This window comes from Scyliorhinus torazame, chromosome 12, assembly GCF_047496885.1.
Source record: "Scyliorhinus torazame isolate Kashiwa2021f chromosome 12, sScyTor2.1, whole genome shotgun sequence".
NCBI lineage: Eukaryota > Metazoa > Chordata > Chondrichthyes > Carcharhiniformes > Scyliorhinidae > Scyliorhinus > Scyliorhinus torazame.
Window position 1 is genome coordinate 36,262,767 of NC_092718.1, and position 288,358 is coordinate 36,551,124.

Genomic DNA, 288,358 nt, shown 5'->3' on the forward strand with positions numbered 1-288,358 from the left:
GAAAGATGCGAGGCCCCCAAGCGTGGAATCCTGGATCAGCGATATGGCAGGGTTCATTAAATTGGAGAGGGTGAAATTCGCCTTGAGAGGGTTGGTATAAGGGTTCTTTAGGTGGTGGCAACCGTTCTTAGACTTTCTGGCAGAACGATAGACATTGGTCAATGGCAGCAGCAGTTCGGAGGGGCGGGGTTTACTTTATTTTTATTTATGTTATTTACACTGGAGGGTCTGAAGGGGTGTATACACCTGTTGTGTTAAGTCGGGGTGTTAATGTTAATTTATTATTTATGTACAGGGGGGAGGGGTTTGGGGAGGTTGCTTTTTTTTAGATTGTGTTTTGTACTTAACCCTGTTGGGTTCTTTGTTCTTTCTCATTTTGTTATTGATATTTTATGAAAGCCTTTCATAAAAGCGTAGTTGCCAGATTGGGGAGGAACTTCCCGTAATAGTTTACGAGGCCCAGAAAAGAACAAAAATGCGAAGTGTCAGTCGGGGCGGGGGCCTGTTGAATCGCACGCACCTTCTCTGCGGCGGGGTGCAAACCTTCGCGGTCCACCCGATAACCCAGGTAGACTACATCCTTCACCTGAAAGACGCACTTTGTGTGATGTAAACAGACTCCAGCCTCCGAAAAGCGTCTAAGGACAGCCTCCAGATTTTCCAAATGTTCCTGCTCCATCGTCCCTGTGATCAAAACGACATCTGAGTAGACAGCGACATGCGGTAAACCTCTCAAAATGCCCTCCATAACGCGTTGAAAAATAGCACAGGCAGAGGATACTCCAAAGGGTAAACGTGTATATTCATACAGGGCCCGGTGTGTATTAATCGTTACATGTGGTCGGGAGGCACGGTCCAGCTCCAACTGTAGGAAGGCGTGACTCATATCTAATTATGTGAACGAGAGTCCGCCTGCAAGCTTCGCGTAGAGATCCTCTATGCGAGGCATTGGATATCGGTCGAGTCGGGAAGCCGTATTCACTGTAAGTTTATAGTCGCCGCACAAGCGAACTGTGGCATCTGGCTTCATTGCAGGTACAATTGGTGCTGCCCAGTCAACGAAACAGACAGGCCTGATAATACCCAAAGTCTCCAAACGAGTGAACTCCCCTTCTACCTTCTCGCGCAAGGCGTAAGGCACCGGGCGTGCCCAGAAATAGCAGGGCGTGGCTCCTGGTTCGACTTGGATACGGGCTACGGCCCCTTTTATTTTCCCCAAACCGGGCTGGAATACATCTGGGTATCGTCCTAGCACCTCAGTCAACCCTCCAGAAACTGTTTGGAGGATGTGCTGCCACTGCAACCGCAAATGGCGCAACCAGTCCCGACCCAACAGGCTGGGCCCATGGCCGCACACCACGATAAGTGGGAAACGCCCCTCTTGCCGTCCATAAACAACAGGGATCATCGTAGCTCCTGCAATGTCCAATGGTTCCCCCGTGTAGGAGGCCAACCTGGCCTGTGTGTCGGTTAATGTAAGGGTCTGTATACCCTGCTTGATGCGGTCGAATGTCCTCTGAGCGAACACGGAGACCGCTGCGCCAGTGTCCAACTCCATCTCAAGCGGGTGACCATTGACCTGTACTGTCACCTTAATGGGGGCCACACGGGGAACTGCCACACAATGCAGCTGCAGGCAGTCGTCCTCCGTCTCCACATCCTCAGGAGTAGTCGCCGCAGGTTCATCCACATGGAAGGTATGGCCCCTGGGCTGGTCCCAGTTTCGTTCGGAACGTGGGCGCCTCTGGCGCCCCCAGGACTGGCGTCCGCGACGGGGTTGGCGCCTATAAGTCTGACACGGACATGGCTCTCATCCATTGGTTCTGGAGAAGGCTCCCTTCGGGGAGGAATGTCCGACAGCCACTGGCGTCCATCCGGACGTCGCCTCGGCCAAGGTACCGCAGGAGTGCAGGGGGACGTTTTTGGATGGAAGGGGTTGCGCCCGAAGACATGCACCTCCATTCCCTGTAGCTCCTGCACTCCTCGTTCTGCGCTCTCTCGGGACAATACTATTTGAATGTCCTGTTGAAAAGTCAATGTTCGCTCAGCTAACAACTTTCTCTGGGTGGCCGCATTGTTAATACCTCAAACCAAACGGTTGCGTAACATTTCTGACAAGTTCTCACCACAGTCACAGTACTCCGCAATCCTGCGTAGCCTGGATAGAAAGTCGGCAAGGGATTCTCCTGGGGTCCTCTCAGCGGTATTAAACCGGTAACGTTGGACTATCGTGAACGGGGTTGGGTTAAAATGTTGCCCCACTAAGTTCACAAGTTCATCAAACGTTTTGGTGTCCGGCGCAGCTGGGTACGTAAGGCTCCTAATCACCCCAAACGTATGCGGGCCGCAGTTGGTGAGCAATATGACCAACTGGCGCTCATTTTCGGTGATGTTGTTTGCCCGGAAATAGTAATGCATCCGTTGTGCGTACTGGTTCCAGCTTTCCAGCGCAGCATCAAAAACATCCAAACGTCCATACAGTGGCATGGTGTAATAGAAAACAACTTCCAACCTGTATCCAACAAAACTCCAGGGAGGTGGCTTTAGCAGTGCAGACAGCTATTCACTTTAACCCTCGTCGCCAGTTTTGTGAGGGCCAGAAGAATCCAGCACGGGTTTTAAGGATACAAAGAAATAACATTTATTTACAATAACATATATATACAACAGCAGCAGCAACTTGACTTGCTGCTCACTCCTTCCTGGCTGGGATTGCCATTAGTCCCCAGCCAATGGTAAGCAGGCAGGTTATAACAGTTGTAGAGGTGGGAAACCTCACAACCTTTAAAACGTATGTGGGTGAGCACTTGAAATGGCTCCACATTCAGGGCTATGAGTCAAGTGCTGGAAAGTGGGATTAGTGTAGATTTAATGAAGTTTTGTCAGTGCAGACTCTATGGGTGGAAGGGCCTCTTCTGTACTGTATGAGTCAATGACTTCCTGTGGTCAAAATGGCCGCTCTGTCTTCCTACATTATCATAGTCATTGCACTTCAGAGTAATGCGTTCAATGTGAAGCACTTGAAGACTTTCCTGAAGGATGCAAACAGGCAAGTATATAAATGCTTCCCTTTCCCCTCTCTGCTCATACCTCTCTCCCACTGAGTCTCAATCTCTTGCCCTTCCTGAATTCCAAGACTGAGCCCCTGTTGAAAATGAAGCAATCTAAAAGGAGCTATTAACTGAAGTGTTGGGTACTCTGAGACACAGACGAACCAACACGGTTGCGAATGGTACAACACAGTTTTATTTCATTTAACTATTGACATAGTAAACTCTGGTACTCAGCACATGGTGACTGTCTGAGTGGCTGGCAATGAGGTCTGTGCCCTGAACCGTCTCCTGATGGACTGCCCAGGAAGTGTCGTGTTCCTTGTTTTGTACTGTGTATGCTCTTGTCTGTGATTGGCTGTCGTGTTGTGTGTGCTAATTGGTCCGTTGATCTGTCCATCATTATGTATGTGTGTCTGTGCTGTGATGTTCACTTGAATATCATGACATTAACCTCCCCTAAATATATCACGTGTTGTTCTGGAATTCTCTCTGCTCTTAAGAAAATTCTAAGTTAATTCTGAATGTGATCATTTGCACAGGAATTTGCTGGGGAAGGACTGCGGACACTCGTACTTGCCTATAAAGATCTGGATGAAGCTTACTTTGATAAGTGGCAAAAAATGCACCATCATGCCAGCACTGCACTTGAGAACCGAGATGAACAACTTTCTGACTTGTATGAAGAGATTGAACAAGACATGATGGTATGACCATGAAGAAGGTTAATTTGTCTCACCCAGTGATTTACAGCACTTGATTTATACATGAAACTGAAGACATTATATAGAAGTTGCCATTCTCGTATCACAATCTAGTCTTCACGTTGGTTGACGATGACCAGATTCCTTTGCATAATTAATTATTCTGCTTCATTCAACTTGAGGGAAATTTTTTGGGTACATTTTAAGAGCACATGATCATTAGATTTTATGGTAGGCTTCTCAAGAAAGCAAAATAACATTTTGCATTGAGATCATGGGGGTGATTCTCTGAGCCCCGGGCCGGGTCAGAGAATCGCCGAAAGGCGCCACAACACCCCGCCGCTGGCGCGCGATTCTCCGAGGTGCGGAGAATCAGTGCCATTTGCGCACGCGTTTGGCGTGGCGCCGGCCGCGGGCTGCGCGGATACGGCAGAGTCCCACCAGCGCCGTTCACCCCTGGTCGCTGCCGGCGGGAACTCTGCGGGAACGGTCGGGGGGGGGTGGCCTGTTTGGGGGGGGGGGGGTGGGGGAGGGGGGCTCCTTCACCGGAGGAGGGGTGGGTCTCCGATGGGGTCTGGTCCGCGATCGGGGCCCACCGATCGGCGGGCTGCCCCCCCCCCCGGGCCTACTTTCTGGCGCGCCGGCCCCTGAACAACGATCCAATGTTGAGTCGTGGCCGGCGCGCTAAAGAAGTCCCCTGCCCATTTGACGCCGTGAAAGGAGGCTGGAGCATCATGAACCTGTGAACCCCTGTGGGGGCCACAATCAGTCGTACCAGGGTCCGGTTCGCGCCATCGTGAAACGTGACGGCGTTCACGATGGCGTGAACACTTGGGCTCCATACCGGAGAATCGCCCCCCAGGTGAGAATTAATTAACTTAGTGTATATCTTTTCATCCATTTAATTTGGAAAATAATGTAACACTGCAGAATATCAAGTCTATGTCTAGATGTATGGGGCCGGGGGGCGGCGCGAATCCCACCCAGCCGCCGGCTGCCGGAGTCGTTGGCGCCGGTTTTCTCGCCGGCGTGGGGACTTAGTCCCCGGAAGGAAGTCTGTAAAATACTAATCTGTATTTTGTCTGTAAAAGTTAAATATAAAATATTAATTTGTAGCTCTTCGTTAATTGCATACGTAACTCTGTTTAGTTACTAGGTGCCACTGCAGTGGAAGACAAATTACAAGAAGGGGTTTCCGACACAATTGCCAACCTAACCCTGGCCAACATTAAGGTTTGGGTTCTCACCGGAGACAAGCAAGGTATCGTAAACAGTGACATCATCATTTCCTGAAAGAGTATTTTTAATTTATACGCAAATAAACCTCTTGCATTTAATCCACCTTTGTTCTCCAAGATGACAGATTACAAAAAATTGCAGCCCCCTCTGTATCAGAAATGGATGGTGTAAAATGGAATGATTGTTGAGTAGAAGTTTTCCACTTGTATTTAATTTTTCAAAGCCACTGAAACATCTTTTTGTTGTTGCCTGGTACTCAATTAATATTTGGAAGACATTTTTATGACCCTTTAGTTATTTGCAAATGCACAATTTCACTTGAGAAAGTTCATATTATCTTATCAGTCTTATCGGTTTGTGTAAAAATACTTTGTGGTCTTTTAGGTATGTATACAATACTCAGGATATTTGCTTTACAAAACAATGGATATTTTGAGATCCTGATGTAAAGGGCAAGACTGAATAACTGATTCACCAACCAGGTGAATTAATCTCCAGCAGCGTCTCCTCTTCTTGTCAGCCGCTACCCCTGCCCACTCCCCTCGCATCGTTACCTCTGGAGACCCCAAGAAACTGTCATTAGCCATTTCCCATTTCTCATCTGCATGCTGCTCCCCAGCAATATTTGTCAACATTAGGCAAGTACATTGTTAAGCCAATTGCAATGTTAAAAGCAGATGATAAGCATTGACTCGTCTATAAATGGACAAAGGGCGGGCAAGGAGGAGGACCACCTCGTGAACCTGCTCCTGGGCCTGGCCAAACTTGCCATAAACTCGTCCATGCAGCACGTGATCGAGGGGGTCGTCCAGCCCAACTGTTTGCCCCTCTACCATGGCTATATTCACGGTGTCCATGGAGAGGGAGCACACTGTGTACACCGGCACGATCGAGGCCTTTTGTGCCTGGTGGGCACTGCGGAGACTGGGGTGTTTTATCAACCCCTTTAAGCAGATTTTGGTACAATATTTTAAGTTTCCTTTGCCAGGGAAGTTTTTCCAGTGCCAGGGACCCGGGTTCAGTTTAGTTCCGGCCTCGTGTGACTGTGTGGAGTTTGCACGTTCTCCCCATGGCTGCGTGGGATTCCTCTCGGTCCTGCGGTTTCCTCCCATAGTCCAAAGATGTGGAGGTTAGGTGGATTGGCCCATGCTAACATTGTCCCTTAGTGTCCAGGGATGTGCAGGTTAGGCGGGGTTACTAGTATAGGGTGTGGTGGATGGGGAAGTGGACCTGGGTAGAGTGCTCTTTCAGAGGGTCGGTGCAGACTCGATGGGCCAACTGGCCTCCTCTGCACCGTAAGGATTCTATTTTTATTTTTATTTTTAAAATTTAGTGTACCCAATTCTTTTTTTTTTTTCCAATTAAGGGGTAGTTTAGCGTGGCCAATCCACCTACCTTGCACATCTTTGGGTTGTGGGGGTGCACCGTAAGGATTCTATGATTTGTTTTTGTTTTTGTTTGATGCTGTATCCCTTTAAGGGGCTGCTCTATTAATTTGCCCCTGTTTGTTTATTTTAGTCTAATTGGTATAAACCCCAAACAATATTAAAAAATGAAGACAGCTGGAATAGTGGGGCATGGCAGGAAAAGTTTGTCACTCTGCTGGGCTGTCTTAAGAATAAACTAGCCTGAGGTAGAAGATCAGCTTTAGACCCACTGTTTCACCATATACAATCATTGGTGTTAACAGTATCATCTGCAGATATGGCATCAACCTCCACTACATGCTGACAATGCCCAGCTCTTCCTCACAACCACCTCTCTCATCCCCTCTACGACCTCCGTGTTGCCAGTCTCCGTCTCCAACATCCGGTTTAGCCACAATTTTCTTTCACAAAATTTTGAGAAGGCGGAAGCTATTGGCTCAGCTCTAATGTTAAAAGAGCCAGTACAAATGTAAGTTGTTGTACCTTACTGGACATGCAAACCTTAAACATGGAAAGAGCATGTTAATACAAATTAGAATTAAGACCGGAATTACTGGAAAGGCACATCAGGTCTGTCAGGACCGTAAAAGAGAAACAGCAGGTTAATATCATTGGGGTAAACCCTCTGTCAGCAGCAGAAATTGGAAGATAAATTGAAACAAAACATGAATGTTTGGGTATTGAGGATGGGTGGGGTGGAGATGAGAAAGGGATCCACAGCTAGAAGAGGAGCTGGTCATGCTGACTCTTGCACCAGAGAGACACTTGCTGTGTTTGATGGGCAGCAACCAGGTTGTAACCTCAGTGTCCCTGTGACCTCACCTGAGTAGCCCCTTAAGCCAGGGGCCTCTGGGACATGAATTCCCTGGGTTGGGTGCAGGAGACCCTTCGGCGAGTAGGAGGTGTGGAATAATAAGTAAAATAAAATTGAGTTTTTCTTACAGTGTGGTCCCTCACCTGAAACTTATCGCTGGCGAAGAGGATGGGCCTTCTGTGGTCCTGCCTCCACGTGGATTTCATGGGAACCTTTCAAGGAGCCATGTATCTAATTATCATGGACTTCCATTCAAAGTGGATGGGTGTGCACCAAATAACCACGACGATATCGCGGGTCACTACTGCGCGACTCAGACAAACCTTTAGTGTTCACGGGCTTCCCGAAGTATTGGTGTCAGACAATGGCACGGCTTTTACAAGTGTATAATTTGCAGACGTCCTGAAGCAAAACGGGATCCACCATGTACGTACGAACTGCACCTGGCCACCCGTCATCCAACGGATTGGCCGAACGGGCAGTACAGACATTTAAGCTCGGCATGCCCATTTCCTTTTTTATTACTGAACCACAGCACACACCACAATCCAGAGTGGCGCCCTCGGAATTGTTAATGAGTCGTCGGCTGCGGTTGAGCCTCGCCCTGCTGGACGTCGGAGGAAAGGTCCGCAACCGGCAGAACGCGCTGAAGCACGACGATCCAGACCCATTCAGGAATTTGTGGCGGGCCGTACAGTACTTCTGAAATTTGGCAACAAGTCATTGTGGATCCCAGGGATGGTGGTAAAGTGGTCAGGACCGGTCTCCTACTCCGTACGAGTTCAAGGTAAAGATTCAAAAAGGCATGTGGACCGCCTCGGCAGCTGAGCCCGACAGGTCCTCAAGGACAAAGCAAAGCCCCCACGACGAGTGGTGTCTCTTCCTCTGGAGCAGCCACCTGTGATACCCAGTGAGGGGGATGAGCCCCTCGATTTGGAGATGTGGGAGGTCGGTCCGACCGGAGGCTACGAGGTCTGTAACCTCTTTGTGGCCTCACCTGAGTACGATGCCCCTAGATGAGGGGACGGAGCCACCCCCTTTAACCAGGGGCCTCTAGTACATAAATACTCCGGCCCAAGTGTGGGCCTGGTGCAGGATACCCTTCAGGGAGTAGGAGCTGCAGAATAATAGGTAAAACAATATTCTGTTTTTCTTCCAGTCATCGCTTCTGTGTGGTCGCTCGCCTCGCACTTCACACAGATATTTGCAAATTCAATTAAGAAATGGAAATTGGTGGATGATGTACAATAGTCTGATGTACAGTGGAAGAGTCTAGTGAGGCAAGAAAAAGTCAAATAAGAAAAGAGTAGGGAGCGAGGAAGGTGGGAATGAGAGAAGTCTGCAAGAAAGCTGGAAAGAGCTACGGTCTGAAATCCCTGATCCATGTTCGAGCCAGAAAGCCAGAGGGTGTGCAGGGCGAAGGTGAGACTGCGTTCTTTGACGTTTCCCCGAGTTGGAACATTCTTGGGGACCCAAGGAAGTCAGTGCCCTAATGAGTGACCCGCGAGATAATCAGGAGCTCCACATAGGATTAAGTTCAGCCAGGTGGTCCATCAATTTGCACCGGGTCACCTCACAGTCGAAAAGATTGTATGACACCCGTGGATCTGACATGGCAAATCAGAGAAGATGCTCGTACCGCAGTGCTTCACCTGGCAGGATGCAGCACGGGAAGAGTTAAATGGTCTGGGATTATTTATGTTGACTGGGGTTGATGTAAGTCCGGGTCATGGAAGAATCCACATGGCGGGAACAGCTCTCCTGGACAGGAGGAAGAGAAAGAAGCATAATGGAAGCATTAAAAACGAAACGGAACATCAGTCAAGGAGTGTGGGCAAGTCAGAGTTTGCTACATGTTGCTGTTGTAAGTGAAGCGACTGTAAGGCCCACAGCTGATATGGATGGTGCAGGTTAGTAACAACACAGATGATAGCAACAGGACCATGGATAACCCAAAGCAGGACAGATTCACAATATCATGAGAGTAATCAGGGTTGTTAAGAAGGCGTATGGTGTGTTGGCTTTCATTAACAGCGGATTGAGTTTAAGAACCGCGAGGTTTTGCTGCAGCTTTATAAAACCCTGGTTAGACCACACTTGGAATATTGTGTCCAGTTCTGGTCGCCTCACGAGAAGAAGGATGTGGATGCTTTGGAGAGGGTGCAGAGGAGATTTACCAGGATGCTGCCTGGACTGGAGGGCATGTCTTTTGAAGAAAGGTTGAGGGAGCTAGGGCTTTTCTCACTGAAGCGAAGAAGGAAAAGAGGTGACTTGATAGAGGTGTACAAGGTGATGAGAAACATGGATAGAGTGGCTAGACAGAGACTTTTCCCCAGGGCGGAAATGGCTGTCATGAGAGGACATAATTTTAAGGTGATTAGAAGAAGGTATAGGGGAGATGTCAGAGATAGGGGGCGGGATTCTCTGATGCCGCGTCAGAGTGTGCGTGCTGTTGTGATCGCCGTCGTGAAATGCGACGGCGCGACTGGGCTGCCGGCAGCATCGATTCAGGCCCCGAAAAGGGGCCAGCAGTGGGGCCGCGAGAAACGTGGTGGGCGCGGTGCCAGAGCGGCGCCGTCAACCCGCGATGCCCGGATGACGCGCCCCCGCGTCACTTTATGTGTGCGATCCGCGCACAGGAGAGATGGCCGCGCGCCACCCCAGGTTCCGGGACCATGACCTGGAGACACTGCTGGACGCAGTGGAAGAGCGGAGGGCGACCCTGTACTCAAGACGTGGCCACCGGCACCCGGCCAACACAGTCAGGTGCAACTGGCGTGATGTGGGCATCGCCGTTAGCGCTGTGGGGCACACCCCACGTTTTGGAGAGCAGTGCTGCAAGAAGCTCCACGACCTGACGAGGGCAGCTAGGGTAAGTACCCCAAGAGTTCCCCCGGGCCACCCCTCCGCCCCCCCCCAACCACGTGCCGTGCCCCCCCCTACCCACGCAGGAGGGGGGGACCACGTTCCACCCGATCCACATGGGCGCCACACCCCCTTGCGAGCCGCCGTGGCGTGGTGCCCAGTGCCCCCCCCCCCCCCAGCCGTAATGTTGCCAACATCTACGCGTCTTGCTGCTGACCACCTAACTCTGTTGCTTTCCTTCCCCCACCCCACCGCAGGATAAGACAGCCCACAACCATCGTGAGCGTGGAAGAACGGGGGGGGGGGGGGGGGGGGGATCACCTGTTCTGCACGCCCTCAGGGACCTCGCTGGGGGAGCCGCCACCCGGGAGGTAGTGCCATGCCAGATCGGAGGCGCAGCAGCAAGTGAGACTCCCCTGCCTGGCTACACTCCCTCAGCCCCTCACCTCTCCCCGCCCCCCCCCCCCATCCCCCACTCTCACACTGCACCCCCACACACTGTCCCCTCCACCTCCTAACCCCCCCTCACACTCCCCTCCCCCCCCCACTCTCACACCACCCCCTTGCTGTATTATGCTGCTTCGGATAACACAGGCTGCTACTTGATGAAGTCTTACCTAAAGGATGCTCCAGACTCTGAAATAAGTTCAACGTGTTTATTGAACTATTAACACAGTTCTCAAATGAGTTTGACTCTCTGCTAATCTAACTGTAGTAACTCAGTCTAACTGTACCAGCTTGCTCTAAACCACGTGCTGGGCTGTGATGCTGCTGATCAACCCTGTCTAACTCTCTCGATGCCGGTCTGTGGAAAGAGGCAGGGTGTGAGTGCCTCATCCCTTTTATAGTGTTTATGTCATGCCCCCTTGTGGTGATGCCAACTCTGAGTGTCCTGACTGCCCATTGGTTGTGTCCTATTCTGAGTGTTCATTGGTTGCATGTTTGCATATCATGACATCTCCCCCTTTTTTCTTTTTTTTTTTTAGATGTATATGCATGTGAATGTGTCTGTCTAATGTGACTGACTGAGGAATACAGAACAGAACAAACAAAACAAATGCTCATAAGTCCAGTCTCTGAGGCTTGCGTCTGATCCTCGTCGACCGCCGGAGAGGTGGTGGAGGGGATGATGGTGTCTTGATAGGCGAGTGGGAGGCACGACTGGTGGCCTCGCGGTTCGAGGTGTCTGGAGGTGGCAATTCGACCTGTGGAAATGGAGGGGAAAGTGGTTGTGGGCAAGCAACTTTTTGCAGTGTCCTTCGATTCCTTCGCACAATGGAGCCATCAGCCATACGTATGACATAGGATCTGGGCGCGGCCTGTCGAACAACGACAGCCGGAGCAGATCACCCACCATCCGGTATCTTGATCCTGACTGTGTCTGCTGGGGATAGCATGTCCAGATCGGTGGCATGTGCGTCATAGCCCTGCTTCTGGCTGTCGCAAAGCTGCTGCATCTTCTGCAGCACCGGGAGGTGATCAAGGTTGGGCAGGTGTATGGCTGGAATTGTTGTCCGCAGGTCCCTGTTCATCAGCATTGAGCTGGCGACATGCCAGTGGACAAGGGAGTCGCCCGGTATGCAAGTAGTGCGAGGTGTATGTCGGAAGCGGAGTCCGAGACCTTGCGGATGAGCTGCTTAACGATGTGCAGCCCTTTTTCGACTTTGCCATTGGACTGCGGATAGTGCGGACTGGAGGTGACATGTCTGAAATTGTAGCTCTTGGCAAACGTGGACCATTCTCGACTATGTCGCTCATGACTGTGTTCGGGATGCCATGCCGTGAGAATGTCTCTTTACACGCTTTGATGACGGTCCGTGAGGTGAGGTCTGGCAGCTTCAGCACCTCCGGATAGTTCGAAAAGTAATCGATGATTAAGATATAGTCACGACCATTCGCGTGGAATAGGTCAATGCCAACCTTGGACCACGGAGAGGTCTCTAGGTCATGTGGTTGGAACGTCTCCTTGCTCTGCGCTGGTTGGAACCTCTGACAGGTTTCGCAGTTCAGGACCATGTCCGTGATGTCCTGGTTGATGCCGGGCCAGTAGATAGCTTGCCGGGCCCTGCGTCTGCACTTTTCTACACCCAGGTGTCCCTCATGAATCTGCCACAGCACCATGCTCTGGAGATGTAGCAGATGGCTATCCTCTCCAGCTTGAGCAGGATGCCGTTGATCAGCGTCATGTTGTCCTTGACGTTGTAGAATTGAGGGCATTTCCCTTTCTGCCAGCCATTGCTGAGGATGACTCGCTGCAACAGGGGTCTTTGGCCGTCTCTTCTTGGATGAGAATGATCTTCTCATCTGTTGCCGGGAGAGTGCTTGCGCACAGTTGTACCTGCAATTCAATGTGCTGGATGATCTCCAGTGGTTCACTGGGTGAGTTGACGGAGCGGGACAATGCATCGGCGATGATGAGCTCCTTGCCAGGTGTGTACACCAAATTGAAATCATACCTCTGGAGTTTGAGCAGAATTCTCTGCAAACGAGGCATCATGTCGTTCAGGTCCTTTTTGGTGATATGGACCAGAGGCCTATGATCCGTCTCAACAGTAAATGTTGGCAAGCGGTAGACATAATCATGACATTTGAGGATGCCGGTGAGAAGACCTAAACACTCCTTCTCAAGCTGCGCATATCTGGTCTCAGTGGGTGTCATTGCCCGTGACGCGTATGCTACTGGTACCCAGGATGACGTGTCGTCTCCTTGAAGCAACACCGCCCCAATGCCATCCTGACTCGCATCTGTGGATATCTTGGTCTCTCGGTCTGGGTCAAAGAATGCAAGGACGGGTGCAGTGGTGAGCTTGGCTTTCAGCTCCAGCCACTCTGTTCGGTGCTCCGCCTTCCACTCAAAGGTGGTTAATTTTTTTCACCAGGTTGCGTAGGGCCGTGGTTTGTGTGGCCAATTTCAGGATGAACTTGCCAAGGAAATTGACCATCCCCAGGAAGCACAGTACTGCCTTCTTGTCCTCGGGGCCTTTCAATGCCTCGATGGCTTTAATTTTGTCTGTGTCCGGGCGCACACCGTGTTGCGAAATCTGATCGCCCAGAAACTTCAGTGTGCATGTCCCAAAACAGCACTTGGACCTGTTTAGCTTGAGGCCATGTTCATGTATGCGTCGGAACACTTTCTTGAGTTGCGACACATGTTCCTCTGGGGTTGTGGACCAGATTATGATATCATCAACGTAGACACAAACACCTTCTATTCCCTCCATCATCTGTTCCATGATGCGATGGAAAATCTCTGATGCCGAGACGATGCCAAATGGCATTCGGTTGTAGCAGAACCTGCCAAAAGGCGTGTTGAAGGTGCAGAGCCTTCTGCTGGATTCTTCAAGTTGGATTTGCCAAAATTCTTGGGATGCGTCCAATTTTGTGAAGAAGCGCGCGTGTGCCATCTCACTCGTGATTTCTTCCCTCTTCGGGATGGGGTAATGTTCCCGCATAATGTTTTTGTTTAGATCCTCGGGGTCAATGCAGATGCGTAGGTCCCCCGAAGGCTTCTTTACGCACACCATCGAGCTGACCCAGTCGCTTGGTTCAGTGACCTTGGAGATGATGCCTTTTTGTTGTAGACTCGTGAGCTCTGCTTTCAGGCGCTCTCTCAATGGAGCAGGGACTCGTTGTGGTGCTTGGACCACTGGTTTGGCATCAGGCCGCAGTAGAATCTTGTACTCGTACGGCAGCGTGCCCATCCCGCTAAATACATCTGGGTACTGGGTTAGGATGTCGTCGATGCTGGCCTGAAGATCCGAATGGGACAGCGTGTGGTGTAGACCCTTTGAATGAGGTTCAGTTGCTAGCAGGCTTGCGCACCTAGCAGGGATGCCCTGTCTGGTTTAACAATCTCGAAGCGTAAGCTTGCTTGTGTGTGTCGGCTAGACACCTGCAGATGGCAGGACCCCAGTGCCTTGATTGCGTTTCCATTGTAGCCCAGGAGTTTGCAGGTAGCTGGAAGGATTGTGGGGGGGCTTCTTGATTCTCTTGAAGTCCACCTGCAAAATCAGGTTGGCGGAGGCACCTGTGCCCAGTTTGAACTGGATGGGGCAGTGGTTGACCTTCATCACTGCATGCCATTCGTCCTCGGAATCCACGGGCAGATTGGTTGGACGCGCGATGTGTCCGGTGTGGCGTAATCGCACTTCGTAATAATGCCCACTCGGTAAGTGTTGTCCAGATATTCATCATCTGGATCCGTCGCACCGCCTGGATCAGAGTCATACATTCGGTGTTGCACACTTCTGATGCACCTCTGTCGGAGGCTGAGGTGGCTCCTGACTGGTGGTGCAGATCTGCACAGGGCTGCATAGTGGTTTGGCTTCCCGCAGTTTAAACAGCGTTTGCCTCTTGCAGGGCAGTTTTTTAAAAAATGGGCGGTGCCGCAGTTCGCACACGTCATGGCGTCATGATGCTCAGTGCGTCGTTGCGCATGCGCGGGGCGGTTCTCGGACGTCTGCACCTGCGCAGTGCAGTTTTCGGCTGTTTCGTTTTCCCGATCGCATTGCGCATGCATCAGGCCCCGGGAAGAGCGAGCGAAATAGCCGCTTTCGTCAATGTGGAGGCGCTGCATCCGGGAGATGGCCTGAACACTCTCCACCTCGTGGGAGGCTTGTTTTTCACTTTCTGCCGTTTTGTACTGTGAATAGCGATTTTTAGAGTGCTCATGCACAGTACACGTTTCAATCACGACTGGCAGGGTCATGTGCTTGATTTTCAACAATTGCTCTCGCAGAGGATCAGAGTGGACTCCAAAAACGATTTGGTCTCTGATCATGGAGTCAGTGATATCACCGAAGTTGCAGGATTGCGCTAGCAGTCCAAGGTTAGTTAGAAAGGAGGTGAAGGATTCGTCTTTACCTTGCATCCTCTGTTTGAAGATGTAGTGCTCAAAGATTTTGTTGGTGTCCATCTCGCAGTGGCTGTCGAATTTGGCCAGGATGGTTTGGTTCTTCGTTTTGTCCTGCCCTTTGGAAAAGTGAAAGGAGTTGAAGATCTCTATCGCGTGGTCACCCGCAGTGGTGAGTAGAGCTATCTTCCGCTCATTGGCTGCACCATTGAGGTCAGATGCTTCCATGTATAGTTGAAATTTCTGCTTGCATGATCGCCAGTTGGCGCTAAGACTGCCAGTGGTCCTGAGCTAATGAGGAGCCTGAACCTTGTCTATTGTGCCTGTATTCAGTAGCTGGTTGTCACGGATCTTGCTGAGTTGAACTAAATAGATTGAACAGTCACTCCTGGTATCACGTTGTGTTATGTTGCCTTGGATAACACAGGCTGCTACTTGATGCAGTCTTAACTAGGATGCTCCAGACTCTGAAATGAGTTCAACGTGTTTATTGAACTATTAACACAGTTCTCAAATGAGTTTGACTCTCTGCTAATCTAACTGTAGTAACTCAGTCTAACTGTAGCAGCTTGCTCTAAGCCACGTGCTGGGCTGTGATGCTGCTGATCAACCCTGTCTAACTCTCTAGATGTTTGTCTGTGGAAAGAGGCAGGGTGTGAGTGCCTCATCCCTTTTATAGTGTTTATGTCATGCCCCCTTGTAGTGATGCCACCTCTGAGTGTCCTGACTGCCCATTGGTTGTGTGCTGTTCTGAGTGTTCATTGGTTGCATATTTGCATATCATGACACCGTCACACTGTCCGCTCCACCCCCTAAGCTCCCACACACTCCACCCCCTCACACTGCCCCCCCCCCCGCCCCCTCCCCCCGCACGATCCACTCCGCGTGTCTAACGATACACGCTTTATTGTGCATGTCTCAAACAAGCCACCGCCATCCAGGTCCACGTCCAGCCGCCCACAGGGACACACGATAGGGAGGGGAAGGAAGACGGACAGGTGGGCCCTCGTCCGAAGCCGGGGCACAGGAAATGGATGCACAGAGGACAGACACAAATGACAATGACAGACAGAGGACAGGGATTCAGGACAGTGACGCACAGAGGACGGCCGAACAGACGTTGGACAGACCGGACAGGGCCCCTGACATGGGCCAGAGACAATGTCCATCGGTCCAAGGCTCGACCCAGGAGACCCCAGACCTGGGGTCTGATGAGGACATGGACCTTGCGTCACTGATGTCACCCACACCCTCCACCATCGCAGATACTCTCGCCTCGGTTGGGCACATTAGTGATGAGGCTTCGGGGACACTGACCAGTGCGCACCACGCAGCTGAACCGGTGCAGCAGGTGGAGATAGGAGCAGCCAAGAGACTGGAATGTCAGAGGGCAGCCCAGCCCCAGCACCCAGCTGCCGCCCAGACGGTTCCCGCGTTCCTGGACTTACCAGACCCACCCACAGACCCGATGTGTTTGGAACACCAAGGAGTGGACAACGGGATGACGGCCACCTTCCAGCATCTGCAGACGCAGTTGGAGGAGTCCATCCGCATCCAAGAGCAGGGAATGGTGTCGGTCATGGCTGCCACCCAGGCCGACACCGCACGGGTGGCGTCCGCGATGGAGGCAATGGGGGCAACGGTTTCGACCATGGGTCAGGTTCTGCAAGGCGTGGGGCTTCATGTGCACGCGTCATCCGTGGCCCAGGACAGGGCTGCCTTCTCACAGGCAGCCATGTCCCAGAGCCAGCTGGATATTGCCGCCGCGCTCCGGGGTCTGGCCCAGTCTCAGCAGGCCATCGCTGAGAGCATCGGTGACCTTGCCCACGTGCTGGATGACGTCGCACAAGCCCAGAGGGAGGTGGCGCAGTCCCAGACTGGGATGGCCCACTCCCTGAGCTCCATCGCTGCGAACGTTCAGATCCTGGTGGGCCTCCCACAGCAGGCCTCCAGGACTGGCAACGCCAGGTGTCAGTGGTGCCACGGGGCTTGTCTCTGCTCGCACCACTGTCCCATAGTGAGGCCCAGGTGCTGCTGGGCACCCTGAGGGAGGAGGAGGTACTGGGTCCCGTCCCGGTGACTCCTGCATGGGAGGTCCCGGAACACCGCGGATCCTCTGGCTCCCCCACCGTCCTGTCCCTGGTGCATCTGGTGGGCAGTGGGCAGAACTGGGTGGCACCAAGCCATCCAGCACGCCCGCCGAGCAGCCTGGCCCATCCAAGCCGGGTCGGCACAGGAAACATGTGCCGACAGGGAGCCAAGTCGCAGGGCAGGAGTCTCAGCAGTCAGCCTCCACTCCTACTGTACCGTCTGGGGAAACACCAAGGCATAGTGGTAGGGCCCGTAAGGAAAAGAAGTTCAACATGTAGTAAATTGGCATGGGTGCAGGGCACAGCTTGGTTCTTGGGGCTAGGGCACTTGTATGTGAATGGCACGATTAAAGTCACTCTTACACCAAATCTAGATGCCTCTGTGCTATGTCCGGTGCCTGAGGGGTCGTGAAGGGGGCCGAGTGGCGCTGGGGTCGAAGGTCGGTACAACGGTGAGGCCGGGTGTGTGTCGACCCCCCCCCCCCCCAACCCTCCGTTGTCCTCGGAACACCGACGCCAGCTACCCCACATGGCCATGTGATGGAGTGTCCATGACGCATGCAGGGACCACCCAGGTGGAGGGTGTAGCTGTGGTCATGAGTCAGACATTGTCTAACGATCCGGAGCTCACAGCTCATCGCAGAGCGGGTTGTCATCATTCAACGTGGCACTGATCACACCCACTTCCACAGGCAATCGTGTGAGACCATCCCGCTGTGCCGCAGGTGTAGGGTGCGGTGCATGTGGTGGTGTGGGAGCTAGGGTTGTCGGATGGTGCAGGAGATGGGGGGTGCTGGGTGGTGTGTTTGGGCGGAATGGTGGTGCAAGTGCCCATGCTCAGCGAGGCCCTCCCCCTTAGTTGGTGAAACGTGCGACGATCAACGCCTCGCATGCTCGCTCGCCAAGCCGGTGGTGTCGTGCAGCCTCCCGGCCATATCCAGCCCCCGTGTCGTGTCTGTGCTCTCCCCCATCCTCCTCCTCCTCATCTAGAGATGCGTCGCCCTCATCGGGCTCCCCCTGTGCCTCCTCCTGCTCCTCCTCCAGGACATCGCCCCTCTGCTATGTTGTGCAAGACGCAGCAGACAACAGCGATGCGGCCGACCCTCTCCGAATGGTACTGGAGGGCCCCTCCAGAGAGGACCAGGCACCTGAAGCGCATCTTCAAGAGGCCAAAGCACCTCTCCACAACACCCCTGGTTGCTGCATGGGCCTCATTGTAGCAGGTCTCCACGTTGGTCTGTGGCCTCCATATAGGCGTCATCAGCCACGACCGCAACAGGTAACCCCTGTCTCCCGTCAACCAGCCCCTCAGCCGGGTGAGGTGTCTCTCGAACATGGCGGGGATGAAAGATTGTGCCAGTATAAAGGCATCATGAACACTGCCGGGGTACTGGACGCACACATGCATGATCTTCATGCGGTGGTCACAGACCACCTGATGTTAATGGAGTCGGTCCCTTTTCTGTTTATGAACACATCTCTGTTCTCCGCTGGTGGACGCATGGCGACGTGCATACCATCAGTCGCCCCCTGTACCATGGGTATCCTGGCCACGGCTGCGAATCCTGTTGCCTGGGCATTTTGGTGGGCGCGGTCCTCTGGGAACTGGATGTACCGGTCCGCGATGGCATACAGGGCGTCGGTGACTGCTCGGATGCACCGATGCCTGGGAGATACCGGACAGGTCCCCACTTGGCGCCTGGAACGACCCCGTTGCGTAGAAGTTGAGGGCAACCGTCACCTTCACGGCCACCGGGATAGCATATCCTCTCCCCATTCCACATGGTGCCAGGTGTGCCATCAGGTGGCAGTTATGGGCGAAGGTTTCCCGAATCAACCTGAGTCTCCTCCTGCATGCCCTGTCCGGCAGGTCCTCGTAGGACATGCGGTGACGGTACACTCGAGGCCTCATGGGGCGCCTCCGGCGCTTTGGCAGCACCACTTGCTCCTCCGCCTCCCCCTGCGCCCCATCAAGATCGGTATCCTCGCCCTGTGCATCCTCATCAATGTGGTGGTCATCGCCCCCCTCCGCTTCCTCCTGCCCCTGTCGGGCGTGTGGGCCTGCAGCCTGCGCAGGTGCCACCTGGCCCTCTGCAGCCCATCCCTCTGCTGCAGCCGCCGCTACCGCAGCTACCCTGAGCCACCTGCGTCGACGCTGCCAAAGGGCTACCTGCAGGGCAGCGGCTCCCACCACGGCGGCAAACATCGCTGGCTGGTGCCCAAACATTAGGATCTGCAGGGGGGGCGGGGGGAAGATACAACATGTTTAAGGATGGCGCATTGACACCGCAACAGCCAGGTGCCATGGGATACATGTGTGCCCCGGTTGGCTGGTGTCGCTACAGACACGCAGGCACCCTGACCCCTGCCCACAGTATCCATCCACTGCCCAGTTTTGCCCGTCCCTCCTCATTGCGCCACCGTGGGGTCACGCCGTCGGGACTTTGGCCCATCCGGGCCGCTGAATATCGGGGGGCACGGAGATTCGCCAAACGTAGCCCCACCCGGCGGTGTTGTGCTGAACGCGATGATGCCGTTCTCGTCGGTTGGGAGAATGGCGGACAGGGGTCGTGGGAAAATCCGGCGGGAATGGCGATTTTCCCAAACAGCGCGACATGGGAGAATCCTGCCCAGGTTCTTTACACAGAAAGTGGTGGGTGCGTGGAATGCACTGCCAGCAGAGGTGGTGGAGTCAGAGTCATTGAGAACATTTAAGCGACCCTTGGACAGGCACATGGACAGCAGTAAATTGAAGGGGTGTAGGTTAGGTTGAACTTAGATTAGGATAAATGGTCGGCACAACTTTGTGGGCTGAAGGGCCTGTACTGTTCTATGTTAATCAGCTATTCAGTCTGTACTGTAAAGTTGAGAACTAACTACTGTCCTGAAAGAATGTAAAATGTGAGAAAAGTCAGATTCACAGATTAATCAATGTTTGGCTGGGAAATATACAGCCTACCCAACCGGATTCCAATATATTTATTATCAATGTTTGGCTGGGAAATGTACAGTCTACCCAACCGGATTCCAATATATTTATTATCAATGTTTGACTGGGAAATATACAGCCTACCCAACCGGATTCCAATATATTTATTATCACTGTTTGGCTGGGAAATGTACAGTCCACCCAACCGGATTCCAATATATTTTAGTTTTCACAGATATTGAGCTAATTTCTTCTTCCAATATCTCAGAGGTGACTAACTGTTTTTTGGTGCAAATATATTGGGGCAGGATTCTCCAATCCCGCGATAGAGTATCCACGCCGTCGTAAACAGCTTTGTGTTTTACGGCGGCGTGAACGGGCCGCTCCCACGTCTAATTCAGGCCCCCACAGGGGGCCAGCACGGCGCTGAAGCGGAACACGCCGCTCCAGCTGCAGATCCCGGTGCAAACTGTGCTAAGTGTCCGCGTATGCGCAGTGGCCTCCTTCAACGTGTTGGCCCCGACGCAACATGGCACAGGGCTACAGGGGCCGGCGGGTGCGAAAGGAGGCCATGCTTCCTGCTGAAATTTTTCAAAAGTACTCCTTTATCTTTATCCTTCATCATGATTTATGGTCCTATCACGCACCCTTGTTTGCTTTATTCAGCTTTAGTCGTGTCCCGCACCATCAACCTCAAATTTAGATTTTTGTTTATGAAACAAAAAGTCACCCAAATAAGTTGGGATGATAGGCTCTTTGTGGCACTACCATCTACCCGAGGTGTGAAAATCCCAGAGTAGAGGGTCTAATGCCATACTCTTCCCACCTTAGTTGCTTCCGCAGAGACTGCAGCTACTGGTCTAGAGCTGGTGTGCCAGTGCAACATGCTGCTGCAGAATCAACTGTGCCATGTGACTTGGTTATTTGCATTAATGCACTGTTTAGCCGCACCAGAATGAGCTCTGACTCTTGTTGAAGAATGGCGTCATGATATATCATTGTAGCCTCTGCTGATCTCCTCATACTGCCAGCGTACAGTGGGTGCCCTGGCATCTTCTGAAAGCTCAGTTGCATGTGCCTTACCTCGAAGTCTTTGTTGCCTGTCCTTGGGTCGTGGTGTTGGTGTTGATCTGTGAGGCAGCTCAGTATATGTGGCTTGAACTGAATCACGCTGAGTGATGTCACCCTGAGGACTGGGAGGTTGAAGCTTTAATGGGGCCATGAACTTGATGTAATCTTCCAATATGTACAATTGTTGAAGCACAAATGCAATCTCGTAGTGAGGGTGTCACACAGTATTACCTTATGTAGATGGTTTATGTGTGAAAAAAATTGGATTTATAACCATGGTACAGCATATTGAAATGTGACAGCATTCTTAATATGTGTTAACCAAACTGGAAGATTGGATTGTCACAGTATGCACTTTTCAGAGTCGTACATGGTTTTTGTGACCTAGAGGGCACATTAGATTTATCACATGTTACATACAGAAGCAATACCTTTCTCCTGACAACTGATGTATTGATTGTCCCTCAGGAAAATTACACTATTGTTGATTATTTAATTCCAGAAAAAGCTAAGTACAGTTAGATTCAGAATAAAACCTTCAATAAAACCTTCAAAGATTGTAAAGCACGTTTAACCTTCCCATGACCTCTTTAAAAACACATCTTTTCTTTAAGTTTTCTTTTGCCCGTACGCTACTCTACTTTTCAAAGAAAGTTGCTTTGTTTCCTTCGTTTTCCAGCTCAAAGGCATCCAACCAAATATAATAATTTAGTCAAGCCGCTCGCTTGCTCTTTACGCGGTTTGCTGATTAGTGAGAAAGGAGAAAGGTCAATGATAAAATGACGTTATTGAGACAGGAGCTCAGTAGTTTGGCTGACATTTAAACACGCTGGCCTTCAATGGGAAGTGTTCGTCAGCTCAGAGTGAGGCCTGCTGGACCAAACTCTGTGAAAACAGCATTAATCAGTAAAAGAAAAGGAGCAACTTCCTCTAAAGTCACGGCAAAGTAAGACTTTCGTGTCCATCAAATAGTTGGAAGCAGTTAATAAAACATAAAGCAAATAAAAACATGAACTCTTTATTTTTTTCCTGAGGTAACTTTCAATGGAAATGGTGTTTTGTAACATATTCACTGTTGCAAATATGCACAATAAGAGCTAAATCCAGATACATTCGAGAAAACCAGGGAGTCATGAAGGCACAGTTGTACATATCATAACACATTCATATTCCATCAGGTTACCCTAGCTGGTTTGCTCAGATGTGTTCTTATTCCCAAGCTATCGGGCGCGATTCAGCAGATTTGAAACAAAGTCCACCCATGGGTGTGTTTGGTGGGGTGTTTTCCAGTGGTTGCATCGCCGAGATTCACCCCGCTGTTCACTGGCACTTGGCTGGGTTTTTTGGGCCTCGGGAAGATTCTCCTTGCCGAGGTCGCACTTTAGTCGATTTCCTGCACTGGAGAGCTGGGTTTGCCAGCTGGCTCCTCTGCGCACCCCCCCCCCCCCCCCCCCCGGCTTTCTAGACATCCCCCCACCCCCAACCTTCTAATGGCCCCTGCAGTAGCCCCCCCCCCCCCGGGCCTGATTCCTGGCCGTGCCATCCAGACAGTGGCACGTCCAGGGCACCTGGGTGGCACTGACAGGTTGGCAGTATCAAGGTGCCATGGGTGTACCAGGGTATCACCCTGCCTTGTCCCGACCACCCGAGGGTTTCTAATGGCCTGCCGGACCCCCGAGGTGCCATCATGCATGGGGCACGTTTACGGAAATCAGTGCTAAACGACACCGGTCGAGGTGTCGCAGGTGCGGCCATTGGCAATCGGGCACAGGGCGAAAGTAGCGTCCAGGTATTTAATCTGGGCCTGATCCAGATCGCGCCAGGCGGTGCGAGTCAGGTGACTTGTGATTGGCCCTGTGCCCGGTGCGGAGCCCGATTTGGGGCTCTTGGGGTTAGGTGGGGGGCTGGATTCCATACTCCAGGTGTTGAAAAAATATTTGGTTAAAAAGAAAAGAAGCAAATAAACATATTACTAAATTATATATATTTTGGGAGTTCTTCATAAACTCTCACTCCCTACATAGATGGAACGTATATAATTGCTCTCCCGATGTTAGGCACGGGGATAGATAGTTTGTTGAACTTTAAATGAATAGGGCAACATGGTAGCATAGTGGTTAGCACAGTTGCTTAATAGCTCCAGTGTCCCAGGTTCGATTCCCCGCTTGGGTCACGGTGTGTGTGGAGTCTGCAAGTTCTCCCCATGTGTGCGTGGATTTCCTCTGGGTGCTCCAGTTTCCTCCCACAGTCCAATGATATGCGGGTTAGGTGGATTGGCCATTCTAAATTGCCCTTTGTGTCCAAAAAGGTTAGGTTAGGTTACGGGGATAGGGTGGAGGCGTGGGGCGTAAGTAGGGTGCTCTTTCCAAGGGCCGGTGCAGACTCAATGGGCTGAATGGCCTCCTTCTGCACTGTAAATTCTATGATTCTATGAATAGGGCTGTCGGGCAAGAGCAAATGTCTCTTCAGGTGGAGCTCCAATGCCCACATGCCAGTGGCCCCAGGAAACTCACCTGTCTGTCCTTGTGGCGGCCAATGGCCAAGTCTGTTGAGGCCCCTCCTTCCTTCCCCCCCACCCACCCCACCCCACCCCCGCCAACCAAATTATGCTTTTCTTGCCTTCTCCATTGGAGAACTAAGTGTCCTTTTTTGTTAATATTTGTTGTTAATCTAATTGCTAATACATTTGGGAACTTTCTCTGTGGGTTCAGACCAATATCATTGTGACAACATTATAACCTCACTCATTTTCCTTAGATAAAAATGGCCACTTTTAACAATGGCCAGGTCAGAGAATTAGTGCTGTTTTTGTCGCCTGTCATTGTAACATTAATATAGAAACATAGAAAATAGATGCAGGAGTAGGCCATTCGGCCCTTCGAGCCTGCAACACCATTCAATATGATCATGCAAATTCAGTATCCCACTCCCGCTTTCTCTCCATGCCCTTGGATCCCTTTAGCCTCAAGGGCCATGTCCAGCTCCCTCTTGAATATATCCAACAAACTGGTCCCAACAGCTTTCTGTGGGAGAGAATTACACAAGTTCACACCTCTGAGAGAAGGTTCTGTCTCATCTCAGTCCTGAATGGCTTACCCCTTATTCTTAGGCTGTGACGCCCAGTTCTGGACACCCCCAACATTGGGAACATTCTTCCCGCATCTAGCCTGTCCAGTCCCATCAGGATTTTATATGTTTCTATGAGATCCCCTCTCATTCTTCTAAACTCCAGCGAGCACAAGCCCAGTCGATCCAATCATTCTTCATATGTCAGTCCTGCCATCCCAGGAATTAGTCTGGTGCACCTTCGCTGGACACCCTCTATAGCAAGAATGTCCTTCCTCAAACTAGGAGACCAAAACTGGACACAATACTCAAGGTGTGGCCTCATCAAAACATCCCAATCCTATACTCAAATCCTCTCGCTATGAAGGCCAGCATGCCATTAGCTTTCCTTATCACCTGCTGAACCTGCATGCCAACTTTCAGCGACTGTCCACCATGACACCCAGATCTCGTTGCACTTTCCCGTTTCCTAAACTGCTACCATTCAGATAATAATCTGCCTTCCTGTCTTTGCCACCGAAGTGGATCACCTCACATTTACCCACATTATACTGCATTTGTCAAGTATTTGCCCACTCAGCCAGCCTGTCCAAGTCATCCTGTAGCCTCTCTGCAACTTCCTCACAGCACACACTACCACCCAGCTTAGAGTCGTCCAGAAATTTGGAGATATTGCATGCAATTCCTTCGTCCAAATCATTAATGCATGTTGTGAACAGCTGGGGTCCCAGCACTGAACCCTGTGGTACCCCACTAGTCACTGCCTGCCACTCTGAAAAGGACCCGTTTAGTCCCACTCTCTGCTACCTGTCAACTGGTTCTCTATCGAAGTCAACACATTACCCCCAATACCATGAGGTTTACTTTTGCTCACTAATCTCTTATGTGGAACTTTGTCAAAATCCTTTTGGAAGTCCAGGGACACAACATCCACTGGTTCACCCTTGTCCACTCTACTGGTCACATCCTCAAAATATTCCAGAAGATTTGTCAAGCATGATTTCCCTTTAGTGGATCCATGCTGACTTGGACCGATCCTATCCCCGTTTTCCAAATGCTCAGTTATTTCATCCTTAATAATTGACTCCAGCATTTTCCCTACCACCGATATTAGGCTAATCGGTCTATAATCCCCATTTACTCCTTTTTTTAAAAGTGGGGTTACATCCAATTCATTGCAACTCTCCCAGAGTCCATAGAATGCTGGGAAATGATCGCCAATGTGTCCACTATTTCTAGGGCCACTTCCTAGAAGTGGCCATTGTGTTGGTAATAATGAGTAATTTGATCTACCGCGCCTTCAAGTCTTCCAGATAATGCCACCGGGAGGCAGATTCTGGCACTGGTTGGTAGCAGCAGCATGATGTGCTGGTGCTCGAGGCTGGCGCAATGCTGGAGAGTACACATGGAACACGAGGGGCAGCTCTCTTTGCTCATTTGAACTTGTAATTAATTGTTATAAAAAGCCCAAAAGCAGCAAGTTGACAGACTGATGATAACAAGAGTCACTGAGTCAGGTTAAATTCTTTTGAGAGTTGGAATGTGAGTAAGCTGCACCACCCAACACGGTCTCCTATTGATCGCTTACTTGTCCATGGGATTTTACTGATTAAAGACAGACTGAGAAATGTCCATTCTCGCCAATTACCTTGTGACCCAGACGTGGAGATAACTTCAACACGTTTATTAAACTATTTACACTTCTATTACTCGGGTTCGACACTACTGCTAATCCTACTGTAGCTACCCAGACTGACTAACCAGTTGCTGCAATCCACGTGGTGGGAGTGATATTGAATCAACCCTATGTCTCTACTCATTGACTGTCTCCACTGGAAAGAGGCAGATCATGTGTGTGGTGTCCTTTATATATGGTTTGGTGTAATGCCCTCCTGTGGTCGTGTCACTTCTGTGTGTATCGTGAATGTCCATTGGTCGTGTCCTATCTAACTGATCTATTGGTTGAGTGTGTGTGTGTGTGTGATGTCTCTGGTGCTCCCTCTAGTGTCTAGCTAGCCTACATGTATTTACATTGATGCACATCACCACAGGAGGGAGGGGGGGTTTGGGATGGGCGACGTGAGGGCTAAGGAGGATGTGTAGTGTAATGGGGTACAGGGAAGGGTTACAGGGAAAGGTGGATGGGGTAGGAGAAGGGCGCGGAGGTGAATGATTGAGAAGAGGGAAGGAGGGGGCAGGGCAAGATATGCCACCATCCTGCCGGGTTGGGGGGGTGGGCGAGGACCCCCACGGTTGCTCGCGGGACCGTGACACCCAGCTGGAGTGCGGTGGCAGGAAGGTGGCGAGGACACCCTTCCAAATCGAGGGCATAGTGAAGGGCTGTGTCCGCTGGCGCTGCGATGAGGGATGGGTTGAACTGTGCAGGGTACGGATACTGTAGGCAGCTGGCACGGTGCGTGCCTGAATGAACAGTGACCAGGCTGCCTGGGCACCCATTCATCGAAAGGGCCCTGGCTGCCTACCTGCCAAAGCGCCCTCCTAACAAATGTCGTTGCCTCGCCCTCCCAAACCAAGCCCCCCCCTCAAGCTGATGATGTATTCGCAGCAGCCATCGATGTTCGCCGCCGTGGCAGCAGCGGCAGCCATACAGATGGGCAACCGTTGGGGCCGACCATGGCGGCTCAGGGAGGGTGCTGCAGAGGGTGTGGCAGCGGATGGCCCCGTGCCAGCCACTGCAGGCCATCACGCCCGACAAGTACAAGAGGAGGCGGAGGGTGCGCATCGCCTTCACGTCGTCGCCCAGCAAGAGGGTGACGAAACCGATTGTCATCGGTCACCAGGGGATGAACAAGAGCAGGTGGTCGTGCCAAGGCGGCGCAGGCGTCCCATGTGCCACCGTGTGTACAGGGACTGCGTTTCATTCGAGGACCTAACGGAGGTGGCATGCAGGAGGAGACTCCGATTGAGCTGTGAGACGGTCGGCCATATATGCCACCTAATGGCGCACCTCGAACCATGTGGAACTGGGGGAGGACATGCCATCCCAGTGAGGGTGAAGGTGACGGTCGCCCTGAACTTCTTCGCGACCGGCTCATTCCAGTCGCCGAGCGGGGATCTGTGCGGCATAAGTCAGGCCTCGGTGCACCGGTGCATCCGGGCAGTCACCGATGGCCTTTATGCAAGATTCATCAATTTCCTGGAGGACCACGCGCACCAGGCTGCCAGGGCAGCGCAATTCGCAGCAGTGGCCGGCATCCCGATGGTACAGGGCGTCGTGGATGGGGTGCACGTAAACTTGCTTGCACCAACGTGGAACAGGGACATCTTCATAAACAGGAAGGGCACATATTCCATGAACGTCCAGGTGGTGTGCGACCAGGGGATGAGAATAATGCACGTGTGCGCCCAGTACCCGGGAAGCGTACATGACGCCTTCGTATTGGTGCAGTCATACATCCACGCAATTTTCAAGGGACACCCACCTCGGATGAGGGGCTGGTTGCTGGGCGACAGGGGTTATCCATTGCGGCCGTGGCTGATGATGCCCATACGGATGCCACAGACCAATGCGGAGACCCGGTACAATGAGGCCCATATGCGGCAACCAGAGGTGTAGTGGAGAGGTGCTTCGGCCTCCTGAAAATGAGGTTCCTGGACCGCTCAGGGGGCGCTCTGCAATACAACCCCGACAGGGTTGGAAGGATCGTCGTCGCCTGTTGCGTGCTACAACAGAGGGGCGATGTGATGGAGGAGGAACAATCAGGTGAGCCCGAAGAGGGCAGCGACTCTGAACTGGAGGATGATGAGGAGGAGGCGGGCGAGGATGGGAGGGCGACGGGGCACAGACAAAATTGGAGTGTGGGATATGGCCGGGAGGCTGCACGATGCCACCGTTTGGGGCAGCAGGCATGCGATGCATTGATCGCCGCACGATGCGCACACTAGGGGGAGGGCATCATTGTTCAGTGCACTGGCACCATTGACCGTGCACACTGACACCACCCAGCACCCCCCTCACCCACCTCCTGCACCATCGCACAACCCTACCACACACGGCATCACCGTCAAGCTACACAAGACCTGCGGCACCTCGTCATTGTGACATTGAGCGACACGTGCCCTAGCCCCTATAACTAATCCGTGCCCTGCACACGTGGCAACTTACTACGTGTCTAACTTTTTGGCCTTACCACTACGTCTAGGTGTTTCCCCAGACGGTACAGCAGGAGTGGAGGTGGACTGCTGAGAATCCTGCCCTTCAACATGGCTCCCCGCCGGCGCGCACTTCCCCATGGGCCAGGCTGCTCGGCGGGTGTGCTGGATGGCATGCTGCCACCCTCCGTTGCCCGCTGCCCACCAGATGCACCAGGAACAGGACGGGGGGAATGCGAGTGTTCCAGTCCCTCCCTTGCTGTGGTTACCGGGTCAGGCACTGGAACCTCCTTCTCCCTCGGGGAGCCCGTTGGCCCCCAGCCTCTCTAAGGGACGGTGGTGCAAGGGGAGGCATGCCCCGTTGCATCACCGACACCTGGCGCTGCCAGTCCTGGAGGCCCGCTGTGGAATCGACCAGGGTATGAACGTTCCCGGCGATGGAGCTGAGGGAGTGTGACATCCCTGTCAGGGACAGCGCTACCTCCATCTGGGTCTGGGCGACGCCATCTATCACATGGACAAGGCCGTCAATGTTCTCAGCGATGGCCTGCTGGGACTGGGCCAGACCCCGGAGCGCGGCGGCAATGTCAATGTGGTTCTGGAGCATGGCTGCCTGTGAGAGGGCAGCCCTGTCCGGGGCCACGGATGACGCGTGCACATGAAGCCCCACGCCCTGAAGAACCTGACCAATGGCCGAAACCGTTTCCCCCATTGCCTCCATCGCGGACGCCACCCGTGCGGTGTCGGCCTGGGTTGCAGGCATGACCGGCACCACTCCCTGCTCGTGGACGCGAATGGACTCCTCCAGCTGCGTCTGCAGTTGCCGGAAGACAGCCGTCATCCCGTTGTCTGGTCCCTGGGGTAGCGAATGCATCGGTTCTGTGGGTGGGCCTGGAATGCCCAGGAACCTGGGAACTGTCCTGGCAGCAGCTGTTTGCTGGGGCCCGTCTGCCCTCCGACCGTCCAGCCCCTCGGCTGCTCCTACCTCCACCTGCTGTACCGGTTCGGCTGTGTGGTGCGCACCAGTCTGTGAACCAGAAGCCTCGTCACTTACTTGCCCAACCGAGGTGAGTGTATCTGCGATGGTGGAAGGTGTGGGTGACAGCTGTGCCGTGGCCGCTAGGTCCTCGTCTGTCCCCAGCTCTGGTGTCTCCTGTGTGGAACCATGGCCCGGTGCTTTGAGACCACGGCCGACGACAGGTGCCGTGCCCCTGTGCCTCGAATGTCGCGACGTCCTCTGTGCGTCACTGTCCGGGCTCGCTGTCCCCTCCTCGTCCATCACACTGTCATCAGTCATTACTGTCTGTCCTGACGTCTCTGTCTGTCCTCTGCGTCACGCCTCGACGGCACGGCCTCAGAGGATCGCCCTCCTGCCTGTGATCCTTGCCCTCTGTCCCGTGCGTCCCTGTGGCCAGAAGAGGTTGGGGCAATACGGCGGCGGGGTGAACGGGCCGATCCACGACGGTGCTCGTGTGGCTCTGGAGAACACAGTAAGGCACGTTTCGTTATGTGACGGGGTGGAGGGGGAGTTGTGTGGGTGTGGAGTGTGGGATTGGTGCAGTGTCAGGCGGTGAGGTGTGAGGGTCTGGAGTGTGGGGCTGGTGCAGCGTCAGGCGGTGCGGTGTGAGGGTCTGGAGTGTGGGGCTGGTGCAGCATTAGGCAGTGGGGTGTGAGGGTCTGGAGTGTGGGGCTGGTACAGTGTCAGGTGGTGGGGTGTGAGGGTCTGGAGTGTGGGTCTGGTACAGTGTCAGGCGGTGGGGTGTGAGGGTGTGGACTGTGGGTCTGGTGCAGTGTCAGGCGGTGAGGTGTGAGGGTCTGGAGTGTGGGGCTGGTGCAGCGTCAGGCGGTGCGGTGTGAGGGTCTGGAGTGTGGGGCACGTGCGGTGTCAGGTGTGGGGGTGTGGACTGTGGGGCTGGTGCAGTGTCAGGCGGTGGGGTGTGAGGGTGTGGAGTGTGGGGCTGGTGCAGAGTCAGGCGGTGGGCTGTGAGGGGGGGTGGGGGTACTGATGGGCTGAGGGACTACATGCATACAGTGGATTCTCACTTGGAGCTTCGCCTCCGACTTGGCACGGCGCTACCTCCTGGCTGGCGGCTCCCCCAGCAAGGTCCAGTGCCCTTTGCTCATAGACGGTCAGGGGAGTGCAGCTCAGGTGACCCTCCTCCGGTTCTTGCCCGCTCCCTGTAATTGTGAGCTGTCTTGCCCTGGGGGGGGTGGGGGAAGTAGACGAACCTCAGGGTTAGGCGGACATCGGCAGGACGCACACATGAACGCAACATTATCACAAGCTTGGGACACTACGACCCACGCCATGGCACCTGCACACTGGATGGGGTGGGGGGTTCCACATGTGTCCCGGGAGCAACATTGGGTCCCAGCCCCGCCCCCCCCCCTCCCGGGTGTGGGCATGGGGGGGGTGGGGTGGGCGTTGCCCGGGGGGAGCGTCAGGGTACTTGCCCTCGTGAGGTCGTGCACTTTCTTCCTGCACTGGTCTCCTGTGCTGGGGATGTGCCCCACAGCGCTGACTGCCGACCCCACCTCTCGCCATCCACGCCTCACGGTGCTGCTTGGCTGCCGGTGCCCGCGTCTGGGGTAGAGGATGGCCCACCGCTCCTCCATTGCCTCCAGGAGTGCCCCAAGTCGCTGTCCCGGAAGCGGGGTGCGGCATGACGGGGCACCTCCATGTCGGGCCCCGGTATGTCTGTGCGCCCTGCGCACTTCCTTATACGTAGTGCCGCATCATCGTGGTGCCGCACGATGACGCCGCCGTTCCTCGCGGCGCTGCTGGCCCCTTCTCTGCCAGTGAATTGGTCGCAGCGGGGGCCCGTTCGCGCCGTCGTGAAACGCGACGGCGTTCACGACGGCGCGGGCACCTAGTCCGCGGATCAGAGAATCGCCCTTCATATCCCTGCCTGTGGGTTTCCCAGCAGTGTGGTTTGGCTACAATGGGAAACGGGAAGAGAGACTGCTGCCACTAGCGAATGGCGCCACGCCGAGAAAAGCGCGGCATGGGGACCAGGGAAACCCGCCCATCGCCTTTAGCCTGGCGGAGGCTTCAGTATAAAGTTTGTCTGTTTCCTCTAATAATCTAGAATCATTATTTGTGGAAAATGTACAGATGGAGTTGCACTCTAATGGTTTAAGCCAAAACCCATAATGCAACTGCAGAAATGGATAATTGATTCGCTTTGGATACTATTAAATGATGACTGAAGATTATCTTGTCATTTATTAATTTACTGGCTGTTCATCAATTACGGTGACAGATTAAGTGGTCTTTTGTCGAGCTGTTGTTCGCAGGATATTGGCTGCTGCGTTTGCCTGCGAAACATTGACCCCACTTCAAATGTAATTTGCGTGTACTTTAAGACATTTTTGTGTGCATGACGAAATGCTCCATCAATACACGGAGATATATTGAAATTAGATTTCTACAGTTCTAGCATCCCACCATCGGAAGGCTGTTGACGAAATAGAAGGCAAACTATGCGGATTGATTGGAATGCTGCCTGATGTGAGAGAGTGCAAACAGCAGGATGGGGTTGTGAAGCTGTGGAATGCATGACCGAAGTTAATGATTGAAGCAGGCACCATGTCTAGGTTGATGGCTGATGGATAAGGGTGGAAAGGGAAAGGGGGAGAAGGTGGGTATGAGAAAAGGATGGGTGGGATTTTATGTCCCCCACCCCATGGCATGTTTCGTCGCCATGGATAGCTATTGGCGGCCAGAGAGATCTTCTGGTCCCACCACTGTCACCAGGTTCGCCCATTGTTTGCATGCCTCGCCGGCGGAGGTTCACCATTGGCAGGACTATCCGGAATATTCCAGCCGATGAATGTTCCGGTGGAGAATAAAAACCGATACAGGGAGGTTGGGTACAGTGGCCTGCTTTGATGTTGCATTTTCTATGCAGTATACACTCCAAAGCAATGCACGCGCTCCTTTGCCTTATAGTCTTGCTGTGCCAAAGTCAAAAAACATCTCAGTCTGCACCAATTAAATCCTTCATGGCTCATTAAAACTTTGGAACAACAAGCCTCCTTCGTTCTTTCCTTCTTAGCCAAATGTTCTATTGCCCAATTTACCTTCTTTTTCACTCCTTTCTCAAATAATTCATTCTTGGGATGTAAGTGTCGCACGGACATTGTTGTTGTAAGGTGCTAAGTGTAGTTTGGTGGATCATATTAAGTTATTTGTGGTCTTGGGTAGTTCAACAGTAAGTATTAACTACTAGAACTGTATACATAGTTACAGTAAAAGGTCAAACCTAGGAGCAATCTCCATGCTTGCTTCTACACACCGTTCTGTCTAACACTGCACCGCCATTAGGTGTGGGTCATGTGTTCTCATACATCACTGTTTGGGCGGTACTGTACTGAGTCCCATATTAACCCTTTATGTGCCAGGCCCTTATTCCACATTTGTAATTGCTCATCCTTGGCCTTTTTGACCTTGGACTTGAACTGGAGCTCTATTTTTTCCAATGGCAAGTCTTCAGAAGGTTACTGAGAATAAACTGAGATGATCGATCTCTGGCTGCCTGACTCGTCACATTTCACATTCCTCTTTTCTCACAGAGACAGCAGTGAATATTGGTTACTCGTGCAATATTTTAACAGATGACATGAATGAGATTTTCATCGTGTCTGGCTGCACGGTTCTCGAAGTGCGTGAACAAATCCGGTAAACAACCCATAAACATTTCTACGTGTCGTAAATCGTTCCAATGTATTTTGGTCGGAAATTTTTAAAAGTGAAAGTTTGTCACATTTCAAGATTTGTTTTACCATTTTTTTCATTAAAATGGGCATTTTTAATGTTTCTTCTGAGCCAATTGTATTCCCAAGTTTAAAACAAAAGACATCTAGACAAAAAAAATTCCAGTGAATGGAAATAGTCTTTTTTAGAGTCTGAAGAACAATTTGTTAGCTTGGCTGGGTAACCGTATCACACCTTCGACCCATCGTGGATCTCTGAGACAGTGAGTCAATCAATGCTCAGACTGATGCAATTGAATCTAAAAAGATAGCCACAGCAAAATTTGTAACAATGGGATAATGTATAGAATTCTACACCATTAGCGGATTTGCATCTGCAGACTACATTCTGATCTTGATGGTGGATAGTTTTGTTTTTGACTGACCCTGGGCCAGACATGGATAGTGGACTACCACACAGAACGAGTCCATGTGGCCCATCATGTCTGTGTCCTCTTTTAAAATTAACCCCGCTGCCCCGCTCTGTAATTTTCTCTGATTCAAATGTTCCACAAATCGCTGTGTGAATACAGTTTTTTTAATCTCATGTTATATCAATTATAATGTTAGGTTTTCCCCTCATCACCAATTTCCACAAAAAAAAGTCATCTCTCTTATTCAGTTTATACAAATCCTATAAATCATCCCCTCCTTCCCTCTTTCCCCCTCCCTCCCTCTTTCCCCCTCGAAATGAAATGAAAATCGCTTATTGTCACAAGTAGGCTTCAATGAAGTTACTGTGAAAAGCCCCTAGTCGCCACATTCCAGCGCCTGTTCGGGGAGGCTGGTACGGGAATCAAACCGTGCTGCTGGCCTGCCTTGGTCTGCTTTAAAAGCCAGCGATTTAGCCGAGTGTGCTAAACCATCCCTCTTTCCCCCTCCCTCCCTCCTTCCCTCTTTCCCCCCTCCCTCTTTCTTCCCCCCCCCCTCTCCCTCTTTCTTCCCCCTCTTTCTTTCTCCCCTCTCTTTCTCCCACTCCTTTTTTCTTCCCCTTCCCTTTTTCTCCCCCGTCCACTGCACACCCTTCCCTCCACCTGAACCACCTTTTCTCAAACCCATAGGGGAATCTCTGTTTGAGATAAAAAATTCTAGACATTGCATAGGTAACAGTTGATTGACCCGGAACAAAAGCATAGATGTGACAATTATGACTCATTGAAGTTATGCAGAGTTTTATTTTACAGTTTGTGAAGTTATAAGAATAGCAAAAAATTTCTTGAGAGAATGACTCAATTCCTGAAAGGGTTTCTGTCTTGTTGAAAAGAACTGGAGCTTTGAATTTCCAATTAACATTATTTTAATGACATTGATCTAGGTCAGTGTGCTGGAATAAAATTGCAAAGTTCTTACATGTGTTTTGTATTCTAGGAAAGCAACAGAGCAAATGGTGGGGACACCTGTTTGCAACGGGCATGGCGTCTCTGAAAAGAACGGGAGTTTGAAGTTAGAATCAGTGATCGAAGAGACCATCATGGGAGACTATGCACTGGTTATTAATGGACACAGTTTAGTAAGTGTGAATGTGGTTTTTCTGTGTGGCTCCCTTTACAGCTTAGCAGGTTACCCTTGGAGTAATTAAGTCATGGAGATCATTCATCTCAGCTGGGCTAACAGCAAGGGTCTGAGATTTGGCCTCAGCCCTCTGATTAAGGACGGGAAATTGGTCAGGTTCCCCACTCGAAGCAGGATTTTTCAGTCGCAACAGTCACCAGGCAGGAATGTTCCCTTCCAGTCAGGGAACACTTCAGCAGTCAAGGGCTTTCAGCCTGTGATATTTGGGTAAGCGTTCTTCAAGGCTGCCTTCAGAACGCATGACAACGCAGAAGCGCCACACAGAAACTGATAGCCAAGTTCCGCACGCATGAGTACGGCCTCAACCGGGACCTTTGATTTATGTCTCACCACGTTTATCCCCCCACCTTATGGCCTGGGCTTGCAAAATCCTCCTGCCTTGAGACAATTCACATCTCTTTAACCTGTGATTATCCCGCTCTCCAGTCGCACCGTCTGGACCTGTAAAGACTTAATTACCTGCTAAGACTCGCATTTAAAGTATCATCTTGCATCATTGGCTTGTTTGTGTAACCTACCTCTTCACAGGGCAGCACGGTGGCGCAGTGGTAGCACTGCAGCCTCCCAGCGCTGAGGTCCCAGGTTCGATCCAAGCTCTGGGTCACTGTCCGTGTGGAGTTTGCACATTATCCCCGTGTTTGCGTGGGTTTCGCCCCCACAACCCAAAGATGTGCAGGGTAGGTGGATTGGTCATGTTAAATTGCCCTTTAATTGGAAAAATGAATTGGGTACTCTAAATTTTTTTTAAAAACCTACCTCTTCACTCACCTGATGAAGGAGCTATGCTCCGAGAGCTCGTGATTCCAAATAAGCCTGTTCGACTTTAACCTGATGTTGTTAGATGTCTTATTGTGCCCACCTCAGTCCAACGCTGGCATCTCCACATCAGTGTGTTTGTAGATAGGAAGCACATTTAATCAGGCAGGAGGATGGAGTGTGAGTACTCTACCTCAGTACTTCCTCAGGAAACTAAGGAAATTCGGCATGTCCACATTGACTCTTGCCAACTTTTACAGATGCACCATAGAAAGCATCCTATCGGGCTGCATCACAGCCTGGTATGGCAACTGCTCGGCCCAGGACCGCAAGAAACTTCAGAGAGTCGTGAACACCGCCCAGTCCATCGCACGAACCTGCCTCCCATCCATTGACTCCATCTACACCTCCCGCTGCCTGGGGAAAGCGGGCAGTATAATCAAGATCCCTCCCACCCGGCTTACTCACTCTTCCAACTTCTTCCATCGGGCAGGCGATACAGAAGTCTGAGAACACGCACGAACAGACTCAAAAACAGCTTCTTCCCCACTGTTACCAGACTCCTAAATGACCCTCTTATGGACTGACTTCATTAACACTACACCCTGTATGCTTCATCCGATGCTAGTGCTTATGAAGTTACATTGTATATGTTGTGTTGCCCTATTATGTATTTTCTTTTATTCCCTTTTCTTCCCATGTACTTAATGATCTGTTGAGCTGCCCGCAGAAAAATACTTTTCACTGTACCTCGGTACACGTGACAATAAACAAATCCAATCCACTCCAATCCCGCCGATATTAAGTCCAGGGCAGGAAGGCTTGTGGTTGGACTTCCCGCCAAGCCACCAATCGAGGCCTTTAAGCAGTCAATTAATACCCACTTATGGGCATTGTCTCACCACCACTGGTGTTAATGCCGGTGTGGGTAGGCCTGTTGCCACGTGGCATGCTCTACAAGTAAACCTGTGCAGGCTGCTTGTGGTGCCCAGGTTTTTTTTCCTGTAGGGGGTACCTCATCCAAAGGCTCTCAGTGTCTGATTGAGAGACTTACATTGAACACCCCCCATCCCCACCTGTCATTGCTGTCAGCCCCCTCTCTCTTCCCACCTCCCCAACTCAGACCCCAAAATACACAATATTGTTGATTTGCACCAAGATAATTCTATTTTAATTTGAATTAGCCGAGAGTTTAATTTCTATGACCACTGCATATTTTAAGGGGAATTTAAGACAACATTGTGTACAATAATTAACTTGCTTCCTCGGGAACGGGAAGTTGTGGTTAATTTATTATTCCAAAACAAATTGAGGATATAATGAATATCAATATTATGAATATATATAAAATAAGTGGACTTGAATATAACCTGATAACGTTTATTGAAAGTTTGATTTTGCAAAGATCAGGGTTGAATTTGTTCCGGATGGTATTTGCTTTGTTGTGCCCTCGCCACCAAAAAATAAATGATAGTTGTGGTGGAATGGCTACAGTTCTGTCTCATTAAATTGCTCTCACTCTGTTTCCTCCTCCATTATTGATCCCTTGCCTCTCTTTTGTCATGATGGTAATTCATGTAACTGTGTCAGCAATCAGCCCAGCAACTTATCTATTTGATTTTTGCTCACATAGCCTGGATTATTCACATATTCACCAGCCAAAGCTGAACCTGTCCGACCTTAATGTCCGTACGTATGCTGTTGATAGATATCAGTTGCTGCTGGGAACCCTTTGCCCCTTCCTTTGTTCTGGAATGCTGAGAACAGGAATTGAAGCTTCCAATTTCCTTTTATTCAGTTTGACTCGGTACCACAGAGTACGATGTATTTACCCACTGAGCTGAGTGACAAATTGCTCATTTCTGGCTGACTTCTTGTGCTGAATAAATGAATTCAGTTCTTACAATGGCAAAATTAAGAGCTCGGCTGGCTAAGTTAATGAGTAGTTGCTATCTGCCAGGACAGTGATTTGGAAGAAAGGTGTCGTCCCCCCCCCCCCCCCCCCCCCCCCCCCCCCAGCTTGCTGGTCCTAGAATGGGCACTTAAGCAAAGTACCGCTCCTATCTGTTTGACACTTTCTCTTGCTGAACTGGCCATCTTTGTGGCTGAAGCTGAAGTTTCATAGAATCCCTACAGTGCAGAAAGAGGCCATTCAGCCCATCGAGTCTGCACTGACCCTCTGAAGGAGTACTTCACCCAAGCTCACTCCCCCCACCCCCCTCCGCATCCCATTAACCCCTTCATCTAACCTACCCATCTTTTCGGACACTAAGGGGCAATTTAGCTTAGCCGATCCACCTAACCCGCACATCTTTGGGCTGTGGGAGGAAACCGGAGCACCCAGAGGAAACCCACGCCAACACGGGGGGAATGTGCAAACTCCGCACAGACAGTGACCCAAGGCTGGAATTGAACCCGGGTCCCTGGTGCTGTGAGGCAGCAGTGCTAACCGCCATGCCGCTAAATTACAATTTATTTCATCTCTGCAAATTGGGCATGAGTTCTGGTCCAGACACATGGGATTTACGTTTCCCAGGTCTGCTAACACCAAATGTTTAATGCAAAATGATTTTGGAAATTAAGAATCCCATGGGATTGGTCTGGACAACTAAACTGTCCCTAATTTGACATTTTGGAAGTCTCACTCAGAGACCACAGGGTAGCTGGTGTGGGCAGGGGAAGAAGTATCAGAAGTGGTGCAGTAGGGGTCAGATCTTTTATGGTTGGGAGATGAGAGATGTTGGGGCACAATGGAAGGAGTTCAATTCCGCATCCAGCTGTCATATGCCTGGCCTGTGGCCTGCAAAGCGCTTGATGCTGGCACTGTAAAAGTTTCATTTTCGATCGTTAACAACCCTCGGATAAGAAAGCACAAAACACTTACTGGAGAGTAAAACACATTGATTTGACTTTCAGTAAAGATGCTGCAGGCAGAAAACGATCTGGACAGAAAAGTTACAAAACTTCCCCTCCAGGTTTACCTGTGCTTGTTGACCTTCAAAGTAATAATAATAATCATCTTTATTAATGTCACAGGTAGGCTTATACTGTAATGACATTACTGTGAAAATCCCCTAGTCGCCACACTCCGGCACCTGTTCGGGTACACGGAGGGAGTATTTAGAATGTCCAATTCACGTAACAAGCACGTCTTTGGACTGTGGGAGGAAACCGGAGCACCCGGAGGAAACCACGTAAACACGGGGAGAACGCGCAGACTCCACACTGGCAGTGACCCAAACCGGGAATTGAACCTGGGACCCTGGCGCTATGAAGCAACAGTCTAACCAATGTGCTACCGTTCTGCCAAAGTTTGATGGGGGTGGGACTCATGATTGAATGAATTGTACGTGACCTTTGGATGGAATATATATTTCATGACACTTAAGTGTTCATATGTAAATCATGGAAACACAGAGCATGGAAGGATCCATCTGGTCTATTGTGCTTTATGCTGGCTCCTGGAAACAAAATTTCATCCTAATTTCACGTTTGTGAAGAATGGTTTCTTTTCTGGTTAAACAGTTCAATGCCTGTCTTTATTTCTTGCTTCCTGTCATACAGGCCCATGCCCTCGAAGCAGACATGCAACGTGAGTTCCTGGACATGGCCAGCATGTGCAGAACGGTTATTTGCTGTAGAGTCACACCATTACAGAAAGCCCAAGTGGTTGAGCTGGTCAAAACTTTCAAGAAAGCTGTCACGCTGGCTATAGGCGATGGGGCAAATGACGTCAGCATGATCAAAAGTAAGCAAGGTGCCCTGCCAAATGTGAATGCAAATCTAAAATCTGCATCAATATCGAAATGGTGCATCAGAAATGCCAAGAAGTACTTTTTATAGATCTTCACCGCTGTCAGTTTCTTTGATTTGAAGTCTCAAAGTTACTTCCGCCAGTCAAAGAATTAAGGTTGTGGCCCAGATTAAAACATGACGAGAAGAACTCAGCTGATCATTTCATGCAATGCGCAGCAATATATTAAATGGACAGAGTTGCGAGGCAATAGTGTCTCAGTAGCGTCTCCTGCTCTCAAGCAAAAGTTCTTACCCGTGTGTGGCAATTAAATCAAGGAATGAGGATGGATCAAGTCTTTGTGATAGTCAATCGAATAATTTTCCTACTTCCATCTTGGGAAAAATATATAAATCCGAACAATGAATTTGGTTAAAATCAAAGATAAAATTGTGCCTTTGCTAAAACGTAAATGAGAGGTTTTCAGTATGTTGTGTGGATAACTTAATGCAGTTTCCTTTCAACGTCAGGTTGGAAATATATTAATTTAACGTGCTGATATAAAGTTACTAGAGGCTGAGCAAGATGTTTAATAAGTTCAAAAACAGAAAATGCTGCACAATGTCAGCAGGTCTGACAGCATCTGTGGCAAGAGAACGGAGTTAGCATTTCAAGTCTGGATGACTCTTTGTCAACACTTTGTCAGCTTTAACAAATTCATCCAGACTCGAAACATTAGCTCTGCTCTCTCTCCCTAGATACTGTCAGACCTGCTGAGATTGCCCAGCATTTTCTGTTTTGGTTTCGGATCCCAGCATCCGCAGTAATTTGCTTTTATCATAATGTTTAAGAAGTTATCTTGCCATTGTTGTGTGTGAGATTTTTGCTTATCTTTCTAAATGAACCTCAGTCTTGGAACAAAACCAGAGCATATTTTTTTCTAATTTAACTCTTTAATGCACTAACTGCGGTTGCTTTACCCACAGGTGCACACATAGGAGTTGGAATCAGTGGCCAGGAAGGCATGCAGGCTGTTCTAGCTAGTGACTATTCATTTGGACAATTCCGATACCTCCAGCGGCTTTTGTTAGTCCATGGGAGGTGGTCCTATCTGAGGATGTGCAAGTTCCTTTATTACTTTTTCTATAAGAACTTTGCGTTCACTCTTGTACACTTCTGGTTTGGTTTCTTCTGTGGATTCTCTGCACAGGTTAGTTTATCTGAAAAAGTGATCAGTTGTTCCAAACAGATCGGAGTCAATACCTCCATGCCTAATGAGGTGTAGGGTCAGAATCAATTAGTTATGCAGAGTTCAGGGTTTTAAGGCAACATAATTAATTTTAGAAGTGTTCTAAATTGTGTGAAGTCAATATTGCAAATTTTAACATCACAATCTGCGTAGATTTCTTGTGTAATATTATAAATTTTACAGTGAGTCAATAATATCCTGTTACGTCATATCATAGATATAATACGTCATAATATAAACTGAACTAATGCATCATAGAATCAATCATAGAATCTCTACAGTGCAGAAGGAGGCCATTCGGCCCATTGAATCTACACCAACCCTCTGAAAGAGCAGTTTACCAAGGCCCACTCCCCTGCCCTTTCGCTGTAACCTCATAATCCCACCTAACGTTTGGACACTAAGGCGCAATTTAGCATGGCCAATCCACCTAACCTGCACATCTTTGGACTGTGGGAGAAAACCGGAGCACCCGGAGGAAACCCAGGCAGACATGTGAGGAACTTGCAAACTCCACACAGACAGTCACTCAAGGTTGGAAATAAACCTGGATCCCTGGTAACCACTCTGCCGCTGTGCCATCATCTAAATGCAAATTTGCTCTAAGCCCTGGTATATTCAAATGGAAATGAAGTGCTCTAAAATCTTCAAAATGTAATCAATAATGAAAGTTATTGTAGAGGAAATGCAATTTGCTCGTGAAAGTACATCATGACTTTTGAGATTTATGTGAACTTGAAATTAACCACTTGTAAAATCTCTCTGGGAATGAAACTCCTGTTGAAACTCGGCATCTCTGAATATTTTGATGATATTTGCCTGCAAGTCGGAATGCTTTATATCAAAGCATGTGACCAAGAATATTTTTTACATTATCCTCTTTCTGTTTATATTGCATGTTTTCACTTTAACAAGCTCTTTATTTTCTAAAACAGCTACATTGATTTTGAAGATTATTTAAGTAAATGGGAACAAAGTCTTATAGCGAGCGCGTTGAGCCACGTGTTTCCCAGCGCTCACAGTGCCGAGAAACACAAGGCTTTCAAATATCACTCGGGTTAGATAGGGGGCCTCAGCAGGGAACGCACAACCAAGCCCGCACATAACCCCATTTTCTGCACTGAGGAGCTCCGCTCGCCAGTACTCCATATGACCATAAGACATAGGAGCGGAAGTAAGGCCATTCGGCCCATCGAGTCCACTCCACCATTCAATCATGGCTGATTTCAACTCCATTTACCTGCTCTCTCTCCATAGCCCTTAATTCCTCGAGAAATCAAGAATTTATCAACTTCTGTCTTAAAGACACTCAACGTACCGGCCTCCACCGCCCTCTGTGGCAATGAATTCCACAGACCCACCACTCTCTGGCTGAAGAAATTTCTCCTCATCTCTGTTCTAAAGTGACTCCCTTTTATGCTAAGGCTGTGCCCCCGGGTCCTAGTCTCCCCTGCTAATGGAAACAACTTCCCTACGTCCACCCTATCTAAGCCATTCATTATCTTGTATGTTTCTATTAGATCTCCCCTCAACCTCCTAAACTCCAATGAATATAATCCCAGGATCCTCAGACGTTCATCGTATGTTAGGCCTACCATTCCTGGGATCATCCGTGTGAATCTCCGCTGGACCCGCTCCAGTGCCAGTATGTCCTTCCTGAGGTGTGGGGCCCAAAATTGCTCACAGTATTCTAAATGGGGCCTAACTAATGCTTTATAAAGCTTCAGAAGTACATCCCTGCTTTTATATTCCAAGCCTTTTGAGATAAATGACAACATTGCATTTGCTTTCTTAATTACGGACTCAAACTGCAAGTTTACCTTTAGAGAATCCTGGACTAGGACTCCCAAGTCCCTTTGCACTTCAGCATTATGAATTTTGTCACCGTTTAGAAAATAGTCCATGCCTCTATTCTTTTTTCCAAAGTGCAAGACCTCGCACTTGCGCATGTTGAATTTCATCAGCCATTTCTTGGACCACTCTCCTAAACTGTCTAAATCTTTCTGCAGCCTCCCCACCTCCTCCATACTACCTGCCCCTCCACCTATCTTTGTATCATCGGCAAACTTAGCCAGAATTCCCCCAGTCCCGTCATCTAGATCGTTAATATATAAAGAGAACAGCTGTGGCCCCAACACTGAACCCTGCGGGACACCACTCATCACCGGTTGCCATTCTGAAAAAGAACCTTTTATCTCAACTATCTGCCTTCTGCCTGACAGCCAATCGTCAATCCATGTTAGTACCTTGCCTCGAATACCATGGGCCCTTATTTTACTCAGCAGTCTCCCGTGAGGCACCTCATCAAAGGCCTTTTGGAAGTCAAGATAGATAACATCCATTGGCTCTCCTTGGTGTAACCTATTTGTTATCTCTTCAAAGAACTCTAACAGGTTGGTCAGGCACGACCTCCCCTTACTAAATCCATGCTGACTTGTCCTAATCCGACCCTGCACTTCCAAGAATTTAGAAATCTCATCCTTAATAATGGATTCTAGAATCTTGCCAACAACCGAGGTTAGGCTAATTGGCCTATAATTTTCCATCTTTTTCCTTGTTCCCTTCTTGAACAGGGGGGTTACAACGATTTTCCAATCCTCTGGGACTTTCCCTGACTCCAGTGACTTTTGAAAGATCATAACTAACGCCTCCACTATTTCTTCAGCTATCTCCTTTAGAACTCTAGGATGTAGCCCAACTGGGCCCGGAGATTTATCAATTTTTAGACCTCTTAGTTTCTCTAGCACTTTCTCCTTTGTGATGGCTACCATATTCAACTCTGCCCCCTGACTCTCCTGAATTGTTGGGATATTACTCATGTCTTCTACTGTGAAGACTGACGCAAAGTACTTATTTAGTTCCTCAGCTATTTCTTTGTCTCCCATCACTAGATTACCAGCGTCATTTTGGAGCGGCCCAATGTCTACTTTTGCCTCCCGTTTGTTTTTAATGTATTTAAATAAACTTTTACTATCATTCCTAATGTTACTGGCTAGCCCACCTTCATAATTGATCCTCTCTTTCCTTATATCTCTCTTTGTTATCCTCTGTTTGTTTTTGTAGCCTTCCCAATCTTCTGACTTCCCACTACTCTTTGCCACATTATAGGCTTTCTCTTTTGCTTTGGTGCATTCCCTAACTTCCTTTGTCAGCCATGGCTGCCTAATCCCCCCTCTGATAACCTTTCTTTTCTTTGGGATGAACCTCTGTACTGTGTCCTCAGTTACTCACAGAAACTCCTGCCATTGCTGTTCTACTGTCTTTCCCACTAGGCTCTGCTCCCAGTCGATTTTCGTCAGTTCCTCCCTCATGTCCCTGTAGTTACCTTTATTTAACTGTAACACCTTTACATCTGATTCTACCTTCTTTCTTTCAAATTGGAGATTGAATTCTACCATATTATGATCACTGCCTCCTAAGTGTTCCCTTACTTTAAGATCTTTAATCAAGTCTGGCTCATTACATAACACTAAGTCCAGAATGGCCTGTCCCCTCGTGGGCTCCATCACAAGCTGTTCCAAAAAGCCCTCCTGTAAACATTCAATGAATTCCCTTTCCTTGGGTCCACTGGCAGCATTATTTACCCAGTCCACCTGCATAGTGAAGTCCCCCATGATCACTGTGACCTTGCCTTTCTGACATGCACTTTCTATTTCGTGGTGCATTTTGTGCCCCTGGTCCTGACCACTGTTAGGAGGCCTGTACATAACTCCCATTAGGGTTTTTTTGCCTTTGTGGTTCCTCAACTCTACCCACACAGACTCCACATCATCTGACCCTATGTCGTTTAGTCCTATTGATTTAATTTTATTCCTAATTAACAAGGCAACCCCGCCCCCTCTGCCCACCTCTCTGTCTTTTCGATAGGTTGTGAATCCCTGGATGTTTAAATGCCAGTCCTGAACCCCCTGCAACCACGTCTCTGTGATGCCTATCACATCATACCTGCCAGTCACAATCTGGGCCACAAGCTCATCTACCTTGTTCCATACACTGCGCTCATTTAAATATAGCACCTTTAATTCTCTATTGACCGTCCCTTTTTGTTTTCTTAGTGTGGTGGACCTTGGTTTACTGAGCCTTTCCATACACTGTGCCATATTTTGTGAGATGGGGACTATCGTAACCTCTCCTGAGTTCTGTCTTTTCGTGCTTTTTTGTATTCCTAAGCAGCTACGCTTCCCATTGATTACTTCACCTCTTGGTACCCTGACTTTCCCTTCCCCCCCAATCTCTAGTTTAAGGTCCTATTGACCACCCTATTTACTCTTTTCGCCAGAACACTGGTCCCAGCTCGGTTCAGGTGGAGACCATCCCAACGATATAGGTCCCCCCTGTCCCAAAACTGATGCCAGTATCCCATGAAAAGGAACCCCTCTTTCCCACACCACTCTTTCAGCCACGTGTTAACTTCCCTTATTCTTGCCTCCCTATGCCAATTTGCACGTGGCTCGGGCAGTAATCCGGAGATTATGACCCTTGAGGACCTTTTTTAAAATTTGAATCCTAGCTCTTTATAATCTCGAAACAGGTCCTCTTTTCTAGACTTGCCTATGTTGTCGGTACCGACATGGACCACAACAACTGGATCCTCCCCCTCCCCCTCCCCCTCCCCCTCCCCAGTATCCTTTCAAGCCGGTCAGAGATGTCCCGCACCCTAGCACCGGGCAGGCAACATACCATGCAGGACTCTTTATCCTGCTCACAAAGGATACTATCTATCCCCCTGATAATGGAATCCCCTACAACTACAACTTGCCTATTTACTCCCTCCCCTTGAATGGCCTGCTGAACCATGGTGCCTTGGTCAGCTGCCTCATCCTTCCTGCAGCCCTGTTCGCCATCCACACAGGGAGCAAGTGCCTCATACCTGTTGGACAGGGTCAAGGGCTGAGGCTCGGGAGTTCCTGACTGCTGGTTCCCTTTACCTGCCTGACTTGCAGTCACACCCTGCTGTCCCTGGCCACTGGCCGGAATTAAACTACTTACTCTGATAGGTGTGACTGCCTCCTGAAACACAGTGTCCAGGTAAGTCTCCCCCTCCCAGATGTGCCTCAGTGTTTGAAGCTCAGACTCCAGCTCATCAACTCTGAGCTGGAGCTCTTCGAGCAGCCAACACTTACTGCAGATGTGGTCGCTGCAGCTTGCAATGGGATCTGCCAGCTCCCACATCAAGCAGCTCAAGCACATCATCTGACCAGCCATCACTAATTAATTAATTAGTTTAATTTAAGCTTCAGACACTAATCTACACTGCACTTTTAACTGAAAAACAGCACAATTAGATTAACCACTTACCTTTCCTGGTTACCTCACTGAACCAAATTACCAAATTCTCACTCTGTCTGTGTCTCACTCACTCAGGCTATGTCTCCTTGACCAGCGCAATGCTTACTAAGTGCGCTTTCTGTCTGTCTTTTATACAGACTTTAGGATGACTCACACTAAAACTTCAAAGAGAAGAATACAATGTGTACCTTTGTGCCCCTTAAAAGGCCTCCGGTGACTGCCAGATAACTGCCTCTCAGCAATTAGGGTGGGGGCAGCTTCAGCCAATCAGACACTAATCTACACTGCACTTTTAACTGAAAAACAGCACAATTAGATGAACCACTTACCTTTCCTGGTTACCTCACTGCACCAAATTACCAAATTCTCACTCTGTCTGTGTCTCACTCACTCAGGCTGTGTACTCTTCAGTGTAGCGAGAGATCGGTGATCTCTGGAGCCGCCGTCGCGACCCCTGATGCTCCCCCAAGCCATAACTCACTGTGAGGGGGATCCGCGGGCCCGCCGCAGCCCCCCCCCCCCCCCCCTCACATTCCCTGCGCAGGGAACCCACGGCCCGATTGCTGTTGTGTAAAAAATGCCAGCTTGGCACCCTGGCAGTGCTAGGCCGGCAGTGCCCCTGCCAGCTGACAGTGCCACCTGGGCACCTTGGCAGTGCCAGGCTGGCATCCAAGTGGCAGTGCCAGGGTACCAGCCTGTCCAGATGGCAAGCACCTGGGGCCTCCGATTCCCTTGGAAACCCCACGAGTGCCGTTCCATCTGGTTCCTATTTGTGGAGACCAGTACTGAACAACTCTCACCCAAAGTATTGTTAGAGCTCACGAAGCGTTGCGAGCCGGGTAGATCCCGGGAGCGGGGACTCCCGGTTTTCATCGACCGCGCTGCCTTTCGAGCGCAGCTGGCCGTTTGATCGCGCTCTATGAATTTAATATACATCTGTTGGTATGGTCGTTGATAGTTTTAGATGATTTTCACAGCCCTTTGTTTTTTGCAGACTGTTTATGACCAGTGGTTTATCACCTTATACAACATCGTTTACACATCTCTTCCTGTTCTGGCCATGGGCATATTTGATCAGGTAAAGTAATCTTTGAATTAATTTAGATCCGTTCAGAATGAGGGTTTAATTTCCTTTTGTTCATGGAACTTTGCTGATAATAGAAGCCTATTTGTACATAGATTCCAACAAATTCTCCCAGTACAGCGTGCCAGGAAATTCAGTACAGCTCTTTAAATATTCAATCTTTGTTGCAATTATGTGCATATTTATTGTTCAATGGGGTGAAGGATTCTCTCTTTAACCAATACCATTTCAGCTGCAGTCTGGCCCCAAATATGTATCAAAATATGTACCCTCTACTCTGTTCCAAATCTTAGGTGTGCATTTGGCATTTCTAGCATGGTAGCTTCTGGAACGCTTGTGCTTTGAGCGAGCCTGATAATTGTTTTGTACTTTGAGCCCAATTGAGAACTGGATTGAGACAGTCAAATTTCATTCAATTCAGCACTCTATCAGAGAGTTCATGGAGAGAATGGTAAACAAATTTACAATGTCGCTACAACATGGACTAACCAGGCATCGAACAATCGGCATTAGTAGCAATCAGACTAGGACTTACAATTTCCCTTTCTACCTGTACGTTGTATCTTTTGTTTATAAGGAATGCAATTTACTTGGATCTTCACTATGACACTGAGTGTTATTTTTTTTAAACTACAGTCAAAGTAGAAGCAAAGAATACTGTATTATGTTTACACAGTCCAGGATCAAAATCATCTCACTGTGAATTAGGTCGATGATGTGCTGACACAACAGTCTTTTTTTTGCCCATTTTCATCTAATCAGAGTTACCTCAAAAACCTAGTCATGGTCGAGAACTCCTCATGTGTTTCCTATAGTCTGGAGGATCGTGTTACCCCGTATCTTTCTTAGTTTGTCTTTTTTAAAATCAAAAGGACCTCCAAACAATTTTCTCTCCCTATTCCTCTGAGGTACTTGCTGGTACTGAGGTATTGTGCCCTCTGCCTCCAGCCAATTTTCACTGTAACATCATTGCAGTGTTGATGTAAGCCTACTTGTGACACTAATAAAGATCATTATTATTATGTCTAATACCTTGTGCAAGTGACTGCACTTTGCATGAAAATCTAGATGACGAGTGTTAATTAGCTACTTTGACCAGAGGAGACATCCCGGGTGGGATTCTCCCTTCTGGGGACTAAGTCCCCACGCCGGCGGGAAAACCGGCACCAACCACTCCGGCATCAACAGCCCCCGAAAGTGCGGAATTCTCTGCATTTTTGAGGGCAAGGTGGACGCAGGAGGGGTTGGCGTGATTCCACGCATGCGCAGACCGGCCGCCGTATTTCGCGCCTGCGCGGGGGGGTTCTCCTCTCCGTACCGGCCCCCGGGCAATATGGCGGAGCCCTACAGGGGCCCGGCACAGAAGAAAGAAGTCCCCCCCACTGAACAAGCCCGCCTGCAGATCCGTAGGCCCCGATTGTGGGCCAGGCCGCCACCGTGGGGTGCCCCCCCCCCCAGGGTCGGATGCCCCCGCGCCCCCCCCGGAAGACTGTCCCCGCATACTCACCTGCATACTCACATGCCAGGTCCTGCCGTACGTGAGGTGAATAATTCACGCTGGCGGGACTGGCCAAAAATGGACGGCTGCTCGGCCCATCGGGGCCAGGAGAATCCCCGGGGGGGGCCACTGTCAACGGCCCAAGACCGGCATGGCGGGAATCCCGCCGCCGCCGGAAAATCGGCAGCGGAGAATACAGCAGCCGGCGGCGGGGCGGAATTCATGCCTCCCCCCGGGGATTCTCTGACCCGGCGGGGGGGTCGGAGAATCCCGGCCCTCATCTAAGCTTCACCTTGCCCAACATTCACAAATGTGCATTTTCTAATAGGAGCCAATGTCTACCAACCAAAACAAGGGAACTTGGTTGATCATTGTTTTCCAGTCCCTAAATCAGTTGTGGCCTCTATATTTACGAGACCAGCTGAGATAGCCTAACTCAACACAATTAGTCAGAGTTCAAACCTTGGTGCTGTTTCGTCTCTTGTCTAACTCAGCAGCATTTCAGGAAATATAATCACCTAATGATCAATTAGAGGTGAGATAAGGGTTAAGGTCCATCTGTTGGGATGGGGAGTAATACGTTAGTCAGTTCAGAGTGTTTTTCGTTACCGCGATGCCGAATTGATGAGTCACTGATGAGAGTATTTAGTCTCTAATGTAATTTTTCTCCTCAGGATGTCAACGAACAGAAAAGCTTGGAATACACAAGACTCTATGAACCCGGACAACTCAATCTGTTGTTCAATAAGAGGGAGTTCTTTATCTGTATAGTCCAAGGAGTCTACACATCCATCGTCCTTTTCTTTGTTCCATACGGTGCATTTTGTGATACTACAAGAGATGATGGGACTCATCTTTCTGATTACCAGTCATTCGCTGTTACTGTGGCAACATCTTTGGTGATTGTGGTTAGTGTGCAAGTAAGTTCTGCTTTTAAAAAGTTTGTGCAGGTTACTTCAGCGTGACACCAGTGATAGAGTTATCACAAATACTCAGGAATTTTTAAATTAAGATTGTTGACAACAATAATGAGCCTCTATCCAGAGAACGTAATAAATTAGGAAAAGCTCTTTCACAGATGTGAAGGAGTATTTAGGAGGGGCAGTCAAAGATTTGGCTGGAAAGGTAGGTCAAGAACAGCATCTTTTTTTTTTCAAATATTTCTTTATTCTCCTTTTTAATATTTTCTCCCAAATTTACACCCACCAACAATAAACAATAATCAGTAACAAATCTGACAATCCCCATATCAATAACAACAAGCCCATCCTCCCACCAAACCCCAAACATTAGCCCGCATGTTCAAATGACAAAAAGGAATCGGGAATCACCCATAGCCACCATTAACACACACCGCAGCCCCCCCCCCCCCCCCTCCCCCCAACTAATGTTCGATGTTATCCAGTGCTTGAAAGTGCACAATGAATAATGCCCATGAATTGTAGAACCCCTCCATCCTTCCCCTCAGTTCAAACTTAACCTTCTCAAGAGTCAAGAATTCCACCAGGTCCCCCCGTCACGCCAGGGCACAGGGTGGAGAGGTTGCTCTCCAACCCATCAGGATCCGCCTTCGGGCGATCAACGAGGCGAAGGCTACAACATCTGCCTCCGCACCGTTTCCAACCCTGGCTGGTCCGACACCCCGAATATGGCCTCCGGGGGACCCGGGTCCAGTTTCACGTGCACCACTTTAGAAATTACCCTAAAAACCTCCTTCCAGTAATCCTCTAGCTTCGGACAGGACCAAAACATATGAACGTGATTAACAGGGCCCCCATCCGCAACTTTCACACACATCTCCTACTCCTTCAAAGAATCGTCTCATCCTCGCCCTCGTGAGGTGCGCTCTGCATACCACCTTCAGCTGTATCAGCCCCAACCTCGCGGACGAGGTGGAGGCATTCACTCTCCGGAGCACCTCACACCAGAACCCCTCCTCCATATCCTCTCCCAACTCTTCCTCCCACTTTGCTTTGATCCCTTTCAGTGATGCTTTCTCCTCCTCCAAAATAGCCCCATAAACCGCTGACACTGCCCCCTTCTCCAGTCCCCCTGCCGTCAGCACCTCCTCCAGCAATTTGGAGACCGGCTCCACCGGGAAGCCCTGTATCTCCTTTCTGGCAAAATCTTGAGCCTGCATGTATCTAAACATTTCCCCCTGCTTCAGCCAATACTTCGCTCCCAGCTCCTTCAACCCTGCAAACCGACCCCTAAGAAACAAATCTTTTCGTGTGTTAATCCCCTTCTCCTCCCATTTCCGAAAATTTCCATCCCACCTCCCTGGCTCAAATCTGTGGTTCCCCCGAATCGGCATTTCCTTTGACCCTGCCCCCAACCAGAAGTGTTGGCGAAACTGCCTACAATTTCTCAATTAAGCTATTATTACCGGACTCCCTGAGTACTTCCCCGGGGCTATCGGGAGCAGCGCTGTTGCTACTGCTTTCAATCCCGACCCCCTGCACAAACTCTCCTCCTCCATTCTGACCCACTGGGAATCAACCCCTCTGACCCAGCTCCGCACCTTCTCCACATTCGCCGCCCAGTAGTAATACATCAGGTTCGGAAGACCCAAGCCCCCTGCCTGCCTTCCCTCTGCAGCAGCACCTTTCTAACTCTGGCCACCTTCCCTCCCCATATGAACGATGTAATTGTTCCCTCAATCTCTCTGAAAAAAGCCTTTGGCAGGAAAATCGGCAGGCATTGAAAAATAAACAGAAATCGCAGCAACACGTTCATTTTAACCGCCTGTGACAGAGGGACCCCATCCCACCTTGCCAGATATGCTTTCACTCCCCCCACCAAACTAGAAATGTTGTACCTGTGGAGCCCACCCACTCCCTGGCAACCAGGTACCTAAAATGAGTCCCTGCCCTACGGAATGGCAGCCCCCCCACCCCTGCCCCACCCCCGGACGAGACGCCACAAAATACTCACTCTTATCTAAATTTAGTTTGTACCCCGAGAAAGACCCAAACACTCGAAGTAGCTCCAATATTCCCCCTATCGACACCTCTGTTTTCTTCCCCTCTGCCGCTGCCATAACGACGTTCAATAACAAAGAGCTGCCTCCCTCTCACAAACCCTGTCTGAAGAACAGCATCTTGAGGGGATTGGGATATAGGGGTGAGCAAAGGGGTTTGTGGAGGAATTTCGCAGAAGAGGATCCAGGCGACTCAGAACTTAACGACCAATGGTGGGATGAACCAACAAGGGGATGATCTAGAGGATGGAGTGATCTAGAGGGGATCTAGAGGGAATGATCTAGAGGGGGGGGGTGGCGGAGCATATGTAGTGTCACAATCCCCCCTGCCTTCCCACCCACCTGTGACCCAGTCCCCACGATACAGAACGTAAGTAAGACGCCCACTAGACCACCTGCCCATAAGCATTTCTGGGCCTTAGTTGGCCAATTATTGGCCACTTAAGCCCCTCAACCCACTTCCAATCCCATAACACACTGAGCAGTGAGAGTGGGAAGGCTGATTTTTTTGTTGTTGCAACTCTTGGAAAGGTGGAAAGCACATAATTTGGGGGCATCCCCCAAGACGGAACTTCCCAATTTGTGCGTCCCCGCCTAGCCTCCAAAACCGGCCCCTTGTTTCCCCCACCCATCCCCACTTCCACTCCCAGTCACACCAGGACCCTATCTCAGTAGAGCTGCTGGTTGATTTTCTAGGCCAGCAGAAAAGCTTGGAATACACGAGAACGCGGGCAACTCAATCTGTTGTTCAATAAGAGGGAGTTCTTTATCTGTATAGCCCAAGGAGTTCACACCTCTCTTGTCTTTTGTTTCGTACAGTGCATTTTGTGACACTACAAGGGATGATGGGACTCTTCTTTCTGATTATCATTCATTTGCTGTTGCTGTGGCAAAATCACTCAGTAGCTCTTGAGGGTGGAACCTACCCCTGAGGGAGGGAATTCTGACCTCCAGCTTGTTTAAGCTGCGGAGTGGCCTTTTTAATAAATTGGTTGGTTTGGTACCAACTTCGCGGTCGCTCCTCCCCCCTCCCCCACCACAACCAATCCCCGGTAAAATCCAGCCCGTGGAGTCAATGGTAGGAATTCTCTGGCCGTAGCAATTCACTTTTCCAGCTGGCAGCGCACCCCTGCCTGCGGGTTACCCGACAGCGTGGGGTGGCTTCAGTGGAAAATCCCATTGACAAGCGGCGGGAGTATCATAGAATTTACAGTGCAGAAGGAGGCCATTCGGCCCATCGAGTCTGCACCGGCTCTTGGAAAGAGCACCCTACCCAAGCCCACACCGCCACCCTATCCCCATAACACAGTAACCCCACCTAACACGAAGGGCAAATTTGGACACTAAGGGCAATTTAGCATGGCCAATCCACCTAACCTGCACATCTTTGGACTGTGGGAGGAAACCGGAGCACCCGGAGGAAACCCACACACACACGGGGAGAATGTGCAGACTCCGCACAGACAGTAACCCAAGCCGGGAATCGAACCTGGGAGCCTGGAGCTGTGAAGCACTTGTGCTATCCACTATGCTACCGTGCTGCCCTCGTGCTGCCCTGAGTATAGAATCCCACCTCCCGCGAATGGGACGCCACTGAGAAACGTGCGCTGGGGAATCCGAAAATCCAGCCCGGTGTCACACAATATATTGGAAGTGCAGTGGGTGTTATTATGAGCACATTCGTAATTCTAACATTGTCATCTTTCAGTGCCAAGAGTTCCAGCATCTTCTTAGCACTGCAGCATTTGAGCCTAAAAGATGAAGTCCCACATTCAGGCGCAGAACTGGTGAGAGCTATTCCCAGTTACCACCAACTAGAAAATGTTGTCCCAGACAATGAATAATCGTGTCATTGTTGCCATGTACGAAATAGTTTTATTTCAATTAAAGTCTGATGCCCCCATAAGCAACTCCTTCATGAACAATAAAATAGTAATTCAATTAATTCTTAATAAATGGATGGCTGAATCTAATTCTCAGAAGGTATCCGGTCTTTAGGCTTTCAAATTAGCTTAACCTTGAGGCACTTTGATTGTTCAAAAGTGGAAGAAAGCTATTCAAGTAACTCTGCATAAATGCATGCAGAACACAAGCATTTAATTCCCTCCCAAAATTCCTAATGTGTAGGAATATTATACGGTCTGGATCAAATTAACATTGCCCAGCAAACTTCCTGTATGTTTAGTGTGTGCTATAAAATACTAAGGAGTCAAAGTCTTTACTGCACAGAAGGAAGCCATTCAGCCCATCAAATCCAGACTGGCCCTCTCTAAAGCAATCCAGTCAGAGAACATGGGTCTTGTCACCAGGATGTCCCAAGTGGAACAACCCCAGCTGCAAGCAGATCATGTCATCCATTTACTGACTGCCCGTTTGACTGACAATGGGGTAGAACAACATTTGAACTTATCCACTGGAATTGAAGGATAAATAAGCCTTTTAGAGATGGGTAATTTACTGACCAACTTAAATAGGCCATATTACCACTAAAGCGGTGTTGCATTGTACATTGTTTCCTAAACTTCCAGTCAGAAGCAAGTATGGTAGTGGCAGTGATAAGTAGGAAAATATATTGCAAAAATAATTTACAGTATATAAATAGATTATGTAATGTACTGCTATGTTTTAATCAGAAGTGTGGATGTGCATTGTGAAGTTACCAGAAATACACATTTAAATCCTGCAGAGGGAAAATAACGTACGCCAACACATGATACAGCCGTTAATTGATTATATCTTGTGAGGGTATCGTCCGATAGGGCCAGAGGTTCTCAAATGATTTTTAATATATTAGCATTCAGGTAGTTTGGGTACTGTATTATGAGGCAACATACTGGGGTGGCATGGTGGCACAGTGGTTAGCACTGCTGCCTCACGACACCAAGGACCCGTGTTCAATCCCGGCCCCTGGTCACTGCCCGTGTGGAGTTTGCACATTCTCCCCGTGCCTACGTCAATCTCACCCCCACAACCCAAAGATGTGCAGTGTAGGTGGATTGGCCACACTAAATTGCCCCTTAATTAGAATTTTTTTTTAAGTTAGTAAAATTAATTTGTATGTTAATCCATTGAGAGATATACTGAGGTATAGGATTTTTGTCCAAATTTCTCAGCCACTATCAGCATTAAGCAGAATAAGGTCACTTGTACTATCGGACCGTCAAAAGTACGACTTGCTATTTAATGCGATTACTGGACAGCAGATTAAAGTGGATAAATTACAGATACAGTCAAATCAATCCAGTAATCGATAACCTATCATCATTTGACAGTACAGAACTTGAGTCGTACTGAAAATACTTTGGTCAAAATTTTCATCTTGGACTCATCAGAACATTTTCCAAAATACCAATGTAAAGGAAAAAGAACAATTTTTACTGTGTGGGAAGAAAGTGCTGATTGGTTGGCAGGTGGCCTCTGATCGGTAGACGCGTTGCCATGGAGAATGCACTATGGTGCTTACATGTGTGCGTAGAAGAGTCCCATTGGACTCAAAATGCCAATTATGCTTCTCCACAGATGCGACCAGACCTGCTGAGTTTTCCCAGCATTTTCTGCTTTTATTGTGAAATAAATTGATGGATTAAATATGTATAAGTCACCTAAATCAACTGGAACATACCCTTGACTTTTAAAAGGCAATGCAGGACCAGTTGATTTTAAGAGCTATTTAAATAGAGGCACTTGTTTTAAACAATGGCTAAGATTTGACATTTGGTCAAATGCTAGCATGCCATTCATTTTAAATTGAAGCATCTGTGAAAGTAATTGGGCAGGACTGGGAGATGTAGGATCTAGGCTTGAATGGATAACCTTGAGCTGATAACTTTGTTGGGGAGGGCTTACACAGTTTGATGGAGCATTATCTTCTTGGAGGTCTTATCTGTAATTAGTCACTCCTTTCAGGAAATTGAGTGGACCAACCTGTTTAATCTCCCACTCCAGGAGCTGTAGCTTTGTGAAGGGTGGAAATCTATACCTGTGTTCTTCAAAGACAGTAAGTAGCATTTTATCCGCAGCAATTTTGACATCGGGGTAAGCTGAATCCTGAGATTGAACCATCAATACAATTCTGAGGATTGAGATATTTTGTTAAAGAAAGTGCTGTCACCACACTCTAGATGGGTTTACAAAGTGGTTCTAATGATAAACTGGGTACTTTATGAATCAATAAACCAATACCTTGATTTAGATTAGTTCTAAACTGTAGTACGAGAGAATTAACTGTTAGGAAAAGCTGCTAGCAAGACAGCCTTGGCTGCAAGTGTTAAATTGTATGCATTCAATGGGATATTAGTCTTTTGGGAAAGGCACTCATCATCATGGATTCTATAGTGCAGAAGGAGGCCATTTGGCCCATCGAGTCTGCACAGACCCTCCGAAAGAGTAGCATTCCATCCCTGCAATCCAAAACCTAAACTGCACATCTTTGGACACTTAAGGGGTAATTTAGCATGGCCAATCCACCTAACTTGAACATCTTTGCGCTGTGGGAAGAAACCCACGCAGTTGTAGGGAAAACGCGCAAACTCCACACAGTCACCCAAGGCCGGAATCAAACCCGGGTCCCTGGCGCTGTGAGGCAGCAGTGCCAGCTAACCACTGTGCCACACTTGACTTGCATGCATTACTTGCTTGCATGCAAGTAAGCCAGATTGACTAATAATCCAATTGTATAATTAAAAGGACATTAAGTGTTTAATGGGATGTAAGTGTGTAAGACTTATAAATGCAGAGCTACGTGGTTTGAAATAGATAACAAATGATATCCCACCTTGCATGAAAGTGTGCTATTTGTGCCTGTCTCAATGTGGCAGGTTTTGAACAGTACGGCAATTGAGGGGAAAGCCCATGTCAGTTGATATTAGAGCAGCACCTAGTGGTTCCTATGAAGTCTGGCAGATGATGTGCAATCTTTATTTTTAAAGTTCGTGAAGTGGCCTTTTTGCCTTCTAAAGTTTATAGTAAACCGTGGCACTGATTCTTTTTATTGGACGTAAATTATTGGTATTGATAGCTTTGTTTTTAGTTGGTCTATGTAGAATTACCTCCGAGTATCTCTCCCCTTCCCAGCCTGAGCCATTTTAGATATCACAGCACACATTCATGGACACAGTACACATTGACGGGGTGCTGTCTTTTTTAAAAATTCATTTACGGGATGTGGGCATCGCTGGTTTGGCCAACGTTTATTTCCCATCTCTAGTTGCCCTTCAGAAGGTGGTGATGAGTTGCCTTCTCGAACTGCTGCAGTCCTCGAGGTGTAGGTACACCCACTGCCCACTGTGCTGTTTGGGAGGGGGTTCCAGGATTTTGTCCCAGCGACAGCGAAGGAACGGTGATATATTTCCAAGTCAGGGTGGGGAGCGGCTTGGAGGGGAACCTCCAAGTGGTTGCATTCCCAGTGTCTGCATCTTGTCCTCCTAGATGGTAGAAGTCGTAGATTTGGAAGGTGCTGTCTAAGGAACCTTGGTGAGTTACTGCAATGCATCTTGTGGATGGTGCACAAGTGGTTTTCAATTGCAGTGGTTTTAAATCCAATTTTTATGTCAGACCAGCACACACAACTGTCCATATCGTGACCAACTGATTTACCTTCTATCAACTCTCTGGAACAGTGCCAATACATACATGGCGGCACTGTGGCACAGTGGTTAGCACTGCTGCCTCACAGAGCCATGGACCCGGGTTCAATTCTGGCTTTGGGTGACTGTCTGCGTGGCGTTTCCACGTTCCTCCCGTGTCTGCGTGGGTTTCCTCCGGGTGCTCCGGTTTCCTCCCTCGGTCCAAAGATGTGCAAGTTAGGTGGATTGGCAATGCTCAATTGCCCCTTAGTGTCCAAAAGGTTATCTGGGGTTACTGGGTTATGGGGATAGTGTTGGGGCGTGGGCCTAGGTCGAGTGCTCTTTTAAAGGGTCAGTTTGTTCTTGACCCGTGATGAGATATGGAGTGCAGATTTCTCTGGGGTTCCCTTGCTTGTCTGACAAGTGGCTCTTGAGAACCTCTCAACTCCTTGATCAGCCTTAGATGGATATTATCTCAACCTGGAGCCCTATCATATTTGAGCTTTGCTGATCAATCCAAAATAACATTTTCATCCATTAATTATTAATACTACTCGGGGCAGCATGGTGGCACAGTGGTTAGCACAGCTGCCTCATGGCGCCGAGGTCCCAGGTTCGATCCCGGCTCTGGGTCACTGTCTGTGTGGAGTTTGCACGTTCTCCCCGTGTTTGCGTGGGTTTTGCCCCCACAATCCAAAGGATGCGCAGGGTAGGTGGATTGGCCACGCTAAACTGCCCCTTAATTGGAAAAAATGAATTGGGTACTCTAAATTTATTTTTTTAAACATTTTTTAAAAAAAATTATTAATACTATTCAATGCTGAGCACCCTACACCTGGAATATAAACACCATCTGCAGGAGAGCAGATTGATATAGAATTGTTACTCAGCAGCTCTGCCATAACCTGAATATCAGTTTGAATTGACCTTTGAACATCCTTTAATCTCCTATATAATCTTAATTTACTTTTAGCATTGTAAGAAGTCTTACAACACCAGGTTAAAGTCCAACAGGTTTGTTTCGAATCACTAGCTTTCGGAGAACTGAGTAAGGAGCAGTGCTCCGAAAGTTAGTGATTCAAAACAAACCTGTTGGACTTTAACCTGGTGTTATAAGACTTCTTACTGAGCCCACCATAGTCCAATGCCGGCAACTCCACACCATAGCTACTTTTAGCATGGTTAAATAAGCTTTAGCTGGACTGCTATTTTCCAGGAATCTCTTGGCTTATGTTTGTCTTCTTTAAATTGCATGCAATACTTTTTTTTCCTCTCATGTGAATTAAGCGTTTTCAGTGTGTGGAATGTCTTCTGTTTCAATCAGATTTGAGCCTGAGGGACCAACGTTGGCGTGAGTGGCTGTAACCTTAGATTGGCCAATAAGATTAAACCTAATTATATCACGATTAGAGCTGACCAGATAAACCAAGTGTGATAGAAAAGGTTTAGTGGAAGTGCCTTTAAAACATTGTCTGATTATTTATCTTAACTGCTGTTTGTGAGTCCTTGAAGTATGCAAATTTGCTGTCACATGTCCTACATCACAACAGTGACTACTCATTAAAAGTGCTTTGTTGGTTATTTTGGACTTTCAAATATAGAGCTTTCCTTTTCTTTGCCATAGAATATGTGAATTTGTATGTATTTTATGTATGATTACAATTGATTAGTCAAAGTAAAGTATAATCAAAGAACTATTGGAGTGTAATTTCTATAATCTGGTGCTAAAGTATAACTCCACCTATTGGGCAAACACCAGGGGCTGAATTCTCCGCCGGAGGGATGCTCTGTTTTGCCGGCAGCCCGGGGGTTTCCCGACGGCGTGGGGCTTCCCCACAATGGGAAACCCCATTGACTAGCCAGCGAAACGGAGAATCCTGCCGGGGTGCTGAACCAGAAATCTGGTGAGGCGGGACAGAGAAACCTGCCCCAGTATTCTCAAATAGAATAGAAGTGTTACGTTTTTGATTTGTAAAAGATTGCAATTTGGCAGGAAACCAGCTGACAAAATGGATTTCTCCCATGTTGCTCGTCAGTCGGGGTAAATTTGCAACACAAACTGATAGCACGTGATGTGCAATTGAGTGCAAGAGAACTATCAGATTAACAGTCCTCCAAAATTCCTTAATGGCGAGATGTTACTAATTTTATTACAACTGGATTTAAACGCAGTGATCCATTCACAAACAAATGCATAAGGCATTGTGCCAGTGAATCTTAGTAACATTTATCATATCTGGAGGAACTGCTAATAATATCTTCATTTTACAATTCTGCTATACAAATATCCAGCATTAATTGGCTAGTCAGCCTACATTGCTCTTCCCTATTTGCCCTTGAGTGGAGTGCTTTTTAGAGGGCATTTTAAAAGTCAACCACGTTATGGTGGGTCTGGAGTCACATGCAGGCCAGACCAGGTAAAGTGGCAGGTTTCCTTCCCTCAAGTGAACATTAGACTTTCCGACAATTGGTCATCATGATCATCATTACACTTTTAATTCCAGATTTTTCCTGAATTCCAATTTTGCCATCTGCCGTGGTGGGATTCGAACCCAGGTTTCCACACCATTGCCCTGGGTCTCTGGATTACTAATCAACCACAATTGCCTTCCCCATTATGGGTTACTTGTGCCAAATTATCTGATGCCCTGTTTATAACAACATTAACACAATCTTCAGTTGTGGGCGTGATCTAATTAAATCAAACAGACTCCGTTCTGAGTGGGATCGGCAGGGCGCCGGGAACGGCCACGCTATTTAATGGAACTCTTTTCTCCGGGCCTCAGTGGGCAACGCCCTGCTGAGGCCTCACTCAGTCACATTTCCTGCACTGAGAAGCTCCGCTCATCAGTGGAGGAAACGATCATTGTGTCATTTGCCCCCATCTTTCGACCCCTTGATCAACCTCCGGACCCCCCGCAATGCCCCAACTCACCTGTTGGGGAGTCCTCGAGCCCCCCCCCCCCCCCGCAATCCACCTTAATACGATACGAGCAAGGCACCCCTGGGCTGATCCCCAGTGTGGGCAAAATGCCACCTGGGTACCTCGGCACTGCCAGCCTGGCACCCTGGCAGTGCAACCTGGGTGCTAGCCTGGCACTGCCAGGGTGCCAGGCTGGCAGTGCCAAGGTACCCAGGTTGCATCAGCAGTGCCTGCCCAGATACTAACCACCCAGGAGCCTCCGGTCGCCTGCAACCAGTGCCATTACATCTGGCCCCCGTTTGTGGGGGCCAGTGCTAAACGGCGCCCGGTTGGGGTTTCCTTGGCGAGGCTGCTAGATCCCAGAAGCGGGTTCATCTGGCGTCGGCGGAGTTAAGTGGGCTTAGGGGCTGGTTTAGCTCACTGGGCTAAATTGCTGGCTTTTAAAGCAGACCAAGGCAGGCCAGCAGCACGGTTCAATTCCCATACCAGCCTCCCCGAACAGGCGCCGGAATGTGGCGACTCGGGGCTTTTCACAGTAACTTCATTGAAGCCTACTTGTGACAATAAGCGATTTTCATTTCATTTCATTTTAAGCTCACTTACAATTATAGGCGAGATCCAGATCGCTGCATCTCACGTGATCTCGTTAGGTCTCGTGAGGCATAACGTCCATCGGGAATCCCGGAAGAGGCGTCCCCGGGATCTACCGGCAGCGTCCCGTCCCAATTCTGGCGGGACATGGCTGGTAAATCACACCCTGCTTCTAATAGATATGTACAATAGCTGCATCATTGATCCATTAATTCTTCAAGCTTATATTTTATAGATTTGTTACATTTTCTTGTTTTCTCATCCTTTACGTTTCTGATGAGCAACATAATGTGGATAATTAAAATTCTTGGGGGGGGCACAAAATAAACCACCAAGCTTGATGATTGATATCAAATCAATCCATTATTTAAAAGGTAATATGATTGTGCAGGGTTTATGCTACGTAATTGTTACTGAAGTAATTCTGCATTTAATGTCATTATTCGTTTTGAAACTTTTCTTAAATTTAATTGTTTTGGGTTGTAAATCTGTACAGAAATCTAGCATATAAGATTGATTACACATAAATGGTACTGTGGCGATTATGTGACTCACCTGGTTATCCAGATGCCTAACAATTCCGAGCGCTTGAGTTCAAATACCCCAGTGGCATTTTGAACATTTTTAATTCGATATGAAAAATATCTGGACGTTAAAGAAGGAATGCGGTATTGGTAGAAATTAACTTGAAGTAAATTTTATCTTGTAAAAAAAATACCTACACAAATATTCTGCAGTGACGAAAATCTGCTGCTTTATCCAGTCCAGTGCCGCATTCTTCAACTGCCCTCTGGGTTGACCCAACAATCCATTCAGTTGTATCAAACCACAAAGTAGTATTTTGTGGGAATCCCTTCACCACATGGAATGGGACTGTTCAAAAACACCACTCAGCTCCAGCCTCTAAAGGCAGCTAGGATTGGGCACGAAAATAAAGTCAAAACACTGTGGATGGTGGATGTCTAAAATAAAGTGCTGGAAAAACTCCGCAGGTCTGGCAGCATCTGTGGAGCAAGAGAGATTGAGTTAAAGTTTCGAATCCAGTATGACTCTTTGGGTGGGCCGATAAATGCCAACATTGCCAGTGACGCCCATTTCCCAAGGTTGACTTTTCTGGTTCTATTTACAGATTGGTCTCGACACCAGCTATTGGACAGCGGTCAACCACTTCTTCATCTGGGGGAGTGTGGCTGTCTACTTCTCCATCTTGTTTGCCATGCACAGTAATGGATTGTTCTCAATATTTCCAAGCCAATTTCCTTTTGTAGGTAAGTCTCTGGAACTTAATGCGGGCAAACCTGCTGGATCAGTGTAGGCACCAATTAATCTGACTAATTGCTGACTAACATATTTTGTCATCACCCGAACATATTAAGCTCTGAAACTTAATGAAGTAGACAACTGGAAGCTGGTTACCATCTTGTGATAAGCATTTTGAAACGTTTGAAATTTAGTTTGGCACTGATTTAGGTAGCAATCAGCTCAAATTGATATGATAACTTTAAATTAGGAATGGATCTCTTTGATTACATTTCTTTTTGCTCCAATTTTCAAATATGCAAAATAAGCAATATTAAAATAATGGCTAAATCGTTGTGGAACAATATTTACATTGATCCGATGCCCTCAGATTATTTCCACTACTTGCAAGCAATTCACAAGGAACATGTTTACAACTTTGTCACAAATATTGAATATAAATCAGCAACAGTGCTCCAGATATTTAAGTGTTCTGAAGAATATTTTTAAATACTTGTGCCTCCAGGAAATGCTCGGAATTCCCTGGTCCATCTTACCGTGTGGCTTGTCATCATTGTGACCACCGTGCTATGCATCGTGCCAGTGGTGGCAATCAGGTTCCTGATGGTAGATTTGAAACCAACTTTGAGTGACAAGGTATGTATTCAGTTCTTTATCTTGGATCGTTTTTCACCTGTACTTCAAAAGAAAGACTCTGAATGTACATTGTAACACCATCCAAGTCAGCTTTGTCCAACCTTGAGATTTATTATTCAGCTGTAATATTTTCCCTTTGTTACTTCAGTAATGGGTGCAATCTACGCAAATGAGGACAGAGTCCCGTTATACGAGATTAGCCAGGTGTTTCCCGGTGCTCGGAGTGCATCAGGGTAGATTGGGGGCCTCAGTAGGGAACTCGCCGACGAGGCCTCACTTAGCCCCGTTTTCTGCACTAAGGAGCTCCACTCGCCGGACCTCTTCAGCATAGCGAGAGATTGGTACGCCATTTTTAAGTGGCGACCCAATCTCTCGAGCCCCTGACACAACCGCTGAACCCCCCCCCCCCGAAGCCCCATTGCAAGAAGACCTCACTATAAGAAGGACCCTGGGTTCCCCATACACACACAGGGCACACCCCAGCCCGTTCACCTCCTGCAGAAAATGCCGGCTTGGCACCTGGGCAGTGACAGCCTGGAACCCTTGGCAGTGCCCCTGCCAGCTGGCAGTGCCACCTGGGCACCTTGTCAGGGCACCTTGGCTGGCACCCAGACGGTGGCACCAGCAGTGCCAGGGTACCACCCTGCCCAGATGGCATGCACCTGGGGGCCTCTAATCCCCTGGGAGGCCCTCATGAGTGCCGTTCCGTCTGGTCCCTGTTTGTGGGAACCAGTACTGAACGGCGCTCACCCGAGGTCTCTGAGGCGAAGGAGATTGATCCCATGCCTCAGGAATCTGCATATTAAAAGTGAGACAAGCTGTCTCACTCTAATGTGCAGATTTACCAGAATGTGATCTTGATGTTGTGTCCAGCTCAATTATGGCCCCATGAATTGATTTCTTTCTAGATTTGAGAGATTAAGTTTCTCTAACTCTTTTGTAGCTCATGCCCTTTTTGTTTGTTGCCCTCTCACGTATCTTTTCCAATGCATATAGCACTTTACTTTTGTGTTGTTTAATTCAACACCCTAAAGTGTAGTCTCCCTGGTGCATTGCAAAGACATAGAATAACTTCTGTTGACTTACATTTGATTTTTGTAGCTAGTTATCCAATAATTCTATTGTTCTTCACTCCACTGCCTGCACACTGAAAATAACATGCCAGCTATCACACCAAGACCCCTTTCTCTCTCTCCCTCTTTCATAACTCAGTTTGTCTCATTTTAACTGTTACCAGCTATGCTTTTAAAACCCGGGGCGTGATTCTCCGAGCCCCGCGCCGGGCTGGAGAATCGCCGCAACCGCGCCACGATGCCCCGACGCCGGCGCGCGATTCTCCGAGGTGCGGAGAATTGGCGCCATTTGCGCCAGCGCGTTTGACGCGCCGCAGGTCGCTGGAATCGGCGGGGCCGCCGATTCTCTGGCCCGAATGGGCCGAGCGGCCGCGTGGAAAAAGCAGAGTACCGCCGGCGCCGTTCACCCCTGGTCGCTGCCGGCGGGAACTCCGCACAAAGGGTCGGGGGGCGGCCTGTGGGGCAGGGAAAAGCGCTCCTTCACCGGGGGGGGGGGGGGGGGGTCCTCCGATGGGGTCTAGCCTGCAATCGGGGCCCACCGATCGTCGGGCTGGCCCCCCCTTTGACCCCCCCGGGCCTACTTTGTTTTGTGGCCAGCCCCTGAACCCCTACGCCATGTTGTTTAGGGGCCGGCGCGCTGAAGAAGTCCCCCACGCATGCGCAGGTCGCCGCGGCTCAACTGACCATGCGCGGGTTGGCGCGGCGCCCATTTGACGCCGGGTAGGGAGGCTGGAGCGGCATGAACCGCTCCAGCGCCGTGCTGGCCCCCTGTGGGGGACAGAATCGGTGGTACCCGGGCCCATTTCGCGCCGTCGTGAAACGCGACAATGTTCACGACGGCGTGAACACTTAGTCTCCATTTTGGAGAATTGCCCCCCATATGTATGAGTTTGTATTTATCAACGTTAAATTACATTTGTATTAATGCTACCAGCCTAAATCCCTTGGTAAATCTATTAATGTGGGAGCAGGTTGGAAACCTGAAGTTTCCGAGGCAACTGCACTAAACAAACTCCCAACAGATAGGATTGCAATAACATTTGTACAAACTCCTGGTTTCATGCTGATGGTTCCGCCTGTTTATCGGGAGTTGTGGCAAACTGAAGACCAGGAGGCCATCGCCAGATAGATGGCCGGCAAATCATTTTTGCCAAGATAGTTGGACAACTGTGGTAATAGCCTGGAAAAGAGGGAAACTGCCTGCATGAAAAGCCAGTCAACTGGGATAGGCCAAGGATAGAATTCTTGATTTATATCCAGGTTTAAAACTGCATCGGTTTGCTGGTCCTTTGCCGCCTCTTCATCTGAAGTGCATATCTACATAACCAAAACACACCTGCACAGCTGACGTTTGAAACAGAGGGGAGGATGCTCCTGAGTCACCAGCCAGCAGCCCAGTGAATAAGACGTCGGGCAAAGAACATGTTTCATCAAACCTGTCATGAGTCTCCCTGCCTACCCCCCCAACCCCGATAAGGTTCCCGACGGCCCCAACAATGCTCCCGCCCAGACCCGCTGGGAACATGCAAATGGGTCATAGCACAGTGGTTAGCACAGTTGCTTCGAAGCTCCAGGGTCCCAGGTTCGAGTCCCGGCTTGGGTCACTGTCCGTGTGGAGTTTGCACATTCTCCCCGTGTTTGCGTGGGTTTCACCCCCACAACCCAAATATGTGCAGGGTAGGTGGATTGGCCACGCTAAATTGCCCCTTAATTGGAAAAAATGAATTGGGTACTCTAAATTATTTTTAAAAAAAACATATTAATGGTAAAAACCTGGTGAAGAATAGAGTGGGGCCCGTAAGGGACAAGCAGAGTAAACTGCTCACTGAAGAGAAGGGTATGGTAGCAGTACTAAATGAGTACTTTACTTCGGTCTTTACCAAATTAGAAGGTGGTGAGAATGGCCCAGTTGAAAATGTGGATGTTGTGCAACTGAGCGGTATAGTGATAGATAAAGCAAAGGTGCTAAAAAGGCTGACAGCACTCAGGGTAGAGAAGTCGCCAAGCCCGGTTGAGATGCATCCTAGATTTCTCAGAGGTAAGGGAGCATATTGTGGAACCGTTGACAGAAATTTTCCAGGCCTCTCTGGACACAGGATTAGTCCCGGGGGACTGGAGGATTGCAAATGTGACGCGGTTATTTAAGAAAGGGGCAGAGGATAATCCAGGAAACTAGAGACCTGTCAGCTTGACATCAATAGTGGGAAAACTTCGAGAAAAATAAGTTAAACTCGACAGTTAACATGGCTTGGTCAAGGGCAGGTCATATCTGACAAATTTAGTTGAGTTCTTTGATGAGGTGACACATGTAGTGGATGGAGGTAGAGCTGAGGATGTTGTATATTTGGTTGTACAGTGCTGAGGATGTTGTATAGGGGATGGTTTCGCACAGTGGGCTGAACAGCTGGCTTGTAATGCAGAGCGAGGCCAGCAGCGCGGGTTCAATTCCCGTACGGGCCTCCCCGAACAGGTGCCGGAATGTGGCGACTAGGGCTTTTCACAGTAACTTCATTGAAGCCTACTTGTGACAATAAGCGATTATTATTATTATTTGGACTTTCAGAAAGCATTTGCTACGGTGCGACATGGCAGATTGGTTAGAAAATTAAAAATGTTTGGGATTGATGAGTCCTTGGCAGAATGGATTAGAAGTTGGCTAAGAGATAGGAAACAGAGGGTAGGTATAGATGGGCATTTCTCAGACTGGAAACGAGGTGAAAGTGGTGTTCCCCAGGGCTCAGTGTTGAGACTATTGCTTTTTCTGATTTATATACATGATTTAGAAGTGGGCGTTGAGGGCAAAATCTCTAAATTTGCAGAAGATACTAAGCAAGGGAAAATAGTGAATTGTGGTGATGATGCTGAGTCACCTCAGAGGGACATTGAGAAGTTGGGCAAAAGGGCAGACACCTGGCAGATGAACTTCAATGCAGCGAAATGTGAGGTAATGCAGTTTGGTAGAAGAAACATGGAGAATCATTATAGGCTCAATGGTACAACTTTGATGGGAGTACAGGAGCAGAGAGACCTCGGGGCTCAAGTGCATAATTCACTGAAGGAGGCCAGGCAAGTTGAAACAGTTGTTAAGAAGGTTTTTAGGATCCTTGGTTTCTAAATAGAGGCATAGAGTATAAACGCAAGGAAGTGATGCTGCAGCTCTACAAATCATTGGTCAGACCACATTTACAGTACTGTGTTCAGTTCTGGGCACCTTATTTAAGGAAGGATGTTAAAGCCCTGGAGAGAGTGCAGAGGATATTTACTAGAATTATACCAGGAATGAGGAATTTTAGATACAAAGAAAAATGGGAGAAATTGGGTAAATTCTCCTGGGAGCAGAGATGATTAAGAGGTGACCTTATTGAGACGTTCAGAATTATGAACAATTTTGACAGGGAAATTCTGGTCACACACCGGCAAACGGGTTTCCCGGTGATAAAGGGTGCTATCAATGGGAAAGCCGCTGATAAAGGTGAGAACGGTAGATCCCGTCGGCGGACTGCCTCGCCCGCCGAAAAACACACTGCGGAATGGTCGGTAAATCCCACCCTAGGGTTCACAATTTCAAGATGGACAGCAAGAGAGTTAGGAGTGAGATGAGGAGAAACTTCTTTATTCAAGAGAGTTGTTGGGGTTTGGAATGCGCTGCCAAGGAGAGTGGCGGAGGCGGATTCCATAGGAGGTGGCCATATATTTGAAAGTGATTAATTTAGTGGGCTACAGAGATAGGGCTGGGGAATGGGACCAGCTGGGTCGTTCTTTAGGAAGTCGGTGCAGACACAGTGGGCTGAATGGCCTCCTTCTGTGCTGTAAATAACAAATTGCCTCCAAGGTGCCGAAGGGGGTCCTTTCACGGGAGGTGTTGGGGGGGGGGGGCTGGAGGGGCTCAGGTCGGGAGTCTTTCCTGGGATGTGGGTCATTTGGCTGGTCTTCCCATCTGCAGTCTTAAACAGTCTGTCAGCATCTCAAAATCAAGTTCTCTGAGAAAAAAGTGAAAGTCTTCCTGTCTGTCAGCCTGCCAAACTCAAAGATGAAGGTAAAAGTATTCCCTGTAATGTGGTTGGAACTTTTGAATTTTTTTTTCACCATCAATTTCTTTGCCCTTTAAAGTATTGAAGTCGCTCTACAAGCTTAGAAGCCTAGAATAGCATCCAGAGTTTATAAAGCAACCAAAAAGCCTAAAAATATAATCAGAAGAACATATTTAATGTTTCAGGTTTCACCAGTCGCTATTGAATGGAATAAAGTTTCTTTCCCCCAAAGTATTCTGCGTTCATAAAATTTGTAAAAGTACATTACACAACAGCTGAAATTTAGCAATAAATAAAGTGTTATACAGATTAGTTCCTTTCAATTCAATACATGAAAGTAGAATTACACTTCAGATCAAATATTCTCTGATGCACGCAGCCCTTACATAGATTTCCATAGTTTCCAGCTCCTCGGTACACTATGGTGGGAGGGCCTTAGACAGTGGCTTTCCCCATTGAATCTCTGTGTTGACTGCCCCAAGCTAGCATGCATCACTCATCACATCGGCCTGGACCTTGGAATGTGCCAGAATGCAAAATTCAGTCAGTGAAAGCTCTTTGCACTGGAAGGATCAGCAGGTTTTGGGCAGACCAAAAAGGTTCTTTCACCGAGACGATGGTCCTCCAGCAACAGTTGATTTTTATCTCGGTGTGCGTTCCTGGGAACAGCCCACAGAGCATACGGTCTTGCGTCATGGAACAGCTCCGGATAAACCCCGACAAGAATCACCGCATTTCTACCCAGGCCTTTCCATTTCTTGGCAAAGGAACATACCAGAAGGAGGTTGGCAACATTCTCTTCCCCCACGGAGCCGCCTCGAGGGTGGTGGAAGGATCTGAAAGGGAAGCTGCGTGAATGCGTTTTAGTATCCATGTGTAGATCTCCACTTTCCCCAGTTTGCAATTGGACAACGGTCTCTTGATCGCCCGCCCTCAGTCATGACCCAAGTCCTCCGTTGCCTCATTCATATAGTAAGAGGCATTATGCATGATATTCTTCTGGAAAATGTTATGTCCAAATTTTGAAATGATCCATTAATTATTAAAAGAAATTTTAAGCATGTTTATTGACAATTACTCAGAAATCCATACAAAATAATTAAAACTCTGACTAAAAAAATTGCTTCCATGCATGAAGCCATCCGTTTTGTATCGTGCTTCTAAAAATTACTATGTTTTGTTTTCAGGTACGATACATGCAACGTGTCAGAAGGAAACAGAAGCCATTGCAGCACCGTATGCGACGTGTAAACCGCACCAGCTCAAGAAGATCAGGCTATGCATTTTCTCACCAAGAGGGCTTTGGTGAGCTCATTACCTCGGGAAGGAACATGCGCTTCTATAAGCCGTCACCAGTGGTAACCGGGAAGTCAATGCTGAGCAGCACCAGTTGGATTGAAAACTTAAGGAAGAAAACAACAGACACCATGAATAGCTTTGGCAGTGAGAAGAATATTAAACTGTAGAGCAACAGATATTCCGAAGGAAAGATGCTTTTCCTCGCTCTAGACTTGGCCATAGTTTGCACTGTGTTGTACGTCCACAAAGCTTGAATCACTACTACTTGCCGAAGAACCACAAAGTAACGGACTCTGGTTTCTGAGTTGTTGTGTGCGTATCAATGGTTGTAATGTTGGACATCTATGCCAGTTAGCAAATATGGAAGGATTTCAACTTACAATTTTGGTAAACCTGCCAAAAAAATGTCAGTTCAATGGAAATTGAGCATTTTGAGACACGTGTCAGTCCCATCGGCTGACGTCCCTGTGACAAAACAAGTTTGTACGTCTGAGCTATAAATATTTTTTAGCCTTTGCAAAAGTTTTGTAATGCAAGAGAGCAATCGTTGCATTTTTTTAATGCTGCTCAACTTAAGTGGACCCATCCAAACAAAATTACAGAACTGCGTTGGTAGAGCAGCTGTATATAATACAGTTCACGTCTTTCACTAGGGGGACCCAATTATATTGTATTCTGTCTAAGAATGTTACACTGCGGTCCTGTAGCTATGACCTCATTGAGGAATTAGTGCCTTTGAGCTTTCCTTTCACAGGGGAACAACTTTTTTTATTTGAATGTATGATTTTGAAAGCCACACAATGCATTTACAGACACGTCCTGTTTTAATGGTTCTGTGTAACTTCACTCTCTGATTGTAGCTCTCGAGTGAAGTGCAACAGCTAACCTTGTATGAATTGTTACATCTACAATATGTTTTCTACAAAATAATTCCTCTTCATACAGTTACTCTTTATATAATCAATGGATTTGCACTCTTTTTCCATGGGAAGGGTGGAGCATCAAAGGGACAAAGTCTGTTTTAAGACTTACGGACACTGCAAACTCATCACGTGGTTTTCATCCCTGTTCCAGTATGTCTTTTAGTACCGGGCCACTGACCACCTCTATCTCCCAGCAATGTTTCTCTGTTTGTTTCTCGTGAAAGTAGGTTTTTCTCACTTTATTAGGACTTTGCTGTGCATGTATTGGCTGCTGCATTTTCTCCAATAAGACTGAAATACAATTCAAAAAGTTTTTCATTAGCCCTGAAAAGCTTCGAGATGTCTTGATGTTGTGAAAGTTTCTACGAGAATGCAAGTTATTTCTTTATCGGTAAATGGGGCCCATTTTTTCTTAGGTACTTAATTTTTCCAGCAGTATTGAAGTTCAACAAATATCTCTAAAATATCAGCATAACTCTGCTGAAAACCTGAACTAAATTCAGAATATGGTTGAAAAGCTCAGCAGATCCGGCAGAATCTGTGAAGAGAGAAAAGTTAACGTTTCGAGCTCTTCGCCAGAGCTCTGCAGACGGGTCATATGGACCCGAAGTGCAAACTCAGTTTCTCTCTCCCTGTCAGGCCTACTGAGTTTTTCAACCAATTTCTGATTATTTTGTATCTCTAAAATATCTCCTCTCTTTAGCATAACTGCCCATTTTACATTTGTTATATTAAGAATGGTCAGTGTCTCTGGATTGAAACAGTAATTCTGTAATGCTGCGTGACATGTAGGTGCACAGTGCAATACTGCTGCAGCATTTTCAGTGGACAATGTAAGATACAAGGAGATTACTCCCCCCACCCCTCTCTGTTTCCACAAAGCAAAAATTATATCCCCTGTCGCCCAAAATTTCCAAACATCCTTACAGAAGCACCTTCACCGTGGAGCACAAAACATGTCATACTTGCCACACCTGCCCCCAACCACCTAGCAGTAATGAGTTACTCCAACCCCAGCATATGCATCCTTCTCTGTGGCCAACTGAGGACAAGGTGGTTCCGTCAGCCCATCCACGGGGAGGTCAAACCTGACCGTCCAATTCCTTTCCCACTGAGGACAGACAATACTTTGCTTCCCCCCCATCATTCAAGAAAACTTCAGCTGCTTATGTGTATCCAAGAAGAAGGCTCACCAGCACCTTCTCTAGGGTAATTAAGGGTGGGCAATCAATGCTGGCTTTGCCAGCAGTGCGTGCAACCCGTGACTGGATTAAACAAAACAAATCCGGCATATAATCTTTTAACGATATTGTGAGAACTGTTTCAACATTCTTTTTTTAAATAAATTTGGAGTACCCAATTATTTTATTTTTCCAATTAAACGGCAATTTACACCTAGCCAATCCACGTAGCCCACACGTGTGTTGGGTTGTGGGGGTGAGACCCACCCCAACACCGGAAGAATGTGCAAACTCCACACAGACAGTGATCCGGGGCTGGGATCGAACCTGGGACCTCAGCGCCGTGAGGCAGCAGTGCTAACCACCGTGCCGCCCATCTGTTTCAACATTCTGACAGGTATAGTGTAAATAACTGAAAGACGGGAAATCCATCCTGGAGATAAGGATGCCTTTGATAACTCGACATACACGTTTTTCGGGAAGTTTACGTTTAGTAAGTCTCAACTCTTCAATTTTGCTTTGGCACGCCAAACCAATATTTAGTTGCACATCTCCAAATATCTGGTTTCCATGTTTTTCAAAGTTTTGCATTTTCCTGATCTTTGAGGGAACCTGAGCTACTTTTCAATGGCCCTCTTCAGTGGCTAATGGGACTCTATAAAATCGATGGATGCTCACCACTGAGTTTCCTTACAATTATCCTCCAGCAGACTACGTTTGGGAAACACCCTATCCATGATTAGAAACCAGTGCCAACTAAAAAGGATTCCTTATGTTTGTCGAGAAAAAGGGTATATTCCAAGATACAAATAACATGTATTTAGGTGCGCTGATAACCTACATGAAGCATTAAATGAAACAGATATAGCCTATGGCCAGAACTCCCCAAGCTCCTTGAGGAGTGCCTCACGTTAGCACGTTACTTGATTTTCCTGAAATTGAAATTAGAAGCCATTTCTCTGATACCGGATTCCAGGCTTCCCATGAATTCATAATGTTTTGTTTCTTGAGGCTTTTTCCAAGCCCAGACAACTAGCAGGGATGCATGGTTTGAATGGTGCTCCTGTAGCATGTTTGCTAACAACCAATACAGCTTGTTACCCAGGTCCTGTTACCTATCACTTTGACCGCACGTGAGCTGGCTGTCACTTTGTACTATGACTGATCCCTCTCCTTTTCTCCCCAAATCTTCGTTCCACAAATTTTGCAAGTGGTGAGACCTACTCCAATAATTAAGAGAGCCTCAATTCTTGGATCGTGTCTGTTGCTTGTGGACCTGCTTCATGACCGGAACTTTCCAGCCCCCCTCCCGGGACGGGGCCAGCGAGCCGTTGAAATCTCCATTCACTGGCTGGCATGAAGGCCTGGAAAGTTCCACCATGGTCTCTCTCACGGGCCAAGTGTGCTTATAGAGATTGAAAGGGGAAGATTCCTTTGCAACTCATTATTGAACTCTGCACCCTTCAATGAATCAGATCCTATCATGTCTCCTGCTGGTTAACCAGAACAAATCCTTTGCACTATAACTAATAAAACCTGTCTTGCTTATAATACAAGATTTATAATCTACATTTACGGATATTGAATTATGCATTGTAATCCTTTGTCATATTACTGCAGATTAATCAACAATTTATGCTAGATTACAGGATAAAAAGAACAGTCAGAATCAACACGAGCTGTGCGAAAGGCTTAAAGCTTGCTATCATGGATTTATGGTATCTAAAATCCAATTATATTAGTTCCTTCTCATTCTACCAGATCTTTGCTTTATATATTATCCTAAGAGGTTTTATTAACTATTTATTTCGTGAAGAAAATTATAGATTTCTCCCTGTTCCGTTATCCTTCACTTAGGAGGGTATGAATGCAGTTGTCCAGTGGGGCAGTTAGATTGACATTGTCAGCTTAAAGTACTGCCACACAGGTTTACTAGAATTATTGCACAGTCTCGCTATTCCATGCTGCCCAAAGGCAGTAAACCTGAGCAGCTCAAAATCAATGTACCTGCAGCGATGTAATTTTGTATCTCTACATGGCACGGTGGCACAGTGGTTAACATTGCTGCCTCACAAAGTCAGGGGCCCGGGTTCAGTTCCGGCCTTGGGTGGCTGTCTGTGTGGAGTTTGCACTTTCTCCTCGTGTTTCCTCCGTGTGCTCCAGTTTCCTCCCACAGTCCAAAAATGTGCAGGTTAGGTGGATTGGCCGTGATAAATTTCTCCTTAGTGTCCAAAGATGTGCAGGTTGGGTGGGGTTGCGGGAATAGGGTGGGGGAATGGGCCTAGGTAGGGTGCACTTTCAGAGGGTCAGTGCAGACTCGATGGGCTGAATGGTCTCCTTCTGCACCTTAGGAATTCTATGATACACACCTTGTTTGTCATTTGGTGCCATATCTTAATTCATTTTCTTCTGTAATATATATTTTTAATGTCTTTTTCTTGTAAATTCTGTGTTTTGTACTTTAAGTCGCTATTGTACCTAAATGCTTCAAATTCTATCTCTCTGGAGCACTTTGCCTTTGTGCTTCAGTCAGTTTCACAACAATTTGTTATTTGATTTCATTTCATGTTCCTTGATACCCATGAGACAAGAAATATCCTCAATTTCCAACAGTCCCACCCTATTCAATTAGAAAATGACATCAAGTGCTCAGTGTAGTGTTACAAGTGCAATGTTTTATACGATTGGTATGTTTTGGGACTGTGTTTCAATTCAGGGCAAAATGGAGGAATGAATGGAGTCATGTGACCTGTTCTGAATTCTGCTGATCGCACATCTGGGTGGATTGGTTGTCAAGGGGGGGGGGGGCAGGTTATTTTACTGGGAAGCATGTGCAAGGCATTCACACTTGTAGACAATGGCAGAAACATTTGGACTGACAGTAGATGGACTGTTAGTCTCCAAACTCCAAAGGATGTGTAAAGAATGTCAAGTTGGAAACGGTTATACTTTAAACTGGTTATTAAATTCCGAGATTGAACTGAGTAGGGCGTCTAAAGGGTAGCTAATTGGCATGTCTACCAGGGTACAAGACACAAGTGATCCACATTGCCTTAGAGATGGATTTTGCGAGAGGAAAGGTGCAAATGAAGCAATGGTATTATAAGGCTCTCCTAAATAAAAATCCCTGAATTTCACAACAGAGGTAGGTCAGCCAGGATCCAACAGAGAAAGCAGATCGAGACCATAAGTCTCTGTGGCTGACCGCACAAGTGGAAACTTGCACTCAGACTGAAAAGACCAAATTCATGTGGATTTAAAATGAAGATTCACCTAGCTTGAACTAGAAGATGTATTTCTAGGAGAACCTGAATCATGAAAGACAGTTCTGGGGTTAGGGTTAGGCTGGGAAAGGATAAGAATGGAAGTAAACCCTTGGGAGCCAAGAATCACTTTGGATTGGTTCCGAGAGAATTGAATGCCTACTTAAGGGATGGTGTAAAGTATAACTGTGGAGTAGCTTTTTCAGTTGTGTCAAAAGTCAAAGAAGAAGGTTCTGTTCCATACTTTAAAGTACAAGTCTACTAAAATAGTGTTTACTCAATGTTACTTTTAGTTAGTTTCTTACAGTAAAGGTCTTAAAATGAGTCATCCTTTCAGGTATTTGTTGCAAGTTTGAATTTATTTTTTAAAGTTATCTGTCCCTACCAGAATCATAACAGTAGGAAAGACCATACCAAAGGTAAGCAATCTAAGATTTCATGATCTGATGTTGGAATGTTCACTAAGAAGCAAAAATTAGCTAAGATCTTCATATCTCAATTGTACGCAGCAAGGTCACAAGAACAGTAATAGATTTAACTAGATAACTTGGTTGACATTGGTTGAGGGATAAATGCTGCCTCGGACACTGGAAGAAATCCCTGCTCTTCTCAGAATAGTGTCAAAGAATGTTGTTTTTCTAACTATTCGCAAAAGCAGACGAGACCTGACTCAATATCTCATATGAAAGTTGGTATCTCTTACCAACTCTGCACTCAAATCTGAGCCTAGATTATGGGAGTGAGATTGAAGTCACAACTGCTGACTTGAACGTTCTCCTTAGTCAAGCCATGTGCATATAAATAAGTTTAACTTTTCTTTCACCATGTATCCAGGACATTTGTTCCCATTCAGTTACACAGTTATATAAAGTAAGCAAAGTTGCCATAGTCCCAGTTGGCCAAAGGCTGCTTTCCCCTTTGAGGGGAGAGAACTGACTGGTGGTGATTTAAGCTGAAGATCAACACACCTCAGGCAAGGGGCAAGGTTGAGAAGGCAGGGCCTTCATGAATAACCTCAGCCTGTACGGGAATTGAACCCGCGCTGTTGGCCTTGCTCTCTGCATCGCAAACCAGCTGCCCAGCCAACTGAGCGAAACCAGTCCCCCTACAGTTCTATACTGATTGCATAAAATCAGATTTGACTGCCATTTCAAATTGACTTTAAAAAAATGTCAGGAATGTCACATTCATGAAGATAAATAATTCTGGGAAATTGGATAACCATGTCATTTCAGCTCTCACCTGCCCAGGCTCAAATATAGTGCATTCAGAACGGAACAAAATCTTCCATGTTTGACCGAGATTAAGGGCTAAAAATCATATCAATCTCTCTCATGTTCTGCCTCTCACTCACACTCACTATCTCTAAAGAGCACTAGTTACACGTAAAGTTTTACAATCATCCATCTCTCATGACAAGCACAAAATATTGCATTTAAACATTCATGTATAGAATTAATTCATATATGGTTCATTGTTCATATATTGTCAAGATTGTTACTCAACAAAGCATGAGAATATATATATAAATATATATATATATACTAATTTATAAAAGGATTAATTTTTATTTTCAATATTTAGGTAGATTGCTTTTATCTTTCATCTCGTGGCATAAATATCAGAAATATACTTGTGAAGTCAGAAATGTTAGAAGCCCAGATTTGACTTCTATTATGAAAATTGTGCTTCTACAAAATGTTACATCTTAATTCAAACAAATGGTTCAGAATTGTCTCTCTGTGCAATAACATGGTGTACATTGTATAAAGATGCATGTTTGAATACCAAAGAGTTTTAGCTCTTTATTTGTAAAATGGAGAAAGAGTGTTTACATCTGTTATGTAAGATTCCATCGTTATACGTTTGTCTATTGGAAAAATATGAAGCATCAGTGCAGTTTATAAACATTTTTTTTCTTCCCACGTGTGTCTTCTGCTGTAAATATATTTTACTATTTAAAACTAATTGAATGTGAAAGGAATGTACATTCACGTGTGTCAAAATCTGATTTTGGGTGGTTTTGATTATAAACCAAGTTTGCAATTCTACAATTCTTTTAATAATTACACCTCCCTTCCCACCTGTATTAAAGCAGAAATTTCTTCCTTTTCCATCTTGGCTTATTTAATAATAATGCTTAAAAGGGAATTGAACATTTAGTTGAAAAGTAAAATAACTTGTAGGGCTTTAGAGAAAGAGCTAGGGAGTGGGGAAATCTTCCAAATAGTTTGTGCAGGCCCAGTGGATCAGATGTCCTTTTTCTGTGATGCACACTCTTATGATTTGTACCTGATCAGTTTTGAGGTCATTATCACAGGCGTTTCAGCCCCCTGAATCTCCAATGTTTAGTATAATAGTAGTAGAGGACAACAATTCGAAGCACATACGTGTTGATGACACCTTTACTGCCAAATGCATTGTGAAGTTAATTGTTTCTGAAATAAAGTTTAAAGTTTTAATTATTTGCTATTTTACCCTCTTAGTAACTCTGAATCTTTCCTTGCAACATTCATGAGACAAAAAGAACCCTTTTTATAGAAAGACATCAGGTTTAACTTCACTACTGAGAACCGTTATCACTTTTAGCACAGGGCTAAATCGCTGGCTTTGAAAGCAGACCAAGGCAAGCCAGCAGCACGGTTCAATTCCCGTAACAGCCTCCCCGAACAGGCGCCGGAATGTGGCAACTAGGGGCTTTTCACAGTAACTTCATTTGAAGCCTACTTGTGACAATAAGCGATTTTCTTTTAATTTCATTTCATTTTAAACTAGCAAGTGATTTGAAAACATTCCTTTCATGCAGAAATAAATCAGAATTACACCTGGTTTTTGCTGGATGCAGCTTCCAATCTGCAAAACTAAACTAAACACACCCTGTCGCTGCAAGTCCAAAGTGAAAGTAAAAGCAGACAGACAGCCCAGCTCCACCCACACTCTGACATCACTGATAAACACCCATTTCTTAAAAGTACATCCACTACAGCTATTTTATAAACTCCCATTTCTTAAAGGTACTCTCACATGACAGTTTGGATAAATATTACGTTACATTGTGCCACTTCAGTGAAGCAACTTCTCATTAATTGCTCCCTTTCTAACTGATGGTGAGCGGCACGGTAGCACAGTGGGTAGCACTGTTGCTTCACAGCGCCAGGGTCCCGGCGATTCCCGGCTTCGGTCACTGTCTGCGTGGTGTCTGTACGTTCTCCCTGTGCCGAATAGATAATTAGGATATTAGGTGAATTCTGAATTCTCCCTCTGTGTACCCGAACAGTTGCCGGAATATGGCAAATAAGGGCTTTTCACAGTAACTTCATTGCAGTGTTAATGTAAGCCTATTTGTGACAATAAAGATTATTATTATTAAATCTAAGCATCTGCGAATCCTTCGCCCCGCCCACTCTCTCCCCCCCCCCCACCCCCCCCCCCCCCCCCCCCCTGCCACCCCACAAATTTCTTTTATAGTTATGGTCAGTTTTGTTCCTCTTCTCTGTGCCTTCTTCTCCATATGGATTTCTCTGTTGTGGCTGACATACATAAGGCACTAAAGTCCTTTTCTAAATCACCCTGTACTCATTCTATTGCATTTGTTGTATACATGTCATGTTTTAGACCTAACTGCATGACCTACATTAGTTTTTACATTAGTTGTAATGGGAAAATCTGATCCACTTAACGTTGTTTTGCTTAAAGTTGTACTTTTCAGGAACACGACTATGACATCAAGTGAGGAAAACCGGTGTATGGATATTTAATGTAAATTAGACATAATGGAAGGACATGCACCGATCTCTGCAGAATTATAATCAATGCTGTACCCAACTTCACACTGCAACTGTCACATATGCTCTGTTCCCTGTTAAAAGTCTATCATGTAAAATTTTATCAACGCCTTTATGTACAGTTCATCAGCTATAACATTGGGAAAGGACTTATTTATAGGAATTAATACAAGTACAACCCAAAATGGAGAAAAAAGAATGTTGCAAACTTGAGTGTAGTACCATAGAATTCCTGTTCAAATACCGTGGATGAAACTTTGAGCCCCGTTAGCTATCAGCAAGAACAGCGACGGGGGTGGAAAATACTGCGAGAATTGGGAAAAACAATTCTCGCCAGCAAGATCGTGCTTTGATTTTCTAGGAGCCTCGCCAGTGGCATAATGAGAAATCCGGCACAGAAGGTTGGGAACCTCATTTAAATGCATTAGCATACCATTAGCGAGCCCTCTGAACTGAATGTTAATTGGTCGTGAACAGAGCAATTTTCAGCAGCTGTAGAGAGCCTGGCGACCTCGCCTCGGAAGGGGATTTGGAGGTGAGGACTCAAGTTGCCATCACCCTCAAGGGTGTCAGTTGCAGAGGGGACACTGGAGCGGACGCAGGGGCCCAGGTAAGTTCAACTCGGAACCGGGGGAGGGGGGATCAGTATCGGCATCACGGGGAGCTGGGTCATTCGCACACCTGAGTGGCCCTTCATGGCTGCGAGCCTCTAGGTTTAAGGGGTCTGGCTGGTGGTTTGCAGGCATCGCTTCCCACATCCTCCTGGCGAGACATGTGGCAATGGAGCCGCTGAGGAATTGTCCTTCCAGAGTGGCAGTTGGAAAGTGGGTGGGGGCAAGTGGATCCGCAGGCTCAGCACAGGGGGCGACTGTGAGATCCCAGGGTGGGGTTCCATGCGATGCCAGGCTGAATGGGCAGAGTGGGGGAACGCTAACAAGGGGTGTTTTCCAGCCTCTTCAGGCCTGAAGACCCTCACACAATGGGGGAGGACGAGTGCAGTGAGCATAAACTCCCACACTAAGGCAGCACTGTGAAGCCAGAAGGCATGCAGTATCTGGAAGTTCAAGGCCACTAGTTATAGAGGCCAGGCTATCATGGTTTAGTGCAAGAGTGGCTGGCTGTTTAAATTGGAAGGTTCATTTAATCCACAGCCCACGAGAGCTGAGAGAATGAGGATGGCATCTAAGGATGAAGTTGACATGCAAATTTCCATCTTCACACGCATCTGGTGTACCTCACAAGGCGAAACCAGTTGCCTTCTTACCAAACGAAACCAAATGACCCTCTTATGGACTGATTTCATTAACACTACACCCTGTAAGCTTCATCCGATGCCAGTGCTTATGTAGTTACATTGTATATGTTGTGTTGCCCTATTATGTATTTTCTTTTATTCCCTTTTCTTCTCATGTACTTAATGATCTGTTGAGCTGCTCGCAGAAATATACTTTTCACTGTACCTCTGTACACGTGACAATAAACAAATCCAATCCAATCCTGTTCAGCTCCATGACCCTTATTTTACAAGTCAATTGTGCCAATTTAGCCAGCATTGAAATGCCATTGTGTGGCACTGACTGCTGCCCAATCTTTAACCCCTTGATTCACATTTTGTTTAAGGCAGTTTCCCTTTAAGGGACTGATCCCTTTCATTTGTCCCTCAGTTTATTTGATTTTGATCAGCTGGTTACTTATGTTGATCAAAATAGTTGGAATCAAAATGGTTGGAAGCCCAGCCCCCAAGCATTGAACTCAAAGGCTCATACTAACATCTACATAAATGAGAAGTGACACAAATGTCGTCCCCATTGCAAGGTGTTATAGTGAATTTGTTCATCAGTCAACCAATTCAAAGAACAAAGAAAATTACAGCACAGGATCAGGCCCTTCGGCCCTCCCAGCCTGCGCCGATCCAGATCCTTTATCTAAACCTGTCGCCTATTTTCCAAGGATCTACTTCCCTCTGTTCCCCGCCCGTTCATATATCTGTCTAGATGCATCTGAAATGATGCTATTGTGCCCACCTCTACCACCTCCGCTGGCAAAGCGTTCCAAGCACCCACCACCCTGTGCGTAAAAAACTTTCCACGCACATCTCCCTTAAACTTTCCCCCTCTCACCTTGAAATCGTGACCCCTTGTAATTGACACCCCCACTCTTGGAAAAAGCTTGTTGCTATCCACCCTGTCCATAACTCTCATAATTTTGTAGACCTCAATCAGGTCCCCCCTCAACCTCCATCTTTCCAACGAAAACAATCCTAATCTACTCAACCTTTCTTCATAGCTAGCACCCTCCATACCAGGCAACATCCTGGTGAACCTGCTCTGCACCCTCTCTAAAGCATCCACATCCTTCTGGTAATGTGGCGACCAGAACTGCACACAGTATTCCAAATGTGGCCTAACCAAAGTCCTATACAACTGTAACATGACCTGCCGACTCTTGTACTCAATACCCCATCCGATGAAGGCAAGCATGCTGTATGCCTTCTTGACCACTCTATCGACCTGCGTTGCCACCTTCAGGGTACAATGTACCTGAACTCTCAGATCTCTCTGTACATCAATTTTCCCCAGGATACTTCCATTGACCGTATTGGATCTTCCAAAATGCTCTTGAATTGGATCTTCCAAAATGCATCATCTCACATTTGCCTGGATTGAACTCCATCTGCCATTTCTCTGCCCAACTCTCCAATCTATCTATATTTTGCTGTATTCTCTGACAGTCCCCCTCGCTATCTGCAACTCCACCAATCTTAGTATCATCTGCAAACTTGCTAATCAGACCACCTATACCTTCGTCCAGATCATTTATGTATATCACAAACAACAGTGGTCTGAGCACGGATCCCTGTGGAACACCACTAGTCACCTTTCTCCATTTTGAGACACTCCCTTCCACCACTACTCTCTGTCTCCTGTTGCCCAGCCAGTTCTTTATCCATCTCGCTAGTACACCCTGAACCCCATACAACTTCACTTTTTCCATCAACGTGCCATGGGAAACTTTATCAAACGCCTTACTGAAGTCCATGTATATGACATCTACAGCCCTTCCTTCATCAATTAACTTTGTCACTTCCTTAAAGAATTCTATTAGTTTGGTAAGACATGACCTTCCCTGCACAAAACCATGCTGCCTATCACTGATAAGTCTATTTTCTTCCAAATGTGAATAGATCCTATCCCTTAGTATCTTCTCCAACAGTTTGCCTACCACTGACGTCAAGCTCACAGGTCTATAATTCCCTGGATTATTCCTGCTACCCTTCTTAAACAAAGGGACAACATTAGCAATTCTCCAGTCCTCCAGGACCTCACCCGTGTTCAAGGATGCTGCAAAGATATCTGTTAAAGCCCCAGCTATTTCGTCCCTCGCTTCCCTCAGTAACCTGAGATAGATCCCATCCAGACCAGGGGACTTGTCCACCTTAATGCCTTTTAGAGTACCCAAAACTTCCCCCTTCCTTACGCCGACTTGACCAAGAGTATTTAAACATCCATCCCTGACCTCAACATCCATCATGTCCCGCTCCTTGGTGAATACCGATGCAAAGTACTCATTAAGAATCTCACCCATTTCCTCTGACTCCACGCATAAATTCCCTCTTTTGTCTTTGAGTGGGCCAATCCTTTCTCTAGTTACCCTCTTGCTCCTTATATATGAATAAAAGGCTTTGGGATTTTCCTTAACCCTGTTAGCCAAAGATATTTCATGACCCCTTTTAGCCCTCTTTATTGCGCGTTTGAGATTTGTCGTACTTTCCCGATATTCCTCCAAAGCTTCATCAGTTTTAAGTCGCCTAGATCTTATGTATGCTTCCTTTTTCATCTTAGCTAGTCTCACAATTCCACCCGTCACCCATGGTTCCCTAATCTTGCCATTTCTATCCCTCATTTTCACAGGGACATGTCTGTCCTGCACTCTAATCAACCTTTCCTTAAAAGACTCCCACATTTCAAATGTGGATTTACCCTTAAACAGCTGCCTCCCAATCCACATTCCCTAGCTCCTGCCGAATTTTGTTATACTTGGCCTTTCCCCAATTTAGCACTCTTCCTTTCGGATCACTCTCGTCTTTGTCCATGAGTATTCTAAAACGTACGGAATTGTGATCGCTATTCCCAAAGTAATCACCGACTGAAACTTCAACCACCTGGCAGGGATCATTCCCCAATACCAGGTCCAGTATGGCCCCTTCCCGAGTTGGACTATTTACATACTGCTCTAAAAAGCTCTCCTGGATGCTCTTTACAAATTCTGCTCCATCTACGCCTCCAACACTACATGAGTCCCATTCAATGTTGGGGAAGTTAAAATCTCCCATCGCGACCACCCTATTGCTCCTACGTTTTTCTATAATCTGACTACATATTTGTACCTCTACTTCACGCTCGCTTTTGGGAGGCCTGTAGTAAAGTCCCAACAATGTTACTGCACCCTTCCTATTTCTTAGCTCTACCCATATTGCCTCCGTGCTCGAATCCTCCATAGTGCCCTCCTTAATCACAGCTGTGATATCATCTCTGACCAGTAATGCAACTCCTCCACCCCTTTTACCTCCCTCTCTATCCCTCCTGAAGCATCTATATCTTGGGATATTTAGTTGCCAATCTTGCCCTTCCCTCAACCAAGTCTCAGTAATACCAATAACATCATATTCCCAGGTACTAATCCAAGCCCTAAGTTCATCTGCCTTACCTGCTACACTTCTCGCATTAAAACAAATGCACCTCAGACCACCTGTCCCTTTGCGCTCATCATCGCTTCCCTGTCTACTCTTCCCCTTAGTCACAATGAGTTTATTATCTAGTACCTTACTGGCTTTAGTTGCTGCCTCTTTACTGACCTCTAACTTCCTCTAACTTTCATTTCATTTCATCTGGTTCCCATCCCCCTGACACATTAGTTTAAATTCAGTGGGTGATGGGGGGCAGTCTCTTGTTCCTCTGTGAGGTCGGAACAAAGTCCATTGAATACACTCAACTGCCCTCACTCAGCCATAGGGGGTGGTGGGGGGAGCGGTTGGGGGGGGGGGGGGGGGGGGGGGGGCGCACACGGACCACTGAGGCACTCATGGATCAAAGCTCTTCAGTCAGGTGGTGTTGAGAGGGACAACTGTGGGGAAGTGGATATTATGTGACGGGAGGGAATAAGGCTCATTGGGAAGATGCTCACATAGGGAGATGCGCATGGGTGGATGTCCCAGATTCTAAGAGGGTGGATGATCAGGGCATTGTTAGGCCTCCTCATCGCTCACTTTGATCTCTTCCTTTCAGTTTTTGACTCTGGAGAATCATTGAACCAGTTGAGCTGGCAATTCTTCTGATGGCAATTGACCAGCAGCAGCCACATCGATGTGCCACTGAACACATCCAGGACCAGTGCCCTGCAGAGAGGGAGACAGGGACCACTGATTGTCCGTGAGCAGATGGTGTAGCGTTGGAGGAGACACTACCAGCCACGGGTATTCCGACGTAGAACTTCCTACCTCCAGGTGTCAGAGTCTCACTCCCGGAGAAAATTGTGCCTGTCCTGGGGGACGGTGGACGATCGGTGCCAGGTGATGCAAGAGTTGGCACCACATGGACTGAGCAATCACCCATTTCCTGTGGTCCTGAAAGTTACTGCTGCACAGAACGACTATGCCAGCAGCTTGTTTTAGGGATTATGGGGATGAGGAATATATCAGCCATGATCGAATGGCAGAGCAGACTCGATGGGCTGAATGGCTTGATTCTGCTCTTATGGTCTTAAGGTTTATCTCCTGAGATGTCAAGGAGGGCGGCGACAGGCAACCCAAGAAGAAGGAGGAGGAAAGACCTCAATCGATGGCTCGGGCCAGGATGGGGCGAAGGGCTAGGGACGTTCTCATTGATTCTTGGTTTGGTGACAACCAGGACTCGGATGTGAAGACCTCTCCCAACATGGGTCTCTCATTGTCTCACTACTCTGGGGCCTGTGGGAGGCCTTTGACATGATCATTCATGGGCAGGGTGCTAAACGACTGACCTACGCTGCAGGAGAATGATGATGACTTGCAGTGAGGACAGAGTGATGCTCATCTTTTTTAAAGCTATATATTTTATTCAAGATTTTTTGGCCAAACATAACAGTACGTAGTGTTTCTTTTAAACAACAATAAAGCAATATAAATAACAGTGGCCAGTTTTAAACAAATAAATAAATAATATATGAACAGAAACAAAAACCAAACTAAATGGCAACTGCCTTGTCAAAAATAAATACTCTCCAAAGATACAATCCAACAGTCCAATATACATTACCTAAAACAAGTGCCTTTACATATACAATAACATCCCTGAGAGTCCGTCCGATTCCTCCCCCCCCCCCCCCCTCCCCCCCACCTTCGAAAGCACATTTGCCACCCCCACCCAAAACCCCTGTAGTGACCAGAACATGTGGGTGTGATTCGCTGGGCTTCTCGAGCATCTCGCACACCTATCCTCTACCCCAAACAATTTACTGAGCCGTGCTCCAGTCATATGCGCCCTGTGTAACACCTTAAATTGTATCAGGCTTAGCCTGGCACACGAGGATGATGAGTTTACCCTACGTAGGGCATCATCCCACAGCCCCTCCTCAATCTCCTCCCCCAGCTCTTCTTCCCATTTCCCTTTCAGCTCATCTACCATGATCTCCCCCTCGTCCCTCATTTCCCTATATATGTCCGACACCTTACCATCCCCCACCCATGTCTCTGAGATCACTCTATCCTGCACCTCCTGCGTCGGGAGCTGCGGGAATTCCCTCACCTGTTGCCTCGCAAAAGCCCTCAGTTGCATATACCGAAATGCATTCCCTTGGGTCAACCCATATTTTTCCGTCAGCGCTCCCAGACTCGCAAACGTACCATCCACTAACAGATCTCTGTGCTACCCCTGCTCTTTGCCATGCTCCAAATACCCCATCCATTTTCCCCGGAACAAACCTATGGTTATTTCTTATCGGGGACCGCACTGAGGCTCCCGTCTTTCCCCTATGCCGTCTCCACTGCCCCCAAATTTTCAATGTAGCCACCACCACCGGGCTTGTGGTGTATTTCTTCGGTGAGAACGGCAACGGTGCCGTCACCATAGCTTGTAGGCTAGTCCCCCTACAGGACGCCCTCTCCAATCTCTTCCACGCAGCTCCCTCCTCTTCTCCCATCCACTTACACACCATTGAAATATTGGCGGCCCAATAGTACTCACTTAGGCTCGGTAGTGCCAGCCCCCCCCTGTCCCTACTACGCTGCAAAAATCCCCTCCTCACTCTCGGGGTCTTCCCGGCCCACACAAAACTCATAATACTCTTCTCGATTCTTTTGAAAAAAGCCTTCATGACCACCACCGGGAGGCACTGAAACACAAAAAGGAATCTCGGGAGGACCACCATTTTAACCGCCTGCACCCTACCTGCCAGTGACAGGGACACCATGTCCCATCTCTTAAAGTCCTCCTCCATCTGTTCCACCAACCGCGTTAAATTAAGCCTATGTAATGTACCCCAATTCTTGGCTATCTGGATCCCCAAGTACCGAAAGTCCCTTGTTACCTTCCTCAACGGTAAATCCTCTATTTCTCTGCTCTGCTCCCCTGGATGCACTACAAACAACTCACTTTTCCCCATGTTCAATTTATACCCTGAAAAATCCCCAAACTCCCCAAGTATCCGCATTATCTCTGGCATCCCCTCCGCCGGGTCCGCCACATATAGCAACAAATCATCCGCATACAGAGATACCCGATGTTCTTCTCCTCCCCTGAGTACTCCCCTCCACTTCCTGGAACCCCTCAATGCTATGGCCAGGGGCTCAATCGCCAGTGCAAACAATAATGGGGACAGAGGACATCCCTGCCTCGTCCCTCTATGGAGCCGAAAATAATCAGACCCCCGTCCATTCGTGACCACGCTCGCCATCGGGGCCCTATACAGCAACTGTACCCATCTGATATACCCATCTCCAAAGCCAAATCTCCTCAGCACCTCCCACAAATAATCCCACTCCACTCTATCAAATGCTTTCTCGGCATCCATCGCCACCACTATCTCCGCTTCCCCGTCTGGTGGGGGCATCATCATTACCCCTAGCAGCCTCCGTATATTCGTATTCAGCTGTCTTCCCTTCACAAACCCAGTTTGGTCCTCATGAACCACCCCCGGGACACAATCCTCTATCCTCATTGCCATTACCTTGGCCAGAATCTTAGCGTCCACATTCAGGAGGGAAATAGGCCGCGGGTCTTTTTCCTTCTTTCGGAGGAGCGATATCGTTGCCTCTGACATAGTCGGGGGCAGCTGCCCCCTTTCCCTCGCCTCATTAAAGGTTCTCATCAGTAGCGGAGCCAGCAAGTCCATATATTTCCTATAGGATTCAACTGGGAATCCGTCTGGTCCCGGGGCCTTCCCCGCCTGCATGCTCCCAATCCCTTTCACTACTTCCTCCGTCTCAATCTGTGCTTCCAGTCCCGCCCTCTCCTGCTCCTCCACCTTAGGAAATTCCAGCTGATCCAGAAAGCACATCATTCTCTCCTTCCCATCCGGGGGCTGAGCTTCATATAATCTTTCATAAAATGCCTTGAACACTCCATTCACTCTCTCCGCTCCCCGCTCCATCTCTCCCTCCTCATCTCTCACCCCCCCTATCTCCCTCGCTGCTCCCCTTTTCCTCAGTTGGTGGGCCAGCAACCTGCTCGCCTTCTCCCCATATTCGTACTGTACACCCTGTGCCTTCCTCCATTGTGCCTCTGCATTACCCGTAGTCAACAAGTCAAATTCTACATGTAGCCTTTGCCTTTCCCTGTATAGTCCCTCCTCCGGTGCCTCCGCATATTGTCTGTCCACCCTCAGACGTTCTTTCAACAACCGCTCCCTTTCCCTACCCTCCTGCTTTCCTTTATGTGCCCTAATAGATATCAACTCCCCTCTAACCACTGCCTTCAGCGCCTCCCAGACCACTCCCACCCAGACCTCCCCATTATCATTGAGTTCCAAGTACCTTTCAATACACCCCCTCACCCTTAAACACACCCCCTCATCTGCCAATAATCCCATGTCCATTCTCCAGGGAGGACGCTGTTCTTTTTCCTCCCCTATCTCCAGGTCCACCCAATGTGGAGCGTGATCTGAAATAGCTATAGCCGTGTACTCCGTCCCCGTCACCTTTGGGATCAGTGCCCTTCCCAAAACAAAAAAGTCTACCCGTGAATAAACTTTGTGGACATAGGAGAAAAACAAAAACTCCTTACTCCTAGGTCTACTAAATCTCCAGGGGTCTACTCCTCCCATCTGCTCCATAAAGTCCTTAAGCACCCTAGCTGCAGCCGGCCTCCTTCCGGTCCTGAACCTCGATCTGTCCAGCCCTGGGTCCAGCACCGTATTAAAATCTCCACCCATTACCAACTTCCCCACCTCTAGGTCTGGGATACGTCCTAACATACGCCTCATAAAGTTGGCATCATCCCAGTTCGGGGCATATACATTCACTAAGACCACCGCCTCCCCTTGCAACTTGCCACTCACCATCACGTATCTGCCCCCACTATCCGCCACTATGGTCTTTGCCTCAAACATTACCCGCTTCCCCACTAGTATAGCCACCCCCCCTGTTTTTTGCGTCTAGCCCCGAAAGAAACACCTGCTCCACCCATCCTTTGCGTAGTCTGACCTGGTCTATCAGTTTCAGATGCGTCTCCTGCAGCATAACCACATCTGCCTTAAGTTTCTTTAGGTGTGCGAGTACCCGTGCCCTCTTTTATCGGCCCGTTCAGCCCTCTCACATTCCACGTGATCAGCCGGGTTGGGGGGCTCTTTACCACCCCCCCTTGTCGACTAGCCATCTCCTTTTTCAATCCAGCTCCTCACCCGGTTCCCATGTAGCCGTATCTCCCCCCAACGGCGCCCTCCCGCCCCGACCACCCCACCCCATACCAGCTCCCCCTTCTCCCCAGCAGCAACCCAGTTAACCCCCCCCCCCCCCACCCCCCCCGGCTAGATCCCTCACTAGCGTAATTGCTCCCAGAAGTCAGCAAACTCTGTCCGACCTCGGCTTCCCCCCGTGACCTCGGCTCGCACCGTGCGAGGCCCCCTCCTTCCTGCTTCCCTGTTCCCGCCATGATTACCATAGCGCGGGAACAAAGCCCGCGCATTCCCATTTGGCCCCGCCCCCAATGGCCGGTGCCCCCAGCTCCTCATCCTCCCTCCCCCCCTCCCCACGACATGGGGAAGAGAGAAAAGTTACAGGGTCGCAGGATTAACAACTTGGGAAATCATCTCTTCCCCCTTTTCCCCCTCTTCACCCCACATATTCGCCCCACCACTTTGTCCCAAACGTTCTTTTTCTAGCCCGCCTATTCCAGTTTGTCCTCGACAATAAATGTCAACGCCTCTTCTGCCGTTTCAAAGTAGTGGTGTTTTCCTTGATGTGTGACCCACAGTCTTGCCGGCTGCAGCATTCCAAATGTAACCTTTCTTTTGTGCAGCACCGCCTTGGCCCGATTAAAGCTTGCCCTCCTTCTCGCCACCTCCGCACTCCAATCTTGATATACGCGGATCACCGCGTTCTCCCACCTACTGCTCCGGGTTTTCTTTGCCCATCTGAGGACCATCTCTCTGTCCTTATATCGGAGAAATCTCACCACTATGGCTCGAGGAATTTCTCCAGCCCTCGGTCTTCGCGCCATAACTCGATAGGCTCCCTCCACCTCCAACGGGCCCGTCGGGGCCTCCGATCCCATTAACGAGTGCAGCATCGTGCTCACATTTTTTTTTTTATAAATGTTTTATTGAAAATTTTTTTCCAAACAACAATTTTTCCCCTCTTACAAAGCAAACGCAACAATAACAATACAGAAATTTTAAACAATACACAAGTAACAAAACCCCTTTATCTTTGACCTAAACTAAACCCCCCCTCCCCCCCCCCCCCCTCCCCCTGGGTTGCTGCTGCTGGTCATCTGTCTTCCCTCTAACGTTCCCCTAGGTAGTCGAGAAATGGCTGCCACCGCCTGGTGAACCCTTGAGCCGATCCTCTCAGGGCAAACTTTATCTGCTCCAGTTTAATGAACCCCGCCATATCATTTACCCAGGCCTCCAGTCCGGGGGGTTTCGCCTCCTTCCACATGAGTAGGATCCTGCGCCGGGCTACTAGGGACGCAAAGGCCACAACGTCGGCCTCTTTCGCCTCCTGCACTCCCGGCTCTTCCGCAACTCCAAATAGAGCTAACCCCCAGCCTGGTTTGACCCGGGCCTTCACCACCCGCGAAATCACTCCCGTCACTCCCTTCCAATACCCTTCCAGTGCCGGGCATGCCCAAAACATATGTGCGTGGTTTGCCGGGCTCCCGCCACACCTCCCACATTTGTCCTCCACTCCAAAGAACCTGCTCAATCTTGCTCCCGTTATGTGTGCTCTATGTAGCACCTTAAATTGAATCAGGCTAAGCCTGGCGCATGAGGAAGAGGAATTTACCCTGCTAAGGGCATCAGCCCACATACCCTCCTCTATCTCCTCCCCTAGTTCTTCTTCCCACTTTCCTTTTAGTTCGCCCACCGACTTCTCCCCCTCTTCCCTCATCTCTCGGTAAATCTCTGACACCTTGCCCTCTCCGACCCACACCCCTGAAAGCACCCTGTCCTGTATCCCCTGTGTCGGGAGCAATGGAAATTCCCTCACCTGTTGTCTAGTAAATGCCCTCACCTGCATATATCTCAAGAAATTTCCCCGGGGCAACTTATACTTTTCCTCCAATGCTCCCAAGCTCGCAAAAGTCCCATCTATAAATAAATCTCCCACCCTCCTAATTCCCAACTGGAACCAGCTCTGAAATCCTCCATCCATTCTTCCTGGGGCGAACCTATGGTTGTTCCTGATTGGGGACCCCACCAGGGCTCCCCGCACCCCTCTCTGTCGCCTCCACTGTCCCCAGATATTCAATGTTGCCGCCACCACCGGGTTCGTGGTAAACTTTTTAGGTGAGATCGGTAGCGGCGCCGTCACCAGCGCCTCTAAACTCGTCCCTTTACAGGACTTTCTCTCCAGTCTTTTCCACGCCGCTCCCTCACCCTCCATCATCCATTTACGTATCATTGCCACATTGGCGGCCCAATAGTAATCGCCCAAGTTCGGTAGTGCCAATCCTCCTCTGTCCCTACTACGCTGAAGGAACCCCCTCCTTACTCTCGGAACTTTCCCTGCCCACACGAAGCTCGTGATGCTCCTGTCTATTTTATTAAAAAAGGTCTTAGTGATTAGTATAGGGAGACATTGAAATACAAATAAGAACCTCGGGAGGACCATCATCTTAATTGCTTGCACCCTGCCCGCCAGCGATAGAGGCTGCATGTCCCACCTCTTGAAGTCCTCCTCCATTTGTTCTACCAACCGTGTCAGATTAAGTCTGTGCAAGGTTCCCCAGCTCCTAGCGATCTGAATCCCCAGGTATCGGAAGTTTCTTTCCACTTTCCTTAGAGGCAAGCCTTCTATCTCTCTACTCTGGTCCCCTGGATGTATCACAAATAATTCACTCTTTCCCATGTTTAGCCTATACCCCGAGAAATCCCCGAACCCCCTCAAAATTCGCATAACCTCTATCATTCCCCCCGCTGGGTCCGACACGTATAACAATAGGTCATCCGCATATAACGAGACTCGGTGTTCTTCTCCCCCTCTAATCACCCCTCTCCATTTCCTGGAGTCTCTCAACGCCATGGCCAGAGGTTCAATTGCCAACGCGAACAACAATGGAGACAGCGGGCATCCCTGTCTTGTTCCCCTATATAGTCGGAAATACTCCGATCTATGTCGACCTGTAACTACGCTTGCCGTTGGAGCCCCATAAAGAAGTCTAACCCAGCTAATAAACCCGTTCCCAAACCCAAACCTCCTTAACACTTCCCATAAATACTCCCACTCCACCCTATCAAATGCCTTCTCTGCGTCCATTGCCGCCACTATCTCTGCCTCCCCCTCCACTGGGGGCATCATTATCACCCCTAATAGTCGTCGCACGTTAACATTCAGTTGTCTCCCTTTTACGAACCCTGTCTGATCTTCGTGCACCACCCCCGGGACACAGTCCTCTATCCTCGATGCCAGTACCTTTGCCAACAATTTGGCGTCCACGTTCAACAATGAAATGGGTCTATAGGACCCGCACTGCAACGGATCTTTATCCCTCTTCAAAATTAACGATATCGTCGCCTCCGACATCGTCGGGGGTAGAGTCCCCCCTTTCCTGGCCTCATTGAACGTCCTCACCATCAACGGGGCCAACAAGTCCACATATTTTCTGTAATACTCCACCGGGAACCCGTCTGGTCCTGGGGCCTTCCCTGCTTGCATGCTTCCCAGTCCCTTAATAACCTCGTCCACCCCAATCGGTGCCCCCAGGCCTACCACCCCCCGCTCCTCCACTTTCGGGAACCTCAATTGGTCCAGGAACTGCCGCATCCCCTCCTCTCCCTCTGGGGGTTGAGACCTATACAGTTCCTCATAGAAGGTCTTGAACACCTCATTTATCTTTCCTGCCCTTCGCACCGTGTCTCCCCTTTCGTCTCTAATTCCTCCTACCTCCCTCGCTGCTGTCCTCTTTCGCAATTGATGAGCCAACAGGCGACTCGCCTTTTCCCCATATTCATACCTCCTCCCCTGTGCCTTCCTCCACAGTACCTCCGCCTTTCTGGTGGTCAGAAGGTCAAATTCCGTCTGGAGTCGTCTCCTCTCCCTGTACAATTCCTCCTCCGGGGTCTCTGCAAATTCCCTATCCACCCTTAAAATCTCCCCCAGTAATCTTTCCCTTTCCTTGGCCTCTGTTTTCCTTTTGTGGGCCCCAATGGAGATCAGCTCTCCTCTGACCACCGCTTTTAGTGCTTCCCATACCACTCCCACAGGGACCTCGCCGTCGTCATTGACCTCCAGGTATCTCTCAATACACCCCCGCACTCTTGCACACACTCCCTCATCCGCCATCAGTCCCACATCTAATCGCCAGAGTGTTCTCTGCTCCCTTTCCTCTCCTAATTCCAGGTCCACCCAATGTGGGGCATGATCCGAAACCGCTATGGCTGAGTACTCAGCTTCTTCCACCCTAGAGATCAACGACCTTCCCAAAACAAAAAAATCTATCCGGGAGTACACTTTATGGACATGGGAGAAGAAGGCATACTCCCTAGCCCTAGGTCTAAGAAATCGCCATGGATCCACTCCCCCCATTTGGTCCATAAACCCCTTAAGTACCTTGGCCGCTGCCGGCCTTCTTCCGGTCCTTGAGCTGGATCTATCTAGCCCCGGGTCCAGCACCGTATTAAAGTCCCCTCCTAAAATCAAGTTTCCTACCTCCAGGTCCGGTATACGCCCCAGCATCCGTCTCATAAATCCTGCATCGTCCCAGTTTGGGGCATACACGTTAACCAACACGACCTCCATTCCCTCCAGCCTGCCACTCACCATTACATATCTACCTCCGCTATCTGCTACAATGTTCTTTGCTTCAAATGCGACCTGTTTCCCCACCAAAATGGCCACCCCTCTATTCTTTGCGTCCAGTCCTGAGTGGAACACCTGTCCCACCCATCCTTTCCTTAGCCTAACTTGGTCCGCCACCTTTAGGTGCGTCTCTTGGAGCATAACCACGTCTGCCCTTAGTCCTTTCAAATGCGCGAGCACTCGGGCCCTTTTTATCGGTCCGTTCAGGCCTCTCACGTTCCACGTGATCAGCCTCACTAGGGGGCTACCTGCCCCCCTCCCGTGTCGACTAGCCATTACCTTCTCTAGGCCAGTCCCATATCCCGCCTCCGCGCTCCCGCTCGCTCCCCCAGCGTCGCACACCATCCCCGCCCACCCACTCTTTAGCCATTTCCTTTTGGATTTCCGCAGCAGCAACCCAGTTGTCCCCCCCCCCTTCTCCCTCCCTCCTCCCCTCCCCGCTAGATCTCTTTCTAGCTTGATTGCTCCCCCCATATTACTTCCGTAAGTCAGCTGACTTCAACTGACCCCGGCTACTCCTGCTCACTCCTCGACCTCCCCATGTGGGGAACTCCCATCCGCCTTGCGCCTGTCTTCCCGCCTTATTCTTTCTGGTGCGGGAACATCCCTTTACCTGACCCGCCTCTTATGGCGCAGCTCCCTTTCCCCTCCCCCTCCCCTTCCCCATTCTCCAACTATGTCCCGTCTTTCCCCCCTCACCGGCGCCCACATTTCCCCAATGTCTCCCCCCTTCCCTGTTTACTTCTCAATTAACTTCCACCGTAACATTATCAATAACATTTCCTGCAGCATCAGTCCCTCAGTTCCGATCCAATTTCTCTTCTTTGATGAAGGTCCATGCTTCCTCCGCCGTCTCGAAATAATGGTGTCTCTCCTGATACGTGACCCATAGTCTTGCCGGCTGCAGCATCCCGAACTTCACCTTCCTTTTATGCAACACCTCTTTGGCTCGGTTGAAGCTCGCCCTCCTTCTCGCCACCTCCGCACTCCAATCCTGGTATACCCGTACCACTGCATTCTCCCATCTGCTACTCCGCACCTTTTTAGCCCATCTCAGGACCTCTTCTCTATCCTTAAGGCGGTAAAATCGCACGATTATCGCCCTGGGTGGTTCTCCCGCTTTTGGTCTTCTCGCCGGAATCCGATTTGCCCACTCCACCTCCAAGGGGCCCGTAGGGGCCTCAGCACCCATCAGTGAGCTCAGCATCGTACTTGCGTACGCTCCACAGTCCACTCCTTCCACACCCTCAGGGAGACCCAGTATCCGAAGGTTCTTCCTTCGCGCTCCATTTTCTAGGGCTTCGATCCTTTCAGTACACTTTTTATGAAGTGCCTCGTGCGTCTGTGTCTTAACCGCCAGGCCCAGGATCTCGTCCTCAATATCTGTCACCTTCTGCTCCACCACACGGAGCTCTGTCTCCTGGGTCTTTAATGTCTCCTTGAGCCCCTCAATTGCCTGTAGCAACGGGGTCAGCACCTCCCTCTTCAGCAGCTCCACGCACCGTCTCACAATTTCATGCTCAGGCCCCCATGTCGCCTGCGCTTTCTCCGCCGCCATCTTGTACTTCTCTCTTTCTGACCCTTTGGTCGACGATTCCTCGCGCTGCAGCCGCCGCCGCCGGTTTTTTCCTCCTTCGTTTGGGGGGGACTCCTTTCTCACACGCCCCACACCGGGTTGCGTCGTCGAAAAATTCCCCGTTGAGGCTCTTAAAAGAGCCCGAAGGTCCGTCGGAGCTGGAGCCGCCGAAGCGTGCGGCTAGCTAGGCATCACCGCAACCGGAAGTCCCTTCAGGGGCCTTGATGAGGTCTTTTCACAGTTGTTCCCTCTGCTGCTAGAATTCACCTTTGATACAGGCCCTCAGGTCAGCTTGCAGCTTTAAGCTTGCCCTTCCCCCGCCTGCATGCTGGAAGAGGCCCTGTTTATCCTGTAGTTGCAGCCAAATCTTTCACTGTTTCTGCGTGTGTCGGGCAACCAAGAGACATACCCTTCCTGGGGGACACTGTCGGGGGAATATTGCCGCCTTCTTCCCACACCGGGAAATGTCAAACAAATGCCGTGGGGGCCCTGTAAAAGAGCCCAAAAGTCCGTTCCAAGCAGGAGCTGCCGAATATGCGACCTAGCTCTGCATAGCCGCACCCGGAAGTCAGCATCGTGCTCACATATGCCCCGACGTCCGCCCCTTCTGCACCTTCGGGAAGACCAAGAATCCTTAAATTCTTCCTCCTCGCATTATTCTCCAGCACCTCCAGCCTTTCCACACACCTTTTGTGTTGTGCCTCGTGCATCTCTGTCTTCACCACCAGGCCCTGTATGTCGTCCTCATTCTCAGCAGCCTTTGCCTTCACGACCTGAAGCTCCTGCTCCTGGGTCTTTTGCTCCTCCTTTAGCCCTTCAATCGCCTGTAAATCGGGGCCAACAGCTCCTTCTTCATCTCCTTTTTAAGTTCTTCCACGCAACGCCGCAGGAACTCTTGTTGGTCAGGGCCCCATATTAAACTGCCTCCTTCCGACGCCATCTCGCTTTGTGCCTGCCTTCCTGGCCGCTGCTCTAGAGGATCCACTGCAATCCGGCCACTTTCCTCTCCTTTTTCCATCCGTGTCCAGGGGGGATTCCCTTCTGGTTTACCGCACAGTGTTTTTAGCCGTTAAAATTGCCGTTGGGGCTCCTATTAAGAGCCCAAAAGTCCTTTCCACCGGGAGCTGCCGAAACGTGCGACTTAGCTGGTCATCGCCGCACCCGGAAGTCGAGTGATGCTCATCTTAACCTCTGTAAAATGTCTGACTCCCAGCTGGCAGAGAGCTGAATATAACCTGCCACTGAATGGGTGATCTAGGGACCCAACTCAGCTGCTGCTGCCTCCCCTGAGGTCAGAGGTCCCGATGTGTTTTGCCACCTCTTGATGAGGTGGACAGACTCCTACGTGTTTTCTGCCGGTGGCATCTTCATAACTATAGAATGCTGGCGCACAGGAGAGGCCAGAGTGTTGGTGTGGAAGTGGTGGGGGGGGGGGGGGTTATCATCCACGAGTGGGGGGTTGAGGGAGGGTAGGATGGGGGATTGTGCCGAGCGAAGTGGCATCACTGCGTTGTCAGTGTGGGAGGTGGGAGAGAAATAACGCTGCCATTCTCACACCGCTCAGGGAAGAAGCGCCGATTTTGTGCGGGTGTTTGCGGAATGGTGCCGTGACATGACAGTGTGGAGGCTCTTCATGAAAATGAATTTTAATGCAAGTGCGATATTACAATGGTGACTTTTCTCAGAGAGTGCCCAAGTTCACCCGTGCCCACTAGGTACCCATCGTTTCATAGTCTTCCTCACCCTCCTACTACGTCTAGGTGTATCCCCAGGATCCACAGCTGAGGTTGAGGTGGCCTGCTGACTTCCACGCCTGAGATTACCTTGGCAGGCGTCCCTGAGGGGCTGGGACCTTGAGGCTATCAGCCTGCTTTCCGGCAGCACAGGTGTTACTGTACTGCCCTCCTTGGTGTGCGGGGCTGGAGGGCGTGGGGTGATGTCAGATGAACTGGACACCACAAGATCTCCTGGGTGGAAGGCCCCTGGGCTGTGCGTCGACTGCTCCTCCATGGGATAGAAGGGTAGCTGGAGTGAGATCCAGAAGTCCCTCCGTCCTCTGATGATGACACGCACGGGTTCCCATTAGTGCCTGAACCGTACAGTTGAAGCCCTCAACCATGGAGGTCATGAGCTGAACGATGGAGCGGACTCCCCTGCCATGGAGTGCATGTTTTGTGCCAAGGTCTCCACTGCGGACGCCATTCTCGTAGTGTTGGCCTCATTGCATAGGAGTGGCAGCATCATGTCCTCGGACGCAAGACGATGGGACTCCTCCAGTTGGCCTTGCAGTCTGAGACTAGATGCTGTCACCACTTCCTAATGCTCACGACTCCGCCTTTGCAGATCCAGCAACTCTGGGACAACCATACCCAGGGGCACATCATCGGCCTGGGGCTCAGCAAAGTCCTGGGCTCCGGCATCCCTCTGAGTGCTGATCTTTCACTGTTCAAATGCAGCTCAACATAAGCTCAAGGAACTGTGCCTCATCTCTCACGTAGGCACTTTATAGCCAGATTCTAGACTCGACAATGAGTCCCAACAATTTCAGATAATATTTGTGTTTTGTCGGAGGGCAGTTGCTGGTGATGATCCCACTGTTCCCATGGTGTAAATGCCTCAGCTCTTCTCACACCTCTCCCAGTGGGGCTTCAGAATTGCCGGCTCTCTAACTGGGCCAGGAACAAGGGGAGCCTATCCATCAATACTAACAAGAGAAAAGTCGTGAGGGTTCCCGCCTCTACCACCCTTTCAGGTAGTGAGTTCCAACCATCCTCTGGGTGAAAAGCTCTTTCCTCACAAAACTGGTCATCTTTAGCCATGTGGTGACGATGGTGTAGTGGTAATGTCACTGGATGAGTAGTCTTGAGAGTTAGACTAATACTCTGGGGATGTCGGTTCCAGTCCCACTTTGGCAAATTTAAATTCAATTTACTAAAGTCTTGAATTTAAAACTAGTCTTTGTAAATAACATGAGACAGGCATAGGCAATTCAGTCCCTCATTCAATATGATCATGGCTGATTGCTGATCTCCTTTCAGCCTCAAATCCACTGCCATAAAAACATTGATTGTGGTAAAAACCCATCTGGTTCACTATGGTTCACTAATGAAGCATTTAGATGAGTACTTGTCACAGCCTACAAGGCTATGGACCAAGTGCTGGAAATTGGGCTGGATAGGTGCTTGATCGCAGACATGAAGGCCTCTTTCAAACTCTATGACTCCCTAAGAAAGAACTCTGCCATTCTGTGACTCCAGACCCACAGCAAATGTGGTGAACTCTTCAATGTCCTTCAAGGCCAGTTACAGGGCTGGGCATTGGAAGGAAAAAGGGGTGATGCCCACATAATCCCATCAAATAATGTTTTAAGGAACTGGTTCCTAAGAAAGATTACACTGCCTCTTGCTGTTGCAAAGTGTGGGCTGAGTCCCACCCCTGCACCCCCTCCCCTCTCTCCACACCTCACCCAAGCTGGACGGGTTACACCAAGGCAGGACTGGGACTGATGTCTGAGGGGGAGTATTTGCTAGAGTGGTTGGGGAGGGTTTAAACTAATATGGTAGGGGGATGGGAACCTACGCAAGGAGGAAATAAGGACAAAAACAAAAGACAGAGAGGGGAATAAGAAAAGCGAAAGGCAGAGAAACCAAGGGCCAGATTCAACAGGGCCACAGTGAAAAATATTGGGAGCTGGACTAATAATGTAATAAAGACAAGCTTCAAGGCTTTGTGCCTTAATGCACGGAGCATTCATAATAAAGTTGCTGAATTAATTGCACAAACAGAAGTGAACGGGTATGATATAGTCAGGATTACGGAGATATGGCTACAGGTGGACCAAGAATGGGAACTAAATGTCCTGGGGTATTTAGTATTTAGGCCAGCCAGACAAAAAGAAAAAGCGGTGGGGTTGCATTGCTGGTCAAGGAGGAAATTAACACAATAGTGTGGGAGGATATTAGCTCCGACAATGTGGAATCTGTATGGGTAGATCTGAGAAACAGCAAGGGGAAAAAACCCTACTAGACGTCATGTATAGATCCCCAAACTGCAGTGATATTGTTGGGAATGACATTAAACAGGAAATTAGAGATGCATGTGATAAAGGAACAGCTGTAATTATGGGTGATTTTAATCTGCATATAGATTGGGAAAATCAAATTAGCCACAATACCTTAGAGGAGTAATTCCTGGAGTGTATGCGGGATGGTTTCCTACATCAATATGTTGAGGAGCCAACTAGAGAACAGGCCATCCTAGACTGGGTACTGTGTAATGAGAATGGAATCATTGGCAGTCTAATTGTGTGAGACCCCTTGGGGATGAGCGACCATAATATGATAGAATTTTTCATCAAGATAGAGAGTGAAGTCATTGATTCTGAGACTAGGGTCCTGAATCTTAACAAAGGAAACTACGATAAAATGAGGCGTAAGTTGGCTATGATCGACTGGGGAATGGTACCTAAAGGGATGACAGTGGATAGGCAATGGCAAACATTCAAAGAGCGCATGGAGGAACTGCAACAATAGTTTATTCCTGTCTGGCACAAAAGTTAAACGGGAAAGTGAGCCAATCCATGGATTATGAGGGAAATTAGTGATAGAATTCGATCCAAGGAAATAGGAATTGGCCAAGAAAAACAGCAGGTCTGAAGATTGGGAGCCATTTAGCATTCAGCAAAGACGGACCAAGGGATTGATTAAGAAGAGGAAAATAGAGTGCGAAAGTAAACTTGTAGGGAACATAAAAACTGACTGCAAAAGTCTCTGTACTTTCGTGAAGAGAAAAAGTTTGGTGAAGACAAATGTAGGTCCCTTACAGTCAGAAACAGGGGAATGTATTATAGGGGACAAAGAAATGGCTGAGTAACTAAATAAATACTTTGGTTCTGTCTTCCCAAATGAGGACACAAATAGGATACCAGAAATGTTGGGGAATGCAGGGTTTCGTGAGAAGGAGGAACTGAAGGAGATCAATATCAGTAGAGAAATGGTGCTGGGGAAATTGATGGGATTGAAGGCTAATAAATACCCAGGGCCTGATAATCTACATCCCAGGGTACTGAAGGAGGTGGCTTTGGAAACAGTGGATACATTGGTGGTCATCTTCCAGGATGCTATAGACTGTGGAACAGTTTCTGCAGATTGGAGGGTAGCTACTGTAACTCCATTATTTAAAAAGGGAGGTCGAGAGAAAACAGGGAATTATAGACCAGTAAGCCTGACGTCAGTAGTGGGGAAAATTCTAGAATCCATTATCAAAGGTTTTATAGCAGAGCATTTAGAAAACAGTGGCAGGATTGGACAGAGTGAGCATGGATTTATGAAGGGGAAATCATGTTTGATAAATAACAAAGAACAATACAGCACAGGAACAGGCCCTTCGGCTCTCCAAGCCTGTGCCGACCATGATACCTGCCTAAACTAAAACTGTATGCACTTACGGAGTCCGTATCCCTCCATTCCCAACCTATTTGTATATTTGTCTAGATGGCCCTTGAATGCCGCTATTGTACTCCCACCTTCTCCCCAGGCGGCGTGTTCCATATATTTATCACCCTCTTTGTAAAATACATCAGTTCTAAACTTTTCCACACGCACTTTAAACCTATGTACCCTATGTGGTAAACCACTGTTGTACTTATATTAGAGGTTGTACAGTAGAACCTGCACGACAGGTTCGCCTGTGGCCCCTGCCTGCTGGCTCCGCCCAGGAGGTGAGGTATCAATATGCGTGTCCTCCAGCTCGCAGCCATTTCGCCAGCTGCTGTGGGAAGCCACACATCTGATACCAATAAAGCCTCAGTTTGGATTCAACTTTCGTCTTTAAGTCAAATTGATCATGCCTCAATTTATTGGTATCAGTTTCGAAGGATGGACCTCCATATTAAACCAGACCGCCTGCAGCTGGATCCGCACTCAAGCGACGCCAGAAAGGACTTCCAGCACTGGCTAGCTTGCTTTGAAGCGTATGTCAACGTGGCGCCGACCCCTGTTCCAGAGGCTCAGAAGATCCAGATCTTATATTCCAGGGTCAGCTCCAAAGTCTTCCCGCTGATCCAGGATGCGCCAAACTACTCCGAAGCCATGACTCGACTCAAGGACAATTACGAGCAGAGGACAAACACGCTCTTCGCCAGGCACGCGCTCGCAACTTGTTCTCAACTACCGGGTGAGTCCATAGAAGACTTCTGGAGGGCCCTAATCCCACTAGTCTGGGACTGTGACTGCCAGGACGTTACAGCTAAGGAACACTCAGACCTCCTTATGAGGGACGCCTTTGTGACCGGAATTGGGTCAGACATCATACATCAGCGGCTCCTAGAAGGGGCCACGCGCGACCTCGCAGAGACTAAAACGGTAGCGCTCTCCATGCCAGTCGCCCTGCGCAACGTCCAGTCCTACGCCCCCAGCTGCGCGACCCACCCCTACACTTCATGGACCTCACAGGCAGCCGCCCCAGCGGGGGCACTGCCCACCTAATATGCCTGCGCTACACGCCAGCCAGCAAACCCCGGGGGGCCCCGTTGCTACTTTTGCGGCCAGCAAAAGCACCACCGCCAACGCTGTCGGCCCACGCTGCCCTTTGTAAAGCCTGCGGGAAGAAGGGCCACTTTGCCACGGTGTGCCAGGCCCGCTCAGTGGCCGCGATCGCCCCCCCAGTCACGGACAATGGGCGCCGCCATCTTCTCCTCCCCCCCCCCCCCCCCCAGACCATGTGCGATAAATGGGCACTGCCATCTTCCCCTCCGCGCAACACGTGCGTTTGGAGGCATTACCTGGCCGGCAGGAGATTCACTCTCCTCACTGACCAATGGTTGGTAGCCTATATGTTCAACAACACACAATGTGGCAAGATCAAAAATGATAAAATCTTGCGGTGGAGAATCGAGCTCTCCACCTATAATTACGAGATTAGGTATCGCCCTGGCAAACTCAACGAGCCCCCAGACGCCCTATCCCGAGGTACATGTGCCAGCGCACAGGTATCATAGAATTTACAGTGTAGAAGGAGGCCATTCGGCCCATCGAGTCTGCACCGGCTCTTGGAAAGATCACCCTACCCAAGGCCAACACCTCCACCCTATCCCCATAACCCAGTAACCCGACCCAACACTAAGGGCAATTTGGGACACTAAGGGCAATTTTATCATGCCCAATCCACCTAACCTGCACATCTTTGGACTGTGGGAGGAAACCGGAGCACCCGGAGGAAACCCAAGCACACACGGGGAGGATGTGCAGACTCCTCACAGACAGTGACCCAAGCTGGAATCGAACCTGGGACCCTGGAGCTGTGAAGCAATTGTGCTATCCACAATGCTACTGTGCTGCCCTGACTCTGTAGACTGACTCCGGACCCTGCACGATAACCTTTGTCACCTAGGGGTCACACGGTTTTACCACTTCATTAAGGCACAAAATTTGCCCTACTCCGTCGAGGAAGTAAGGACAATCACCAGGGACTGCCAGGTCTGTGCGGAGTGCAAGCCGCACTTATACCGGCCTTGACCGCGCGCATCTGGTGAAGGCCTCCCGCCCCTTTGAACACCTCAGCATGGACTTCAAAGGCCCCCTCCCCTCCACCGATCATCACACATATTTCCTCAGTGTGATCGATGAATACTCCCGGTTCCCCTTCGCCATCCCTAGCCCCGACATGATGTCTGCCACCGTCATTAAAGCCCTCAATTCGATCTTCACTCTGTTCGGTTTCCCCGCCTACATCCACAGTGACAGGGGATCCTCATTCATGAGTGATGAGCTGCGTCAGTTCCTGCTCAGCAGGGGTATCGCCTCCAGCAGAACGACAAGCTACAACCCCCGGGGAAATGGACAGGTAGAAAGGGAGAATGGGACGGTATGGTGGGCCGTCCAGCTAGCCCTACGGTCCAGAAATCTCCCGGCCGCCAGCTGGCAAGAGGTCCTCCCTGATGCACTACATTCCATTCGCTCATTACTCTGCACTGCTACTAACAATACACCGCATGAACGTCTTTTTGCCTTCCCCAGGAAGTCCACATCCGGGGTGTCGCTCCTGACTTGGCTCACAGCTCCGGGAACCGTGCTTCTCCGTAAACATGTGTGACTCCACAAGGCAGACTTGATCCACGCAAACCCCCAGTACGCCTACGTGGCATTCCCTGACGGCTGCCAGGATACTGTCTCCCTCAGGGACCTGGCACCAGCAGGTTCCACCCCCACACCACCCCCTTCGCCACCCTCCCCTCCCCCGTCGCTCGCAACACCACCACCCCCAGGACCGTCCGTCCTCCCCCTGCCCACGCCCGTCGATGAAGAGGATTTCGGCATGCTCCCAGAGTCACCCTCGACCAGGTCAGCACCAACATCGCCATCATCACTTTGTCACTCTCAAAGGACCATCAAGGCCCCGGACCGGCTGAACCTCTGACCGGTCCACCGGACGCCAAGTGACATTTGTTTTGCTCTGTAAATATTAAAATCCTGATTGTATATAGTTATCCACCACCCCCGCCAGAGTCAATTTTAACAGGGGGTGAATGTGGTAAACCACTGTTGTACTTATATTAGAGGTTGTACGGTAGAACCTGCACTACAGGTTCGCCTGTGGCTCCTGCCTGCTGGCTCCGCCCAGGAGCCGGGGTATAAATATGCGTGTAGGTTAGGTGGATTGGCCATGATAAATTGCCCTTAGTGTCCAAAATTGCCCTTAGTGTTGGGTGGAGGTGTTGACTTTGGGTAGGGTGCTCTTTCCAAGAGCCGGTGCAGACTCAATGGGCCGAATGGCCTCCTTCTGCACTGTAAATTCAATGATAATCTATGATTAATCTAGGACAAAGGTTCGGCACAACATCATGGGCCGAAGGGCCTGTTCTGGGCTGTATTTTTCTATGTTCTATGTGTCCTCCAGCTCGCAGCCATTTCGCCAGCTGCTGTGGGAGGCCACACATCTGATGCCAATAAAGCCTCAGTTTGGATTGAACTTCGTCTTTAAGTCAAATTGATCGTGCCTCACCCTAGCACTTGACTCTCCGACCCTAGGAAAGAGCATCTGACTATCCACCCTGTCCATGCCACTCATAATCTTCTAGACCTCAATCAGGTCACCTCTCAACCTCCGTCATTCCAGTGAGAGTTCAGAAGAATGAGGGGGCGTTCTCATAGAAACCTATAAAATTCTATCAGGACTGGACAGGATTAATGCAGGAAGGATGTTCCCGATGGTGGGTGTGTCCAGAAGCAGTGGTCACAGTCTGAGGATATGGGGTTGACCATTTAGGACAGAGATGAGAAATTCCTCCACCCAGAGAGTGGCGAGCTTGTGGAATTTGTTACCACAGGAAGTAGTTGAGGCCAAAACATTGTATGTTTTCAAGAAGCAGTTAGATATAATAATCTTTATTATTGCCACAAGTAGGCTTACATTAACACTGCAATGAAGTTACTGTGAAAATCCCCTAGTTGACACACTCTGGCGCCTGTTCGGGTACACTGAGGGAGAATTCAGAATGTCCAAATTACTAACAAGCATGTATTTCGGGACTTGTGGGAAGAAACCAGAGCACCCGGAGGAAACCCACGCAGACACGGGGAGAACGTGCAGACTCCTCACAGGCAGTGATCCAAGCCGGGAATCGAACTTGGGACCCTGGCGCTATGAAACAACAGTGCTAACCTCTGTGCTACCGTGTGGCCCATGTGGATATGGTACTTAGGGCGAAGGGGATCAAAGGATATTGGGGGAAAGTGGGATTAGGCTATTGAGTTGATCCGCCATGATCATAATGAATGGCAGAGTGGGCAGCACGGTAGCACAGTGGTTAGCACAGTTGCTTCACAGCTCCAGGGTGCCTGGTTCGATTCCGGGCTTGGGTCACTGTCTGTGCGGAGTCTGCACATTCTCCCTGTGTCTGCGTGGGTTTCCTCCAGGTGCTCTGGTTTCTTCCCACAGTCCAAAGGTGTCAGGTGGATTGGCCATGATAAAATTGCCCTTAGTATCCAAAAAGGTTAGGTGGGGTTACAGGGATAGGTTGGAAATGTGGGCTTAAATGGGGTACTCTTTCCAAGGGCTGGTGCAGACTCGATGGGCTGAAAGGCCTCCGTCTGCACTGTAAATTCTATGAAGGGCCGAATGGCCTCCTCCAGGTTCTATTTTTTCTATGTTTCCAAGACCCCCGGGGGAAAAATTAATCGATTCCATTTCCCTCTCTGTCTTTCTCCCGTGATGCTATCTGTGACCTGCTGAACACCTCTTTTTGAATGAGCACTTTCCCTGGTTTAACCCTCAATGTGAGGGGTTGCAAGTGGGTGGGTGAAGGCACCCCTGACTGGAGGCTGTTCCTGCTCGGGGACTGTTCACAGTGCCTTCTTCCTGCCGCCGCACAGAATCACATGAGGGTTTATTTAAAGGAGGGAGAGAGAGAGAAAAAAGCGGGTGAGTGGCGTCTGACGTGAGTGAAGGTCACAGGAGGGGAGAGACCTCCCTCTCTCTCTCTCGGAGTGTCCCGGCTTGCCGGAGGGTTGCGGATCCGCTGCCCGGCTCAGCCCAGCCCGCACAGTGGCCTTGCGAGCTCAGTCGGTGCCTTTACCTCTTTAACCGGGTGAGTGAGGCGGCAGTGGGTGATGTGGTAGTTTTGTTTTGTGTCTGGGCCAAGTACTGCACACACACACACACACCTCTCTCTCTCTCGGCTGCAACCAATGGCCTTAGTTATCAGTCCCAACAGCCGGCAAACGCCAAGGTTATTGAGGAGTTTTACTTCAAAAATCACTGAGATGAAGCAACCTTAGCAATTTATTTTGCACAAGAAACAAAGTATTTTAATGCCCGCGGTGCATTTTCTGTTTCATTCTTAAACCGCCTCCCTTTGTTTTAATGCATCCCCCCCCCCCCCTTCCAAAACAAATCTTTATTTCTGTCACATCTACCGCAAAATGCTGATCTCAGCACAAATCGGCGGTAGCCTGGCCAGTAAAGATGTCGGTTGATTTATATGAGACTGGAGAGTTTATTCTCTCTTTCCCCCTCCTCCCCCTTTCCAGTTTGCCCTTCTCTTGCCCTTCTCTTGTCCTTTTCGTGTCATTGTCGTCCATTGCCATTATAGCCGCTTGTTGGGGACTAGAACCGTGTGTGTTGTGACCCAAGTTATACGCTGGCCTGCTCCATTTCATCAGTGCTCTCTCCCGCTAAGCTGTTCCCTGGCAACGCCTGAATGGTGGAATGGTCATTTGCGAAGCCATGCCGTTGGGGGGGGGGGAAAAATCTCTCCATTCATGCAAAGCCCAAAAGGTCGACCATATGATGTTCGTCCACCGGTAGACAATCTTAACCCTTACTGTTGGGTGGGGTTGCTGGGTTGTGGGGATAGGGTGGAGGTGTTGACCTTGGGTAGGCTGCTCTTTCCAAGAGCTGGTGCAGACTTGATGGGCCGATTGGCCTCCTTCTGCACTGTAAATTCTATGATAATCTCATTCCTCAGAAAAGGAGGCTGTTTTTCTCCCATTGGACTGTGACAGTTGGGGTCAGGTTGCCAGAAAAGGGGTTTTCATTTTGGACATCATTTCAAAGGGAGCTAAGCTGGCTTCTCTTGGAAGAGGGGTATTAATAGCATTGCCCCCTCCGCCTTCCCCAGCCCAAATGTTCTTATCCTTATTTGAGTGGGAGATCAGAGAAGTACTTTTGCTTTGCAGAACAGTATCACGTGATGGTGGTGGGGTATAAAGTTCACAATAAAATAATTACAAATGGACCCAGGATAGAGCAGACGGATGACCTTCTCACTGCAGACATTTTGATGTGCTGTGACTATTTAAAGACAAAGGGAATGAATGAATGGTAATAAAGTTATAGGGTTTATAAACCTGTAAGTAGAATAACCTCTTAATAGCAACTCAAACTCTTCATTTCAACTCTCCGGTTTCATATGCAAATCTTCCTCTCCATAAATACAATCATTCTTCGACACTCCTGAACCTTTTCGTGATCATTTCGTGGTTTTTATTGTTTGAAACCACTGTGTTATGATTCAGAGTGATGGGTCCTTTTATGTGTTACTGTGCATTCTTACAGTCGGCATTTGCACGTGGAGTAACAATCAACTTTTTAAAAATATAAATTTAGAGTACCCACTTAATTTTTTTCCAATTAAGGGGCAATTTAGCGTGTTCAATCCACCTACCTTGCACAACTTTGGGTTGTGGGGGCAAAACCCACGCAAACACGGGGAGAATGTGCAAACTCCACATGGACAGTGACCCAGAGCAGGGTTCGGACCTGGGACCTCGGCGCCATGAGACTGCAGTGCTACCACTGCGCCGCCGTGCTGCCCAATCAACTTTTTTAACCCTGTGGTTGATGGGGCCGGCCCCCAACTCCTGCCACCTCTGCCCTTTCCCTCCCATAATCAAAATCTGGGTCTCCCATCTCCTCACTTTTCACCCCACCAGTCGCCACATTCCAAAGATCATGCACTGTCATTATTTCTGCCGATTCCGGCATGTTGCCACTACTAAACACATCTTCAACAGCCCCCCCCCCCCAAAATAGTGATCACTTTCTGTGACACCCTGGCCCACTCCTCCATCCCCCAAATCCTTCATCCACTTACCACGGCACCTTACCATGAAATCGTAGAAGGTGCAACACCTGTCCCTTTACTTCCTCCCTCCTCACTGTCCCAGGGCTCAAACGCTCCTTTCAGATGAAGCAGCATTTCACTTGCACCTCCTTCAGTTTGATCTACTGTATTCACTGCTTCCAATGCATGAGACTAAACACAGACTGGGTCCACAAGCATGACCCCAACCTTCCTGTTGTGTGCCATTTTCACTCAGCATCTCGCTTTCCTGCCCACACGTCTGTCCGTCCTTGGTCTGCTGCAGTGAAGCCTGGCACTAACTGGAGGAACATCCCCCATCTTCCAATTAGGCATGTTACAGCCTTTTGGACTCAACATGAGTTCAACAATTTTCTCACACACACACCGGGCGATCAGTTACATGTTCTTCAGTTTTGCTTTTACTGAGCACTGACCTTTGTTCTCGTTTTAACAAATTCTGCTATCGTACCTTTATGCCACTATCAGTATTACTTTAGTCCTTAATGCTACCACTAGCACCAATTTTGGCTTGTATCCTTGACATCTTTGTCAATCGCTCCTTAGCCCCAACCTATCTCCCTGGTCTTCTGTTCTGCCCCCTCTCCAGCCAAATAATCCATTACATTTCTACCCTTCGGTTCTGAAGAAGGGTCATATGGACTTGAAACATTAACTGCGTTTCTCTCTCCACAGATGCTGCTAGACCTACTGAGTTTATCCAGCGTTTTCTGTTTTTATTTAAAATTTCCAACATCCACACTAATAACTTTTATTTTTAATGATGTAAATATAGTAATGTTCCAGTGCGTTACAGTTCTATGCCTGGGTGTTCCTAACTCCTTCGTATGAAAGTAGTCACTGGGAGCAGCCCCGGGTCCAATCCCTGACACGGACAACCTGGGCATCATGGCACTGCCAGCCTGGCACACTGGAGGTGCTCCTGCCAGCCTGACAGTGCCAAGGTGCCTGGATGGCACTGCCTGGGTGCCAGCAGGAGTGTGGGGGTACTACCCTGCCCAGAGCCCAACCACCTGGGAGACCTCCCCAGGTCCCATTTATGCCTGGTCCATGTTTGTGTGGACCAATACTGAATTGTGCCATGGCGAGCTCTCCCAGGCGTTCATTCCCAGGCCTCCGGAGAATCAGGTGGCAACATATTTAAATGAGCCCAATGACTCACTTAAATATGTAAATCTGGATCTCACGAAGTGAGGACAAGATCCCGATCGTAACAGATTCCGCGAGGTATTCGGAAGGTTGCAAATCCCGTGAGAGGCCTCGTGTGAGATTTAACGGCCTCATAACGTCACCGAGTCGGGCGTGACCAGGCCATTCGATTGCGCCCATAATTATTAGCTGTATCACAATGTTAAAATTCATTCTCTCAACTATAATCAGATTCATGTGTGATTTATTTATACGTTTACAAGAATTTACTTTCCCTTTTGAATTCTTATCTTCCTTCTGTCATGTGAGAGTACCTTTAAGAAATGGGTGTTTATGAATGGATGTGTATATAAATATCTGTAGTAAGAGTACCTTTAAGAAATTGGTGTTTATTACTGCAGTGATGTCAGAGAGTGGGTGGAGCTGGGCTGTCTGTCAGCTTTTTACTTTCGTTTTTGAGCAAGCTGCAGGCTGTGTTTTAGTTTCGTTTTCAGTGTTGGAGCTGAAGCCAGACCAAGCAGGTATACTGCTGTTCTCTCTGCCATCAAAAGACTATCTCTTGATCATTTGGTGAATTCAGGATTATAAATGTTCTCCGTAGTGAATGTAAACCTAATGTGCTTCTGGTAAAAGGTGTTTTAAGTCTTCTGGATGTTAAAAGGAAAGTTTAAAGGATTACTTAGTGTTGTATTCTTTGGGGGTTGTATTTGAATTAATGGTTGCTAAGATGTTCATTATGTTTTAAAAAGGTTAACTTGAGTTCATAGAATAAACATTGTTTTGCTTTAAAAAAAATACTTTTCCATTTCTGCTGTACCACACCTGTAGAGTAGGCCGTGTGCTCCCCATACCACAATCTATTAAAAGTCGTGGGTCAGGTGAACTCCATGATACACTTTGGTGTTCTCTGAACCCTGGCCCATAACACTTCGACATGCATTAGTGTCAGAAGATATTTTATTGCTAATAAGCTTCCCAATTCATTATGATAGATTCTTCCCCTTTCCATGTGCTAGTTATGCTTCAGCCTCTTAGTTTATTGCTCTTTGATCAGGATCGGTTTGATGAGATTTTCATTCAACCAATGATTCATGAGCATGACCCTGCATTCCCAGCAAGTTGCCCTAATTGCAGGGGTGCACGGTTAGAATAGATGTTCGGCTGTTGTAGTCCTATCCCTGACCGTGGGATGGGTTTCTGAATTTGTCCATTTTGAACTACAGCAGCAGAATTTCAACCTTTCATTTTCAGATGATCAACTTGACCTACCTCATGTGATTAGAACTGGCCACCATACCTTTTCAGTGAAGGAATCTTAAATTCCTCATGAGTGAAAATAAATGTTTCTGTGTACAACGGCCAGCGCTTCAACAATCTAGGATGTTACAGCAGTCTTAATAGGAGGGGTGTTGTGATGCCAGGTCAAAAAGAATACAGGGTTTATTTAACTATCTGTGCTGGCTTTATTGGAATGAATACACCGAGGGCAGTGGGTGCTTGGAACTTGCTGCCAGAGGAGGTGGTGGAAGCAGGTACAATTATGACATTTAAGGGGCATCTTGAGAAATACATGAATAGGATAGGAATAGAGGGATACGGACCCCGGAAGTGCAAATGGTTTTAGGTTCGATGGGCAGCATGGTTGGCACAGGCTTGAAGGGCCAAAGGGCTTGTTCCTGTGCTGTACTTTACTTTGTTCTTTGAATGCTGGCCTTCCTGTTATCCTCATTTTAAAATTTTCTTCTCCCCTTCTCTCTAGGGTGGCTTTATTTTAAAATAAAGATTGAAGAACAATCCTGGCCCGATATTCATCATGGCCAGTTTATTCCGTGGGGCGATGTGCTACTCCTTGCCATTGTTCCACAGTGTACCAACTGTGACAGTTAAAAGAACGCTGTGCAAACGCTATTTTAGAACTTACCGAGTTTTGTGGAACCAGCAAGCAGTTAAAGGTAAAGATTGCTGTTTTGTTTTCCCATGTAGTTTGTACCACACTCCAACTAAACAAGAGGAGTGAGTTGCTAACATGTGTTCTGATTTCTCATCATTTGAAACCTCCTGTTTTGGTATCTTTGAACATCCATTGCATTTGGGTTGCTCCCCTTGTAACGCAAATTCCATTCGTGCAAGCTCAGGAAAAACACAGAGCTTTGCCATGCCTTAAAACAACTAATTTAGATGGCCTGATGGATGTGGAGAATTGTGATTATGTGTGGCTGTTGCAATACTGACTGAACTATAGAATCAGCTTGTGCTTTATTTTAATGTCAGTATAGTAACGAGAATATATTCATTTTCTGTTTCAATTTATCAGCGTGCTTGGGCGGCACAGCGCAGTGGTGGTTAGCACTGCTGATTCACGGCGCCGAGGACCCGGGTTCAATCCCGGCCCCGGGTCACTGTCTGTGTGGAATTTGCACATTCTTCCCTTTTCTGCATGGGTCTCACCCCCACAACCCAAAATGTGCAGGGTAGGTGGATTGGCCGGCTAAATTGCCCCTTAATTGGGGGGGGAAAAAGAATTGGGCTCCTAAATTTAAAAAAAAAAAATTATCAGTGTGCAGCCTTCACATTGTTTTCCATATGGTAGTCTCATATAATCAATAGTTTAGACGTGAAATAATGATTAATCTAATTTACACATCTTAAAGGTCTTGTCTAGCTTTCTTTGCATCAAAGAGCAGCAGTATTTTATGATTGACCATCAGGTTCTTGTGCATGGTATGATTTCTTGGGTTATGCAATAAAAGTAATTGACCTCACTGCAGGTTTGACTCGCTGGTCAGCCTTTCCTAGGCCCGTATTGGGCAGAGTTCCCAGCAACTATTTACTAGAACTTGAGACCGTGCGTGTCCTTGCCAATAAAGGAGTGACATGTGAAACCAACATGTGTGCAGTGAAAGCGGAGTAGTTGAGAGCTGGATATAATGTGGAATTTGTGCAAGGAAGTAATGTCTTTGTTCCAGGACTAGATTAATTCAACATATTGATCAAATTGTATTGAACAACGATAATAGCTCAATTTACTAATTCCAAGTTCAAGAGGAAAAATAGAATTATGGAGGTTTTCAAGGATTCATCTCTGCCAGCTTTTTGCTGACGCTAAAATTAATTCTCAGATTTTAAAAATTCATTCTCAGGGTGTGGACGTAGCTGGCAAGGATTGCATCCAATGCACATTCCTAGTTAGCCAAAGGAACATGTGACAGGTCACCTTTATCTGTCTTCCTATGCTTCTATCATTGAAACAATTTTCCTTTTCAAAAAGATGTTTGTCAAATCCATGCTGCAACCCACCTAACCCTTCTCTCTCTTCCTTGTGATACTTAATATAGATACTGTTTCAATTCACTGCAATAGTGTCCAGTTGCAGAATACATTTTAATGTTTCAATGGAAATCCGAACATAGTTCTTAACTTGCTACAATGAGTCAAAGCTATACAAAGAAAATTACAGCACAGGGACAGGCCCTTCGGCCCTCCAAGCCTGCACCGACCATGCTGCCCATCTGAACTAAAAAACCCTACCCTTCCGAGGACCATATCCCTCTATTCCCATCATATTCATGTGGTCCTTTTTGATTTTTGTCTTTGGTTTCTCTGCCATCCACTTTTCCCTTTACTGCCTTTTGTTTCTGTCCCCACCTTACTTTCCTCCGATTTCCTGCATCGGTTTCCATCCCCCTACCATATTAGTTTAAACCCTCCCCAACAGCATTAGCAAACCCTTCCACTCGGACAGAAATGTCAACTTTTTTTAAAAAAAAGCTTTGATTATCACCGAATCACAATCTTTACAATGCAGAAGGAGGCTATTCGGCCATGGAACCTGCACTGGCTCTCTGCAAAAGCATTCAATCTAGTCCCACTCCCCTGCCTTATCCCCATAACATTGCATGTTCTCACTTTCCAGATCACAATCCAATTTCATTTTGAATGAGTCAGTTGAACTTCCACAACCTTCTCATGAAGTTTGTTGCAGACTCCAACTACCCTCTGGATGAATATTTTTTTCCTCGCATCACTTTTACTCCTTTTAATTTGTGCCCTCTAGATCTTGATGCACTCTTGAGTGGGAACAATTTCTCATTATTTACCCTGTTAATACCCCTCAGGATCTTGACTACTTCTATCAAGTCTCCTCTCAGCCTTCTTTTCTCCGAGGAAAACCGTCCCAACCTTTCCAATCTATCTCCATGGCTACAGCTCTTTACCCTTGGAATCTTTCCTGGGAATCTCCTCTGTACTCTCTCCAGTGCCTTCACATCCTTCCTCAAGTACAGCACCCAGAACTGGATGCAGTCTCTAGATGAGGCTTAACTAGTATCTAATATAGGTTTAACATGTCTTCCTTACTCTTGTACTCCGTGTCGTTATTAATGAAGCCTAAGGTACCATCTGCTTTGTTAACTGCTCTCTCAACCTGCATTGTCACCTTCAATGACTTATGTACATATACACCGAGGTCCCTCTGTCCTTCCACCTCCTTTAGAATTTATTTTATTTTTATACTGTCTCTCCATATTCTTCCTGCCAAATGAATCACCTCACCCTTCTCTGTAATGAACTTCATCTGTCACTTGTCTGCCCAATCCACCAACATGTCTATGTCCCTTTGAAGTTCAAGACTGTCCTCATCACTGTTGACAATGTTTCTAATCGTCATATCATTTGCAAATGTTGATGCCCTGAACACCACATTCTAGGTCATTAATATAAATATCAGGAAGAGTAAGGGTCCCAACACTATCCCCTGGGGAATTCCACTACAAATCTTCCTCCAATCCAAGAAACAACTATGTATCACTATCCTCTGTTTCCTATCACTCAGCCAATTTCTTATCCAAGTGCCTACTTATTCCATGAGCTAGACGTTTGCTCCCAAGTCTGCTGTGTGGCACTGTAACAAATACCTTTTGAAAATCCATATACACCAAATCAACAGCGTTGCCCTTATCAACCTCGGCTATCTCCTCAAAATAATCTGCAGCAAATTAGTTAAACGTGATTTTGCCTTGCTGAATCCATGCTGGCTTTCCTTCATTATCCTGCACTTGTCTAAGTGACTATTGACTTTTGTCCCAAACTATTGTTTCCAAATGTTTCCCTACCACTGAAGACAAACTGACTGGTCCGCAGTTGCCGGCTTTATCCTCGCACGCCCTTTGTGAACAAGGGTGCAACATTCGCCATTCTTCAGTCCTCTGGCACCGTCCCTGTGTCTAAGGAAGACTGGAAGATTATCGTTGGTGTCTCTGAAATTTCCCCTCTATCGCATCCCTCAGCCCCTTGGATGCATCTTATCCAGTCATGGTACATTATCCAGGAAAGATATCCTTTGTAACACCTCCTCCCTCTTAATTGTAAATTTTCCTAGTGTGCCGGTTACCGCCTCTCTCACCTCGGCCTTAGTCGCACCTTTGTAAAGACCGATGCAAAGCACTCATTTAATACCTCTCCTGGCTCCGTGTGCAAGTCCCTTTTTTCAAAAGATTTCTAATTGGCCCTATTTCTTTTTAACAAACAATTTTATTGAGGTATTTTTGGCATTGTAAACAGTAACTATATACATTAGTGTGCAAATATCAATTACAAAAACATAATGCAAATAACAGTTCCTCTCTCGCAAATAGACCCGCCTATTCTTCCCCCCTACTCTACACTATTCTATTCTACCCCCGGCTGACGATTAGTTCCCCGCGAAGAAGTCGATGAATGGTTGCCACCTCCGGGCGAACCCCGATAGTGATCCTCGTAAGGCGAACTTGATTTTTTCCAAGCCGAGAAAACTTGCCATGTCCGACAGCCATACTTCGGTCTTTGGGGGCTTTGAGTCACTCCAGGCCAACAGTATTCGTCGCCGGGCTACCAGGGAAGCAAAGGTCACAACGTCGGCCTCTATCCCCTCCTGGATTCCCGGGTCCTCCGACACCCCAAAAATCACCCCCTCTGGACTCATCGCCACCCTTGTTTTCAGTACCCGGGACATGACATCGGCAAATCCCTGCCAGTACCCCCTGAGTTTTGGGCACGCCCAGAACATGTGGACATGTGGTTCGCTGGTCCATCGCACATCTAGCACACTTGTTCTCCAGCCCAAAGAATTTACCAGGCCACCGTCATGTGGGCCCGGTGAAATGAATCAGTCCGAGCCTGGCACATGTTGCGGTTGCATTTACCCTCCTCAGTGCGTCTGCCCATACGCCTCCCTCCAGCTCCCCACCAAGCTCCTCCTCCCACTTGAGTTTCAGTTCCTCGGTCCCTGTGTCCTAGCCCTATTCTTTTTTATCATCCTTTTTATTATTTATAGCTTATAGAAGACCTTGGGTATTCCATTTTATGTTAGCTGTTTATTGTACAATTGTAAATTTTCTTTACGCAAGTTGTTCAGGGAGGCTCTGGACATCAAATAAACTTAAAGTTTTAGAAATTTTAATCTGGCCCAAAGATCATTTGGAAGTCCTAATACTAATACTTTTAGCACACTAATCCTAAAAACAACACTGCTGTTTAATATGAAAAGTAAAAATTGGTTTAAGAAAATCAATTCAATCCTTTAACTACTAATTCTATGTTCAAAATGGAAATAAAAGGTGAGGTTTTCTGCTTTAGCCCTTGTCAGCCTGCAATTGTCAGGCGTTTACCATAAGTGGAAAATCATGGATTGGTGATCACGTAGAAAAAAAGTTGAATGAAGATTTGTAAAGAGTACAGAAAAGTGGATAAGTTAGCGTTTACAAACAAAAAGGACACTTGAATTAAGACCATACACCATTAAAAGAAAACTTTATAATTGTTAAAGAATCTGAAGTTTTGGTGGAATATAGAACAGGTAAATCAATACCCGGGAAATCAAACGGAGAATGTTTGGCACATTATGCTCACCAGAATTCACATCATTTTCTTTGTCAATGAAAATTTATGAATTATTCGTCACCCGTATATACTCTTGCTGTTGTTTTTGTTGTTGGTGTCTGGCTGATAAATATGGTATGTGCTCTTGTCTATAACATTCCAACCTACGAACTAGGAGCAGGAGTAGGCCACTCGGCCCCTCAAGCCTGCTCCGCCATTCCGTAAGATCATGGCTGATCTGATTGTAACCTTGTAGTACCGTCAATATGACGCAAGGCAGGTTGAGGTAATGTCAATTGAAGGCTTTATTAAGCAGAACTTTATCCCCAGCAGCGTGGTTACAGAATGCAGCTGCTGAGGGAAATGGAGGGAAAAGCTGGGTTCTTATACCGGCATTTCTGGGTGGAGTCCAGTAGGTGGCAGATCCTATCAGGACCTGGCATCCCTCCACCAATAGCCTGTCGACACGTGGTGTACCATATTACCCCTAATACATACCACCACATTCACCCCTTGTTGAAAAAGAACCCGGCGGGATGGTGGTTTGCATGGTGGTAGGGGTTTACAGAGTCGGTACTGTGCCGTAACTTTGAACAAAACACAAAATTATCGCTTCAACTGGGCCAACGGGCCAAACAGGGTCGGCATGATGCCATAACTATAACTAAACACAATAACTGAAAACGTTGAGAGTTAAAGTGATTCGATGAGCCGGATGGGTGCCCTGGTCGTCCTTTCCGATCGTCTCGGGCGCGGTGGTGATGGCGCTGGCTCGAGTCCCGTCAACTCTGGGAGCGTAGCGCTGTCCCCTGTGTCCTTACTCCTGGGCGGGTCTGGGAGGAGAACCGAACCCCCCGGGAAGGGGGTGGCTGCGGGATGAACCGGCGGGAATGAGGAGGTGGTGATTGGCGTTGGGGGGGTGTGGGTAGCCCCGGCGGGCGCCAGGTCTCGCAGGGAGACCGTATCCCGTCGGCCATCGGGGTACTCCACATAGGCGTATTGCGGGTTGGCGTGAAGGAGATGCACCCGTTCCACCAACGGATCTGACTTGTGCGCCCGCGCATGTTTCCGGAGCAGAATGGGTCCTGGAGCTGCTAGCCAGGTCGGAAGTGGCATTCCAGAGGAGGACTCCCTAGGAAAGAGGAGGAGGTGCTCATGAGGCGTTTGATTCGTGGTGGTGCACAGCAGGGACCGGATAGAGTGAAGGGCATCCGGGAGGACTTCCTGCCAGCGGGAAATTGGGCGACTCCTAGACCGGAGGGCCAGCAGGACGGTCTTCCAGACCGTTCCATTCTCCCTTTCGACCTGCCCGTTCCCCCGGGGGTTGTAACTGGTTGCCCTGCTCGAGGCTATGCCCTTGCTGAGCAGGAATTGACGCAGTTAATCACTCATAAAGGAGGACCCCCTGTCGCTATGGATATAGTCGGGGAAACCGAACAGTGTAAAAATGGTACCGAGGGCTTTAATGACCGTGGACGCTGTCATGTCGGGGCAGGGGATGGCGAAAGGGAAACGGGAGTATTTATCAACGACGTTCAGGAAGTACGTGTTGCGATCGGTGGAGGGGAGGGGGCCTTTGAAATCCAAACTGAGGCATTCAAAGGGTCGAGAGGCCTTAACCAGGTGCACTCTATCTGGCCTGAAAAAGTGTAGTTTGCACTCCGCGCAGATCTGGCAGTTTCTGGTGACTGTTCAGACGTCCTCGACGGAGTAAGGGAGGTTGCGGGCCTTAAGGAAGTGGTAGAAATGAGTGACCCCAGGGTGGCAGAGGTCCTCGTGGGGGGCTTGTAGACGGTCCACTTGTACATTGGCACATGTGCTGCGAGATAGGGCATCGGATGGCTCGTTCAGCTTTCCGGGACGGTACAAGATCTCATAATTGAAGGTGGAGAGTTTGATCCTCCACCGCAAGATCTTGTCGTTCTTGATCTTGCCCCGCTGTGCATTATCGAACATGAAGGCAACCGACTGTTGGTCAGTGAGGAGAGTGAATCTCCTACCGGCCAGGTAATGCCTTCAGTGTCGCACAGCTTCCACTATTGCTTGTGCCTCCTTTTCCACTGAGGAGCGGCGGATTTCTGAAGCGTGGAGGGTTCGGGAGAAGAAGGCCACGGGTCTGCCTGCTTGGTTGAGGGTGGCTGCCAGAGCTACATCGGATGCGTCGCTCTTGACCTGGAAGGGGAGGGACTCGTCAATGGCGCGCATCGTGGCCTTTGCGATATCCGCTTTGATGCGGCTAAAGGACTGGCATGCCTCTGTCGACAGGGGAAAAGTAGTGGACTGGATTAGCGCACGGGCCTTGTCGGCGTATTGTGGAACCCACTGGTCGTAATAAGAAAAGAAGCCCAGGCAACGTTCCAGGGCTTTGGCACTGGGGGAGAGGGAACTCCATGAGGGGGCGCATGCGTTCGGGTCAGGGCCTATCACTCCATTGCGCACTACGTAGCCCAGGATGGCTAGACGATCGGTGCGGAACACGCATTTTTCTTTGTTGTAAGCGAGGTTCAGGGCATGAGCTGTCTGGAGGAATTTTTGGAGGTTGGCGTCGTGGTCCTGCTGGTCGTGGCCGCAGATGGTGACGTTGTCGAGATACGGGAACGTGGCCCGTAAACCGTGCTGGTCAACCACTCAGTCCATCTCTCGTTGGAAGACCGAGACTCCGTTCGTGACGCCAAATGGAACCCTTAAAAAGTGGTATAACCGCCCGTCTGCTTCGAAGGCAGTATAGTTGCGGTCACCGGGACGGATGGGGAGCTGGTGGTAGGAGGACTTGAGGTCCACGGTGGAGAAGACCTTGTACTGTGCAATCCGATTGACCATGTCGGATATGCGGGGGAGAGGGTACGCATCTAGCTGAGTGTACCTGTTGATGGTCTGACTATAGTCGATGACCATCCTCTGTTTCTCCCCGGTCTTAACGACTACAGGGACTGTTGCTAGCCTGGATGATGCCTTCCTTCAGCAGTCTCTGGACTTCGGACCGGGTAAATGCTCGGTACTGGGCGCTGTACCGTCTGCTCCTTGTGGCGACGGGTTTGCAATCCGGGGTGAGGTTTGCAAACAAGGATGGCGGTTCAACTTTGAGGGTTGCGAGGCCGCAGACAGTCAGTGGGGGTATAGGGCCGCCAAATTTAAATGTTAAACTCTGGAGGTTGCATTGGAAGTCCAACCCTAGGAGTGTGGGCGCACAGAGATGGGGGAGGACATACAGCCGGTAATTTCGGAACTCCCTCCACTGTGACGTTAGGTTAGCGATGCATAACCCCGTGATCTAAACGGAGTGGGATCCCGCCGCCAGGAACATTTTCTGGGTGCTTGGCCGAATTACGAGGGAACAGCGCCTTACCGTGTCCGGATGGATAAGCTCTCCGTGCTCCCAGAGTCGATGAGACACGGCGTCTCGTAGCCATTCACTAGGACTGTAGTGGTTGCAGTCTGGAGCGTCCGGGGTCGCGACTGGTCGAGGGTCATCGAAGCCAGATGTGGTTGTTAAAGTTGAGCATCGTAATCAAGCAGTATGTGGCCGTCTGTGTCGGGGTCCTTCAGCCAAGATGGCGGCGTCCATGGATCGAGCGCGGTCGGGGTGGACAAAATGGCGGCGCCCATCTCTCCCTCGTGGCGTCCGGGGTCCAAAATGGCGGCGTCCGTTGGTCGCACATGGATCGTTGGGGGGGCTGGGTCTGTGGTCCCGTTCCTTCCCCGGAGATAGCGGCGACCCCGCGGGACTTGCCCACCGTCGCGTAGTGGCCCTTCTTCCCGCAGCTTTTGCAGGTAGCCGCGCGGGCCGGCAGCGCTGCCGAGGGTGTTTCGGCTGGCCGCAAAAATAACAGCGGGGCCCCCCCGGTTGGTCTGGTGTTTTGGCCGCGCAGGTTTGCGGGTGTCGGAGAATCGACCGCGGCGGGTGTCCAGGGAGCCCAAGGAGCTGTAGTGCGGTCGGAGGCGCGGGCGTTACGCGAGGCCATATCGAGGCATGCCGCCAGGGCCCGAGCTTCTGTAAGTCCCAGAGATTCTTTCTCCAGAAGCCTCTGGCGAGTCTGGGAAGAGGCCAAACCTGCCAGATACGCATCGCGGACCAGGAGCTCTGTGTGTTCATTCGCTGTTACCGCCGGGCAGTTGCAGTTTCGACCCAGGATCTGCAGGGCGTTATAAAACTCGTCCAGCGATTTCCCCAGGAAATTGCCGTCGTGTAGCGAGCTGGTAGCGAGCAAAAACCTGGTTGGCGGGCCGGATGTAGATATCCTTCAGCGCGGCGATGGCACCGGTGAAACTGTCCTCGTCCTCGATAAGGGAGTAGACGTCAGGACTCCCCCTGGAATAGAGGACCTGCATCTTTTGTTCGTCAGTCGGTGTGCCGGGGGTCGTTCGGAGGTAGCCCTCAAAGCATGCCAACCAGTGCTTTAAGATAGAGGTCGAGTTAGCTGCTTTGGGTGCGATGCGCAGGCACTCCGGGGTGATTCGGAGCTCCATGTTCCCACGTCGTTTTCTTCAATTTAAATTCTGCTTAATAAATTGTAGTACCGTCAATATGACGCAAGGCAGGTTGAGGTAATGTCAATTGAAGGCTTTATTAAGCAGAATTTTATCCCCAGCAGCGTGGTTACAGAATGCAGCTGCTGAGGGAAATGGAGGGGAAAAACTGGGGTCTTATACCGGCATTTCTGGGTGGAGTCCAGTAGGTGGCAGATCCTATCAGGACCTGGCATCCCTCCACCAATAGCCTGTCGACACGTGGTGTACCGTATTACCCCAATACATACCATCACAACCCTCAACCCCACATTTTGGCTAAAGGGAAGCATCACTCCACCAGACAGACTGGGTCTCCAGACTCTCCTATCTTCTGTCATCATCTATTTTGCTACTCTGTTTCACTTGACCTGATGTCATGTGGCAAGCATTGCAAGTTTAATTTGTGTATTGAAACATCAGTTAGAGTGGAATTTGAACTCATCACTGTCTGGTTAGAAGTCCACAAATATAAAACTATCAATCCACTCTGGTAAGCCATCTAACTGCTTTTATAATCTTATCTATGGTTACATGGTGTTGTGGTAATAATAACACTGGACTAGTAAATTTGAGTTCCAATCCCATTGTGGTAACCTGTAACATATCAGGGCCACAGTAGTACAGTGGTTATGCCACTGGGACAATAACACAGAGAATGGTATTTTTTATAATCTTTATTGTCACAAGTAGGCTTACATTAACACTGCAATGAAGTTACCGTGCTGCTAGTCGCCACATTACGGCACCTGTTCGGGTACACGGAGGGAGAATTTAGAACGTCCAATTTACTTAACAGCGCATCTTTCGGGACTTGTGGGAGGAAACCGGAGCACCTGGAGGAAACTCACGCACACACGGGGAGAACGTGCAGATTCCGCACAGACAGTGACCCAAGCGGGAATTGAACCTGGGACCCTGGAGCTGTGAAGCACTGTGCTACCATGTTGCCCCAGTTCCCATTCCACTAATGCAGTTTGAAAATTTGAATTCCTATTTTAAAAATCTAGAAATAAAGAAACCTCGACAGTAAAAGTACCGAGAAAGCTTTTGGATTGGCATAAAAATGCAATTGGTTCACTAATGTAGTACTGCCAATGTTCAACAGGTAAATAGCCATTTACTGAATTAGGCAGCAGAGGACATTCCAATGTCTCACCACCGTTTAGTTGTAATACCATAATTCAGGACAAACACTGGTTTCCACTCTACCCTTCTGGATCCTCTCCCTATGCAGAAGCAACTGGGGATAAAACCTAGCTCGTAAGTACAAGCTTCAATGAGCATCGCCTGCTCTCAATTCACTCTGAAGATAGTCCTGCTTTTCCGATCTGGATTTCTAACATATTTGTCAGTCAGGAAACGTTGTCATCATTGCCGTTAGCCAATATATATGAGTTCAGTCTCACGTCACTGTGCTTGACTTTTTAATGCATCCGATATGGCCCAGCACACCACTTCATTGTAACAAAGCACTGCAACATTTCAAGGAGAAAACCAATCGGCGCTTTCCAAGCTGCAAGCAACGAGGATGGGCCTTACCAACGAGCTGCTCACCCCGAGACTGATGTGAATAAATAAACCTAGTAATTTATGGGCTAGCACCAGGAGTAAAAGAACATAAAGGAACCTTCCTTACCCAGCCTGACCTATATGTGATCCCTAATCTACTTAGTTGATTCTAGACATCAGCAATTTGCATTGATGTGGAAAAGCACCCAAGCTGCCTCACAAAGGCATAATCGGTCAAAAATTAGATATTAGGAGGTGTGACCAAAAATTTGGTCAAAGAGGTTGGGTTGAAGGGGGTGGAGAAATGGAGGGGTTGAGGGAGTAATTTCCAGAGCATGCACCTTGATTTTTTTTTTTTTAAATGCATTTTATTACACACATATATCAAAATAGGTTACAGTGAATAAACATACTTCCCGACAATCAACCAGACAGTCTGTGCAGATTTTTCCCCTTTTTTACCCCCCCCTCCCCCATGACGAACAGCCCCTCAAACACGGTCACAAACATTTCCCACCTTTCCTCAAACCTTCCTGAAGAGCCCCTTAACTCATACTTTATCTTCTCTAATCGCCGGAAGTTGTACAGGTCACCCAACCAAGCTTCTACCTCTGATGGCGCTGCCGACCGCCACTCCAGCAAAATCTGCCACCGTGCAGCCAGAGAGGTGAAGGCCAAGACATCGGCCTTCCTCCTCTCATGAGCTCTGGCTTCTCTGAAACCCCAAATATCGCCACCAAAGGGTCTGGGTCCACCTCCTCCTCCACTATCCTGGCTAAGACCGTGAACACTCCCGCCCAGAATCTTCCAAAACTTGTGCGCATGATTCGCTGGCCCCCGCCCACACCTCTCACACTCATCTGCTATCCCCTGAAAGAAAGCATGCACCTAAATGGTTGAAGGAGACACAGTGGTTATAACTGCTGCTTCACAGTGCCTGGGACCCGGATTCAATTCCTGTCTTGGGTCACTGTTTGTGTAAAATTTGCACTTTCTCCCCGTGGCTACATGAGTTTCCCTTCGGGGTGCTCCAGTTTGCTCCCACAGTCCAAAGATGTGTGGGTTAGGTGGATTGGCCATGCTAAATTGCACCTATGTGTCTAAAAATGTTCAGGTTAGGTGAGGTTACGGCGATAGGAAGGGGTGCCTAGGTAAGAGTGCTCTTTCGGAGTGTCGGTGCAGACTCAATGGGCCAAATGGCCTTCTGTCCTGTAGGAATTTGAAGGCAAAACACCAGTGGCAGGGTAAAGGGAGAAGTAGATGTGGAAGTTGCTGAAAACGGAGAAATTGAATCTTTGAGGATGGGTCTTTGAGTTGGAGGAATTGATAGAAATTCAGAAATGAGGCTATGTAGGCCGTTACGGTACCCAGCCGAGACCCCAATTTATATTAGGAAACCGGATGAGAGGCCAACAATACTTCAATTTGTAAACTGTGAGGAAAAGATATCACGCTTCAGGAGTGATTCCACTGACAACCAATCTTTTACATTAAGACAAACTCTATTATTAACACTGAATTAACCCCATTAAAATCCAAGAAAAAATATATGCTTTTCAATTAACAGCTAAACAGTTTTTTAAAAAGTCTTTGATCTTACTTTCCCATCTACTTCTAAACTGTCGCTTAAACAAAATCCAAGCACACGGGTCAAATACCACTTATTAATACAACACTCAGTGCTTTACAGATATCTGCATAAATTCCTTTTTTTTTAAAATAAATATTTTATTGAAAATTTTTGGTCAACCAACACAGTACATTGTGCATCCTTTACACAACATTATAACAATACAGATAATAATGACCTTTTTTATATAAACAAAAAACAACAAATAAATAAATATTAAATAACAAATGAAAACTAGCCCTAATTGGCAACTGCCTTGTCACAGGCTATACCCCCCCCACCCCCACCCCCCCATCCCTCCCCTCTCCCCCCCCCCCCCCCACAAAGTCCTGGGCTGCTGCTGCTGCCTTCTTTTTTCCCCCATCTATCTTTCCGCAAGATATTCGACGAACGGTTGCCACCGCCTGGTGAACCCTTGAGCCGACCCCCTTAGGACGAACTTAATCCGCTCTAGCTTTATGAACCCCGCCATATCATTTATCCAGGTCTCCACCCCCGGGGGCTTGGCTTCTTTCCACATTAGCAATATCCTGCGCCGGGCTACTAGGGACGCAAAGGCCAAAACATCGGCCTCTCTCGCCTCCTGCACTCCCGGCTCTTGTGCAACCCCAAATATAGCCAACCCCCAGCTTGGTTCGACCCGGACTCCTACTACTTTTGAAAGCGCCTTTGTCACCCCCACCCAAAACCCCTGTAGTGCCGGGCATGACCAAAACATATGGGTATGATTCGCTGGGCTTCTCGAGCACCTCGCACACCTATCCTCCACCCCAAAAAATTTACTGAGCCGTGTTCCAGTCATATGTGCCCTGTGTAATACCTTAAACTGAATCAGGCTTAGCCTGGCGCACGAGGACGACGAGTTTACCCTGTTTAGGGCATCTGCCCACAGCCCCTCCTCGATCTCCTCCCCTAGCTCTTCTTCCCATTTCCCTTTTAGTTCGTCCACCATAGTCTCCCCTTCGTCCCTCATTTCCCTATATATATCCGACACCTTACCATCCCCCACCCATTTCTTTGAGATGACTCTGTCCTGCACCTCTTGTGTCGGGAGCTGCGGGAATTCCCTCACCTGTTGCCTCGCAAAAGCCCTCAATTGCATGTACCTGAATGCATTCCCTTGGGGCAACCCATATTTCTCGGTCAGCGCTCCCAGACTTGCGAACTTCCCGTCCACAAATAGATCTTTCAGTTGCGTTATTCCTGCTCTTTGCCACATTCCATATCCCCCATCCATTCCCCCCGGGGCAAACCTATGGTTGTTGCTTATCGGGGACCCCCCCAATGCTCCGGTCTTTCCCCTATGTCGTCTCCACTGTCCCCAAATCTTCAGTGTAGCTACCACCACCGGGCTCGTGGTGTAGTTCCTCGGTGAGAACGGCAATGGGGCTGTCACCATAGCCTGCAGGCTGGTCCCCCTACAGGACGCCCTCTCTAATCTCTTCCACGCCGCTCCCTCCTCCTCTCCCATCCACTTACTCACCATTGAAATATTAGCGGCCCAATAATACTCACTTAGGCTCGGTAATGCCAGCCCCCCCCTATCCCTACTACGTTGTAAGAATCCCTTCCTCACTCTCGGAGTCTTCCCGGCCCAAACAAAACCCATGATGCTCTTTTCTATCCTTTTAAAAAAAGCCTTCGTGATCACCACCGGGAGGCACTGAAACACAAAGAGGAATCTCGGGAGGACCACCATCTTAACCGCCTGCACCCTCCCTGCCATTGACAGTGCTACCATATCCCATCTCTTGAAATCTTCCTCCATCTGTTCCACCAACCGCGTTAAATTTAGCCTGTGCAATGTGCCCCAATTCTTAGCTATCTGGATCCCCAGGTAACGAAAGTCTCTTGTTACCTTCCTCAACGGTAGGTCTTCTATTTCTCTACTCTGCTCCCCTGGATGCACCACAAACAGCTCACTCTTCCCCATGTTCAATTTATACCCTGAAAAATCCCCAAACTCCCCAAGTATCCGCATTATTTCTGGCATCCCCTCCGCCGGATCCGCCACATATAGTAGCAGATCATCCGCATATAAAGATACCCGGTGTTCTTCTCCTCCCCTAAGTATTCCCCTCCATCTCTTGGAACCTCTCAGCGCTATCGCCAGGGGCTCAATCGCCAGTGCAAACAGTAATGGGGACAGAGGACATCCCTGCCTTGTCCCTCTATGGAGCCGAAAATATGCCGATCCCCGTCCATTCGTGACCACACTCGCCACTGGGGCCCTATACAACAGCTGCACCCATCTAACATACCCCTCTCCAAAACCAAATCTCCTCAACACCTCCCACAGATAATCCCACTCCACTCTATCAAATGCTTTCTCGGCATCCATCGCCACTACTATCTCCGTTTCACCCTCTGGTGGGGCCATCATCATTACCCCTAACAGCCTCCGTATATTGGTGTTCAGCTGTCTCCCCTTCACAAACCCAGTTTGGTCCTCGTGAACCACCCCCGGGACACATTCCTCTATTCTCATTGCCATTACCTTGGCCAGGACCTTGGCATCCACATTTAGGAGGGAAATTGGTCTGTAGGACCCGCATTGTAGCGGATCCTTTTCCTTCTTTAAGAGAAGCGATATCGTTGCTTCAGACATAGTCGGGGGCAGTTGTCCCCTTTCCTTTGCCTCGTTAAAGGTCCTCGTCAGTACCGGGGCGAGCAAGTCCAAATATTTTCTGTAAAATTCAACTGGGAATCCGTCCGGTCCCGGGGCCTTTCCCGTCTGCATGTTCCTAATTCCTTTCACCACTTCTTCTACCGTGATCTGTGCTCCCAGTCCCACCCTTTCCTGCTCTTCCACCTTGGGAATTTCCAGCCAATCCAAAAAATCCATCATTCTCTCCCTCCCACCCGGGGGTTGGGCTTCATACAATTTTTTATAAAATGTCTTGAACACTTCATTCACTCTCTCCGCCCCCCGCTCCATCTCTCCTTCCTCATCCCTCACTCCCCCTATTTCCCTCGCTGCTCCCCTTTTCCTCAATTGGTGTGCCAGCAATCTGCTCGCCTTCTCCCCATATTCATACTGTACACCCTGCGCCTTCCTCCATTGTGCCTCTGCAGTGCCTGTAGTCAGCAAGTCAAATTCCACATGCAGCCTTTGCCATTCCCTGTACAGTCCCTCCTCCGGTGCTTCCGCATATTGTCTGTCCACCCTCAAAAGTTCTTGCAGCAACCGCTCCCGTTCCTTCCTCTCCTGCTTCCCTTTATGTGCCCTTATTGATATCAGCTCCCCCCTAACCACCGCCTTCAACGCCTCCCAGACCACTCCCACCTGAACCTCCCCATTGTCATTGAGTTCCAAGTACTTTTCAATACATCCCCTCACCCTTAGGCACACCCCCTCATCCGCCATTAGTCCCATGTCCATTCTCCAGGGTGGGCGCCCTCCTGTTTCCTCCCCTATCTCCAAGTCTACCCAGTGTGGGGCATGATCCGAAATGGCTATAGCCGTATATTCCGTTCCCCTCACCTTCGGGATCAATGCCCTACCCAACACAAAAAAGTCTATGCGCGAATAGACTTTATGGACATAGGAGAAAAACGAGAACTCCTTACTCCTAGGTCTACTGAATCTCCACGGGTCCACACCTCCCATCTGCTCCATAAAATCCTTAAGCACCTTGGCTGCTGCCGGCCTCCTACCAGTCCTGGACTTCGACCTATCCAGCCTTGGTTCCAACACCGTGTTAAAGTCTCCCCCCATTATCAGCTTTCCCGTCTCTAGGTCCGGGATGCGTCCTAGCATTCGCCTCATAAAGTTGGCATCATCCCAGTTCGGGGCATACACGTTTACCAAAACCACCATCTCTCCCTGTAATTTGCCACTCACCATCACGTATCTGCCCCCGTTATCCGCCACTATAGTCTTTGCCTCGAACATTACCCGCTTCCCCACTAATATAGCCACCCCCCTGTTTTTCGCATCCAGCCCCGAATGGAACACCTGCCCCACCCATCCTTTGCGCAGCCTAACCTGGTCTATCAGTTTCAGGTGCGTTTCCTGTAACATAACCACATCTGCTTTAAGTTTCTTAAGGTGTGCGAGTACTCGTGCCCTCTTTATCGGCCCGTTGAGCCCTCTCACGTTCCACGTGATCAGCCGAGTTGGGGGGCTTCCCACCCCCCCCCCCCCCTTGCCGGTTAGCCATCTTCTTTTTCCAGCTTCTCACCCAGTTCCCACGCAGCTGTATCTCCCCCAGGCGGTGCCCCCCCGCCCATCCTCTCCCGTACCCACTCCCCCCTTTCCCCAGCAGCAGCAACCCAGTAATTCCCCCCTCCCACCCCCCCCGCTAGACCCCCCGCTAGCGTAATTACTCCCCCCATGTTGCTCCCAGAAGTCAGCAAACTCTGGCTGACCTCGGCTTCCCCCCGTGACCACGGCTCGCACCGTGCGACGCCCCCTCCTTCCTGCTTCTCTATTCCCGCCTCTGCATAAATTCCTTGAGAGAGAGAAACTTTCAGAAGTCAGTCTCAGAAACGCACCTCCCTTCCTGAGAAAAAGCAGAGCAGAACTCTAAAAATGAAACTAAAAACACGCCCAGCCCCGCCCATGAGTGACATCACAGCCTGACTAGCTGTTAACCCCTTAAATCACAGCTTTAGCAGACAGAAAATCTGAATACCTTACCTGAGTTATTTTAATGACTTTTAATAACATGACTGCAACAGTCTGTTGCAGACTGTTTTTCTGGTTTAACTCAGTGGGCTAGACAGCTGGTTTGTGATGCAGAACAAGGCCAGCAGTGTGGGTTCAATTCCCATAACAGCTCAGAATTCAGAATTCTCCCTCTGTACCCGAGCAGGTGCCGGAATGTGGCGACTGGGGGCTTTTCACAGTAACTTCATTGTGGTGTTAATGTAAGCCTACTTGTGCCAATCAAAGATTAAAATTAATTTTAAAAAACAGACACATGGTACAACACATATATTCATCGCAAGGGCGAGAGCACAAGGTGGAAATTTTAAGTTGAATGCATTGGCTTATTGTTGGTCTGTATAAATCAGTGAGCACAACACGTGTGTATGTGTGTGTGTGTGTGTGTGTGTGGATATGGAAATATACAATCCTTGGTGAGGTGAAGCCTGGAGGCGATGCTCAGAATTTCCATCAGGGTCGGGTGTGCTAAGTTGGGACATTTCCCGGCCTCTCACCTGACCCAGGAAAAAGAGGCCTGAAAGCTTGGATTTTGGCTTCTGTTAATTAGCCTAAGTGTCAACCAATAATTGGTTCACATAACCATCTCTCGTTTAAAATATGGAACCCTATTCATTCCTTCAGTCAAGGTTAACGAAAGCCCCCCCTCAAGACAAACTTGACCTTCTCCAGCCTTAGGCATTCCGCCAGGCTGCTCGCCCACACCCGCACTTTTGGCAGCGCCGGGTCCCTCCACCCGAGCATTTCAGGGAGGCAAATCATTGGCCTCTCTCACCCCCTGGATTCCCAGATTTTCCGACGCACCGAATAGCGCCACCTCTGGCTCGGGGCCACCTCCAACCCTAGCACCTCGGACATTACATCCGTGAACCCCTGCCAAAAACGTCTTCAGCTTTGGACATGCATGTGGATGTGATTCGCGAGCCTCCCTGCGCACTGTCCACACCTATCCTCTATCCCCACATCCTTGCTGCCATCATATGCGCCCTATGGACTACTTTAAATGGAATGAGGTTTAACCTCACACACGACAAGGACGAATTCACCCTCCGCAGCGCCTCTGTCCACGTCCCGGCCTCCACCTCCCTACTTACGCTTTATGTCCCCACCAGGGCCCCCTCCCAATCCATCAACTTTTTGTAGAACTCCGACACCTTCCCCTCCCCTATTTCATCCCACGAAAGTGTCTTGTCCTGCAACCCCAGGGGCGGCAGCCCAGGAAAGCATGGCACCTCTCTCCTGACAAAATCCCAGACCTGCAGGTACCTAAAACCGTTCCTCCTGGCAGCTCGTTCTCCCAGCGTCTGCGTAGGTTTCCTCCCACAAGTCCTGAAAGATATGCTGTTAGGTGAATTGGACATTCTGAAATCTCCCTCTGTGTACCGGAACAGGCACCGGAATGTGGCGACTAGGGGCTTTTCACAGTAACTTCATTGCAGTGTTAATGTAAGCCTACTTGTGACAATAAAGACTATTATTATTAGTGTTATCCAATGCGATTTGGTAATTTCTATCTCTGCAAGCCCCAAGGTGACTTTTATTAAGGCTGCAGCAAGCACTCCTGTTGAGTAAATATAAATTGGCATTGAAATAGATCGTTTTTCGCATGATTAAAAAGATTGGAGTGACCTGATGGCACAGCACAATCGTATACTTGCAAGTTGTTCCACACAATGGGAGGCTGCAAGGCCACATCCGTGTAGTCTCAACTGGGCCTACTTCGGAAGATGCAAAGTGATGGGTGATGATTCTACCACAGAGAATATCCAATACCAAGTCCATTTAGGTTGGCCTAGTGATCTTCGCAGCAGCCTGCTCAAAAACATTATTCAGAACAACATCTAAGCTACCTTAGGATAAGGAAGCCCACTTGATCTTATCTTTCCAGGATACGGTTCCACTCGTTTTCTCTTTACAGAAACACATTTCTTAAACAAGCCCAATCTCTTAGTCTGAGCTACTTTCCCTGATAACCGGTACTAGCTGATTAGAAATCACCTTGTGAAAAGAAATACGCCCTGACACCTCTCCTAAAATTGTCTTTATCACACCTGTGAACCAATTGTCCCTCTTTGCAGAACCCCTTTGCTCAGTCCGCGACCATGACCCCAGCTTTCCTGGTGCTTGCCATTTCAAATCAGCATCTTGCTCTCATGCTCACATGTCCGTCCTAGGCCTGCTGCAGTGCTCCAGTGAAACCCAATGTAAACTGGAGGAGCAGTATCTCCTCTTCCAAATAGACACCGCCCTCAGGACACAGCATTGAATTCAACAACTTTAGACCTTTCTTCATAAGATGTGGGAGCAGAAGTAGGCCATTTGGCCCATCGAGTCTTCTCCGCCATTCAATATGATCGTGACTGATGATGATAATCCTCAACTACCATTCCTGCCGTATCCCCATAAACCCTTGATTCGCTTACTGATTAAAAATCTGTCTATCTCAGCTTTGAACATACTTACTGACCCAGCTAACTGGCCGGTAGTTAACATTTTTTTGCCTCCTCCGTCTTTACTCATTGGACCATCTGTCACTTGTTACATCTTCATTGCAATCTCTTCCATCTCCCAATGATCACGCTTCCAGGTGTTCCACCCCCTCTTGGATATAATCCCATTTTTCCCTCTCTTTCATTCTGAAGAAAGGTTATGTGCACTTGAAACGTTAACTCTGCTTTCTCGGCCTATAGATGCTGCCTGGACCTGCTGAGATTGAAGAAGGCTCAAATTTGTCACTTAACACTCTCATTATCGAAATCTTTCTATTTGACTGCAGTCACATTATTGTGTGTACAATCTGAATTGAGGGTACATTGATGACATTTGACACTATTGAATTTACTGTAAGTGATTTGCCTCACTTGGCCATGTTTTGAACCGAACTAACATTGTAGTTCTTCCTTCCACCTTGAAGTTCTGCTCTCTGGTTTGCTGGCTTCAGCAACTCTTGGATGGCAAAGTCTCTCCTGATCCCTCTTTCCCTTCATTTCCTCTTGGCCTGTCTCCATCCAACACCTGCACATGCACACGCACAATATAGGACCCTCTCTCCTGTCTTCAGAATTCCACCTGGACTCCTCACTCTCCACTCCTCTCATTCAATCAACTCCATTTCCCTCTGAACTTTAAGCATTCTGTTCTCCCAGATCCAGTCCTGACTTTGTTAAACATGCTAACTAGGACGGTGCTGTTGCTGTTTGGCTAAAGGACAGTTTACTTGTGGAGGCTGAACGTTAACTCTCTCTGACAACCTCTCCATGGACTGTGATCCCACTAATGAATTTCAAGCTGGTTTTCTCACATTAACTGCCTCCTTTTGGAGGCCACACTTGGAGTATAGTGTTCAATTCTGGTCGCCACACTACCAGAAGGATGTGGAGGCTTTAGAGAGTGTGCAGAAGAGATTTACCAGGATGTTGCCTGGTATGGAGGGCATTAGCTATGAGGAGCGGTTGAATAAACTCGGTTTGTTCTCACTGGAACGAAGGAGGTTGAGGGGCGACCTGATAGAGGTCTACAAAACTATGAGGGGCATAGACAGAGTGGGTAGTCAGAGGCTTTTCCCCAGGGTAGAGGGGTCAATTACTAGGGGGCATAGGTTTACAGTGCGAGGGGCAAGGTTTAGAGGAGATGTACGAGGCAAGTTTTTTTTTTTTTACACGAGGGTAGTGCGTGCCTGGAACTCGCTGCCGGAGGAGGTGGTGGAAGCAGGGACGATAGTGACATTAAAGGGGTATCTTGACAAATACATGAATAGGATGGGAATAGAGGGTTACGGACCCAGGAAGTGTAGAAGATTTTAGTTTAGTCGGGCAGCATGGTCGGCATGGGCTTGGAGGGCCGAAGGGCCTGTTCCTGTGCTGTACTTTTCTTTGTTCTTTGTTCTTTTCACAGTGGTTGCATGGCCTCTCTACAATACCATTTCTCACCAGAATGGCCAAGAGCTTTTTCCTCCTTCCTTGAATAGCAGCCCAACTACATTCCATCTGCCACCATGCCTGGCTAAAATTATTCTCACAGGGTGCTTCAGCTCCACTTTATTCCTCGATTTAAAAGGCGCTGCAATGGGAATTCACATGGTTCTTAGCTATGCCTGTCTTTTTGTGGTTCGTAGTGAGCATTCTTCCTGTCTGTCCTACCTGGGCCCCCTGCATGACTATTTTTTGGTGAGCTGAAGAATTTAATTAACTTTGCTTCCTACTTCCACCTTTACCTTAACTTCCTGTAGTCCGTTCTGACTTTTACCTTCCTTCTGTCAACTTTCTATTCCCATCTCTGAAAATAGATTGCCCACTGATATCTACAGTCCTTTGACTTCAATTGCTCCCTTGATTGTACTTCTTCCCACGCTGTTTCCTCCAAAAATTGATTTCCTTCTCCTCGTTTCTGCCTCTGTTGTATGTGCGATATGACCTTCCAACCAGAGCTTCTGAATCCCTGAGCTGGGGCAATATCTCAATGTGGTTTCTCCCTTTTACCACCACCAGGTCCATGTTTTGGAAAATCGTCCTCTGCCATTTCTGCTAACTCCAGTACAGCTTCCTGACTAAATGTGTCTTCACCTCCCCTTCCCTTTTACGAATTCCACAGAGGCTGTTTCTTCCATGAATGCTGGTCTCTCCCTCCATTACTCCCCAACCTTTGCTCTTCCTTCCTTCAGCTCCTTTACAGGCAAAGGCAGAAGATACTTTGGTATACAACTTTCTGTCTTGTATTTACTCCTCGTGGTGCAGTCTTCTCCATGCTGGGGAGACTAAATGCAGTCTGGGCAATAATTTTGCTGCAAATTTCTGTCCCCTCTGCAATTGTGGCATAAGGCTTCCCACTCTGACCTTTCTGTTCTTGTCTTCCTACATAGTTTCAGCGAAGCTCCGTATGAGCTGGCTGAACAACGCCTCATTCGTTAGGCACCTTTATTGGCTTCTTGCCTCAACATTCATTTTCATAACTGAAGACAGCAAATGCTGGCAATATAGGATGTGGGCCTGCACTGCGAACCCCACCAGCACATCGTCAAAATGGTGATCCACACTCCTGGGGTAAACCTGTCTTTCGTTCGCCATGCTCCTGGACCGCTAGAGCCTTCTTGGCTTTACCAGATTTTCCCTGCTTCCCTTCTCTGCTATAATCATTCATGCAGATTCTCGACACATTTTCACCTTAAGCTTTGAATCTCTCCTTCTCTTTCTCCCTGGCACCATAGCCTGCTTGTAAGCGTTGTGTCTGCCACGTCTTCAAGTTTTGATTGAAAAGTCATTGCCCTGAAACATTAATCCTATTTCTGTCTCCACACAGATACTGTTAGACTCGATGATTTGTTTCCAGAATTTACTGGTTTTGATGTACAATTTATGGTTTATATATTTTTAAAGATATACATTTTCACTGTTTATTCAGAAATGTCGTGACCCAGTCATGATTACAATACGTGATGTACGTTATTGAAAGCGATGGAGAACTATGGATGGAAACATTCAGAAAACAAATCATACATTTTGACCCAATGACATAGAACTGAGTATAAACTCTTTTTCATTCTGGAAACACCTTACAAGGGCTGACCCTTTCCATCATGCCTTTGATATCGTAGCAATTGTTTTTAACCTGAAATTGTTTCTGTTATTTTATATAGGCGTCCGTTACAAAGATTTGGTTGTCGGGATTCCGAAGGAAATTTATAAGAATGAAAGGAGGGTGGCAGTGTCTCCTGCAGGGGTCCAAGCCCTTGTCAAGCAGGGTTTCACTGTGAAAGTGGAATCGACAGCTGGCGATGGTGCCAAATTCTCCGATGACCAATATCGGGAGGCTGGGGCCACAATTAATGAGACAAAAGATGTTTTTGGATCGGATATTGTTCTGAAGGTATGTATTTTGTCTACGAACTTACTTAGACTTTATCTCACAAAGGGACCAGAGGGACTACAGGCAGCAAGGTTCTGTCGCAATCTCTTTTTTTTTTTTTTTTGACCCAGCCTAGGTGGTATCGCACTTTGGAGGTCCTCCTTAAATGTACTTCTTCCGGTCTTCTTTGGCTGGCCCCCAGCTTCCTCTGGCGTCGGTGGGACATGCTCTGTCAGCCCCCATTGTCTCTCTGTCATGATGTCCCATGCGACAGTCCTCCAGTGGTTTCTCGTTGGTGGTTCTGTGTCTCCATGTGATGCCCAGGAATTTACATGGGGAGTAATGGAGGGAGAGACCAGCATTCATGGAAGAAACAGCTGGTGAAAGATGTCAGCCTATGTGTATCACGCCTTTGCTGTGATGGAATAACATGCCAAAAAAAATTTATTGGAGAAAATAGCGCTAAGAGAACTGATGCATGTACTTCACATGTTGTTCTCTTTACTGATTGTTTTCAAATATATTGATTTGCTATGCCTTTAGCAGAATTTAAACAACTGTGAACTATTGATTTAATTGCATAGACCAGTTCTAAAAGTTTACCTTTGCACAGGATTCTCCCATAATAACCGAAACAGCTAAACCTAAACCTCCTATTACTTGTAATGGAGAAACCATATAAAGTGGACTTCATTACAGCCTGCACAATAACACTCTTTTGGCCATGAATGTGGTTGTTGCATTGAGGCTTGCAGCTCAGATACCCCACAGCGTGCTAATTTAAAAGATGGTGCAGTGAATGAGAGGGAAAAGGTGACGTCTTATGAAAAGCAAAAGTTAAGTCTCCTTTTCATTTCCCTTATTGCACATGTTACTTCAGGCATAAATTTACCACAAATTGCAGTAATCATTTTCATTGCAGCCAGCAATGCAGCATTCAGCAGGAGCTGGAGGGAGACTTCGCACAGACAATCTGCTGGGAAAGTCCTCTCTCTTGTCAACTAAGAGTGGAATTCATAGAATCCCTACAGTGCAGAAGGAGACCATTCGGCCCATCGAGTCTGCACCAATCCTCTGAAAGTGCACCCAATCTGGCCCACACCCTCACCCGATCACCGTAACCCAGTAACCCCACCTAACCTTATGGATACTAATTTAGCATGGCCAATCCGCCTAACCTAATCTTTGGACTGTGGGAGGAAACCCACGTACACATGGAGATAATGCACAAATTCCACACAGTCACCCAAGGCTGGAATTGAACCTGGGTCCCTGGTGCTGTGAGGCAGCAGTGCCAACCAATGTGCCACCTGCAGTTATCATGGTGCAATGGTAATATTCACTGCCACTGTGGCTGTTATGCTCAATGTAGCAACCCCTAAGAATTGGCAAAACTAAATCGTATGAAGCCGATAACAGGGTCACAGGAACTCCAGGTAGGTTGGGATGACGGTTTTGAAGGGGTATGGTTATAAAAAAATTTAAAATGGATGAAGAATTTTCATTTGAAGCAGTGGGAACCAGTGTGATTCAGAGAGGATAAACGTGATTCATGGACAGGACCTAAATAGTAGAATTTTGTTAACTTTTTAAGGAGAACTACGGTAACAGAATTGGCCTCAATAAATAATAATTGTGTACAAGTTAGTCCACGCAAGCATTGCTCACCCAAAAAAGACACTCGCATCATTTTTAATAATTTTGTGATCCATCTTCAATTAAACCACAAATTTCAATGAATTACTTTGTTTGAGAGCCAAGACTGTATCCAAAAGTTTGTATGGTATCCATGTGCTGTATCTAATTATTGCAATCAACTTGGTACAGCACTTAAATTGGCAACAAAAATATGAATTATGTATCCATCAAATTAAATTTTTAAATAAAGCAAACCATTAAATGTTTTATAGCACAAGCATTGCATGACTGACCAGGACAAAATTATCAAAAGGAAGAAGGCTGGACGGGGCTTTCTAACAACAACAAAATAAACAATGTACATGAAACTATAAACATAGTGCAAAAGCCGTCTCCCTCCCTTACAGGTCCCACCTTTATTAACCCCCTACTCTAAGCTAAACTAACCCCCCCCCCCTTCTGCTGACGATTAATTTTCCGCGAAGACGTCGACGAACGGCTGCCACCTCCGGGCGAACCCTAACAGTGACCCTCTCAAGGCGAACTTGATTTTCTCCAAACAGAGACAGCTGGCCATGTCAGTCAGCCAGGTCTCCGACTTCGGGGAATTTGAGCCCCTCCAAGCTAATACTATCCGTCTCCGGGCTACCAGGGAAGCAAAGGCCAGAACGTCTGCCTCTTTCCCCTCCTGGATTCCCAGGTCTTCCGACACCCCGAAAATCGCCACCTCCGGACTCGGTGCCACCCTTGTTTTTAACACCGTGGACATGACGTCAGCAAACCCCTGCCAAAATCCCGTAAGCTTCGGACATGTCCAGAACATGTGGACATGGTTCGCTGGTCCTCCCGCACATTTTGCACACCTGTCTTCCACCTCAAAGAATCTGCTCATCTGGGACACTGTCATGTGAGCCCAATGATCGGCCTTGAATTGTATCAGGCTGAGCCTGGCACATGTTGCGGACGCGTTGACTCTACTCCACATGTCTGCCCATAGACCATCATCTATCTCTCCTCCCAGCTCCTCCTCCCACTTGCGCTTCAGCTCCTCAGTCTGCGTCTCCTCTGACCCCATAAGTTCCTTGTAAATGTCAGAGACGCTCCCTTCTCCGACCCACCCTCTGGAAACTACCCTGTCCTGAATCCCTTTTAGCGGTAGGAGCGGGAAGGTTGACACCTGTTTACATAGGAAGTCCTGCACCTGCAGATACCTGAATTTGTTTCCCCTCGCCAACCCAAACTTCTCCTCCATAAACATGAAATGAAATGAAAATCGCTTATTGTCACAAGTAGGCTTCAAATGAAGTTACTGTGAAAAGCCCCTAGTCGCCACATTCTGGCGCCTGTTCGGGGAGGCTGTTACGGGAATTGAACCGTGCTGCTGGCCTGCCTTGGTCTGCTTTCAAAGCCAGCGAGTTAGCCCTGTGCTAAATATCCCCCACCCTCCCAATCCCTGCTCTCCGCCATATCCGGAAACCCCATCCATACTTTCCGGGGTAAACCAGTGATTATTACAGATTGGGGACCAGACCGATGCTCCCACATGTCTCCTCCATTGCCCCCAGACTCTCAGGGCCGCCACCACCACGAGGCTGGTGGAGTACCATGCCGGCAGGAACGGCAGAGGCGCAGCTACCAACGCCCCCAGACTGGTGCCCTTGCATGAAGCCGCCTCCATACGCTCCCATGCCGACCCCGCCCCACCACACACTTCCTGATCATGGCTATATTCGCTGCCCAGTAATAGTTACTAACATTTGGCAGCGCCAGCCCACCCTCTCCCCGACTCCGCTCAAGCATTACCTTCCTTACTCGCGGGTTCTTGCCCGCCCAAACGAAGCCAGTGATCACTTTGTTGACCCGTTTAAAAAAGGAACGCGGAATAAAGATGGGGAGACATTGAAACACAAACAGGAATCTTGGGAGGACCGTCATCTTCACCGTCTGCACCTTCCCAGCCAGTGCCAACGGAAGCGCGTCCCACCTCCAAAAATCGTCCTTCATTTGATCTACTAGCCGGGCCAGATTTAATTTATGCAGCCGGTCCCATTCCCATGCCACTTGAATGCCTAGGTACCTAAAGCTTCCCCCTACTAATCGAAATGGCAGCTCCCCCAATCGCCTCTCCTGTCCCCTCGCCTGGATCGCAAACATGTCACTTTTCCCCATATTTAGCTTATACGCCGAAAACTGGCCAAATTCCCCTAGAATCCTCTATTGGGTCCGCATACAGAAGCAGGTTGTCTGCATAGAGCGAGACTCTGTGCTCCACCCCTCCCGGACCAGCCCCTTGAGGCTCTCAGAGCAATTGCCAACGGCTCTATAGCTAACGCGAACAACCGTGGGGAGAGGGGCATCCCTGTCTCGTCCCCCGGTGCAGTCTAAAATAGTCCGATGTTGTCCTATTTGTCCGTACGCTTGCCACAGGAGCCTGATACAGCAACCTGACCCAGTCAATAAAGCCTCGCCCAAATCCGAACCGTCCCAGTACCTCCCACAGATAATCCCATTCTACCCGATCAAAAGCCTTTTCTGCATCCATTGCGATCACTACCTCCACCTCCCTACCTTCCGGGGGCATCATGATCACATTTAACAACCTTCTTGCATTGGCCACCAACTGCCTACCCTTAACAAACCCCATCTGGTCCTCCCCAATAATGTTCGCAACATAATCCTCAATCCTGGAGGACAAAACTTTGGCCAGCAATTTGGCATCCACATTCAACAGGGATATCGGCCTGTAGGACCCACACAGCTCTGGGTTCTTGTCCCGCTTCAGAATCAGCAAAATCATGCCTGTGACATCGTCGGGGGCAGCACCCCTCTTTCCCTTGCCTCATTGAACATCCTCATCAACACCGGCCCCAATATCCCAGAGAACTTTTTATAAAACTCCACTGGGTACCCGTCCGGCCCTGGGGCTTTACCCGACAGCATGGCCTTCAGACCCTCCACTATCTCTTCCAACCTGATCGGGGCCCCCAGCCTTTCTACCAGCTCCCCGTCCACCTTTGGGAAATTCAGCCCCTCCAGGAAGTGCCTCATCCCCTCCGGCCCCGTAGGGGGTTCCGACCTATACAGCCTACTGTAGAAATCCCTAAACGCCTTTTTCACCCCTGCTGAATCTCCAACCAGGTTCCCATTTCCGTCATTTACTTTCCCTATCTCCCTGGTTGCCTCCCTCTTTCTAAGCTGCTGTGCAAGCATTCTGCTGGCCTTCTCTCCATACTCCTAGATCGCCCCCCTCGCCTTTCTCAGCTGCTCCACCCCCTTCCCTGTGGTTAACAAGCCGAACTCAGCTTCTAGTCTCCGCCGTTCCCTGCCTCTGGGGTCTCCGCACACCTCCTATCGATCTGTAGTATCTCCTTTATCAGTCGGTCCATCTCTGCCCTGTCCACCTTCTCCCTATGGGCCCGTATCGTCGTCAGCTCCCCTCTGACCACCGCCTTCAGTGCTTCCCAGACCACTGCTGCTGAAATTTCCCCCGTGTCGTTGACCTGCTGGTAGTTCTGAATACATTTCTTCAGCCGCTCGCACACCCTTCGTCAGCCAAAAGTCCCACATCTAACCTCCAGTGCGGGCGCTGGTTACTGCCTTTACTAACCTGCAGGTCAACCCAGTGCGGAGCATGGTCTGAGATTGTGATCGCCGAGTACCCGTGTCCACCACCCCTGCCAGTAAGGCCCTGCTCAAAATAAAGAAATCAATCCAGGAGTACACTTTATGCACGTGTGAGTAGAAGGAGAACTCCTTCACCCTCGGCTGCCCAAATCTCCATAGATCCACCCTCCCCATCGGCCCCATGAACCCTTTTAGTTCCTTTGCCATTGCTGGCACCCTGCCTGTTTTCGAGCTTGACCGGTCCAAGGGAAGGTCAATAACTGTGTTGAAGTCCCCTCCCATGACCAACCTGTGTGACTCCAGATCCGGTATCTTCCTCAGCATCCTCTTTATAAACTCCACATCATCCCAATTTGGCGCATACACATTTACTAATACCACCTGCACCGCCTCCAATTTCCCACTGACCATAGTGTACCGACCTCCCACATCCGAGACTATTCTACCCGCTTCAAACACCACCCGCTTATTGATCAGGATCGCGACCCCTCTAGTCTTTGAGTCTAGTCCCGAGTGAAAGACCTGACTGACCCAGCCTTTCCTCAATCTAATCTGGTCAGTTACTCTAAGGTGCGTCTCCTGCAACATTACCACATCCGCCTTCAGTCCCCTAAGATGTGCGAGCACACATGCCCTCTTGACCGGCCCATTTAATCCTCGAACAATCCAGGTGATCAGTCTAGTTGGGGGGCTCATTGCCTGCCCCCCCCCCCCCCATCGCCGATCAACCATGCCCTTTTTTGGGCCCGCCTCCAGCCCATGCTCCGCGCCTCCACCACCCCACCCCCAGGCAGCCTCCTCCCCCAACCTCCTCGCTGTCCCTTAGCCCAAGTCCCACCCTCGTCAGCAGAACATTTACCTCCCCCCCCCCCCCCCCCCCCATTAACAACACTCTGTAACCCAACCCCTTTAATAAACCGAACATATGCAGCCCCCCCCCCCCCCCCGCTTCCGTGAGCTAGCCAGCCCAGCTAGCTTGGTGACCCCCAGATAGTCTCCCACCTATTGTTCCCTCCCATCCCCGCCGCTCATTCAAACATACTCCAACATCAAACAATCCCCACACAATTGCCCAACAGAAAAACATCAAGATCTAAACAAGCATACCTCCATCCCCCAACTGTGCAAATGAAAACCTTAACTCACTCAGCTCTGCCGCTGGTCCCAAATCAATGCAAAAGGCATTACAAACCGCTTCCACAAAATGAAAAATGAGAAACTTTTTTTGAAAAGAACAGATAAAAAAAAACATGAACGTTGCAGCAAAGTTCAAAAGTTCTCAGTCCACCACCAGTCCTTTCCTTTTTGCGAAGTCCAGCGTGTCCTCAGGCGACTCAAAATAAAAGCTTTGCTCCTCGTGCGTGACCCAGAGACGGGCCAACAACAGTCCGAACTTCACCTTTTTCTTAGAAAGGATTGACCTAATCTGGTTGAAGCCTGCTCTTCTCCTGGCCACCTCCACACTCGGGTCTTGGGAAACCCGCAGGATACTGTTGTCCCACTTACAGCTCTGTGTCTGCTTGGCCCACTGCAGAATACGCTCCTTATCCGAGAACCTGTGGAATCTCACCACCATTGCCCTTGAGGGGGGGGGGGGGGGGGGGGGACTGTTGAGCCCTGTCCACCTCCAAGGGCCGGGAGAATGCCCCATTCCCCAGCAGCTTCTCAAAACATGTCTGCGATGTATGCCCCAGCGTCCGCTCCTTCGGGCCCCTCCGGGAGCCCAACGATTCTCAAGTTCTGCCGGCGGGACCTATTCGCTAGGTCCTCCACCTTCTCCAGGAGCTTCTTCTGCTGGTCTCTCAGCATTCCCACCTCCAACTCCCACTGCAGTTTGATGTTCCTCCTGCTCAGCCAGCACCTTCTCTACCTTCTGGATCGCCCAATCTTAGCCGTCCAATCTAGGCTCCAGCCGCTCAATTGACTCTTTTCTCCGGTCCAAGCAGTCCCGTTTCTGCTTAGCAAAGCCTTCCTGAACAACTTGCATCAGCTGCTCCGTTGACCGCTGGATAGACAAACCAGAGGTCCGGTCCTCCGCCATGCTGTCTCCTGCTGCAGCTTCAGCCCAAGCCTTCTCTGTCTTTCTGTTTCTGCCTTTACGAGCACTTCTAGTCGTTCCCTCCATGCACCGATCTGGGAATTCAGTACACAATTGCCTCTGTCACCAGTTTTATAATTCAAGTCCGGTAGAAAATCGGGGGAAAAGGTCCAAAGGTCCAACCTGAGCAGTAGCCACCAAATGTGCGACTTACTCCTTCATAACCGCCACCGGAAGTCCGTAATTCCAGATTTTTATTGAATTCATATTTCACCATCTGCCATGGTGGGATTCGAACCCAGGTCCCCAGAGCAATACCTTGAGCCTTAAGATTACTAGGAAAGTGACCATACACTCTGCCAATGCCCAGGATATTTTCTCCTTCTGGAAGTACCATGTGTATTTCTTTATATTAAACAGTAACTATATAAACAGTATCTATATAAATATAATTGTAATTGTTGCTTCATGAGACTTAAACCTATCTGGCAAATTCAAGTGTGGTAACAATGTTGCTTTTAACAGTGTTTCCGTCTGTCAGAACTTTGGCACAGTTTTAAATGTTTATTATAAATATTTAAATATTTTTAACATTTTTTTTTGCAGGTCAGAGCTCCAACCTTCAATAACACCTTGGGAGCACATGAAGCAGAGCTACTAAAAGAGAAAGCCACTCTTATCAGTTTCATCTATCCAGCCCAAAACTCTGAGCTCATGAATAAACTTGCTCAGCGCAAGGCCTCTGTACTGGCGATGGACCAGGTCCCTCGAGTTACAATAGCTCAGGGATATGACGCTCTTAGTTCCATGGCTAACATAGCAGGGTATAACAAACATTATTTTTAATATTGAAATTGGTTTTAAAACATGTTTTTATAGCTATTGGAATGCATTAACATTTGTAATCCCCATACCCAAGTGATCAATGCTTGAGCCTCTACTGTTTCGAATGTATATTATTAATTATTACCAATGCTCCGACTTCCTCCCACAGTCCAAAGGTGTGCAGGTTGGGTTGACTGGCCATGATAAAATTGCCCCTTAGTGTCCAAAGATGTGCAAGTTAGGTGGGGTTACAGGGATAGGGCAGGAGTGTAGGATGCTCTTTCAGAGGGCCAGTGAAGACTTGATGGGCTGAATGGCCTCCTTCTGCACTGTAGGAATTCTATATTTCTTTTCCACTTTTCTATATGGATTGGGGGGGGGGGGCGGCAGGTGCAAAATTTGAGTCTGTTGAGGCAGCCAAGGAACAACAGACAGATCTCAAGGAAAGTTGCAACTGGCAGAACTATGGGAGAGAAAATTATAAAGCTAAGTGCAAAGTAGACAACGTAGGGTTTTTTTGGGGGGGGGACGGAATGTAGGGAGTTGTACATTGGATATGTGTGAAAATTGGTGATGAACTAACTAGGGAAAAGATTAAAGAGATGTGGAGAGTGATAGTTGGGTCAGTACTTACCCTTTGTCCTCTGTGTCTCGTCTGTTCAAACAGTTAACAACAACGTTTGGAAGCAGCAGAATACTGAGCTGCACTGCCAGCTCGGGTAGGTGTGAAATATCCCAGGGCATTATTTCGAAGCAGAGTTACCTTGATGCCCCGACCAGTAATTATCCCTCAATCAACATTAGCTAATGAGCTAATTGTGGGCCCCTGCTGTGCTTAAACTGGCTGCACAGTGACCACTTCAAAAACCACTTGTGACTGTCAGTGAAAAATACTTTAAAATGCAAATTTTTTTATAAACAAGCTTGTTTTAGGAAATTATGGTTCGGTGGATTTGGTACATGTTAATAATTTACCGGGTGAATATAAATCTCACTATGACGAGGAGAGAAGCTGAATACAATATGTTGGGGGATTTGTGGGATGACACCAGAACAATTACTAAAAAGCTGTCGGATTTTTGGGAAGACGCAATTCATAAATTGATTTTAATATTTCAGAGAAGGAACGCTCGCCCTGCCCACCTTATCTCATCTAGCCTAAATGCTGCTTCTGTCCCACTCAGCGACATTGGCCCTATGTGTCCTCAGGGCAACAAAGGATGGAATATCTATCAATGCTGTCTTGTCTGTCACTCGCATCCCAAGGAAAAAAATGAACTGCTTTCAGTATGCGCTTGAAGAATTACAGAACAGACAATATTGAACACAAGAGGCACTTGTGGTTAATATAGCACATGACCCAAAGTATCGACTGGAATCTAGGTTCTTCCCTTCTTTGTGCTTTCTCTACGCTATGATTCAAATAACAAGTGAGACTCGAGAGAATCTTTAGAGCTGTCAATAGATTTGTTCTCTATGGACAAAAATGATCCTCCTTCAGTACAATGTTGCATTGAATATTACATTTTGAGAAATAATTTATGTAATAGTAGATTCCATTTGATCATATTCAAGTATGAAAACCTAGATCAAGTTTGTCCAACGTACGTCCGGCCTGCAAAGATCCCCTACGCGGTTCTCTGATTTGTCCACGATTGTCACATCCCAAGGTCGCTCTTTAAGACCTTTTCAGCTGTAAACACCGATTGGGTGGCATGGCAGCACAGTGGTCAATACTGTCGCTTCACAGCTCCAGGGTCACAGGTTCGATTCCCAGCTTGGGTCATTGTCTGTGTGGAGTCTGCATGTTCTCCCCGTGTCTGCATGGGTTTCCTCGGGGTACTCCGGTTTCCTCCCACAGTCCAAAGATGTGCAGGTTAGGTGGATTGGCCATGATAAATTGCCCTTAGTGTCCAAAAGGGTTATGTGGGGTGGGTGCTCTTTACAATGGCCGGTGCAGACTCGATGGGCCGAATAGCCTCCTTCCGCACTATAAATTCTATGATTCTATTGCAGCCTTTGGATGTATGAGGAGCAGTAAGCTGACCATAAGAAGGCTGAGCCTTCTGTTGCCTTGGCCCTGATCTCTGGAATTCCTCCACCAAATCCTCCCAATACTGTTTCTCTCTTTACTTTTAAAAGCATCCTTGGTCAATTCCCATACCTTCTTGCAGATTATTTAGGTTCTATCTCCCTCCAAAGCTGTTTGCAGGGATTTTCTATATTAATGATGCGTGATAAATGTGATCTGTTGTTGGTGTCTTAATTAGCTGTTCCTTACTAAAATGTTCTGAAATGTATCTGGTTATTTCTTTCAGGTACAAGTCTGTTGTCCTGGCGGCTAATCATTTCGGTAGGTTTTTCACAGGTCAGATAACCGCTGCTGGGAAAGTGCCTCCTGCAAAGGTAAGCGTGGTTTACCAGCTCCTGCCATGGAATTTAAAATTCAGTACGACCATTGCTGAATTGTTGCCCGACTCCAGTTCTACTTCGATACGGTTCATCCTGCCAGACCCCATCATAGTCTCAACATAACGCACTCTGAAAATGCAATCCCCTGAATAATGCTTTTTAATCCAAAATGATGAACTCCTAGGTTAACATTGGTACATTTTGAGCTGCAAACCTTCAATGATGGTAAAATTAGGGCAGCGCGGTGGCGCAGTGGTTAGCACTGTTGCCCCACGGCACCGAGGTCCCAGGTTTGATCCCAGCTCTGGGTCACTGTCCGTGTAGAGCTTGCACATTCTCCCCATGTTTGCGTGGGTTTCACCCCCACAACCCAAAGATAGTCAGGGTAGGTTGATTGGCCACGCTAAATTGCCCCTTAATTGGAAAAAATTAATTGGGTACTCTAAATTAATTTTTTTTAAAGCAATGGTAAAATTATACTGCATTTCTTGCATGGGTTAGACGTCAGCACATCCAGCACATTCCAATTTCCCCCCCTGTCCAGCCCCTGTATTCTTGTGAGTTAATTAATTGAATTAGTGAGAAACCTACCCGCTGAATAAAGAACAACTGCATACACGGTTGGTATGCAAAATCTTAGCCCTTTTAGGGTCAGTATTTGAGGAGCGAGACTCCCGTGTTAGATAACATTTAACCATCTGATTATTCGCACCGCCGTAAGTCCTTCGATCGGATAACAACAACTTTTACATCACTGGAATTTAGGAGAATGAGAGGGGATCAAATTGGAACACAAATTATGACAGGGCTGGACAGAATGGTTGCAGGAATATTGTTTCCTCTGGCTGGGGAGGGGGATTGCTGGTGGGGCGGTGTCTAGAACAAGGGGTCACAGCCTCAGGATATGGGGTAGGCCATTTAGGACTTTCACATGCTACTAGACCTATATACCTTAAACATTTTCCAATTTGTAGCGTTCATAATTTTCTTCTTTTATCTCTATCGAAGGCTTCATACCTTTAAGGCACTTTTTACTGCTTCTGTTCCTGTTAGTTTGGTGATATCTTAACTGCAGTTTGCAAAAAAGTTGTTTTGACAACTTCCCGAGTGGAGCTTATGGCCGGGATTCTCCGAGCCCACGCCGGCTCAGAGAATCGGAGTTGACGCCGAGACGGGCCACGACGCCAGGAGCCGATTGTCCAGCGACCGGAGAATCTCCGGCGGCCGCGTGCGATCAATCGGCGCGGCGCTGGTCAGGGGCCGTCGATAGAGGCACCCGCGGCGATTCTCCGCGGTCGACCGGCCGAGTCCCGCCGGCGGGAGTTCGGACCCATGGCCGCGGTGGCCGTCATGGTGGGGGGGGGGGGAGGGGGGAGAAAGAGATCAGACTCCGGGGGGGTTCCTCCACCACGGCCAGGCCCACCAATCGGCGGGCGGATGCGATCCGGGGGGGGGCCTACCTTCTTCCGCGCCAGCCCACTGTGTGGCTCTGCCATGTTACACGGAGCCAGTGCGGAAGCGGCCGCCGCGTGCATGCCAACCCGCGGCGAGTCGGTGCGCACATGCGCCGAACTGCAGCGAGCAGTGCAGGCCCGCGTATGGCAACTGGAGCAGCACAGAGCACTCCGTGCTGGCCCTCTGTGCGTTACAGAATCAGTTTTTTTTACACGAGGGTAGTGGGTGCCTGGAACCCGCTGCTGGAGGAGGTGGTGGAAGCAGGGACGATGTGACGTTGAAGGGGCATCTTGACAAATACATGAATAGGATGGGAATAGAGGGTACGGACCCCAGAAGTGTAGAAGATTTTAGTTTAGATGGGCAGCATGGTTGGCGCAGGCTTGGAGGGCCGAAGGGCCTGTTCCTGTGCTGTACTTTTCTTTGTTCTTTGTTCCACATTCGATCTACCCTCTGCACAAACATAAAATCCTTTTCACCAGTTTCTTTTTATTATTTTGGTGTTTACTGTATATGTATTCACCATCCTGTAGAAATAAATTTTCCCCAACTTACCTGATCAATCCCCTTCATATTTATGAATAGTTCTCTCCTAAAAGTTCTCTTGCGTAAATGAATGAACTCGAATTCCTTTAGTCACTCCCCATAGCTAAAGTCGCATCTGGGAAATCATCTCAATGAATCTATTCTGGGTCCTTTCCATGGTCGTGGCATCTTTCCTATAGTAGAAATCCCAAAAGTGGGCACCATGGTTTAACGATGGCCTAATCACATGATTTGTAGTTAACAGAAATTTGCTGTAAGTGTTAGTTGTAACCATTATGATTACTTTGATTTTGATTTGATTTATTGTCACATGTACCGAAGTACCGTGAAAAGTATTTTTCTGCGGCCGAGGGAACGTACACAGTACGTACATAGTAGACAAAAAGAATAATCAACAGAGAACATTGACAAATGGTACATCGACAAACAGTGATTGGTTACAGTGCGGAACAAGAGGCCAAACAAAGCAAATACATGAGCAAGAGCAGCATAGGGCGTCGTGAATAGTGTTCTTACAGGGAACAGATCAGCGCGAGGGGGAGTCGTTGAGGGGTCTTGTAGCTGTGGGGAAGAAGCTGTTCCTATGTCTGGATGTGCGGGTCTTCAGACTTCTGTACTATCTGCCTGATGGAAGGGTCTGGAAGAAGGCAATGCCTGGGTGGGAGGGGTCTCTGATAATGCTGTTTGCCTTCCTGAGGCAGCGGGAAGTGTATACACAATGTGGAGGTGGCAAGCTTGTGTAATTACTAATGGTTTTCTTCAGTTTCCCTATTTACTCTTTTATAATGTGTTGTTTACCAGGTGCTGGTTATTGGTGGTGGTGTTGCTGGTTTAGCTGCTGCTGGTACTGCAAAATCGATGGGAGCCATAGTCCGTGGTTTTGACACAAGGTAATATTGCTTTGTTGTGTGCAGCAGGTCAAATATTTTGTTCTTCAGTGTAAATACTATTCTATTAAATGGGAAAGAAATCGAAAAAGAATGTTACAGCAATCACTTTGGCTCATGTAGCTAGGAACTTTGAATTTCAACCTCCAGAAGGAGATGGTCAATTCAAAGTACACGGTTTCATAAAACAACATGAGACACTGCACCAAAAGTAATTGGGATAAATTTGCGGAGACCCTGTTATCAATGCGGAGTTTTTCTCAGCAGCAACATTGGTCAGAGAATTAAGCACAGGGGATTGACGTGCACTATCAGCAATACTTTTTAGATTAATAATTCTTGAGAGTGGGGCGGCACGGTGGTGCAGTGGTTAGCACTGCTGCCTCACGGTGCCGAGGACCCGGGTTCGATCCCGACCTCGGCTCACTAACCGTGTAGAGTTTGCACATTCTCCCCATGTCTGCGTGGGTCTCACCCCCACAACCCAAAAATGTGCAGGGTAGGTGGATTGGCCACGCAAACAGCCCCTTAATTGGAATTTTAAAAAAATAATAATTCTGAGACTGGAATCCCAGGTAACGTATCCTGTTTTGGAAAGCTAACTTAGAAAAAAACATTGATTAAATGTTTAAACCGAACTGATTAAGGTGCGTCGAGGTTTAGATGTTAGATTTAAGGGGATTATTGAAAAGCACTTTTGCAAGCCAGTTCCAATCGCCACTGCATCCCAATTCTTTACAGAACAATATGCTCAAACCGTGTGCTTTGTTAGCAGCTGATCTAAGGTAATCCATCTTGTATAATTCTTGTGCAGAATGGCAGCCTTGGAACAGTTTAAATCATTTGGAGCAGAGCCACTTCAAGTTGATGTGGAGGAATCTGGTGAAGGGACTGGTGGATATGCCAAAGTGATGTCAAAGGAATTTATTGAAGCTGAAATGGCCCTATTTGCTAAACAATGCAAGGAGGTGGATATTCTCATTAGTACTGCTCTTATCCCTGGTGAGTGATGACAACTTCGAAAATCAAAACACAAAAAAGATTATTTTCATTTTAGTTGTTATTTTATTTGCAAATTATTTTTAAGAACTCCAGTTTTCCCAAAATATGTTTTTTTTTTAAACAATGGGAAAAGATCAAAGCCCAGTTTTATTATGCGCCGCATTTATCCTTGGAAAACCGATGTATTTGTTTCAGTCACATTAGCTTGATGAGGACTAATGTTCCATTGTAGAAGTCTTAGGAGAGCAACTCACGCTTGTTATTGTTTTCTTGGGTGCATATTTCTCTATTGTAGCAGTGATAATTTTCCATGAGACTAAATATTGCCTGCAGCACCCTACAATATTTTCAAGATGCCATGACAGCGGGCAGAATTTTCCCATTTTTTGGCAGGGTGGCACAGTAGGCAGGATGAATGGTGTGGAGGCCATCAGCCCCAATGGCGGCTTTCTCCATCACGCCATTCAACTGATGGTCGAAGTAAAGTGAAGGGGTATTTTTTACCACCCCGGGTCGAGGATCTCCCTACCCCCACAGAACAGCCCCCCCCCTAACCCAATGCTTTTACTTTTGGCAATATGCTTCGAGTGGCTTAGAGTGTGCCTGACACAAAGTGATGCTTGGCTTACCCCTTACTAATCCTCGTTTCCATCGCCAGCTACCTAAAAGCCAGTCACTATCCACATAAACAAGTTTGGTGCATTCTCTTTTCATGCATTTCAAAGTAAAAGATTAATAACAATCGCAAGCTTTCGTTCAGGGACACTTGGCTGTAAAGATACGCACTAGGATTTTCCAGCCCCGCCTGCCACCACGGTCTTCCAGTCTCGCCAAAAGCCAATGGACTTCTGGTTGGCACGCGTCAGATTTTGCAACACCGGGGCAGGAAAATCCCAGCCACAGTATGATTTGCTTCATTTTTATTGCATTTCATCTGGGTAATCAGGACATTCAACATCTGGATTAAAACTGACTAGGATCAACATTTTTTCTACAATACAGTGCAAGGGAAAAAATGGATGGTTAGTATTCCACTAACTGAGCCCGCCTAGTTTTCCTACCACTTGGCTTCCTGTTCTACGCCATGTGGCTTCAGTTTCTTTAGGTTCCTGATTGTTATTTAGTGACTGCTTCTGGGAAGTTCTGCAAGTGAAAGAATTTGGATCAGTCATTAATGTCGGGCAGCACGGTGGCACAGTGCTGCTGCCTCATAGTGCTAGGGACCCAGGTTCGATTCCGGCCCAGGGTGCCTGTGCGGAGTTTGCACCCCCCGTGTCTGCATGGGTTTATTCCGGGTGCTCCAGTTTCTTCCAACAGTCCAAAGATGTGCAGGTTAGGTGGATCGGCCATGATCAATGCGTTGGGTAATGGGACTTGGGCGGGAGAGTGAGTTTAGGTATAGTGCTCTTTCTGAGGATCAGTACAGACTTGATGGGCCGACTGGCCACTTTCTGCACTGTAAGGATTATATGTTTACTCATATTGAAGAACAATGTTTTTTTCAATTAATTATTAGGAATGTTGACATATTGGAAAAGATTCATTTTTCATTGGGGAAGAAAAGGGCTTCCTAGATATTCGAAATCGAGTGTACTTAGAGAAGAGGTAGCAGAGGCAGAACTGTAGGTATTAAATCGTGAAACATTTGTTTCTTGGGGGTCGTTTTGCGGGATTGAAAGAGCTGGGAGCGAAGTATGGGCTGGAGTAGGGGGAAATGTTTAGATAAATGCAGGTTTGAGACTTTGCCAGAAAGGAGATACAGAGCTTCCCAGTAGAGCCGGCTTCCACATTGCTGGAGCAGGTGCTGACGACAGGGGGACTGGAGAAGGGGTTAGTATCGGCGGTTTATGGGGCTATTTTGGAGGAGGAGAAGGCGCCGCTAGAAGGGATCAAGGCAAAGTAGGAGGCTGAGTTGGGCAAGGGTATGGAGGAGAGGTTCTGGTGTGAGGTGCTCCGGAGGGTGAACGCCTCCACCTCGTGTACAAGGTTGGGGCTGATACAGCTGAAGGTGGTGTGTAGAGCACACCATACAAGGGTGAGGATGAGCCGGCTCTTTGAGGGGGTAGAAAATGTATGTGAACGTTGCGGTGGGGGGGGGGGGGTCGCAAACCACGTTCATATGTTTTGGTCCGGTCCAAAGCTGGAGGATTACTGGAAGGAGGTGTTTAGGGTAATCTCTAAAGTGGTGCACGTGAAACTGGACTCGGGCCCTCGGGAGAACATATTTGGCGTGTTGGAAACGAGAGCGGAGGAAGATGTTGGAGCCTTCGCCTCGTTGATCACCCGAAGTGGACCCTGTTATGGTGGAGATCAACCTCTCCACCCTGTGCCCTGGCATGGCGGGAGGACCTGCTGGAATTCTTGATGCTTGAAAACGTCAAATTTGAATTGAGGGGAAGGATGGAGCGGTTCTGCAATTCATGGGCGTTATTAAAATGCACTTTCGAATATTGGATCACACTGAACATTAGTGGGGGCTGGGAGGATTGGGGGGAGGGGGGACTGTGTGTGTTAATGGTGACTATGGGTGATTCTTAATTCCTCTTTGTCATTTGTTTATGTTAACATGCAGGCTAATGTTTGGGGGTTTGGTGGGAGGATGGGATTGTTGTTATTGATATGGGGATTGACATATTTGTTACTGATTATTGTTTATTGTTGGTTGTAAATTTGGGAGAAAATGTGAAAATAGAAGAGAATAAAAAGTATTAAAAAAAATAATAATTTGTGAAACAGAGCAGTAGTGCGGGAGGACTGGTGAATTGCTGACATTTTTATTTAAGAAGGTAGACCGAACATATCTATGGAACTATGGAGCAGCCCAAAAAGAAAATAGAAAAAAACATCTCGGCCCAAATCTTCCATCCTCCTTCATGGCTGGGATTTTCCGATGTCCATGAAAGTGAATGGAGTTTTGACTGGAATGCTAAATTTTCCGTTCTCGCTTGCAATGGAATGGTTCCACCACGGACAAGATAGGAGAATCCCGACCCATTAAACAAAAAACATGGTGCGGGATTCTCCGCTTTGCCGGCGCCCGGGGGTTTCCCGACGGTGTGGGGCTGCCCCACAGTGGGAAACCCCATTGACCGGCCGGCGTGACGGAGCATCCCGCCGGCGGGTCGGGACAGAAATGTGGCGGGGCGGAGAATCCAGCCCATGATAAATGTCAAGTTGGGTTTCAAAAGGAACAGCCTTGTTGACCAACCTAATTGAGTTCTTTGAAAAGGTAACAGGAAGAATTGAAGTGGGTAATACTGTAGATATAATATTGGCAAAAGGCCTGCGATAAGGTTGTCGTGTTATTGACCCTGGGGTAACACGGACTGCAACTGGACGCAGTTGTACTTGAAAGTAGACTCCAAACTGTGATGTTGGTTCCATACGCTTTATTGAACTTGTTAAGCAATGCACACAGTTCGCTGTGTGTTTGACACTCTACTAATCTAAGCGTGCTTGTTATAACTAACTAGACCAGACTAGCTCTGAGCCACGTGTAGAAGGTGCTAACTGATATAAACATGACGAATGTGATATAAAATAGTTACTTTAGAGATACTAGTTAATGTAATGTAGAAATAAGCCACTTTGATTCTTTTAGTTAGGGACAAAGGAATTTGGGACCGCATGGAAAAAGCAGGAAGAGGTGTGTCTATAAGAGTGAGGATGCATTGATAAGGGCCAGAGAAAGGGATTGGAAGTGAGCCAATCAGAATGGATTAAACAGGTCAGGAGGGACCTAGGCTGACCTATGTCCGTCGAGTATGTGAAACTTGATACCATTTGAACTGATTTTGCAGAGATTCCTTTGTCTGTTAGTTCAGTCGTTTTCTGGAGTGTAAGAGGCAGGACGTCCTGTTACATTTCTGTAAGATGATAAAGCTTGCAAGCTAAATAAATAACTTCTGTTTACGTGCGAATCCGTCTCAACTTTTATTGAGGCCAGACTGACAGAGAAAGAAAATAGGAGATCAACATTTGGTGCCGAAAACCGGGATTTCTCAGGGCGATCCTGTTCCAACTGCGAAATCAGAATTAGACTGATTATGAACAGGAGGACGGGGAACAAAGGGCCCTCAATGTAGAAATGGAAAACGACCAGCATTGATTGTTCCCCCTCTTCTCATCGTCTGATTAGTCTGGTCACTCGCGGTTGGCACAGAAAGACCGCCTCGACGAAATCACAGGTCAGTCTGGGGATAAGCACTTTAATTGTGAGTTAATTCGGCTGGGGAAGGCTATATTGTTGATGTAACATTTAAGATAAATGGTTCAACTTTAATTGTGAGTTAATTCGGCTGGGGAAGGCTATATTGTTGATGTAACATTTAAGATAAATGGTTCAACTTTAATTGTGAGTTAATTCGGCTGGGGAAGGCTATATTGTTGATGTAACATTTAAGATAAATGGTTCAACTTTAATTGAGAGTTAATTTGGCTGGGTTATGTTATGAGGGGTAGATGTAACATTTGAAATTGAAACAAATGGTTCACCTCTATATGTCTGTGTGTTAAAAATATAGTTGATTAAGTTAAAGAATTTTCCTTGGATTGTAGTGGCGAAAAAACGCAGTTCCAAGGACTAGTTGAGATTATGGGAAATTCCTTGGATAGCACAAATGATCCAGGCATGCCACTGCAAATATTATGTGATAAGTATCCGGACAAAGCTAAAGACTTTAGAAAATTGTCAGCACAGTTAAGAACTAAAATGGGAGATGAATGGCCACTAGGGGGAACCAAAGACCTAGAAATGGTTAAGAAAATCCAGGGACTGATATGGAAAAAAAATCAAAGTATGAAAACTAAAGAATTAATTGGATTATGGAGGCAATATTGTCAAGAGGAAAAAGATAAGATTATGTTGTCCAGCTGGCAGGATAATGCACTTAAAATGGGGATTTCAATTAGTGAACAGGGTAACCTAAAAACATTACAAATCTTGAAAAAGGAATGTGCATTTAAAAAAAGAGCAAATAGAGACAAGAAGGACCCGGGTCACACAAGAGGTGAACTACGTAGTTCAATGGCTGGCCTTGAATTGTCGGAAGAAGAAAAATTCAATAAGTCGGAAAAGTCAGTAGAAATTCCGTCTGCACCCATAGTATGGTCTGCGCTCATTCCAGAACCACCAGAGTACAATAATATATACCCAGCCATTGCTCCCCAGATTTCAAATATGCCAGAAACTCAAGCCCTTTTGGGTGATAGTGTGGGTCCTGTTTTACCAACTTCACAACCGAAAGAGCAAAAGGAACTTTGTCCCACAAGCCCAGTTAGCTCTAGGACAAGATCTCGGACAGCAAGAGAGGGGCTTGAAGCTCACCAGAAACAATTAAGCATATCACCTCAGTCTCCCCAAACTAAGGAGAAATCACAAGAGTTGGGAACAAAGAAAGCTGAAACAACTTCGGTTGAAGAGAAAGAACTCCCCCTAGTGACAGGGAGAGACGTTGAAGTCTTGGAACAACCAGGGGAAATACCTAGAGTGCCCCCTGGTGACATTCGGAGACAGTTACCGATTAGGAAGATGAGAAACCCCGATCCAGGGACGGCAGCTGCAAACCCCACAATAGACGTTTACTTCCCATGGACACCCAGTGAGATGATGGCTATTATGACTACAATCCCAGATAGAAAAAAATCTCCTGCTGCCTTTGTGGATTCATTGAGAACTACTATCTCAATTTATCAAGCTGATTCAAGGGACCTCTGGGCCCTAGTTCAGCAGATTTTAACCCCAGCAGAGTACCGCACTTGTCTTAACCACCTGAATTATGCTAGTCATGCCGCACTCCAGCAGGCCTATGCGTTAGACGACGATAGAAGGACACAGATCTTAAATGCATTGAATAGCACATTTCAAAGGCCCATAAATCTTTCTGTTATCTTAGACCTAAAACCTAAGAAGAATGAAGACCCAGAGGAATTTCTGGGGCGTTTTAATGAAATCTACCGGGGGCAGTCAGGCGATTTGCTGTATCAAAATGGTCAGAATTCCCCTCAATACTGTGCTATGTTAATGCATTGCCTACCACCTTCTGTGGTTACTGCTGTGAAATGTAATAACATGAATTGGACGGAGAACGACCCTTCCCAGATGGCAAGGGCAGTCAGATTTTACTGGAAGGAGGGTGTAGGCCCAGAAGGAGGCTCAGTTACAAAGGTTAAGACTGAGTATGTAATGAAAAAGGATGATCTGCGACCCCAACAAGGGGCAGAAATGGTAGTTTACCAGCAGGAGCCCCAATATAGTGACTTTGGGTGGGTGGATCAGCGAAGAGGGGGATACCAAACCCACCCAAAAGGACCCTCACCCCATTTTTATGGTCCACTGAATGAATCAACAGCTCTACAACCGCAGCCCCCTCTGAGGGGCCATTGGTCTACTGGAAGACGAGGCCGGGGCAGATATAAAGGGAACAATGGATGTTTTAATTGCGGCCGTGCAGATCACTGGCAACAGGAATGCCCTTTTAAAAGACAGACAGTAGAAGGAGATTATCCGACCCAAAGGAGGGGGTACCCACAAAGGGGAGGACAGATGAGATACACTGACTTCTCCCAGGAAAACCCTTTCCCAACACAGGATTGACTAGCTAATTTAGCCATCAGGACTCTCCAATCCGACAGGGAACCTATTATCTCTCTGCAGATAGGAGATCAACATCACTCATTTGTCATCGACACAGGGGCAGCGATGTCTTCTGTGCAATCAACACTTAAATTACCAATATCCAACCACACACAGCAATTATCAGGGTTCCAAGGACAGGTGTGTGAGTATCCTATTTCTGAACCTGTGACAGTCACTTACGAGAATACGTCTGCAGAACATCAGTTTGTAGTGACTACTGGATTGGACTGTAACTTGTTGGCCCGAGATTTACTGTGTATCTTCCAGCTACAGCTAGAATGCGGAGATGAGGGGGTAACGGTTACATCATGGAGGATGAGACAACAGTGCTATATTTCTATCACCCCCCAGTGGTGGACGTTAGACATTGAACAGTCACTGCATCACGTTACCCTGGCCTATGACAGAACTGGACGAAACAGGGAGTTGGAGGACAAATACCGGCCATTACTTGAGACCGAATGGCCAGTCAAGGTTACAGCCACAGTCACGGGAAAAGAAGGTACAGCCGATTTTGTTACAATATCACCACATTTATGGCCACAGTCAGCTTCGGTAAGCCCTCACATTACACGTCAGGTCTATGACCCGTACCATGCCAGGGATATGGGACGAATGGTCAGGAGGGCAGTGGATCATTCAGATCCAACAGACTACGCACTTCAAGCCATGCCAGACGGCACTACCATAAAATATTTTGAGGTCCCTGAAACGATTAACACTCGACTGCAGCATCACAGGGGACATGATGTGTTGGAATATGTCAATCCACAGGTCTGGGCGGAATACCCATCACAAGTGGGAAAGACAAATGTTACACCTATCAAGGTAATGATTAAGGATCATGCAAAGCTACCTTCCATTCGGCAATACCCCCTCAAATCTCAAGCTGCTCCATCAATAGATAAATTAATTCAAGAACTATTGAAACAGGGTATTTTGGTCCCTTGCCAATCAGAATGTAACACCCCCATACTTGCTGTGCCTAAACCAGCCAAACCAGACCAGTACCGATTAGTACAGGATTTACGTTCAATCAATGCCATCGCACAGCCGTTACATGCTCTCGTCCCTAACCCTGCCCACATACTGGCTCAAATTCCAGCACAAGCCCGGGTCTTCGCCGTAATTGACCTTCAGCACGCCTTCTTTGCCCTCCCACTTGCGACTGAAAGTCAATATTTGTTTGCCTTCACTTACAATGGGCAGCAGTATACCTGGACCCGACTGCCACAGGGGTTTGTCAATTCCCCTACACTCTTCTCCAGATGTTTGCAGACCCAACTGCAGGCCTTGACATTGGAGCATGGTTCCACTCTAGTGCAGTATGTAGATGACATATTGGTGGCAAGTCCTGACGAGCCCAGTAACAGGGATGATGTGATCCAATTACTGAACCACCTATCCTCGTTGGGTTATGTTGTTTCACAAGCAAAGGTCTTGGTGGCTCAGAGAAAAGTTAAGTTCTTAGGAGTTTTACTTACAGCCACAGAAAGAAGTCTCGACCCCAGTAGGATTGAACCAATATGCCAATTCCCTGCCCCTACAATAGCCAAAGAGGTTCGTCATTGGCTGGGTATGGTGAATTATTGTCGGCAGTGGATACCAAACATCGCTGTCTATACAAAGCTGCTGACACCTTATACGAGTAAAGAGGGAAACTTTACTCTCACCACCGAGGCAGTCGAGGCCTTCCGTTGCCTGAAGCAGGCCTTGCTACAAGCACCGGCCCTCGGTAGGCCCCTATACGACCGACCATTCCAGATATACTGTACCGTTCTGGAAGGATGTTCAACAGCGGTACTCACTCAGAAACATGGGGACAAGCACCGGCCCGTAGCATATTACTCTTCCAAACTCGACCCAGTGGCGTTGGGTCACCCTGTTTGCACCCAGATCCTGGCAGCGATATACAATAGTTTGCAAGCTGCTGCCAACATCACTCTACAACAGGATATTATGGTGTATAGCTCCCACTCGGTAATCGCACTATTGGGGCAACTGCAGACTCAGCATCTTACCGCAGCTCGTCAGAATAGGTATGAAATATACCTTTTGAACAATCCACGTCTGACATTTAAATATTGTACCACTATCAATCCAGCCTGTTTTCTTAGCGGTCCCCCGGTCCATGAGGATGCGCCTGGTCACGACTGTTTAGCCTTGATTCAGGAAACTACCACAATAAGGGACGATCTGAGTGATATTCCGTTAGAACAACCTGACATGATTATGTATGTTGATGGCAGTGCATTAGTAAGCCCCACTGGCCGGAGACTGTCCGGTTATGCAATCATAGATCAGGATGGTCTGATTTTAGAAGCAGCAGCTTTCCAGACCCCTTACTCAGCACAACAAGCTGAACTTTTTGCCCTCACCCGTGCATGTATAGTTGGGGGAGATCGCCGGGTAAATATCTACACTGACTCCCGATATGCTTTCGGGGTAGTTCATGACTTCGGACAACTCTGGAAGAATAGGGGATTCCTTACCTCGGCTGGTACAGAAATATCCAACCGGGGTTTAGTTAATGACCTACTGCAGGCCCTCCTTCTGCCAGCGCAGATTTCCGTTATTAAATGCGCTGCCCACACGAATGGTACAACCCCAGTTGACGTTGGTAATGAACGAGCAGATCGTGCAGCGCGCACAGCCGCACAAATTCAGCAAGTGATGGTGCCTAAAATGTTAAGTCAGACTAAACGACCTACTATGAATGTGTCTGCTTCTGACAAGCCAATGCCAACCATCCAAGACGTCATAAGGTTACAGGAGGACGCTCCTGAGAGTGATAAACAAATGTGGAAACGGTTAGGTTGTACATATGATTCTGTTTCCTCTTTATGGACCACGCCTGCACATCAGACTTGTATGTCTGATGTGCTGGCTTTATGGGTCATTGAATGTGTACACTTTGCAACTCATTGTGGGGCTCGAGGGACTAGTGATTTGTTGCTGGACACTTGGTGGCACCCTAAAATGCAGGGGTTGGCCCAAAGTATCAGTAATCGGTGTTTGATTTGTCAGCAATATAACACCGGAAAAGGTATCCCTTGTGGGATGGGGCAAACCCCGTTGCCCAGTGGTCCCTTTGAGACGCTCCAAATGGATTACATTGAGTTGGAAAGGTGTCAATGTTACAAATATGTTTTGGTCATTGTGGATGTGTTCAGCAGATGGGTCGAGGCGTATCCGACTATCGATAATAAAGCTGCTACTGTGGTTAAAGTCTTGATGAGGGAAATCATTCCCCGGTACGGTATACCAGCTCAGTTAAGTTCTGATAATGGGCCTCATTTTATTGGACAAATTAACAAGGAGTTTTGCTCCCAGTTGGGCATACGCCAGCAGTTACACTGTGCTTACAGACCGCAGGCAGCCGGGTTGGTTGAAAGACACAATCAGACCCTCAAAACTAAATTGGCTAAATTAAGAGCAGACACGGGACTGACATGGCTTAAGTTGCTCCCCGTTGCCCTCTTCCAGCTGCGGGTTACACCTGCGGGACCAGCCCGGCTCTCTCCCGCCGAGATTCTTTATGGCAGGCCTCTTAGAACTCCTTGGAGCCTGCAGGTTCCCAGACGGGTTCAGTTTCATCAGATGACTGAGGAAATGACCACCTATGTTCTGGCCCTTACGCAAGTGCTCAAGGAACTCCATGGCCAGGTCCGCGCGGCTCACCAGCCATTGCCCCCAGTACCTAGCTCACTTTCAGTCCAGCCCGGTAGTTATGTAATGGTCAAAAATTGGACTAGGAAGGGGTCGGAGCCGCGATGGGACGGGCCCTTCCAAGTTCTCCTTGCCACCCCCACAGCAGTTAAAGTGGAGGGGCGAAGTGCTTGGGTCCACCTACATCACTGTAAATTGAGCCCATCTCCACTACTGTAAAAGGTCGGATACTAACCTGCCTCCCTTCTCCAGTGCTATTTTACAGGTGTGGAGCATGATGGAGTGGCTACGCATCGTCTGTCTGATATTTGGCCTCACTTCGCTTGGCGTGTTATTGGCGATGGACATGGAAAAGGGGAATATTATGTATCTGTGTAGCCCCAACCAATCTACAAGGATACATCACCTATGCACAGGTGATGTTCTTCACTGCCCCCATATACGAGGACATGGTATCGACTCATGGAAGGTCATCAAAGTTAAGGAGAATGCGGGAGTCATGAAGCAGCTGCACCGGTCCCGGCGATGGGAAGGGAACATTATATGGACATTGCCTTGTTTTTGGAATACATGTAAATTTGATTTTGGATGTGTTAAAAGTGGTACAATAAAGGTAACATCAAGCTGTCAGAAGAGTGTAGGAAGAGACCATGAGAAAGAGAAAGGGACTAGAGAGAGGACGGGGCGTGTGAGAAGGGAAGTACAGCTAGAACGTAGGTTACCGGGAGATACACTTAAGTTAATTAAAGGCCAAACTGAGGAAAACCCGGGTAGTATGAATCTCTTCTACCAGATTTACCACCGTCTGTATGGCCAGGGACGGGTTGTCTGCTACCCGAACCCCGCAGCGGTGTCTAGGTTATTTTCTGTTTCACCGCTTTGGGGCACTCCCCAAACGGTGGTTCATTGTCAGCGTTCCGAGCCATTGCCCGAGCACGTCACTCTTCCTTACGATCCGGATTCAGCACCACCGGCTATTTGCCTTCCCCTCCCTCGGGATAATTCCCATTCACAGTACGATAGGCTGCGACGGTGGAGGGCGTACATACCTAGCCACTTCACTCCCAATAGGGATTCCCGGTCGTACGAGAATTGCTTCAGCAGTGAAGGATATGGCTGTTTGCTGGTAGAGGTGGACACAAATATAACATGTCTGTTTCCCACCTGTACGGACAGGAGGTGCCATATCACCCAGGCGTCTGGCAAATGCGTTTGTTATAGCACCACTTGCGTTCCATTGAACGCTGGCCTCCAGCTCCTTTGTGGCTGGGCGAATGTCTCTCATATCACTGTTGGGACTAGGGCTTTCCGCATTGCTGGGCGGCCCGAATGGGCATTTCAAAATTGGATAAACTGGGCTACTGGGAGGTCCTTACGCAACCGATATACTGATTGTGATGCTAGTCTCCACACGGACCAAGGATACTACTTTTTATTTAATGGTACGGCGACCAACGTTTTGTCACCCCCATTTCCCCGCCGAATTGCTGTAGGGACTCTAGTCCCTACCACAGTCCCCTGCCCTTCGGCGTGGAACCTGCATAATCAGTTAGCACGCCGGGCAGTCTCTGCTGAATTTTGCGAGAACTGGAAAAAACCTCAGGTTCTTGCACCCAACCGGGGCCACTCAGCCGGGTGGGGCATTCTGAGCGTATTGACACTGGGAGGTGTGGGGGGTTCCTTGGCTGTTAGTGATCGGAATTATTTTATTTGCGGCCTTACCATCTTGGGAAATGAAACCTTGGGAGCCCTCGGGGCAATAACTAAGGAGTTGTCTCAGCTACGGTTGTTTGCAATGCAGAACCGGTATGCTCTTGACTATCTTCTGGCCCGTGAGGGTGGGGTATGCGCCATAGTACAGGGCAAGTGTATTATGGGTGTTCAAGACTTGACCGCTAACATCACTAAATTTATGGATCGCATACGGGATCACTTGGACGGGATGCAGGATCCTGGCTCTTGGGGTAACTGGGGATTTGGGGGATGGAAGGACTGGTTGATAAATATGGCCATGTATCTAGTGGTAGCTATCGGCTGCATCTTTGTGGGCCTGGCCATCCTTAAATGTGTGATGGGTAGAATGCGGGGTGCACTGGATCAGATCACCGCCCCAATCACCGAGAAAAAGATTTTAACTGTTAAAATCCATGAGGGTGAAGCAGATGAAGGGGGGCTAAGACAGGAATTGGAAATGCAGCGACGAATCTTTTTAGATGAGGAACCGTAGCTATAGATTGGATAGTTCGGTTATCATGGAATGATAAAAGGAGGGAATGACGAATGTGATATAAAATAGTTACTTTAGAGATACTAGTTAATGTAATGTAGAAATAAGCCACTTTGATTCTTTTAGTTAGGGACAAAGGAATTTGGGACCGCATGGAAAAAGCAGGAAGAGGTGTGTCTATAAGAGTGAGGATGCATTGATAAGGGCCAGAGAAAGGGATTGGAAGTGAGCCAATCAGAATGGATTAAACAGGTCAGGAGGGACCTAGGCTGACCTATGTCCGTCGAGTATGTGAAACTTGATACCATTTGAACTGATTTTGCAGAGATTCCTTTGTCTGTTAGTTCAGTCGTTTTCTGGAGTGTAAGAGGCAGGACGTCCTGTTACATTTCTGTAAGATGATAAAGCTTGCAAGCTAAATAAATAACTTCTGTTTACGTGCGAATCCGTCTCAACTTTTATTGAGGCCAGACTGACAGAGAAAGAAAATAGGAGATCAACAAACACCCTGACTGTCACTACAGTTGTCACCAGTGGAAAGAGGCAGAGTGCTGATGCCCCGTGTGTTTTAGAGTGGGAGTCCACCCTCTAGTGTTCTGCCTGGTGATTGGTTGTGTTCGGTCCTGTGTGTTGATTGGCTGTACTTCGTGTCTGTCACTGCCTGTCTGTATCTCATTATGTACATGAGTGCATATCATGACATTCCCCCCTTTTTAAAAAAAAAAAAAAAATGTTGGTTGCTTGGGGCATATGCGACTGTATTTACATGTATGACTACTTACATTAAATGGCGAGTGAATGAATATATACATGAGAGGTGTCTAGCGTGCAGATACAGAACAACATTTACAAGATAAATGTCTATAAGTTCAATCTTTGGGGCTTGCATCGGATCCTTGTTGATTGCCTAGAGGTGGAGGTGGGGACAACGGCGCTTTGACAGGTGGGATTGCTGCTAGATTGGTGGCCTCGTCGTGCGAGGTGTCCGGAGGAGGCATAACAACATCCGTAAAAGTAAGATTTGGTGGTGGGCAGGCAACTTTGCGCAGTGCCCTTCTGCTGCGCCTGACAATGGAGCCATCCGCCATACAAACTACAAACAATCTGGGAGCAGCCTGTCGAACAACAACAGCTGGAGCTGACCAGCCTCCATCAGGTAGCTTGATGCAAACAGCATCTTCCGGAGATAGCACAGGCAAATGGTAGCATGAGCATCGTACGTCAGCTTTTGCCGGTTCCTGAGTTGCTGCACCTTTTGCAGCACTGGGAGGTGATCCAGGTCTGATAAGTGTATGGCCGGAACAGTCATCCGCAGATCTCTATTCATGAGGAGTTGAGCCGGAGACATACCGGAGGACAGAGGGGTTGCCCTGTACGCCAACAGCGCATGGTTGAAGTCAGAAGCAGAGTCCGCAGCCTTGCAGAGCAGTTGCTTCACTATATGGACCCCTTTCTTGACCTTCCCGTTGGACTGCGGGTAGTGTGGGCTTGAGGTAATGTGGTTGAATTGGTACGACTTGGCAAAATTGGACCACTCTTGGCTGTCGAAGCAGGGACCATTGTCACTCATGACAGCGAGTAGAATACCATGCCTGGCAAATGTCTCCTTGCAGGCCTTGATGACTGTCCTTGATGTGAGGTCTGACAGCTTCACAACTTCCGGGTAATTTGAGAAGTAACCTATGATGAGCACATAGTCACGCCCATTAGCGTGAAAAAGGTCGATTCCCACCTTTGACCACGGAGAGGTCACGATCTCGTGTTGCTGGAGTGTTTCTTTTGTTTGAGCAGGCTGGAAACGCTGACAGGTCGCACAATTGAGGACCATGTTGGATATGTCCTGGCTGATTCCAGGCCAATAGGCAGCCTGCCGGGCACTGCGCCTACACTTTTCGACACCTAGGTGTCCCTCGTGGATTTGTTTGAGCACTAAGCTCTGCAGACTGCGAGGAATAACGATATGATCTAGCTTGAGGAGAATCCCCTCGACGACTGTCAGGTTGTCCTTCACATTAAAGACCTGAGGGCATTGCCCTTTTTGTCAGCCATTTGCGAGGTGGTGCATTACACGCTGCAGAAGAGGGTCTTTGGCAGTCTCTTCACAAATGCTGATCACACTTTCATCTGAGGCCGGGAGGTTGCTGGCACACAGCTGCACCTGTGCCTCATTCTGGCGGATGAAGTCAACCTGTTCACAGGGCGAGGTGATGGAGCGGGACAGGGCATCCGCAATTATCAGCTCCTTGCCTGGTGTGTATACTAACTCAAAATCGTACCTTTGGAGTTGAAGGAGAATGCGATGAAGCCTGGGCGTCATGTCATTCAAGTCCTTATAAATGATGTGGACCAAGGGACTGTTGTCAGTCTCCACTGTGATGGTTGATAGACCGCAGATGTAGTCAGTCATGGAACTTTACAATGTCGGTTAGGAGGCCCAGGCACTCTTTTTATATCTGGGCGTACCTCTGTTCAGTAGGAGTCATGGCCCTTGACGCATAAGCAACTGGAGCCCAGGACGAGGAGTCATCCCTCTGGAGGAGCACCGCACCAATGCCGTCCTGGCTTGCGTCCATGGAGAGTTTTCTTTCCCTGTCCGGGTCAAAAAATGCGAGTACCAGAGCAGTGGTGAGCTTTGCTTTGAGCTCGAGCTACTCTGCTTGATGTGTGAGTAGCCACTGGAATGCAATGGACTTCTTCACCAGATGCCTGAGAGCTGTGGTGTGTGAGGCCATGTTGGGAATGAAATTTCCCAAGAGGTTCACCATTCCGAGGAAGCGTAGTACCGCCTTTTTGTCTTCTGGGGTGGTCTTGGTGTTAATGGCCTTGACCTTGTCTGAATCTGGTCGCACACCCTGCTGGGACATCTGGTCGCCCAAGAACTTGATGGATGACATGCCAAAGGAGCACTTGGCCTTGTTCAGCTTGAGGCCGTTTGCATGGACACGTCGAAAGACTTGTTTGAAACGAGATATGTGTTCCTCGGGGGTCGTGGACCATATGATTACATCATCTACGTAGACAGGCACACCCTCAATGCCCTCCATCATCTGCTCCATGATCCTGTGAAAGATTTCAGAGGCTGATACAATGGCGAACGGCATACGGTTATAACAGTACCTGCCAAATGGTGTGTTGAACGTGCAGAGCATCCTGCTGGACTCGTCCAGTTGTATCTGCCAGAAACCACGCGATGCATCTAGCTTCGTGAAGAATTTGGCGTGTGCCATCTCACTGGTCAGTTCCTCCCGCTTCGGGATCGGGTAGTGTTCCCGCATTATGTTCTGGCTAAGATCTTTGGGATCTATGCACCGCAACTCTCCTGAGGGCTTCTTCACATAGACCATTGAACTGACCCAGTCAGTCTGTTCCGTCACTTTGGAGATTATGCCCTGGTCTTGGAGCTCCTGTAGCTGTGCCTTTAAACGTTCCTTCAGAGGAGCCGGCAAACGGCGCAGTGCATGGATTACAGGTGTGGCATCTTGTAGCAGTGTGGCAGAGTACCCATTCCATCAAACACATCCGGACATTGAGCAAGGATGTCATCAATGTCAGCCTGAAGATCCATGTTGGAAGAAGACATGGCATAGACTCGCTGTACGAGGTTGAGTAGCTTGCATGCATGGGCACCAAGCAGGGATGCCTTATCAGGCTTGCCGATTTCGAATTGCAGTGTGATATTGATGGTCTTGTTGGAGACAAAAAGATGACCAGATCCTAGTGCAGTTATGGCATTGCCATTATAATCGAGGAGCTGGCAGGCTGGCGGAAGAATTTGGGGTTGCTTTTTAATGATCAAAATCAGCTTGAGATATGAGATTGGCAGAAGCACCAGTGTCCAGCTTGAACTGTATGCTGCACTGATATACGTGTATGACAGCACGCCATTCGTCCACGGAATCCACATTGAGGATAGATCGGCGTCTTGCTGAATTTGAGGAGGCATATTCACATGTAGTGATGATGTCCACACGATAGGAGGACTCCAGGCAGTCGTCCTCTGGATCCGTAGTGCTACCAGGATTAGAATCCAGTAAACCTTGCTGTACACATCGAACGCGCTCGCGTTGAAATTGGGATCGATGGCCCTTGACTGGTGGTGCAGACCTACACAAGGCTGCATAATGTCCAGGCTTCCCGCAATTTAAACATCGCCTGCCTTTTGCAGGGCATTGCCGCTTTAAGAGGGCGGTGCCGCAGTTCGGGAACGTCATGACGTTGACGTCGTTACGCTCCGTGCGTCGTCGCACATGCGCAGTGCGGCCAGCCGGCGTTCGCATCTGCGCAGTTTGGTTTTCAGCGGCTTTGTTCTTCCGTTCATGTTGCGCATGTGTGGGGCCCCGGGAAAAGCGCGTGAAATGACCGCCATCATCGAAACTGAGGCGCTGCATCCGTGTGATGGCCTGTACACTCTCTGCCTCGTGGGAGGCAAGTTTTACGTATTCTGACCATTTGAGACGGGAGTACCGATTTCTCGCATGCTCAAGACCTATACACATTTCAATTGCGACTGGCAGGGTCATGTGCTTAATTTTGAGGAGTTGCTCCCACAAGGAATCGGAGTGCACCCAAACACGATCTGATCCTTGATGATGGAATCAGCGGTGTCACCATAATTGCAGGACGGCGCTAATATACAGAGATGAGTTAGAAAGGATTGGAAAGGTTCATCCTTACCCTGAAGGTGTTGCTGGAAGATATAGCGCTCAAAGCTCTCGCTTGACAAACAAAGAACAAAGAACAAAAATGTACAGCACAGGAACAGGCCCTTCGGCCCTCCAAGCCCGTGCCGACCATACTGCCCGACTAAACTACAATCTTCTACACTTCCTGGGTCCGTATCCTTCTATTCCCATCCTATTCATATATTTGTCAAGATGCCCCTTAAATGTCCCTATCGTCCCTGCCTCCACTACCTCCTCCGGTAGTGAGTTCCAGGCACCCACTACCCTCTGCGTAAAAAACTTGCCTCGTACATCTACTCTAAACTTTGCCCCTCTCACCTTAAACCTATGCCCCCTAGTAATTGACCCCTCTACCCTGGGGAAAAGCCTCTGACTATCCACTCTGTCTATGCCCCTCATAATTTTGTATACCTCTATCAGGTCGCCCCTCAACCTCCTTCGTTCCAGTGAGAACAAACCGAGTTTATTCAATCGCTCCTCATAGCTTATGCCCTCCATACCAGGCAACATTCTGGTAAATCTCTTCTGCACCCTCTCTAAAGCCTCCACATCCTTCTGGTAGTGTGGCGACCAGAATTGAACACTATACTCCAAGTGTGGCCTAACTAAGGTTCTATACAGCTGCAACATGACTTGCCAATTCTTATACTCAATGCCCCGGCCAATGAAGGCAAGCATGCCGTATGCCTTCTTGACTACCTTCTCCACCTGTGTAGCCCCTTTCAGTGATCTGTGGACCTGTACTCCTAGATCTCTTTGACTTTCAATACTCTTGAGGGTTCTACCATTCACTGTATATTCCCTACCTGCATTAGCCCTTCCAAAATGCATTACCTCACATTTGTCCAGGTTAAACTCCATCTGCCATCTCTCCGCCCAAGTCTCCAGACAGTCTAAATCCTGCTGTATCCTCAGACAGTCCTCATCGCTATCCGCAATTCCACCAACCTTTGTGTCGTCTGCAAACTTACTAATCAGACCAGTTACATTTTCCTCCAAATCATTTATATATACTACAAAGAGCAAAGGTCCCAGCACTGATCCCTGTGGAACACCACTGGTCACAGCCCTCCAATTAGAAAAGCATCCCTCCATTGCTACCCTCTGCCTTCTATGGCCTAGCCAGTTCTGTATCCACCTTGCCAGTTCACCCCTGATCCCGTGTGACTTCACCTTTTGTACTAGTCTACCATGAGGGACCTTGTCAAAGGCCTTACTGAAGTCCATATAGACAACATCTACTGCCCTACCTGCATCAATCATCTTAGTGACCTCCTCGAAAAACTCTATCAAGTTAGTGAGACACGACCTCCCCTTCACAAAACCGTGCTGCCTCTCACTAATACGTCCATTTGCTTCCAAATGGGAGTAGATCCTGTCTCGAAGAATTCTCTCCAGTAATTTCCCTACCACTGAAGTAAGGCTCACCGGCCTGTAGTTCCCGGGATTATCCCTGCCACCCTTCTTAAACAAAGGAACAACATTGGCTATTCTCCAGTCCTCCGGGACATCCCCTGAAGACAGCGAGGATCCAAAGATTTCTGTCAAGGCCTCAGCAATTTCCTCTCCAGCCTCCTTCAGTATTCTGGGGTAGATCCCATCCGGCCCTGGGGACTTATCTACCTTAATATTTTTTAAGACACCCAACACCTCGTCTTTTTGGATCACAATGTGACCCAGGCTATCTACACCCCCTTCTCCAGACTCAACATCTACCAATTCCTTCTCTTTGGTGAATACTGATGCAAAGTATTCATTTAGTACCTCGCCCATTTCCTCTGGCTCCACACATAGATTCCCTTGCCTATCCTTCAGTGGGCCAACCCTTTCCCTGGCTACCCTCTTGCTTTTTATGTAAGTGTAAAAAGCCTTGGGATTTTCCTTAACCCTATTTGCCAATGACTTTTCATGACCCCTTCTAGCCCTCCTGACTCCCTGCTTAAGTTCCTTCCTACTTTCCTTATATGCCACACAGGCTTCGTCTGTTCCCAGCCTTTTAGCCCTGACAAATGCCTCCTTTTTCTTTTTGACGAGGCCTACAATATCATTCGTCATCCAAGGTTCCCGAAAATTGCCGTATTTATCTTTCTTCCTCACAGGAACATGCCTGTCCTGTATTCCTATCAACTGACACTTGAAAGCCTCCCACATGTCAGATGTTGATTTGCCCTCAAACATCCGCCCCCAATCTATGTTCTTCAGTTCCCGCCTAATATTGTTATAATTAGCCTTCCCCCAATTTAGCACATTCATCCTCGGACCACTCTTATCCTTGTCCACCAGTACTTTAAAACTTACTGAATTGTGGTCACTGTTACCGAAATGCTCCCCTACTGAAACATCTACCACCTGGCCGGGCTCATTCCCCAATACCAGGTCCAGTACCGCCTCTTCCCTAGTTGGACTGTTTACATATTGTTTTAAGAAGCCCTCCTGGATGCTCCTTACAAACTCTGCCCCGTCTAAGCCCCTGGCACTTAGTGAGTCCCAGTCAATATTGGGGAAGTTGAAGTCTCCCATCACCACAACCCTGTTGTTTTTACTCTTTTCCAAAATCTGTCTACCTATCTGCTCCTCTATCTCCCGCTGGCTGTTGGGAGGCCTGTAGTATACCCCCAACATTGTGACTGCACCCTTCTTATTCCTGATCTCTACCCATATAGCCTCACTGCCCTCTGAGGTGTCCTCTCGCTGTATAGCTGTGATACTCTCCTGAACAAGTAGCGCAACTCCGCCTCCCCTTTTACACCCCCCTCTATCCCGCCTGAAACATCTAAATCCTGGAACGTTTAGCTGCCAATCCTGCCCTTCCCTCAACCAGGTCTCTGTAATGGCAACAACATCATAGTTCCAAGTACTAATCCAAGCTCTAAGTTCATCTGCCTTACCCGTAATGCTCCTTGCATTAAAACATATGCACTTCAGGCCACCAGACCCGCTGTATTCAGCAACTTCTCCCCGTCTGCTCTGCCTCAGAGCCACACTGTCCCTATTCCCTAGTTCTCCCTCAACGCTCTCACCTTCTGACCTATTGCTCCCGTGCCCACCCCCCTGCCATACTAGTTTAAACCCTCCCGTGTGACACTAGCAAATCTCGCGGCCAGGATATTTATGCCTCTCCGGTTTAGATGCAACCCGTCCATCTTATACAGGTCACACCTGCCCCGGAAGAGCTCCCAGTGGTCCAGATAACAGAAACCCTCCCTCCTACACCAGCTGTTTAGCCACGTGTTTGTCTGCTCTATCTTCCTATTTCTAGCCTCACTGGCACGTGGCACAGGGAGTAATCCCGAGTTTACAACCCTCGAGGTCCTGTCTTTTAACTTTCTGCCTAGCTCCCTGAACTCCTGCTGCAGGACCTCATGCCCCTTCCTGCCTATGTCGTTAGTACCAATATGTACAACGACCTCTACCTGTTTGCCCTCCCCCTTCAGGATTCCCTCTACCCGTTCGGAGACATCCTGGACCCTGGCACCAGGGAGGCAACATACCATCCTGGAGTCTCTTTCACGTCCACAGAAGCGCCTATCTGTTCCCCTGACTATAGAGTCCCCTATAACTATTACTCTTCTGCGCTTTGACCCTCCCTTCTGAACATCAGAGCCAGCCGTGGTGCCACTGCTCTGGCTGCTGCTGTTTTCCCCTGATAGGCTATCCCCCCCGACAGTATCCAAAGGGGTATATCTGTTCGAGAGGGGGACAACCACAGGGGATTCCTGCACTGACTGCCTGCCCTTTCTGGTGGTCACCCATTTCTCTGCCTGCACCTTGGGTGTGACCACACTTACATAACTGCGATCTATGACGCTTTCCGCCACCTGCATGCTCCTAAGTGCATCCAATTGCTGCTCCAACCGAACCATGCGGTCTGTGAGGAGCTGCAGTTGGGTGCACTTTCTGCAGATGAAGCCATCCGGGACGCTGGAAGCCTCCCGGACCTGCCACATCTCACAGTCAGAGCACAGCACCCCTCTAACTGACATTGCGTCAATTAATTAAAATTAAAATTTGTCTTTTTTTTTTTTTATAAATACTTTTTTTTTTAAATTACAAAGTTACTGTCAACTATCTGTTTCCTAGCACTAGATTTCTAATAGAAATGCGATAGCTAACTATAATATCCTCCGATCTCTGGCTTAGATATCCTCTAAATTATAATTAAGTTATTATGTTTAATTAGTTCCCAAATACTCAAAAAAATTTAGGTTAGAATCCCAACCAGCCACTCAGGTCACAGCTTTTCTGTGATGTCACTTCAGTTTCCCCCCGACACACACAATTTGAAAAAAAGGTATAAAAGTAAAAATCACTTACTTACCTTCTTACCTTCTGAGTGTCTGAGATGTTCTCAGGTTCTCTCGCTGACAGAGACTGCTCCTCCACCTCCAATCCTTGGCCTGCACAATGCTAATAATATAATAATATAATATGGCACTTACCTTACACCAATGGGTCTTATTATTAGGTTAGAGGAGGAGGGTGGGTGGGAGACACTACACGTGTAGTGACTCGGGTTTCCTCTCCACCAGAATTTATTGGGGGGGGGGGGGACTTGCCAGAGGTCGAACTTCCGGTTCCCGCCGAAATCCAAAGGGCTGCTCCTGTAAAGGTAAGAGCTTTTAAACTAACTACTCACCTCCCAGAAGGCCCCTGCGCACCGCTGCCGCCGAAATCCAAAGGGCTGCTCCTGTAAAGGTAAGTGGTTTTAAACACACTACTCACCTCCCAGAAGGCCCCTGCGCACCGCTGCCGCCGAAATCCAAAGGGCTGCTCCTGTAAAGGTAAGAGCTTTTAAACTAACTACTCACCTCCCAGAAGGCCCCTGCGCACCGCTGCCGCCGAAATCCAAAGGGCTGCTCCTGTAAAGGTAAGAGCTTTTAAACTCACTACTCACCTCCAAGAAGGCCCCTGCGCACCGCTGCCGCCGAAATCCAAAGCGCTGCTCCTGTAAAGGTAAGAGCTTTTAAACTAACTACTCACCTCCAAGAAGGCCCCTGCGCACCGCTGCCGCCGAAATCCAAAGGGCTGCTCCTGGAAAGGTAAGGTTTTTAAACACACTACTCACCTCCAAGAAGGCCCCTGCGCACCGCTGCCGCCGAAATCCAAAGGGCTGCTCCTGTAAAGGTAAGTGGTTTTAAACACACTACTCACCTCCCAGAAGGCCCCTGCGCACCGCTGCCGCCGAAATCCAAAGGGCTGCTCCTGTAAAGGTAAGAGCTTTTAAACTAACTACTCACCTCCCAGAAGGCCCCTGCGCACCGCTGCCGCCGAAATCCAAAGGGCTGCTCCTGTAAAGGTAAGAGCTTTTAAACTCACTACTCACCTCCAAGAAGGCCCCTGCGCACCGCTGCCGCCGAAATCCAAAGCGCTGCTCCTGTAAAGGTAAGAGCTTTTAAACTAACTACTCACCTCCAAGAAGGCCCCTGCGCACCGCTGCCGCCGAAATCCAAAGGGCTGCTCCTGGAAAGGTAAGGTTTTTAAACACACTACTCACCTCCAAGAAGGCCCCTGCGCACCGCTGCCGCCGAAATCCAAAGGGCTGCTCCTGTAAAGGTAAGTGGTTTTAAACACACTACTCACCTCCCAGAAGGCCCCTGCGCACCGCTGCCGCCGAAATCCAAAGGGCTGCTCCTGTAAAGGTAAGAGCTTTTAAACTAACTACTCACCTCCCAGAAGGCCCCTGCGCACCGCTGCCGCCGAAATCCAAAGGGCTGCTCCTGTAAAGGTAAGTGGTTTTAAACACACTACTCACCTCCCAGAAGGCCCCTGCGCACCGCTGCCGCCGAAATCCAAAGGGCTGCTCCTGTAAAGGTAAGAGCTTTTAAACTAACTACTCACCTCCCAGAAGGCCCCTGCGCACCGCTGCCGCCGAAATCCAAAGGGCTGCTCCTGTAAAGGTAAGAGCTTTTAAACTCACTACTCACCTCCAAGAAGGCCCCTGCGCACCGCTGCCGCCGAAATCCAAAGCGCTGCTCCTGTAAAGGTAAGAGCTTTTAAACTAACTACTCACCTCCAAGAAGGCCCCTGCGCATTGCCGCCGAAATCCAAAGGGCTGCTCCTGGAAAGGTAAGGTTTTTAAACACACTACTCACCTCCAAGAAGGCCCCTGCGCACCGCTGCCGCCGAAATCCAAAGGGCTGCTCCTGTAAAGGTAAGTGGTTTTAAACACACTACTCACCTCCCAGAAGGCCCCTGCGCACCGCTGCCGCCGAAATCCAAAGGGCTGCTCCTGTAAAGGTAAGTGGTTTTAAACACACTACTCACCTCCAAGAAGGCCCCTGCGCACCGCTGCCGCTGAAATCCAAAGGGCTGCTCCTGTAAAGGTAAGTGGTTTTAAACACACTACTCACCTCCCAGAAGGCCCCTGCGCACCGCTGCCGCCGAAATCCAAAGGGCTGCTCCTGTAAAGGTAAGAGCTTTTAAACTAACTACTCACCTCCCAGAAGGCCCCTGCGCACCGCTGCCGCCGAAATCCAAAGGGCTGCTCCTGTAAAGGTAAGAGCTTTTAAACTCACTACTCACCTCCAAGAAGGCCCCTGCGCACCGCTGCCGCCGAAATCCAAAGCGCTGCTCCTGTAAAGGTAAGAGCTTTTAAACTAACTACTCACCTCCAAGAAGGCCCCTGCGCACCGCTGCCGCCGAAATCCAAAGGGCTGCTCCTGTAAAGGTAAGAGCTTTTAAACTCACTACTCACCTCCAAGAAGGCCCCTGCGCACCGCTGCCGCCGAAATCCAAAGCGCTGCTCCTGTAAAGGTAAGAGCTTTTAAACTAACTACTCACCTCCAAGAAGGCCCCTGCGCACCGCTGCCGCCGAAATCCAAAGGGCTGCTCCTGTAAAGGTAAGGTTTTTAAACACACTACTCACCTCCAAGAAGGCCCCTGCGCACCGCTGCCGCCGAAATCCAAAGGGCTGCTCCTGTAAAGGTAAGTGGTTTTAAACACACTACTCACCTCCCAGAAGGCCCCTGCGCACCGCTGCCGCCGAAATCCAAAGGGCTGCTCCTGGAAAGGTAAGGCTTTTAAACACACTACTCACCTCCAAGAAGGCCCCTGCGCACCGCTGCCGCCGAAATCCAAAGGGCTGCTCCTGTAAAGGTAAGAGCTTTTAAACTAACTACTCACCTCCCAGAAGGCCCCTGCGCACCGCTGCCGCCGAAATCCAAAGGGCTGCTCCTGTAAAGGTAAGAGCTTTTAAACTCACTACTCACCTCCAAGAAGGCCCCTGCGTACCGCTGCCGCCGAAATCCAAAGCGCTGCTCCTGTAAAGGTAAGAGCTTTTAAACTAACTACTCACCTCCAAGAAGGCCCCTGCGCACCGCTGCCGCCGAAATCCAAAGGGCTGCTCCTGTAAAGGTAAGGTTTTTAAACACACTACTCACCTCCAAGAAGGCCCCTGCGCACCGCTGCCGCCGAAATCCAAAGGGCTGCTCCTGTAAAGGTAAGTGGTTTTAAACACACTACTCACCTCCCAGAAGGCCCCTGCGCACCGCTGCCGCCGAAATCCAAAGGGCTGCTCCTGGAAAGGTAAGGTTTTTAAACACACTACTCACCTCCAAGAAGGCCCCTGCGCACCGCTGCCGCCGAAATCCAAAGGGCTGCTCCTGTAAAGGTAAGTGGTTTTAAACACACTACTCACCTCCCAGAAGGCCCCTGCGCACCGCTGCCGCCGAAATCCAAAGGGCTGCTCCTGGAAAGGTAAGGTTTTTAAACACACTACTCACCTCCAAGAAGGCCCCTGCGCACCGCTGCCGCCGAAATCCAAAGGGCTGCTCCTGTAAAGGTAAGTGGTTTTAAACACACTACTCACCTCCCAGAAGGCCCCTGCGCACCGCTGCCGCCGAAATCCAAAGGGCTGCTCCTGGAAAGGTAAGGTTTTTAAACACACTACTCACCTCCAAGAAGGCCCCTGCGCACCGCTGCCGCCGAAATCCAAAGGGCTGCTCCTGTAAAGGTAAGTGGTTTTAAACACACTACTCACCTCCCAGAAGGCCCCTGCGCACCGCTGCCGCCGAAATCCAAAGGGCTGCTCCTGTAAAGGTAAGAGCTTTTAAACTAACTACTCACCTCCCAGAAGGCCCCTGCGCACCGCTGCCGCCGAAATCCAATGGGCTGCTCCTGTAAAGGTAAGAGCTTTTAAACTCACTACTCACCTCCAAGAAGGCCCCTGCGCACCGCTGCCGCCGAAATCCAAAGCGCTGCTCCTGTAAAGGTAAGAGCTTTTAAACTAACTACTCACCTCCAAGAAGGCCCCTGCGCACCGCTGCCGCCGAAATCCAAAAAACACACTAGAGCTTGTTTCGACTTCACAGTGACTGTCGAACTTCTCTAAAACGGTCTTGAATTTGGTCTTGTCCTGGCCATTGGTAAAATTAAGCGAGTTGAAAATTTGGATGGCTTGGTCCCCCGCAGTTGATAGGAGCAGAACGATTTTTCTGGCATCGGACGCACCCTCGAGGCCTGAGGCCTCAATGTAGAGAAGGAACCTTTACTTGAAGACCCGCCAGTTGGCGCCCAGATTGCCAGAGATCCGTAGCTGTGGAGGAGCCTGGATCTTCTCCATGCCGCTGGAAGGCACTTGCTGGTCGTCACGGAATCACTCAAGGTAAACCACTTAGAGAAAGTAGACTACTGGTACCATGTCGTGTTATTCACCCTGGGGTAATACGGACTGCAACTGGATGCAGTTGTACTTGAAAGTAGACTCCAAACTGTGATGTTGATTCAATACGCTTTATTGAACTTGTTAAGCAATGCACACAGTTCGCTGTGTGTTTGACACTCTACTAATCTAAGCGTGCTTGTTATAGCTAACTAGACCAGACGAGCTCTGAGCCACGTGTAGAAGGTGCTAACTGATATATACACCCTGTTGTCACTGGTGGAAAGAGGCAGAATGCTGATGCCTCGTGTGTTTTATAGTGGGAGACCACCCTCTAGTGTTCTGCCTGGTGATTGGTTGTGTTCTGGCCTGTGTGTTGATTGGTTGGCTGTACTGGATGTCTGTCGCTGCCTGTCTGTATCTCATTATGTACATGAGTGCATATCATGACAAAGGTATCGCATAATAGAACATAGAACACACAATGCAGAAAGAGGCCATTCGGCCCATCAAGTCTGCACCGACCCACTTAAGCCCTCACTTCCACCCCATCCCCGTAACCCAATAACCCCTCCTAACCTTTTTGGACACCTAAGGGCAATTTAGCATGCCCGATCCATCTGGCCTGCACGTGTTTGGACTGTGGGAGGAAACCGGAGCACCCGGAGGAAACCCACGCAGACATGGGGAGAACGTGCAGACTCCGCACAGACAGTGACCCAGCGGGGAATTGAACCTGGGACCCTGGTGCTGTGAAGCTACTGTGCTAGCCACTTGTGCTACCGTGCTGCCCAGATTAATGAATAAGATCAAAGCATACAGAGTTAGGGAGCAAGAAGCAGAATGAATAGTTGGTTGGCTGAAAAAAAGAAAGAGAAGAGGCAAAGGTAACTATTCAGAATGGTAGAAGGGATCATAATGATCTGTACAAAAGTACTGTGGATGTTGGAAATCAGAAATAAGAGCAGAAAATACCCACTGGGTCAGGCGGCATTTTTGGAGAAAGCACAAAATGGTAACATTTCATGTCAATGATCTTGGGTGGAATTCCCCGTCGGCCGATGCCGGGATAGCGAAATGCGATTGGGCAGAGAATCGGTTTTGACGTCGGAATCGTGGCAGGCGCTGGGTTCACGCCAAATCGCAATTCTCCGGTGCCTCGATAACAGCGTCAATGCATTCCACTCCGCACGTACAGTAAAACGCCGTTGGCATATCGTTAGCGGGCCTGACCATCCGGTATTCCCCGGGGCCTCCGTGATCCTCCGCCTCCACCAGGGGGCACATTCCCGACGGTGAGGTTCACTTGTGCTTTCAGAAACCGCGCCATGACTGATGAGGGGGAGAGAGGGGGTACGGACAGAGTCCAACATTGCCATAGTGTGCCTTCAGTTGTGCTGCTGGCCGGGGGCTTCTGCCAGGGCTGGGGAGTGGCGGGGGTGGGGTGACCAGGAGGTGAGCTGTGGGGTTGGGGTTGATGAGCACGGAACACCATTGCCGCAGCCCGCCACACACTGACTGCCCACTGTGAACCTCGCGCCAAGGGTCGTATGGGTGCCCTGTCGGGCCCTAGTTACCTTCTGGTCCCAGCTGACCCATCAACAGGATGAGCGCACTCCAAAGCAACCAGTGCCATCTTGTTGGCTGGCACGCGTGCGTGTGTGGAGTGGAGTGCTAATATGCGGCTGCAGCTTGTCAGTCTCTAGCGCCAATCCCAACCATGGCGAGTCCGACACCGTTTTCCATTGGAATCGATAATGTTCCACATGGCGCTGGTGCTAGCCTCTCAAATCCGGTGATTTGGTTCAGGTGTGCCGCCAGTTTTGCTGTCGTAGAACACCACAAATCATGCCCTTGCACTTAGTCTCAGGAACGGAGAATCCAGCTACTTTTGTATGTACAGAATCAATTCTGATGAACGGTGCACCTATACAGCTTTCCTCATACATTTGTCCAAGTTCAGTGCGGAGAAAATGGGTTGCGGGTTGTGCTAAAATCGGTGTTTCATTGATTAAGTACCTCCCCAGTCCAAATGTCACGGCAAATACATAATAATAACAATAATCTTTATCAGTGTCACAAGTAGGCTTACATTAACACTGCAATGAAGTTACTGTGCAAAGCCTCTCATCGCCACATTTCGACGCCTGTTCGGGTACACTGGGGGAGAATTCAGAATGTCCAAATCACCTAACAGCACATCTTTCAGAACTTGTGGGAGGAAACCGGAGCACCCGGAGGAAACCCACGCAGACACGGGGAGAAGATGCAGACTCCACACAGACAGTGACCCAAGCCGGGAATCGAACTTGGGTCCTTGGTGCTGTGAAGCAACAGTGCTAACCACCGTGCTACCATGCCGCACATAAGGAATAGACAAGTGACTGAGGTTCTACAAACCAGGATAAAATATCCCAGAAGGGAATCCTTTGCAGTTGATGTTTAATGGGGAGAAGAAGGAGCAATAAATATTACACAGAAAATAAGATTGTGGTGTAGCACCCATTGCCTTAAATTGGGTAAAATATTAGTGTTTTGAGCTGACTTATTGCTAGTATGTGGTATGCTTGCAAATGGATGGAGGGGGGTGAAGCAGTATATTCGCACTAAGATAAAGGCCGTAATTCTCTGGCCGCAGTGATTCTCTTTTCCGCTGGCAGCGCACCTCCGCCCGGGGGTTTCCCCCGCCTGGGGGTTTCCCGGCGGCGTGGAGTGGCTTCAATGGGAAACCATAGGGTTTCCCATTGTGGACACCCCCACGCCGTCGGGAAATCCTCTGCCGTGGGTGCACTGTCAGCGCAATGGAGAAGCCCGCCCAGTGTTTTTCAAATTCTGCGTTTGATATCAAGAAGGATAGGTGATACGCTTTGTGCTAATATTGCTAATGTATCATCTTTTGTGTATGTGCATTTGCAGGAAAACGTGCACCAGTCCTCATCACCAAGGAGATGGTGGAAACAATGAAGGATGGCTCAGTCATTGTTGATCTTGCTGCTGAAGCTGGTGGGAACATAGCAACAACAAAACCTGAAGAAGTTTATGTACATAAGGTTAGAAGTTTATTCTTCTGCTGTTGTCATTTATGTTGGTTGACGGAAGATTGCAGCCTAATTCTACTTTTGTGAATCTCAACTCCTCCTTGATAACTTTCTCCTCTCGTCCATTAGGGTGTGACCCACATAGGTTATACAGATCTGCCAAGCAGATTGGCCACACAGGCCAGTAGCCTGTATTCAAACAATATTTTAAAGCTGCTGAAGGCAATCAGCCCTGACAAAGAATTCTTTTACTTTGAGCCGAAGGATGAATTTGGCTACGGAACCGTTGATCATGTTATCCGAGGCACTTTGGTAATGCAGGTGGGTGACACAGATACTTGATTCGGAATATTATAAAAGGCTTCAGACAGAATTTGTGTGAGCAAGCGAAGAAGTTTTTGTTTTACAGCAATATACAGGAGCAGCAATATGTTGGGGCGACTGTTTTCCACTTTGTTCATATTTAAATGATGATTTCCCCTCCTGAACCCTATTTCAATCCAGATTCCCACTAAAATTGGAGGAGGACTGTAAAATCAGGAGGGAGAGTTACTAGTTAATTATCATAATCATTACAGGAATTGTGATGGTTGAAATGAGAAAGAAAATGTATTTGTGGGTGCCAGCTGACATGACGGTGAGCATTTTAGCGAGTTGGACCTTGATGGATTTTTTTTTTTTTTTTTTAAAAAGGTTTTGGTGAAACTATTCACAACCTCTGGTATCCTGTTTGACCCTAAGCTCAGCTTCTGACCCCATAACCTCTCCAACTTTTAGTTCACCGACTTTGAGCCAGTAGCTTTGCCCTGTGTCTGCCCTTGCGTAAGCCGCTGAAATCCTCATTCGTACATTTGTCACATATTGACTACTTTGCTGTTCTCCTGACCAGCTTCACCATCCTCCTATACACACTGTTAACTCATGAACCCACACCACCATTCGTGCTGGCACGCAATGGCTAGCAGTCCACCAGCACCTAGAGTTTTAAAACTCTCAATCACTTAACAATAATAATCTTTATTGTCACAAGTAGGCATACATTAACACTGCAATGAAGTTACTGTGTAAAGCCCTTAGTCGCCACTTTCCGGTACCTGGTCGGGTACACTGAGGGAGAATTCAGAATGTCCACATTACCTAACAGCATGTGTTTCGGGACATGTGGGAGGAAACCGGAGCACCCGGAGAAAACCCACGCAGACACGAGGAGAACGTGCAGACTCCGCACCGATCGTGACCCAAGCCAGGAATCGAACCTGGGACCCTGGTGCTGTGGAGCAACAGTGCAAACCACTGTGCTGCCATGCTGCCCACTTCCATTTAATCACATCCCTTCATGGTCTCCCTCCCTCTGTAACTCCCTACAACCCTCCAAGAACTCTGCGTTCCTCAGGACATTGCTGGCAGTACTATATGTCATCCAGGTGTTAAACTATGGATTTTCCTCCCTAAACCTCTGCCTCTCCTTTGTCATCCTTTACGATACTCCCTAAAAAAGAGTTCATCCCTGACCAAACCTTTCTTCCCTCCTAATATCTCTGCTGGCTCGGTGTCGATTTTTGACTGGCTAAGCTTCAGTGATGAGCTTGGGACTTCAAGGCACTATATAAATGCAAATGTTCTGCACAAATATATACAGAGTTGAATCATTAATTGATTTGTGTACTCTTTGATCAAATAGACTTTAAATTAGAAGTGAAAGCTAAATCAACCCCCGTTTGATGAAATTATGAAGGCGTAACACTTTCCACCTTTGCACGCAGGAAGGCAAGAATATATTTCCAGCACCTCAACCCTTAAATGTTCCAGTGAGTGCACCTGTTAAACCGAAATCAGAGACAGAACGTGAAGCAGAAAAGTTGGCCACAGTATCTCCCTTCACAAAGACAATGACCTCTGCTAGTATCTATACAACAGGTAAGGCCAGGTAAGGTGGGGGGAAGGGGGTTGGGACAATAAAGGTGGTGCTGAATTTGTCCAGTTGCACAGGATAAAATTCAATATTAAAATGCCCCTTTCAGAAAGCCAGCAATAAACAATACTCCAGCTGGGATCCAAACAGGCAGTAAGCTAACTCAGCGTTTTGCCGCCTTGGTGCCTGCGGACACCATTCCCACTCCCGAGACCACGTGGCAGCGGTCGAGACCACGTGGCAGCGGTCAGGCCCACGTGGCAGCGGTCAGGCCCACGGATGACTGGCAAGCAATCAGAGCAACTGTCCCAGCCGGTTTCCGCTGTGCCTGACATTCTTATCTATCCAGTGTCCCATCGAAGTACAAAGCAGCCTGACTCTGCAAGGCCTCTTTGGACCTGTTCAGGGCAGCAGTTTACAGAGAAACATGGCCTTGGGCAAAAAGTCCTGCAAACAACAACTGACTTTTTTGTTGCCCTTTAATTAATTACACGGCAATGAAAAAAATCAAATTCCCATTTGATTCATAATTTCCTTAATTGGATCAAAGTAATTGAATTTACTGAAATGATAATGATTATTGATAAAGTGTGTGTTAATCCTGTCGTAGCCCTTTTTTGTTTCAGATGAATGGCTTGTGCAGTCCACTCCCCCCACCCCAGCACACACACACACACACACACACACACACACTGGCTGCTTTTCCTGTTTCAAGTTTTTAAAAAGTGGCTAGGAGGACATCCTGTTGATCATAAAATCATAGAATTTAACGTGCAGAAAAAGGCCAGACGGCCCATCGAGTCTGCATCGGCCCTTGGAAAGAGCACCCTACCCAAGCCCACATCTCCACCCTAACCCCGCAACCAGTAACCCCTCCTAACCTTTTTGGACACGAAGGGCAACTTAGCATGGCCAATCCACCTAGCCTGCACGCCTTTGGACTTGTGGGAGGAAATTGGAGCACCTGGAGAAAACCCACGCAGACGCTGGGAGAACTTGCAGACTCCGCACAGACAGTGACCCAAGCCGGAAATCTAACAAGGGACCCTGGAGCTGTGAAACAACAGTGCTAACCACTGTGCTACCATGCCGTCCCGGCTGCTTACTTTCTACTGAAGCTGAATGACCTCTGATTGGCCATTTGGTTTTGAGAGTCTGCCCACTGCCCTTAATTGGATGGTGAACTTGCCCGCATGCCAATTAATGTCTCGCCCAAGTGAAAATCTTTTTTTTTTTTTTAAAACACATTTTATTCAAACATGTATCAAAGTAGGTTACAGTAAATAAACACCCCGGGAAACATTCTTCCCAACAATCAACTATACAGTTTGTACAGATTTTCCTCCTTTTTCACCCCTCCCCCCGTGACGATCAGCTCCTCAAACACGGTCACAAACATCCCCCACCTTTTCTCAAACTCCCCTGCTGAGCCCCTTAATTCATACTTTATCTTCTCTAACCGCAGGAAGTCGTACAGATCACCCAACCATGTCGCTACCCCCCGGTGGCGATGCTGACCGCCACTCCAGCAAAATTCGTCGCCATGCAATCAGAGAGGCGAAGGCCATGACATCGGCCTTCCTCCTCTTCATGAGCTCCGGCTTCTCTGAAACCTCAAATATCGCCACCAAAGGGTCCGGGTCCATTCCCTCCTCCACTATCCTGGCTAAGACCGTGAACACTCCCACCCAGAATCTTCCCAATTTTTCACAACTGTCATGAGAATGTCGCTTTAAGAAATGTTACTGCAGTGATATCAGAATGTGGGTGGAGCTGAGCTCTGATTCTGCTTTGTAGTTTCACTTTGAGAAAAGCTTGGGTGTGTTGCAGCTGAAGTCAGACAAAGCAGCTGTACTGTTGATCTCTCTGCCATGAAGGACTTATCTCTTAATCATTTGGTGAATTCAGAATTATAAATGATTTCAGTATTGAATGTAAACCCTGATGTGCTTCTGTTTAAAGGTTTGTTAAGTCTTCTGGGTGTTTAAAAGACAGCATACAGATTAGTTAGTGTTGTATTCTTTGGGGGGTGTATTTGATTTACTGGTTGCTAAGATGTTCACTGTTTGTTTTGGAAAGGTTAACTTGAGTTCATAGAATAAACATTGTTTTGCTTTAAAAAATACTTTTCCATTTCTGCTGTACCACACCTGTAGAGTGGGCCGTGTGCTCCCCATACCACAATCTATTAAAAGTTGTGGGTCAGGTGAACTCCATGATACACTTCGGGGTTCTCTAAACCCTGGCCCATAACAAAACAAATCCCAAAACATGTGCGCATGATTCGCTGACCCCCACCCACACCTCTCACACTCGTCTGCTACCCCCTGAAAGAACCCACTCATTCTCGCTCGAGTCATATGCACCCTGTTCACCACCTTAAACTGGATCAGGCACATCCTTGCACAAGAGGAGGTCACGTTTACCCTTCGCAGTGCCTCACTCCATACTCTCCAATTGATCTCCATTCCCAACTCCGCTTCCCATTTCTCCTTGATCTTCACCCACTTACCTCCCTGCTCCCCCAGCCACTTAGATATATCCCCAATTCTTCCCTCCCCTTCCACATCTGGAAGCAGCAGTCACACCAGCAGGGTGTATCCTGGCAATCTAGGGAACCCCTTCCAGACCTTTTGTGCAAACTCCCTAACCTGTAGATACCTAAACTCACTATCCCTCGGCAGCTCTATCCTCTCCCTTAGCTCCTCTAGACTGGCGAACCCTTCCTCCAAATACAAATCCCTCACCTTGACCAGCCCCGCTTCTCTCCACCTCCTGTGTACACTATCCATCCCCCCGGCTCAAACCCATGATTCTCGCACAGCGGCGTTAGCACTAACATCCGTTCCACCCTAAAATGCCTCCTCAGCTGATTCCATATCTTCACTGTGGATTGCACCACTGGGCTCCCTGAATACCTGCACGGAGCCATTGGCAATGCTGCTGTCACCATAGCCCTCAAACTAGACCCCTTACAAGATTCATCCTCCATCCTAACCCACTCTACCCCTTCACCTTCCCACCACCGCCGCACCTTGCCCACATTCGTCGCCCAATAATGATGAAGCAAGCTTGGCAATGCCAACACCCACTGCTGCCTCTGTCTCTGTAGCAGGGTCCTCCCCACCCTCGGCACCTTCCCCGTCCATACAAAGTCAGAGATGATTGTGTCCACTTTCCGAAAAAAGGCCTTGGGTATAAAGATCGGGAGAGCCTGAAAGATAAACAAAAACCTTGGCAGAATATTCATTTTCACCACTTGGACCCTCCCCGCCAACGTTAAATGCAGTGTATCCCACCTCTTAAGATCCTCCCTGGCCTCCTCCACCAGCTTTGTTAAGTTCCACTTATGGAGCCCCGTCCATTCCCTCGCTACTGTAAATGGCATCCCCCCCTAAATTAGCCCACTGTGCCAGCTCATTCACCGGGAATACCTCGCTTTTCCCTACATTCTGCTTGTATCCCGAGAATCCTCCAAACCTCCCCAACAGGCCCATAATCCTTCCCATACTCTCCAACGGATCCAAAACATACAGCAGGAGGTCAACAGCATAGAGCGACACCCAATGCACCCTCTGTCCCCTCATTATCCCCTGCCACTCTGCCGACCCCCTGAGAGCCATCGCCAACTGCTCTATGGCCAGCGCACACAGCAGCGGCGACAGCGGGCTCCCCTGCCTCGTACACCTGTGTAAGTCAAAGCTTTGTGAGCTCATATCATTCGTCCTCGCCCTCGCTCTTGGCACCACATACAGCAACCGCACCCATGCCAAAAATTTCGGCCCGAACCCAAACCTTCCCAAAACTTCGAACAAGTACCGCCATGCCACCTGATCAAATGCTTTCTCCGCGTCCATGGACACCACCACCTCCGGTACCAGAACTCTCGACGGATTCATCCCAATTCAACAGCCGTTTTGTATTACTCGCGAGCTGCCTGCCCTTCCCGAAGCCTGTTTGATCTTCTGCAACCACCCCCCGGACACAATCCTCCATCCTTCCCGCCAACAACTTAGCCAATACTTTCACATCCCTGTTCAATAGTGATATGGGTCTATACGACCCACATTCCCTGTATCCTTCACTTTTTGGGGGATTAGTGTGATTACTGCCTGCTTCATCGTCTCTGGCAACACCCCCTTCTCCAGTACTTCATTAAATGCCCCCAACAGATGTGGTGCCAGGTCCGCTGCAAATTCCTTATAAAATTCTGCCGGGTATCCATCCGGCCCAGGGGCCTTCCCTGACTTCATACCCATGATACTATCCAGCATCTCCCTCAGCCCTAGGGGCTCCTCCAACGCCTGCCTCTTTGCTTCTTCCACCTGGGGAAATTCCAGCTCATCCAGAAACCGCCCCATGTCCCCCTCCTCTCCTCCTGGGTCTGCCTCATGAAGTCCCTGGTAATACTCTCTAAATGCCTAATTTATCTTCCCTGGCTCTGACACCACATCCTCAGCCCCAGTCCAGAGCTTCAATATTTCCCTTGACGCAGCCTGCCTCCGCAGCTGGTGTGCCAGCATGTGGCTCGCCTTCCCCCCATACTCGTATTGCACCCCTCTTGCCCTACGCAGTTGCCCTACCACCCTCCCTGTTGTCAGCCTGTCAAATTGCCCTTGCAACTTTTTCCTCCTCGCTAATCCCTCCGCGGTGGACACCCTCAAATATTTCCTGTCCACTTCCACTATCTCGCTCACTAGACGGTCATGTTCCGCCCTCCTTTCCTTATTCACACGAACCGTAAATGAGATAAATTCTCCCCGGACCACTGCCTTCAGTGCTTCCCCAAAAAATGCCCACCGACACCTCCCCATTCTGATTGAACTCCACATAATCCCTAATCGCCAACCGCACCTTATCACTAAAACCTCCATCCGCCAACAACCCCGAGTCAAACCTCCACCCCGGCCTCTGCTCTCATCCCGTACTGAATCGAATCTCCAGCCAGTGGGGTGCATGGTCCGAGATAACTATCCCCGCGTACTCTGCCCCCTCCACCCCAACCAAAATCTCCCGACTCACTACAAAATAATCAATCCTCAAATACACCTTATAGACGTGTGAAAAGAAGGAATACTCCCTTCCCACTGGGTTCTGAAAGCGCCATGGACCAAGTGAAAATCTTTAACCAGTTTTCTGACCTGAAAATAAATCTGGCTCCTCTTTTCTTGGCCCCCAGGGTAAATATTTAGCTTGTTGCTGCTGTTACGGTTTTGTTAGAAAAATATAAATATATGCTGACCATAATTAGGTAGCATGCTTCACTTATCAAGTTTTATTGCTGAAGTAGCACTAACCAATGTTGATTCCCAGGTATGGCTACAGTTCTTGGATTAGGAATAAGCTCCCCAGGCCCTGCCTTCACTCAGATGGTTACAACCTTCGGTCTTGCGGGTCTCGTGGGATATCACACAGTGTGGGGCGTCACTCCAGCTCTGCATTCACCACTAATGTCTGTGACAAATGCAATCTCGGGTAAGTATTTTGCAAAGTCACGTTCAGAATCACAACGTACTGGCAGGGAAATATTCTCCAGTCTGGATGTAGTTGTACCAATTTTGCATGTCCTGTTTTAAAAAAAAAATTAAAATTAAATAATAATTGACATAAAATGACTTGCAACCTGAGTGTGTAGAAATGCAAATTCCAAGAAAGTTGTTTCCATTGGAATGGATGTTCCTTTCTAAATCAATGTTGACCTCCGATTTAACATTGTGGAGTGCAGGAGTGGACGTCTGTTCCTCCATTCTACAAGCACTCTCGCATGGCGGGTGCCTGCTGTTGATGGACTTTGCATAATGACTTGACCTACTGAGACCTGACGCCAGCCGCCATTATCAGTCCAGCGAAATGCTGTTAGGTTGCCACTTAAACAATTGGATGGGGCTATTTTATGTTTCATTTCAGCCGGGAATATTGTGGGTATCTGACTTCCAACAAGGCTTGACCAGGAGTGACAGCATCCTCCAAAGCGAATGTGGAGGCGAAAGGTCTCCAGGCGCTGCTCCACAGGGCCCCCTTTCTAAGTAGGATTTTTTTTTTAAAAATGCTTTCTGACCAGGTACTGTAAAAATGTATTGAAATGCGGAACCCCATTCAGTAATCGTAAATTGTGCTAATGTGAAATGTAACTTTGTAAGCCACCATTGTCAACATTTGTAGGGACGTAATTAAAAGATGGTATGACCTTGGAAGTTGTTTTGATGAGCAGAAAGGGAGGAAATCTGATTTTCAGTAGCCCTTTTCCTTTTACTGTGTAATTTGCTCTTGTCTTCCTGTGCACTCTTCAGGCCTGACAGCTGTAGGTGGTCTCGCCTTAATGGGTGGAAGTTACTTACCATCATCTGTTCCTCAAACACTTGCCCTCCTGGCTGCATTTATATCATCAGTTAATATAGCAGGTAAGCTGTATGGCAGTGATGGGATGTTGTTGTTACTTGCATGAGAGAATATGAGCTGCAGATTTGGGACTCATCACTTCTATCCAAAAGGCTTTAATTAATTGATGGGATTCAGTTCCTTTCCCTCACTGTGTTACGTTTTAATGTGGTCAGACCACGCAAATGAAACTAATGCTGAAGCTTTGTAAAAGTGTTAGCATGCTGAGGGAAGGGAAAGAGTTGACAACATAGTGGCTCCATAATTACTTTCAATTGCTGAGCGAACGACGATTGCAATTTGCTCTTTAATCAGCACTTTATTGAAATCTGTAAATTATTCAGGACCCATCTGCCTTTACCCCACACTAGGATTTATCTTGTTCCGGAGAATTGATGTCCCATGTTTCTCAGTGGGATTGGGCGGTAATAGTTTCTGCTCAAGCTCCAATATTCTTTACTAATTTTAGAGGTAATTCTAGAGTTCCTTTTCTTAAAATTACCGTTCATTTTTCAGGTGAGGGGGCTCAGGCTTTACCTCAGACCCGGCAGTAAGGTGGTCGGAACCCAAACACTCACTCTCCCCGAAAGACATGCTTGTTAGGTGAATTGGACATTCTGAATTCTCCCTCCGTGTACCCGAACAGCCGCCGGAATGTGGCGACTCGGGGCTTTTCACAGCAACTTCATTGCAGTGTTAATGTAAGCCTACTTGTGACAATAAAGATTATTATTAATGCCCCTTTTTTTCTGTGCAGAGTAGCTTGTCATGTCTCTAAGGTTTAGTGCCTCTATACAAGCCATGGGTTGATTGGAAAAACAGTATAATTGACCAAATAATTTTGTTCCCTCATGTTTGAGAGCTGTTTATTTTAAACAGCTTTCAGGTGGAAATGGATATTTTAATTTATAAACAGCGATTGATGTGTTTCATTCTTATTAATCAATTCATTCATATTATTGATTCCTTCTTATTAAGTGGGCAGCACGGTAGCACAGTGGTTAGCACTGTTGTTCCACAGCACAAGGGACCTGGGTTCAATTCCTGGCTTGGGTCACTGTCTGTGTGGAGTCTGCATGTTCTCCCCGTGTCTGCGTGGGTTTCCTCCAGGTGCTCCGGTTTCCTCCCACAAGTCCCGAAAGACGTGCTTGTTAGGTTAATTGAACATTCTGAATTCTCCCTCTGTGTCCTTGAACAGGTGCCAGAGTGTGGTGACTAGGGGATTTTCACAGTAACTTCATTGCAGTGTTAATGTAAGCCTACTTGTGACACTAATAAAGACTATTATTATACACTCTTGTTCGATCAATTTAATTTAGCTGTGTGCAGTGAAATAAAAAATCTTTGGACGTGTACCTTTTTAAATTTCAGGTGGTTTCCTTATTACCCAGAGGATGTTGGATATGTTTAAGCGTCCCACAGATCCACCTGAACACAACTATCTGTACATCCTACCAGGAGCAGCATTTGTTGGTGGCTACGGTGCCTCTCTGGCCAGTGGATACAACATAGAGCAGGTTGAGGCTACCTTCCTTTCTATTTATTTACCAATTCAGTTCACTTTTTCTGATGGAAAGACAAATGATAGAATCCCAACAGTGGAGAAGGAGGCCACCCGGCGCATTGAGTCCTCACCGACCTTCCAAAGGAGCACCCCAGCCAGGACCCCTCCCCCCGTCCTATCCCCATCAGCCCCGTAACCCCATCTAACCTTTTGGACACTATGGGGGCAATTTAAGCATACTGGAGTTATTAAGTTAAATTATTTTTGCCTTTGGGGCTGCAGCCTTCTTTCAATTTCGCACTACTTTTCTTTTTCCCACTAATTGGATTAAAAAGTTTGAAAATCTAAAGTTTAAAAAAATAAATTTAGAGTACCCAATTATTTATTTTCCAATTTAGCGTGGCCATTCCACCTACCCTGTACATTTTTTGGGGTCATGGGTTTGTGAGACCCACGTAGACTTGGGGAGAATAGGCAAACTCCACACGGTCAGTGACCCGAGGCGGGATTGAACCCGGGTCCTCGGCTCCATGGGCAGCAGTGCTGACCACTGTGCCGCCCTCAAAAGTTTTATTTTTAATGCAAATTGTGGCATGATAACCATAAAAAAATCAAACACCCTGGGGTTTAATTTCCTCTATGCGCTGTTAATGCATCTGTACAAGATTGCTTTATGTTTTTTTTTTTAAACTGTAATTAACGCATTTGTTTTAACCAGTTTATCATCTACATTAGAGGGCATGTGCAGGAATTTCACATGAATGCATTAAGCAGCGCACCACCAGAGAAAATTTAGCTCCCTCCAACGCCCTGACCCATCATTTGGTACATCTTGAAGAAATTGTTCATATTGGCTAATATTGTTGTGAATAACAATTTGATACTTTAATAAGAACATGGGGTGACAACACTGAGTAAAATAAGAAACTGAGTTTTATTTACACACACGGTATGTACACTACCCGGTAGATCCCTACCGGGTTCCTGTTCTGGTCGGTGCCTTACTGGCCAGAAATCTATACATCGGGGCAAACGGGGGAGCTCGTACTCTGCAAGGAGCATGGGGAAGATGAGCATTTCCACCCCATAGGTCCGGTATGGGATATTACAGATACACTGCCCCATTTGTTCATTTCCTTCCCTGAGAGAAGGGACAAGTTGTGCTGAAGGGGCAAGTTGATGGAATGTAATAAAGTTAAAGGGATTTAACACTTCGTAGTTGAAAACAATAACTTCTGAGTAACAATAGTTGAAAGTTAAAAATTGATCCAAAATTGCCTACAAGGCAAGCAGAGAGGGTGGCCAGACTAGTGGACTCCATTCTAGAAGTCGACAGAAAATACTCCGAGGCCCCGACCGTAGAGCTGCTGGCAGCGAGGAAGAAGTTGCAAATGGGCTTTAGCCTGCTATCCACCAGGAAAGCAAAGTACCAACTCTGCCAGACACGGGGGATCTTCTTTTTTTAAATAAGTGTTTTATTCAAGCTTTTCCAACCAACGTTTTTACATAACAAAAATAGAAGTACAAATAATAAAAAAATTAAAATAAACAAGAATTATTAAACAAAACAAGGTGGGTGTTGTCTTCCTATAAAACTTACATTATATCAACAGTCCCCCCACCCACCACGATGCTGCTGCTGCTGACAATTACTGCTCTCCTAGAAAGTCAAGGAAAGGTTGCCACCGCCGGGAGAACCCCATCAAGGACCCTCTCAAGGCGATCTTTATCCGCTCCAGGCTGAGGAACCCCGCCATATCGCTAACTCAGGTCTCCACACTCGGGGGTTTCGAGTCCCTCCACATTAACAAGGTCCGTCTCCGGGCTACCAGGAAGGCAAAGGCCAGTACCTCGGCCTCTTTCGCTTCCTGCACTCCCGGATCCTCCGACACCCCAAATATCGCTACTGTTGGACTCGCCTTCACCTGAGTGTCCAAAATCCTCGACATCACCCTCGCAAACCCCTGCCAGAATTCTTTAAGCGCCGGGCATGCCCAAAACATATGGGCATGGTTCGCCGGACTCCCTGCACATCTCGGGCACCTGTCCTCCACCCCAAAAAACGTACTCATTCTTGCCGCCGTTTTCTGCGCCCGATGCACCACCTTAAACTGAATTAATCCGAGCCTAGCACATGATGAGGAGGAGTTCACCCTGCCCAGAGCGTCGGCCCACAGGCCCTCATCCAGCTCCTCACCCAGCTCCTCCTCCCACTTGCCCTTCAACTCCTCCACTGAGGCTTCCTGCAGCTCCTGATATATGTCCGACACCTTCCCCTCCCCTACCCAGATGCCAGACACCACCCTGTCCTGGATCCTACGCGGGGGCAGCAGCGGAAATGTCCCCACCTGTTTTCTAAGAAAGTCCCGAACCTGGAGGTACCTGAACGCATTCCCCGGGGGCAGGCCAAACTTCTCCTCCAGTGCCTGCATGCTAGGGAAAGTCCCGTCTATAAACAGGTCCCCTATCCTCCTAACACCTGCCCTTTACCAGCCTTGGAAGCCCCCATCCATCCTACCTGGAGCAAATCTATGGCTATTCCGTATCGGGGTCCACACAGAGGCCCCCTCCTCCTGCCTGTGTCTCCACCACTGCCCCCAAATCCTTAGTGCCACCGCCACCACCGGACTTGAGGTGTATTGCGCCCGCCCCCCCGGGAGCTACGCTCCAAGAATGCCCTTTTAACTCGCAGGGTTTCATTCGCCCACACAAACCCCGCAACAATCCTATTCACCCGCTTAAAAAAGAACTTGGGGATGAAAATGGGGAGGCACTGACAGACGAAGAGGAACCTGGGGAGAACCGTCACCTTCACAGTCTGCACCCGCCCTGCCAGGGAAAGCGGGAGTATATCCCACCTTTTAAACTCTCCCTCCATCTGCTCCACGAGCTGGGTTAAGTTGAGCCTGTGCAGGGCATTCCAGTTCCTGGCCACTTGTGTCCCCAAGTACCGAAAGCTCCTCTCCACTGTCTTGAGCGGGAGCTCCTTCAGTCTCTCCTCCTGGCCCCTAGCGTGGACCACGAACAGCTCACTCTTCCCCACATTGAATTTATACCCCGAGAAGCTCCCAAAGTCCCTCAGGATCCGCATGACCTTCCCCATCCCCTCTAGCGGGTCCGAAATGTACAACAACAGGTCATCCGCGTAGAGAGAGACCCGGTGTCTCCCCCCCTCCCCCGCGCACCAGACCCCTCCAATCCCTTGAAGTCCTGAGCGCAATGGCCAACGGCCCAATTGCCAGGGCAAACTGCAACGGGGACAGGGGACACCCCTGCCTCATCCCCCGGTGCGGCCTGAAATACTCCGACCTTAGCCGACCCGCCTGGTCCTCCCCACTCACTCCCGGGACACAGTCCTCTATTCTGGTGGCCAGAATCTTTGCCAACAGTTTGCCGACGGGGGAACTTCTACGAACACAGAGACCAGGCTGGCCGCCTATTGGCTCACCAGCTGAGAAAACAGGCAGCCACGAGGGAAATAGCGCAGGTAAAGGATAGCAGAGGCAGACTGGTAACAGAACCAAAGGAGGTCAAACAGGTATTTGAGACGATAACAACAGAGGTTCGTCTCCCTGGACGCAGAAAAGACCTTCGACAGAGTCGAATGGAAGTACCTCCTCGAGGTACTGGAACGGTTTGGGCTAGGAGGGGGGTTCACCACCTGGGTGAGGCTCCTGTACAACGCCCCAAAGCGAGCGTCCGAACTAAAGCCACCAGGTCTGAATACTTCCAGCTACAGAGAGGGCTGCCCCTGTCCTCACTCTTGTTCACGCTAGCGATCGAACCTCTGGCGATAGCCCTGCGGGATGCAAAAAGCTGGAAGGCCATACGGAGAGGAGACCGAGAGCACAGAGTTTCATTCTATGCAGGTGACCTGCTCCTCTATGTCTCAAAGCCACAGGAGGGACTGAAGGCAATACTGCAAATCCTGAAAGAGTTTGGAACCTTTTTGGGCTACAAACATAACCTGGGCGAGACATTCCCAGTGAACCCAAAAGGGGGAGGGACAGAGCTGGAGGGGCTCCCGTTTAAAACGGCCCAGACAGAGTCCGTTACCTGGGGATCCAGATAGCCAGAGACTGGATACAGATCCACAAGTGGAACCTGACCAGCCTGGTGGAGGAGGTAAAAAGGGAAGGAACTACAAAGGTGGGGCTCACTCCCACTCTCCCTGGCGGGGTGAGTGCAGACGATCAAGATGAACGTACTGCCGGTACTCCTCTTCCTGTTTAGATCCATAACGATCTTCATCCCTGAAGCCTTTTTCCAAAATGTAGACCGGCTAATCATGGCGTTTGTGTGGGGTGGTAAGAATCCGAGAATTCCCAAGCCAACACTGCAAAGAAGGAAAATCAAAGGAGGCATTGCTTTACTGAACCTACAATACCACCACTGGGCAGCAATGGCAGAAAGAGTGAGGGGATGGGTACACGAACCCGGCACAGTGTGGGTACAGATGGAGGAGGCCTCCTGTAAAGGAACAACCCTCCGGGCCCTGGCTACAGCAGCACTCCCATCCACCTCAATAAGATACAAAACGAGCCCAGTGGCAGCGGCGACGCTGAGAACGTGGGCCCAGCTGAGACAACACTTCGGGCTGAATAAAATGTCCCCCATGGCCCCCATCTGTGGCAATCACAGATTCCCCCCCCAGCTATGCTAGATACTATCTTCAAAAGATGGAGGCGGGACGGAGGGACACTGTCGGTCGGGGACTTTTACGTAGGGCACAGACTGGCGACACTGGACAAACTGACAAAGAAGTGGAAACTAGCAAAAGGACAGGAAATGAGACACCTCCAAATAAAACACTTCCTCCGCAAAGAGACAGTAGGGGCCCCCGGGGCCCCAGAAACCACACTACTAGAGGACCTGATAGGCACAGGCAGCAAGGAGGGGGGTTATGTGGGAAAATATACGAACAGTTACTGGACAGAGCTCGAACACCACTGGACGAAACCAGACAAAAATGGGAGAACGAACTGGGGACAGAGGTAGGGTGGGGCTCTGGAGCGAAGCACTGAGCAGGGCTAACTCCACCTCCTCCTGTGCTAGGCTTGACCTAATGCAGCTCAAAGTGGCGCACAGAGTGCACCTGACCAGAACCCGAATGAGCAAGTTCTTCCCGGAGGTGGAGGATAAATGTGAATGGTGCCAAAGGGGCCCGGCCAACCACACCCACATGTTCTGGGCTTATCCCAAACTTGCTGGGTTCTGGACAGCCTTCTCCAAGGCAATGTCCAAGGTTGTGGGGGTGAGGGTGAAGCCATGTCCAATACTGGCAATCTTTCGGGTATCGGAGCAACCAGGATATGAAAATAAAAGCAAAGCACAGCTGAAGAGGGAGGGGGGAGGAAGAGACATGGGGTGTGGGGGGTGTGGCATAGACCGACCCAGAAGGCGGCGAAGTGTATACAGGACCAATTAAAAGAAAGACAAAATAGACTTTCCTGCACAACAAAGTAAATTAACACGGGTAAGAAAAGTGTGGAGTATATGCAATTGTTTATAAATATGAGAAATGCCAATAAAAAGATTTTTTTTTAAATGGATCCAAAATTGAAGTAACCTATTTAATGGTTAACTGTCAGCTTGTAAATGCTAACCTTTTAAACGTTCTCAAAACCCTTGTGCCTGACTAGCTTTTTACTCCCCTCCCCTCCATCAAGCTTGGCACACAAGGTGCTATATATTCATGCTATGTTGTTTGTATCGAGCACTATCCAGAGCTTAGTTTTAAGGAAAGGAGTACCAAGATATGGGGCGCGATTCTCCGATCTGGAGACTAAGTGCCGACGCCGGAGTGAAAACCGGAGTGTTTTACTCCGGCGTCGGAGGCCGTTCCCAGACCCCGATTCACACTCCCCCGGGGGGCTAGGAGCCAGGCCTTGCGCCGCGTAAAAGCGGCGGCGCGTAAATGACAGGGCCAGCGCCGCGTAAATGACGTCAACCGCGCATGCGTGGGATAACCGGCGCCAGCCCGCGCATGCACGGTTGACTTCCTCCCCACGGCCGCCCCGCAAGATGATGGCGGATCGATCTTGCGGGGCAGCGGAGGAAAGGAGGTCCTCCTCCAGAGAGGCCGGCGCGCCGATCGGTGGGCACCGATCGGGGGCCAGACCCCTTTTGAGCACCCCCCCCCCCCCCCCCCCCCCCCCAGTGCAGGAACCCCGCTAGCGCGCCCCCCCCCCCCCCCCAAACATTCCCGCAGTGTTCACGCCGGCAGCGACCAGGTGTGGATGGCACCGGCGTGAAGCCGTCGTTTTGGGCAGGCTGCTCGGCCCATCCGGGCCAGAGAATATCGGGAGAGCGGAGAATCGCCCCGGCGATTTTGGGGGTCCCGGGCGATTCTCTGGCCTGCGCCGCGCAGACCTCGATGGGGCCGTTCTCGCCGTTGGGGTGAATCGCGGGAGGGCGTCGGACCGGCGTCGCAGGTAAAAATGGCGCCCCAGGCGATTCTCTGAAATGGCGCGGGAGCAGAGAATCGCGCCCATGATCTCTGGCACTGGTGAAAGTGAGCACTTGTATCAATCCTAACATTTCTGCCAAGCCTAATCAAAGTTCAGGCATCCCTAGGCAAACAGGTTTGCTATTTAATAATTCTCGCTGTCATGCATAAAGGCTAATAAAATCCAAGGAGGACAAAAGTAATTATTTGTGTGGCCAACACTGAAAAGCATGTCAAGCCAGCTCATAAGTCTTCCCCCATTCCATGGCGATAAAGGAAAACCACGCCAACACATTTCTGGACAGCAATAAATAACGATGGCCCTTAAACTGCAGGAGCACTACTACACATCAAGACCATGGGACAAGTGGACCACTGTTGAAGCACTTGGGAGTTATTTTCTAGGGACATATTATTAACTCTTCCTTTATAATCACTTGGCTTACCCACAATATGCAAATAAATAAATAAATAACAACATTTAAATAATAGTCATTAAGAAATAGCTCCAAAGCTGTGTGATTCCTTCATAGTACAAGCCATTTTTGATTGGGGATGAAGCTCAGTTTTGCTGGACTTAACAGTTGGGGAAAAAAAGTGTTCAACCCTCTTTTTAACATTTCAAATTTGAAATATGTAGCTTAAAATTTTGATGCACATTAAGTTGTAGTTGAACCAACATGTTAAAATGTATTGTTACAAAGTAATAAATGTGTTGCTCTTGCAGATGATATACCTTGGTTCAGGCCTGTGCTGCGTCGGAGCATTGGCAGGACTTTCTGCACAAAAGACGTCCAGATTGGGAAATGCACTGGGTATGATTGGTGTAGCTGGTGGTCTGGCTGCCACTTTAGGTGCAGTTAAACCCTCGCCAGAGCTCCTGGGCCAGATGTCTTCTGCCATGGCAATGGGTGGAACCATAGGTGAGCAAGCAAACTTGATTAACATGGCCTCCATGGTACAGGTTAACTTGTAACATCTTCAGGATTGAATTCTTGGCAAAATGGCTTGGGGATTCTTAAATCTCAGGACTGTTCTGCATCTGCCCGTAACAGTTTGTGTCTCAATCCTCCAGAGTTTTTTTCTGATCTGTTGGTGAACGGGCTCATAAAAGTGGGAGCGTCAGTTTATGGCAGTGAAAGCATAAAGGGAATGTGCAGAGGCATAATTCCGGAGCATTTTAAGTGTTTGGATGTCGAATAAACCGGACAATATTTACACTGGTAAAAGCTCAACTTAAATATGTTGCCTAGCTAACCGATCGATCTTCTGAAAAGCCAAACGTTTAAGATCAGGGTCAATGGTTACAGGGACATGTTTACAGTTAAATGCCATGTGAAAAAGGGGGGAATCTTGAGCTTCTGTAGCTAAGTACATGCCATGCTGAACGATTCCAGTCTTAAGGTAAATAATGTGGGTTGCAAGGCAGACATTCTGGGGCTTTGCTTAATTTGTCCTTTTGAGGACAGAGTAAAATCTGGCAAACCCAATCTTCAGGTGATAAAACGGGTTGAGTAGAATCTGCGATGGACAATAAACACACATCAATGCAAGCTGTCAAACTGCTCCAACAATTTACTGCTGGTTGTCACAAAATTACTGTGTGTTCAGCTGCCCCCAGATAGTTTTGTTCCAAATTTGTGCTCCGTTGGGTAACACACTAGCCTCTGAATCACAAGGTTCTGAATTCAAATCCTACTCCAGGTTTCGAGCACTAAAAAGACCCTGAGTTGGATTTTGCACTCCCCTGTTAGTGGGTTTGGAGGGGTGGGGAACATGAAATACAGCAGGTGCACTTCTGCCATTCTCTGTCTGCCGCAACCTGTGAAATTTTATAGAGAAGGTTCTTATGTGACCACTTGAGTGTCGCATCCCACCCATGGATATATAACCCACACTAAAGGGAGGCCACCACCATGCAGGAAGCCCAGCACTTTTAGCTGCCTTGGCTGGTGTTGGCCAAAGGCGGGAGGGTTTGTGTTGGTGGGGGAGCCTAACCTCCTTTGCATGTTCCTTGGGCCCATCTGAGGCATCCATCCACCTCAATGTTATTTCTCTTTTTACCACCATCCCCTCCCCGTATCCCCCCCCCCCCCCCCAAACTTCTAGCCTCTTGATCTCAGCCCCTCCATCTTCTCTGCTCTCCCAATGACACTGTGGACACCTGGATTTAACCTGTGCTCCTCAGCATGATGGTACTATCGGCCGTCCCAGCAGGGGTCACTGCTCCCGGCTAGTGCTGCTGGGGGCTACGGGTTTTTTTCTAAATTTAGTGTACCCAATTCATTTTTACAATTAAGGGGCAATTTAGCTTGGCCTGTCCATCTACCCTGAACATCTTTCTGTTATGTGGGCGAAACCCACGCAAACCTGGGGAGAATGTGCAAACTTCACACGGACAGTGACCCAGAGCCGGGATCGAACCTGGAACCTCAGCGCCATGAGGCAGCAATAATGTCCACTGCGTCACCGTGCTGCACGGGGTGGGGGGCAACAGAGTTGCCAGCCAATTTGATTCTCTTGTAGCGTTCTAAGGTGGGACACTCTCTCGTTTCCTTTTAAAGCAATTGACGTTGCTGCCAGCACAGCTACGTGGCAGCTGTGGAGATCGTGGGCAGGCTGTCCCCTCCACCTTTTGCGAGGGGGTGGGGGGAGGGGAGGCTGACAGTTGTCAGCTGCCATCCAAGGCCCAGGATCACTGAGGGTCCCAGGCCACAGGTGAGTTATAGCAGAATGGGGGTCATGAGGGAGGGCGGGAAGGAGTTTTGGCAGCAAGGACAGGGGTTGCTCTCATTGGATTATCTCACCCCTTACTGATGCTGGGTTGCTCGATCAAGCACCGAATGCCTTTGAACAAGGGACCTGTTCGGAAACCCACACGTAACCCTGACAGGGTTTGCTTTTCAGACTGGCTGAATGATGAGTCCTCTGCCTGCCACTGGTTGAATGCATGCCGCGACGGGGTGAGGTCCTTGAGTTGTAATTAATTGTTCACTTCAGGACCTCGAAGACCATCCACAAGATCCCCTGCCCTGAATTAAAATTGGGGCATAGGCGAGAAGTTGTCTGGGGTCCCACCTGCCACTCTCCCATCTGACTAAATGCCCCACTACCACCAAACATGCCTTTGGGGAAGGCATTAAATTCTGCCCAATGAATGTGAGAGTAGGAACATGGTGGTTGAAACCACTGTTTGATCAGAAGGGATGAGGATGAACTGATACTGAAGGAGAATAAGGTCAGTGCAGGGCTGGAAATTCTCACAACAAATTTAGCCCCTGAAAGCAGAACATATTAATGGAAGCCAGACTCTATGTCGATGTTTTATTTGTAGATCAGTGACTGGCACTGAAGGGATGCCATTAAATTTTCCAGCATTAGGCAGGAAAATGTTTTACTCGTCCGAGTCTAAATAGCAAGACCGGCAATGCAATATAATTTTACAGCTACCTTGAAATTGATGGAGGAGAGATAAAGTTGTCAAACTGTTGGAAGCTGATCCTTTTTCCATGATATAGTTGATTTGTAGCATAATGAATGTGAAGAAGGCAAGAAGACGTTTTTGTACTGCTGGGGGTGACATAATGGAGACTTGAGGTACTTGTTGGCAAAATAGGGAGTAAATGTGTATTCCATTAATTAAAATGGATGAAAGATCCTGTAAAATTAAACTAATAATGTCTGTTATGGTAGGTATAGGTGAAACCTGTGCCACAGAATGTGATTTTCAAACTTTTTCTAATCAGCAGTAGAGGGTGCTGTTGGATAGAAAACATAACCACACATTTTTAGCAATATTTGCTTTGTACTTGGTATACCACAGTAACCATTATTTTATTTGCATCATCTACAGAGTCCACTACTGATAGAACAACTATTTGACATTTTACTTTTTGTATAGCAATGATGTAACACCTGAGAACTAATTGAAACAGGGGTCAGATTGGCCATGTGCAAATGAGTCAGAAATAAATGGCTGGATGCATAAGATACAAAGAAAATAAGAACAGGTGGTGGCCCTTCGAGCCTGCTCTGCCATTCATACGATCATGGCTGATCATCCAACTCAATAGCCTAATCCTGCTTTCTCCCCATAGCCTCTGATCCCATTCTCCCCAAGTGCTATGTCCAGCCGCCTCTTGAATATATTCAAAACTTCAATTCAAAACTATATGCTTCAAAGCTTTTTGTATGTTTTAAATGCAATGTGGGATCCGATAGCCGTAGCTAATTTTCTTCTATTTTTTAGTTTTAGAGTACCTAATTATTCTTTTTCCAATTAAGAGGCAATTTAGCAGGGCCAATCACCCTGCCATGCACATGTTTGGGTAGTGGGGGTGAAAGCTGATTTTCAATCCATGTGTAGTGACCAGTGAAGACAAAAATGCTCCATTAGAAGCTAGTGCTATAAGATCTTAAACTAAGATCTTGAAAGGTGCCAAAATGATACGGTTTATAAAAAATTTAGTGTACCCAATTCAATTTTTTTCCAATTAAGGGGCAATTTAGCGTGGCCAATCCACATACCCTGTGGGTTGTGGAGGTAAGACCCATGCAGACACTGGGAGAATGTGCAAAATCCACAAGGACAGTGACCCGGGGCCGGGATCGAACCTGGGTCGTCTGTGCCGTGAGGCAGCAGTGCTAACCACTGTGCCACCGTGCCGCCTCAAAATGATGATGTTGAGAACAAGATCCAAACTTAAAAAGATTAGGATTGACATAGAAGATGTATTGCTCTGTGGAATACTTCTGTTCCTATGCTTTTCCGATAGTGGGCAAGTATACTGTACAGCGTTGTACCATGTTAGACTGCTCTCAAGTTCTTACTTGGTTTCTTATTGTTATCTCGTGAGTTTTAACTCTGATTATTCACTTTTACTTTGTGGTTAAATAAACTAGGGCAAATCCATAACAGTGCAACAGAGCTTTAATGCATCAGGTGCTTTTTTTTTTACTTCCACAAGATGACTGTTCATAAATATTCCGCTGCTCTGTCAGGTGGATGTTCACTTGAGCATCACGGCAGCATTGTGGTTAGCACAATTGCTTCACAACTCCAGGGTCCCAGGTTCGATTCCCGGCTTGGGTCACTGTCTGTGTGGAATCTGCACGTTCTCCCCGTGTGTGTGTGGGTTTCCTCCGGGTACTCCAGTTTCCTCCCACAGCCCAAAGATATGCAGGTTAGGTGGATTGGCCATGCTAAATTGTCCTTAGTGTCCAAAATTGCCTTTAGTGTTGGGTGGGGTTACTGGGTAATGAGGATAGGGTGGAGGTTTGGGTAGAGTGCTCCTTCCAAGAGCCGGTGCAGATTCGATGGGCCGAATCGCCTCCTTCTGCACTGTAAATTCTATGATCCCATGGAATTACTCCAGCAAAGGCTAAGAGTTCTACTGGTGTGCTGTCCAACATTCCTTCCTCAACCGTCACAACCAAAAACAGATTAACTGGCCATTAACCTCATTCTCCGTTTTGACATCTTGACATTATAGTTGCTGCACTTCAAAAGAAATTGATCTTGTGTGCAATGTTGGAGATATTTATGAGGGACAGGATAAGGTGCTTTATTAATGCAGTTATTTCTCTTTTACGTCTAAACATTAAAATTATGTATTCGCTTTGTGAACTGGATTTGTTCGTAGTGATTAGTTCTTTGGCTTGCCTTTCCACAACGTACTAGGTGTGGGCCTTTTGTATTGGGTTTCTTAATGTATTATAAAAGGCCAGGTCATACCAGTTCAATTGCAAAGCTCAATGGTAAGGTAATTCTAAATTTGAAGCATAATCGCTCAAAGACTTTATTCTGCACCTGGATTAAAGGCAACAGCAGTTTTCCTGCTCTGGTTCTCAAGGTGTCAGCAGGCACCTATAATAACCTAATGGAAGAAGTTTTACTCTGCACTTGATTGTCTCCCCTTGGTGGCTTGATGCTGAAAATAGATGCTTTAAATGGAAAATATTCCATTTCCCAGGATTAACAACCTTTGCCTGTTCAGCACATAAAATATATTACAGTGTTGAGACAGTGTTTTGAGGAAGGCTCATACATCATATTATCCCAACAGTAAAAACTCAACCACGGTTACTCCATACAGTAATTCAGCAACAGAATAAGTTTGTAATTGCTATACATTTTTAATATGGCCATCAAATATTGCTTCAATTATTTCTGAATGGAGAATTGATTTTGGCTAATTGGGAGCAAGGTTCAAATCTGCCTCTAATGTGCATTTTGCAAAAAGAAATATCCTAGTTCACGGAAATATTGTTGTTCGGGCATTAATTCATTAATCCCTTCCAACGTACCAGGTTAATTCTGTCACTGGAACAATTGAGTAAGCAGGTTGCATTTTGTGACGAGCATGTTTTATTAAAAGAGACTTTGCCCCTTTGACGGCTTGTTGAGATAGTATAATTATTTCTAAACTCTCCTTATTATTCTTATTGACTGGCTGTGATAATTTTCAAAGGAATCCAAGAGTCCCATAAAAGTTCACTATCCAGACAGTTTATGCAACAGGAATAACGATGGCAGAAATACAGCTCGTGGTCGCACCCATTAGAAATACAATACTTTAGTCTCTGTTTTTTTAGAAAATACCACAGTGAAAATGCCACTTTGTATATCAATGTTCTGAAATGTATTTTGGGTTTTTTATGCAGGGTAACAATTTATTTCCCCACAGTTCCCAAACTTCCAGTCATACAGACCAAAATTCAGTGCAGCTGGCAGACGCACGAGCACGATCCAGACGGTTGCATTAGAATAGGTTAGCACAAGGTCACCAGTATTAGAATTCAATACCATTCACATATGAATTCCATTACTGATGTACAATTCTGAAACTGAACTGAAGACATACTTGGAAAGCTCCCGGGTTCCATAACCTACTTAAGGTACCCAGGATAACAGCAGTGGTGGATGTATCAAACCAAATTTGCACCTGTTTTGTTTTCCGTTATGCTTTCTTCCTGACTGTAATTTGTTTGGTTGGTTTGATGTCTTTCTTTTACCTCATTGCAACCTTTTCTCTCCCTCCCCGATTTTTCTTTGTCCTTGCCTTCCACTGCACCCCCCCCCCCCCAACCCAGGTGGGTGGTAGTCAGATTAGCAATAATTTACAACGCTGTCTCAGGGCATACAGGGCGACGAGATCCTGAGCCAATAAGAAAACCAGCAGGACATTGCAATGTAAAATCAATACATCATGACTCAGGTAGACAACCAAAAAAACCATAGAAGGGGGATGAAAGAATAATATCTATGTACATGATTCTCTTGGTGCTTTAAACAGGAGATGGGGTGCTGACATAATTGGAATGATGAGACATGCATTGATGGTACAATTCTCTATGTGTTGGACATGTCACTGCCGTAGAGGAGCACTCCATGGAGCTTAACTGCTTCCCAATTTAGTTACTTAGCCTTAGTTTCCCCAGTCCCATGTGGGTTAATGGGCAACAAGACTTCCACCACTAACCCCAATCCATTGCAATTTTTTCTGCTCCAGTCCAGGTGGTGTCCTGCCCTTGGGAGGTTCTCCTTAAAGAGATTTCACCAGTTCTTCATTGGCTGACCCTGACTTCTTCTATCCCCTGGTGGTGCCAAAGGTGATGTGAGGGCCTTGTTGCCATCCAGTCATCACTGTCTTGGTCTTGTATAGACCAACCTTCTCTCCATTACTCTCAAGGCTAATTGTCATGTCTTGAAGCGCATGCAATTCTTTAGCCTACAACATAGAATTCATAGAATTTGCAGTGCAGAAGGAGGCCATTCGGCCCATTGAGTCTGCACCGGCTCTTGGAAAGAGCACCCTACCCAAGGTCAACACCTCCACCCTATCCCCATAACCCAGTAACCCCACCCAACACTAAGGGCAATTTTGGACACTAAGGGCAATTTATCATGGCCAATCCACCTAACCTGCACATCTTTGGACTGATATGAAACCCAGGTCCTTCAACCAGTGGGGTTGCCTTGAGATGCCAAAGACTGCACCCACCGTCGGTTCCTAACAGGGCAGGTGAAAAACCAAACCCAGTGACCCATGTATGACTCCCGTACATCATCTGGCATCCTGTTGGAAGTATGCCATGGGCCAGGGATAAGGTGTGTGTTGTTCAATAAGATGGGAACAAAGCTGAAAGAGTAAGAGAGACTCACACACACGCATGCTGTTTGTGGGGTTGCTGGAAAGGTAGCGTTCAGTGCCATTAATGTAGTTGTGGAAGCTATTGGATATTGCTGAGGAAGAAGAGGAGGGCATAGATGAGTAATTGGAGGTGATTCTAGAGTTAATCGTGCAGTAATAAGAAGCAGCAAAGAATTTTGCTTGTGCTGCCAATCACACAGCATAGTGTGTATGTATTTATTGATCTTTTGAGGACAGTGTATCCTTGCCCAGTCTAGACTTAGTGTGATTGTCACTGACTCGTGGGGTTGAATTTCACTGGCCCCCTGGTTGGGAGGAATGGAAGTAGGTGGGTGGACACAGTGAAGCAGCAGTGAACCATTCTGGGACTGTTCGCCATCACTGTCCCACTGCGAAGGACGTTTCCCCATGGTGACCAGGAGACTGCTCACTTCCTGTAGGCATGCAGCCAATTTGCATAACTAAGGATCCATTTCATAGAATTTACAGTGCAGAAGGAGGCCATTCGGCCCATCGAGTCTGCACCGGCTCTTGGAAAGAGCACCCCACCCAAGGCCAACACCTCCACCCCATCCCCACAACCCAGCAACCCCACCCAACACCAAGGGCAATTTTGGACACTAAGGGCAATTTAGCATGGCCAATCCACCTAACCTGCACATCTTTGGACTGTGGGAGGAAACCGGAGCACCCGGAGGAAACCCACGCACGCACGGGGAGAAAGTGCAAACTCCACACAGACAGTGACCCAAGCCGGAATCGAACCTGGGACCCTGGAGCTATGAAGCAATTGTGCTATCCACAATGCTACCGTGCTGCCGTGCTTGATTTATGGGCCATTTTACAGGGCTGCCAGCGTTTTGCTGGTGGTGGGGTGGCCCTCCTGCTATGTGGAAAGTGCCGCCGGCCTCTGTGGGAGTGCAGTATTGGAGCTGGAGCCTCCGTGGCCTAAGAAGGCGGTGGATTGGAAAAGCACCCTCTCCCCACCGCCCGAACAAAACAACTCCTGTGGAGGGTTTCCCCTCCAGCCCAATGGATCAACTGGTCTCAACATCCTAATTTTTAATTCTGACATATCTGTCCAAGGCCGTCTTCGTTTTGAGGTGCCTTAAGGTTTCTTGCCTTTCTCAGCAGTACCCACCTCCCCCAGAGGGGCTGCCGAGGCTCTAGAGCTGCCTGCCTTCTGCTGCCTGGGCTGGCAGCATCGGGAACCCTTGAGGTTAGTATGGCTGCCTTGGCGGTAAGGGCTCAAGACCAGTCTGGCATCAGGATGCAAAAGACCGCGGTAAAAATCATCCCTTAACGTCGTCAAGGCAAATCAAGATGGGTAATAAATGTAACCTTGACAAACCTCAAAAGTATATAAGTAAGGCAATTTGCTTACTGACAAACCTAGGGGATTTTCACAGTAACTTTATTGCAGTGTTAATGTAAGTCTACTTGTGATACTAATAAAGATTATTATTATTATTGATTATTAAATAGTTGGAAATCCGTATCTTTGTTTACTCTGAGTTTATATTTTCTGTCTGCTTCTAAATGGCATTCTTGTCTGTTAGGTCTCACCATCGCCAAACGCATTGAAATATCGGACCTTCCTCAGCTGGTTGCTGCCTTTCACAGTTTGGTTGGTCTGGCAGCAGTTCTCACCTGCGTAGCTGAATATATGATTGAGTTCCCACATCTTGATGCAAATCCAGCGGCAAACCTCATTAAAACTGTGGCTTATTTGGGCACGTATATCGGTGGTGTGACATTTAGTGGTTCTCTGGTGGCTTATGGAAAGTTACAAGGTAACATTTTTTTCCCCAGAACTGATTGTACTAAATTACTTAAGTTGCTAAAACATGAGGTTCCAGCTTTATGAATAAAGTCTACTTTTTCTTTAATAGTTCCGTAAATAAATGTGCTGGTTAAAAATATATTGTGTATCCATACTAGGAATTACAATTTTAATATTATTAAACACTGAGGGCTAGTACACCTCAGATATAAAATAATTTTATTGCTAGTCAGAAATTGTGAAAATTTTAGCTCCATAACTATCTGCTACTTGGAACAAAATGCCTTTGATTTGAGGGAAAGTGCACATGTACAGTCTAGAAAACAATACAAGTACCTAGAGGCACAAAGTTCTTCGACGCAAGTATTTTTAAAAAATTTAAACCTTTTGTAAATGCTTGCGTGATGGAGCTGCCAGATTTTAATATTTTTCATTTTAAAAAATTATTTCTTGGGATGTGGGCATTGTTGGCAAAGCCACAATTTGTTGCCGACTTCAGAGGGACGTTGAGAGCCAACCACATTGCTGTGGGACTGGAGTCACATGTCGGCCAGGCTAAGTAACGGCCACAGATTTCCTTCCCTAATGGACGTTGGTGAATCCGACGGGTCTTTATGACAATCGATGATCGGGCTCCATGCACACCGTCATTGAGACCAGCTGCCATTGTGGAATTTGAGCCTATGTCTCCAGAGCATTAGTCTGGGTCCTCTGGATTACTAGTCCAGTGACATTACCACTACGGTATCCTCGCATGCTGCTTAACCATAGAAATTTTAAAAATAACGATGAAAAGCATGGAGGGATTTGAAAAAAAGATACAGCCATAGAGATTCTAAAGTAATGTATCTAATGCAGGTGAAGAGCCTCTCAAGCAGTGGTGAATGCTTCCAAATTGCTTTAAAACTGACCAATTAAAAGTATTTTCCTAACCAATCTGCGGGTGGCTAGCAAAAGTTTACTTCTTTCTTGCAGGCCTACTGAACTCGGCTCCACTTATGTTACCTGGACGGCACTACCTGAATGCAGGATTGTTCGCAGCCTCAGTGGGTGGACTGGTGCCATTTATGCTGGATCCCAGTTATACCACAGGCATGACCTGCCTATTAAGTGTCTCTGCTTTGTCGACAATCATGGTATGAAGAGATTAAATCTGTTGTGGGTATTTCTGAATGAGCTAACGCGATAAGTCCTGTTAATTGATTTTGTGAAAAATTAGCACAGTAGTTGATTATGCACAAGGCAAATATATGTTCCTCTCATCCATCGCATGTAAAAGATACTCAATATTTTCACAAAAAGGTGTCAAATCATGTTTTTTTAAAAAATATTTTTATTCGCCTCCTTTTTCACATTTTCTCCCAAATTTACACCCACCAACAATAAGCAGCAATGAATACAATGTCAATCTCCTTATCAACAACAACAATCCCACCCTCCCACCAAACCCCCAAACAACAGCATGTTAACATAAACAATAAACCAAAAGGAATCAGGAATCACCCGTAGTCACCATTAACAGCCCGTCTCCCCCCCCCACCCGTAGTCACCATTAACAGCCCGTCTCTTCCCCCCCCCCCCCCTCCATGTTCGATGTAATCCAATTATTGAAAGTCCATAACTAATAATGCCCATGAATTGTAGAACCCCTCCATCCTTCCCTTCAGTTCAAACTTAACCTTCTCAAGAGTTAAGAATTCCAGCAGGTCCCCCTCAAAGAGCCGGCTCATCCTCGCCCTTGGCTCTATATACCACCTTCAACTGTATCAGCCCCAACCTTGCGCACAAGGTTCACTCTCCGGAGCACTTCACACCAGTGTCAAATCATTGTTAAGAAGCCAGGAATTAAAATGGAGTTGAAAGGTTTCTCGTGCTTTATCATTCTCCCTGGTTAACAATGTAAGAATGTTTTAAACTGGAAGGATTTAATAAACAGTCATATATTGTTCCATGAAAGTAGACTGGATGTCAGTAAACACCGCGATTCACAAGTCACGTTATCCAGAGCAAAGCAAACAGAAGACTGAGCTCAAGTCAAGAGTGTATGTCAGAGCAGGTTAGTCAGAAATGTATGGTGTGCTGGTGTAATGTCAGGTCTTCCTTACAAGGCAAAAAGGTTCACAGAAAAGTCAGAAAGCTGTTCAGTGGTCAAATGGAGATTGGTGAACCCAAGAAGACCCCTTCAGCTTTGAAAATAGTAATTCCCTAGATTTACTGATCAAATTTAAATAGAATAAGAGGCATAGTTTCAAAGGAGAACAAAGTGAGTTTAGAACTGGTGCCAGGAAGAATATCTTCACAAGACTTGAGAATTTAAAATAGATTTTTGGACAGGATAGTGCTGGCAAAAAATGTTGAGACATTCGGGAAACAAGTGTCATCAGTTTGTCTTTCTGGATGGATGAACAAGAGTAATCCAACTGGCCTTCCTGGTCTGGATATCTTGCAAACTTTGAAAATATGTAACATAATTCTCAACTGAGACTCCATAAATCATTGCTGTTAAACATTTAGCATTCTGGCTTGGGACGATTGGTTAACAAGTTGCAGCTTTGTTTTCTGACAATCCAGTGCAAGTCACTGTTCAGAAGTTAAAAGTCAGGACAATATTCATCACATGCATATAATCAAAGCAATTTGGTAGCGAGGAATATTACTGCATTATAACACTGTTGTGACCTGGTTTTTTTCTCTCTCTAGGGAGTGACTCTCACCTCTGCCATTGGTGGCGCTGATATGCCTGTTGTGATCACCGTGTTAAACAGTTATTCTGGTTGGGCCTTGTGCGCAGAAGGTTTTCTATTGGACAACAATTTAATGACAATTGTTGGTGCTCTGATAGGATCTTCCGGTGCCATCCTCTCGTACATCATGTGTGTGGTAAGATATTTCTTTAAAGAAAGCATTGGAATGATGCTGCTCCCCAAATTGTGGATTTAAGCTCTGAGGGTATTGGGAGAATTTTTAAATGGAAATGGTTTTTTTTCCCTGGTTTTAACAGGCTTCCATTTTGAATTCTAAAAAAAAATCATAAATAACGTTACTAAAATGTGAAATGTTTCTTCATCGAGCTACATTTGATAACTCCAACTTTAGGAATGCCTGGTAGATCTTGGCTCGTGTAAAATGGGTCCAACCAGCTTCCTACAGTTACCTGTCAGAATGTATTATTTGGGAAGTATCTAAATTGCATATACTCAAACTGATGTGAAACACTGTTGTCTATTGAAGTATAGGAACATCTATTTGGGCGGCACGGTAGCACAGTGGTTAGCACTGTTTCTTCACAGCACCAGGGACCCAGATTCGATTCCCGTTTGGGTCACTGTCTGTGCGGAGTCTGCACATTCTCCCCGTGTCTGCGTGGGTTTCCTCCGGGTGCTCCGATTTCCTCCCACAAATCCTGAAAGACATGCTATGAGGTGAATTGGACATTCCAAATTCTCCCTCTGTACCAAACAGGCGGCGGAGTGAGGCGACTGGGGGATTTTCACAGTAACTTCTTTGCAGTGTTATCGTAAACATACTTGTGACAATAATAAAGATGAATTAGACTCATACCATCTTTCAGATCTGTTTGTCACCATTGGTCTGTATTTCAACAGTTTGATTTTTGGCTGCTGGGTTGATAAAACCTCTGTTGCCAGATGAACTGAAAGATGGGTTTCTGCTTCTCGCCTTGAGCAGCAATACATCAAAGGATTTTTTATGCGGCTTATTTGCTTCTGAAAAATTAACTTTTCGTGAAAATATGCAAGAAAAACAAACAAACTTGAAATTGTTTTTCCCCCCCTGTTTACTTGGAAAAGGTTTGCAGCCTTCCAAAGGTCCAGGGGTGCCTTGTTGCCACGAAGCAGGCATTTACAGACTGGGCTGGATTCTCCAGTCCCCCAGCCAATTGCTTCTCGGCAGTGTGACGTTTGCTGGCGGTGGGATTCTCTACTCTTTCCCATTGAAGCCACACCACACCGCCAAGAAACCCATGGGCGGGGGTGCACTGCTGGCGGAAACCGAGAATCCCAACAGCCGGAGAATTCCAGCCTATAACTTAAATAGAAAATATCACAAAAGAGTAAATCCAGTCATTTAATGGTCAGCCACTGAGCCAATATGGAGCTCCATTGCTGTCGGTGTACTTCTGTCTCTTTCAGTATGTTGAATATTTAAGCCACCTGGGTGCTTTTTACGTTTAAGGCAATGAATCGCTCACTACCCAATGTTATCTTGGGAGGATATGGAACATCGTCCACCGGCACAGGCAAGCCCATGGAAATTGTTGGAACTCACACTGAAGTTAATGTGGATCAAGCTGTTGAAATGATCAAAGAGGCCAACACAATCATCATTACTCCAGGTAGGAGTCCCTGGAATTGTGTGGCTCATAGAAGGTTTTAACCACTGACTAGTAATCCAGAAGCCCAGGCTAATGTTCTAGGGGACAGGGATTTGAATCCCACCATGACAGCTGGTGTAACTTGAATTATAGTAATGATCTGGAATTGAAAAGCTAATCTCAGTAATGGTGACCAGGAAACCATTGTCGGTTATCGTTAAAAACCCATCTGGTTCAGTAATGTGCGTTTAGGGAAGGAAATCTGCCATCCTTACCTGGTCTGGCCTACAGGATTTTAACTACCCTCTGAAATGGTGCGGCACGCCATGCAGTTCAGGGGCAATGAAGGCTGGACTTGTCAGCGATGCTTACATCCTGTGAAAGAATAAAATAAAGCTAGAAACAGATACTTCTACCTCGAACGATAGAGAAAATGCTGGAAAATCTCAGCAGGTCTGGCAGATATCTGCAGGGAGAGAAAAGAGCTAACGTTTTGAGTCCAATGACTGTCAAAGCTACTAGAAGATACTTCTACCTGTTCATTAAAATATGACCATGTCTGCAAATAATTATTTGACAACTTATCAATTTTAGAAAAATAATATTAAAAAACATACGGGCTGTTTTTCTTTTAACTCTGCTTCCCACAATTGTAGGTTAATACTGCTAGTCCCATAATTGTAGATTGACACGCTAGTCCCACAATTGTAGATTAACTCTGCTCGTCCCACAATTGTAGGTTAATTGTAGGTTAACATTCTATAGGGAAAAATCGTCAGTGATGATAAGTAGTGATCGTGGAGAAAAGTAATGGGAAGTGTGAAAATTGGTAATGTAATAAACATTATGACCAACTAATTTATCAGCATGGTTATCATAATTCCCTTGTTTTGATTACTTGCCAAAATTATGAAATGTTTTAACAGAGTAAATAAAAATATTGGATCTTAATTTGGCACCCATGTTACTATTCTTGCCCTCATCCCAAACACTGGTTGGTGTAATTAATACTTTGCTTAATGGCCCTGCCCAAAGTCATCTGGGCATTTAATCTTGATCGAAAATGTATTTCCTGTCTCCTCACCTGTCAGTCCTTCATATCTAGGAGTCTGCTGCTCTATATCTTTCCTCAGTGCAACTGCCCCCTCGAACTCAAATTTTCTCTTACTCCCTGTGACAGAGGAGAGTAATTATGCAATAGTGAGTGACATTTGCACAGTGTATGCAGTATTGCAAATAGGCTAGCAAAGAGGCATTTAAATAAGGCAGGAGATGGCGTCTCCACCTTTTTCTCAAGTTCTGAGAGTTTGAGCCTCGAACGGCTGAGATACTCCCCACAGTTCTGTTCACCCAACTCACCACCTGGTGCTGGACACTTGTTTTATAGGAATGACATATCACGCAGCACCCGTGCTTTTTTTTAATCAACTTTAGTTTTGTCCATTTTGCTAAGTTCATTCACATGCAGTGAAGGCCACTTTCCATAGCACCCGCTTCCCCACTGTGCACCACTATATTTCCACTCTAATAAAATTCCCATTTTAGAAGTCATTGTTCTCGCACTTCCCACTTTATCCCATAACAGACCATTTCTGCATAAGAACAAGTGGCATGGTGGAAGCATTGGTATCTCTACATCTGTTCATTTCATAGAATCATTGAACTTACAGTGCAGAAAGAGGCCATTCAGCCCATCAAGTCTGCACCGGCCCTTGGAAAGAGCACCCTACGCCTCCATCCTATCCCAGTAACCCCACCTAACCTTTTTTGGGACACTAAGGGGCAATTTATCATGGCCAATCCACCTACCCTGCCCATCGTTGGACTGTGGGAGGTGTTGGCTTTTTTTTCCTTTTACTCTGTCCTTTCTGTGGCTCTGTTCCAATTATGGCAATGAGTGAATTTGCCCTTTCTATGTTATCTATGTCTAAATGCTTAGAGTCGCCAGGTATCAAATGATACCTCCACAAGTTTCAACCGGCTATCGATCAAAGAGCCAAACACCAGTTAGTTAGTTCAAGGTCAAGGGTACTTTATTTACACACAATTAGTCATGCAACATAAACACTAGTTAACTACACCTATCAACTAAGACAACCTGTACTTACCTTCGGGCACCCGGCTTCGGTCAGAGAAACAGTGGCCGCTGTTCGATTCTGGATCTATCGAATCCGAGGGAGTAACTGCTGCTCAGCTAGGCTCATCCGTCTGGTAGCGAGCGTTGAATTGGACTTGCTTCTGGTGTTGCTGCAATTGGAGCTGGCCGTGACCGGGGTACCAGGTCCAAGAGAGCACGAACATGTGGCGAACTCTTCTTCTTATACTTGGGGGTTTTTGCGCTCTTTTGGGCGGTCCTTCAGTTTCGGCCCCACTAATTGGGTGATCCCTGATCACTCCGTTCGATTCCTAACCAATAAGTGGGCGGGGATCTGGATGGCTGGGCGCATCCCAAGCGGTCACTGACCCCGTTGTTTACGCGTCCCCTGAACAGGGAGTGGCGGCAAAATGTCTGGGACTGTACCGGTCGCTCGTGTACCAGTCCTTTGTTTTGGTGAAGAAGGGCCATCCAATGCTAATCGGCCCTATTAAAATGCTCATTGGTCGGAGTTTCGATACCGCCTGGACTTCTTGCTTACAAATATACATTTCAGGCTCTGAGCCTGCCTGTATCTTGGCTTGTCCATTTTACCCACTAGGCTTTGCGAATTTCCCTGTACCTAGTTGGAAGTGGCCATCCGAGATGGCTACAGAGGAAACCGGAGCACCCAGAGGAAACCCACGCAGACACTGGGAGAACGTACAAACTCCGCACAGACAGTGACCCAAGCCGGGAATCAAACCTGGAACCCTGGAGCTCTGAAACAACCACTGTGCACGGTTGCTTCACAGCTCCAGGTGATAGCAATTGAATTAAAAGACCAGTTGTTGCACCAAAATAATTGCTGCCATTGTGATTTTTAAAAATTCATTCTGGGAATGTGGGCATCACTGGCTGAACCAACATTTGCCCATCCCTAATTGCTCTTGGACTCGAGTGACTTGCTAGGCCATTTCAGTGGGCCGCAGTTAAGAGTCAACCACATAGCTGTGTGGGTCTGGAGTCACATGCCAGACTGGGTTAGGACGTCAGATTTCCTTCCCTGGAGGACATTAGTGAACCAGATGGGTTTTTACCGAAAATCGACAATTGTTTCATGATCATCATTAGACTTTTTAATTCCAGATTTTTTTTTTTTTATTGAATTCAAATTTCACCAACTACCATGGTGGGATTTGAACCTGGGACCACAGAGCATTACCCTGGGTGTCTGGATTACTAATCCAGTGACAATATCACTCCGCCACCGTCTCCCCATCTTTTGCTGAATGATGATTTCAATAGATATGGTGCCCTGGTGATATTAAACCAATTTCCAGTTGGGCTAAATACCGCCTAAAGTTAATGTTTTAAATTAATTATTAAACATTTGGAGTTTGGGATTCCCTCAATGCTCTCCAGCGGATTGTACAAGATTGATTGTTGTGAAGTGGGCAGCAATCATCACCATTGAATATTAAATCCAGCAGGAATTTTTGAAGGGGCTACTTAACTTGTCAGCAAATATGCTATCAAAAATAATGCATTTTAATGCTGGCCTAAAACTCAAGCAGGCACTGAAGCCAGTAATGAAATTCATGGCATTGTGCCCTAAACGGCCATCAGTTTTCAAAGCATTGGTTTGAAGCAAATGTACTCAATTTGTTCTGTAATACAGGTTGGGGCTTATGCGCTGCAAAAGCTCAGTATCCAATTGCAGACATGGTGAAGATGCTCGTTGAATATGGGAAGAGGGTCAGGTAAGTTTTGGTTTCATCCAATATTGCATTACAGCTCTCATTATGGACAGAAATTGACTTGCTGCTTCTGTGGTTATTTCTCTGCCGCCAGCCCACACGTGATCAGAATTATTGAATTCAGTCACACAAAATAGCCACGGCGAGATTTGAACTTGCCACATCTGGATTGTTTCTTTTAAAATTTAGTGTACCTAATTAATTTTTTCCAATCAAGGGGCAATTTTAGCATGGACAATCCACCTAGCCTGCACATCTTTGGGTTGTGGGGGCGAAAGCCACACAAACACTAGGAGAATGTGCAAACTCCACACGGACAGTGACCCAGAGCCGGGATCGAACCTGGGACCTCGGCGCCGTGAGGCTGCAGTGCTAACCCACCGCCACCGTGCTGCCCCGCACATCTGGATTGTTAATCCATGTCACCACTACACCATTGTATCTTGATAGGGCATTAGGTGTTCAAAATACTGCTGAGGGATTCCCACAGCACGCTGGCCGGCTACCTGATACACCTGGCAGGAGGCCCAGTCCGTTTTGACAGCCGGCCTTCGTTAACATGCAGCCTGCAAGCTGGGACAGTCAAAAAGATGCCCTGTTGCAACTTTACAGCTCCGCATCTGCGTAATATGGGGCCGGCCCTGCTGGCAGGAATATGGTTGGCCTGCTGGGGGAGGATTGTGGAGGGGGGCTGTCGTGTTGGGTGTTCCACTATACAAACGAACCAACACGGTTGTAGATGGTACAACTCTGTTTTATTATTCTTGATAACATCTACTGTATACTTCTGGCTGTTAACTTTACCAGTTAACCTGTGGACCCAGCCCTAGCACTATCTTAGAGAGGCACTCAGCACATGGTGTATGTCTGAGTGGCACGCTGTCAGCTCTGTGCTCTGAGCTATCTCCTGCTGGAATGAGCGGGAACTGTGGTGTTCCCCGTTTTACAGTACATGTGCTCTCACTGGTGATTGGCTGTGATGTTGCGTGTGTGTTGATTGGTCCGTTGATCTGTCCCATCAGTGTGTATGTGTTTGTACCATGATATGTTTATATGAATATCATGACATCCCCCCCTTTTCACAAGAATATGTGCCTATATGGTAATAAATATTGGTGTGTACTGAGTGCAGCTGAGTACGTGTGTGCAATATCTACAACATGTACATGAGGCTAAACTATATACATAGGAAGGTGTCAGGTGCAACATAACAACGAGGTTGTACCATAAACAAAACAAGTGCAATCATCAAACATCGAAAGAGAACTCCTGGAACGACAAAAAGAGAAACACATCAACATTGTTGCACAACAATTCAGTGAGTCCAATGTGCAAACAGGCTCATAGGTTTTATAGTGCGTATGCTCTCACTGGTGATTGGTTGTGATGTTGCGTGTGTGTTGATTGGTCCGTTGATCTGTCCATCAGTGTGTGTGTGTGTTTGCACCATGATATGTTTATATGAATATCATGACAGGGGCGACAGCAGTGCTGTACCATCAGATCTAACTGAGCGGAGTGTGTATGGCACATACTGTTTCATTTTCCTGCTTTTCGCCCACTTAGGGCGGCACGGTAGCACAGTAGTTAGCACTATTGCTTCACAGCGCCAGGGTCCCAAGTTCGATTCCCGGCTTGGGGCACCGTCTGTGTGGAGTCTGCATGTTCCCCCCTGTCTGCATGGGTTTTCTCCGGGTGCTCCGGTTTGCTCCCATAAGTCCTGAAAGATGTGCTGTTAGGTCATTTGGATATTCTGAGTTCTCCCTCCGTGTAACCGAACAGGCGCCAGAATGTGGCGACTAGGGGATTTTCACAGTAACTTCATTGCAGTGTTAATGTAAGCCTACTTGTGACAATAAAGAATATTATTATTAGATGTCAAAGCTACAGTTAATTCCTTGATTCAAAGTGGGCAGGTAACCTACATAATATTTCAGTTTAATAAATGATTAGATGTTACCAATACAACAACATATATCCAAGAAGAAATGAATATTTTTGAGGTCTGCATCAATTAAACAATCTTCATGATGGAACAAGCCAGTTCCTTCACTCAAGAATAATGTTGTCAATCTATTCAAGGAAACGAGCCAATTTAGTTTCTTGACAAAGGCACAGATTGATCCTCGGAACAATTTGTTACAGATATGGAAGATATTTATTGCATTTTCTAATAGTGATTTTATTTTCATTAATTGTTGGAATAATATTTTGTAGATTTGGAATACACCCTGTTGCAGGACGAATGCCTGGTCAACTTAACGTACTGTTGGCTGAGGCCGGTGTGCCTTATGACGTTGTTTTGGAAATGGAGGAGATAAACGAGGACTTCCCAGGTGAGAGTAAGACGTTAATTCAGAGGCACTGCAAGAAATTTATGCAACACTTTCTCAGTATTTACTTTGGTTTTATTGCTGGAAAGAGAGGCATGTTGCTGAAGCTTTTCATCTTGCACTCATCAGGACAAATGCAAGAATGTTAAATTGCAAAGGATCACAACGTTTGTAGTACAGATGAAAGGGGGCCGGTTTAGCTCGGTGGGCTAGACAGCTGGTTGGTGATGGAGAACAGCGCTGGCTGAGGTTATTCGTGAAGGCCCGCCTACTCAACCTTACCCCTCTCCTGAGGTGTGGTGATCCTCGGGTTAAACCGCCACCAGTCAGCTCTCACCTTCAAAGAGGAAAGCAGCTCTATGGCGACTTTCCTTACTTACAGGTGAAAAGGTTGTTAATTGGTTGTCAAGTTGACCCTGATTGGCTGAGGCATTGCCATGGAAAAATCAAGCTCTGGGTAAATCAAAAAGGCTCGGACGTATTCCTTTTGTTTACAGAGAATGGGTCCCTGTATCTGAATGTGTGTTGCTTCTAGCAAGCATAAAAACAGTACAAACTTGACGTATTAGTCCCCCGTTGCTTGCTCTGTGGCAATACCTCAACCAATCAGCACCCTTTTCTCCCATAGTATAAATTATATACGAAGATACAAATTAAGAGCAGGATGTAGGCCGGTTGGCCTCTCGAACCTGCTCTGCCATTCCGTAAGATCATGGCTGATCTGATTGTAACTTCCCGCCTATCCCTGAAACCTTTCATCCCCTTGTGAATCTACCTATTAATGCCCTAAAATAGTCAAAAAAACAGTTTCCAGTGTCTTTTGAGGAAGGACTCGCTACCCTCAAAGACAGAAAATTCTCATCTCTGTCTTAAATGGGCAATCCCTTATTTTTAAACAGACCTAGAATCTAGATCTAGCTCTAGATTCTCCCACAGAAACAAACATCTTCTCCACAACCACCCTTTCAAGACTCCTCAGGATCGTAAAGGTTTCAACCAAGTCACCTCTTACTCTTCTTCTAAGCTCCAGCGGATACAAGCTGAGCCTGTCCAACCTTTCCTCCTAAGACATCCCACCCATTCTGAGTATCTGCTAAACCTCTGAACTGCTTCTAACGCGTTTACATCTTTCCTTAAATAAGGAGACCAGGACTGTACACCACACTCCATATGTAGTCTCAGTGTCCTGAAGCATAATCTCCCTACTTTTCATAGGAACATACGAATTAGGAGCAGATTTAGGCAATTCAGCCCTTCGAGCCTGCTCTGTCATTCAATCAGATCATGACTGATCTCTTCCTGGTCTCAAATCCATCTCCCTGCCTACTCCCCATATCCCTTTAACCCTTTTTTAAAAATTAGGAATATATCTATCTCCTCCTTGAAACCATTTAATGATTCATATTCCACTTCAGATTCCACAAATTCACCACCCAGAAGTAGTTCCTCCTCATCTCAGTTCTAAATCTACCACCTCTCAACCTATATCTGTGACCTCTTGTTTCTATTCAATTTCCCTTGCAATAAACTACAAAATTCTGTTAGCTTTCCTAATTACTTGCGGTACCTACACACTAGCTGCGATGGATGCAAGTTTGAGTCTTCAGGTCTTGGGAGGTTCAACCAAAACGTAGAGCTTTATTTAGAAGATGTTAGCACCAAGGCTGCGATGTTAGACTGCTCGTTTTCCTGTACAAACGGCTGAGATAACGGCACGCAATCTTTCTCGTAAAGTGCCCCTGCTGAGCTATGAAGCTGGTTGTGAGAAAACACTATGAATACATAACACTAGCCTTTTATGATCATGCACTCGGACACCAGTTCCCTCGGAATCAAAGAACTCTGCAATCTCTCGCCATTTAGATAATATACTTCTCTTTTGTTCTTCCTGATTCAAGGTAACTTTCCCCTTTCCTGACATGACACTATGCAGCTCAGCCCTCAGCTCAATGACTCTGAACTGAAGCTCCTCGAGCCGCAAGCACTTCCTACAGACATGTTTGCCAAGGATCACATTGGCATCCAGGAGGTCCCGCATGCTGCAGCCATGATACAGGATGCACTGCAACAACTCACCAAGGCTCCTTCGGCAGCACCTCCCAAACCCACAGTCGCTACCATCTAGAAGGACAAAGTCAGCAGACACATGGGAAAACCACTGCTTGGATGTTCCCCTCCCAAGTCCATCACCACCCTGACTTGGAAATATATCACCGTTCCTTCACTGTGGCTGGGTCAAAAGCCTGGCATTCGCTCCGTAATAGCACTGTGGGTGTACCTAAATGGGCTGTAGCGGTTCAAGAAGGCAGCTCACCACTACCTTCTCGAGGGCAATTAAGGGATGGGCTATAAATGCCGGCCTAGCCAGCGATTCCCAGATCCCACAAATGAATAAAAATAATTGCCTCTGCTGCCATCCTGAATGTGCCTTTATTAACTACCTAAATCATTTTATTCAATTGATTATTTTGCTTTTCTATGTATTTTATTAATCTTGCCACCAATTTCTGTACTATTGTAAACCTTAGAAATAGAATAGTCCGTAAACACTTAGAAGAACATAAGAACGAGGAGCAGGAGTAGGCCATCTGGCCCCTCGAGCCTGCTCCAGCATTCAATGAGATCATGGCTGATCTTTTGTGGACTCAGCTCCACTTTCCGGCCCAAACACCATAATCCTTAATCCCTTTATTCTTCAAAAAAACTATCTTTATCTTAAAAACATTTAATGAAGGAGCTTCTACTGCTTCACTGGGCAAGGAATTCCATAGATTCACAACCCTTTGGGTGAAGAAGTTCCTCCTAAACTCAGTCCTAAATCTACTTCCCCTTATTTTGAGGCTATGCCCCCTAGTTCTGCTTTCACCCGCCAGTGGAAACAACCTGCCCACATCTATCCTAACTATTCCCTTCATAATTTTATATGTTTCTATAAGATCCCCCCCTCATCCTTCTAAATTCCAACGAGTACAGTCCCAGTCTACTCAACCTCTCCTCGTAATCCAACCCCTTCAGCTCTGGGATTAACCTAGTGAATCTCTTCTGCACACCCTCCAGTGCCAGTACGTCCTTTCTCAAGTAAGGAGACCAACACTACTCCAGGTGTGGCCTCACTAACACCTTATACAATTGCAGCATAACCTGTACTTCTACCGCTGGAGTAGATCCTACAGGGTGAAAAGTTCAAAAAGGCAAAAGCAAACTGCCTTACTCACCCAAGGGCAGGCAGTGGCGAATCACTGGGCTAATAAGCCAGAGGCCCAAGGGCAAGAGATCCGGATTCATGGCAGATGGTGAAATTTAATTCCGTTAAAAATCCGGAGTTTAAAAAAAAAGTCTAATGTTGTACCATATGCAACTGTGTTGGCTCTTCTGTGTGTCAGAACACCCAACACCACAATGACCATGAAACCATTGTCGATTGTCGTAAAAATCCCTCTGCCATCCTTACCTGGTCTGGCCTACATGTGACTCCAGATCCACAGCAATGTGGTTGACCCTCAAATGCTCTCTGAAATGGAGGGCAGTTAGGGATGGGTAATAAATGCTGGCCCAGCTGACAACACCTACGGCCCCTGGGTGAATTTTTTCAAAACTCCAGCACTCTGAGTTAACATGGAGTGTGACCTTGAGCAATGAAATGTTTGTTTATAGATCCTGCTCAAATTAAGGAGTTAGCTGATCCCAGTTACAGGAAACCTGGTTTCAGCTGCTTTCCTTAAATAGCTAACTTCAGCGGCTCTTCCACGAAAACCTACTTAAGGTTGGGAAATTTAGATTTTAGACAATAAATTTCAGTTAAATGCGAAATACAGGCTCAGTTAGATGACTATAAAGAGATTAACTTTCCCTTACACACCCAAACCTGCCAGCAACCAATGCTAAATCGCACTGAAATGTCTGTTTCTATATCCTTCACAAACTAGCTGATCCCAGTTACAGGGGAGGGGAAAACTGGTTGAAACTGCTTTCCTCAATTAGCTAATTAGGAAGTTGCTCTTCCAGTGGGAAGATTCCATTCGGGAATTTAGACCGTTATTTTCAGTAAAATGCTGAATGCAAGCAGAATTAGATTTTTACAAGCGATTAACATCCCTTACAAAAGTTGCCAGCATCGATCACATTGTTCTGATTGTTTGAAATTGGCATTCTTGTGTTTGTCCGATTGTGTGCTGGATGAAAAGCCTCGGCAATATGTCTCTTTTCAGCAATATTCGAGTTCCGTACTGGCAAACGACTATCACTGGTTTTATCATTGTTTCCACATTCACCTGCGTTAAAATCCCATGTTTATAGTTTGACAGAAAGTTACAAAAAAATACTCTTCAATAAGTTTAGCTTCAATTCCTGTTGTTCAAGCAACCAGTAAATTGAAGAAGACAAAGTCTAGGAATACTGGATATCAGAAACCCCCCCAGAACACAATGAAAATAAAGAGCAGATTCTTCCTGCTGCCTCTGGAGAATAAAATAACTAACTTTGCTGGCTTTTATTTTGCAGTCAGTATTGGTCAAGCATCCGCACCTTGACCACATTATCGATCACTTACACGCAGAGAAAATGTTCAACACTAGAGCGTGAACTCAAAACAAAACTATTAACAATCATAGAATTTACAATGCCGAAGGAGGCCATTCGGCCCATCGGGTCTGCACCGGCCCTTGGAACAAGCACCCTACTTAAGACCACACCTTCACCCTATCCCCGTAACCCAGTAACCACACCTAACCTTTTTGTACACTAAGGGTCAGTTTAGCACGGCCAACCTAACCTGCGCAACTTTGGACTGTTGGAGGACACCGGAGCACCCAGAGGAAACCCACGCAAACGTGGGGAGAGCTTGCAGACTCTGCACAGGCAGTGACCCAAGCCGGGAATCTAACCTGCCCTGGGACCCTGGAGCTGTGAAGCAACAGTGCTAACCACTGTGCTACCGTGCCGCCTATTGTGCACGTATTACAACATATGCGACCTCTGGATTGATAATCTTTATCACTACTATAGTACTGTGCCCATCAGGTCATTTTGTTGTTTAAAATACTGCGAAAGGACTCACTGGGCAGGATTCTCCAATCCCGCGGCAGGGTGTCCACGCCGTCGTAAATGCTGTTACGTTTTACGACTGCATAAAAGGGCTGCTCCCAGTACTAATTCTGGCACCTACAGGGGGCCAGCACGGCGCTGGGGCAGTTTGCGCAGCTCCAGCTGCCGATCCCGGCGCGAACTGTGCGCGGCAGGGTGCGCAGTGGCGCCGGTGCCAACGAGGACATGCACAGTGGCCTTCAACGCGCCGGCCCCGACGCAACATGGCGCAGGACTAGAGGGGCCGGCGTGTATGAAAAGAGGTCCCCAGCCACAGAGGCCGGCCTGCCGATCGGTGGGCCCCGATCGCGGGCCAGGCCACCTGACCCTTCCCCGCTGAGGTCCCGCTGGCTCAGAGCAGGTTGGAACGGCGCCGGCGGGACTCGGCTCTTTTCTTACGGCCGCTCGGCCCATCCGGGCCAGAGAATCGACGGGCCGGCCGCATAGAGCGGCCCGCGACCGGCGACGCGCCAATTCTCTGCTCTGTGGGGAATCGCGTGCCGGCGTCAGGGCGGCGTGGCCTGTTCACGGGGATTCCCCAGCCCAAGGCTGGGTGAATCCCGCCCACCATGTCTCGCTAATTTTAAGCCTTGGTTTTGTGTTTCTGCTTGTTTTAATTCCCTCATCGTACAGTTGAATACCAAAAGTAGTTGGTGAAGAAATTGTTGGAGCTTTCTTCAGATATATAATAAACCCCACTTCCTATCTCCCGTTCGGCATTTATTTGAGTTCTCTTGCTCATTCTGCTTCTCTGCCCCTCATGCAGTCCCTGTCTCATTGGCCCTCCCAAACTGACTTGCTTTCCTGCCTGTTTCTTCCCTCGCCTTCTCCCACCCAGTTTGGAGAGAACATAAACTTCTTTGTTTTTTAAAAAATAAGTTACCATCACTTTCTAGCAAGCATTGCTTTTGCAGATTCAGTAAAGTATTGGATAGTAAGTGCTTTATTAAAAGAGAGAGAGAAATTTGATGCTTCTGCATCCTGACTATGTAGGTGATGTCCACAGACATCAAGGTGATCTTTTTGGAATCTTTGCCCAGCACAATGTATGTTGTGTGAGTACTATTCAATCCATCAAAATTGTCATATGACTACTTCAAAGCAAAGTTGTATCTGACTGCATGACTAAGTTTTAGTGCTGTATAATCGGCATTTTGAAAACTAGAAGGATCAAGTACATTTTTTTTATGAAGCATAATTGTGATGTCCCATGTGCTTTTCTTGGAAGGGGAATGATGAGCCTATATGTTGAATTAAGGTGAGGGTCGCTTTAAGAACTAAGTTTTTCGATGATCTTGTTCCTGGTAAGGTGCCTGGCCTTCAATAAGTGATCATATGACCAAGTTGCCTGGGAGATTAAACACTAGAAGAAGGAAAATCTATGGTCAACTTAAGTTAATTGTAGTAGGTGAAATTCTTTGTTGAAACCGTTTAGCACAAGATGCAGAAGAGAGTTCAGTTGAAATGTTGTGTTTTGGTTAAAAGGGTTTTAACTCTTAACTGAAGGATGCCCAACAGTGAGTTGTATTTCTGGGATAGCCAAAATGAGAAAGTTGGAGAGCATTTTGGAAGCTCCAAACTCCACAGTTGAAGAGCATTAGCACCAGGAGAGTTCTGACCTCAGGTGGCTACGCTAAGATGCCAGGGACACCTATGTTGAATGAGGAATTTGTAACTAGGATGGCTGGAGGAGATTTGAAGGGAAAACCTTGCAGAAGTAAGCGGAAGGCCCAACAAATCTCAACCCTTTTACGAATCTTCGAAGCAGTACACGGACCAAACTGTTAATCATCCAATTTCTTTAAAAAGTATCTGACTTTAGTTTATGTGGGATGTAAGTCTAATGGCTAAAGAAGAAAAGTGTTTTGAAGAGTTTGGTTTAGATTATAAATAACGGAGTTTGTTATATTTTTATTATCCTTAATAAACAGTATTTATTAATATTTGTGTTCTTTGAATTTTGTGCAGGGATATTGTTTTGATCTAAACTGTGAACCTTGTGGCTTCGTTCTTTTTGATAAAACTTGTTTTTGGAGTCTTTTAAAAAATATATGTATTACTGGTCTCTCGCAAGGCAACATCATAACGCAGTTCACCATCTTTTACTTTGACGCATTCAATCACAATGCAAGTTTCTGTAGAATTAGACCATGAATTAACAAAATTATGTTTCTATCCGAAACCTTTCAGCAAGCATGGTAATATATCTGAAAATTGCCCACAGTCTAAGAGTTAACACTGAAATAACATTCCTGCTTAAAGTGCTAGTAATGAATACATGCATGGAGGTAGCAAATAATGTTAGCTTGGAAGTAAGAGCGAGGATTTATTTCTTCATATGGCAGCAGACAGTGAAAAATGATGAAATCTCGTGCGTTTGCTGTTTTAAGGAGAAACATATGTTCGGCATTTATTGGCGTTATTGTTTGCCTCTCATGTATTGAATGCAGAAAAGCTGATCAGACAATATTGATAGCAACTGACATGCCGTGCCACGAACTGGCAGTACTTACACTTCCCTCTTGATTTACTGCCACACAGTTAGTTACCCGTGTCATCTAAGGATATCCGGAGAGATTTAGGGCAGCACGGTAGCATTGTGGATAGCACAATTGCTTCACAGCTCCAGGGTCCCAGGTTCGATTCCCCGCTGGGTCACTGTCTGTGCGGAGTCTGCACATCCTCCCCGTGTGTGCGTGGGTTTCCTCCGGGTGCTCCGGTTTCCTCCCACAGTCCAAAGATGTGCAGGTTAGGTGGATTGGCCATGATAAATTGCCCTTAGTGTCCAAAATTGCCCTTAGTGTTGGGTGGGGTTACTGGGGTATGGGGATAGGGTGGAGGTGTTGACCTTGGGTGGGGTGCTCTTTCCAAGAGCAGGTGCAGACTCGATGGGCCGAATGGCCTCCTTCTGCACTGTAAATTCTATGATAATCTATGAGTGGAGGTGAATTGTTCCCCGTAAGAAAGAGTGGGGAGTGGAAGGAAAGATCAGACAGGAAGTTACATTGTCATTCCCAGGCACATCTAGCAGCTAAGTTCATAGCAGATCTGGCAAAGAGCCTAGGAATTCATTACCTCTCTGTTCTTTCAATTGGAGAGTGATGCACCTGTGCATGGCAGGAAAAGTACCTCATAGACCTGTGAGGAAATCCTAGAATCCCTACAGTACAGAAGGAGGCCATTTGGCCCATCGAGTCTGCAGTGACCCTCTGAAAGAGCACCCCACCTAGGCCCACTCACCAACCTTATCCCTGCAACCCCACCTAACATGCACATCTCTGGACACTAAGGGGCAATTTTAATATGCCAATCCACCTAACCTGCACATATTTGGACTTTGGGAAAGATAAACATAGCAAATACAAGTTGAGTATGGGACAGCAGGAGCTTTACTGAGCTAAGGTTTAGTGATTGGAAGATGAGAGTTTGCCCATCGGGATAATCAATTCTAGAATTAATAAAAGCAAGGGTATAGCAGTACACGAGCCGAGGCAGAGATGGCCAATATTAGAGAGGAAGGTACACGGTCTTGGTTACGGAGAAGATACATGGTGGAAAACCCCAGCTGAGGGTCAGATTGGAAGTCAGGGTTGCGAGCAACCAGGCTCAACCTCAGATAGTGACCAAGGCAAGGGGATGCAACTGGTGGGTAAGGGACGATCTTTGTAGCAGGGCCCAACCAAAAGCTGTGGCTTTGGTCTTCCCCAATATGTAGTTGGAAGAGATTTCTGCTTAGCCAGTGCTGCAGTTAGGCAAACAGGATGAGACATATTTCTTTGCAGCAGGTCTGATTAGTTACCGGATTGTTTTCCCTTGGACCCCCACCTTGATCCTATACTTGGTCAAATGTTGCCTTGATCACAAGGGGAAACTTTTGCCTTCCCTGATACGCGGTTTTGCATGTAGTGTCATTGAATGGGTGGCACCGTGGTTAGCACTGCTGCGTCACAGCACCAGGGACCGGAGTTCAATTCAAACCTTGGGTCACTGTCTGTGTGGAGTTTGTATATTCTTCCCGTGTCTGCGTGGGTTTCCTCCGGTTTCCTCTCACAGCCCAAAGATGTGAAGGTTAGGTCGATTGGCCATTCTAAATGGTCTCTTCATGTCCAACGGTTAGATGGGGTTACAGGGATAGGGTGGGTGAGTGGGCCTAAGTAGGACCTTCTTTCAGGGGGTCGGTGTAGACTCGATGGATTAAATGTCTCCTTCTGCACCTGTAGGGATTCTATGGATATGTTGTCCTGCTATGATGTCCAGATCCTATCTGTATGTGGATCAGGAGGTAAATTAACATTTCCAGCTTTAAAAATGCTAAGTCCAAATGAGATGCATTCAATATGCTTAATTCAGGGTCAGATTGAGAGTCTGCAACCTCTTGCTGTAATATTTATTAGTGGCAGGAGCAAATAATCCTTGATGAGAATGTTCTGGACTCCTCTAAAAGCAAATGGGCGGAAGATTCAAAATTAATAAAACATTTCCGTATAATATTTACATTTTATTTTGAAACGTTGTCTTCAATGATAATAGAATGACGTCAATCTGTTGTTTTTGTGTCCTTTAGAAACTGATTTGGTTCTGGTTATTGGTGCCAATGACACTGTAAATTCAGCAGCGCAGGAAGACCCTAATTCCATAATTGCTGGCATGCCTGTTCTAGAGGTTTGGAAAGCCAAGCAGGTGAGCACAAGTACAAAAATGGTACCTTGCCGAATACAATGGTGGTTGAAGCAGGACTGAGATGGAATCACTGTAGGTGTCCGTTATTTCGTGCAAAGTAGCTTGCTTTGTGAACAGTCACACTTATTATAATTTACTCTGGTTCTCGGTTGGCTCGGGCTAACTAATTAGAAAGACCTATGATTATGTGTCTTGTATTTATTTTTCAAGTGTTCTTTTGGTTTAATGCAACATTTGGAATCCTGGGCCAACTATAATCTTGATCCAAGCACAATATTTCTTGGCAAATGATAAATGTGTTCATTAGCAGTCAACTATAGAAAGGCTAAGGTTGGTTCTTGGGTATTTTGTGCAAATTGTGTTTGCAGCACTTTTGTTCTCCCCAACACGCCAAAGAATCCAGAATCTCAATTTGATCATCAGCGGTAGATCAAACATTTTCCACTGGATACAGGCCAAGCTGGTTTTCCTAAATGATGTCCTTTTGGTCTTAAGCACATCATTCCGTGTTCTGGGATTCTGAAACAAGTCCCATCAGACAGGCTTCCAAGAGGAAGCCTAAACCTTCTGTTCATTTCCAACTCTTTACTTTTGTGCTTTTACGAAACAGCTTTCATTTACATGGCTTTAACATTTCAAAGCAGTTTACAGAAGGGTGGTTATACAACACTCGATGCAGAATCACATGAGAAGACCTCAGGGCAGATGACCAAAAGCTTGGTCAAAGAGGTAGGTTTTAAGCAGCATATTAAACCTTTCCGCCTTTGCCCACTTTCCTCTTTTACGTTGGGGAGGGGTGGATTCCAGAGGTTAGGCAAAGCTCCCAGTGGTGGCTCAACTAAAATGTGTGATGAGACCGGAATTAGAGTGCAGATATCTGAGGATCCGGAGGAGATTACAGAGGTAAGGAAGTGAGGCCGTGGAGGAATTTGAAAGCAAGGATGAGAATTTGCTAAAGCTCTTCGGGAGGGTTTAAACTAGTTCAGGGGATTGGGAACCTGAATTGTATCTCCAGGAGGTTGAGAGTAGTGAGGTCATGAGTAAGGTTTCAAAGTTGCAGGAGTGTACCGGCAGGCAGGAAGGTGGTTTAAAGTGTGTCTTCTTCAATGCCAGGAGCATCCGGAATAAGGTGGGTGAACTTGCGGCATGGGTTGATACCTGGAACTTCGATGTTGTGGCCATTTCGGAGACATGGATACAGCAGGGACAGGAATGGTTGTTGCAGGTGCCGGGGTTTAGATATTTCAGTAAGCTCAGGGAAGGTGGTAAAAGAGGGGGAGGGGTGGCATTGTTAGTCAAGGACAGTATTACGGTGGCAGAAAGGACGTTTGATGAGGACTCGTCTACTGAGGTAGTATGGGCTGAGGTTAGAAACAGGAAAGGAGAGGTCACCCTGTTAGGGGTTTTCTATAGGCCTCCGAAAAGTTCCAGAGATGTATAGGAAAGGATTGCAAAGATGATTCTGGATAGGAGCGAAAGCAACAGGGTAGTTGTTATGGGGGACTTTAACTTTCCAAATATTGACTGGAAACGCTATAGTTTGAGTACTTTAGATGGGGCCGTTTTTGTCCAATGTGTGCAGGAAGGTTTCCTGACACAGTATGTAGATAGGCCAACGAGAGGCGAGGTCGTATTGAATTTGGTACTGGGTAATGAACCAGGACAGGTGTTAGATTTGGAGGTAGGTGAGCACTTTGGTGATAGTGACCACAATTCGATTACGTTTACTTTAATGATGGAAAGAGATAGGTATATACCGCAGGGCAAGAGTTATATCTGGGGGAAAGGCAATTATGATGCGATGAGGCAAGACTTAGGATGCATCGGATGGGGAGGAAAACTGCAGGAGATGGGCACAATGGAAATGTGGAGCTTGTTCAAGGAGCATCTACTGCGTGTCCTTGATAAGTATGTACCTGTCAGGCAGGGAGGAAGTGGTCGAGCAAGGGAACCGTGGTTTACTAAGGCAGTCGAAACACTTGTCAAGAGGAAGAAGGAGGCTTATGTAAAGAGGAGACATGAAGGTTCAGTAAGGACGCTCGCGAGTTACAAGTTAGCTAGGAAGGACCTAAAGAGAGAGCTAAGAAGAGCCAGGAGGGACATTAGAAGTCTTTGGCAGGTAGGATCAAGGATAACCCTAAAGCTTTCTATAGATATGTCAGGAATAAAAGAATGACTAGGGTAAGAGTAGGGCCAGTCTAGGACAGTAGTGGGAAGTTGTGCTTGGAGTCCGAGGAGATAGGAGAGGTGCTAAATGAATATTTTTCGTCAGTATTCACACAGAAAAAAGACAATGTTGTCGAGGAGAATACTGAGATTCAGGCTGCTAGACTAGAAGCGCTTGTGGTTCATAAGGAGAAGGTGTTAACAATTTTGGAAAGGATGAAAATAGATAAGTCCCCTGGGCCGGATGGGATTTATCCTAGGATTCTCTGGGAAGCTAGGGAGGAGATTGCTGAGCCTTTGGCTTTGATCTTTAAGTCATCTTTGTCAACAGGAATAGTGCCAGAAGACTGGAGGATAGCAAATGTTGTCCCCTTGTTCAAGAAGGGGAGTAGAGACAACCCCGGTAACTATAGACCAGTGAGCCATCTGTTTTTTTTTTTTAATATGTTTATTAAGAGTTTTTTAACAGAATTTTCAACCATATAAACAAACCCGCCCCCCCCGGTAACAAAAAGAAGAAAAAACACGCATAGCAAGACGTAAACATGGCAAATCAATATGATACAGAACTTTGTACATTGGATTCCACCCGTACACATCTGTTTTCCGGATCATTTATGTATTTTCTTGCTCAGATACCCCCCCCCCCCCCCCCCCCCCCCAGAAAGAGATATCCCCCCCCCCACCCGCGTTGCTGCTGCTGTCGACCGAACTCCATCTAACGCTCCGCGAGATGGTCTAGGAACGGTTGCCACCGCCTGGAGAACCCCTGCACAGACCCTCTCAAGGCAAACTTTATCCTTTCCAACTTGAGAAACCCTGCCATATCATTTATCCAGGCTTCCACACTGGGGGGCTTCGCATCCTTCCATACTAACAAGATCCATCGCCGGGCTACCAGGGACGCAAAGGCCAGAATACCGGCCTCTTTCGCCTCCTGCACTCTCGGCTCGTCCGCTACTCCAAATAGTGCTAGCCCCCAACTTGGCTTGACCTGGACTTTCACCACCTTAGATACTGTTCTTGCAACTCCCCTCCAGAACCCATACAGTGCCGGGCATGACCAGAACATATGGACATGGTTCGCCGGGCTTCCTGAGCACCTCCCACATCTGTCCTCCACCCCAAGGAATCTACTCAGCCTCGCCCCCGTCATATGCGCTCTGTGAACAACCTTAAATTGTATCAGGCTAAGCCTGGCACACGAGGAAGAGGAATTAACCCTACTTAGGGCATCAGCCCATAGACCCTCCTCAATGTCCTCCCCCAGCTCCTCTTCCCATTTACCCTTCAGCTCCTCTACCAAAGCCTCCCCCTCTTTCATCTCCTGGTATATCGCCGACACCTTGCCCTCTCCGACCCATACGCCCGAAATCGCCCTGTCTTGAATCCCCTGTGCCGGGAGCAGCGGGAATTCCCTCACCTGCCACCTCACAAACGCCCTCACTTGCATGTACCTGAAGGCATTTCCCGGGGATAGTCCAAGTTTCTCCTCCAGCGTCCCTAATCTCGCAAACGTCCCATCGATGAACAGGTACCCCATTCTTCTAATCCCTGCCCGATGCCAGCTCTGAAACCCCCCGTCCATCCTTCCTGGGACATAAGAACTAGGAGCAGGAGTAGGCCATCTGGCCCCTCGAGCCTGCTCCGCCATTCAATGAGATCTTCATGAGGGACAAACCGATGGTTATCGCTGATCGGGGACCACACCGAGGCTCCCATCGCACCCCTGTGTCGTCTCCACTGCCCCCAGATCTTTAGCGTTGCCACCACCACCGGACTCGTGGTGTACCTTGTCAGCGAGAGCGGCAGCGGTGCCGTCACCAGCGCCCCCAGGGTCGTTCCTTTGCAGGACGCCATCTCCAATCTCTTCCATGCCGCCTCTCCCTCCATCACCCACTTACGGATCATCGCCACATTGGCTGCCCAGTAGTAGCCACCCAGATTCGGCAACGCCAGCCCTCCTCCATCTCTGCTATGCTCCAGGAACCCCCTCCTTACCCTCGGGGTCTTGCTCGCCCACACAAATCCCATAATGCTCCTGCTTAGCCTCTTAAAGAAGGCCTTGGTAATCACAATTGGGAGGCATTGGAATACAAAAAGAAACCTCGGGAGGACCACCATTTTGATCAACTGTACCCTACCCGCTAGCGAGAGTGGCAACATGTCCCACCTTTTAAAGTCCTCCTCCATCTGTTCCACCAGCCGCGTCAAATTAAGTTTGTGCAGTGCCCCCCAGCTCCTAGCTACCTGGATCCCCAAGTATCGAAAGCTCCTTTCCGCCCTCCTCAACGGTAGGTCGTCTATCCCTCTTCCCTGATCTCCCGGATGCACCACAAAGAGCTCACTCTTTCCCACATTGAGCTTATAGCCCGAGAAGTCTCCAAACTCCCTTAGGATCTGCATGACCTCAACCATCCCCTCCACTGGATCCGCCACATACAGCAACAGGTCGTCTACGTACAGCGACACTCGATGCTCCTCTCCCCCTCGGACCACCCCTCCTCCATTTCCCCGACTCCCTTAACGCCATGGCCAAAGGTTCAATTGCTAATGCAAACAGGGGGGACAGGGGGCACCCCTGCCTCGTCCCTCGGTACAGCTGGAAATACTCCGACCTCCGCCCGTTCATGACCACACTCGCCACCGGGGCTTTATACAGGAGCTTAACCCAACTAATAAACCCTCCCCCGAACCCAAACCTCGTCAACACATCCCAGAGATACTCCCACTCTACTCGATCAAAGGTCTTCTCCGCGTCCATAGCTGTCACTATCTCCGCCTCTCCTCCACCGATGGCATCATAATCACATTCAGCAGCCTCCGCACATTGGTATTTAGCTGCCTGCCCTTTACAAACCCCGTCTGGTCCTTGTGAATCACCCCTGGGACACAGTCCTCGATCGTCATAGCTGACACTTTTGCCAGCAACTTGGCATTTACGTTGAGGAGCGAGATTGGCCTATACGACCCACATTGCAGTGAGTCCTTATCCTGCTTCAGGATCAAAGAGATCGTCGCCTCCGACATTGTCGGGGGCAGGGTCCCCCCCTCCCTTGCCTCATTGAAAGTCCTTACCAGCAACGGGGCTAACAGGTCTACATACTTTCAATCGAACTCCACCAGGAACCCATCCGGTCCCGGGGCCTTCCCTGCCTGCATGCTCTCCAGTCCTGTAACCAGCTCCTCTACCCCAATTGGCGCCCCCAAACCAGCCACCTCCTGCTCCTCCACCTTCGGTAACCTCAATTGGTCCAAGAATCGTCGCATCCCCTCTTTTCCCCCGGGGGCTGGGACCTTTACAGCTCCTCGTAGAAGGCCTTGAATGCCTCATTCACTTTCACCGCACTCCGCACTGTAGTTCCCCTTCCATCCTTGACTCCACCTATTTCCTTCTCTGCCATCCTCTTACGGAGCTGATGTGCCAGCATCCGGGTCGCCTTCTCCCGATATTCATACATCGCCCCCTGTGCCTTTCTCCACTGTGTCTCTGCCTTCCCTGTGGTCAACAGGTCGAACTCCATCTGGAGACTTCGCCTCTCCCTGAGTGGTCCCTCATCAGGGGCCTCTGCATATCTCCTGTCCATTCTTAAAATCTCCCCCACTAACCTCTTCCTTTCCCTGCCCTCTCTCTTCTCCCTATGAGCCCTGATGGAGATTAACTCTCCCCTGACCACCACCTTCAGCGCCTCCCATACTACTCCCACCTGCACCTCCCTGTTGTCGTTGGCCTCCAAATACCTTTCAATGCACCCCCGCACCCTCCCACACACTTCCTCGTCAGCCAACAGTCCCACATCCAACTGCCACAGCGGGCGCTGGTCCCTCTCCTCCCCCAGCTCTAATTTCACCCAGTGCGGGGCGTGGTCCGAGACGGCTATGGCCGAATACTCCGTTCCCTCCACTTTCGGGATCAATGCCCTGCCCAGAACAAAAAAATCTATCCGGGAGTAGGCCTTATGTACATGGGAGAAAAAAGAAAATTCCCTGGCCAAAGGCCTGGCAAATCTCCATGGGTCTACTCCCCCCATCTGGTCCATAAACCCCCTGAGCACCTTGGCCGCCGCCGGCCTCTTTCCGGTCCTGGATCTGGAGCGGTCCAGCGCTGGGTCCAACACCGTGTTGAAGTGTCCCCGTCCCCCCCCACCATTATCAAACTTCCTACCTCCAAGTCCGGGATGCGCCCCAGCATACGTTTCATGAATCCAGCATCGTCCCAGTTCGGGGTGTTTTCATTTACCAATACCACCCCCGTCCCCTGCAACCTACCACTCACCATCACGTATCGGCCCCCGTTGTCCACCACTATGTTCTTGGCCTCAAACGACACCCGCTTCCCCAGCAGTATTGCCACCCCTCTATTTTTCGCATCCAGCCCCGAATGGAACACCTGTCCTACCCATCCCTTTCTTAACCTGACCTGATCTGCCACCTTCAGATGTGTCTCCTGAACCATGACCACGCCTGCCTTCAGTCCCTTTTAAGTGCGCGAACACTCGGGCCCTCTTAATCGGCCATCTCCTATTTTAGGCCAGTGCCGTGCCCACGTCTCCCGCACCCTCCAGTCCCCCAGGCGGGAAACCCCCGCCCCGACCACCTCTTCCATTTTCAGTTCCCCCTCCCCAACCCTATTGCCTCCCCCCCCCCCCCCCCCCGCTAGATCCAAATCTAGCTCTTTTGCTCCCACCATAATACCTCCGTATGTCAGCTGACTCCTGCTGACCCCGGCCCCCCGCCTTCCCGTTGACCCCCCCCCCCCCCCCCGCGCTTTCCTAAGCTAGCCCCGCCCCCTGTGGCGCAACTCCTGTTGCAGCCTTATCCTAATTCCCCCATCCCCGGGTCTCACCTCCCTCCAGCAACGACGCCCATATTCCTCACTGTCCCCCCATTAAAAACTCTTTCCCCCATCCCCATCCATCGTCCCACCCGTGAAACATTCTTTACCCATATTTACAACCCTGTATACAGTCAACATCTCCCCCACTACCACAGCACCTCAGTTCGAGTCCAATTTTTCCGTTTGGATAAAGGCCCAAGCCTCTTCTCACGTTTCGAAATAGTGGTGTTGGTCCTGGTACGTGACCCACAGTCGCGCTGGCTGCAGCGTTCCGAACCTCACCCTTTTTTTATGCAGCACCGCCTTGGCCCGATTGAAGCCAGCTCTCCTTTTTGCCACCTCCGCGCTCCAGTCCTGATAAACTCGGATCACCGCATTCTCCCATCTACTGCTCCGCTCCTTCTTGGCCCATCTCAGGACACTCTCTCTGTCCGCGAAACGATGGAACCTCGCCACTATCGCCCTTGGCGGCTCACCTGCCTTGGGTCTCCTCGCCAGGACCCGGTGAGCCCCTTCTAGCTCCAGGGGGCTCGGAGAGGCCTCCGCACCCATCAGCGAATGGAGCATCATGCTCACATAAGCCCCAGCATCAGCCCCCGCCACTCCTTCGGGGAGACCCAGAATCTGGAGGTTCTTCCTCCGCGACCTGTTCTCCAGGGCTTCTAATCTCTCGGCCCACCTCTTGTGCAGCGCCTCGTGCGCCTCCATCTTCACCGCCAGACCCAAGATCTCGACCTCGTTCTCATTAGTTTTTTCCTTCACATCTCGGAGCTCTACCGCCTGGGCCTTCTGCGTCTCCTTCAGCCCCTCGATCGCCAACCGCATTGGCGTCAGCACCTCCTTTTTAAGCTCCTCCACGCAGCGCCTGAGAAACTCCTGCTGGTCCGGCCCCCATGCTGCTCGATCTCCGCCCTCCGCCATCTTGTTTTCTCCCCCTCGTTTCTGCCGCTGCTCCAAAGTTTCTTTTTTTGTCCCTCCACTTCTAGTCCCCTCCATACACGATGGAAGGGAGACCTTACTTCACCTTCCCACACGGGATTCGATCAAAAATGTTCCGTTGGGGCTCCTCCGGAGAGCCCAAAAGTCCGTTCTAGCGGGAGCTGCCGAAATGTGGGGCTTTGCTCCGCATCGCCGCAACAGGAAGTGCCTTACTTCTGTTGTGGGCAAAATCGTGGAAAGGTTTATAAGAGATAGGATGTATAATCATCTGGAAAGGAATAATTTGATTAGACATAGTCAACACGGTTTTGTGAAGGGTAGGTCGTGCCTCACAAACCTTATTGAGTTCTTTGAGAAGGTGACCAAACAGGTGGATGAGGGTAAAGCATTTGATGTGGTGTATATGGATTTCAGTAAAGCGTTTGATAAGGTTCCCCACGGTAGGCTACTGCAGAAAATACGGAAGCATGGGATTCAGGGAGATTTAGCAGTTTGGATCAAAAATTGGCTAGCTGGAAGAAGACAAAGGGTGGTGGTTGATGGGAAATGTTCAGACTGGAGTCCAGTTACTAGTGGTGTACCACAAGGATCGGTTTTGGGGCCACTGCTGTTTGTCATTTTTATAAATGACCTGGAGGAGGGCGTAGAAGGATGGGTGAGTAAATTTGCAGATGACACTAAAGTCGGTGGAGTTGTGGACAGTGCGGAAGGATGTTACAAGTTACAGAGGGACATAGATAAGCTGCAGCGCTGGGCTGGGAGGTGGCAAATGGAGTTTAATGCAGAAAAGTGTGAGGTGATTCATTTTGGAAGGAATAACAGGAATACCGAGTACTGGGCTAATGGTAAGATTCTTGGCAGTGTGGATGAGCAGAGAGACTCGGTGTCCATGTACATAGATCCCTGAAAGTTGCCACTCGGGTTGAGAGGGTTGTTAAGAAGGCGTATGGTGTGTTAGCTTTTATTGGTAGAGGGATTGAATTTCGGAGCCATGAGGTCATGTTGCAGCTGTACAAAACTCTGGTGCGGCCACATTTGGAGTATTGCGTGCAATTCTGGTCGCCGCATTATAGGAACGATGTGGAAGCATTGGAAAGGGTGCAGAGGAGATTTACCAGAATGTTGCCTGGTATGGAGGGAAGATCTTATGAGGAAAGGCTGAGGGACTTGAGGCTGTTTTCGTTAGAGAGAAGAAGGTTAAGAGGTGACTTAATTGAGGCATACAAGATGATCAGAGGATCGCATAGGGTGGACAGTGAGGGCCTTTTTCCTCGGATGGTGATGTCTAGCACGAAGGGACATAGCTTTAAATTGAGGGGAGATAGATATAAGACAGATGTCAGAGGTCGGTTCTTTACTCAGAGAGGAGTAAGTGTGTGGAATGCCCTGCCTGCAACAGTAGTGGTCTCGCCAACACTAAGGGTATTCAAATGGTCACTGGAAAGACATATGGACGATAAGGGAATAGTGTAGATGGGCTTTAGAGTGGTTTCACAGGTTGGCGCAACATCGCGGCCGAAGGGCCTGTACTGCGCTGTTATGTTCTATGAGTCAGATACGACAAAGCAGACCAATTGGGCCCTTGGTCTATTGCAGTCACCCCTGCAACACAGTCACTCTCACGTATTCAGCCCCATGCAAACTTCAGTCACTCTCTCATTATCCGTGCATACAATCACTCAGTCATTCCCACTCTCTCGTACACGCCCTCCTCTTTCTACATGCACTCTTTCTCTTGCGTGCACCTTCTCTCTCTTGTATACGCCCTGTCCCGCACACTCCCTCCATCACACCTGCCCACCCCTAGCATCTGCCCCCTCTCTCTCTTACCTGCCCCTCTCTCTCTTTCTCTCTCTTTCTCTCTCTTTCTCTCTCTTTCTCTCTCTTTCTCTCTCTTTCTCTCTCTTTCTTTCTCTCTCTCTCGCATCTGCTTCCTCTCGCAGGCATCTCTCTCTCTCTCGCACGTGCTCTCTCTCGCACATTCTCTCTCTTGCACGCATTCGTGCATGCACACTCGCACGCTCTCTCGCGCACTCTCTCAGTCACCACTGCACTGCCTCCTCCCATGTCCTCCCAGGTCCCGAATGGACCTCATCTTTTCCTCTGCCACCAAAACTGCGCACGCTCTGTGCCCAGTCTTTCCCCGGCTCCTGCTCCCCTAGACCTTCATTTTCCTCGGCCCAGCAAACCCCGCACACTCAACAATGCCGGTGTTTGCTGCTCCTCCAATCAAAGATTGTTTCTCTCCTTCATTTATTGCTGATGAGCTCAGCAAAAATGGGAGAGAAATGGCCCGTGATTGGAGGAGAAGTTCGATACAGATTCTTCCATTGAAACCCCCCTATTTGACAGGAATTTTGAAACTGGCTTGGGAGCCGCCATATCGGCCCACCCTACCTTGGACAATCCCGAGTTAATCCAAAGTACCCTCTTTCCTCCTCGGTGGGTGTAAAAGATCCCATGCTACTGTTTTGAAAAAAAATTGGGGAATGACCCCCAGGGACCTGGCCAATATCTATCCTTCAATCAACATCACAAAAACAGATTTTCTGGCCTTTATTACATTGCTGTTTGTGGGATCTTGCTGTGCGTGAATCTGCTGCCCACATTTCCTACAATGGCGGGTCTACACTTGTGAAAAGTAGCTGCGAAGTGGTTTGAGACATCAGAAATGTGTTTAAGGTGCTTTTATGAATGGTTGTATGCTCCCAGAAATCTCTCACCCTTCCCCCCCCCCCCCCCCCCAACCAACTAATTAATCTCTCACCATTCCCCCCCCCCACCCCCCTCCCCCAACCAACTAATTCTAATTTACTCCCAGCTTCTTTATGGGACAGGTCTGAAACCTCTTCATCTTGAAGGTCTTGCTTCACTCTCCTGCACAATGAGAGAAATAGGGATAATGCCAAAGTCGGCATTTTCGAGAGAGTGTGTTTTCCCCATCTTAGTGGCATGATGCCCACGTATGGTTTGGCAAGAGAATAAAAGGACCTGGCCAGCTCCGACGAGTTTAATTTGAAAATCCAAAAGGCTCTCGTTCTGGGGTTTGACAGCCCTGGTTGAACAGATCAAATATGTTCTTCACAGTCTCAGGTGCAGTGCACATCCTCTGGCCTGCCCAGGGTGGAAACAGACTTCCAAACAGTCTGAATGGTGTCTTCGTCCTTGTCTGTTCCATTACTGTTGCTCAGCGCAACAAGTATTGCTTGTACAACAATTTTAAAAATGCATTTACCAAACTAAGATTTGATTCTAGTTGCTGCACTTCATAAAGTAGAGGAGACGTAGGTATTGTGGGCTGGCATTTAAAATGAACATTTAGCTTTTTTAATCCAAGCATAACATTTCTTGGCCAAAGAGCGAGTTATGCGATGAAGCATTATGACAGTTGAGGTGGATTCTTGGAAATTGTTGCTACATTTTCTTTGCTCATTGTTTTCAACAAAATATCCAGTGGCATAGAGTCAAACACATATACGTAAGAGACATCAGTACGTGGAAATGTAATTTTTTACCTCTATTTCTGACATTCAGCATTAGCACTGAGTACACCCAGGCAGATATTGCAGAGCCAAAGACGATGCTGTCTCCAGAGCGCTCCAGCCATTATTCTTTAACTCTAACTTGAAAGGAGAATCTCCTGCATGGTGTGGATTTTCAGTTTGCAACATAAAACTATGGGTAGGATTATCGGACCTTGCTCAGGTTGGTAACGAAGGAGGCCAGGGCCTTAAAATATCGGGACCAGCTGGCCTGACAGACTTACAACCCTGTTTCCTTTGTTGGCCATTGTGGCAGAGATGGCTTTGGGACTGGCAGGACTGCCCACTTCCATGAAGCAGACAGACAATTAAGCTCAGTAAAGGGGTAAGTAATGGGGACTGTCTGAGATTTTCCAGTTTCCTGATGCAACTAGAGGGCAGTTCAACTGTCCTGAGATGGGCACCCAGCGGCAAGCTGGGGAGCAGAGCGATAGGCTTGTCTAGAGACCCTCCCTCCCTGCCTGCCTGGGTATGTATGCAATCAAAGATTGCTCTGTGACATCCGACTCACTCGACTCGGCCACATCAGCACTCACCGCACAGATTAGATACAAACGAGGGGGGAAAATGCAATTACAATTAATGATTCTCAGTCTTTTTAGTGGCAGTCATGCAATTTCTTGGATGAGTTGATACTTTGGTTGAAATGAATGTCTTACAAAGCAGAGGATTTTCAATAAGCTGCAAAGCCTCTTGTAGTTGACTTTCCAGGGTATTGGTTCTTGGATCAGGTTGTGGAGAGCCCTTTTCTCACTTTTAAAGATATGGCCATTTATTATCCTCGCTACTTATTGACCTGAAGCTGGTTCCATATATTTGATGCATTTCTGACCCTAAGCAACGTCATGCTATTATTTTAAAAGCAGTCCACAAAATGGCTTCCTCATCATGTGACCTATGCAAGTTCAATGTCCTTTTTCCAAAAAAGGATGAGGTGTATTGATTGGATCTTCCGTATTGTCGTTTGACACTTTGAAATTCACTCTGGATGGGATATCATCAAAACACAATGGAAGATCAATGGGAATACATTCACATTCTAATACACATTGAGCTTTGATGTTTCTTTTACCCATGCTGAAACAGTAAGGTCAGCACCATCCTTGTAACAAAAGATGTGTGAATTCCTCATATGGTTGTGATTGTCCATATTTTATCAGGTATTTGCTTGACAAACAGGGCTGTCCGGAGCTCTGAAGCTAAAATGTCACATGATTTATAAAGGCCATTTAATGGACTATAAGTCTCATTTTAAATGTTCGTAATAAACTGGAATGTGGCACTTGTCACTTTTAGCACTCAGTGCATCTTTGTGTTAGGGTACAACAGTAGGAAAATATTTAATGAGGGCTAAGAAATAAGTAGTTGATGCGAAATGACAAGTGAGGTTGCTGAAACTCAAATCTTTACCATAAGTATTTTAACTTAACCAAAGAAATTCCAATGGAATATAAATTTGTGCGTGGAAATTTTATGAAGAGCTCTTTATATGGAATTCTCCTTCTGCAGGTTATTGTGATGAAGCGAACGCTCGGAGTTGGCTACGCTGCAGTTGACAATCCTATCTTCTACAAACCTAACTCTTCAATGCTACTTGGTGATGCAAAGAAGACATGTGATGCTCTGCAGGGCAAGATTAGGGAGATGGAAAAATAAATATTGACACAGAAATGTTATAATGAAGAAACCTGCTATTCTGTTCCAGAATTTCATGCTTTGAAGATTACAGAAACTAACAGAACACATAATCCAGGGGAAATTTGAAAATAAATATTTTCCTATATTACTTGCATTCATGTTATCTTTTATTACTGGTATTGTTTTCATGGAAGTTCCAGCCATAGCACTTACTTCAAATTACAATAAATTAATTCCAGGTTAGATCAGGAAAGACATCACAAATGGGAGTGTGCTGCTAAACTCCTGTTTGTTACTCACGGGTTTTTCATTTTTCAGTATTTTAAGTTTAATTTTTTTGTCAACGGCTTCAGTTTATATTTGGAAACAATAATACAGCTGAAAGTTAGAGAAACTAATTAAAATGAGGGGGATTCAGGAAGGAAAATGTTCTTGGTTTCGCCAAAGGCTCAGCAGAAAGGTTCCTAATTTTGCTTTCATTATCTTTAAATATTTTACAACGTTTTATTTCGGATGGATGATTCTTTAAAATATTTTATTTTGCCTACTTTCCCAAATAACAGAGAAGGCACTGTAATCCATGTAGCATCCACAACACCAGCTTTTGGATTGGAAGCAGTGCTGAGGGAACAGGGGATGAAGGTGATGGTAGGAGGGAGGGGAGATCAGGAATTTCAGAAACGAGGAAGATAGCAATCAAACCGTCAACACAGTGACTGGCCTTCTGCCAGTGAGCTGGGAAGAGCCGCCATTTCTATAGGTGATGCAGAAATGGTGCAATATTTTCTAAAAATCACAGTCGGTAAATCTGCCAACACTTGAACCTATTGTTACTTAAATATTGTTTTTGCTTTTCAACATAATGTTGAAACACACTGGGGTCTCTTTTGAAACACACCATGGCTAATGTTTCACCACCTTTGAGATTTTTACGAAATCTAATGTACAAAGCAGGTTACCATAATTTATTTAAAATCTTCCTGCAGGGTTTATATTACCAATTGAATATGAATATGACTGATACTGTTTTCGTGCAAGGAAACAAACTGAGAGATGCAAAAAGAAAGTGCTGGAAATCTAACTTAATAGTGGGCAATGCATGAAATACACAGTGATTTACACCGTCTTTGAAGGAGAAAGACTGGTGATCATTTTGCATGGAGAGCTTCAATAGGAACATAGAACATACAGTGCAGAAGGAGGCCATTTGGCCCTTCGAGTCTGCACTGATCCACTTAAGCCCTCACTTCCACCCTCTCCCCATAACCCAATAACTCCATCTAACCTTTTTTGGACATTTAAGGGCAATTTAGCATAGCCAATCAACCTCACCTGCACGTCTTTGGACTGTGGGAGGAAACGGAAGCACCTGGCGGAAACCCAAGCAGACATGGGGAGAACATGCAGACTGCACAGACAGTGACCCAGTGGGGGAATTGAACTTGGGACCCTGGTTCTGTGAAGCCACAGTGCTAACCACTGTGCTACCATGCAGCCCCATAGAAGAGAGTTGCAATGCTATAACCGTACTTATTTGAGCAGCATGAGATTGTTAGGTCACTACGGGTGACGACATTGTGCCCTATCAGGTTGGAACAACAAGGACACAGTAAGGAGGCTAAACTTCTAAAAGTGGAGAACTGTACTTAAAGTTGGCTTGTGGAATGAGTAATACATTAAATGGATGTGTTGAGTAGACTTCGAACATGTGCTTCTATATTGTATTTTCTGTGTGAATGAACAACAGCCAATTACAGGGAACTCTTGAAACTTTTTTTTCTGTTGTCATTTATCATGAAGATGTGAACCAAAGGGAATTTATTGAGTAACTGTATAGTCGCTGTAGTCCCAGCTGACCATAGGCTGCTTTCCCCTTTGAGGGGGAGAGCTGACTGGTGGTGATTTAACCTGAGGGTCACCATACTCCGGTGAGGGCCAAGGTTGAGAAGGCAAGGCCTTCATGAATTATTGAGTACAGATCTTATTGATAGACATTTTAAACTCAAAGAAGCTTCATTTTATTAAAGGTTAAATGGAAAGATCAAAAAGCAAATAATTAACAACATCATCCAAAATCTTACAAAGCCAAGCAGATGGGCAGCACGGTAGCCTTGTGGATAGCACAATTGCTTCACAGCTCCAGGGTCCCAGGTTCGATTCCCGGCTTGGGTCACTGCCTGTGTGGAGACTGCACATTCTCCCCGTGTGCGCGTGGGTTTCCGCCGGGTGCTCCGGTTTCCTCCCACAGTCCAAAGATGTGCAGGTTAGGTGGATTGGCCATGCGAAATTGCCCTTAGTGTTCCAAAATTGCCCTTAGGGTTGGGTGGGGTTACTGGGTTATGGGGATAGGGTGGAGGTGTGGACCTTGGGTAGGGTGCTCTTTCCAAGAGCCGGTGCAGACTCGATGGGCCGAATGGCCTTCTGCACTGTAAATTCTATGCTCTATGGTTGACATTGTTCATAATTACCTCTTCACTCCCATGACTCACCAATACATTTGGTTTACATAACGACACTGTTGAAGAATATAATGGCCTGGATTTTGCAATAAAATAATAAGACTATCAGCAATCAATGTTACTTATTTAAAAATTCTGTAACAATTTCTGCTGCATAGTTAAATATGGAAATCAGGAATTTGCTGTCCCAAGATCCCTCCACCTCCAGGAGCTTCACTATTACCTGGTCTTGCAGAGAATCAGCATTGAACATTTGGAATAGTGCGAAGTTGATGTACTTAATCACTGGATACCCAGTAAACATACCAGAACATGTTGGATTTTGCCCATTCCAGTCTAAGTGATTTTCCAACAGTGTGATAAATCTCAATTACCGTCAACCAATGTCTCTGGCATTGAAACTGAACTTGTGGCAAGGTGAATTCTCATTTCTTCAGATTATAAAATAATTTTTGCATTTCTTCTCCTTTTGCTTTCTGTACATGATATGCCAATGAACTAACTATTTCATTTCCTGGTTCAGCAGTAATTCTTTAATCTGCTTAAGAAGGTATAGACTTTGCTTGTCCTCTTCACAGGGGTCCCAGATCCGCTGTAAAGGATGTTGCATAAAATGGCTTTCGAATTACATCAAGTTCCAGTGCAAGACCCAATGGTAGGACCGCAGATATGAGTAATGAATGTATGTGCCGTGTGGCCCAATGTCGTAAATAGGCACTGGCACTTAAAGTTTGCAGCTATACAATGGTGCCACCATGAAGTTGTAAACAGCATATTCGATCAAAATGCATTGCAATCCTCATTCAGAGCAGAATAGGAAGAAACTTGGCTATTACTGCTTAAAGCTGATAACAGAATGTCACAATCAATCCATATGTATTAAACGGTGTTGAAGTAAAAATAGAAATGGCTGGAAACACCAGCAGATGTGTTCCTATCTGAAAAGAGACATGTTAATGTTTTAGGTAGAGGCTTAAGCTTGGAGGGTTGTACAATTGGGGTATTAGTTATTTATATTTGGACTCAAACCCATGACATGTCCACCTCGAATGTCCCACATTGAAGAATTTACATAGATTACATAGAACATACAGTGCAGAAGGAGGCCATTCGGCCCATCGAGTCTGCACCGACCACTTAAGCCCTCACTTCCACCCTATCCCCGTAACCCAATAACTCCTCCTAACCTTTATGGACACTACGGGTAATTTAGCATGGCCAATCCACCTAACCTGCACGTCTTTGGACTGTAGGAGGAAACCGGAGCACCCGGAGGAAACCCACGCGGACACGGGGAGAACGTGCAAACTCCGCACAGACAGTGACCCAGCGGGGAATCGAACCTGGGACCCTGGCGCTGTGAAGCCACAGTGATAATCACTTGTGCTACCGTGCTGCCCATTTGAGTAATTTCTATGAAAACCATATCTGTCAATACATGGGTGAATGCAACTGGGGGTGGGGTAAAAGGGCTGAATTCATTTATGAATTCTGGCGTTGTCCATATCCTCGCACCCTGTTGAATCCTAAGGAAACTTTTAGGTGTAAATCAACCTGTAAGTAAAGTCTCCATAGTCCCAGATGACCATATGCTGCTTCCCCCTTGAGGGGGAGAGCTGACTGGTGGTTATTGAACCTGAGGACCACCACACCTTCAGTGAGGGGCAAGGTTGAGAAGACGGTGCCTTCATGTATAAACTCAGCCAGTACAGGAATTGAACCATGCTGTTGGCCTTGTTCTGCATCACAAACCAGCTGTCGAGCCAACTGAGCTAAACCGGCCCCCAATCAAAGCGTAGTGCTGAGTTGGAGGACCTTTAATTCAAAACCAATGGATTTGGGGAACAAAGTTGGAAATGTGGCTTAACAGTGGTATCAAGTGCTGAAGAGCAAAATAACCACTTTCCATGTAAATGCTTTTGAGCAGAATGTCACTTTATCAAGCAATTAAGATAAATAGCCAGACAAAACTACAAAGCATTGAGAATTAAGTAGTCAGCTAAATAATATATCTTGCATTCTAATCTGCTGCAAACACTGATTTAAAAACTGTCATGAAACAACTTCTTAAGAAACATAGTGGTATGGCAAGCCAAAGAAAGCTGCCTATCCTATTTAACAACGTAATATTTTTACCATGGAAATGCCTTAATTATTAATGTCAACAAACCATACTAGTATGCACCAAAATTGTATTGCATCCAATTAATAAAAACAGCTTTTTAAAACATGTCTAATTCTATTGCCTTTGACTAGAAAAAGCCTTCACACTGAAGCCAGATGAGAAACTATTGTTGGTTTTTAATCATTCCCACTTGCATAGTTTTTCAAAGCTACAGGGGGAAAAATTTATTCAGGCCCTAGTGGCTGTTATCCAAGTTGGCAACCCTGAGCCATTATGGCTCCAAATCTACAAACTGAAGTACCGTCAGACTTGTGGCTTCAATCCAAACTCCAAATCTTCAGACAACACAGTTCCAGATTTGATGAAGGGTATGTGCTGGCCTTGGTTGCCACAATCCTCCAAGATCCCAAATGGAAGCAAGAAGAATTTCTAGCATGACAATTTCCAGAAATCCCTCTTCCTTTGTTTGTGCTGGTCCTTAATTGACTCACTCCGTCGCCGGCTCCACCTCAGTTGTTCTTATTTTAACTTAAACTCCCATATAAAACCAGTTTGTTCCCTCAAATTTCTGAGATCTGCAGAACATGTCATTACAATAGTGTAATTTGTGTAGAAATCACTCATGTATCTACCAAGTTACACCTACGTTTTCCTCTTTACTGAAAAACCATTGTTGTAAATACATAATCAAATACAGATGAGGTGGGTTGCCAGTAAGGCGTTGTAACATTTAATCCTCTGCTATGTTCTTCATTGCATTGGACTAAATTTGATTATAATGGTAAATAAAGTATCTCATTAAACACACTGATGGTATCTGTGAGGGTATCCCAACTTGGAACATTGGTTCATGGGGGTGCAGTTTTGTTTTTTTTGGAATGGCATGAGGAACCAAGTGACGCCCCATTGAGAATAACCAGCCCAGTCGTCATGCAATTATTAAAGACTATTGACCAAATCAAAGACAAATATACATAAATAGAACAATATTCCAGGACAATTAAGTATATGAATCACTAAACACACAAGAGTTTATGTAGAATATACCCCTTGTTCCAAACTATATCTACGATCCCTGAACTCCTTAAGACTTCCCCTGTCCCCAAACAATAGCCAAACTGAGTCAATCTAAAAGTCGAATCCAGCTTATAGTTACCACGCAGTACAAGGCTGATAGTTAAGTCTGAGAAAAGTATTTTCCTGGTCCAGCGAAGATAATTAAACTGCCTTTTCAAAGGTTTCTGCACAACCTTGGCTCTAAGACTGAGATGCTAGCCTAGGCTCCTCGTTGTTAGACTGGGGACTGACCTCACAAGGCTGTTGGATGTAAAAATGTTCTCCCTAGCTGTTAGGTGTAAACTGTCACTCTGCTTCTGAGGGTGCTGGCAATTATATATCACTGTCTAGACAACTGCATCTTATTACTTTTAAAATTGCATTTCATTACCACTGTCGCTAAATTTCGACTTGTTGCTGGGCAGACTCATGGCATCTGTTGTTAGACACCAGAACACATCTCATCATACCTTGTTACATTCAAGTTACTGCTGTTATTAGGCAGATTCTACCTATTGCTGGTCCGACCCATGGCAGGTATTAGATTAGCAACTAAGAGTACCAATTTTCAATTTATTTTCTGTGGTTTTCCCAATATCTTTCACTTCCGCTGTAGTAAAATGCACCTGAATATTGTGTGTTAATGTTCAAAGGGAGAAAGATTACTTTAATAAATGTGCCTATATATCCCTTTGCCATTGGTCAGTGTTACATTTCAGGGTATTATCAGGTACTTCTCTCATGCTTCATACCCAAAGACCACTCCTATAAACATGCCCTCCATTCTCTGCGAACCAGAATGTGACTTTATGTACATATTGTTTGGAAACTTAGTACTACCCAGGGTTGAACAGAAACCCTATTGAGTAATTACTGAAGTGACAGAAAATGACTGGTAACACATTAGCTGCCTGTGTTATACACTCTGGACTCTGAAGGATAATCATGCAGGGCTTATACCAGTCAGTCATCCACTACTGTCCAAAATGTTAAAATCACCCTTCTCGACTTTATGATTTGGAATTACAATAGATCTCCCTACCCATTGTGGTTTAACCTGATTTTTTTTCCCCACATACTGAAGGCCAAAATTTTGAATTTGTTATGCTGAGTGGGTCAAAACGTGTTGAAAGTGTAAAGCATTGTTGTGAGGTCATGGACTATAGCTGCACTGTATGTATCAAAGAACAAAGAAATGTACAGCACAGGAACAGGCCCTCCAAGCCCGTGCCGACCATGCTGCCCGACTAAACTACAATCTTCTACACTTCCTGGGTCCGTATCCCTCTATTCCCATCCTATTCATGTATTTGTCAAGATGCCCCTTGAATGTCACTATCGTCCCTGCTTCCACCACCTCCTCCGGTAGCGAGTTCCAGGCACCCACTACCCTCTGCGTAAAAAAAACTTGCCTCGTACATCTACTCTAAACCTTGCCCCTCTCACCTTAAACCTATGCCCCCTAGTAATTGACCCCTCTACCCTGGGGAAAAGCCTCTGACTATCCACTCTGTCTATGCCCCTCATAATTTTGTATCGATTAAGTGTGAAAAGCTATCCTGATTCTGAGCATATTGATAGCTAGAATTGTAGTTTCCTAAGTTCAACATCCAAGTTTATAATCAATTTAACTAACATTCCTATTCACCAGTCTTCTACAAGGGTGTCTTTTAGTGCAGTTGGGTCATCTATGTTGGGAAGGAAAACTGGGGTCTTCCTTATTCTGTTGAGGTATAGCTTGTACTCATTTATTTAAAGAATTGTGTTGATCAGGTTTGTAGAAATATGTAATGCCTGTCTTGACTAAACCGGATGGGGAATGAAATGGAGAGAAAAAAAATAAAGCATTTTGCCTGTAGAACTTTGCTAAGCATTGCATATTGGGGCATAAATATGCTACTGTTCAAGGGTCACCTATGAGATAATGTGACATGGGTTTAACACCAGGACAACATCTCAAAATCAGAATATTTCCAGACCTTGCTAATTTTATTACTTATTTCAAAGGTACTTTATTATATCTTTGCTCCAAAAAAGGTAAATCAAGGAAGGTATATCCTTTTATACACATGCTAATCCTAAAAGTAACGAAAGCCACGTGTTTCCCTCAATATTCGTTAAAGGTCTATGACATTAGTTAAGGAACAGCGAGTTGACACTTTTTTTATTCACAGATTTATGGATGTGTACGGCACAGAAGGGGTGGAATCTAAATACACACAAGATGGCGGTCAGATTTGTCAGCTTAACAAGCCACTGCCCTTTTGAACAATTCACAACATGTAAAACAGTTTCAGAAATCTGAGAATCTTACAAAATGGAACATTGTGGTTTGTAGAACTTGTTTAAGGATAAGTAACTTGATAATCTGATGGAAAACATTCCATTCTTGAACCACGCATAAAATCCTCGGGAACATTCCAAATGAGTTCTCATCGGAGGTTAAGTGTGCTCCTAAAGATGTTAGTCAGAAAACTTGAAAAGTGAATGTTTCTGCCTTAAAACTGTACAGAAGTCTGAGTGTACTGCACTGAAGTGTCAGCTAGACTCTAGACTGTGTGCTCAACCTTTGAAATGCTGCTCAAACCCACAACTTTAGGCCTTGTGGGAGTAGTAACACCAATGGCCCATGACTGGCTTGGTGCTAGGTAAAATGTAGATTATTGGGGCAGCATGATAGCACAGTTGCTTCACAGCTCCAGGGTCCCAGGTTCGATTCCCGGCTTGGGTCACTATCTATGCGGGGTCTGCATGTTCTCACCGTGTCTGCGTGGATTTCCTCAGGGTGCTCCAGTTCCTCCCACAGTCCAAATATATGCAGGTTAGGTGGATTGGTCATGCTAAATTGCCTTTAGCATCGAAAAAGGTTGGGTGAGGTTACGGGGATAGGGTGGAGGTGTGGACCTGGGTGGGCCGGTGCAGACTCGATGGACCGAATGGCCTCCTTCTGCACTGTAAATTCTATGATTCTATGATCTTATTGGGTGTAGGCCTGTGATTGGGACCTTATCCATCAATAAGCAGGTACTACCCGTAACATCTAAAGATTTGCAGTAAAGAGGCAAGCATAGGAAAGTTTGGACCAGGCCACATTAGGCATCATAAAAAAACATAAATTGTAGATTCCAATCTAATTTCGTGATGCATATATAACGGGAAAATGGGGGGGCGGGGCGGAATCATTCATCTAACACTCTTCCCTTAATGTAAGTTACATATTGGAATTTCCACAACAATATTTCTTGTGTATTATTTGAGATTTGTATTCGTTTATCATACAAGCTTGAAAAGTATCCTTGTATATGTCACCAGATCTTTCATGTGGATGTCAAAACACCTATTAATTATGGTCTCTTATTTTCATGCTTTGGACATCATAGTATGTCCTCTCGATGATTGGAACTTGTCACTCTAATTTTGCTTGCAGGAGATAATGGCTGGTAACTGAACAGTAGAAAGAACACGTGCCGGAGGCAGATCCCCTAGTTAGACCTCAAATCCTCGGAAGATAATTTTTAAATTCTCTTCTTTCACTTCCCAGTCTTTAATTTGCACATTGCAGCCTTAGCTGACCGGTAGCACACTTGCCTCCAAGTCAGAAGATTTTGTATTCAAGCCACGCTCCAGAGATTTGAACATCTAGTCTAGGTTGGCACTTAGTGCAACATTCCCTCAGTGCTGCATTCCCTCAGTGCTGCACTATCAGAAGTAATCTTTTCCAGTGAACGTAAAACTGAGGCCCCCTCTGCTCTAAAACAGCCCACAATTCGAGTAAGAACAGGAAGAATCTTCTGATATCAACAATTATCCCGTAAGCAACATCACCAAGATTATTAATTTATTTTACTGCTGCTTTGGGACCTTGTGTGCAGATTGCTGTGCTTCCTACATCAGGACAGTGACTGTACTTCAAAAGTACTTCATTATCTAGAAAGTGCTTTGGGATGTCATGAGGTCATGAAAGGTACTATATCTATGCACAAATCATAGAGGGTGGCAAGATAAGTTAACGGGACATAGAGCCCAAAGCAAGGAGGTTATGGTGAGCCTTTATAAAACACTGGTTCTATATCCATTGCAGTATTGTATCCAGTTCTGGGCATTAGAGAAATGCAGCAAAGATTTAGAAGAATGGTCCCATGAATGAAGGCTAGATTGTAGAAGCTGGGGCCGTACTCCTTTTTAGAAGGTTGTCAGGTGATTTGATGGGGTCAGAGTAGATAGGGAGAAACCATTCACATTTGCAGAATGGCCAAGAACCAACATGAGATGAGTGACCTAAAAGATTTTTTTTTAAATGACGAGGAAGATCCTTTTTACAGAGTGGTTAGGATTTGCATTGCACTGTCTGACTGTAATGTGGGAATTAAATTGTGGCTTTCAAATGATAATTGGATAAGTGCCCGAAGATAAAACATTTGCGGGACTATGGGGAAAGATCAAAGGGTGGTTCTAGCTCAGTGGCTTTAGCCGAGCTGAAACAGCTGCAATGTGCCAAAGGGCCTCCTGTGTGCTGTAACCATTCTATGATTCCATAGCAAATCATACAAATAACAAAGCTCACACGCAACAAGAAAACTTCCAGATTGATTTTACTTTGTTGCTCCTTGATCATCTAACCTTTAAAAAATTGTAAATTAAATTGAATCATTTAGTTCAAGGTTTTTCAAAGTGTGGGTTTCGGGAGGGTCGTGGAGCGATTGGTTGTGCCGGTCCCACCGTGGTCCCGATCATGGGAGAAGAGCCCAAACGCCGTTACCGGATTTTAAATTCAGAATGCTGGCCGCTGCCATCTTTTAAATGAAATTTTAGACTGTGCAGTCTTCCAGCCAGAAGCGGCAGCAGTGAGCAGTCATGCACCCTGCACATACACTTGACATCAAGCGCCCTCCATATACGTGCAGAGCTGCTCCCGTTTTATAGCTGCTAGCAGGCAAGGCAAGTGGACTGTGAAGATGAATCATTTCCTTAAAAGTAAGAAACAGGGCAGCACGGTGGCGCATTGGTAGCACTGCAGTCTCACGGCGCCGAGGTCCCAGGTTCGATCCCGGCTCTGGGTCAATGTCCGTGTGGAGTTTGCACATTCTCCTCGTGTTTGCGTGGGTTTCACCCCCATAACCCAAAGATGTGCAGGGTAGGTGGATTGGCCACACTAAATTGCCCCTTCATTGGGAAAAAATGAATTGGGTACTCTAAATTTATTTTTAAAAAGAAAAAAAAAGTAAAAGACGGCCAGTGGACAGGATCGCACAACACTGCTGGAGTGAGCTGCACAGGAGAGTCCAGGACAGAACAGAGCAATGCTAGTGTTAGCGTTTTACAGAGCTCCAAGGCCTCTGGTTTACAGCCTACAGGGAATCTTAACTCGGGAACAAAGCAGTATAAAGATGATTTCTTGAGGTAAGGTTTTATCAATTGAGCAAATAAGGATGCAAAGCCCATGTATATATGCAGGAAAGTACTGGCAAAAGAGATGAGTTTCAGATTTTGAAAGAGAAGTGGTGGGGTGAAAAATTATTTTTGCGGTTGAGACCCGTTAGTTATTAACTTAGACCTGTCTCCAAAATAAAAGATACGCTGCTGCACCTGACCCATGAAGCTACATTATCAACGCACCAAAAGTCCACGAGGCTGTCAGCATTCTGGAGTAGTATCTCCCAGGAGTATTCAGTGCAGAGTAAAACGAGCATTTTGTTGCTATTACCCTTCAAGGTGATCTACATGTTCAAGGTTGGATTTTCCGTTTTCATAAAGGTGAGGACGGCACAAAGCAACTGGTGGAAGTCTGCACCTGATATACACATTACCCTCTCCTCCTTTGAACCCAATTCAAGTGAGATTGTGATGTCCAAGCAGGCTCTCCTTTCGCATTAAAAGTATGTCGGCAAAGGTCGGTCAGTGTGGGTCCTGAGAAAAGATTGAAAAACACTGATTTAGTCCTTGTATCTAATACAATTATGAAATGTTTGTGAAAGCTTGAAATCCCTATTATATACTTTTCCCACGATATCGGTTAGGCAAAGCTGAAAGCAAGCTGCACCATAATCCGTAGGAATAATGCTTTAAGTCAGCCACCAAAAGATGTACAACTGCGTACAATTCTTTCTTTGCTTATCAGATCTTCAATCCTTTTGAGGTTGGAAACTCAAGCTTGTGTTCCTCTCCTTCTGGGGCCCTTCTTCCACCTCCCAGAGACTTGTTTAATACATTTCAAAGAAAGTAATTAAGCATTTGAAAAATGTGATCATCCATCTTCATAAATATTGAAGGGCATAATAGGCCTACGATAGAATAAAATAATCAAGATAAATTTCAGATGTCTACATGAAAGTGTTGCGGTGAGTGTGAAGTCTGCAAACAAGACCTTGGCAGAGTGTGTAGTACTGTGGGCAATTAGACCTTGGCTTCTTCTCTAATCATTCTGCCAGCAAAGAGTGAAAATTCAAGATAAACAACGGGTATAGAATCTTATAAAACATCCCAGCAAACGTCACTCTTTAGTTCTGGCTTGTATTAAATTTGTAATACACTTGCGATAGCAATGTTTTTATAAAGTAAATACTCCATAAAGAAAAAATGAAAGCGGTCTTTGGTCATAAATTTTAATTCAGCCAACTCCAAAATGCAAAGTAAATGTGGGTGGTCTTAACCCAAAGCAGGTCAGTGAGGAATGTTACATTGTGCTTGCATGCTGCTTCAGTAATATTGATTTAATATAATTACCATTCCAAGAGTCTTTCAAAATGACAAATAACCTGCTGCATCATACCATCCCTAATTGGGTTATTTAGACCCTGGGACCAGAGCAAGATATTAGAAGAGTGGTGGGATACTTGCAGCCCGGGGGCCAAATGCAGCCCACCTGGATGCTAAGTGCGGCTCACGAGAATTTCTTTTGACCGTTACCCATGCGCAGGGTTGCCACATTGTTGATTCCTGTCGGCGTAGTTTTTCTTCCCTACCAGTATGACTGAACTGCTACACACGCAAAGGGCGAGTGAAGTGAGGTGCTTGCTGACTGCACACAACATTGACTGTGAGAGCCATGCATTTCCTCTGCGACCAAAGTTTAAATATTTATTTTGACCGTTTGAAGGTGATGATAGTTCTATTAATATATAAATGATTAAGCATTATGAAATATGTGGCGTGTATTAAATGCATTTAATCTTGGTCATGGTCCAATTTCAATCTTGCGGCCACTGAGATGAAGGAGGGCCACTTGTGGTCCATTCACTAGCCTAGGTTTCCCACCACTGTCCTAGAACCCTTTTGGTTGTTGAGCTAATGCTAATAACATTAGCAGACAATTACAATGGATAAACAATGTTTTAAAGTGATCAGTTGGCAACTACCAATTACTACCTTCCAAAGATTGAGAATCTAGATCTGCCTTGTGTATTAGGATGAATTATAAGCAACATATTCCTGTGGGATAACCCTATCAAACTACTGAGGTTATGACAAAAGGGAAAGTATAAGTGTTTGCTCATCTTCAGAGACTGCCCATCGGCACAGCAGAATCATGACTTCTAATCAACAAGGCAAAATATACTGTGGAAATTCATCCACCAAGATCCTTCTGCCAGTCCGTCCTAACTTTAGTGGCAGGGCTATGCAAATCCTAGAAAAACCTTGTTTGCACTACTGAGTCTGCCACAATGGTGTGTCATTAATGGGAAACTAAATATAAATTTAGTGTATGGACAGTGATTGGAATCAACATAATTGTTCCTTTATATGATCTTTCTCATAATGTTGCTATTGTGTTAAAACTGTTTATGTTTCATTAACAGTTGTTTTTCTTAACCTCGCAGATATCAAAATGTGTTTCACTTTGGTCATTAGTTCAGACTCCATGCTTTTCAACCAATCCTGAATTTACACCAAATTCGACTTGATAAACCCATGTTATTGATAGAAAGGCCACTTCTATGAGCAAATTCTGCGAGCTGGTTTTAAAAAGTCGAGATATTGCGAACAAGGCTTTTATTTGAAAAACATACAGTACTTTGGGGCAAAATTTTCTGTACCACCCACTGCGGGAATCGTCGCAAACGGGATGAAAAATTTGACAGACCTTGACTAGTCTGTTGACCTTGTGTGGGAATTTCCACTCTCGGGCAGGCTCAACTGGAAAATCCCACCCATTGGTTAGTAACTTAAAATATTTCTCATATAATTGATTATAATTTTCAAACACCTTGTACTGAAAGAAGCACTTTCTAAATTTTTTAATTCATTAAAGTTCAGAGACCAATAGATAATTAAACAAGCTGTACAAGTTTTAATCATGGATATCAAAAAGGCAGAATTTACTAAAATGTATATATAGTTCTAGCCTACAAATTATAATGTCTTAATGAAACGTCAAATTGTAGAAGTGTCACCAGTGAGTTTCCAGTTCAGTTCCGCTTTCCAGCCGCTTGTTTAGCTTTGTTGATTAGTTTGTACATGAATGAATAGAAAAAAAGCAGATTGTCATATTCCCCGTTATAGTTCTCCTTTAAAAACAAACTATGATAATCAACTAGAAAATAGTAAATGGCCTCAATTGTAGCAAGATATGTGTCTGGTTTTCCTTTTTGGCGACGCCAAAAACATGTCTTTCGTGTCCTTAGTTCAACATGAAGTAATTCTGCAAAGTAAAGGGTACAAGAAAATATTTAAGCTTTGTGAGAATTGTCAACACTAATATGCACTTCCACCAAGTCAGTGTAAGCAATAATTTTTTTGATGCCAACATTTTCTCCTTCCTGTTTTTTTTCATGCACTATTTCGTGGAATGTGGATGCCACTGGCAAGATCAGCATTTTTTTGACCTTGAGGTCTTTTGATAGTAAACCACACTGCTGTGCATCTGGAGGCACATGTTGGCCAGACCAAGGAAGGATGGCAGATTTTCTTTCTTAAACAAGACATAAAAGTGAATCAGATGGGGTTTCCATCACTGAGAATCAGTGATAGTTTCATGATCAGCATTACTGAGACTTAGCTTTCAATTCCAGATTTTATGAATTGAATTTAAATTCCACCAGCTGTCGTTGTGGGATTTGAACCCATGTCCCCAGATTATTAACCTGGGTCTTTGGATTACCACTAAGCCACCATCTCCCCTTGTTCTGAAGATGCCGGCTTTATTACTACAGTGACTATATTTCATTATATAAACCTACTTTTAACATGACATCAGACATCAAGACCAAACCCGATTGTGTCCAGCTCAGCATTCACACATACTTTTAATAGGATCCTTGGATAATGATCAGTAGCGGTAAACCTGTTGTTAATTTCCTTGACTTTAAAACAGCAGTATTCTCAGAGGTTGGGTCGTTAACTATTTTAGCGGCTGAGCTAGATAGATTTTTAATCAGTGAGGGAATAAAGTGTTATGGGGATAAGGCAGGAATGTGGAGTTGAGGTTTATCATCTCAGATCAGTCATGGTCTCATTGAATGGTGGAGCAGACTCGGTGGGCCGAATGGCCTACTTTGGCTTCTACGTCTTATGGTCTTACGAAAATTATCAGAAAAAGTCTGTTCAGGCTAGGCCACTTTTCTCTTAAAAAGGGAAGGCTGATAGGTGACCTAATAGAGGCCTTTAAAATTATGAAAGATTTCAATTGAGTAGTCACAGAGAGTGTCCCACTTCTGCAGGAAAGCACAACTATGGACCATCTATATTAGGTAATCATTAAGAAACTAAACAGGCCATTTAGACAAAATGACTAATGGTAAGAACTGGAACTTGCTAGCAGAGGGAGCATTTGAGGTGAACAGTATATATGCATTTAAGGTGAAGCTAGATAACTATATGAGGGAGAAAGGATTGGAGGCTTATGCTGACAAAATTAGAGGAGGAAGAGTGAGGCGAGGTTCAAATACAGCGTAAACACTGGCATGAACTGAATAGCTTCTTTCTGTACTGTATATTTGATATAATTCTATGCAATTTTTCACAAAGAAATTTTTACAATTTTAAAAGTAACATGAACCAAGATCATAGATGGTAAATTGATTATCATGACATTAATCTGGAAACAAATGAACACCTGGCAGCAATTTCTGAAACAAAGCATTACTCCCATCTCGCTTTGCTTTACTTTGCACGATATGATGAAGCTTTACATCAATCATGTTACCAAAGACTTCATGGCAAACAATAATAATGATAATCTTTATTAGTGCCACAGGTAGGCTTACATTAACACTGCAATGAAGTTACTGTGAAAATCCCCTAGTCGTCACACTCCGGCGCCTGTTCGGGTACACTAAGGGAGAATTCAATGTCCAATTCACCTAAGCCTTTCGGGACTTGTGGGAAGAAACCGGAGCACTCGGAGGAAACTCGCGCAGACACGGGGAGAAGGTGCAGACTCCGCACAGTGACCCAAGCCGGGAACCGAATCTGGGACTCTGGCGCTGTGAAGCAACCACTGTGCTACCGTGCCACCCAAACTTTAACCTAAGCCACAAACTACATCTTTGTGATTAGGGCCCATTGTGATCCAAATCCATTTTCATTGTACCCATTTGTAAAGTGCCTGTACTCACGCTAGTATGAGAGAGAACAAAATAATTTAAGTACAATTTCTCTGTAGCTGCCTTGAAGTAGATGTGAAAGATAGTGAACTGATTTGTTGAATAAAAAGGTCTGTGGCAACAATTTTATCTGATCAGCTATTTATTAGTCAGATTAGAATATTTGGTGATTCTGCTTTTGTGCAAGACAGAAACATCTTTGATGGACAATTCTTGTTCATTTAATGCTCTAGGTTACACGGTACCTTGAAGACGTTCATCGGTGATTATTTTGTTGGTTTGATTCCAGGTACTGTCAATAAATATCACCCTTTTTAATGAGGCCATTTTGATCTTCAATTCTTCAGCATCCTGCTCTTCTGTTGGGTTTCTGGCATCCAAGCTGTTGTGGTCATGTTTTGCACGTTTACGTTCTGGTCCTTCCAAAGTTATGCTCTCATCAAGGCTGTCAGCATACTTGGAAGGTTTTGTAGGAACAGATTTCTGAACAGCAATGTTAGATAAGTGCTTGGGAAGATCTTCAAGGGGAACTGATTTTGGACCAGGGAACACCACTACAACCTAAAACAGAGAAGTTAAGTATCAAATAAAGATGGATTAAAATGACACACTATTACAAAATGATAAAACAGACTGACTTTTTTTTTGTGAAAAACTTTTAGTTTTTTGGATGCTCTAATCATGCAAATCCTGCAGCTGGGAAAGCTGGATTCCACGATCTGACCTTGAACCGACCTAACACAACTCTTACGATCGTGTTATTGAACGGCATTAATAGGGAAATTCTAAATAATTCTCCTAGATAAATGGGATGTAGTATCAAGCTAAAACAGACCGATGAACTATAAAAGGTACCACATCGTCTTGGGTAAAGAAAGTGTGTTTTTTGATAACTTACTTCATGCTTTTCCTCGTCAATTTCTGGCATGCAGGGATATGTGTAAATGTTGACATCATCTCGAGCCAACAGCTTTGCATGTACAGCAGTACTTTTGCCATCAGTTTCATTAGGATGTTTGATAATATCAATCTTCAAAGGGAGCTGGTAACGGAAAATATACTGTAACCTTTTTAACAAGGTCAAAATGAATAGGCACAAAATATTGTTAAAAACAAACTTGCACTTATACAGTCTTTGTCATGTACATAAGATGTCTGAAATGCAATGAAATGAAAATTGCTTATTGTCAGAAGTAGGCTTCAATGAAGTTAGTGTGAAAAGCCCCTAGTCGCCACATTCTGGCGCCTGTTCGGGGAGGCTGGTACGAGAATTGAACCGTGCTGCTGGCCTGCTTTAAAAGCCAGCGATTTAGCCCAGTGTGCTAAACCTGAAAGTGTGTCTTCTGCTGTTCTGCAAGAAAATGTAGCAGTCAATTTGCTCACAGCAAAATCTCATTAAATGGCAAAAGATCATACTTTTAAAAATGTGCTCCTGGGATGTAGGTATATCTGTATCCCCAGTCGCTCTGAAAAGGTAACAATTTACAAATGGGATTCTTGCAAGATTACTTAAGAGGGCACCAAATGTCAGCAGTCTAATGGGAGTTTGAAGTCATGTATACTGGGCTAGTTCTACGTGGCAGTGGTTGAAGAACAAACGATGCCTATCAGAAATATGTGTGTGGGGGCATCGTAAATGTACAGAATCAATTTCAGCTGTGACTCTACATGGCCAAATTTCCAATATGTCACTACTTTCATCATTGCAGAAAACAATCTGCTCAAACACATGATGAATCACAGACTTTCTCATCTCCAATGTTGCAAGTATGATTTTCCAATCCAGTGGCAGATAGGTCGTGATGAGAAAGTAAGAAAAGTATTCATCCAGAATCATGAACTCACGAGAGTGTGAATACATAATGTTATTTATATATTTTTGAATGAAAAATACATTTTTTTAAAAAAACCTCTAAGAATGATGTTATGATCATTCTGTAGTCACTATGGCTAGATTTCTTTTTTTTTTAATTCATTTACGGTATGTGGGCATCACTGGTTAGGCTGGCATTTGTTGCCCATCTCTAGTTGCCCTTCAGAAGGAGGTGGTGAGTTGCCTTCTTGAACCACTGCAATCCCTGAGGTGTAGGTACGCCCTGTGCTGTTCAGGAGGGAGTTCCAGGATTTGGCTCCAGCAAGTGAAGGAGCTGCGATATATTTCCAAGTCAGGGTGCTGAGTGACTTGGAGGGGAGCCCCTATGTGGTGGGGTTCTCCGGTATCAGCTGCTCTTATCCTTCTAGATGGTAGTGGTCGTGGGTTTGGAAGGTGCTGTCTAAGGAACTTTGGCGAGTTCTGACATTGTATCTTGTAAACACAGCTGCCACTGTTTGTCGGTGGTGGAGGGTTTGAATGTTTGTGGAAGGCTGGGCAATCAAGCAGGCTGCTTTGTCCTGGATGGTGTCGAGTTTCTTGAATATTGTTAAAACTGCACTCATCCAGACAAGTGGAGAGTATTCCATTACATTCCTGACTTGTAGATGGTGGACAGGCTTTGGGGGTTCGGGAAGTGAGTTACTCGCTGTAGTATTCCTAGTCTTTGACCTGCCCTGGTAGCCACGGTATTAATGTGACTAGTCCAGTTCAGTTTATGATTAATGGTAACCCCCAGGATATTGTTTGTGGGGAATTCTGCGATGGTAATGCCACTGAATGTCATGGGGCGATGGTTAGATCCTCTTCTATAGGAGGTGGTCATTGCCTGGCACTTGTGTGGCGCGAATGCAACTTGCCACTTGTCAGCCCAAGCCTGGATATTGTCCAGGTCTTGCTCCATTTCGACATGGACTGCTTCATTATCTGAGGAGTCGTGAATGGTACTGAACATTGTGCAGTCATCCACAAACATCCCCACTTCTGTCCTTATGATGGAAGGAAGGTCATTGATGAAGGAGCCGAAAATGATAAGTGCACTACTAGGGCACTACTACCCCAAGGAACTCCTGCAGTGATGTCCTGGAGATGATTGACCTCCAACCATTACAACCATCTTCCTTTGTGACAGGTATGGTTTCAACCAGCGGAGAGTTCCTCCCCCTGCCCTATTCCCATTGACTCCAGTTTAGCTAGGGTTCCTTGATGCCATACTCAGTCAAATGCAGCCTTGATGTCAAGGGCAGTCACTCTCACCTCTGGCATTCAGCTCTTTTGTTCATGTTTGAACCAAGACTGTAATGAGGTCAGGAGGGGAGTGTTCCTGGCGGAACTCACATTGAGCATCCGTGAGCAGCATAGAAGAGGAAGAACTCTGCCATTTCACTGCGGCCCCTCAAGTCTTCTGAGTGCCAGTTTATAATTGTCCCTCGTTAAAGAGAGGGGAATAGCTACAAACTCCTTTTCATTTACTGTATCAGAACCAATAAAAAAAATAGCATTTTACATCCAGGTGAAGAGTCAGGATAGTGTGGTTAGCTGAAAGTTGAAATACTCATTAAAGTTCTGAACATTGGAAATGATACACAGTGAATTCTGTGTTATTCAACCCCAAGTGATGATAAAACCTTGGTTACTAACCTTGACCCGAGGTATCTCATCAGAATTCACACCATCTACCAAAATGCAACATGAGTAACAGTAAAACATCCTTGAGCTCTGGCATTTTGGACATTTTGATCTACCGTTTTGTTGGAGTGTTTCTAGTATTGTCTGGGAAGCCAGTTTCAAATCTTTAAAAGAATCAGAGACTTCTTGTTTGTCAGCTTCACTTGGTTGAGCATACAGCCTTTCAGAACCTTCACATTTACTTGCATCAGTGCAAAGTGTGTCTTCAACTCTCACGGTTTTTTCCAAGCTCAATGACATTGTGAGGAATAATTACAGATTTATCTCTGTAATTAAGAAAAAAAAACATACTGGTTTTTAGTCTTACGAATGTTTTGTTTTAGTATTTCACTGTTCACTTTGTGACAACTATCTAGTTCATATGGATCAAGTTGATTATTTAGAGGTTATATTTAGTACTGCAATGAAGTTACTGTGAAAAGCCCCTAGTCGCCACATTCCGGCACCTGGCCGGGTACACAGAGGGAGAATTCAGAACGTCCAAATTACCTAACAGCACGTCTTTCGGGACTTGTGTGAGGAAACCGGAGCACCCGGAGAAAACCCAGGCAGACACGGGGAGAACATGCAGACTCCACACAGGCAGTGACCCAAACCGGGAATCGAACCTGGGACTCTGGCGCTGTGAAGCAACAGTGCTACCCACTGTGCTACTGTGAATGGAAAGAGAAAGAGTGTTAACATTTTGGAGTTTGTATGATTTACGGACCCGAAATATTAGCTCTTTTTCTCTCTCCACAGGTACTACCAGACCTGCTGAATTTTTCAATATTTTCTGTTTTTATTTCAGAGAAATGTTTAGTTTGGAGAGTTAGCGTTAAATTCATTTAAAAGTATTCAATTAACCTGGAAATGCTGCGCCATCATGGGAGACGGGTCAATGGTTTCAATTTAACTGGGTGGTGCTGAGAGAGGGGACAGGTTACAGTTTGGACCACATACGGGGCAAAATTCTCCGTAATCGGCGCGATGTCCGCCGACCGGCGCCAAAAGCGGCGCAAATCAGTCCGGCATCGCCCCGCCCCAAAGGTGCGGAATCCTCCGCATCTTGAGCGGCCGAGCCCTAACCTTGAGGGGCTAGGCCCGCGCCGGACTGATTTCCGCCACGTCAGCTGGCGGGAAAGGCCTTTGGTGCCCCGCCAGCTGGCGCAGAAATGACATTGCCGGGCGGCGCATTTGCGGGAGCGTCAGCGGCCACTCATGGCATCCCTGCGCATGCGCAGTGGAGGCGGTCTCTTCTTCCTCCGCCATGGTGGAGACCATGGCGAAAGGAAAAGAGTGCCCCCATGGCACAGGCTCGCCCGCGGATCGGTGGGACCCGATCGCGGGCCAGGCCACCGTGGGGGCACCCCCCGAGGCCAGGTCGCCCCACGCCCCCCCCCCCCCCCCCCCCCAGGAGCCCGGAGCCCGCCCGCGCCGCCTTGTCACGCCGGTAAGAGAGGTGGTTTAATCCACGCCGGTGGGACAGGCATTCCAGCAGCGGGACTTCGGCCCATCCGGGCCGGAGAATCGCTGGGGGGGGGGGGGGGGGGGGGGGGGGGGGGCGCCAACCGGCGCGATTCCCGCCCCTGTCGAATCTCCGGTGCCGGAGAATTCGGCAACTGGCGGGGGCGGGATTCACGCCAGCCCCCGGCGATTCTCCAACCCGGCGGGGGGTCGGAGAATCCCGCCCCATGGTTTGCAGTTCACAGAATTAGCCCTGGGAGCAGTTAGGAGGCGCAAGACAAGTAGGGCTAATTGAGGTTTTTGTAACGAAAGAGAAAATGCTGGAAAATCTCAGCAAGTCTGGCAGCATCTGTAGGGAGAAAAGAGCTAACGTTTCGACTCCGATGACTCTTTGTCAAAGCTAACAGACAGAGAAAGTGGGAAATATTTATACTGTGGAGTGAGAATGAAAGATGAGTCATATCCACACAAACCCTGGGAAAACTGGGTGCTAATAGCCACCGAAACCAAGGGGAAAGAGTGCTAATGGCAGTCCCCAGAGAGGACAAAAGATGTGAAAGGTCAAACAGCAGGGAAACTAACATCAGAGGATGAACTGGAGGGGAAGGGGGAAGGAAAGAGGAGAAAGGTGGATAAGATGGGGGGGGGGGGGTGGCAAATTAAATGTATATTAAGAAAGAAAGAAATGGTAAAAGACAGTTAAAATGAAATGAAAACAAATGGGTCGAGGTGGGGCTGATCATCTGAAGTTGTTGAATTCGATGTTCAGGCCGGAAGGCTGTAGCGTGCCTAACCGGAGGATGAGATGTTGTTCCTCCAGTTTGCGTTGCGCTTCACTGAAACATTGCAGCAGGCCAAGAACAGACATGTGGGCATGGGAGCAGGGTCTTTTGTTAAAATGGCAAGCATCAGGAAGGTCAGGGTCCTGAATGCGCACAGACCAAAGATGCTCAGCAAAGCGATCACCCAGTCAGCGGTTGGTCTCGCCGACATAGAGACCACATTGGGAGCAGCGAATGCAGTAGACCAAATTGGAAGAGATGCAAGTGAGACGCTGCTTAACCTGGAACGAGTGTTTTGGGCCTGGAATGTAAGCATGGAAGAGGTAAAGGGGCAGGTGTTACTCCTTCTGCAATTGCATGGGAAGCTGCAATGGGTGATGGGAGAGGTACTGGAGGAGTAGACTAGATTGTCTCGGAGGGAACGGTCGCTGCGGAATGCTGACAGAGGGAGTGAAGGGAAGATGTGTTTGGTGGTGGCATCACGCTGGAGTTGGCGAAAATTGCGGAGGATTATGCTTTGCATGGAGGCAGGTGGGATAAAATGTGAGAACGAGGGGGAACCCTCGATGCCTCCCCCTCGTTCTCACATTTCATCCCACCAGATCCCCCTCGACATGAACTGTGACCATTTCCAGACTGCAGCACGGATTGCAGTAAATTCTAACCGTGATGACAGCACAGTTTGAAAAAATTAACTTTCTCACATGACACTGTGTCTAGTGGTGTTTCCTCCCACTGAGTCCTTTGCCCACAAGTGTCTTCATGTTGCAGTGAAAGGAAATTTAACGAAGGATGAAATCTGTCCCTACAGCACATGCGCCAAACTCCGGCCTTCTCTATCAGGCTGTGTCTGTTTCTCTCTGGTCTGGAGTCCAAAAAGTCGCCTTATTCCAAACAACACGACGATAGTTCGTTTTCTTTACCGCAGTTTTAGCCACACCGGACGGTTACCACGGCCACCGGCACCCCTTGTGCGCACCCACACACACAGTCCCTTCCTCGGATGGGAACCATTGTTTCCGGGAATGTTTGCGGCGGACAGGGGACGGGTGTGCGCCGTGCTCGCCGGAAGCGGCCGTTGTTAGGGCTGCATAGCAACAGAGCAGCAGTAAACTATCGGCTGGCGCTTCGCTTTGTGAGTTCTTCGGTTCGACGCTTCTCTCGGCTGTAAACACTGCAGCTCATTGCAATCAGCAGCAGACAATAAGGTGTTTAAGGAATGATCGCTGCAAGTAGTTTATCGGATATATGTGGCTGTTTCGAATTGAGGGCCTGCCCATTTTCATGGTTTAATGATTCGAGCCAAGAATTAACCGTCAAATGGGATAATTGCTGATGTCAGTTTTTGATCATAATTTTCTGATGCATTTCTTGCATGTTTGAAATTCAACTTAGAATCATAGGATAGAATCCCCACAGTGCAGAAGGAGGCCATTCGGCCCAACGAGTCTATACCGATCCTCTGAAAGAGCACCCTACCGTGGCCCACTCCCCGGCCCTATCCCTGTAATCTTGGAACCCCACTTAACGTTTGGACACCAAGGGGCAATTTAGCACGGGCAATCCACCTAATCTGCACATCTTTGGACTGTGGGAGGAAACCGGAGGAACCCCACGCAGACACTACACCCCTGCATGCTTCATCCAATGCCGGTGCTTATGTAGTTACATTGTATATCTTGTGTTGCCCTATTATGTATTTTCTTTTATTCCCTTTTCTTACCATGTACTTAATGATCTGTGAGCTGCTCGCAGAAAAATACTTTTCACTGTACCTCGGTACACGTGGCAATAAACAAATCCAATCCAATCCAAGGAGAATGTGCAAATTCTGCAGGTGACAACACTTGAATTGTCATATTGTCATAGCCCTCCTCGTGACCTGCCTGCACAGTGGTGGTTGTAAGTAAGTCCTGGAGAGGACATTGACACTTGTAGGCCACACAGGTTTAGCATTGGAGCTTGAGTATCATCCGCTGCAGGCGTGGTGATGCAGTGCAGAGGGGCTTTTTCACAGTCATAGAATCCCACCAGTTCAGAATGAGGCCATTCAGCCCATCGAGTCTGCGCCAACCTGAAAGAACACCCTACCTAGGCCCACTCCCCCATAAACCTGTAACCCCACCTAACCTTTGAGCACTAAGGGACAATTTTACCATGGCCAATCCACTTAACCTGCACATCTTTGAACTGTGGGAGGAAACCAGAGCACCGGAGGAAACCCATGCAGACACGAGGAGAAACTCCACACAGACAGTTAACCGAGGCCGGAATTGAACCCGGGTCCCTGGCGCTGTGAGGCACAGTGCTGACCACTGTGCCACTGTACCGCCACAATGGTGATGACCGACTGTTGATCAGTTTCAAGGTTGGCAGGGGGCAGCCATGGATCTGCTGATAGGAGCACAGGTGCTTGGACATCGATGTAGTGTAGCACTGGAGGGGCTGACAGCACATCCTTAAGTTTGTTGAATGTAGCATTGTAGTGCTCTTGCCAACACCATTCTACATCCTGGTGGAGAAGTTGATGGAGGTGTCCAGTTACGTCACTGTAAAAGGGAATGAACTATTGACAGGTAATTCCTAGTGCAATGCTGTCCTGGAGACCCAGCACGGTTTGAAATCCTGGTTGACTACATGGCACTGGAACTTGTCCTGCATGCAGGAACTTGTCCTGGGTAACTGTGCCTTGCGTGCGTATGGTTTGTCCACCACATGCAATGAGATTTACTTTGTTGGTAGACTAGAGTGTGTCACAGAACATAAGAACTAGGAGCAGGAGTAGGCCATCTGGCCCCTCGAGCCTGCTCCACCATTCAATGAGATCATGGCTGATCTTTTGTGGAGTCAGCTCCACTTTCCGGCCCGAACACCATAACCCTTAACCCTTAACAGGGTTCGATTTCCCACAGAAGCAGCTTCAACAATGCATTGCATTTTGCCCCAGTGACGATTTTGATTTTAAATTTGGCATTGCTGTTAGCAATGTTTAACATTGTGACTGTTTCACCTTTCCCCAATTTTCAACACTTTTGCAGTAGAATGTTTTAAGGGCTTCAATGCTATGGTTGTTTTAATTTACTTCCAGCTTGGAGGGGTAGCCAGCTGCAACATGACGTGTGGTGGTGTCAAGTTGCTGAGGCTTTGACCCGCAACACTTGGCAAAGTGATTTAATTTTCCGCAGTCATTGCAACACGTATTAAATGTGAAGCCTGTGCTTCTTTTTTGTTGGTGCTAACCACTGTAATTCGGGCAGGCTATGCTCTGTACCAAGGAAACTTCCCATTTCTCCTTAATTCCTTGATACTCCTCTCAGACTGCTCATTTAGCTGCAGATACTAATGGAGGATTCTAACGTGAGTTTCTTTTGTGGAGCAACTGCTTGCATATAGCATCGCTGTTATTCACACACTATATAGTCCCTTATGAGTGAGAGCACCAGATATGCACTTTTTTGCCAGAATTTTCAATGTTGAGGCATAATTTTGTACCAATTCATCGAGTTTCTGGTAAGTGGCATTAAAACAAAGCGCAAAGAACAATACAGCACAGGAACAGACCCATCAGCCCCCCCAAGCCTGTACCGGTCATGATACCAACCTTTTCCAAAACCCTCAGCACTTCCTTGTGCCGTATCCCTCTATACCCACCCTATCCATATGTTTGCCAAGATGCCTTTTGAATGCCGTTAATGTATCTGCTTCCACAACCTCTCCTGGCAACATGTTCCAGACACTCACCACCCTCTGCGTAAAAAAAACGCCTTGCGCATCTCCTCTAAACTTTGCCCCACGGACATTAAACCTAGGCCCCCTGGTGACTGACTGACTCCCCCACCCTGGGAAAGAGTGCCTGCCCATCCACTCTATCCATGCCCCTCATAATCTTGTAGAACTCTTATCAGGTCACCCCTCAACCTCCGTCTTTCAAATGAAAACAGTCCGAGTCTATTCAGCCTCTCCACAAAGCTAACACCCTCCATACCAGGCAACATCCTGGTAAACCTCCTCTGCATCCTCTCCAAAGCCTCCACATCCTTCTGGTAATATGCAACCAGAATTGTGCACAATATTCCAAGTGCGACCTTACCAAGGTTCTATACAACTGTAGCATGACTTGTCAGTTTTTATACTCTATGTCCCGTCCAATGAAGGCAAGCATTCCGTATGCATTCTTGACTACCTTGTCCACTTGTGTTGCCACCTTCAAAGATCTGTGGACATGCATGACAAGATCTTTCTATAGTCCTAAGTGTTTTGCCATTTACAGTATATTTCCCCTCTATGTTAGACCTACCAAAATGCATTACCTCACATTTGTCCAGAATAAATTCCATTTGCCATTTCTCTGCCCAAGTCTCCAACCTAATGAGTCTCCAACCGCAATAAAGAGGGCTAAAAGGGGTCATGAAATATCTTTGGCTAACAGGATTAAGGAAAATCCTAAAGCCTTTTATTCATATATAAGGAGCAAGAGGGTAACTAGAGAAAGGATTGGCCCACTAAAAGACAAAAGAGGGAATTTATGCGTGGAGTCAGAGGAAATGGGTGAGATTCTTAATGAGTACTTTGCATCAGTATTCACCAAGGAGAGGGACATGACGGATGTTGAGGCTAGGGATGTTTAAATACTCTAGGTCAAGTCGGCATAAGAAAGGGGGAAGTTTTGGGTATTCTAAAAAGCATTAAGGTGGACAAGTCCCCAGGTCCGGATGGGATCTATCCCAGGTTACTGAGGGAAGCGAGGGACGAAATAGCTGGAGCCTTAACAGATATCTTTGCAGCATCCTTGAGCATGGGTGAGGTCAAGGAGGACTGGAGAATTGCTAATGTTGTCCCTTTGTTTAAGAAGGGTAGCAGGGATAATCCAGGGAATTATAGACCTGTGAGCTTGACGTCAGTGGTAGACAAAGTGTTGAAGAAGATACTTTGGGATAGGATCTATTCACATTTGGAAGAAAATAGACTTTTCAGTGATAGGCAGCATGGTTTTGTGCAGGGAAGGTCATGTCTTACAAACCTAATAGAATTCGTTGAGGAAGTGACAACGTTAATTGATGAGGGAAGGGTATAGCTGTCATATACATGGACTTCAGTAAGGCGTTTGTTAACGTTTCCCATGGCAGGTTGATGGAAGAAGTGAAGTCATATGGGGTTCAGGGTGTACTAGCTAGATGGATAAAGAACTGGCTGGGCAACAGGAGACAGAGAGTAGTGGTGGAACGGAGTGTCTCAAAATGGAGAAAGGTGACTAGTGGTGTTCCACAGGGATCCGTGCTCGGACCACTGTTGTTTATGATATACATAAATGATCTGGATGAAGGTATAGGTGATCTGATTAGCAAGTTTGCAGATGATACTAAGATTGGTGGAGTTGCAGATAGCGAGGAGGACTGTCAGAGAATACAGCAAAATATAGATAGATTGGAGAGTTGGGCAAAGAAATGGCAGATGGAGTTCAATCCAGACAAATGCGAGGTGATGCATTTTGGAAGATCTAATTCAAGAGCGGACTATACGGTGAATGGAAGAGTCCTGGGGCCAATTGGTGTACAGAGAGATCTGGGAGTTCAGGTCCATTGTACCTTGAAGGTGGCAACGCAGGTCGATAGAGTGGTCAAGAAGGCAGACAGCATGCTTGCCTTCATCGGACGGGGTACTGCGTACAAGAGTCGACAGGTCATGTTACAGTTGTATAGGACTTTGGTTAGGCCACATTTGGAATACTGCGTGCCGTTCTGGTCGCCACATTACCAGAAGGATGTGGATGCTTTAGAGAGGGTGCAGAGCAGGTTCACCAGGATGTTGCCTGGTATGGAGGGTGCTAGCTATGAAGAAAGGTTGAGTAGATTAGGATTCTTTTCATTGGAAAGGCGGAGGTTGAAGGGGGACCTGATTGAGGTCTGCAAAATTGTGAGATGCATGGACAGGGTGCATAGCAACAAGCTTTTTCCAAGAGTGGGGGTGTCAATTACAAAGGGTCACGATTTCAAGGTGAGAGGGGGAAAGTTTAAGGGAGATGTGCGTGGAAAGTTTTTTACGCAGAGGGTGGTGGGTGCCTGGAACGCTTTGCCAACGGAGGTGGTAGAGGCGGGCACGATAGCATAATTCAAGATGCATCTAGACAGATATATGAACTGGCGGGGAACAGTGGGAAGTAGATCCTTGGGCGACAGGTTTAGATAAAGGATCTGGATCGGCGCAGGCTGGGAGGGCCTGTGCTGTAATTTTCTTTGTTCTTGTTCTTTGTTCTATCTATGTCCTGCTATATCTTCTGACAATCCTCAACACTATTTGCCACTCCACTAACCTTGGTGTCACGCCCGAACTTACTAATCAGACCGGCTACATTTTCCTCCAAATCGTTTATGTACACTACAAATAACAGAGGCCCAAGCACGGATCCTTGTGGAACACCACTAGTCACAACCTTCCATTCAGAAAAACACCCTTCTACTGCTACCCTTTGCCTCTGTGACCGAGCCAGTTCTGAATCCATCTTACTACCTCACCTCTGATCCTGTGTGACTTATTGAAGTCCATGTAAACAACATCCACCTCATCAATCATCTTTGTCACCTCCTCAAAAAACTCAATCACGTTAGTGAGGCACGACCTCCCCTTCACAAAACGTGCTGTCTATTGCTTATGAGTCCATTTGTTTCCAAATGGGTATAAATCCTGTTCCTGAGAATTCTCTCCAATAATTTACCTACTACCGACGTGAGGCGCACCGGCCTATAGTTTCCAGGATTATCCCTACTACCTTTCTTAAACAGCGGTACCACATTAGCTATTCTCCAGTCCTCTGGGATATCACCTGTAGCCAATGAGAATACAAAGATGTCAGTCAAGGCCCCAGCAATTTCCTCCCTTGCTTCCCTCAGTATTCTGGGGTAAGTCCCATAAAGCCTAGGAGACTTATCTATCTTAATACCTTTTCAATGTTAACATGATCCAGACTGTCCACACATCTTACCCAAGAATCATCTTCCACAAAGTCCCTTTCTTTGGTGAACACTGATGCAAAGTACTAATTTAGTACCTCGCCCATTTCCTCTGACTCAACTCATAGATTCCCCCACTGTTCTTAAGTGGTCCAATCCTTTTCTGGCCACCCTCTTGCTTTTTACGTATGAATAAAAAGCTTTGGGATTCACCTTAATCCTACTTGCCAAGGACTTTTCATGACCCCTCCCAGCCCTCCTAATTTCCCGCTTCAGTACCTTCCTACTTTCTTTATACTCCTCAAGGGTTTCAACTGTCCCCACCCTTCTAGACCGCACAAAAGTCTCCTTTTTCTTTTTGATGAGGTTCACAATATCCCTCGTTATCCAAGGCTCCATGTCTGTCCATTTTGACATTTTTTTCTGGGTGCGCATATCTGTTCAAATTTTTTTAACAGTACCTCAGGGTCCTCTCTTAGGAAGGGGAAGGATTGAGATTTTTCTGTCGCCTTCAGGCCCATGAGGTTCAACAGTGTGCATGCTTGTACTTCCTACGATTTATCGGAGAGACCAGCATGGCAGTAACCAGGGCATTTCTTTTCATATTTTTTCCAATTGTTAGCGATGTTCTCACCGAGGATGAATGAGTCAATGCACTGTAGCACCATCGAACTGAGCTGCTGGGGGAACGTGCCGGAACAAGTCTGCTCAATAAATTGTAGCACCATCGATCACACACGAGGCGAGACGTAAAGAACTTCAATCGAGGCTTTATTGAGCAGACTTGTTCAGACACGTTCCCCCAGCAGCTCAGTCACAGAATGCAGCTGCGGGGATTAAACCCAGGTTCTTATACCCCTCCTATCTGGGTGGAGCCCAGTAGGTGGAGGATCCAATCGGGATCCAGCATCTGTCCTCCAATAGCTCCTCGGCATTCCTGGTGTACCGTATTACCCCTAATACATACCACCACATGCACCAAAGTCCTTGTGCCATCTTGACCAGCTCCTGACACCATGTAAAGTTGCAGGGTTGTGTAGGAATGATGGCAAAGGGCTACAACTTAAATGGATTACTAAAAGTTCTTCAACAGCTTTTATATGCCATGCTTGTAGCCACACTATCAACACATCACTTCCTATGTACAGCTCATGGAAATATAATTCATAGACACTCACTCCACAACACTGAGAACTATTTTAAATTCAGTCATATTTCTAACTAATTTACTGTGAAATATTTAAAGTTTTGCTTATTTGTTATAGCACTAGATGTTTTAATTGCTTTAATAAACAATAATATTTTACAGCAACACTTTGTAGATATATGTGCAAAATGGAAAATGAGCCTAAAACCTTTCAAGAATTCTTGCAGCTTGAGGATGAGGTAAGTGACTTTGCTTACTCTTTGTACATCATATTCTGATTAAACGGTGGACTCTGAGATGTTGAAGTTCAAAATCCAATTTAGCCTATTATATCAATTTCACTCTAGCTATATTCCAGAAAGGTACGGGGAGTCCAAGGCAAGATGTAGAGACATTTATTAACATTATATTTTTGAGGCCAGGCTACAGCTTACCGGTTCCTCCCTCCTTTCTAGTCGGCGTCACACTGGCTGACCTTTTATCCCAGTGCACTCCCAATGAGCACCAATCATCCTCAATTGGATGTGCCATGTGCAGGTTATTAAACTGTACATCCTAGCTATCCATTCCAGACCTATTTTCCTACTTTTTACTAGCGCATTCTCATACTTTTCTTGTTCAAGAGTTGAATTGAATCTGCCGGTAGCCACATGCAATGATAATTTTCTGCCTGACCCTATAATCCCACCGGCCTATGCCCTCACCAGGTTCAATTCCTATTGTGTCCATCTTCGATTCCACCCCCCCTATCCAACGTTTTACTCTTTAGCCGCTCCCCCGCCCTCTTGATCCAATTCTCGCCAGCACTGTAAATAGCTCTTTGGACAATATCATTCCCCTCTTTAACGCTGCATTTATTCTTCATCTGCACCGTAGACCTCTGCTACTTACTCTACTGAGAATTTTAATATTTAATATATGTTAAATATATATTTCTACTCCCTGTTCTTTTTTTAAAAGTACTATTTTACATTTATCTTTGCATTTGTGACATGCCCATTGAGGTAGTATGCATTAGGGGTCATGTGGGACTGTGAAGCCGTGATGCTATTGGCTGACAGATCCCGGGTCCTGGTTGGCTGTTGATCCCTAGCTTCGCCCTGAAGGCGGAGTATAAGAACCTGGGCTTCTCCCCGCAGCTCCAGTCTGTTGCTGAACTGCGGGGAACAAGTCACGCTTAATAAAGCCGCATCGACATCATCTCTATTCGTCTCTCTCGTAAGTCATTGTGCGCTACAATTTATTAAGCGTGCTTAAAGGACTATGGAGCTCAGGATCGCCCCGGAATGCCTGCAGATCAGCCCCCACGCAGTGAACGCGGCAGCAGTTTTTAAACACTGGCAGACTTGTTTCGAAGGCTACCTCCGAACGGCCCCCGGCCGGATCACAGAAGACAAGAAACTACAGGTCCTGCACTCAAGGGTAAGCCCGGAAATTTACCCTCTCATAGAAGACGCAGAGGATTTCCCGACGGCGCTCGCAGCACTAAAGAGCGTCTACGTTCGCCCAGTGAACCAGGTCTACGCACGCTACCAACTCGCGACGAGACGGTAAAGTCCCGGAGAATCGCTAGAGGAGTTCTACGCCGTGCTGCTAATTTTGGGACGGGGCTGCGGCTGCCCGCCGGTAAACGCGACTGAACACACGGACATGTTAATTCGCGATGCGTTTGTGGCAGGTATGAACTCTCCCCAAATCCGCCAAAGACTTTTAGAAAAAGAGTCGCTAGGACTCTCAGAAGCACGGGCCATCGCAGCTACCCTAGATGTGGCCTCGCAAAACGCCCGCGCCTACGGCCCCGACCGCGCGGCAGCCCCTTGGGCTCCGTGGACCCCCGTCGCGACAAACCCCCCCCCTCCCTCACAGGCTTGCGCGGTTAAGATGCCAGATCATCCCGGGGGGGCCCGCTGCTATTTCTGCGGGCAGGCGAAACACCCCCGGCAGCGCTGCCCGGCCCGCGCAGCGACTTGCAAGAGCTGCGGAAAAAAGGTCCATTTCGCGGCTGTGTGCCGGTCCCGGGGGTCGCCGCTGTCCCCGGAGAAGAAAGATTCCAGCGCATCCCAAACGCTCCCCAACCCCCCCAGCGCCCCATGTGCGACCCGCGGGCGCCGCCATTTTGGGTCCCGGCCACCACGAGGGGAGGATGGGCGCCGCCATCTTGTGACCCCCGCAGTCATGTGCGATGCATGGGGCGGCCATTTTGTCCACCCCCGACCACGTGCGATCCATGGGGGCGGCCATTTTGTCCACCCCCGGCCGCGTGCGATTCATGGATGCCGCCATCTTGGATGACAACAAAGGACCCCAGCATCGACGGCTCCACGGGGTCCGAAGAAGACGCTGAGACACTATGACCACATCTGGCCTCGGTGACGCTGGATCAAGCACGGCCCCGGGCGCTCCAGACGACGACAACAACGGTGCTGATCAACGGACACGAGATACCATGCCTGATCGACTCCGGGAGCACCGAAAGCTTCATCCACCCCGACACGGTAAGACGCTGTTTTTTGACCATCCGTCCCAGTACGCAAAAAATTTCCCTAGCTGCAGGATCCCACTCCGTAGAGATCAAGGGGTTCTGCATAGTGACCCTAACGGTGCAAGGAAGGGAGTTTAAAAACGACAGGCTCTACGTCCTTCCCCAACTCTGCGCGCCCACATTACTGGGATTAGATTTCCAGTGCAACCTGCAGAGCCTAACGTTTCAATTCGGCGGCCCAATACCCCCACTCACTATCTGCGGCCTCGCAACCCTCAAAGTTGAACCGCCATCCTTGTTTGCAAACCTCACCCCGGATTGCAAACCCGTCGCCACTAGGAGCAGACGGTACAGCGCCCAGGACCGGACATTTATCCGGTCCGAAGTCCAGCGGTTGCTGAAGGAAGGCATAATCCAGGCCAGCAATAGTCCCTGGAGAGCACAGGTGGTAGTAGTAAAGACCGGGGAGAAGCAAAGGATGGTCATAGACTATAGCCAGACCATCAACAGGTACACAGCTAGATGCGTACCCTCTCCCCCGCATATCCGACATGGTAAATCGGATTGCCCAATATAAGGTCTTCTCCACCGTGGACCTCAAGTCCGCCTATCACCAGCTCCCCACCCGCCCAAGTGACCGCAAGTACACAGCCTTCGAGGCAGTTGGGCGACTATACCACTTCCTAAGGGTCCCATTTGGCGTCACAAACGGGGTCTCGGTCTTCCAACGGGAGATGGACCGAATGGTTGATCAACACGGGTTACAGGCCACGTTCCCGTACCTCGACAACGTAACCATCTGTGGCCACGATCAGCAGGACCACGACGCCAACCTCCAAAAATTCCTCCAGACCGCAAACGCCTTGAACCTCACATACAACGAGGACAAGTGCATGTTTAGCACAAACCGGCTGGCCATACTGGGATACGTAGTGCGCAATGGGATAATAGACCCCGACCCCGAACGCATGCGCCCCCTTATGGAATTTCCCCTTCCCCACTGCTCCAAAGCCCTGAAACGATGCCTGGTTTTTTTTTCATATTACGCCCAGTGGGTCCCCCAGTATGCAGACAAGGCCCGCCCACTAATACAGACTACTACCTTCCCCCTGTCGACAGAGGCTCGCCAGGCCTTCAGCTGCATCAAAGCGGATATCGCAAAGGCCACGATGCGCGCCATCGACGAGTCCCTCCCCTTCCAGGTCGAGAGCGACGCCTCCGATGTAGCTCTAGCGGCCACCCTTAACCAAGTGGGCAGACCCGTGGCCTTCTTCTCCCGAACCCTCCACGCCTCAGAAATCCGCCACTCCTCAGTGGAAAAGGAAGCCCAAGCCATAGTGGAAGCTGTGCGACATTGGAGGCATTACCTGGCCGGCAGGAGATTCACTCTCCTCACTGACCAACGGTCGGTAGCTTTCATGTTCGATAATGCACAGCGGGGCAAAATTAAAAATGACAAGATCTTAAGGTGGAGGATCGAGCTCTCCACCTTCAACTACGAGATCTTGTACCGTCCCGGAAAGCTGAACGAGCCGCCCGATGCCCTATCCCGCGGCACGTGCCAACGCACAAATAGACCGTCTCCAAACCCTCCACGAGGACCTCTGCCACCCGGGGGTCACTCGGTTCTACCATTTTATAAAGTCCCACAACCTTCCCTACTCCGTGGAGGAGGTCCGTACTGTCACCAGGAACTGCCACATCTGCGCAGAGTGCAAACCGCACTTTTTCAGGCCAGATAGAGCGCACCTGATCAAGGCTTCCCGGCCCTTTGAACGCCTCAGTCTGGATTTCAAAGGGCCCCTCCCCTCCACCGACCGAAACACATACTTCCTGAACGTGGTGGACGAGTACTCCCGTTTCCCTTTCGCCATCCCCTGCCCCGACATGACAGCGGCCACAGTTATTAAAGCCCTTAGCACTATATTCACACTGTTCGGTTGCCTCGCATATATCCATAGCGACAGGGGGTCCTCCTTCATGAGTGACGAGCTGCGCCAGTTCCTGCTCAGCAAGGGCATAGCCTCGAGCAGGACGACCAGCTACAATCCCCGGGGGAATGGGCAAGTAGAGAGGGAGAAGGGCCCGGTCTGGAGGACCGTCCTACTGGCCCTACAGTCCAGGGATCTCCCAGTTTCACGGTGGCAGGAGGTCCTCCCAGACGCTCTCCACTCCATCCGGTCGCTGCTGTGGACCACCACTAACCAAACGCCCCAGGAGCGCCTCCTTGTCTTCCCAAGGAAGTCCTCCTCCGGAACGTCGCTGCCGACCTGGCTGGCGGCCCCAGGACCCATCTTGCTCCGGAAACATGTGCGGGCGCACAAGTCGGACCCGTTGGTCGAGAGGGTTCATCTCCTCCACGCGAACCCGCAGTACGCCTTAGTGGCGTACCCCGACGGCCGACAGGACACGGTCTCCCTGCGAGACCTGGCGCCCGCCGGCAACACGCACACCCCCCCGACACCGATCACCCCCTCCCTGCCACCGGCGCACCCTGCAACCGCCCCCTTCCCGGGAGGATCGGTCCTCCTCCCATGTCCGACCAGGAGTGAAACAGAAGCAGACACCGAAAAGCTCCCGGAGACGACAACGCGGGAACAAGAACCTGCACCACCACCGGGGCTGAGGCGATCGACAAGGAAGACCAGACCGCCCGCTCGACTCGTGGCATCGGTGTAACACAAGAATGTTGTGGACTTTAACGAGAATGTTCTTTTCCTCTTACGAATATTGTAAATAGTTCACAAACCCTGTACATAGCCCAATGTAGGGCAAAGTGTAGAGCATTGAAAGGACATGCCAAAAATTTTCTCCTCCCAGGACCAGCCTTGTAAACCCCTACCACCATGCGAAGCACCACCCCGCCGGGTTCATTTTTAACAAGGGGTGAAGGTGGTAGTATGCATTAGGGGTCATGTGGGACTGTGAAGCCGTGATGCTATTGGCTGACAGATCCCAGGTCTTGGTTGGCTGTTGATCCCTAGCTCCGCCCTGAAGGCGGAGTATAAGAACCTGGGCTTCTCCCCGCAGCTCCAGTCTGTTGCTGAACTGCGGGGAACAAGTCACGCTTAATAAAGCCTCATCGACTTCATCTCTATTTGTCTCTCTCGTAAGTCATTGTGCGCTACACCCATCTACTGCCCAACCCCCTTATTCTTAGAATCATAGAATCTCTTGTATTCTTTCTTATAATTTGTTTTGTGCTCTAATTTTACATCACAGAATAAAAGGGTATCAAGAGAAAATTACAGAATTATTATCGTTTTCAAAATGATTTCTCATGATATAGGTACAATATGTAATTTTCTTAGCTTTTGTAAAATATGTTGCGAAAACATATCAGAAAATGCAACGCTTTGCGGTAGCATAGTGGTTAGCACTATGGCTTTACAACACCAGGTCCCATGTTCGATTCCCGACTTGGGTCACTGTCTGTGTGGAGTCTGCACGTTCTCCCCGTGTCTGTGTGGGTTTGCTCCGGTTTCCTCCCATAAGTCCCAAAAGACATGATCTTAGGTAATTTGGACATTCTGAATTCTCCCTCTGTGTACCCGAACAGGTGCCGAATTTGACGACTAGGGAAGTTTCACAGTAGCATGATTGCAGTGTTAACGTAAGCCTACTTGTGACAATAAAGATTATTATTGTTTAAAAATTATGTGCGATGTTCCAAAATCTCAGGGTGTATAGAATGTGATCACATAAAATGCAAATGATGTTTCTAACGTGGTTTGAATCCTTGCCAGTGACTTCCGGTTGCGGCTATGCGGAGCTAAGTCGCACATTCGACGGCTCCCGTGAAAACGGACTTTTGGGCTCTTTTCAGGGCCCTCAACGGCACTTTTTCGACGTTTCCCGGTGTGGGAAGGAGTCTACAACAGCTCCCCATCAGTATATGGCTTCAACTAGGAGCGGGGCGACAAAAAAGGTGGTGGTGGACCTGAAGAAAGTGAGAGGGAAGAAGGACAAAATGGCGGCGGGCGGAGACCAGGCAGCGTGGATGCAGTGGGCAGAAGGGCAGCAGGAGGGTCCAGCGCTGCTTCAGAGAGATTAAAACGGACTTGCTAGAGCCGATGAAGGTGTCTATTGATAAGCTGCTGGAGACACAGACGGCCCAGGGAGTGGCGATCCGCGAGGCTCGACAAAAGATCTCCGACAATGAGGACGAGATCTTAGACCTGGCGGTAAAGGTGGAGACGCACGAGGCGCTCCACAAGAAATGGCAGGAGCGGTTCGAGGAGATGGAGACTTGGTCGAGGCGGAAGAATCTGCGGATTCTGGGCCTCCCGGAGGGGCTGGAGGGGCCGGACGTGGGGGCCTATGTGGTCACCATGTTGAACTCGCTGATGGGAGCGGGGTCCTACCAGGGGCCCCTGGAGCTGGAAGGGGCCCATAGAGTGCTGGCGAGGAGGCCCAAGGCTAACGAGCCTCCGCGGGCGGTGCTGGTGCGGTTCCATCGGTTCGTCGATTGGGAGTGTGTGCTCAGGTGGGCCAAGAAGGAGAGGAGCAGCAGGTGGGAGAACACGGAGGTTCGGATATATCAGGACTGGGGTGCGGAGGTGGCGAAGACGAGGGCCGGGTACAATCGAACGAAGGCGGTGCTGCACAGGAAGGGGGTGAAGTTTGGCATGTTGCAGCTGGCGCGACTGTGGGTTACCTACAAGGACCGGCACCATTATTTTGAGTCTCCGGAGGAGGCGTGGGCCTTTGTTCAGGCCGCGAAGTTGGACACACATTGAGGGTCGGGACGGGCGATTGGGGACTGCGGTTGATATGCTCTGTTTATTTTTGTTTCGAGGTTGTATTGCTCCGGGTTTCTTTTCTTTGTGTTTTTTCTCTTTTGGGTCGGTGAGGGTGGCTGGGGTGCATTGGGCACTGTCTTGGTTGGGTTGGTCGGGGTGGGGGGGGCTCTTGGAGGTGAGCTGGGGCCCCGCGGGGGAGGGGGAGGCCCGAGTCAGGGGTGAGGGGACCGGGCAGGGCCTGGTGGGTGGAAAGCGCGGGCTGTTTCTCGCGCTGAAAACTGGAGGGGGTGGGGCTGGGGCGGGGAAGCGAGGGTTGTTTCCCGCGCTTAGAACAGAAGGGGGAGGGGGAGAGCCTATGGATGGGGACGGGAGAGAAGGGTGTGCCACACAATGGGAGGAGCCGCAGGAGAGGCGGCAGTGGCTGGGGTCAGCAGGAGTCAGCTGACTTGCGGAAGTGCAACGGGGGAGTAAATCAGCTAGGATGGGGCCTAGCCTGGGGAGGGGTTTGGGGGGGGGGATCGAGTTGCTGCTGCTATGGTCAAGGAGGAGCTGGAGCGAGTGGGGGGGGGGGGGGGCTCGAGACGGGGGTATGCCGCTGTGGGGAACGGGCCGGGTGTGGGGTGCGGGCGCGTGGCTGGCCGAGGAGAGGTCATGGCTAGTCAGCGGGGGAGGGGGCGGGTAGCTCCCTTATCCGGCTGATAACCTGGAATATAAGGGGACTGAATGGGCCGGTTAAGCGGGCCCGCGTGTTCGCGCACCTGAAGGGGCTCAAGGCGGATGTGGTTATGCTTCAGGAGACACATCTGAAGGTGGCAGACCAGGTAAGACTGAGGAAAGGGTGGGTAGGTCAGGTGTTTCACTCGGGGCAGGATGCCAAAAATCGAGGGGTGGCGATCTTGGTGGGAAAGAAGGTGTCGTTTGAGGCGTCGAGCATTGTGGTAGATAATGGCGGTAGGTACATAATGGTAAGTGGTAAGTTGCAGGGAGAGAGGGTGGTACTGGTCAATGTGTACGCCCCGAACCGGGATGATGCGGGTTTTATGCGGCATATGTTGGGTCGGATTCCAGACTTGTAAGTGGGGGGCCTGATAATGGGGTGAGAGTTTAACACGGTGCTAGATCCGGTACTGGATCGCTCCAGGTCTAGGACCGGTAGGAAGCCGGCGGCGGCTAGAGTGCTGAGGGGGTTTATGGACCAGATGGGAGGGGTGGACCTTTGGAGATTTGAAAGGCCGGGGGCTAGGGAATTTTCATTCTTCTCGCATGTCCATAAGGCTTTTTCCTGAATCGACTTTTTCATCTTGAGTAGGGCGCTGATAGCGAGAGTAGAGGATACTGAGTATTCGGCAATAGCCATTTCGGACCACGTCCCGCATTGGGTGGACTTGGAGATGGGGAGGAGAGGGACCAGCGGCCGCAGTGGCGCTTGAAGGTGGGGCTGTTGGCGGACGAGGAGGTGAGCGAGCGGGTCCGAGGAAGTATAGAGAGGTACTTGGAGACCAACGACAACGGGGGGGTCCGAGTGGGGATGGTATGGGAGGCACTGAAGGCGGTGGTGAGGGGGGAGCTGATCTCCATTAGGGCCCACAAGGAGCGGGAGGAGAGGGAGAGGCTGGTGGGGGAGATGGTGAGGGTAGACAGGAGGTATGCGGAGGAGCCCGAGGAAGGATTGTTGAGGAAGAGGCGTAGCCTCCAGGCCGAATTCGACCTGGTGACCACCAGGAAGGCGGAGATGCAGTGGAGGAAGGCCCAGGGGGCGATTTACGAGTATGGGGAAAAGGCAAGCCGGATGCTGGTGCATCAGCTTCGGAAGCGGGACGCAGCTAGGGAGATCGGGGGAATTAAGGACACGTGTGGGAGTGTGGTGCGGCGTGGAGTTGGCATCAATGGGGTCTTCAGGGACTTCTACAAGGAATTGTACCGATCCAAGCCCCCAAGGGAGGAGGGAGGGATGGGCCGCTTCCTAGACCAATTGAGGTTTCCAAAGGTGGAAGAGGTACTGGTGGCGGGATTGGGGGCTCCGATTGGGCTGGAGGAGCTGATCAAAGGGATAGGAAGCATGCAGGCGGGGAAGGCACCGGGGCCGGATGGTTTCCCGGTTGAATTTTCTAAAAAATATATGGACCTGTTGGGCCCGCTGTTAGTTAGGACCTTCAATGAGGCAAGGGAGGGGGGGGGTTTGCCCCCGACGATGTCCTGGGCACTGATCTCCTTGATCCTGAAGCGGGACAAGGATCCCCTGCAGTGTGGGTCTTACAGACCGATCTCCTTACTAAATGTAGATGCCAAGGTACTGGCGAAGGTCTTAGCCACGAGGATTGAGGATTGTGTGCCGCAGATCATCCATGAAGACTAGACGGGGTTTGTGAAGGGGAGGCAGTTGAACGCGAATGTGCGGAGGCTTTTGAACGTTATCATGGTGCCTGCGAGGGAGGGGGAGGCAGAGATAGTGGTGGCGATGGACGCTGAGAAAGTCTTCGATAGGGTAGAGTGGGGGTACCTGTGGGAGGTGCTGAAGAGGTTTGGGGAGGGGAGGGGTTTGTCAGGTGGGTTAGACTGCTGTATGAGGTCCCGATGGCGAGTGTGGCCACAAACAGGAAGAGGTCAGAGAACTTTCGGTTGCACCGAGGTACGAGACAGGGGTGTCCCTTATCCCCCCTGCTCTTCACACTGGCGATTGAACCCCTGGCTACGGCACTGAGGGAGTCAAGGTTGTGGGGGTTGGTGCATGGTGGGGAGGAGCATAGGGTGTCACTTTATGCGGACGACCTGCTGCTGTATGTGGCGGACCCGGTGGGAGGAATGCCGGAGGAAATGAGGATTCTTAGGGAATTTGGGGACTTTTCGGGGTACAAGCTCAACATGGGAAAGAGCGAGCTGTTCGTAGTTCATCCAGGGGACCAGGAAAGGGGGATTGGCGAGCTCCCACTAAAAAAGGCGGAGAGGAGCTTCAGGTATTTGGGAGTCCAGGTGGCCAGGAGCTGGGGGGCCCTGCATAGGCTTAATTTTACAAGGCTGATGGAGCAAATGGAGGAGGAGTTCAAGAGGTGGGACGCGTTGCCGCTGTCCTTGGTGGGTAGGGTGCAGTCAATCAAAATGACGGTGCTCCCGAGGTTTTTGTTCCTGTTCCAGTGCCTCCCCATGTTTATCCCGAAGGCTTTTTTCAGGCGGGTTAACAGGAGTATAATGGGGTTTGTGTGGGCGCGAGGTACTCCGAGGGTGAGAAGGGTGTTCCTGGAGCGGAGTAGAGATAGGGGGGGACTGGCGCTGCCCAACATCTGTGGATACTACTGGGCCGCCAATGCGACGATGGTGAGCAAGTGGGTGATGGAGGGGGACGGGGCTGCATGGAAGAGGCTGGAGATGGCATCTTGTGTGGGTACGAGTCTGGGGGCGCTGGCAACAGCGCCGCTGACGCTCCCTCCAAGGAGGTATACGACGGGCCCGGAGGTGGTGGCTGCCCTCAAAATTTGGGGGCAGTGGAGGCGGCACAGGGGAGAAGTGGGGGCATCGGCAGGGACCCCATTACGGGGGAACCACCGGTTCGCCCCGGGAAGAACAGGTGGAGGGTTTGCGGGGCGGCACAGGGCAGGGATACGAAAGTTGGGGGACCTGTTTGTGGACGGGAAGTTCGCGAGCCGGGGTGAGCTGGAGGAGAAGTACGGGCTCCCCCCCGGGGAACACCTTCAGGTACTTACAGGTAAGGGCGTTTGCCAGACGGCAGGTGGTGGAATTCCCACGGCTACAGCCACACACAGTACAGGACAGGGTGCTCTCGGGTGGGTGGGTGGGAGTGGGGAAGATCTTGGAAACTTACCAGGTGATGCAGGAGGAGGAGGAGGCCTCGGTGGTGGAGGTAAAAAGTAAGTGGGAGGAGGAGTTGGCAGATGCCCTGGGGAGGGTGAACGCTTCCTCATCGTGCGCGAGGCTCAGCCTCATACAGTTTAAGGTGCTGCACAGGGCACACATGACCGGGACAAGGATGAGCCGGTTTTTTGGGGGTGAGGACAGGTGTGTTAGGTGCTCAGGGAGCCCAGCAAACCACATCCATATGTTCTGGGCATGCCCAGCGCTGGAGGAATTTTGGAAGGGCGTAGCGAGGATGTGTCGAGGGTGGTAGGATCCAGGGTCAAACCGGGCTGGGGGCTCGCAATATTTGGGGTGGCAGAGGAGCCGGGAGTGCAGGAGGCGAAAGAGGCCGGTATTCTGGCCTTTGCGTCCCTGGCAGCCCAGCGAAGGATTCTTCTTCAGTGGAAGGATGCGAGGCCCCCAAGCGTGGAATCCTGGATCAACGATATGGCGGGGTTTATTAAGTTGGAGAGGGTGAAATTAGCCTTGAGAGGGTCGGTACAAGGGTTCTTTAGGCGGTGGCAACCGTTCTTAGACTTCTTGGCAGAGCGGTAGACATTGGTCAATGGCAGCAGCAACTCGGAGGTGGGGGGGGGGGGTCCGTTTTTTTGTTTTTGTTTTGTTTGTTTTTGTTACTTACACTGCAGGTTCAGAGGGGGTGTATATACTTGTTGTATTAAGTCGGGGTGTTAATGTTAATTTATTATTTATGTACGGGGGGAGGGGGGTATGGAGGGTTGTTTTTCTGGACTGTGTTTTGTACTTAACCCTGATGGGTTTCTTTTTCATTTTGTTCTTGATATTTTATGAAAACCTTTAATAAAAATAATTTTTTTAAAAAGAATCCTTGCCAGTGTACCAATGTACTTTTGCGAGTAGGTTGCAAACAATGTTTAGCACTGCAGATAAGGTAACAAGCCAGGTTGGCATTGGCCTTTGTACTGCACAGATGCCAGATGCAGCCCTGATGATATGCCTACAAAAAATTAAGTTTGCCCAACAATTAAGCATGCATCTCATCAACATTTCTGTCTCGTGTATTTGTCAGGGTTAGCAATCTCTACAGATAAAATCAATGCTTTTCTTAATGTGTCCTTACCACGTTTGGAGGTCAAATATATGAAACTTTTGACTGGACTCTCCACTATCTTCTGTACTGTTCTAAAGAATCCATTTTGGATGTATGGAGGAAAACAGGTTTTTAGAGAGTGGATAAAGAAAGAATATGTCCACTGGTGGACAAGGACATAACTATAAATATACATAATATAAACTTCCGGTTGCGGCGATGTGGAGCTAAGCCGCACATTTCGGCAGCTCCCGCTAGAACGGACTTTTGGACTCTCCGGAGGACCCCCAACGGAAGTTTTTTGACCGATTCCCGTGTGGAACGGTGAGAGCAAGGTCCCCCTTCTGTCGTGTATGGAGGGGACCAGAAGTGGAGAGGCGGAAAAAGAGGCTTTGGAGCAGCGGCAGAAACGAGGGGGAAAAAACAAGATGGCGGAGGGCGGAGATCGAGCAGCATGGGGGCCGGACCAGCAGGAGTTTCCTAGGCATTGCGTGGAGGAGCTTAAAAAGGAGGTGCTGGCACCAATGCTGACGGCGATCGAGGGGCTGAAGGAGACCCAGAAGGCCCAGGAGGTAGAGCTCCGAGAGGTGAGGGACAAAACCAACAAGAACGAGGACGAGATCTTGGGCCTGGCGGTGAAGATGGAGGCGCACGAGGCGCTGCACAAGAGGTGGGCCGAGAGAATCGAGGTCCTGGAGAACAGGTCGAGGAGGAAGAATCTCTGGATTCTGGGTCCCCCTGAAGGGGTGGAGGGGGCCGATGCCGGGGCGTATGTGAGCACGATGCTCCATTCGCTGATGGGTGCGGAGGCCTCTCCGAGCCCCCTAGAGCTAGAAGGGGCTCACCGGGTCCTGGCGAGGAGACCCAAGGCCGGCGAGCCGCCAAGGGCGATAGTGGTGAGGTTCCATCGTTTCGCGGACAGAGAGAGTGTCCTGCGATGGGCCAAGAAAGAGCGGAGCAGTAGATGGGAGAATGCGGTGATCCGAGTCTACCAGGACTGGAGCGCGGAAGTGGCAAAGAGGAGAGCTGGCTTCAACCGGGCCAAGGCGGTGCTGCATAAAAAGTGGGTGAGATTCGGAATGCTGCAGCCAGCGCGATTGTGGGTCACGTATCAGGATCGACACCACTATTTTGAAACGCCAGAAGAGGCTTGGACTTTTATCCAAACGGAAAAATTGGACTCGAACTGAGGGTCTGTGGTTGTGGGGGAGATGTTGACTGTATACAGGGTTGTAAATATGGGTAAAGGATGTTTCACGGGTGGGACGATGGATGAAATGAAATGAAAATGAAACGAAAATCGCTTATTGTCACAAGTAGGCTTCAAATGAAGTTACTGTGAAAAGCCCCTAGTCGCCACCTTCCGGCGCCTGTTCGGGGAGGCTGTTACGGGAATTGAACCGTGCTGTTGGCCTGCCTTGGTCTGCTTTCAAAGCCAGCGATTTAGCCCTGTGCTAAACAGCCCCTGTTGATGGGAATGGGGGAAGAGTTTTGATGGGGAGACTGTGAGGAAAGTGGGCGCCGGTGCTGGAGAGAGGTGAGACCCGGGGATGGGGGAATTTGGATAAGGCCGCAACAGGAGCTGCGCCACAGGGGGCGGGGCTGACGCAGGAAAGCGCGGGCTTTTTCCCGCGTTAGGGGGGGACGGGACGGGGGGGGATGGAGGAGCGCAAGGAGGAGGAGGGATTTCCACACGGGGGGGGTGTCAACGGGAAGGCGGGGGAAGCCGGGGTTAGTAGGAGTCAGCTGACTTACGGAAGTATTATGCGGGGAGCAAAAGAGCTAGATTTGGATCTAGCGGCGGGGGGGGGGGGGGGGAATAGGGTTGCTGCTGCATTGGCCGAGGGGGAACTGAAAGAGGAAGAGGTGGTCGGGGTTCCCCGTCTGGGGGACTGGAGGGTGCGGGAGGCGCGGGCACGGGACTGGCCTAAAATAGGAGATGGCTAGTCGGCAGGGAGCGGGGGGGTAGCCCCCAATCCGGCTGATCACGTGGAATGTGAGGGGCCTAAATGGGCCGGTTAAGAGGGCCCGAGTATTCGCGCACTTAAAGGGACTGAAGGTAGACGTGGTCAGGAGACACATCTGAAGGTGGCAGATCAGGTCAGGTTAAGAAAGGGATGGGGGATGGGGAGGACAAGTATTCCATTCGGGGCTGGATGCGAAGAATAGAGGGGTGGCAATACTGGTGGGGAAGCGGGTGTTGTTTGAGGCCAAGAACATAGTAGCGAACAATGGAAGTCGATACGTGATGGTGAGCGGTAGGTTGCAGGGGACGTGGGTGGTATTGGTAAATGTATACGCCCCGAACTGGGACGATGCTGGATTCATGAAGCGTATGTTGGGGTGTATTCCGGACCTGGAGGTAGGAAGCTTGATAATGGGTGGGGATTTCAACACGGTGTTGGACCCAGCACTGGATCGCTCCAGATCTAGGACCGGAAAGAGGCCGGCTGCGGCCAAGGTGCTTAGGGGGTTTATGGACCAGATGGGGGGAGTAGATCTGTGGAAATTTGCCAGGCCTTTGGCCAGAGAATTTTCTTTTTTCTCTCATGTACACAAGGCCTACTCCCGGATAGATTTTTTTGTTCTGGGCAGGGGATTGATCCCGAACGTGGAGGGAACGGAGCATTCGGCCATAGCCATTTCAGACCACGCCCCGCACTGGGTGGAACTAGAGTTGGGGGAGGAGAGGGACCAACGCCCGCTGTGGCTGTTGGATGTGGGACTGGGGCAGACGAGGAAGTGTGCGGGAGGGTGCGGGGGTGTATTGAAAGGTATTTGGAGGCCAACGACAACGGGGAGGTGCAGGTGGGAGTAGGATGGGAGGCGCTGAAGGCGGTGGTCAGGGGAGAGTTAATCTCCATCAGGGCTCATAGGGAGAAGCGAGAGGGCAGGGAAAGGAAGAGGTTAGTGGGGGAGATTTTAAGAGTGGACAGGAGATATGCAGAGGCCCTTGATGAGGGACTACTCAGGGAGAGGCGAAGTCTCCAGGCGGAGTTCGCCCTGTTGACCACAGGGAAGGCAGAGGCACAGTGGAGGAAGGCACAGGGGGCGACGTATGAGTATGGGGAGAAGGCGAGCCGGATGCTGGCACATCAGCTCCGTAAGAGGATGGCAGTGAAGGAGATAGGTGGAGTCAAGGATGGAAGGGGAACTACGGTGCAGAGTGCGGTGAAAGTAAATGAGGCATTCAAGACCTTCTATGAGGAGCGGTACAGATCCCCGCCCCCAGTGGGAAAAGAGGGGATGCGACGATTCTTGGACCAACTGAGGTTCCCGAGGGTGGAGGAGCAGGAGGTGGCTGGTTTGGGGGCGCCAATTGGGTTGGAGGAGCTGATTGGAGGACTGGGGAGCATGCAGGCAGGGAAGGCCCCGGTACCGGATGGGTTCCCGGTGGAGTTCTACAGGAAGTATGTAGACCTGTTAGCCCCGTTGCTGGTGAGGACTTTCAATGAGGCAAGGGAGGGGGGGACCCTGCCCCCGACAATGTCGGAGGCGATGATCTCTTTGATCCTGAAGCGGGATAAGGACCCACTGCAATGTGGGTCGTACAGGCCGATCTCGCTCCTCAATGTAGATGCTAAGTTGCTGGCAAAAGTGCTGGCTACGAGGATCGAGGACTGTGTCCCGGGGGTGATTCACGAGGACCAGACGCGATTTGTAAAGGACAGGCAGCTAAACACCAATGTGCGGAGGCTCCTAAATGTGATTATGATGCCATCGGTGTAGGGAGAGGCGGAGATAGTGGCAGCTATGGACGTGGAGCAGGCCTTTGACCGAGCAGAGTGGGAGTATCTCTGGGAAGTGTTGTGGAGGTTTGGGTTCGGGGGAGGGTTTATTAGCTGGGTTAAGCTCCTATATAGAGCCCCGGTGGCGAGTGTGGTTATGAATCGGCGGAGGTCGGAGTACTTTCGGCTGTATCGAGGGACGAGGCGGGGTGCCCCCTGTCCTTCCTGTTGTTTGCATTAGCAATTGAACCTTTGGCCATGGCATTAAGGGAGTCCAGGAAATGGAGGGGGGTGGTCCGAGGGGGAGAGGAGCATCGGGTGTCGCTATATGCCGACGACCTGTTGCTGTATGTGGCGGATCCAGTGGAGGGGATGGTGGAGGTCATGCAGATTCAACAGGGAGTTTGGGGACGTTTTGGGCTATAAGCTTAATGTAGGGAAAAGTGAGCTCTCTGTGGTGCATCCAGGGGACCAGGGAAGAGGGATAGACAACCTACCGTTGAGGAGGGCGGAAAGGAGCTTTTGATACTTGGGGATCCAGGTAGCTAGGAGCTTGGGGGCACAAACTCAATTTGACGCGGCTGGTGGAGCAGATGGAGGAGGACTTCAAGCGATGGGACATGTTGCCACTCTCGCTAGCTGGCAGAATACAGTCGATTAAAATGGTGGTCCTCCCGAGGTTTCTTTTTGTATTCCAGTGCCTTCCAATTGTGATCACCAAGGCCTTTTTTAAGAGGGTAGGCAGGAGCATTATGGGTTTTGTGTGGGCAAGCAAGACCCCGAGGGTAAGGAGGGGGTTCCTGGAGCGTAGTAGAGATAGAGGAGGGCTGGCGTTGTCGAATCTGGGCGGCTACTACTGGGCAGCCAACGTGGCGATGATCCGCAAGTGGGTGATGGAGGGAGAGGGGGCGGCATGGAAGAGGTTGGAGATGGCGTCCTGCAAAGGAACGAGCCTGGGGGCGCTGGTGACGGCACCGCTGCCGCTCCCGCCGACAAGGTACGCCACGAGTCCGGTGGTGGCGGCAACGCTAAAGATCTGGGGGCAATGGAGACGACACAGGGGTGCGATGGGAGCCTCGGTATGGTCCCCGATCAGAGATAACCATCGGTTAGTCCCAGGAAGGATGGACGGGGGGTTTCAGAGCTGGCATCGGGCAGGGATTAGAAGAATGGGGGACCTGTTCATTGATGGGACGTTTACGAGCCTAGAGGCGCTGGAGGAGAAGTTTGGGCTACCCCGGGAAACGCGTTCAAGTACATGCAAGTGAGGGCGTTTGTGAGGCGGCAGGTGAGGGAATTTCCGCTGCTCCCGGCACAGGGGATTCAAGACAGGGTGATTTCGGGCGTATGGGTCGGAGAGGGCAAGGTGTCGGCGATATACCAGGAGGTGAAAGAAGAGGGGGAGGCTTTGGTCGAGGAGCTGAAGGGTAAATGGGAGGAGGAGCTGGGGGAGGAGATTGAAGAGGGTCTGTGGGCTGATGCCCTGAGTAGGGTTAATTCTTCTTCCTCATGTGCCAGGCTTAGCCTGATACAGTTTAAGGTTATTCAGAGAGCGCATATGACGGGGGCGAGGCTGAGTAGGTTCTTTGGGGTGGAGGACAGATGTGGGAGGTGATCAGGAAGCCCGGTGAACCATGCCCATATGTTCTGGTCGTGCCCGGCACTGGACAGGTTCTGGAGGGGAGTTGCGAGAACTATATCTAAGGTGGTGAAAGTCCAGGTCAAGCCAAGTTGGGGGCTAGCACGATTTGGAGTGGCGGACGAGCCGGGAGTGCAGGAGGCGAAAGAGGCCGGGATGGGGACATCTCTTTCGGGGGGAGGGGGAAGAAGGTTGGACGGGGAAGGGGGGTTTTCCTGGGCGCATTTGAGCAAGAAAATACATAAATGTTCCGGAAAGTTGATATGTGCACTCACCCCAAAATGGACATCAGTTTATTTTGATTGAAATTCAATCTGGAGTTGAATAGGCTGCACTCCGCTTTTGGCATCTACCTATGGCTTTGCATAGTTGTCTGTTATTCTCTTACTGACAAGTAATAATACAAAATATACACTTTGAGATACCCTCAATTACGACTCAGGAGAGAAGATTGATAATTTAAAGGCTTTAATTACCAGAGAACCAGACAGCTGCCGAGAAGTGTGCTTACTGCACGCTGCCTCCTGAACGTAACCTTATGTACAGTTCCCTGGGGGCGGAGCCGGAGGCGGAGTCCCCCAGGGTTCCAAACCCGGTCTTAAAGGGGCCTACGCATTAAAGGTACATGTGTATACAGATATCATTCATCACATATGCATTAAAGGTACATGTGTATACAGATATCATTCATCGCATATGCATTAAAGGTACATGTGTATACAGATATCATTCATCGCATATGCATTAAAGGTACATGTGCATACAGATATCATTCATCACATTCATCCCCTGTTTAAAAAAAAACGCATAGTCCATCGGGGGTGAAGTGGCATTACAAGTTCAGTCTTTTGGGTAGTCTGATTGCCCGTGTCGACCTTCTCAGCTCCGGTGGTGGTGCGGTGGATACGGTCGTCCTCGGTGGTGGTATATCCGGGTGCACGGTTGTCTGAGCCTTTGCCCGCATTGGAGCAAGGGGGGTATCCTGGGTGACTAGGGCGATTGGTGCCAGCACTGGCTGGGGGGCGCTATGGGGTGGCGCTTTTGGAGTCGACAGCCGGTGCAGGGAGAGGAGCGTACGGTTGAAGGGGGGGTATCGGTGGGCGAGCCAGCGGGTGCCAGGTCTCGCAGGGAAACGGTGTCCTGTCTGCTGTCGGGGTGCTCGACGTAGGCGTATTGAGGGTTTGCGTGTAGTAGTTGGACCCTCTCGACCAGTGGATCTGTCTTATGGCTCCTCACGTGCCTCCGGAGTGGAACTGGTCCTGGAGTCGTCAGCCAACGTGGAAGCGAGACCCCAGAGGTGGACATCCTGGGGAAGACAAACAAACGGTTGTGAGGGGTCTCGTTCGTGGCCGTACAGAGGAGCGACCTAATGGAGTGTAGGGCATCGGGTAGGACCTCCTGCCAGCGGGCGATTGGGAGACTTCTTGACCGTAGGGCTCGAAGGACAGCCTTCTAAACTGTCGTGTTCTCCCTCTCCACCTGCCCGTTTCCCCGCGGGTTATAGCTGTTCGTTTTGCTCGAGGCGATGCCCTTGTTGGACAGATATCGACGCAGCTCATCGCTCATGAACGATGTACCCTGATCGCTGTAGATATAAGCGGGGAAACCAAAGAGCGTGAAGATGCTATGCAGTGCCTTGATTATGGAGGCCGAGGTCATATCGGGGCAGGGGACGGCGAAGGGGAAGCGGGAGAATTCATCGATGACAGTGAGGAAATAGCTGTTGCGGTTGGTGGACGGGGTGGGGCCCTTTGAAGGCCACGCTTAGTCGCTCAAAGGGCCCAGAGGCCTTTACCAGGCGAGCCTTGTCTGGTCGATAGAAGTGTGGTTTGCACTCCGCACAGATCTGACAAGCCTTGGTCATGGCCTTGACCTCCTCGGTGGAGTAAGGTAGGTTGCGGGACTTGATGAAATGGACAAGCCAGGTGACCCCCGGGTGGCAGAGGTCATCGTGGATGGCCCTCAGGCGATCTTTTTGCACGTTGGCGCACGTGCCGCGGGACAGGACATCTGGGGACTCATTGAGCTTCCCCGGACGATATGTAATATCGTACGTGTAGGTGGAGAGTTCGATCCTCCACCTCAGAATTTTATCATTCTTTATTTTGCCCTGTTGTGCCTTATCGAACATAAAGGCGACCGACCTCTGGTCGGTGACGTGGGCGAACCTCCTACCGGCTAGGTAATGCCTCCAGTGCCGCACGGCCTCCACTATGGCTTGTGCCTCCTTCTCGACTGCAGAGTGTTGAATTTCCGAGGCGGTGAGGGTTCGGGAGAAGAACGCTACTGGTCTGCCCGCCTGGTTGAGGGTAGCAGCCAGGTCGACGTCTGATGCGTCGCTTTCTACCTGGAAGGGAATGGTTTTGTCCACCGCATGCATGGCGGCCTTGATGATATTGGCCTTGATACGACTGAAGGCCGACTGAGCCTCAGCCGTCAGGGGAAAAACCGTGGTCTTAATGAGTGGACGGGCTTTGTCCGCATATCTGGGGACCCACTGGGCATAATAGGAAAAGAGCCCCAGGCACCGTTTGAGTGCCTTGAGGCTACGGGGGAGGGGAAGTTCCTTAAGTGGGTGCATGCGTCGGGGTCTGGGCCTAGGACCCCGTTTTCCACGACGTAGCCGAGGATGGCTAGCTGTGTTGTGTGGAACACGCATTTCTCTTTATTGTATGTCAGATTGAGGGCCCGGGCGGTCTGGAGGAACTTCCTCAGGTTTTCGTCATGGTCCTGCAGGTCATGGCCGCAGATGGTGACGTCCAAGTACGGGTATGTAGCCTGTAAGCCGTACTGGTCCACCATTTGATCCATTGCCCTTTGGAAAACGGACACTCTGTTTGTGACACCGAAAGGGACCCTGAGGAAGTGGAAGAGCCGACCGGCTGCTTCGAAGGCTGTATAGGGGCGGTCCTCTGGGCGGATAGGGAGTTGATGATAGGCAGATTTTAGGTCGACTGTGGAGAACACTCGATACTGGGCGATTTGGTTCACCATTTCTGCGAAGCGGGGAAGTGGGTACGCATCGAGTTGCGTAAAGCGGTTTATGGTCCACCACCATACGTTGTTTTTCTCCGGAGCGGACTACCAGTACTTGTGCCCTCCAAGGGCTGTTGCTAGCCTCTATGACCCCTTCTTTTAGTAGCTGCTGAACCTCTGACTTGATGAAAGTCATGTCCTGGGCACTGTACCGCCGACTCCTAGTGGCGACGGGCTTACAGAGGTTCGCAAAGAGGGGGGTGGTGCAACTTTGAGTGTCGCCAGGCTACATACCGTGAGCGAGGGCAGGGGTCCGCCGAACTTCAGTGTCAGGCTTCGGTGGCTGCACTGAAGGTCCAGACTGAGCAGCAGGGGGGCGCAGAGGTGAGGGAGGACATAAAGTTTAAAACAGGCGTATTTGGCGCCTTGAATAGCGAGGTTCGCGACACAATACCCCGTGATTTGGACCGAATGAGACCCAGATATGAGGGTGATAGTTTGGGGGGCGGGATAGGTGCGCAGGGAGCAGCGTCTTACCGTGTCTGGATGGATAAAACTCTCCGTGCTCCCGGAGTGAAAAAGGCAGGGGGTGTCGCGGCCGTTGATTTGAACCGGCATCATTGAGTTTCGCAGGTGCTTCGGCCGAGATTGATCGAGCGTGATCGCTCCTAATTGCGGGCAGTCAGAGTCCTCTGTTGAATCGGACTCTCAAAATGGCCGCCGCCGTCGGTCGCACGTTTTGGGTTTTGAAGATGGCCACCGCCAAGATGGCCGCACCCATGACTCGCATGAGGCCGATGACGCGTCGGCAGTAGGTGTGTCCAGCCGCTGTGCGGCCGCGTTGCGGGGCCTGTGGTCCCGGGAGTTCGATTTCTGGGCCCATGAGACTTTTGTTTCTGGCCTTTGGGCCCAGCCAGGCAGACCTTCGTGAAGTGCCCCTTCTTTCCGCATTCGTTGCAGATAGCGGAGCGGGCCGGGCAACGCTGGCGTGAGTGCTAGCCTTGCCCACAGAAATAGCATGGGCGGCCCCCGGTGTGAGCAGGTCGCCGCGCAGCGCAGGCCTGTAGCGTGGCCGAGTCTGGAGGGGATCGAGAGGGGTTTGCAAGGTCCGCGGAGTATGTGCGGAGATTATGGTGGGCCGCTTCCAGGGAAGAGGCGAGTGTTACCGTGCCTTGGAGGTCCTTCGCTCCGTCTTCTAGGAGCCGCTGCCGGATGTACGTGGATCGGATACCGGACACGAAAGCATCACGAATATGTAAGTTCATGTGGACTTCTGCCATTACCTCTTTATGGTCGCAGTTCCTGGCGAGCGCGGTGAGTCTCTCCAAGTATTCATCTAGCATTTCCCCGGAGCACTGGCGGCAGGTCGAGAGCAAATGTCTGGCGTGTACCTCGTTTATCGGCTTTACGAAACGCTTCCGTAGGATTTCGACCGCTGTTTCGTACGTCGTAGCTTTCTCGATCACTGAGGATAGTCGGTGGCCCACCCGGGCATGTAGTAAGCTCAGCTTGCGAGGTCCGTCAACTTCAGTCTCTGAGGAATTCAGATAGGCCTCAAAGCCCCGGAGCCAGTATTTAAAAATTTCAGTGGCCTCTGGCGATCGAGCGTCCAAATTGAGCTTCTCCGGCTTTAGACCGCTGTCCATCTTGATGTAGTCTGGTAATTAAATTGAGATACCCTCAGTTACGACTCAGGAGAGACGATTGATAATTTAAAGGTTTTAATTACCAGAGAACCAGACAGCTGCCGAGAAGTGTGCTCACTGCACGCTGCCTACTGAACGTAACCTTATATACAGTTCCCTGGGGGCGGAGCCGGAGGCGGAGTCCCCCAGGCTTCCAAACCCGGTCTTAAAGGGGCCTACGCATTAAAGGTACATGTGTATACAGATATCATTCATCACACACTTTATATTCTGGCATTTCAAGGCAAATGGAAAGATGTTATGTGAACATGTGTGTTGTGACATTTAGTGGCAGCATACCACATTACATCAGCTTTATTTTTTTACTCAGTATTTCCTTCTCTTCAGTTCTAAATACAACTGTCTAATAGGTTGATTAGTGATCTGCTGCTAGGTCCAGCTCACAGCTCTCTTTAAAGTTGTTGCCAAAGAAATTAAGGTTGGCTCAACTGATCTGCCTTTCTTGTCTGTAGCATCTTGCCTTTGCTTGGTGGCTACCTTTTATAATCGCCTAGAGATTTAGATCACATTATGTGGAAATAATACAAGAGGACTACCAGTTAATTGCACTTTTCCTATTATTAAAAACTAGTGGAGGTGGGGATTTAGGGTGGCACAGCTGTGAGACCCAAGAGAGGGGACGATAGGGTGTTGGAGACGTTAGAGGGGAGTGGATGTAGGCATCTTGTGGAATGTTTTCCCAATGGGAACAAGGGATCCCCCTCAGATTCCTGTCTGGCAGGAGCCTACACAGCGAAAGCCGCCAAGCTATTTTCCTTTCTACTGC

General features: G+C 48.0%; 4 protein-coding genes across 6 annotated transcripts in view; 3 read left to right on the forward strand and 1 right to left on the reverse strand.

The window, feature by feature from the left end:
- The window catches only part of LOC140387321 (phospholipid-transporting ATPase ID-like), a 207,143-nt gene extending 130,786 nt beyond the window's left edge, over positions 1 to 76,357 (forward strand). Inside the window, exons 17-27 of the mRNA XM_072470249.1 lie at positions 3,593 to 3,757; positions 4,904 to 5,015; positions 32,796 to 32,901; positions 34,344 to 34,485; positions 38,868 to 39,051; positions 40,023 to 40,246; positions 46,569 to 46,652; positions 48,831 to 49,076; positions 61,344 to 61,482; positions 61,980 to 62,110; positions 68,402 to 76,357. Of these exons, the coding sequence (XP_072326350.1) occupies positions 3,593 to 3,757; positions 4,904 to 5,015; positions 32,796 to 32,901; positions 34,344 to 34,485; positions 38,868 to 39,051; positions 40,023 to 40,246; positions 46,569 to 46,652; positions 48,831 to 49,076; positions 61,344 to 61,482; positions 61,980 to 62,110; positions 68,402 to 68,680 (1,812 nt within the window). The 3' untranslated portion in view covers positions 68,681 to 76,357. The remainder of the gene's footprint in view (positions 1 to 3,592; positions 3,758 to 4,903; positions 5,016 to 32,795; positions 32,902 to 34,343; positions 34,486 to 38,867; positions 39,052 to 40,022; positions 40,247 to 46,568; positions 46,653 to 48,830; positions 49,077 to 61,343; positions 61,483 to 61,979; positions 62,111 to 68,401) is intronic.
- A 27,803-nt stretch (positions 76,358 to 104,160) lies between these two features.
- On the forward strand, positions 104,161 to 235,487 carry LOC140387501 (NAD(P) transhydrogenase, mitochondrial-like). The gene is made up of 22 exons (XM_072470676.1): positions 104,161 to 104,320; positions 109,245 to 109,437; positions 132,290 to 132,519; positions 140,405 to 140,622; positions 142,942 to 143,029; positions 145,838 to 145,926; positions 146,738 to 146,925; positions 175,656 to 175,789; positions 175,907 to 176,098; positions 177,541 to 177,694; positions 183,003 to 183,164; positions 183,980 to 184,090; positions 185,439 to 185,584; positions 192,747 to 192,942; positions 201,732 to 201,965; positions 202,931 to 203,091; positions 204,656 to 204,835; positions 206,150 to 206,309; positions 210,044 to 210,125; positions 212,340 to 212,458; positions 222,102 to 222,217; positions 235,211 to 235,487. The coding sequence occupies exons 2-22, from the start codon at positions 109,299 to 109,301 to the stop codon at positions 235,355 to 235,357; spliced, it is 3,246 nt and encodes a 1,081-aa protein (XP_072326777.1). The 5' UTR covers positions 104,161 to 104,320; positions 109,245 to 109,298; the 3' UTR covers positions 235,358 to 235,487.
- LOC140387500 (uncharacterized) lies at positions 150,783 to 159,895 on the forward strand. The gene is made up of 3 exons (XM_072470675.1): positions 150,783 to 150,793; positions 156,739 to 156,816; positions 157,484 to 159,895. Exons 2-3 carry the CDS (start codon positions 156,797 to 156,799, stop codon positions 159,456 to 159,458), a joined length of 1,995 nt encoding a protein of 664 aa, XP_072326776.1. The 5' UTR covers positions 150,783 to 150,793; positions 156,739 to 156,796; the 3' UTR covers positions 159,459 to 159,895.
- Positions 235,488 to 247,567: 12,080 nt separating the features above from the next.
- dtwd1 (DTW domain containing 1) lies at positions 247,568 to 258,323 on the reverse strand. Of its 3 annotated transcripts, XM_072470679.1 has the most exons (6): positions 258,012 to 258,283; positions 255,569 to 255,732; positions 255,032 to 255,345; positions 252,419 to 252,562; positions 251,766 to 252,081; positions 247,568 to 249,617 (listed from the first exon to the last, which is right to left on the reverse strand). In XM_072470679.1, exons 3-6 carry the CDS (start codon positions 255,317 to 255,319, stop codon positions 249,385 to 249,387), a joined length of 981 nt encoding a protein of 326 aa, XP_072326780.1. In that variant the 5' UTR covers positions 255,320 to 255,345; positions 255,569 to 255,732; positions 258,012 to 258,283; the 3' UTR covers positions 247,568 to 249,384. The 3 variants fall into 3 exon arrangements, with proteins under 3 accessions (XP_072326780.1, XP_072326781.1, XP_072326779.1); XM_072470680.1 differs by lacking the exon at positions 255,569 to 255,732 and having other exon boundaries at positions 258,231 to 258,323; XM_072470678.1 differs by lacking the exon at positions 255,569 to 255,732 and having other exon boundaries at positions 258,012 to 258,282.
- Between the last annotated feature and the right edge of the window lie 30,035 nt (positions 258,324 to 288,358).

Coding starts and splice junctions, on each gene's coding strand:
- LOC140387501 (XM_072470676.1), top strand. CDS start 109,299: ATGGCCAGTTTATTCCGTGGGGCGATGTGCTACTCCTTGCCATTGTTC. Junction 183,165..183,979: donor TGTGACAAATGCAATCTCGG/GTAAGTATTTTG, acceptor TGCACTCTTCAG/GCCTGACAGCTGTAGGTGGT. Junction 222,218..235,210: donor AGGTTTGGAAAGCCAAGCAG/GTGAGCACAAGT, acceptor CTCCTTCTGCAG/GTTATTGTGATGAAGCGAAC.
- dtwd1 (XM_072470680.1), bottom strand. CDS start 255,319: ATGTCATTGAGCTTGGAAAAAACCGTGAGAGTTGAAGACACACTTTGC. Junction 252,563..255,031: donor ATGAGATACCTCGGGTCAAG/GTTAGTAACCAA, acceptor TTCCGTTACCAG/CTCCCTTTGAAGATTGATAT. Junction 252,082..252,418: donor TTGACGAGGAAAAGCATGAA/GTAAGTTATCAA, acceptor TCTCTGTTTTAG/GTTGTAGTGGTGTTCCCTGG.
- LOC140387500 (XM_072470675.1), top strand. CDS start 156,797: ATGAGGGAAATCATTCCCCG. Junction 156,817..157,483: donor ATGAGGGAAATCATTCCCCG/GTACGGTATACC, acceptor TCCCTTCTCCAG/TGCTATTTTACAGGTGTGGA.